The 268,967-nt window shown below is 36.2% G+C and overlaps 28 protein-coding genes, 2 long non-coding RNA genes and 11 pseudogenes across 53 annotated transcripts; 20 read left to right on the top strand and 21 right to left on the bottom strand.

Moving 5' to 3' along the window:
- Positions 1-23,790: 23,790 nt before the first annotated feature.
- Positions 23,791-25,247, top strand: LOC147947719 (putative F-box/FBD/LRR-repeat protein At3g49480; annotated as a pseudogene).
- A 2,017-nt stretch (positions 25,248-27,264) lies between these two features.
- On the top strand, positions 27,265-31,113 carry LOC104777799 (AMSH-like ubiquitin thioesterase 1). Of its 2 annotated transcripts, none has more exons than XM_010502118.3 (14): positions 27,265-27,685; positions 27,918-27,982; positions 28,096-28,171; positions 28,254-28,430; positions 28,621-28,715; positions 28,839-28,941; positions 29,022-29,068; positions 29,188-29,515; positions 29,867-29,956; positions 30,049-30,111; positions 30,192-30,266; positions 30,411-30,473; positions 30,594-30,646; positions 30,733-31,113. In XM_010502118.3, exons 1-14 carry the CDS (start codon positions 27,569-27,571, stop codon positions 30,905-30,907), a joined length of 1,527 nt encoding a protein of 508 aa, XP_010500420.2. In that variant the 5' UTR covers positions 27,265-27,568; the 3' UTR covers positions 30,908-31,113. The 2 variants fall into 2 exon arrangements, with proteins under 2 accessions (XP_010500420.2, XP_087362947.1); XM_087506821.1 differs by having other exon boundaries at positions 27,325-27,685; positions 28,844-28,941.
- Positions 31,114-32,012: 899 nt separating this feature from the next.
- LOC147947718 (uncharacterized) lies at positions 32,013-33,006 on the bottom strand. The gene has a single exon (XM_087506822.1). It carries the CDS (start codon positions 32,899-32,901, stop codon positions 32,152-32,154), a length of 750 nt encoding a protein of 249 aa, XP_087362948.1. The 5' UTR covers positions 32,902-33,006; the 3' UTR covers positions 32,013-32,151.
- Positions 33,007-34,082: 1,076 nt separating this feature from the next.
- LOC104777796 (uncharacterized) lies at positions 34,083-35,134 on the bottom strand. The gene is made up of 2 exons (XM_010502116.3): positions 34,516-35,134; positions 34,083-34,413 (listed from the first exon to the last, which is right to left on the bottom strand). Exons 1-2 carry the CDS (start codon positions 34,981-34,983, stop codon positions 34,333-34,335), a joined length of 549 nt encoding a protein of 182 aa, XP_010500418.1. The 5' UTR covers positions 34,984-35,134; the 3' UTR covers positions 34,083-34,332.
- A 754-nt stretch (positions 35,135-35,888) lies between these two features.
- Positions 35,889-38,970, top strand: LOC104777795 (AP-3 complex subunit delta pseudogene; annotated as a pseudogene). Its single transcript, XR_015594460.1, has one exon. The product of XR_015594460.1 is annotated as an AP-3 complex subunit delta pseudogene (transcript).
- A 167-nt stretch (positions 38,971-39,137) lies between these two features.
- On the bottom strand, positions 39,138-39,724 carry LOC104777794 (non-specific lipid-transfer protein 2 pseudogene; annotated as a pseudogene).
- A 9,390-nt stretch (positions 39,725-49,114) lies between these two features.
- LOC104777793 (uncharacterized) lies at positions 49,115-49,826 on the bottom strand. The gene has a single exon (XM_010502113.3). The coding sequence runs from the start codon at positions 49,756-49,758 to the stop codon at positions 49,402-49,404; it is 357 nt and encodes a 118-aa protein (XP_010500415.3). The 5' UTR covers positions 49,759-49,826; the 3' UTR covers positions 49,115-49,401.
- Positions 49,827-56,939: 7,113 nt separating this feature from the next.
- Positions 56,940-59,788, top strand: LOC104777792 (2-oxoglutarate and iron-dependent oxygenase domain-containing protein CP2-like). 2 transcript variants are annotated; one of them, XM_010502111.3, is made up of 10 exons: positions 56,940-57,071; positions 57,176-57,476; positions 57,686-57,733; positions 57,820-57,996; positions 58,092-58,242; positions 58,344-58,433; positions 58,641-58,765; positions 58,875-58,993; positions 59,076-59,187; positions 59,271-59,788. In XM_010502111.3, the coding sequence occupies exons 2-10, from the start codon at positions 57,189-57,191 to the stop codon at positions 59,349-59,351; spliced, it is 1,191 nt and encodes a 396-aa protein (XP_010500413.1). In that variant the 5' UTR covers positions 56,940-57,071; positions 57,176-57,188; the 3' UTR covers positions 59,352-59,788. The 2 variants fall into 2 exon arrangements, with proteins under 2 accessions (XP_010500413.1, XP_010500414.1); XM_010502112.3 differs by lacking the exon at positions 57,686-57,733 and having other exon boundaries at positions 57,038-57,476.
- A 2,399-nt stretch (positions 59,789-62,187) lies between these two features.
- Positions 62,188-63,521, bottom strand: LOC104779226 (la-related protein 1C pseudogene; annotated as a pseudogene).
- A 2,493-nt stretch (positions 63,522-66,014) lies between these two features.
- LOC104777791 (2-oxoglutarate and iron-dependent oxygenase domain-containing protein CP2-like) lies at positions 66,015-68,655 on the top strand (annotated as a pseudogene). Its single transcript, XR_015594455.1, has 8 exons — positions 66,015-66,375; positions 66,688-66,735; positions 66,817-66,993; positions 67,072-67,222; positions 67,327-67,413; positions 67,899-68,023; positions 68,143-68,264; positions 68,343-68,655. The product of XR_015594455.1 is annotated as a 2-oxoglutarate and iron-dependent oxygenase domain-containing protein CP2-like (transcript).
- Positions 68,656-69,552: 897 nt separating this feature from the next.
- Positions 69,553-69,822, top strand: LOC147947717 (uncharacterized). Its single transcript, XR_015594459.1, has 2 exons — positions 69,553-69,622; positions 69,732-69,822. It is a non-coding gene; the product is annotated as an uncharacterized LOC147947717 (long non-coding RNA).
- A 286-nt stretch (positions 69,823-70,108) lies between these two features.
- Positions 70,109-71,990, top strand: LOC147947716 (2-oxoglutarate and iron-dependent oxygenase domain-containing protein CP2-like; annotated as a pseudogene). The gene is made up of 6 exons (XR_015594458.1): positions 70,109-70,300; positions 70,377-70,557; positions 70,639-70,789; positions 70,875-70,962; positions 71,483-71,607; positions 71,724-71,990. The product of XR_015594458.1 is annotated as a 2-oxoglutarate and iron-dependent oxygenase domain-containing protein CP2-like (transcript).
- A 1,731-nt stretch (positions 71,991-73,721) lies between these two features.
- Positions 73,722-76,197, top strand: LOC104777790 (4-substituted benzoates-glutamate ligase GH3.12-like). 5 transcript variants are annotated; one of them, XM_087506820.1, is made up of 5 exons: positions 73,839-74,177; positions 74,327-74,428; positions 74,698-75,167; positions 75,348-75,719; positions 75,816-76,197. In XM_087506820.1, the coding sequence occupies exons 1-5, from the start codon at positions 73,909-73,911 to the stop codon at positions 76,058-76,060; spliced, it is 1,458 nt and encodes a 485-aa protein (XP_087362946.1). In that variant the 5' UTR covers positions 73,839-73,908; the 3' UTR covers positions 76,061-76,197. The 5 variants fall into 5 exon arrangements, 4 of the variants coding, with proteins under 4 accessions (XP_010500406.1, XP_087362946.1, XP_087362945.1 ...); XR_015594457.1 differs by having other exon boundaries at positions 73,840-74,177; positions 75,559-75,719; XM_087506819.1 differs by having other exon boundaries at positions 75,348-76,197.
- Positions 76,198-79,676: 3,479 nt separating this feature from the next.
- On the top strand, positions 79,677-82,252 carry LOC104779223 (4-substituted benzoates-glutamate ligase GH3.12-like). The gene is made up of 3 exons (XM_019240722.2): positions 79,677-79,995; positions 80,086-80,187; positions 80,761-82,252. The coding sequence occupies exons 1-3, from the start codon at positions 79,727-79,729 to the stop codon at positions 82,154-82,156; spliced, it is 1,767 nt and encodes a 588-aa protein (XP_019096267.1). The 5' UTR covers positions 79,677-79,726; the 3' UTR covers positions 82,157-82,252.
- Positions 82,253-83,356: 1,104 nt separating this feature from the next.
- Positions 83,357-89,600, top strand: LOC104777789 (DExH-box ATP-dependent RNA helicase DExH3). Its single transcript, XM_087506818.1, has 19 exons — positions 83,357-83,976; positions 84,084-84,238; positions 84,334-84,421; positions 84,629-84,859; positions 84,957-85,052; positions 85,139-85,327; positions 85,509-85,668; positions 85,778-85,908; positions 86,022-86,192; positions 86,283-86,555; positions 86,668-86,862; positions 86,961-87,164; positions 87,264-87,333; positions 87,418-87,566; positions 87,655-87,960; positions 88,055-88,114; positions 88,208-88,360; positions 88,454-88,564; positions 88,650-89,600. The coding sequence occupies exons 1-19, from the start codon at positions 83,599-83,601 to the stop codon at positions 89,124-89,126; spliced, it is 3,597 nt and encodes a 1,198-aa protein (XP_087362944.1). The 5' UTR covers positions 83,357-83,598; the 3' UTR covers positions 89,127-89,600.
- A 1,190-nt stretch (positions 89,601-90,790) lies between these two features.
- LOC104777788 (lysine histidine transporter-like 1) lies at positions 90,791-98,064 on the bottom strand. The gene is made up of 9 exons (XM_010502101.3): positions 97,833-98,064; positions 97,571-97,725; positions 97,127-97,310; positions 96,815-97,014; positions 96,326-96,719; positions 96,100-96,205; positions 95,893-95,984; positions 95,704-95,772; positions 90,791-91,034 (listed from the first exon to the last, which is right to left on the bottom strand). The coding sequence occupies exons 1-9, from the start codon at positions 97,893-97,895 to the stop codon at positions 90,936-90,938; spliced, it is 1,362 nt and encodes a 453-aa protein (XP_010500403.2). The 5' UTR covers positions 97,896-98,064; the 3' UTR covers positions 90,791-90,935.
- Positions 98,065-98,093: 29 nt separating this feature from the next.
- Positions 98,094-100,973, bottom strand: LOC104777786 (peroxisome biogenesis protein 3-2). Its single transcript, XM_010502100.3, has 7 exons — positions 100,339-100,973; positions 99,998-100,159; positions 99,712-99,902; positions 99,488-99,618; positions 98,916-99,043; positions 98,622-98,819; positions 98,094-98,540 (listed from the first exon to the last, which is right to left on the bottom strand). The coding sequence occupies exons 1-7, from the start codon at positions 100,350-100,352 to the stop codon at positions 98,288-98,290; spliced, it is 1,077 nt and encodes a 358-aa protein (XP_010500402.1). The 5' UTR covers positions 100,353-100,973; the 3' UTR covers positions 98,094-98,287.
- Positions 100,897-102,746, top strand: LOC104777784 (small ribosomal subunit protein RACK1y). The gene is made up of 2 exons (XM_010502099.3): positions 100,897-102,086; positions 102,494-102,746. Exons 1-2 carry the CDS (start codon positions 101,208-101,210, stop codon positions 102,593-102,595), a joined length of 981 nt encoding a protein of 326 aa, XP_010500401.1. The 5' UTR covers positions 100,897-101,207; the 3' UTR covers positions 102,596-102,746.
- Positions 102,747-104,281: 1,535 nt separating this feature from the next.
- LOC109130749 (F-box/kelch-repeat protein At1g48625 pseudogene) lies at positions 104,282-105,624 on the bottom strand (annotated as a pseudogene). Its single transcript, XR_015594456.1, has one exon. The product of XR_015594456.1 is annotated as an F-box/kelch-repeat protein At1g48625 pseudogene (transcript).
- Positions 105,625-109,369: 3,745 nt separating this feature from the next.
- LOC147947715 (F-box/kelch-repeat protein At1g48625 pseudogene) lies at positions 109,370-112,631 on the bottom strand (annotated as a pseudogene).
- Positions 112,632-120,305: 7,674 nt separating this feature from the next.
- Positions 120,306-123,147, top strand: LOC104777783 (uncharacterized). The gene is made up of 4 exons (XM_087506817.1): positions 120,306-120,778; positions 120,872-121,801; positions 122,344-122,418; positions 122,523-123,147. Exons 1-4 carry the CDS (start codon positions 120,554-120,556, stop codon positions 122,739-122,741), a joined length of 1,449 nt encoding a protein of 482 aa, XP_087362943.1. The 5' UTR covers positions 120,306-120,553; the 3' UTR covers positions 122,742-123,147.
- A 773-nt stretch (positions 123,148-123,920) lies between these two features.
- LOC104777782 (putative DNA-binding protein At1g48610) lies at positions 123,921-126,519 on the top strand. Its single transcript, XM_010502097.2, has 4 exons — positions 123,921-124,339; positions 124,754-125,247; positions 125,820-125,882; positions 126,187-126,519. Exons 2-4 carry the CDS (start codon positions 124,759-124,761, stop codon positions 126,271-126,273), a joined length of 639 nt encoding a protein of 212 aa, XP_010500399.1. The 5' UTR covers positions 123,921-124,339; positions 124,754-124,758; the 3' UTR covers positions 126,274-126,519.
- Positions 126,520-126,608: 89 nt separating this feature from the next.
- LOC104777779 (putative phosphopantothenoylcysteine decarboxylase) lies at positions 126,609-128,418 on the top strand. Of its 2 annotated transcripts, none has more exons than XM_010502094.3 (3): positions 126,609-126,844; positions 126,988-127,324; positions 127,924-128,418. In XM_010502094.3, exons 2-3 carry the CDS (start codon positions 126,998-127,000, stop codon positions 128,215-128,217), a joined length of 621 nt encoding a protein of 206 aa, XP_010500396.2. In that variant the 5' UTR covers positions 126,609-126,844; positions 126,988-126,997; the 3' UTR covers positions 128,218-128,418. The 2 variants fall into 2 exon arrangements, with proteins under 2 accessions (XP_010500396.2, XP_010500397.2); XM_010502095.3 differs by having other exon boundaries at positions 126,651-126,844; positions 126,996-127,324.
- On the bottom strand, positions 128,403-137,565 carry LOC104777780 (phosphoethanolamine N-methyltransferase 2). 4 transcript variants are annotated; one of them, XM_010502096.2, is made up of 12 exons: positions 137,375-137,539; positions 131,027-131,145; positions 130,772-130,909; positions 130,528-130,665; positions 130,303-130,446; positions 129,951-130,055; positions 129,722-129,863; positions 129,348-129,628; positions 129,086-129,247; positions 128,933-128,986; positions 128,784-128,858; positions 128,403-128,682 (listed from the first exon to the last, which is right to left on the bottom strand). In XM_010502096.2, exons 1-12 carry the CDS (start codon positions 137,391-137,393, stop codon positions 128,584-128,586), a joined length of 1,476 nt encoding a protein of 491 aa, XP_010500398.2. In that variant the 5' UTR covers positions 137,394-137,539; the 3' UTR covers positions 128,403-128,583. The 4 variants fall into 4 exon arrangements, 3 of the variants coding, with proteins under 3 accessions (XP_010500398.2, XP_087362942.1, XP_087362941.1); XR_015594453.1 differs by lacking the exons at positions 128,403-128,682; positions 128,784-128,858; positions 128,933-128,986; ... (6 more) ...; positions 130,772-130,909; positions 131,027-131,145 and adding exons at positions 134,901-134,948; positions 135,055-135,133; positions 135,229-135,509; ... (4 more) ...; positions 136,709-136,846; positions 136,948-137,063 and having other exon boundaries at positions 137,375-137,565; XM_087506816.1 differs by lacking the exons at positions 128,403-128,682; positions 128,784-128,858; positions 128,933-128,986; ... (6 more) ...; positions 130,772-130,909; positions 131,027-131,145 and adding exons at positions 134,901-134,948; positions 135,085-135,133; positions 135,229-135,509; ... (4 more) ...; positions 136,709-136,846; positions 136,948-137,063 and having other exon boundaries at positions 137,375-137,565.
- Positions 131,329-131,926, top strand: LOC109132288 (uncharacterized). Its single transcript, XR_015594454.1, has 2 exons — positions 131,329-131,463; positions 131,570-131,926. It is a non-coding gene; the product is annotated as an uncharacterized LOC109132288 (long non-coding RNA).
- LOC104777781 (uncharacterized) lies at positions 133,539-134,569 on the bottom strand. Its single transcript, XM_087496668.1, has 5 exons — positions 134,566-134,569; positions 134,202-134,488; positions 134,046-134,099; positions 133,898-133,972; positions 133,539-133,811 (listed from the first exon to the last, which is right to left on the bottom strand). The coding sequence occupies exons 1-5, from the start codon at positions 134,567-134,569 to the stop codon at positions 133,740-133,742; spliced, it is 492 nt and encodes a 163-aa protein (XP_087352794.1). The 3' UTR covers positions 133,539-133,739.
- Positions 137,566-139,351: 1,786 nt separating the features above from the next.
- Positions 139,352-140,341, top strand: LOC147947714 (uncharacterized protein At2g29880-like; annotated as a pseudogene).
- Positions 140,342-144,496: 4,155 nt separating this feature from the next.
- Positions 144,497-146,225, bottom strand: LOC104777777 (protein C2-DOMAIN ABA-RELATED 5-like). The gene is made up of 4 exons (XM_087506814.1): positions 145,999-146,225; positions 145,660-145,872; positions 145,071-145,166; positions 144,497-144,943 (listed from the first exon to the last, which is right to left on the bottom strand). The coding sequence occupies exons 2-4, from the start codon at positions 145,768-145,770 to the stop codon at positions 144,653-144,655; spliced, it is 498 nt and encodes a 165-aa protein (XP_087362940.1). The 5' UTR covers positions 145,771-145,872; positions 145,999-146,225; the 3' UTR covers positions 144,497-144,652.
- A 1,006-nt stretch (positions 146,226-147,231) lies between these two features.
- On the top strand, positions 147,232-150,194 carry LOC104779219 (uncharacterized). Its single transcript, XM_087506812.1, has 8 exons — positions 147,232-147,350; positions 147,767-148,287; positions 148,391-148,476; positions 148,845-148,907; positions 149,017-149,118; positions 149,233-149,298; positions 149,396-149,468; positions 149,547-150,194. Exons 2-8 carry the CDS (start codon positions 147,858-147,860, stop codon positions 150,023-150,025), a joined length of 1,299 nt encoding a protein of 432 aa, XP_087362938.1. The 5' UTR covers positions 147,232-147,350; positions 147,767-147,857; the 3' UTR covers positions 150,026-150,194.
- Positions 150,195-168,732: 18,538 nt separating this feature from the next.
- Positions 168,733-171,852, bottom strand: LOC147947713 (uncharacterized; annotated as a pseudogene).
- An 11,945-nt stretch (positions 171,853-183,797) lies between these two features.
- Positions 183,798-189,410, top strand: LOC104777773 (uncharacterized). Its single transcript, XM_010502088.3, has 8 exons — positions 183,798-183,929; positions 184,711-187,449; positions 187,523-187,640; positions 187,742-188,178; positions 188,411-188,521; positions 188,621-188,740; positions 188,963-189,061; positions 189,163-189,410. The coding sequence occupies exons 2-8, from the start codon at positions 187,100-187,102 to the stop codon at positions 189,278-189,280; spliced, it is 1,353 nt and encodes a 450-aa protein (XP_010500390.2). The 5' UTR covers positions 183,798-183,929; positions 184,711-187,099; the 3' UTR covers positions 189,281-189,410.
- A 2-nt stretch (positions 189,411-189,412) lies between these two features.
- Positions 189,413-192,212, bottom strand: LOC104777774 (uncharacterized). Its single transcript, XM_010502089.3, has 2 exons — positions 191,619-192,212; positions 189,413-191,326 (listed from the first exon to the last, which is right to left on the bottom strand). Exons 1-2 carry the CDS (start codon positions 192,115-192,117, stop codon positions 189,627-189,629), a joined length of 2,199 nt encoding a protein of 732 aa, XP_010500391.1. The 5' UTR covers positions 192,118-192,212; the 3' UTR covers positions 189,413-189,626.
- A 111-nt stretch (positions 192,213-192,323) lies between these two features.
- On the top strand, positions 192,324-194,476 carry LOC104777772 (uncharacterized). 5 transcript variants are annotated; one of them, XM_010502086.3, is made up of 11 exons: positions 192,324-192,472; positions 192,557-192,649; positions 192,734-192,798; positions 192,883-192,937; positions 193,018-193,101; positions 193,201-193,285; positions 193,380-193,475; positions 193,558-193,742; positions 193,822-193,910; positions 194,035-194,134; positions 194,217-194,476. In XM_010502086.3, exons 1-11 carry the CDS (start codon positions 192,410-192,412, stop codon positions 194,280-194,282), a joined length of 981 nt encoding a protein of 326 aa, XP_010500388.1. In that variant the 5' UTR covers positions 192,324-192,409; the 3' UTR covers positions 194,283-194,476. The 5 variants fall into 5 exon arrangements, 2 of the variants coding, with proteins under 2 accessions (XP_010500388.1, XP_087362937.1); XR_015594452.1 differs by having other exon boundaries at positions 192,336-192,472; positions 193,217-193,285; positions 193,829-193,910; XR_015594451.1 differs by having other exon boundaries at positions 192,336-192,472; positions 193,217-193,285.
- Positions 194,477-194,517: 41 nt separating this feature from the next.
- On the bottom strand, positions 194,518-200,081 carry LOC104777771 (uncharacterized). 4 transcript variants are annotated; one of them, XR_015594448.1, is made up of 11 exons: positions 199,306-200,023; positions 198,884-199,141; positions 198,419-198,661; positions 198,150-198,299; positions 196,504-197,879; positions 196,101-196,174; positions 195,934-196,015; positions 195,718-195,847; positions 195,532-195,638; positions 194,919-195,076; positions 194,518-194,817 (listed from the first exon to the last, which is right to left on the bottom strand). XR_015594448.1 is itself a non-coding variant. In XM_010502084.3 (11 exons), the coding sequence occupies exons 1-11, from the start codon at positions 199,744-199,746 to the stop codon at positions 194,638-194,640; spliced, it is 3,195 nt and encodes a 1,064-aa protein (XP_010500386.1). In that variant the 5' UTR covers positions 199,747-200,081; the 3' UTR covers positions 194,518-194,637. The 4 variants fall into 4 exon arrangements, 1 of the variants encoding a protein (XP_010500386.1); XR_015594449.1 differs by having other exon boundaries at positions 195,532-195,622; positions 199,306-200,009; XR_002037555.2 differs by having other exon boundaries at positions 195,532-195,622; positions 195,718-195,843; positions 199,306-200,009.
- Positions 200,082-201,541: 1,460 nt separating this feature from the next.
- Positions 201,542-202,216, bottom strand: LOC104779218 (uncharacterized; annotated as a pseudogene).
- Positions 202,217-202,717: 501 nt separating this feature from the next.
- LOC104777770 (surfeit locus protein 1-like) lies at positions 202,718-204,912 on the bottom strand. Of its 2 annotated transcripts, none has more exons than XM_010502083.3 (6): positions 204,701-204,912; positions 204,454-204,545; positions 204,140-204,369; positions 203,701-203,878; positions 203,311-203,594; positions 202,718-203,217 (listed from the first exon to the last, which is right to left on the bottom strand). In XM_010502083.3, the coding sequence occupies exons 1-6, from the start codon at positions 204,846-204,848 to the stop codon at positions 202,986-202,988; spliced, it is 1,164 nt and encodes a 387-aa protein (XP_010500385.1). In that variant the 5' UTR covers positions 204,849-204,912; the 3' UTR covers positions 202,718-202,985. The 2 variants fall into 2 exon arrangements, with proteins under 2 accessions (XP_010500385.1, XP_087352309.1); XM_087496183.1 differs by having other exon boundaries at positions 203,311-203,597; positions 204,701-204,910.
- Positions 204,913-216,789: 11,877 nt separating this feature from the next.
- Positions 216,790-227,170, bottom strand: LOC104779217 (surfeit locus protein 1-like; the record flags this gene model as incomplete). Its single annotated transcript, XM_010503591.2, has 7 exons — positions 216,790-216,970; positions 219,641-219,652; positions 221,473-221,553; positions 221,651-221,926; positions 222,035-222,241; positions 226,734-226,960; positions 227,120-227,170. Coding segments are annotated over 7 exons (1,035 nt in total), but the record flags the coding sequence as incomplete, so codon positions are not given.
- Positions 227,171-231,444: 4,274 nt separating this feature from the next.
- On the bottom strand, positions 231,445-242,620 carry LOC104777769 (protein TIFY 6A-like). The gene is made up of 7 exons (XM_087506800.1): positions 242,300-242,620; positions 232,868-233,040; positions 232,617-232,770; positions 232,454-232,527; positions 232,022-232,238; positions 231,872-231,932; positions 231,445-231,785 (listed from the first exon to the last, which is right to left on the bottom strand). The coding sequence occupies exons 1-7, from the start codon at positions 242,373-242,375 to the stop codon at positions 231,680-231,682; spliced, it is 861 nt and encodes a 286-aa protein (XP_087362926.1). The 5' UTR covers positions 242,376-242,620; the 3' UTR covers positions 231,445-231,679.
- A 1,861-nt stretch (positions 242,621-244,481) lies between these two features.
- Positions 244,482-251,543, top strand: LOC104777767 (putative serine/threonine protein kinase IRE3). 2 transcript variants are annotated; one of them, XM_087506810.1, is made up of 18 exons: positions 244,482-245,407; positions 245,490-245,554; positions 245,734-245,845; positions 245,928-247,286; positions 247,383-247,555; positions 247,772-248,015; positions 248,154-248,246; positions 248,323-248,463; positions 248,552-248,644; positions 248,863-249,049; positions 249,352-249,437; positions 249,683-249,771; positions 250,002-250,053; positions 250,139-250,195; positions 250,304-250,477; positions 250,577-250,654; positions 251,093-251,214; positions 251,304-251,543. In XM_087506810.1, exons 4-17 carry the CDS (start codon positions 246,354-246,356, stop codon positions 251,177-251,179), a joined length of 2,487 nt encoding a protein of 828 aa, XP_087362936.1. In that variant the 5' UTR covers positions 244,482-245,407; positions 245,490-245,554; positions 245,734-245,845; positions 245,928-246,353; the 3' UTR covers positions 251,180-251,214; positions 251,304-251,543. The 2 variants fall into 2 exon arrangements, with proteins under 2 accessions (XP_087362936.1, XP_010500380.2); XM_010502078.3 differs by having other exon boundaries at positions 245,663-245,845.
- A 1,126-nt stretch (positions 251,544-252,669) lies between these two features.
- LOC104777766 (putative inactive receptor kinase At1g48480) lies at positions 252,670-255,208 on the bottom strand. The gene is made up of 2 exons (XM_010502077.3): positions 253,682-255,208; positions 252,670-253,522 (listed from the first exon to the last, which is right to left on the bottom strand). The coding sequence occupies exons 1-2, from the start codon at positions 255,042-255,044 to the stop codon at positions 252,930-252,932; spliced, it is 1,956 nt and encodes a 651-aa protein (XP_010500379.1). The 5' UTR covers positions 255,045-255,208; the 3' UTR covers positions 252,670-252,929.
- Positions 255,209-262,074: 6,866 nt separating this feature from the next.
- LOC104777765 (UDP-glycosyltransferase 73C6) lies at positions 262,075-263,766 on the bottom strand. The gene has a single exon (XM_010502076.3). It carries the CDS (start codon positions 263,589-263,591, stop codon positions 262,104-262,106), a length of 1,488 nt encoding a protein of 495 aa, XP_010500378.2. The 5' UTR covers positions 263,592-263,766; the 3' UTR covers positions 262,075-262,103.
- Between the last annotated feature and the right edge of the window lie 5,201 nt (positions 263,767-268,967).

The following is a 268,967-nucleotide window of genomic DNA, read 5'->3' as shown; positions in this document are numbered from 1 at the left end:
ATCTATATGTTAATTGTTACAGTTTGTAGCTTGTGTTGTATTGTGCTTTGACTGATTTGAGTTTTCTTCGTTTGTACTCATCAAAAGTCAAAGCACAAGCATAAAGAGAGAGATAAAACAACGTTTTGGAAATAATCCTCGATCTAATGAAAGGAATTACTAGGGGTGGGCAAAAAACCGAAATCCAAAAAACTGAACCGAACCAAACTGAAATAAATGGTTTGGTTTGATTATGGTTAAATTTAAAAATCTGTTTGGTTTTCATTTAAATTAACCATTTGGTTTATGTTTGGTTTGGTTAAAAACCGTAAAACCGAATGGTTTTTTTGGTTTTTTATAAGAATTTAGGATAATTAGATACAATTACTAATTAGTTTCTCAAGCTTATAAATTTGTATTGTATAACAATATCAATAATTTATTTCTTTATTGGGCTTTAATTATTGATCTCCTATTAATCTATCGAATTACAAAACCTTAACCTAAGTGTCTATTCCCTAACCTATATATATTCATAATAATTACTTTTATGCTTATTTTTAGTTATGTATATCAACTATTTATTTTTTAAAAGCATGAAATAACCGTTAAAAACCGGAACCAAACTGAAACCGAACCAAACTGTGATACATATGGTTTTTATATGGTTTCATTTCTGATGAAGCCGAAAAAATCATAAACCGAAAAAACTGAACCGTAACCAAACCGAATTACATATGGTTTCTTTATGGTTCCATTTTTATAAAACCAAAAAAACCGTAAACCAAAAAAACTGAACCTAAACCAAACCAAAAAACCGAACGCCCACCCCTAGGAATTACCACCCTCCGCCATCGCTTCCTCTGTAACCTTCTCCTTCGTAAGTGCTTCCCCTTTGGTAACCCCTCTTCTTTCTTTTTTTTGTGTCATTTCGAAGCATCTTGTTAAGTTGCATTTTGAAAATTTATTGTTTGGTATCAGTTGAGCTTCAATTGTTTCATAGTATAAAGATTCGAGCTATCAAGTTTAATGGCTTTTTGTTTGACTATCAATTTTGATGAATTCCAGTGTTGTGTTTGTGTGAATTAAAATTTACATATATCAGTATTACTATATCAGAACTAGTGATGTTAAAATAGGACTACCCTGCCCATTTAGACCTTGTCTATTTAAACCCTGTCCATTTTTGATCCGTTTATACTCTGCCCGTTTATACCCTACCCGTTTAGACCCTGCCCATTTATTTGGCCCGTTTAGACCCGTTTATTATTACTACATAGATAAATCTATTGTATAACTTGTAAACAAACTTAACATGATAATCTCAAAATAATAAAAGTACTACTACATAGATAAATCTCCTGATCATAAGGCAACACAGAACCATAAACAACAGAAGCAACATATATTCAATACATAATAGAATCTCCTGATCTTCAACATTCTTCTCCTGAAGTACTCGCTATCTTTCTAGCATCTTCTGTTGTGCCAATGTCATTGTTGTTCTCTATGTTACCTGTTAAAGATGTGAATTAATTAAAAAAGTGACTTGTTAAGGAAAATAGTTAAGTGTTTATAGTTAAAAGTGACTTATTAAGTTAAGAGTTTAGTTACCTTCATAATCTGCAAAACCATGTAACCAATTACGGGTACAGAGCAAAGCTTGAACGTTCTTTGGAAGCAAACCGTTTCTATATCTGATTTAGAACCTGATACTGATGAGATGAATCTTAGAGTTGTTCCATGTTCGATTGTAGTTCTTATGCATAGCTTTGCCATCAAAAATCCTTAGTTGGGTATCTCTCGTTTGTACTTATCAAAGCACAAACATAACGAGAGAGAGAGATAAGAGAGCGTTTCAGAAATAATCCTCGATCTAATGAAAGGAATTATCACCCTCTATCATCGCTTCCTCTGTAACATTCTCCTTAATTCGCAAGTGCTTCCCCTTTGGTAACCCCTCTTTTTTTTTTGTCATTTCGAAGCATCTTGTTAAGTTGTTTGGATCCAATTGGCTATATATGTCAATAGAGTTGCATTTTGAAAATTTCTTGTTTGGTATCAATTGAGCTTCAACTGTTTCATAGTATGAAGATTCGAGCTATCAAGTTTAATGGCTTTTTGTTTGACTATCAACTTTGATGAATTTCAGTGTTGTGTTTGTGTGAAGTACAAATTACATATATCAGTATTACTATATCAGAACCAGAACCTGATACTGATGAGATGTTCCGTTTTCAATTGTAGTTCTTATGCGTAGCTTTGCCACCAAAAATCTTTAGTTGGATATCTTCCTATTTATGCCATGCATGTGATGATGTATTAATAAATGAAATTTTAGCAATCATAACAAACAAAAAAAACCCAGAAAGCAGAATTTTCGAAGGCATTTAGGACCGATAGAACTACTGAATTTTGTTAGCAGAATTTTGTTAGAATGACCAACTATTATTATTATTTTTTTTTGTCTATACTTGTCTTTTTTGCTCCAGAATCCAGATTGCTTTGGAATATATAATACTTGAAGAAATCGTGGATTTATGAAAACAGCCTAATCATAAGACACTGAGTGACTTGTACAGCCTTGTCCTCATTAGGGATTAGTGGGCTAGTGAAACATGGGCAGAGAAGTGATTATCTAATGGGGGCAGTACTTATACTTACAAGAAACAGAAACAAAAAAAAAAAAACATTACAAGTGAAACTATCTTAATTTATCACCTTTCGGAGGGGGCTATATTTTGATCTCTTTCTCCTCCTGTGAACCCATCGATGTCCCAACCGCCAAACTAACAATGGCATGCCTAGTTACCAAGTCAACTTACCAATATCTTATAAATCTCTGTTGCTCTCATCTTCACATTCATTCGTTTTTATATACCTTCTCTCTTTCATTTTCATATAACTTCGTTTCTCTTTCTTTTTCTCCATCTTGTTCAGCTCAAAGTTTTCGATTTTATTCCTACAAGAAGATAGGTTATAGTTAAAATCACACTTTCCTCAGGATCTTTAATTATCTTGGTAATTTTCACGAAATCAATTAATTAAAATTATTTTTTTTACAAAAAAAGAAGCCAATTAATTAAAATGAAATATCTAACATCCTAAAACCTCTCGTTAAATATTTCAATATCTCAAAATTTTCTAAATCTCATAAAATCCTACCAAATCACGGTTTCAAAACACCCCCTCTAGGTTTATTATCCGTCGCTGCCAAACCAACCCGAAAAGAAACCCCTAATTTTCTCTGAAATCATGAGCGACGAAGACGAACTACATATTACTTTCTTTGATTTCAAAGTAGATGGTTTTGGAATTACGCGGTTGCATGTGAACAACGTTACCCCTGGGAAGCTGTTGTCTGTTAATAGTTTGTGGAGTCTGCTTCGTCCTATCAAAAACGATCAATCGCCGGTAAAAGAAAATTCCAGATGTGGTCAATACCTTCCCAGAATTTGCTACAGTCTCCGATTGTGTGTATCACCTGCTCGACGGACAAATTTGGATTGGCCATGACATAATCCGATCCGACTATCCAAGATTGAAGAAAGCTTTTGCAGAAATCGATAAAGACCCTCCTGTGCCGAAAGATATAATTGATATACGTCACTTCTTGATGTCCGGGACGAAGGTATCTTCTTCTCCTTTTGTTGTTAACTTGTTGATTTTTTTGTAACATCTAACAAGTTACTTTTTAACCCTAATGCATGCACGCAGCTTGCCAGACTTGCGGAAATCTTTGGGTTAGGTAATCCAGAACAGGAGAAAGATCCTTGCCTCGTGAATATTAGGGCTATCAAGCTCTGTTTAAAGGTCACGTCAATATATGTAAGTTCTTATCTAAGCACATTACTTGTATATAACTTCTTCTATATATAAGCGTATAGCAAGGAAAGAGTTCCAAAAATCTCTGTTTGTTTGCAGGAGGATGATGAGTTGAATAACTATAAGAATGGTCACTTCCATCCCGTTGTTTCTCTTTTGAGAGAATTTACTAATCGGTAAGAAACTCTTAGTTTATATTCTCGGTTTGAAGCAATTCGCTAGAACAAATCAGAATTTTACCAGGCTTTTTTTTTTTTTTTAGCTAATGTCACGTTTGTATTACCATGTGATTTCGGTATTTGATGAAGATTAGAAGATAGGATTTTACTTCTCGCTTATCTTTTTTGTGATGAATTACAAGTTCCTTCATGCAGGGAGAAAAACAGGCAGGAAAAAGTGGCGGCTTCAAATGCTGCAGATTGAGGTTAGCTTCGTTTTTGTCTGTTTGTTTCCATTACAAGCTTTCATGCCATTGTGCAACAAGTTCTGAAGCTGGAATGCGGTTGCTGCAACTAGGGAGTTACTACTTTCCCCGTATCCTCCTCTATGATGAAACCAGTACTAGCTAGTTGTCTCCAAATACTTAACTGAGTCAGTTCATCTGAGTATCTAAAGATCTTCTTTCCTCCTTTTGGGATTTATATTACTGTTTCAATCTTTTTATCATCATGGTATTCAATGTTGTTTCTTGTTTGTGTTTGATCATTGAACATTTTTGATTTTTACGGCAAAAACTAAACAAAACGATAACAATAAGTAAATCGCTAAAAGAAGATTAAGACTTTATCTGCTTAAAGAGGAAGATTCTTATATAACTTAAGCAACCGTGTTGAATTTGAATATGGCAGATATATCAAACTCCAAATCTTGGTGCACAGACAAAGCCATAGAACAACATACAGATGCTCTATGTTGTACTTCGTTTCTCTTTCTTTTTCTCCATCTTGTTCAGCTCAAAGTTTTAGATTTTATTTCTACAAGAAGATAGGTTAGTTAAAGTCACACTTTCCTCAGGATCTTTGTGTTGAGAATTGATTTCTTGATTAAATCTGCAACAAAGAGAAAGAAGAAATCAGTGAGTCGAAGAACAAAGAAAAAGAAGCAAAGCTCCGTGAAGAAGAAGAAGAAGCAGAGTCAACGACAAGAAAAGGTCAACAAGCATGTGTGTTTTGCCATCAGCCACTAACTTGATTTAGGCCCAAAGAGAAAGATGTTTTGGTGGTCCATGTGGAAGATGATGAACTCGACAAGAAGAAGCAAGAGACTAAGGACTAGACAACCCTTGAGTAAATATAAACAGAGGTTCGTAAATATAAAAAGAGAACCCTTGAGTAAATATAAACAGAGGTTCAAGACTCAGCCATAGGGTAAGCAAGTAAAGCCAAGGATCAAGACATCAAAATTTTTGGGGCATACTTTAGGGCCATATGTTTTTTTCTCTTTTATGTAGAAAAAAATAAAAATTATATGTTCAATTGTTATTGTATTTTTTTTATAAGTTAAAAGAAATTTATAAGTTCAACTTTTATATAAGAAAATAGTATATTATTCATGTAGATATATCCAATTTACGGATGAAGTTCTATTAAGTTCATGTAAAAAACTATCTCATCTTTTAAAATTTTGGTGAAGGAGCATTAGGGTAATGTTAATTAAACTTGTTGTTAATGAGTTTCAAAAGAAAATATAATTTAGAAAAAGAAATTTAAAACTCTAATAAAAAGTTTCCTATTTGAAGAGTTTTAAAACAATAATGAGTGATTAGGCAATATAATATATATTTTCGTATAAATATTTAAATGAACATGAAAATATTGAAAATACAAATAATAATGTGAGCAAGCAAAAGGAACATATTCGGTTTATGGACTTAAAAACTATCTTCTGAAAATTATTTTTTATATTCCTATTCTTATAATTTTATTTAGGATAATAAAAATGGTTTTCTAAAACCAAATTGACATATGGCATCCAAAACTGCGGGACCAGCCCATGGAGATTAGGAAAGACGAGTAAATAAATTTGTCAAACATTCTCACATATTTTTTTTCTATGTGCATTAATGCGAACAACAAACATGATAACCTACAAAAAAAACATTTAAAATTATTCAAGAATACCTATTAAAATTTGGAAAGATATATAAAAATAATATAATTATTGATAGGAACCTAATGACTGAAATTAAATAATAATGACTGAAAAATTCTTTTAAAAGAAGAGTAATTAGTTTTACCAAAAGGCATGGCATTTTTTTTTTGACAATAAGGCATGGCATATTATTAAGGAGGATCTTGTATATTTTGTTAATCTTTTCCTTCAAAATAGGAATTTTGATGAACGTTTAAATGATACTACTATCTGTCTTATCCCGAAAACGGAAAGACCGACACGGATGATGGAGATGCAACTGATTAGTCTGTGTAATGTGGGGTATAAAATCATTTCTAAGGTTCATTGCCAGAGGTTGAAAATGGTGTTGCCACATATTATTTCGGAAATTCAATCGGCTTTTGTGACAGGTCGTTTGATTTCTGATAACATTCTTATTGCCAGAGAAAGGTTTCACGGATATGAGTAAAGCTTATGGAAATCAAGACGGATATGAGTAAAGCTTATGGCAGGGTTGAGTGGCCCTTCATTGCGCATTTACTTCGGAAAATGGGTTTCTGAGAAAAATGGATTGTTTGGATCATGTGGTGTATACAATCAGTGCGGTATAGGGTTCTTATAAATGGTCAGCCCCAAGGGTTGATTATCCCTAATCGGGGCCTGCACCATGATGACTTTTTGTCTCCTTATTTGTTTATTTTGTGCACGGAAGTTTTGGTGGCCAATATTCGCAAGGGGGAATGTGAAAAATTGATTACTGGGATAAAGGTGGCAAGACCCTCCCCTTCTATTTCCCATCTCTTATTTACGAATGATAGTTTGTTTTTTTTTTGTCAAGTTAAGAAGGAGCAATATGAGGTCATTTTATGGATTTTAAAAGAATATGAAGGGGTTTCGGGACAACAAATTTTACAAAATCTTCTTTACAATTTGGGCATCGGGTTCATGACGAAACCAAAGATGAGTTGAAAACGGTATTAGGGATTTCCACCTTAGGCGGAATGGGTACTTACTTAGGAATACTGGAGAGCATGGGCGGGTCCAAAACAAAAAAAATTCTTTTGTTAGAGAACGGCTTATACCAAGGTTAATGTGTGGTCTTCAAAACTGTTATCTAAAGGGGGTAAAGAGGTGATCATAAAGTATGTTGCCACCGCTTTACCAACTCATGTGATGTCTTGTTTTCGTCTCTCGAAATAAGTAATGGGGAAATTAACGAGTGCAGTTGTAAACTTTTGGTGGAGTAACAATGGACAATCAGGAGGAATGCATTGGATGGCCTGGAATAAACTTTGTTCTGGTAAAGCAAATGGTGGTTTGGGTTCAGAGTGTGGATGATTTCAATATTACACTCCTGGCTAAACAATTATGGCGACTGATAATGTAGTGACCCGTATCAAGGGATGTGGACCCGAAGAAATTTTTTGCTAAAAAGAACCGGAAAGAACGTGGCAAGAAGGAGAAGGAAAAATAAAGGAGAACCACCAAGAAAGTTATGAAAAAACAATCTCTAAGTCGGGAAATGGCCAATGGCCAAGGATCAGAGGTGTACTACCGAGCCAATGAAGAGGATGACCGATGGTCTAAGGGGGAACTTAAACGAGAAGTTGTAGGAACCATTAAAAGGAGGAACCACCACGACAAAAGCAAGAAAGGACGAAAAATGGATGGAGAATTTAACATGGTTGTGTACCGATGAACCGACCAATGTACGAAGGGACTGTCGCGTGTAATTCATGGTACGTAAAAGTACGTAAGGACACGAGGAAGAGTCGAGTAAATGAGACAAGTCCGATTAGAAAACCGAACTGTGGAGTTATTGTCGAGAAAAATTGTCCAAGGAACGTACCAAGGTCGGACATCGAGTACCATACAAACATGAGAGGGACCAAACAGACAGTAGCCGAGCCATGCAAACCGTGGGTACCATGCGTACAAGATAGGGGGATACGTTCTGCGTTGCCACATGTTATAATTTGATTGGCCAAAGAAAATAAAATATGGGAGAAATGCCAAGAGTCTTGGGCGAGTGAGTGTTGTGCACTCGCGAGAGTAGGAGTCACGTGCGCGTGATTGACTACACAGCCAACACGTGGCGACACATGCTCCAATATCCTTGCCAAGTGTTGCTTCTCTTCTCCCATGTGTCGCATGCAATGGAGGAAGAAGTTGCCTATAAATACTTTTCCTTTGCCTCATTTGCGACTTAACACCTAAAACCCACTCCTAAACTCTTGAAATTTTTTGAGCGATCTTGGAGAGAGAGTTGAGAGCTTTTCCGATCAAAAGGAGGAAGAGAGGGAGGAGCTTGTTGGAGCTAGAGGCGGAGGAAGAGAGCTTTTCCGATCTGCGTTGCCACATGTTATAATTTGATTGGCCAAAGCAAATAAAATAAGGGAGAAATTCCAAGAGTCTTGGGCGAGTGAGTGTTGTGCACTCGCGAGAGTAGGAGTCACGTGCGCGTGATTGACTACACAGCCAACACGTGGCGACACATGCTCCAATATCCTTGCCACGTGTTGCTTCTCTTCTCCCATGTGTCGCATGCAATGGAGGAAGAAATTGCCTATAAATAGTTTTCCTTTGCCTCATTTGCGACTTAACACCTAAAACCCACTCCTAAACGCTGGAAAATTTTCGAGCGATCTTGGAGAGAGAGTTGAAAGCTTTTCCGATCAAAAGGAGGAAGAGAGGGAGGAGCTTGTTCGAGCTAGAGGCGGAGGAAGAGCTCATCGGAGCTAAGAAGCGGAAGAAGAGGCAAAGTGCTGTCGGATTTGCGGCGTGGTGGAGCTTGACTCAATCGGATCTCTACCTAAATCACTGTGAGTTGCGGTTTTGAGTGTAGGAGTATGCATGAGCTAGGGAGCTCATGTATCTCTCTTTGTTTGTTTTTTTGTTGCAGTATCATCTTATTATATTGCATGTCAACTAAGCTTAAGATCTAAGAGTAGACTATCATGCATTCATTCAAGTGCATGTGGTCTTGAGGTAGATTAAAATGAACATGCAAGTTTAAAAAATATGACAGTTAAGTCAGATTTAGATGAGATCTTGAGTTGGAAATTATTATATGCATTAAAATGATGGTGGAGGTTGCATGCATGATCAGATCCGAATAGATGAATATGCATGCATAATTTCAAGAAATTAAACAGATAAAAAGAGTAAAAAAGAGATGATTTGATGAGTTAAAAATGCAATAATTTTCTTGCATATTTTTGGGTTAAAATAGGTCGCATGTTAAAAAGGGATGAAAAAATTGTGAGTAACCCATGCATGTTAAAGAAAATTATATTTAAGAATTTATGCACAATATTTTCTTGTGTGTATAATGGATTGCAAGCATGTAGGGTTGTCTTAAGTTGCTTGAATATTTATTTCCTGTTTCTTAAGAATTTTTTGGTGAATTTTTTGCTTGATTTTCTTGCATGCATAGCTTGATTCTTGCTTGAAATATTTTTTGTAGAGTTAAGTACTTAATTCTTTGTGTCGGTAAACTTAGAATTAGTACTTGTCTAGCTAGTTCGCATCAGTCATGTTAGACTAGTAAATGATTTATGTCCCCAAAGAGAATGAGATGGTCTGGCGAGTGAACCTTCGCGGTCTCGTGGCAAGGACATTCGGTGTCTAGCTAGCTACTAGCCCGATCTATTGCATAACGATGCATTTATGTGATGAACTGGTTGGTAACCTTTGTGGTTTCAACGCGGAGTGGGTATGAGGGGATGGGACAGAATATCACCGGGCCCTAGGTTGTGAATGTGTGGAAAAGTCTAGTGTGTACAAGTTGTCTTGTTACATCACTAGTACTCTTACCCATTGAGATTCGGGTGTTTTGTTGAGATTGCCTAAGGTGGCTAAGTGTCTAGAAGTGTCAAGAGTCTTGGTCATTTCTAGTCTTGTTTGCATGATTGTTTGCCTGCTTGTTAACGCTTCCGCATTGCGTGTTTGTTGTTTGTTGTTTGGGGGTAGTTGGGTGGGGAAAAAAACATGTTAGAGGGTTACCCAACGATTACTCATTCCTTTCCAACAATGTTTTTGTCTTGCAGGAAAGACTAAGTGGGGCAGCTAGAAAACCGGATAGGATGTTTTATGCTGTGTTTTTTCTAAAGAAAATCCTATGTTTCCTTTGACATGTTTTATTCGAAATGGATCCAACTATTTTACTTGAGTATTTTTGTTTTGAATTGTAAACATTATACTTAAGTAATAAATCAAGATATTTTCATATATATGCGGACAAGTGGAAATGTACATGGCCTAGTCAGGGTCAGCACAACATCGTGTGCATCCCAAGCATTGTAAATCCTAAGGAACGTACGTAGCGGGTAGGCGACTGCCAGTGAACAGGCTGAGGAACCTAATTCGTTGGTGGAACCTCGGCCGGATCGCTGGCAGTTGTCCTCTAGTGACGACTGATAACTCTCTAATTTAAATGTTTTTAGCATCCTTTTAGGCCATTTAGGGTGTTGCATTTTTGCATTTGCATATTTTGGATGAAAACATTTGCTTAAGAACCTCAAATGGGAAAAACAAGGACAAACCCGAGCATGTGCCCGAAAGAGCCATCGAGCTGGAAGAAAAAGTCCAAACCCCAACACGATCGAGGAGGATCCAAGAGCATGAAGAACAACCAGAGGATCTACCCGAGGACGAACTCGACCACATCCTCGTGTACCACATCGTGTAGACCCTCGGGCAGGACTGGGAAACTAGAGTTAATGGGTTTCCATATATAAACCCCCCTCTTCTTCCACTCGCACTAGCACGCCGCAGACCCTCAAAACAGAGAGCGAGAGCTTTTGGGAGAGATCGAGAGCGACTCAAAACTCTTTTCACTTTTGTTAGGATTTATTTTATTTCTTTTGGCATTTTTCTCTTAGATTTCTACTCTATACTCTTCTACTCTACTTCTACTTTTAATGTAATGCAATTTTCGTTTATCTATGCTTTTATGTTTTCTGCAATGAGATCTGAGTAGTGTAGTAAAGTTTCTAGGGATGGGATAGACAATTTTGTGTTCTTGATCGGTTAGGATGTCTTAGCTTTTATATTTATGTTTTATAAATTCCCTTCTAGATTGGTGTTCTTAATGTTATCAACAGACCGAGAGGTTGAGATTAGATCTAAGGTGTTTTACTATCAAGAGGTGTAGATGAAATGCTTGAATCAATCAATACTAGAGATTTACTCACTTAGCCTAAGAGATTAGGTGAGTAAGGGGTTTATTGACAATAATGGATTGGTCTGTATTGCCTGCTTAGTCATGTTTCTTCAGCGAGAGTTGGGTAGGGAAGTGATTAAGGTTGATTGTTTCTATCACGAGAGTGTTTTAACAAGACTTTAGAGATTCATTGTCTAGGGAATATCTGCTTGAGGCATGTAGGACATCTGTACTGGTTAGGAACACTTAGGAGTCGAGTACCCTATCCTTAGGAGCTTTCATATTTAGATTGTTTGCATTTTTATTCATTACTCGATCACTTACCCGAACAGGTACACGATCACCTGGTTCGAGTAGTCCTTCCGGCTGTTCTTGTTTTCTTTCTTTACACGATCACTCCACCCGATCTTGTACTCGAATGCTTGCATCGAGTGCTTAGGTCGTGTGGCTCTTGTTCATTTGGTTTCCTTAGTTTATTTTAGGATTGTTAGATCAAACCCAACTATTGCTTGGCTTGACTTGCATAGTTCTGATTGCATCCTTCCTGCTAGCATAAATAACCATTTGGATTGATAACCCTTTGTACTACAACTGCATAGGGAATTGATACCCTGGGTGAAAATCCTACTATCAACGACCTCCGCTTCGGGCCGTAGGGACGGTTCGAGGGTGTTACATATAATGGTGTCAGACTCGCTTTTTGCGAGGGTTTTTAAAGGCCGGTATTTCCAAAAATCAGGTTCTCCGGATCCTATCAGGTCATACTCTCCATCTTATAGATGGAGGAGTATTATCTCTGCTCAAACTTTGGTAAATAAAGGGCTTATTAAAAGGGTTGGGTCTAAGGCTTCTTTTTCTGTATGGACAGATCCCTGGATACCAGTTCAATTCCCGAGGCCAGCTTTACATCAAGAATCAAATGTTGACATGTCACTCAGAGTTGACCACTTTATTGACACAGGGAAAAAATCGTGGAAGATTGATTTGCTTAATTCTACATTTGTCTCGGCAGATGTCTCTTTGATATGTGCCATGCCATTGAGGACCCCTCATTCTCTTGGTTGGATTCTCTAGATTTTGTGGATTTTCTCAACTATAGGTTGAATAAAAGCAAAATCAGATCCTTTGGATCCTATCAAGTCATACTCTCCAAAACTGGCAAATCCACGGTTATAAGGATATGGCGAGGGTTTGTAGTCTGGATATTCGCCCTCTACAAGCTAATGTCTGGCAAACCAAGTGTCCCTCTAAAATAAAACATTTTATGTGGCAAGTTTTTTCTTGTTGCGTGGCTGTCACGAGTAATTTACATAATAGAGGTATAAGGTGTGATCATGGGTGTTTTAGGTGTGGCAATCATCAGGAAACTATAAATCATGCTATTTTTCTATGCCCGACCGCTCTTCAAACATGGGCGCTATCCCAGGGTCTAACGACTCCGAGAGTTTTCCCTTCAGAATCACTTTATGAAAATATGGACTATTTTTTCTGGCGAACGCCAAAGGATGTCAATATTGCAATGTTTCCTTGGTTGATATGGTATATATGGAAGGCTTGGAATGACAAGGTTTTTTAGGCCCTGGATAAAGATCCAAGAGATATTATACAACTTGCGGAGAATGAGGAAAAGGCTTGGACTACAGCCCAGTTAGCACTCCTACGTGAGTCTCAGCAACCCCATGTTGGACCCGACCATTCCACGACTTTTTCGGGATACAAGTTTTTCATTGACGGCTCTTGAATGGAAACTGATACTTTTACAGGTATAGAGTGGTACTGTTCCCATTGTGAAGACCCCTCACCAACCATGGGGCTGCAAATCTCCGTCGTAGTTTATCGGCTTTACACACTGAGGTGGAAGCACTAGTGTGGGAGATGAAGTGTATGATGGAAGCAAACAAGAGAGATGTGATGTTCGTAACTGACTGCTCAGTTTAGTGAAGATGGTGTCTTTTCCAGCCGAGTGGCCCGCCTTTTCAACATACCTAAAAGAGATTCAGAACGACAAGAGGAGCTTCCTTGATTTTTCTTTAATTTTACTTTCTCGTCAGGCTAATACTAAAGCGGATAATTAGGCAAGTAAAGTACGGACCAGACAACATTTGAGTTCATTTGTAAGTGTTGTACCTTCAAATTGGCTATTTTAAACTAATCAGTTATAGCTGTTACCAAAACAAAAAAGGAGAGTAATTAGGGATTAAATTTTCAATTTATGGAAAACGGATTAAATTCTTATATTATGGAAACCGTATTAGTAAGATCTAATGGGGGATAAATGAGTAAGAAAATATCATTAACATCCCACCCTAACATTATATAAGATTAAAGGCCAGAAACTAAACCCATAGAAACCCATATATTAAAAATTACGTCAAATATATATGAATTTATAGGAGAATTTTGAGAACACATAAACATCCCACAATCTAACAGAATTTAGATTCCTTTCTTGGCCATGAATCATTTATAAGACTGAAATCCATAAATAAATTTTATACATAATTTAGATCGTTCTTGCACATGAATCATGCATTAGATTTGATATGATCATGAGACCATCCAAGAAGATCTTTGAGTCTTGTTCAACACGAATAAAGTCAAAGATCAATTCTTCCAGCCAAATGACTATTTAGGATACATTCTTACCTCATTTAGAGCATATCTCGAAGTGGAATCAGTCCAATCAGAGTTCAGATGAAGGAGTTATTCATTTTACAAATCTGGTGAACTCATGGCTACACAGTATGGACCTATGAGCATTCAACGGAGGATTCCGACCAATTCAGAAGGATTCAAGCTATGAACATAACGTTATTCTGGTATCTTGATCCATTACAGAACCACGGAGAATTAGAATCACATTAATATCAGTTCATATGTGAAAAATATGGATATTTCAAGTCAATGGATCTATCCTAGTCTCAGTTTCGCGTCTGAGCCAAAGATCATGTTACACAAACCAACTCAGCAACAATTTCAACAAGAAACTACTTGGAGGATGTTAATGGATCTCTTATGTTTCAAACAAGTCAAATAACACAAGATTTGGCCAACAAACCACAAGGTTACGCTTCATTTTCCAAAGGAGGTCAATCTAGTTCTTCACGAGAAGAGTGTTAGGTCCAATTGGTTTAGGTGCTTCCAGAATTATGTATGGCAACCAGGAGTTGTTTCTACTAAGCACAAGGTGAATAAATCATACAACCCATGTTGTTTCTCATCAGCAAGTTGGATCAAAAAGTCAAAGTCAAAGAAGATCAAGGAAACAATTAATGGGTTAATTGAAGAGCTAATAGCCAAAGGGAGCATGAGAAATTCTATTAGGGATGTTGTCTATCAAGTCTAGTCCACTTTGAGCCTAATACAAGTCCAAGAAAGCCCACAAAAGTCCATTTTATTTGTGGTCAAAGAGGAGTGACGAAAGTAGAGTTCAACTCACCTTGGGAATGACACATTGGGAAGGAAACATGCACTTAGAGTTGGATCTTCATTCAACTTACTATCTTTATTGTCTTTTTTGTTCCAAGAAATACTTGTCTTTGTTACCAAGTTTCTTATCCCTATATAAACACATGTAATCTCATTTGAGAATAATCAATCAATTTTCCTTTTCATTTTATGAGTCTATCTCTTTGTTCTTTGTCTAGAACAATTTCTTGTCTCTTGGTGTGTAATATCTAAGCAACAACCTCCTCTTGTTGGACTAGTGTGTCATATCTGAATTGGGAATATCAGCAGCCTTCTACAACTGCTGTGCGACCCCTCAATCCATCAGATCTCCCTTGTTGCATCTTGCACCTTGGCGAGTTTCTTTCCTTTCTAATCCGGCTGAATGATCCTCGAATTCGGACGAATCAAGATTGAAATCTATATTTATAATTTTGAAATAAACTATAATCAGTTTTTTCCTAGAATGAAACCAAAAACTGATAAATGGTGGGTTTAGATTGGAAATGGCCTAGTTGAAGAAGGGAAGAAGAAAATGTTGAGAGTTTATTTTTTGTAGTTAATTAGGTCCAAAGGACAAATAAATTTAGTTAATTAGGCCCAAACAACAAAAATGTACAGGTGTCAGATATATAATACGCCAAATGTCATCTACTTAGCAAGAGTTGAGAAAAATATTCTCATATTATATAAGACTAGATAGTTACCCGTGCTGCACAGCAAGTGGAAATATTTTACAGCAATGAATTTATCAGCAAGGGAAAAATATTTACCTAAATTTTTATTTGTTAGAACAAAATAATAACTGAATTTTTATTTGATTTATTCTGTACATTTTATAATCTTATATATTTCATTTATATAATTTCATACTCGACCTATAATAGGTACCATTATTTTAGTTTCAGTACAATATCAGAATTCGTTAATTATAAATACGGTAAAGTCCCAAAATAAACCCCAACAAAACTTATATTGACCCATGATTCGGTATGACGAATTGGAGCAATCATGATTTAACTTTATGATTTAGTTGTATATACTATATTGAATATAATATGATATTTTACATAGTTGTGCATTTATGCAATTAAATATCTTAACATAATATTGAATATATTAAGAACAAAATAATACATGATGTCTACAAAAAAATATTAGCATATCTAGAAACAAATATGTGTAAATGATATCAGATTTCTAGTTATTTTTCAAATACCATATGTTATAACTTATTGTGAGCATTTTTTTAATGCTATTATAGAAAATGTTTTTTTAAAAAAATTTCTAACAGATTAAAATATACCTAAATGTATTTTCAAGTTTTGAAGACAAATTTTTTTTTTTTTTTTTTATTGAAGTTTCAAGTGTGAGTAAATGTATTATAAACTCCATATTGAAGTTTCATTAAAAATTATAATTTTTTTTTATCCAAACCCAAAGCTCTAATATTTTCTAAACTATTTTATAAACTCCATATCTATTCCAGTTATTTCAGAGGTATCCATCAAGGCGATCCATTGTCCCCATACCTCTTCATTTTAGGCGCTGATATTCTGAGTCACTTAATATGTTCTAAAGCTACTTCAGGTGATATATGGGGTGTTCGTATCGGGAACGTGGTTCAAGCTATAAGACATCTCCAATTTGCAGATGACTCATTAACTTTTGTCAAGCAAACAAGAGGAACTGTATAAGCTTTTGAGGTCTACGAATATTACTCAGGTCAGAAAATAAATACTTCAAAATCAATGATTACATTTGGCTCGAGGGTTTATGGTCACAAACAAGATGATTTAAAACTTATTCTTGCTATCCCAAATCATGGCGGTGGCGGCAAATATTTGGGGCTGTTAGAACAGTTTGATCGCAAGAAAAAAGAGATGTTTGACAATATCTTTACTAGGGTCAAAAACCGAACTTCAAGCTGGAGTGCAAGCCACTTTTCACCAGCTGGGAAGGAAATAACGATAAAATCGGTAGCTATGGCAATGCCTGTTTATTCGTTATATTGTTTTAAACTACCACAAGGAGTTACGTCTGAAATAGAATCTCTGTTAATGATATTTTGGTGGGAAAAAAGTGAGCAACAAAAAGGTATACCATGGGTTACTTGGGAGAAGTTTCAATATTCTAAGACAGAAGGTTGTTTAGGATTCCGTAATTTAAAATGTATGATGCTCTTTTGGCAAAACAAGCTTGGCGTCTCCTCCGACACCCTGACCCACTCTTTGCTCGTTTAATGAAAGCTCGGTATTATCCTGATGATTCAATGATGGATGCAAAACCAAGAAGATATCAATCTTATGGCTGGTCCTCAATCTTAAAAGGTCTAGATATTATTAAAAAAGGTAGACGTAATCAGTTCGGCAATGGGGAATCGATAAATATTTTGAAAGATAATGTTGTGCCTAGTCATCCACCACGCCCTTTGAATATGGTGTCTCCAGATCCAGACATATATCTAAGTGATCTAATCTCTATAGTCGGTTCTTACCATCTTATGCTTGCTATCATCGCTCTGGAATACAACAATGTACTACAACAAATCCATATACCAAGACAGGTCCTCAATGACAAGCTTATTTGGCATTACCATAAGTCGGGAGAATATTCTGTTCGTTCGGGATATTGGTTTTCCATGCATAACCCGACTCAATTAGCACCTAATCCACTTCCTCCACATGGTTTTTTGGCTATGAAAACCACAATTTGGAAATTACCTCTGCTCCCAAAAATAAAACATTTCTTATGGCGAGTTCGCTCACTTGCTTTGGCCACTTTGACTCTAGAGGCATGAATTTGGACCCTCTTTGCCTACATTATGGTACATCGGAAGAAACAATCAATCACTGTCTTTTTACTTTTCCTAATTCGATTTTGGCATCAAGACTTTTGACAATACCTTTAACAGTTTCTCAACTCTCTTTTGATAATGTTGAAACTAACCTGTCCAGCATTTTAGACCTGCAACATACTACAGGGGTCTTGGCTGAAGAAAAACTACTACCTTTTTGGCTACTGTGGGAAATTTGGCTTTCACGGAATAACTTGGTTTTCAACAATTACAGGAACAGTCCTTCAATGGTTATACAATAAGCTACGACAGGTGTTAAGGAATGGCTAACAATGACCAATAATCAAATGTCCGGTTCAAGCAGAGATGAGATATGAGACACTATGATCCCGCCCTGGACACGACCAATATTTCCTTTTTCTTAAAAATGTAACTACGATGCAAAGTTTGATACTCATTCCCATCAAACAAATGGAGGATGGATTATTAGAGACCATGAGGGAAATACAAAAGTTTGGGGTTCGTCTCGTTTACATGACACATGATCACCTTTGGAAGCTGAAGGCTTAGCTTTACTTTCATCAATGCAACAAGCATTGATTCAAGGATACACCAAAATAAATAGAGTTCGAAGGAGACTGTCTAACAAAATCAACAAAGGCGCTTCATATGTGAATATTACAGGAATCGTCCAAGATATTCAATTCTGGTCATCAAAATTTACAGAAGTTATCTTTAGTTACACAAATGACGCAACAATCAGGCAGCTCATAACCTTACATACTTTGAAAGCATTAACTGTATTTTGTTATTCTGATTCTTCAAAGCCACCTATCTGGCTACATAACTCTATGTATTAAACTATTTTGCATTAATAAAAGTTATTTTGACAAAAAAAAAAAAAAAAAAAACTCCATATCTATAATTTTAATACAAAATCGAAATTTATAAAATATATCTATTATGAATTGTTAACAACTTGTATATAGGGAGTAATACTGGTTTGAGATGATTAGGTCTAACCACAGTACCATACTATGATTTTAGAGAAAATAAAAGTAGATTTGAACATAATCCATTGTTTTAAACAATCGTGAATTCTAACACCTATGAAAGAAAGTTCAGCAAAAATATTATTAAATTGTTGCTGAATGAAAAAGATAACAATCAATAGTATATCAATTAGATGAACATCATTTCTGCACGATGAAGAAGGGTATGCTTTAGAAAAATATAAAAGATGGTAAATTAACATTAGAAAATTTGGAAACTGTAGCTTAGAAGTTTGTCAATGAATGAAAACCGAGAACCTTGACAGTTCTTATATAGGGATTAGATTTCTTAGGGCTTCCTTAAGATTTATGTGATTTTTCAAAAAAATACTTCTTTGATTCGTAAATTTATTTTTATGAAAACAATATGAAATTCTGTTTGTTTTACAGGAATAGTCCATAAATAAAAGATTTGTTCAGATTGCAATCTCCAACTAACTTGTCTACGAAAATTGCTCCCAACTAGATTTTAACCAGCGGTGTACCGCAGGATCAGTTTTTATAATCAAAAATTTTAAAGTTACATTTGTTTTTTTTGTAGAGTTATATTTGATTTTTGGTTAATATTGTTTGTTTTATTTAGTGTTTAAGATTGTAAAAATTTATTTTGATTATTAATTCTACAATTTCACCCATGATACAATTTGTTTTGACATAATTGTAATAAATAAACTTAATTAGATATGTCTAATATTCTAAAATTGATGGTGTTAACAAAAAAATAAGATGAAGATTTAACCCGTTTTCAAGCTTGGGACTAATAACCTTATAATTAGTTTTGCAATATAACCCCATTTTATGACATCTTTAACATTTATAAGTTTACATATACATAATATTTTAACTATTTATTAATTTTAATTATATCAATAATCATACTTTGGAATTATTGTAATGGTCTTAAAATATATTAAAAATAATAAACCAAGTAAAATATAGAAAATAAAACTTATGCAAAGTTCAGAGAGATAGAGATGGAGGGAGTTATTAACAAACAGTATTTGGAAAAACGAATATATCAATGAAACAATTAGCATATAATGCATATTAGTTAACGAAAAATATATACATGAGGATACCAACTGTGGTTAGTCATAAGTAGAAACTGAAAACTTAATTTTATTGATATGATAAACAAAAAAATATACAACAGGATGAAAACATACAGATTGAATACAAATCAATGATTAGTGATGAAAAGGACTCATATCTTAAAGGAGAGTGACTAACTTGCAATAAAAATAAACATCAAAAAGGAAGAGAAGAAATAAAGAAAACTAGATATTCACCCGCGGTACACCGCGGAACTATATTTATTAAATAAAAATATATAAAAATTAAGTTGTGTTCATTTGTTTTAATATATATTCAGTTTTATCATTGGTTATAACCCAAATCATATGCACCTCTATTATTGTTATTAGTTAAAATAAAATGAGATAATTTTATCAAAATTTGATTAGAAAGATTTGTTAAAAAAAATTTGAACTTACACTCTTTGAATAAAAAAAATTATTAAAAATAGTCGATTTTATCTTATGTTTTCAGTAAGTTGTGGGTGTTATGTATTTAGTGATGATAATTCTCCTTTCGGTGTAAGATATATTTATAGGGTGTTTTCTTCTCCAAGGCAATAATATTCCAGTTAGCAACTAATTAGGGTGAAAAATTTATGTAATTAGTTTTATTAAGGAATATGCTAGTAATTACACATTATTACTTTGATTAGGGAGATTTTTTTTAAGTTTAGGGAATATTATATTTATTTGATTATCAAATTAGTATTTAATGTAAATAATAGTAGTTCCGATTTTTTGGAAAGTTGCAATTATGGGAGAATAATTGTTTACAAAAATGGGAATCCTTATCATAATTTAATAAATAGTAAATTATAAATTAAAAAAAAATAATGTCAATGACATGATTGTAAATAAGTTTCAATCCTAGGATTTATTTGCTAAATGTCTCCAAAAATGTATATATATAGATATAAAGCAGTTTCCATCGATTTCAATGAAGTTTCTTTGTTGGTAGTAACTATTTTTGTTGCACTCATTTAGCTAATGAGGGGTTATTTATAGTGCTTTGAAGTTGATATAACTAGGTGTGATATGGAATTGAGAATAATCTGGTGCAGAAGGAAAAAAAATCTCTTAAAATATGATTTAGGTAAAGAATATTCCAATAATCTTGTATGTTGATTTCATGTATATTAATTAGTAGAGCTTAGTAGAGATATTTGAGGAATCTAAATAATTTTATGATTTTAATATATTATTAAAGTAATCGATTATGTTTTGCAGAAAATTAGGTTCAGAGGTGGAGATAATTTCAGAACATTATACCAAAGTCAAGATTTCTGGATGGTTAAAAGGATATTTACCCGATTCACATACGTTTTTTTTGCTAATTTCGATTTTATCTTTCATTTAAAAAAGTATTTTAATGATAATGACATTGGTTGTAAATACATTGAAACTTTAAGACTTCTTTGATAAAACTTCTGTAAAAATGTTAGTATAGATAAATTTTTATAGAGAAAATAAAAGTAGATATATTATTTTTAATATGATTTTATTTTATTTTTTAATATTATTTCTCTAATGATATTTTCTGTAATATACCATGACAGTTATTTTACTAACAACATTGCTTATACAGGGATTGTCTCAGTAGAGTATTTTGTGCTGTTTTATCGATAAAAGAAAAAAAAAAGTAATATTTTTTTTTTTAAAAACAGCAGCTTGCATTGATTAGATGATAGTGTAATCCTCGATCATGGAGGAGTATGTTTACAAAAAAAAAAAGTAAGTTAATAAATTTTCGTAGAAAGGGGGCTTTTCAGCTATTGATTCCCTCCGCTTCCAAACCAACCCGAAAAGAAACCCCTAATTTTCTCTGAGAGATCTAAAATCATGAGCGACAAAGACGAAAAACCAAAACCAATGATTTTCTTTGATTTCAAAATAGATCCTTATGGTGATACGCGGTTGGAAGTTAAAATGGTTTGCGCTCTGACGCTGGAGTCTGTTTCCCTTTCGAGTATTGTGCTTTTTGCTAACGATTCATCGAGTGAAAAAGCAAAAAAAAATTGCTTTAGATTCCACTGTTTTCTATTCCTTGATCAACGGATATATTTGGATTGGCCATGACATAATCCGATCCGACTATCCAAGATTGAAGAAAGCTTTTGCAGAAATCAATGAAGTCCCTCCTAAGCCGGAAGAGATAATTGATATAAGTCACTTTTTGATGTCCAAGACGAAGGTATCTTCTTCTCCTTGTGTTAACTTGTTGATTTTGTGATCTCTTAATTTTGTAACATCTAACAAGGTTCTTTCATGCATGCAGCTTGCCGGACTTGCGAAAATGATTGGATTAGGTAATCCAAGTCGGGAGTTGCGCGCTTGCGACGTGAATATTAGTGCTATCAAGCGCCTTGAACGCGTCATGTCAATATATGTAAGTGAAGTTCTTATTATATAAGCGCATAATTCTTATATAATAAAGCGTGTAGAAGGAGATCCAAATATCTCTGTTTGTTTGCAGGAGCCGGATGAGTTGAATAGCTGTGTGAATGGTCAATTCCATCCCGTTGTTTATTTTTTGAAAAATGTACCACGTGTTGCGGAAGTAGACATTGCTGATGCTGATGTGTAAGAAATTCTTAGTTTATATTCTCTTTTTTCTCCTGTCTTCACTTTGACTTAATATAAAATACTACACATCAATACAGAACATAAACGAAGTCTCTATTTTTTTTTTAGAATTCGCCCTTTTGTCTACTGTAATGTACCACGTGTTGCGGAAGTAGACATTGCTGATGCTGATGTGTAAGAAATTCTTAGTTTATATTCTCTTTTTTCTCCTGTCTTCACTTTGACTCAATATAAAATACTACACATCAATACAGAACATAAACGATGGATTTTGCAATGAAGTCTCTATTTTTTTTTTTTTAGCTTCCGTGATTTTGTCTACTGTAATGCTACTGTTTCTCAGCGCTCTGATTAATGTGTTTTGTGAGGTTACAGTTTTTCGGCTCAGCATAAGATTCACAAGGAAAAGGGTGTGGAGCTTTCTGAATTGGATGAGCAAGTTGCTCAGGTTTTTGATCTTTATCCTTCGTATATTGGATTTAGGTTGCACTTAGAGAATTGGTGAAAGTTGTAGAGTTTCTAAATATCTCTGTTTATTTTCTTAGGCTTTCTTTGATTTGGAGAATACCAACCAAGAACTGAAAAGTGAGTTGAAGGATTTGTACGTCAACTCGGCAGTGTGAGTGAATTAGTTTGTTTGTTTATGATTGGATTGTTTTTGTCTACATTGTCTTGTTACCCTAGTAATAAGAAAACAACTCAAAGTTCAGTCTCTTTTTTTTTTTTTTATGTAGTCAAGTTGATATTTCCGGAGGACGCAAGGCAATTGTTATCAATGTTCCTTACAGATTGAGAAAAGCTTACAGGAAAATCCATGTTAGGCTTGTTCGTGAACTTGAGAAGAAGTTCAGTGGAAAGGTTATTTTTCTTACTTGTTCTTGCTCCTCGATTTGCATTTGTTTGATTATTAAATGTTTGGGGCAACTTGAGTTGTCTTAAGTATGGACTATTGGTCTCTTTGGGTTATGTACTTGAGAAAATAAGCTTTTCTATGTTTCAATTACCGGTTTTAGAGTTATTGCACAACTGGTTAGCTTTTTGATGATATCTTTGTCTCTCTTCCATATGCTTAGGATGTGATCCTCATTGCTGCAAGGAGGATTGTGAGGCCACCTAAGAAGGGCTCAGCTGCAAAGAGACCACGCAACCGTACTCTGACCTCAGTCCATGATGCCATTCTTGATGATATTGTCTTACCTGCTGAGATTGTTGGGAAACGTACTAAGTACAGACTCGACGGTACCAAAATCATGAAGGTGAGTAGAATCCAAAGGTCAATATTATCCAAGCTGGATGCTGCTGACGTTCTGTTAATTTAATATACGGAATTTGTGTGTGTTTAAAAAGGTATTCTTGGAGCCAAAGGAAAGAAACAACACAGAGTACAAGCTTGAGGCTTTCTCTGCGGTTTACAAGAAACTCACTGGTAAAGATGTCGTTTTCGAGTTTCCCATCACTGAGGCCTAAAGAGATGAAATCAAAACTTAGAGAAAAGAATCTGTTGTGGTCCTCTTTTTGGTCTACTTTCAGACACTGGTTTTTTATTCTGAAAATGTGTACACTCTTCGGATTAATGTTGAGTTTGATGGGAACGTGAAAATTATAGCTATCCTTGTTGGTGTTTCTATGTTTATAACAGAGTTGTCTTCTTGGTGGGTTGAAACTGTAGAGCATCTATCTGCGTAGTGCTTTTGCACTCTAGCATCTTCGTGTAGACCTTTTATTAGTAGAATACACAATACAGTAGACTAGTAGATGGAGTTTGTAGACCATCAATCCTTTGCACTAGCTCTTTTTGCCAGCGGTGATATCGATGTAGATGTGTTCTTCAGCGAATGCGTTATTGTCAAAGAATATATTGTCCTATATATTAATGCTGATGTGAGAAAGTGGTTAGCGTATGCGGTTGATCGCAGGGTTCGTGAACTATGGTTTCAGCTCATGTGGTCCGCAGAGCCAATTAGCTTGCCCAAATGCGTTTACACATGTGATACGCACGCTTGTGTCTCTCGGTCTTTTTGACAAGGTTTTTGTAGATGTTTCTTCTCCGGTATGCCTCCCATCCCTCAAACATCTTGAGCTTCTCTCTGTGGTATATAGAGATGAAGATTCTGCTGTTTGGCTCTTATTTAGTTGCCCTATTGTCGAATATATATATATGTGTTGCGACATCGCCAAGACAACGTGACAAAGTTTAGTGTAAAAGTGCCATCTTTAGTGACCTTAAAGTACTCTAATGTGGAACCAAAATTAGAGGATATTGAAGGATCTTTGGTCGTAGATTCAGCAAATTTAAAGGAACTCACCATCATAGATATTCCAACAAAGTCATGCTCGATTGAGAACAAACCTCGCCTTGATGAAAAATTTATGAATTCTCTTTCCTGGGTCAGATATCTCGAGATATTTCTAGACCTTGCAACGGTACTATATGCCTCACTTTTTTGTTTTTTTTTGTTTTTGTAAATTTGATAAAATTTATTGTTATAATCACATTTCCGGCAGTTTACTTATGTGTTGTTGTTGTGTTAATTCATTGCAGGTTCCGAGTTGTCACGACATTAACTTCTCACAGCTTATAGAGTGTAGGATACGTCCTTGTAATTTAGACTGGTTTGAGCCATTAGTGTCTTTCCTTCACAATTCTCCTCAACCGAAAGTTCATCTCATCGACCAGGTCAGTGTCTGCGCGCGCATGCATTTACTAAAAAGGTAAAAAAACTTCCAAAATTAGCAAACATGCATGTTAGTTACATTCCTTGATGTTAATTGTTGCTTCACTCACAGGTATGTTGTATGAGTGAACAATTCCCACTTTCCTTCAAGCAACTAGATGATGTACCTCTATGCTTGTCAACGAAACTCGAGATCTTTGAGTGGAAAGTGTATAGAGGAACAAGCGAGGAGAAACAAGTATTAAGATACATTCTTGCCAACTCCAAGTGTTTAAAGAGACTTGGAATCTCATTGGAATCAACCCGGGAATGGAATAAAGATAAAATTATAAAGGAGTTAAAATCCATGTCTAGGATTTCAACATCATCTCAGCTTCGCTTCTCAACTCAATTGAAGTTTGAGACCAACGTTGACAAGAGAACGTTTGAAGATCATATTTTGTCTATTGAAGATCATATTTTGTCATTATTAGTCAAGCTATATTGTTTTTATAACGTTTTTCTAATTAGTCAATTTATCTGAACACTAATAGATAATCAAATTCATGGTTTCCTATCTATATCTATATATACATTTTTGAAGTACATTTTGTATTCCATCAATATCTATAGATATTGCATAATTAATCCTTTGACAATTTGAATAAAGAAGAAAACATTTGAGGTAAGTTTTATAAATAAATAATTCCATAATCGGAAATAATATACGTTTTCCTAAAATATCATAACAAAATCAATTTCTGTTTTCCTTTTCAATAAAAATTTTAAATGTTTTAGTGAAAAAATATTACTATATTCCTTCTGTTGTTAAAAGATTTTAATGTTCTAGCAAAGATAAACAAATAATATTACACTCTGCAAACAACCCAAAACTGACTAGACCGAATTTATCTTTTATAGAAACAATAATATTATGTTGAGATTGCACTTCATTTTAAACTTGGAAAACATTAAATCGATGATAACTATGCATATCTAATATAAATCGATTCTTACCTAACCCCAAAAATACTAATCAAAATTTCCGACAGTTGTGAAATCTTTGGTGATTAATTCTCCTACTTGCTCACCAAGCATATCTATTAGCATTGATCATCTATAAATACAGCCTAAAACACATCTCATGGCATGTGATGACTTACTCCTCCGCTCATGGCACTAATACGCAATCAATCATCTAGGCTCTTGAATTGGTATTGACAACAGTTTTTTTGTTTGTTTTTTTTTTTTGTTTTTATGACACCATATCCAGTTTTTGTTTTAGTTTGGTTTATTTTGTCATGAACATGCTAATTAACGGGTTTTCTAATGTCTGTTCTTATTAGCGTTTTTTATATAGTTTTCAAAATTTCTATTTTAATTATATGGAAGCCAAATAACTTCTTAAAATACTTTTAATTTTTGATGTACAGTATCATCATTTCCAAAAGCAAGTTAAAATTAGTTGGTGGCAAACTAAAAGAAAAAGAACATGTTTCATTCGTTGTAATTTTTTGACGTAGTAGTTATTTTTATTAGTTTATTTGTTATTTTCTATATAATCTTTAATTTAATATGTTATTTGTATGTACATGTTTTTTGGTTTTCGGCTTTGGTCTAATAAATTGTTAATTATCATATAAAAACAAACTAAACAAATTTTAGCGGGTTTCTCTCTTTTTTTTTGGATGAATTCCAGAATTTAATACCAAGATCTTAAAAGTATATTAATTAGTAATTAAATATTTTACTTCAAATAGGATATGGATTTTAAGAAATTATATTTTACCTCAACGTCAAATTATATTTTTCAAGATTTCTAGAATTAAAAGAAAACAAAGATAAACTCTACATGAAAAACAAATTAGTAGCAAAATTGTTTAAAAACGGTAAGCCATAATCCTGCGCATAGCGCGGATACTCATCTAGTGTTTTTAAAACTCAAAAAGAATTTGTTATCTGGAAATCAAGTTTCCACCAAAATTGAAAGGCATAACCAAAATTAGACATCAGCCACCTTAATTATAATTTATTTGATGATATTTTATAAAATAATATTTTATTTTGAAATCCTAATAAATTAATAAATCATACTGAAAATCTTCCGGGTGACTGGGTCAACCGGTCGGAGCGGTTGAACCATAGGTCAATTAGTTTATTGGTTTATTTACATTTTATGAATATAACATCTACTTTTCTATAACTATATGAACAAAACATATATAATTAAGTACTAAACAACGTTTTTTATTTTTTTATGATTAGATAAAATAACTAAGTGATTTTTTTTATAAATAACAATATTTATTTGTAATATAATCTTAGTTTGAATTGTGATAAAAATAAAATATTTTAATTTGATATTGACCTGTTGGTCCGTCTGCTGGTTCAACCATCGATTCACGGGTTTTTAACGGGTTTTTCCGGTTTTTTGCGGATTTTTATTTGTCCCACTTTCTAGAGATATCTTAGACCAGAATATCTACCGGATGGCGGTTGGACCAGTCCGGTCCGGGTTTCAAAAGTGAATCAAAAAAATCTCAACCCACCCACCCAATAATAATTAATGAAAATTACAAATTTACCCTCAAAGGAAAGTCAAATTACACAAGAGCGTCGTTTCTTTTCTTTCTCTGTACCTCGCCATTAATCGCCATTAATCGCGGTGCCTCTCTTCTCACCTCTCGCCGTCTATTTGGACCGGAGGGTTTGCTTCCACCCCTGTGATAATTCTGTATCCGATTGACGCAGAGCTCCGAGATCTCTGCTCTTCAACTCGATGCTCTTCCATTAGTCGCAAAGCGTATAGGAAGATTGCTTTTTTTTTTTTTTTTTTTTTTTTTTAATTTAATTTGTTTCTCTCTGGTTCGAAGCAAACTATGGGGTCGTCGTCTTCTGAGGCCATCGATATATCTACTAGTGCTCGGAGAATAGGCGTAGATAATCGTATCTCTCTCCGATTTTACTTCAGGATCGCAGATAATATCCTCAAACAGGTCTCTCTCGTCTTCTCCTACTCAGACTTTTTCATTTTGTCTCTGTCTTTTGTTTTTTTTTTGGGGTTTTCTTTACTCAGACCTGATTCAATGATTCAATGCTCAGTGTAGTTGAATTTCCAATTTTAGTTTGGCTGTCTTTACCTTAAAATATAGTTGTTGGCTTGTTGTTTCTCTGAAGGTCATTGTTTTAAGCTCCCTTTCCTAATTTATCTGCATAAATGTTTTGTAGGCCAATATATTTCGGGCAGAGAAGAATGTTATTGATTTATATGTCATGCTTCTGCGGTTTTCGAGGTGAGTATTATATACATCTGAATGAAAAGCAGCTGAAACTTTATACTCTTTGTAGTGAGAATTTAGATCATAATACTTTTTCTGAGATCATCTTTGTTTTTGGTTTTCTCTAGCTTGGCTCTCGAGACTATACCGTCCCATCGAGATTACAGATCATCTCTAAAAAGCAACAAAGAGTATTTAAGAATGGTAATATGGCAATGGATATATCTCGTTATGATCGTTTGGTTTTTCAGTCAGTAGTTTGATGTGAGTTTTGAATCTTGTGTAGAGACTACTGGATGTCTTGACGGAGCTGGAGAAGTTGAAACCAGTTGTACAGCAAAGGATCGATGAACTGAATCCCAAGCTCATGCCTCGATATAGTGTGCAAGCTCATCCAGCAAATGGTTCCTTAGGCTGGTCTTCGGCCGTAAAACCATCCTTAAATAGCTATGATCATACAAAGGTGTGCCTAATGCTTTACTCTTTTTTGTCATGCATACATATATCAATAAGCTTGCATTGCTCTCTGCTCTTAATTCATTCTGGAACTTTTGGTTATAGTTAGTATAAGAACGTTCTGAGATTAAGTTTTAAGCTGCAGTAGATGAATAAATGTTCCCAGCTCCTTTCTGTGTTTCTCTTGTTTGGCATAGGTAAGAAATCCTCCTGGACATAATTTTGGCTACATGGGTTCCAGGGGTCAACAATTCTTGAACGCTGCACCACTCGATGAGCGTTTCCGAAAGATGTACGTCTTCAGTTTTGTTTCTCAGAAACTTTTCTCAATGAAAGATCTTCGTTCTATTTCTCACTGTTTTTCTGGTCTCGTGGTTCTGTCTTATAGATTTTATTAACTTTACGATTCATCTAGGTCAGTGAACTTCCGACCAAATGAAGAAACCCTTTCCAAGCATTCTATCTTGGGTCCAGGTGGACTTGGTGGACAGTGGCAGCCACCAATTAATGTTACAAAGGTATCACAGGATGCTTGGTTATTTTCTTTATAATCCACTTCTTCACACTAAGCTGATGTTCTTTGCGTTATATGATCCAGGTTCAATATCCAAGCAATATAGATTTTTCGCCAGTTGAAATCCCAAGGTTAGATCGACTAGCTTGTTTGTTTATTTCTTCATATTCCACTCTCCCCCTCCGACTTATTTTGCTTGATTATCTCATGCCTATGTGTTCACCTTCCCCACTCTCTCTGTGGGAAACAGCTTCCAACAATTTGTAGATAGCAAACCAATGATAAGGAATGACAGTAATGATGAACCTGAAAGACCAATCGTGGAATCAAGTGCTACATCTAGTGAAAATATCCAGAAAAATTACACTGAAGAGCTTTCTTCCATGATTTCTTTTGAAGAACCAGAAAGTGTAAATGATAACAATCTCATTAGGCAACCTTCACCACCTCCAGTGCTTGCAGAAGTTCAAGACTTGGTTCCTGCTTTATGTCCTGAAGTTAGAGAACCCGAATGCAAGATAGAAAACTCTCTGCCAGATGAGTCTCTACGGTCGGAGTCTCCTCTTGAACTACATATTGTAAGTTTGCTATATTTCTCCTATCTTTGTTATTATTCTGATGTCAAAGTTCATACAAAATTACAAATATACTCAGGGCTGCATCGATTGCTTAGTTTATTGTGTACTGTAGCTTATTCTATGTAAACACTAGACTCATTTTGATGGGTCCAGTTCCAAACACATATCATATATTGTTTATCTAACCTTGGGATTTCAACACATAATATAGAACTAGTGGCTAATTCTATTGCTACATTGTCCGAGACTCTGCAAATATAAGATAGAGTGAGAATAAGTTTGTAGACAACCACTGGCTCTATGTTCTACTATCCTATTGTCTTCATGTTTGATAATTATCTATATTTGCAGGCAACAACAATGATGGATACCTTCATGAGGCTTGCCAAGTCAAACACTAAAAAGAATTTAGAGACGTGTGGTATTCTTGCTGGCTCACTGGTAAGTCGTATTTAAATTTAAAAATGCGATATTGACATTAAGCTCATGAAGATGAATCAGCAATAATGATCTGTGATCTCACTTGTTTGCAGAAAAACAGAAAATTTTACATTACAGCTCTCATCATACCAAAGCAGGAATCAACATCTGACTCGGTAAGCACAGAGTCTTGTTTTTGTATTTCAACTTAATTTCTTCATATGCACATTCTCACTTATTTCTCGGTCTTTCTCAGTGTCAAGCCACAAACGAAGAGGAGATATTTGAAGTACAGGACAAGCAATCCCTTTTCCCACTTGGATGGATTCATGTGAGTAAATATGAATTTAGCTCTAACTGCTGTCTTCTTGAAGATCAGTCTTTGTTATCTGTTAATATCATTTTTCTCGTTAACTGGTCTCATGATATAATTTTTTCTTTACTAACTTGCTAATCACTATCTCCATTTCCTCAGACGCATCCGACACAGTCTTGTTTCATGTCATCCATTGATGTTCACACACACTATTCCTACCAGGTACGGACGAAACCTTTTTAAAGAATTTGAAAAAGACTTTTACATATATCAACAATGGGTTTACACTCCTTCCTCATAAAGAAGTCATAAACCCTAAACCTTCAATTACAATGTTTTCAGATTATGTTGCCGGAAGCTGTGGCAATTGTTATGGCGCCACAAGACTCTTCAAGGTATAGTAGACAGACAAAAGACCAAAAATTCATATCAGTTAATAAATTGATTCGAGAAACCCTAAAAGGATTATGTTTTTTTACAGGAATCACGGAATATTCCGGCTGACAACGCCGGGAGGAATGACGGTGATAAGAAATTGTGACCAGCGTGGGTTTCACGCGCATAGTTCACCGGCAGACGGAGGACCAATTTACAATACGTGTAAGGATGTTTACATGAACCCTAATCTCAAGTTTGATGTCATTGATCTCCGATAGCATCAGTTGTGCGTTTGAACATGAAACTATCTATGTTCTCTACGATTGTAATAATTCCGTGTATGTTTATATCCCGATTTTAAATATTATTTACGTTTGTTTTCCATGTACAATTTTTTATGTTAGCATGTGTATTCATGTAAAACTGAAAATAAACCAAGACATAATACAATTATACTGTATAATAATTTGTACCATTGTTGTCATTTTTGTCACTAATCACTGTCCAGTTCAAAGTGTATAATGCATGTTTTTAACAAAATCATTTCAACATTAATAGCAAGATAAACTGCAACATCCCTCATGGTATCCATGGAGAGCTCTCTTCCACTGGAATCAATCTTTATCACTCCCCCTTTGGTTCCGAAGACATCATGTCTCGGTAGATTTCTAAGAATCCATTCGCAGCTTACGTTTTGGGCGAATGCGATCCGAGATGCTTCCTCTGGAAAAGCTTAATATACTTGCAGATTCAAGGGGCAATGGAGGATACGCAGTAAAACAGCTACTTTTGCTTAATATACTCTTAGTTGCCTAGCGTTGAAAGTTTCATCAGGCATCTCGTTAACCAAAAACATACAGTTGAGGCAGAGGTTGGACTTGGCCTGGTTCCATTCTTTATGAATGTTGGGCTCTTACCATGCAACCAAAGGCAAAGTGCAAGAAACAGAGGACCTGAAGAAGAAGAATAGCAATAAGAAGTAAATGGGGGACATGTCATGTCAAATTTTCTAAAACCAAAGTTTTATCAAATTACTTAAATAAGAATGGTTCAAGTTAGACTTGGCTTTTCAAGTACCATTTAACAGATGTCTAATGTTGGTCATACCTTATTCCATTAATAAACTTATTTATTGTGCTTTAAGATGTTAAAATATAGATGTGCACCAATCCCTGGTGTGTATATATAGATTTCGTATGACATTGGTGTTACCCACATCTTTACTTATCTCTGACTTGAAAGTTAAAAGAGTCATTTATTTCAACAAAACTAGCTAATAGAGCATTTCGTATGTAAAGATAGGTTCTCTGAGATAGATATGAACCATTTTTAGTCTGATTGCGTCATCTCATCTGTCATTGAGATTGTGTCCAATTCGAAAAATTGAAGCAACCTAAAAAGTTTGTAGTAAGTAACACTAAAAAATGTGTACAAAGATCGAGAAAATCTCACAACAACAATTTGTAGACACAAATCAAACGAGGAAACATAATTGATGGAAACTCTGAACATCTCATATCATCTACTTCTTGTTCTTCTTCTTCTTCTTCGTCTTATCTTTCGAATGGCTTAAGATCGATCCTAAACCAAATGTTGATGGACCGTTAAGGACTGGAATAACAGAAAAGCTTCCTCCTCCTTCACCTTTCTTTCCTGCGTGCTTTTGCGGTCTGAACTGATACGCATTGCAGCAAGAGGACCGAGAAGAAGGCCTATGGTTTTTAACATCTCTCAGCATTGCTCTCTTAGAATTAGTAACCGAACCCGTAGAGTTGCTTCTAGTGAGCCGAGGAAACGAACAGATCAGACTCTTCTTTATGTCGCAGTTGAGGCTCGAGCTTCTCTTGAAACTCCAAAACGACTTTGATGACTTCTCTGCTTCTGAGTCAGAGTTTGCTCCGCTCGCTCGCCCGTTGGTTTCCTTCTCGCTGTGTTTTGTGGGTAACGGTTGTGGCAGGGGAGGGGATGGAGAAAGGGAGGAGGTAATGGGAGGGAGTTCATACTTGTAGAGACGTTTTGGTACAGTGGAAGCTGCGGTTACATGGAAAGGAAGGATCATGCCGTCTGCAAAGATCTCATCCGCTGGTGAGGAGTCTCCTGGATCAAAGTTGTTTGAGATATGGAACTCAAAGTCTGGGTTTGATGAATCTAGAAGAGTTTCGTCTCTTCTGATCAGGCCGGATGGTTCTACTACGGGTGGTGGTGCTATCTCGGATTGGCCAAGATCACTTGAGAACGAAATCCGCTGGTGACTTGAATCCGTGCAGATCATAGTGACCAAAACAAAACAAAAAAAAGTCAAAGCGAGTGAAAATGATCTCCCTCAATGTCAAAACCTTTCTTTTAGAAGTTTGAGTGAAAATGATCATAATGTTGTTAGAAGTTCTAATAAAACTCCTGAGTTGGTGGGAAGAAGTTGAAGTTTCGAATAAAATAATGGAAGTCTTAATCTATCTAAAGATTGTGGTAAGCCACTCACTTCTATAAGAAGCAATTGCTTATATATGTGCCCATTATATGTAAATGTATTTTCATAGGGTTTGAATAAGTATGTTACCGTTACTATTGAGGGATCACTGCATCAAGTTAAGCATTAACTCAAACTCAGCCAAATCTCATACTAAATTATCTAGAAAGCACTAGTAATAAGCAGTAACTTTTACCTTAAAGAGGTTAGGCTTTGTTGCTGGTGTTTGGTCAACCTGTGGTTTAAGGATATCTTACATAGATTCTTGTCCGGAAACCTGTGAACCCATCAAACAAAATATGATAGCACAAATATTATTGGTAATCAGATTTAGATATTGTTTTCAAACCTCTGGCCAAAACAACACAAACTAATGCAACAGGAAACCATAAAGACAAACACAAGTCCACGAATAAGAAGCTTCTCTAAAGATTTTTTCAGATAATTCATTATCAGTATTAACTTGTATGCTTCATCCAAAAAAAAAACAGGAACAGATAAAGTTTGCTTTTGTTCAAAAAGGCCAGGGCATAAACTTCGGTGATAAAGTAATCTGGATATCCAACAAAGAAACCAACTTAACCTCAGAGATGCGAGTAGAAGCTTGTCCAGTCCTCAACAGACATTGCCCGATCTACCCGTTGGTGAAACAAGCAGCATGTTATTCTTGACATTAAGGAACCGAGCCGTGAAACATACTCGAGAACAAGATGTTTCTTATGTAAAGAAATTTTAGCCATCAATATACCCAGCAACAATAAGAGTAGACTATATGGGACAAGATTGAAGAAACCCTTTTTAAAAAAGTGAAGCAAACTGCATCATTAAAAAAAACACAAACAGCCAGAGATTACAATTAGACTGGAGATCAATATGTTTACTAAACTAAACATTATCTGCTTGAAATTGTGTTTCTTCATGGACCGGAACATTGCTAAAACTTGAGAATGTCTCAGAGTAGAACAAAGAACAGAGAGAGAGAGAGAGACAATGAAGCAGCTACCATTACTATTAAGAAAAAAAAAACATTACAATTAGTGAATGAATGATGGGATTACAAATTTACCAGTAATCCACTTTACAACAAACAAGAAACCATAACATATCCCGGTTATCTTCACAGGACTAGAAGAAAACATAGCTAAAACTTGAGAATGTCTCAAAGCTGAAACAAGAAGAGACAATCCCAAAGTTGGGGTACATATTCTTTTGGGCTAAGAAAGTAAAGACCTTTTATCACGTATCCTGAGCTCCTCCAGTTCCATTGTATAAATCAATTGTTACTTCTTCATTCAACCACAATCCTGGAAAAATCGTCTGCCAAAAACAAAAACAACAAAAAAGATAGAGAATTAGTAAATCCAACAAAAGCATCAAACTTTGGAATTGAAAGTAACAAAAAGGAAGAAGATACTTTACATTCAATTTCTTCTGAACAAGCCTAGGTCTCTTCTTAGGTCTCCTGGAAGGTTTTTTCCCAAAGGCAATGGAGAAGTCTTGTTCAATCTCTTCTCTCGTCAAAGGAATTGAGAATTTCAATTTCTCATCATCATTCTCGGAAGAGATGGTGCTTCTCTTCACCCCAATTTCATTATTCCTACGAAGAGAAGAATCAATCGCCGGCGATTCGTCTCCTCCAGGTGGTTCACTACACGCAGCTCTCCTCGTCCTCAGATTCCACGGCCTAGCCGCCGCAACTACCTCACCGTTCTTCGCTCCGGATCTGGGTGCGTGGTCGGGAGACGAAGAAGAAGGAGATGGTTGGTGGTGTGGTGAATTTGATGATGATGGTAGATTGACGCATCTGAGGTATCTCTGTTGACCCCAACGAAGATGAGGTAAAGGGAAGTTGTGAAGACGTTTGGATCTTTCAGGAGGAGGCTCCATTGTTGTTGTTGTTGTTAGCTTTTTCTCCTTCTTCTTCTTTGTCTCGTTGGCCTTCGAGAGAGAGAGAGAGAGCAGTTCAAAGTTGTTTCGTATTTATTCTCAATGAGTTTATTTTGGTTTTTTTTTTTTTTGGTTCTAATGAGAAAGCAGTGCGAATTATTTGGTGGTAGCGTTTTATATATAGGAGGGAAGGACAAATAGACTTCTAAAGCAAAAAGGAAATAAACATCAAATAACACCTTTCAACTTGTAAAAAGGAAAACAATAAGAAACAATATGTTAACATAAAAAAAAAAAAATGGGAAGATTAAAATATGATGCATTTTTTTTTTTTCGATACATTGCAATCTTTATTTGGTTCCTCAGTTATGTTATTATGACCATAAAATACAAAAAAAAAAATTAATTGTTTTAACAATAAAAACATTTGCTATGACATGAATCATATATGTGAGACATGTTGGATTTAAGCTTAACTTTGGGATACTTGGGGTTTGAGATGTTGTTTGTATCTTTTATTTGAGTAAAATGAAAATAAAAGATAGTGTTATCAAATTATTTGTTATTTAATATATGAATATGATACAAATTGATTTTTCTATTTTTAGTAAGAGTTATTTAAATTATATGTATAGATTTGCGTGGTTTATTATAAAAATCATTTTCATGCTTTTAGGTATCCATTTCTTATTTAATGCAACGTAGATTTATTCTTTGTTTTCAAGTATCCATTTCTGATTCCATGCAACATAGATATCAAGCACAAAATTATATATCTAAAATCTTAGACGCTAATAACTATTTCAACATATGATTTAGAATGTAGTTGAATAGATTTTAGTTTTAGATGAAAGTAGCTTAGTCTTTTAATAGTTTTTGGATGTGATTGATGCATCCAATTATCCAAAACTTTAATTTCCATTTCATTACAATCTAAATTTTGGATGTCAATTCGTTTTTTCATAAAATATTTCCAAATTGTTTCATGTAACCATCAAGGCCCATTCATTTCTACTAAAGCCCATAAAAGCCTTTTTCTCCTTTCACCCCTTCACCTTCTTCCATTTCTTCGCCGAGATCGCGAGTTTCACGACGCCGATCAGCTTCAAAAACCCTCGGAATCTCATCACTGCAACCCCCCAAATTCATGTCATCTTCCAATTCCCAATCACAGCTCTAATCCCTATTCACCAACCACAGTTTCTGCAAAACCACCAGAATCGATGTCGTCGTCTTCCACTTCTATAATGGACAACTTGTTCCAACGGAGTCTCGAGGATCTGATCAAAGGCTTTCGTCTCCAGCTTCTCGGTGAATCCAATTTCATTTCCAGAGCTCTAGAAGAGATCCGCCGCGAGATCAAAGTCACAGATCTCTCAACTAAATCAACCGCTCTTCACAAGCTCTCTTACCTCGCCGCACTTCACGGCGTAGATATGTCTTGGGCGGCGTTTCACGCCGTCGAAGTTGTTTCCTCTCCACGGTTCCAACACAAGAGGATCGGTTACCAAGCAATCACTCAATCGTTCCATGAACAGACCTCGGTTCTGCTTCTGATTACTAACCAGGTTCGAAAGGATTTGAATAGTGCTAATGAATACGAAGTAAGTCTAGCTTTGGAATGTTTGTCTAGGATTGGAACTCATGACTTAGCTAGAGATTTGACTCCTGAAGTGTTTACACTCTTGGGCAGTAGTAAAGCTTTCGTTAAGAAGAAAGCAATTGGTGTGGTTTTGAGGGTGTTCGAGAAGTATCCTGATGCTGTTAAGGTATGTTTTAAGCGTCTTGTAGAGAATCTTGAAAGCTCTGATCCGCAGATTCTGTCTGCTGTTGTTGGAGTGTTCTGTGAGCTTGCCACACGAGATCCTGGATCATGTCTTCCTTTAGCTCCTGAGTTATATAAAGTATTGGTTGATTCAAGGAACAATTGGGTTCTGATTAAGGTTCTTAAGATATTTGCTAAGTTGGCCTCCATTGAGCCGAGATTGGGTAAGAAAGTGGCTGAGCCGATCTGTGAACATATGAGGAGGACTGTGGCAAAGTCTCTGGTGTTTGAGTGTATTAGAACTGTGGTGAGTAGCTTGAGTGATCACGAAGCTGCTGTGAAACTTGCGGTTGCAAAGATCCGGGAGTTTCTGGTGGAAGATGATCCGAATCTCAAGTATCTCGGTCTTAATGCCTTGTCGATTGTTGCTCCGAAGCATTTGTGGGCAGTTTTGGAGAACAAAGAAGCTGTTGTCAAGGCTCTGAGCGATGAGGATCCAAATGTGAAACTTGAGGCATTGCATCTCTTAATGTCGATGGTGAATGAAGATAATGTGTCAGAAATCTCCAGGATTCTTATGAATTATGCACTCAAATCAGACCCGTTGTTCTGCAACGAGATTATATTTTCTGTCTTATCAGCATGCTCCAGGAATGCATATGAGATCATAGTTGACTTTGATTGGTATGTGTCTCTTCTTGGTGAGATGGCTAGAATCCCACATTGTCAAAGAGGGGAAGAGATTGAGCATCAGTTGATCGATATCGGTATGAGGGTTAGAGATGCTAGACCGCAGCTGGTCCGTGTTTCTTGGGCACTTCTCATTGATCCTGCATTGCTCGGAAACTTGTTCTTGCACCCGATATTATCTGCATCTGCGTGGGTTTCAGGAGAATACGTTGAGTTCTGTAAGAATCCATATGAAACTGTGGAGGCACTTCTGCAACCACGCACTGGTCTCTTGCCCCCCTCCATAAGAGCTGTCTACATACATTCAGCTTTCAAAGTTCTTGTCTTCTGTCTCAGGTCTTACTTCTCGGCCGAGGAATCCACTTTGTCATTCTCGGCTCAGGAGTTTAGTTCTGCCTCTTCATCCATGAATGCTTTCACATATGAATCTATATTGAATCTGGTGAATGTGATTGAGCTTGGTTTGGGGCCGTTATCTGGAACCCATGATGTGGAAGTGCAGGAGAGAGCTAAGAATGTTTTAGGATACATTGGTATGATAAAGCAAGAACTAGCTGAGAAACTAAACCTTCAAGACAATGAAACAGAAGTTTTTAGAGTCACGGCATTCATGGAAGATGTGTTCTCAGAAGAGCTAGGTCCTGTTTCTGCAACTGCACAAGAAAAGGTTTGTGTACCGGGTGGGTTAGAGCTGAAAGAGAATCTCGGGGATCTAGAAGAGATCTGTGGGGAATTTCTTAAACCCGTGGAATCGGATTCGGTTTCAGACACGGACAAGATCAGCTTCTCTGTCTCCAAACTCAGAATCAGAGATCAACAGGAAGCCTCCTCATCTTCATCTCCCCCACATGAAGCTTCATCTCTGCTTGCTGAACACCGCAAACGCCATGGCATGTATTATCTTCCTTCGCAAAAGGACGATCCAGATAACAACGGCACACCGAACGATTATCCTCTGGCAAATGAATTAGCAAACGAGATATCCCCGGATCCATTTAACCCCAAGAAGAAACCGAATCAATCTAAACAGAGGCCTGTAGTAGTGAAACTAGAGGAGGGAGATGAATCAAGGAACCCTCCTCAAGCAAAATTAGATATAGAGACAGTTAATGATGATGAATATTTGTCCCGAGCAATCCAAAGCGCTCTTCTTGTAAAGAACAAGGGAAAAGAGAAAGACAAGCATGAGACAAATCTGAATTCGGGACAACATGAAAAAGATGAGAGCTCGAGAATAGAAGATCAGCAGAACTCAGAAAAGAAGAAGAAGAAGAAGAAAAAGAAGAAGAATGGGGAAAGAAGTAGTAAGCATAAATCGCGAGGGCGAAATGTAGTAGCTTCTGCTTCAGAACAAGTTATCATCCCAGATTATCTATTGTGAGTGAGTGAAATTAAAACCAGTTTGTGTTCTTTGAGAGTGTTTATGTGCATATATACACAGAAACCAAACAAAATGTGTATTGTGTAATTCTTTTTGTGTATAGCAATTTTCATGTATTGGTTTCTGTTATCTAATGAAACTTTTCTAAAAAGAACAGATTTTTTTTTCTTTTTGTCATATATATTACTCCTTCCATTTCATAATTAGAGAAGTTAATTTTATTTGGTAATATAGGATGTTTTCAACTTTCTAATAACTTTTGGGTATTTTATATTATGTAATCTTATTTATGATTGGTAGAATTTTTTAAAGTAGTTATTGTTTTAATATGTCTGCTTTTATTCAAAACATCATATATTTTGAAACCTAAGAAGTATAAGATAACATAGAAACATACATAACATTTAGGTATGATCATGATCATCATCACCTAGTATTATTATAGATAGTACTGACATACTTTAACTAGTAATTAACCACTTCATAATCAGCGAAAAGATGTCGTTAATTAATAAAACGTGATTAACAATCCTTTTTAACAGTTTGGGGTAGCAATCTGGCAACTGCTGGTGACTTTCCTTGCGTTAGGAGAGTTAATGTACTGGCGGAGGCTAGGGTTCCTCAAGTACCCGCAAAGGCATGGCTTCTGCTCTCTCAGCTTAGCGCAGCATGCTTGTGACGGTGGCGAAGATGACGTCATCGCCGCCGCACATGGAGTCAGCTCCATCGGCGAGCAAGTTACCCCTTCTGTCACCGGGATTTTGGCCACAGTCACCAGGAGAATCGCCGCTGCGAGAGCTAAAACGGAAACCGACATCACCTTCACCATTTTTCTTCTTCTTTGAATTTTCTTGATGTGTTTGTGTTAAGTGGTTGTTGTGTTTTCAGTATGTGTCTATAAGTTATCCCCTTCTATTTATAGAGAAGGAAAGTGTAATAAAGCTTTCTCATTCTATCTCTTTTGGGCCTTGTTTTTTTACTCAATTCTTTGTTACAAAATATTGGGTTTTCATGTGAATTTTGTTTGTTTGTTAAGAAAGATTGCTAGGTGGTGAGTGGGTGACACAGTGATAAGGCTATATATATCATTCATAATTGAAAAATCAACCAAAATTGTGGTGAATGTAATTGAAAGAAAAATCAATTAGCCAGCCTTTTAAACGAGATGAAAATTTTTTTTGATATTAGGTTTTGAAACCGGACTACGCGTGGGTTTATTTGATATATTTTGATAAAAATTATATATGATCGATTACAGTAATAAATATTATCTCATAAAAAAAATTATCTCATACAAAAAAAATTAAAATTAGTACTAAGGAAAAAAATTAAATTTCAGATACACAATTTTTTAAAATATAAAAATCAGTTGTGTTATAAAATCAAATCTGATTAAAAAATCATAAATTTAACTTGACGTTGAGGCGAAGCAAATCAAATTGATGCCCTCACATATCCTAAACCATTTTCTTTGACCACGAGAAAAACGAAACAATTTTATAATCATGAATTTAACTCGCTTTCATATTTAATTGATCGCTACCACCTATGTTTTCGTGTTTTTTATTCAATGTTTTCTTATTCTCCATATTCTTTCTTGTCATTTTCATTGTCAAAGTTTGTGTTAATTTTCATCGTAACTTTTCCCGTTTGGTTCTTCGTTATACTCTTTTTCTTCTTCTTCCTCGTCAACTTCTTCACATTCTTCCACTGAAAAATCTTTTTCTAGACTACCACACAACTTGATAACCTATCAAACTCCAAGAACAAAATCATTTTTTTTCTCATAAAATTTGTGAAATTCATTATTACCAGCATAGTAAACACATGCACCCAATTATTGACAATTTTATCCACATACTTATTTGGTTTTAGATCCACGCGTTTAGAAAATTCTCAAACCAAAATCCTTACTTGGTTTATAATATTTTAAAAACATAATAAAATATACTAATAACTATTTATTTAATATGAATCATATGATATATAGAAATATGAGTACACTATAAGAACATATTAATTATAAATAAATAATATCAGTTATATTATATCATCAAATAATATCAACCATATCATATTATCAAATAGCTGTAACCGTATATAACAGTAACCGCTTGACCGTAACCGTATTTAAACGTAACTGTTTAACCGTTTGTTTAACGGTTATGGTTAAGGTTAGAAAAATTTCTAACCATAACCGATGGTTAATAAACCTTAACCGTGACAACCGTAACCCTGGTCATGCCTATGTATATCTAATATAACATGTGTGTTTGTCGTCTATCTTTCTTCTTTAAACCTCAAAATTTGACTCAAACATCAAATTAAGGTTTTACAATGTCAATCCTTCTTCCTTAGACCCAAAAATAAAAAATTAACGAAAGAATATGTTTTACAGCTCATAAGAAATAAAAAACACAAATGTAGATAAATAAGATAATTTATGTTTTGCATCAATATTTATAATATTTTAAACTTTTAAATGGTTTCGAAATATAAAATTTGAAACTTTTAAATTTTTTTAATATTTATAATATTTTAAACTTTTAAAATTTAAAACTTATAATATTTAAAAACTTTTTAAAAGTTAAGAACTTTTAAAAGTTTCAATATTTATAATATTTAAACTTTTAAAAATTTTAAATATTATAATATTTTTTTGAAACTGTTTAAAGTTTTAATTTGATTAAATAAAAAACCAGATCAAATTAAATAAAACTTTTAAATTTGGACGCCTGATAAATCAAGTTTTCATGCTCATTCGTTGTTGGAAGCATATTAATCTTATTTATACTGGTTCTAAACCATTGTCTAAAAAAATTCTAGCCGATGTGGGATATTGTGCTTAGTTCTTTGATTTCCATAAATTTAATCTTTGATTTCCATAAATTTAAAATTTTTCCTTTTTCTAAAAAATTCTGTAAATTTAAAAAATGTTAATGAATGACATGTCACTGTTTAAAATAATTCTTAATATAGAAAATTCTGGAAATTGTATAAAATGTTAAATAGTGATATGTCAAATTTCTATCGGTTGTTTAAAATCCTATGTGTACGGCTTTAGGTCCTACTTTTTATTAGTATAGACTAGGTTATTAACCCGTGCTATGCGCGAGTATATTTGTATTAAGTTTTTAAAAATTGTTATAAACTTTATAATAATATAAATTGCTATACATTGATATGTAGTATGTAAAATATTATAGTTTTTTAGTTTTGTTTTTTTATAATACAAATGTTCTTTTAATCATATTTCTTTCCTATTTATACAAATTAAATTTAGAAATAGTTTTTTCTCAATTTTTTTTTTATATTTCCATATATTTTGATTGGTGAAGTCTTAAAGGTGCAAGACGGAGTTGAAGATTTTGTTTATTAATGTTCTGATCTATGCTTTTTGTTTATTTTTGCGTTTTCAAACATTTTTTAAAAAACATCTAACATTTCGTCTCTAAAAGCTTAATTCAATATGCGCATAAGCTTTCCCATTCTTTAGGAGATATGCAGCTAACTGCAAATTTGGTTGTTGTTCTGGTTGCCCCAAGCATGTGAATGTATTTCTATCACGGTGTTTTGATGTATATTATAAACTAAGAAAAACAAATTACCCAAATTGATCATCAAATAAATATATCAACTGCAACATGTAATGAGAAGACATCGCTGATCACACCAAAGATTCTCTACTTGACATGTCTTCGGAATACATAGATCGAACTCCATAAAAGACAAGTTAATGTTCATTGGATATAATGTCATATTACATGCATCATGACATAAACATTATTTGCTTGTACTATATATAAATGCCTCGAGAGTTCCCTTGATTTTTATTTTACTCTACAAAAAACTATAATCTAATAGACTAATACAAAGGTTATGTACAACCCACCTAGCATTCATTCACCCATAATCAACAAAATTAAGAAAATTAAATCAAAAAAACTACCTAAAAAAAACCTAGAAAAGTTTCATCACCATCCGAAATTTTTAGTACTAAGATTATTAGTTTGTAACTTGCTAATACTATACCTTACCACAATACCACAAGACAACACTCATGTTCTTCTTCCTTCTTCATCTTGCTCGCATAACTTAGATCTTATAACAAACCACATTAAAGTCTTCTTTATTCACCATCCTCCATTATATTGGCCAATGTCTTTAACTCATTTATTGTGGATCTAATATGCTCTTTAACCAATTCTAATCTCCTCGAATACACTCCAAAGTCCAGAATCTATTGTCTCCTCCACCGTTCGTCACCTGCTTCTTTACCTACAAAGCCTAGATTCATCAACAGCATTAGCATCAAGCTCAACACACCTAGACCAGGAGCACCACCTACAGGAAACCCACCCATTACAACCATCATCATCCTCGTTGTACCATTCATCATCTCTTTGATCATAGGCAATACACAATTGTTACCGTCTCTTCTATCAATTCATCAAGATTCCTCCCATTGCTAAAATCACCAACCCCGACCACATTCTCGTTATAATTAACAGATTGCCCCGTCGCATGGCCTCCATTTATTATTTATATAGGAAAAAGATATAGGGTTAATCGAATATTTTTATGTTAATATTCTTTTGTTGTAAAATAAGAATGTAAGTTTTATATATTCCATGTTTGAAAAAAGAAAATTTACATTTATTTTTTCTATATATATTATTTTTTCTTTTTATTAATATCTTATTATAGAAAATTAATATTTAAAATTTTAAAATGTTAATAAAGAAAAAAAATGTAAATTAGTGACATATTGAATTCCGATTGGTTGTTTAAAATCCTAGGTTTTGCGTAGCGTGGATTTGTTTGATATATTTTGTTAAAAAATATATATGATTGATGACAGTTATGAAATATTAGCTTATATAAAATTTTAAAATACAATTGATTGGTGAAAATTTTATATTTTAAAAATATAAAAGTCACTTGTGTTAAAAATTCAAATTTGATCAAAAGAATAATGAAATTAATTGGACGTCCAGGTGAGGCGGATCGAACTGGTGACCTAGAATATCCTAAACCGTTTCTTTGACCATCAGACAAACAAAACATTTTTATAATCATAATTTAATCTTGTTTTCTCATATTTAATTGACCACCATTATCTATGTCTTCGTAATTTATTTTTCACTGTTTTCTTACTCTTCATATTCTTTCTCAACATTTTCATTGTCAAATTTTCATGATAAATGTCATCGTTACTTTTACCGTCTGGTTCTTCGTTATACTCTTCTTCTTCCTCTTTCTCATCAGCTTCCTCACATTCTTCCATTGGATAATCATTTAAAATCTTTTTTAGACTACCACACAACTTGTTAACCCATCAAACTCAAATACCAAAATCATTGCCTCTTGTCTCGTAAAATTTGTGCTCATTGCCTCTTGTCTCGTAAAATTTGTGCAATTTTACATACCAGCATAGTCACTACATGCAACCAATTATTGATACTTTCACCTGTATACTTACTCGTTTTAGATCCACACATATTGAAACTTTTCAAACCAAAATCCTTAATACTACAAAATTGAAAATTACTTGTAGAGAAAGTAATATAAACACATGTATAGCTAATAAAATATTTGTGCTTGTCATCGATCCTTCTTCTTTAAACCTCAAAAATTAACTCAAACAACATCAAATCAAAATCTTGCGATGTCAGCCCTTCTTTCTTTGACCCAAAAGATAATTTTACAGAAACAATATCAAATCATCTATAATTTCATACATAAAAACATGTTTTAAATTTTTTAGAGTTAAATATTAATAATACTTAAACTTCTTATAGAGTTTAAATATTTATAATATTTTAAACTTTCTATGGAGGTATTTACAATATTTTTAAACATCCTATAAAGTTTAAATATTTCTAATATTTGAAATTTTAAAAAGTTTTAATAATTATAATATTTTAAAATTTTCAAATTTGGACACCTGATAAATTAAGCTTTCTGCTCATTCATAGTTGTAAGCATATTAGTCTTATTTATAATAGTTCTCAGCCATTGTCTAAAATTTTCTAGTTGATGTGGGATATTGTAAATACACTTATTTATAAGTATTTTTAATATAGAAATTTAACATAATTTTGAAAATGTTAAATATTGAGTTGTCTAATCTCAATTGGTCGTTTGAAATTTTAAAAATGTTAATATGACATGTCGAATCCCGATTGAATGTTTTAAATATTTATAATATTTTAAACATTCCATAAAGTTTAAATATTTATAATATTTGAACTTCTTAAAAATTTTAGAGTTAAATATTAATAATACTTAAACTTCTTATAGAGTTTAAATATTTATAATATTTTAAACTTTCTATGGAGGTATTTATAATATTTTTAAACATCCTATAAAGTTCAAATATTTGACCTTTATAAAAGTTTGAATAATTATAATATTTTAAACTTTTAAATTTTTTTAAATTTGGACGCCTGATAAATCAAGCTTCCTGCTCATTCGTAGTTGGAAGCATATTAGTCTTATTTATAATGGTTCCTAACCATTGTCTAAATCTTTCTAGCCGATGTGGGACATTGTAAATACACTTATTTATAAGTATTTTAATATAGAAATTTAACAGAATTTCCAAAATGTTAAATATTGAGTTGTCTGATCGTGATTGGTTGTTTAAAAATTTTCTTAATATAAAAAATTCTAGAGATTTAAAAATTGTTAATTAGTGACATGTCTAATCCTGATTAGTTGTTTAAAACCCTATGTGGACGGTCTTAGGAGCTTATAGCTCATACTTTTATTTAGTATAGATTTATGATATGTTCATATTATTATCGGGTTATACTACAATAGTAATTTACAAAAAGAAAACGCTGGTCAACTAGATCATTCGATAGTATTTCTTTCTTTTCACCTAAATATTATTTCAACAAATTTTACACAAAATAAATAAACGCTAAATTAGATATGTATTTTTTTTTGACGAATTCCTCAAAATATGACATTTTAAGTTTTTTTTTAAGGATGTAAATTATTTTTAAAGACAATTTTAGATTTAGGGTATATTTTTTAGGGATCATTTTTTATATTAAAACTTTAGTTCACTTTTGCTGTATTTTTGGGAAAAAAAAACTAAAAGTGGTATTTTATGAAAGAAAATCATTTATGTGGTATTTATGTGAATTATACGTTTTTGTTTACTAATTAATTAATAAGTTAAATTTGATAATAAAAATTGTTTTTGGGTTAAGAGTCTATTAAAAAAAATTAATAGAAAATACATTAAATAGAGTAAAACGACTTTTTGTAAAATGAAGATAAAGTATAGAATAATTGAAATGAAGGGAGTAAATTACTCCGAGTAATAAGTAATCTGGCAAAAAACAATTCACCACGTATAGCGATATTTGTTTTCATTCTCTAATGCGTAGAAGAAGCGTGCGCTTCAATGTTGTATGTTGTTGGTAGTTTCCTGTTAGTAATTTATGTTGTTGGTAGTTTCCGGTTGTAATTTCTACTGATATACACATATGTATGCTTCTATAATATAATCAGCATTAGCTCTTAAAAGTTAAAACCCCCACTTCTTTTATTGTAAAAAGTCAAAATACTGGTTATTGTTGTAAGTTGTACCACTACACCAACTAAAATATTCTTTAGTGCCATCTCTTCTCTCTCACACTCACTCACACAAACAAGTGAGACAACAAATAAGACATTAAAATTCGTAATTTTATACAACAAATAGGTATATGGCACTAAGATTACCCACTTTGTATTGTTTGCATGCACTTTAGACGACATATACCTACCAAAATGGGCCAAACACATTGTGATAAAATCTTGTTTAGACATCATCACGATTCACGTCTAGTGAATAGGAGTAACAAGTTATCAGTTGTAATTTATTGCTCCTTACCAAAAGAAAAAATTAGTTGTAATTTATTAATGCTTGCCATTTAATTTGTATGTACTTTTTTTAATTATTTTGTAGGTCTGTAGTGTGTCAAGTTATTAATTGGACGGAACTTGGTTTAAATCACACACTTCATGGAGTCATACATCCATTAATGATTTCTACATCTCACATGACACCTTATTTTGTTCGATTGTCTATTATAATGATTTGGAATAGTTACGAATTATATATCAGAAACCTATATATTATTTTCATATAGATCATTTGCTTGGTTTAAAAGTATGAAACGAATTTAAACAAGAAAGAAGTTATGAATAGGATTTATATAACTAATTTACGAAACGAGAATTTAAACCCTTTCCCAAATTATTCTCAGCATATATGGTGTTGTCAATATGGTGATGATGAATAGAAGAACAAAAGAGAAAACAATAATGATAATTCGATGCAATGCCATGCCACAAAAGAAAAAGAAGAAGAAGTAATATTCCAACGGAGAAAATTATTGCTATAAGTAAAATAAGGTATGAGATCTTTAGTTACGTCGGTCAAGTTCAATTACCTCAAACCTGTCATTACCGGCATTCTAAGTAACCCGAGTTATATTGCTATATGTGGAAAAGAAATCCAGATCCGCTTCACGATGTAACATGGTAAATGTTCTCGATCTCTCTTTCTTTCGAAGAGGGATGCTTCTTTGGAGCTTCGTTACTAGAAATCTTGAAATATCATTTGTGACTTCACGTTAATTTGGATGAGATGTTCCATTTGAGTGGTTAAGGCTATCCAAATATGCCTATACCAAAACAGAATTTTCAGGAAATAAATTACCAAGTAGTTTTCCTTGTTCTTTTCGTACGATTTATGATGTTCCATTAGCTCGAGACTATATCAGAACGCAAACTGGTAATAAAGCTTCAACATGGGATACTTATACACCTCATGGCCTCTAATTGCTTTCCTTGTCCCTTCTAGAATATGAGAGTTGGGACTGTCCATCAACTTACTAACTACATTGTTGTTTATAAGCTATTGTTTGAAGTTGGTGGTGCATTCCTCATCAACTTTCAGACGACCAATTATTCAATTTTATTTCTCTTTCTCAACATGACGACATGACTTCAAGATCTACTGGTTACTAGGAAAAAAACCATAACTTTCCTCCAAGCTTTACAAAATATTAATAAGTGATGTTTTATTAAGAGTGTTTTCGTTATTTTAGGTCTATACTTGTTTGTCCTATGTATACTTTTTGTAGTCGTCTCTCTTCATTTTCACAAATAGAAAGCGGTAAAACTAGAAATGGAGATAATTTATAAATTTCCGAATTTCTTTGATTTTAGTGAAATATCTAACATCTAAAAGTGAATGTATCTCCTACGTTTAGGGTGAAACACTATAAACCGTGTGCTTTTTATTTTTTATATTTCAATACTATATTTTGTTCGTGTTTTTGAGTTTCAGATTTGGGATCTTAATCTCTAACAAATAATTCTACAAAATTGTAACTCCAGTCTCTAGTTATTGTTCTCTCATTCTCAACATGTTATCCTCTTCTTCTTCTTCGGATTCATCAATTAGACGATCATTCATGACATGCCTGGCAAGCAGCAATCTTTGAGCTTTGGAAGGAGACACACCAAAGAATGCATAAGGGAATGTCTCACACTCATTCTTTAACCTTTCCAAATTGTGTGAGAAACAAGATATCTACTTTTACAAGACAAGGTTCAAAATGGGGCTCAAACATTCTCCAAACTTGGTTCCTTTCATTAGAGGCTTCTCCTTTTTCTTCTTCCTTTTCTCTCACATTTTTTACTATTTCTTCTTTGGGCCGATGCAACTTAGGTTGTAGAGGTCACCTTTTCAACAAACCAAAAAAGTTCTTTTTTTTGGTTCTATCTTATTAACAGAAAACCTTTTAATAAGCCATTTGCTAGCGCCAAGGGTTCGATCTTCTTCTCTTCTATGCTGTGTTCTTTTTTTTTACAACATTATTGTTTACATTTTACGTTTATATTATGCCAAGAAATTTAAAAACATTATCTTATAAGGTATATATATATTTTAAAAAACCTGTTGTTACAAAGAGAAGAAAATCTCATACCAAACGCAGAATATAACAAAAACACTTTAACTTCTTCTTTTTTTTTGAACAAACTAACAAAAACACTAACTAAAATACAAAAAAACAACAAAGCAAACACCACACCAGACACGCAATGTAACAATAAAATCAAATAACCTCTGGCAATTACATTTTCATGTACTATGTACTATGTAAAATATATACTTACATTTTCATGTGATTATTGTTATTTTCTTAGGCAAAGGGTAATTTCCTGGTTTTGTTTTTTTTTTTTCCTATATTTATACAAACAAACAACTGAAGAAGAAGAAAAAAAGGCACAACATCACACAACTTTATTCCTTACTGATGATGACAATAATAAATAAATAAAACTTTATTCCTCCTCACCAAGTAAAATATATACATCTTTATATAATCCATCACAGCAACATATTTAAACTCTAAATCATCGAAATAAAAGAGCTCAATCTCGAGGTTTTTTCATCAACTCAGTATTACGAAGTCAACTCCAGCGTTTAGCGTCCGCGTTTAGGACAACCAAATTAAACCGCAGATCGGAGAAAAAGGCATGTGAAAAATACAAATACAAATTTGTATAATCACCGGTTACGTTTTGAGCAATTATGATGAGCTTTGCAATTCACATCATCGGAATCAATATCCGAAAAGGACGAATAATCGGCGGCCAAAACCCTCCTGCTAAAGCTTCTACCGCAGCCGCTGCAACCGCTTAATCTGCGTTTGGCGTTTAGGATTGCTCTCCATCCAATCGTACAAGGCTGTTTGATGCAGCACCAAAGAACGCAAAGAGGACAATAAACACATAAGCAACAAACGTTAAACGCCACCTCCGACGAAGCCGTGACAGCTACGTTTGCGTTTGCCGTTTTGGATCGTTTTGAAGACAAAACAGAGATTTGTTTTCCTGCTCGGTCTTCTTCTTCTTCTGCTTCCATTCGTCTAAGGAGGAGAGATCGTGTTCTTGAAGAAAAAAAGATTAAAGATGAATGATTTTTAAAGAAGACGATTTAATAGTTTTATATTTATCTACAAATATATTATATACTTCTGTCGCTTTACAAACTATATATTATTTTGTTTTGATAAATACAAAACTATATAAAATTGTAGATGGTTTTACGTGGAAACGCTGCCGACTTAGCTGACATAAAACAAATAGGTATCTTATAAATCACCATTTAAGACCTGTCGCTATTATCCCAATATTGATATATATCTTTATGAATCTTTCAAAGCCACATGAATTTTAAAAATAATATACATAAATAAAAATTCGAATCTACAAAACCGTGGCCACAAAGAATACTTCAGTTTTTCCCACCAAAAAAAAAAAAGAATACTTCAGTTTTAAGTTTAAACAAACAAAGAAAAAACAGGAAACTTAATTAGACCACTTTTACTGATAAATCATAAAAGTGAAAAACAACTTGCACATATCTAACTTTTTCTGTAGTATTTATATATTGAGTTGGTTACTACTTACTAGAAATGAAATATATGGTTCTGCAACACCTTCTACCAGAGAAAAGAATTTTATGAAAATTTGGGTAACTCAATTGGCATGTTTAATCGATGTCAAAAAAAAAAAAAATGCAATGTTTAACACTTATACGCTACAGGTACAGAACTATTGGACACAAACTTGGACTTTTGTTGTTGTTAAAATAATAGAAGTCCAATTCGAATATATATTTTTTTTAAGCAAAAAACAATAATATTATGTGAATAATAATAAGCTAAGATATGATAACATAATTAATCCTAGTTAAACCTCTCAATAACCAAAGAGACATGTAGATTCTTATACCGAACCATTAATTGGATAGTCAGAAAGACACGCCCATTCGTGGACAGAGAAATATTGGGAGAGATAGATGGTACAAACCAAAAATAAGGTTGTAATTATAATCGTTCATGTAATCTTGGGACCTAATGAATCTTGGCATGTAGTAATCTATATGTGCATAAATTCGTAGAATCACCTTGCAATTCCTTCATTTTCCAATGGATATGTCGCCATCATGTTGTCAAACTCTAGAGAGAAAAAAATGTTGGTAATTGACTATATAAACTCAAAAAAAAAAAGGGTTGGACATAGACATGAGAAAATGATTATAAAATGTGTGGTATGCTAAACATCAAAAGAGCAATAAATCATAAGTAATTATTTAGGCGTATTAGCGCGTTATGAGTAGAATTATTTTGTATAATCGTTAATGTTTTCGATGTGATTGGAACTTGATATTGCATGAGTTGAAATTTGTTAGCTCGTTAGCTAGTCTTATTTGAGTCTTTTTGCATGTGTTGGTTACAGAGGATGGATTGTGAATGGTTGACGCATGCCTCATAGGGACAAAAACTTGTCAGATACTATATGATCAAGGTGTGTTACCAATCAAATTTTATTGAAAATTGTAGTCAAGGTACTGGCATCACAATCGTGACAAACATGACAACTACAGACTAAGTCCGGAAGATCAAGTTTTGTAGAATACAAACTCCTCAACTAGTCCAAGCAATGTCCGAATAAAAAGCCCAAGGGTATGGACTTGACTACAATTTTGTTTCTATAAGTATGGAGTATGGACTTTTGTTTCTTTTTGAGAATTGATTAGACAAATATATTAATAGGTTCATTAACTGAACTATAGATTAGTTACAAATTCTTATATAACTAAGGAGAACAAAAAGTTTCCTAACATAAATTAAGAGCTAGAACAATATATAAAATATAGAATAACTCATATTCACGTAATTTATGTTAGAAATTTAGTCTTAGATCGTTCTTTTTTGGCCGAAGAAATATAATCTTAGATAGGGCCATAGGGGGATAGTCAACAAACAAATATACATGTCATCTTAGATAAAAGGGAAAGTTTTACTGCAAACTTAAAGACGACGTCCATATCAACTTCAAACGCTTATGGAAAGTTTTACCAGATATATCAACTTTACAACTTAGTATCCTATAGCAACACAATTATTTTCTCAAATTTGTAAGTTACGTTGTAACAATTTTTTGTATTAAAAAAATCCGTCATCTCATGCAATCACTCTAAATTTATTATAGGAAGTAATGATTTTTAGCATAAAATGTATATGAAATTAATCAAAAAGAATATAGTGAAATGCAAAGAGTGTTGACAAAAAAAAAATGCCAAGAGTGGTGGGACATGTTTGTAGTGCATCCTTTTCAAATGATTAAATGAATAGAGAGACAATACCTTTGAATGATTCAAAGCCTACCACACATTTGTACAACCACATTTTTCCACACATTTCAATCATTTATTCAATACATACTCGAAACGTGTCACAAGGACAAATATAAATAGTATATATCATGAAAATGGTAAAGTTCTCTCTCTTTTTGTCCTTTTTTTCCGTGTGCATGTGCAGCAAATTGTGCGTTGTTGTAATATCATTTGAAAAATCAGTTACGATGATACGCTCACACACTCCTATTTCACAGGATAATTGAGCCATGATATTAAAATCCCAAAATCGAGCTGTTATGATACTTGACAGAAGATAAAGAAGAGGCTGTTATGATTCATTTTGACTTATTAAGCTATGGTATCGCTTTCCCTTGTAATAATATGACATATATCGTTTAAACACGTACTAATCAATCACGTGTTCGGGTTTCGTTTAAGATTCATATTCATTTCAACTTTTTTCTCTTCCAATCAAAGTCTAGATGTACGAAAAGCTGCTTGTTAATATGCAAGTCCATTATTTTCATGGTAGGAAGCCACTACTTAAATCTTGTCTTCATGCTCAGTTAACAACTAGTCCTACACTATTTTTATGTAGCCGCGAACAATGTATTTGTCCAACGATTCAGAGAGCCATATATACAATTAACTCTATGTATGTGTTAGTTTTGTGGTATATATTCTTAACCGGGGTTAGATATCAATTATTGTTATGTGCGTATACATTTAACAAATATACTCTTTGGATTAATCAATATGATATATATGGACTAGTATAGGTTTTGGTATGAGATATCCATATTTAAGTTTTCTTAAAAAGTGACTAGTATAGGTTTTGGTATGAGATATCCATATTTAAGTTTTCTTAAAAAGTGACTAGTTTAGGTTTTGGTACGATTATGTTAACTGATGTACCGAAAACTTCGTAATGACTCAATGTGATTAGAAAGCTTGAACAAGAATTTAAATTCATCATTAAAACTTTTTAATATTATATATATGGTTCATATTTCTTAAGGTTTGTTGGTTAAGTAACATTATTAATATGGTACCTACGCATCCAAAAAATAATAATATGGTACATATACATTGGTACCTCTCGATGTGTGTTTGAGTGAAGGACGGTACTTAAAAGAAATAGTCAATGACTTGGTATGTCGTTCCTTTATTGGTATCTATTTCATTCCTTTTAAGAAGAAACATGGTCTCAATTTTTTTCCTATATATACACACCATCCTCTATTACACCTTTTAGTTTTTACTCTACACACCAGCCTATACACTCTCATTCCACACACACATATATAATGGTCTCCCATCATATCTATAGTCTATAGATACTTATATATGCCTAGTCCATGTTTGTTGTTTATTAAGTATATATAGTGGATGGTATAAAAAAAAAAAAAACAAGAATGTATGTGTAGTGGAGGGTGATAGTGTGGTTATTGACAGAAGATAGAGAGCACTGAGGATGCTATGCAAACACCCGTCAATGTTGATGGTGAGTCACAATAAAAAGAGAGAAGATCTAGACCATCTGCATCTCCACTCCTATGTGCTCTCTATGCTTCTGTCATCACCTTGGTTTATTACTCTCTCCACTATCTGTATCTATATACATTACATATATGTGATTATGCATCTTAATTACCTATACACGCTGATGTCTATGTGGTTATATTGCATTCTCATCTTTGTACACGCTTAGGCTAATTAACTAAATTCTAAATCTTTGAAATATCTCTTCTTTCTCTTGTCGGAGAAAAGTGTTTTCTTTCTTTTTGATGTGTCTGATATCTTTCATCCAAGAATCAAGTTTCTGATCTGTTTGTTGGGGGTTGCATAGGTTCACTCACAATTATATCTTCATTATTCATGTTAAATGTGCATGGATACCAGCATGCATATGACTTATATAGCACAGTTATATCCATCCATAGACATTTGAAGTACTCTTTAAGACACGTATGTAATGGGGGAAGTACCTTATGAAGAAATGCTTTAGGCGCCCTTTTTTTGGGGGTCAAACGGCCCCCTTAATATTATAATTAATCAAGTTTGTGGCACCAAAATTTTTATTTATATTGTTGGTAAATGTTTTGGGTTTTAGTGTTATTTTTCTTGAGTTAATTATATTAAATACAATAGTAATAATTATGGATAATTAGATGAGGACCCGCCTGGTGTACGGGTTTAAAGTTTTATAAATTAAATTAAATTTATTAAAATTTGTTGTATGTTATATATAAATTTTATTTTAGTTATAATACACTGATTTATATATATTTACAAATCTTTTATGTATGTTACTCTTAAAAGTATATTTTTTATACTTAAATGTACTCTTGTATATTACAAAAATATTCTTTATCATCATCTAGAAACTGTTTATATAAACACATTAAGTCAAGTATATTACTTTCATTGCATAGTTTTTTAATTACTAAAATTGTTGGCTCAAAAAATATTTTGAATAAAAAATATATTACATAATATACTAATCAATGATGTATCATCACAATAATGTATGACCACCATTGAGAAAACATCGGCTCCGCCTTCATCCCTTATGGAGAGAACCTTACGTCCAACCTCCTCCACCATGGAGAGCTCCACCTTTCTCCCTTGGAGAGATAACCTTGCGTCCAATATCCTTCACCTTCCTCCCTTGCGGAGATAACTTTGTGTCCAACCTTCTCTACCATAGGGAGAACCTCGGCTCTGCCCTCCTCCTATGTGGAGAAAATATGTTCACGTCTTTTTACTATCTCAAAATGGCTTGTTCCGACAACCAATGAAAGTAAAAACAATTTTCTAACTTCAGAAAAAAATATTTTGATAGTAACTAATGTTAAATTCCCGATGTATTCGTGATAGTAACTATGCCAAAGTGAAAATAAAATAGTTAGCTTAATGTGTTTATAGATAACATAATATACTAATCAATGATGTATCATCACAATAATGTATGACCGCCATGGAAAAAACCTTGGTTTCGCCCTCATCCCTTATGGAGAGAACCTTGCGTCCAACTTCCTCCATCATGGAGAGAACCTTGGCTCCGTCTTCCTTCCTTGGACAGATAACCTTGTGTCCAACCTCCTCCACCTTCTTTTGTTGGGTAGATAACCTTGTGTCCAACCTTCTCCACCATAGAGAGAACCTCGGCTCTGCCCTAATCATGTGTGAAGAGAAAATGTTCACGTCTTTTTGCTATCTCAAAATAGCTTGCTCCGACGACCAATAAACGTCAAAACCTTTTTCAATCGTCACAAAATCTTTTGATAGTAACTAATGCTAAATTTCTCAATGTATTCGTGGAAGTGTCTTTGACACACCATGATGTAGCCTCTGTCGCTGTAACGCTTCAACCGCCACATTGTTTAGTGAGCACATGTCTACTCTCAGTCCATGGGCCCACCTTCCCAAGTGGGCCCTATCTATTTTCGGCTTGTCGACCAATCCATATTCGATGGCCGGTTTGTTACGTCTGGAAGTCTTTAAAAACTTGATTACCGACCTTACAAATCAACAAATGATATTTTCTTGTGTTTTGTCCTCACTCGCACAATTTCGACAATTACTTCCAGAAAGGTCACCCATCATAAAGTTCTCTCAAGACCCTTAACTGAAAAAATAAGTGCATTTTGGTAAAGTATGTGGCTAAATCAATTCTTTAAAACATTTCCGCAAACCAGGGTGTTAGAGTCTTTGAGCTCCTATAGATCTATCAACAACAATTTATTTTTTTCCAATCTATCTATCTATGTTTGTTGTACGCTTGTGTTTGATTAGCCTATTTTATCAATATATTAGGTTGATGAGCTTCTATTTGTTATCTCCTTTAGGGATTGAATGGATAATGGTAACAATTATGTTTGAAAAAAAAAAGGGTTTATGACCAACCAATCAAGGTTGAAAAATTGAAAGAAAATTAATTTGACATAATTAAAGAAACAATAAAAAATTATAAGCATGTTAATATATGAATCCCAAATCATTCAAAAATTAAAATATAAATTAAAACAATCTAAAAATACTACAATAAATTTTAAAATATAGTATTAGAAAAAGAAGACTCATATATTAATCTTTTTTTTTTAAAGAAGACTCATATATTAATCTTTTTTTTTTGTCAACATATTAATCTTACCTATTCCCAACTGAAAAAAGGAGAAAGTAGTAGAAAATTGTGGCTTAAGAAAATAAGAAAAATTTACCTTTCCATTAAAATATATTCTCAATTAAACAAAGTTGAAAGCAATGTTTTTGAATAAATTATTTAAATATGAGGCAATCTTTGATTATATAGAAGTGAATACAAAATGTAGAATTAATAATTAAAATTATATTTTACTTAATCCTTTTTCTATTTTTTGTTAATAATTAATCACTTAAAATTAAAAATAAGTAAATAATATTATAATTTCGAATTTTATGAAATATATATATATATATATATATATATATAATCTCTTTATAATTATTATGTCAAAATATTGTTAATGACTAACTTTCAAAACTCAATTTTATATAATAAGATATTTTATGTAACAATATTTTAAAATATAGTATTTTCATAGCTTCAATTATTTTGTAAAATGAAGAACTCGCACACACACACTGACACAAATTTGACGAATATTTAAATTAATTCAATTTTGTTGCTTTTCTCAGAAAAAGATTCCACAACATTTGTAGCACAATCAGCCACAGGAAAAAAAATTGGAAATGTAAAATAAAATATATTCATCGTGTAGCTCGTTTGTTTCATGATCTTTTGAATTCTTGATCCTTGATGGCTCTACTAACCGGGAAATATCTCAACCGGAAAATACCGATAATTTCAATTATCCGGTTCGAAACAATTTGGGCCGTTAATAATGGGCCACGAATTCACAGCACCAATCGCGTGTTCGGAACGTGCCAACAATAACACACGCGCCAGTGGCAGTTTTGTATTTTCCTCAGTTCACTCACTTCAACGGAAACCCAAAATCAGAAATCCCCAAATCGGAGAGAAGAAGGTAACAACACTTTGATCGTATGGCGGATAGATTCTTCGTTTGTATATTTCGTAATGCGATGTGCGAAGACCTTGATTCTCACTCCAATTTCTCGTTTCTTGAAGCGATCGGCGAGTGATGGCGGTGGACGGTGACGGAACTGGTGGAGATGGAGATACTCAACCACCGGTGAAGTTTTCGGCGGAGGAGGAGACGGAGATGCCTAGGATGTGGCTGAGTCAGTTTCCTAACAGCGAGCACGTTTCTGATAACTACGAAGATCTGGATTTGGAATATAGCTCAATCGTATTAAGATCGTTAGAGAAGTACTTGCCGATGGAAATGCTCAAGGCGGAGAGAATACTGAAATACTTTTTCATGTCAGATATTTTGGAGAAGTACATTACCTACGGAGATCTTACTATGGTAATGGCTCCTTTTTCAACTTCTGATTTCTTTCTTCGCCTATCTGTGAAATTGAGATTGCTTCTGAAGTTCTTAAGATGGTGATTCTTGTTAGGTTCTTGAAATTACCAAGTTCTTGTATGAGAGAACGCTCTTTAGATTTTGGTTAGGTGATTGATGAAAGCACGTTAGTGTTAACCCTATAGTTTCATGTCTATCTAATGCTACAGGCTAAAAATCGCAAGGAATATAGGCAGAACATAAAATCCAATTATCATGTGAGAGAAGTCTTTTGCTCTTTTTTTTATTTACATTTTGTTTTCTTCTTCATGCCAAAGTTTAAAAATGTTTCCTTTTTCTGCAGCCACGTTTCAGGGAGTTGTATGATTTTGATCCCAAGATGTATTTGCTTTACTCTTTCCGGAATGCGATCAGTGAAAACACAGAGGAAAGCTTCAGACGCATCATATCTGAACCGTTTCCAGGTGTTTTCGTCTTTCAAATGTTTCAGCCTGACTTCATTCAGAGATTGCTAAAAGAGGTCATAACCCCTCATCTTGCCACTTATTCTCTGCTGTGCTCTTACCTTTTTTTTTGTTTGTTTGTTTGTTCATTTGCTGCTTTTTGATTAATCAGGTAGATAATTTCAGAATATGGGCATTTATGAAAAATTTAAAGATTAGGAAACCAACCTACAAGACTATACACGGTGTTGTGCTTGACGACTTTGGCCTGAGTATCATGCTTAACAAACTCATGCAGGATTTTATCTTTCCTCTTTGCAAAGGCAAGTCTGTATTTGACTTAAAATGCATTCAAACGACTACTATTGGTTAAGCAGATCTAATAAAATACAGTAACACTAAACTTCACTCTGCTGTTCTGCAGTATTCTTCCCTGACGTGTGTGGAGAAATGTTTGACTCTCACCACGGATTTGTTGTTGAATATGGTGAAAATAGGAATGTTGCTGAGTTAGGTGAGTGCCCTTGATTTTCTGCTATTACTTGTCAACAATGATTCTTAAAAACTTCTCACAGGACCGTACCATATTTCCTGAAATATAAACATATCCTGTGATTCTTAAGCTGCTTTGAGAAAACCAGAGTGAATTCCTTAATAGCATATAGCAAACAGAAATTTGGTTTGCTATTAAATTTTAGGTAATGATCTACTAAATCTGCAGGCTATCAGATAGATGATTCAGAGATAACATTGAATGTTTGTTTGGGTAAACAATTTGAGGGAGGGGAATTATGTTTCAGAGGCACACGATGCAAGAAACATGCGAGAGAAGATGCACATCCAGAGGTATTTGAGTCCTTTTGAGGACCTTTTTCTATGTCCTATTACATTCCAATATTCTGTAATTGGCAAATCGATGAGTGTTAAAGTAAACAACTGTTTCTCACTGAAACAGGAAATCTTTGATTACCGTCAAATACCTGGTCAAGCTATACTTTACCGTGGCTGCCACCGCAATGGTGCCAGAGCCACAACATCTGGTTCTCGGGTCAATATGTTTCTTTGGTGCAAAAGGTAAGCAATATTGAAGCTTGTCTCAGGACTTCATATCACAATTGAATTACATATTCTTCTGTTTTTTTTTTTACCTTTGCAGCTCATTTTTTGGAGAGATGGAAACGTATCAGAAGGACTTCTCAGATATGTGCGGTCAATGTGCCCATGAAACAAAAGAAAAGGAAAGCCGGATTCTTGCTTCCAAAACAAAGGTTAAAACAAAAAGACATGATTGTGCAAAAGTATATAAGATGTTTTTGATCTGTGCGTTATGAACATATGGTCCTTACTGCAGGAGATGATTAGAATAGAGAGTGGGGCCAAAAGATCGACTGATAAGCCGTGGCGTGTCTACGTTAGGCGTTCAAAGAAATGAAGTAGCAGAGTGTGAAGATAAAAGAAGTGAAGCTAGATAAAGAAGAGTGGAAGGTGCGTAAAAGAGTAGAACAGAGAAAGCTGAGTTGGCGATACTGTATAGAGTTGAGTCGAGTCAGTTAGAGAACTCACAGAGTCACAGGTAGATAAGTGTAAATAGTCTGTCTCTCGTCAAACCAGTGCAGTTTTGGACGGAAAAGCATACAATTGGTAATTGGTATCGAGTTGAGTATAGAACTCAGGCTACACAGCGTCCATACAATTGGTAATCAATCTGTTAAGCCATGAAGTGTATTTGGTTTGCCGTTTGACTCCTTACTTAGAAAACTGAGTATATGTAGATTCATTTAGAGGTAAAATAGGTTTTTGTATCTTGAATCTTCTTGACTTTGAGAATACTATGTACATGTAATATAGATCCGATTACTTTTTTCTTTCTTTCTGCGTGTGCGTTGTTGTTGTGTTGCTCTATGATAGAATATAGAATATAGGGATATTCTGTTGTTTATATTGTTAATATTGTTTCATGTATCCCAAGTATATAGGACATCGTTGTAACCTCTATGGCTATTTAAAGCCTGTGAATACAATCATTCTCCTCAAGGGGATTTCACAATCTTTCATGGTATCAGAACCTGTTTGCTCTTGATATCCTTTTTGCTTTCGTTTCTCTTCTCTTTCCATCTCTCTCGTTCTCGTTTTTTCTTTCATTTTTTTCTTCTTCTTATCAACTATGGCTGCTCCTCAAAGTCCCTATGAGCGTGCCTTTGGTGTTACAAACATCAAGTCTCACATCCCGCTCATACTAGACCTCGACGACCACAACTACGACGCCTGGAGAGAGCTTTTCCTCACTCATTGCCTAACGTTTGATGTCCTTGGGCACATCGACGGGACCCTACGTCCAACTAATGCAAACGATGCTGCTTGGTACAAGCGTGATGGCTTGGTCAAACTCTGGATCTACGGTACTCTAGCACCAGATTTATTTCGTTCTTCTTTCAAAACTGGTGGGACATCTCGTGATGTTTGGATACGTGTTGAAAATCAATTTCGCAACAACAAGGAGGCCAGGGCAATTCAGCTGGACAACGAGCTTCGCACCATGGTCATTGGCGATCGTTCAATTCAGGAGTATTGTCAGAAAATCAAATCACTTAGACGATCTACTCACCAATGTCGAGGCTCCGGTCAATGAACGTCACTTGGTCATGTACATGCTGAATGGTCTCAATGAAAAGTTTGATTACATAATCAATGTAATCAAACACAAGGACCCGTTCCCTACCTTTGAAATAGCGAAATCGATGCTGGAACTTGAGGAATCACGTCTAAAAAAAAGCCAACGTCTCGTCTCCACGCATACTGATCATTCGTCCTCAACAACGGCTCTCACCATCACAGCCCCACCTTCGGAACCTCGTCCTTCATCTCCAGCAAATCCACGACAGCACTTTGGCAACAACAGAGGTAATCGCCGGAATAATCGAACAAGAGGAGGCGGTCGACACAACAATCAGTCAAGACCTAATTTTTCTAATTCGGCCACACCACCATTTTGGCAAGGCCCATTCCCGTCTTGGCCCAACTACTATGGGCAATGGCCACAACAACAATACACACCATCGTTCCCATCCTCTTCGGCTCAGTCGTACCAGCAAGCTCACCTTACTGAACTCCCACCAGCGAATCCGATGACGGCGAGCATCTCGGACCCGAATGCTTATCCCTGGATCATGGATACAGGTGTGACTGCTCATCTCTCCTCCACACCAGGTAACCTCCATTCTAGCATTAGTCATAACATCACTCAATCAGTCATAGTAGGCAATGGTTCCATCAAAAGCCTTTCCCGTCCTCTAAACCTCAAAAATGTGCTAGTTACACCTCAAATTGTCAAAAACCTAATTTCTGTTCGAAAATTTACCACTGATAATTGGTGTACGGTTGAATTTGATCCTTTTGGATTTTCTGTGAAGGACCTTCCAACACAGAGGATTCTGCTCCGCTGTGATAGCCAAGGTGACCTATACCCCCTTCCAGCATCCCTCAATAAAACAGTGCCCAACTCAACAGCTCTCCTTGCTTCAACTCCATCTCTTTGGCATAAACGTCTAGCTCATACTCAATCGGCTTCTCTTGATTCTTTTCTTTCAAAGTCTTTCGGTTTTTGTAATAAAACAAAGTTGTCTCACTCTTGTGAACCTTGTCATTTGGGAAAACAAATAAAATTGCCTTTTGCTAAATCTGTTTCCACAGTTTCTAGACCGTTTGAGATCATTCACTCCGACATCTGGACCTCCCCTGTTTCTAGCATAAGTGGGATCAAATACTATGTTTTATTTCTAGATGCTTTCACTCATCACCTTTGGGTGTATCCACTTCGCAGAAAAAGTGATGTCTTCACAAAATTCAAACACTTTTCAAATATGCTCAAAACACAATTTGATGCTTTCATTCAAAGTTTACAATGTGACAATGGTGGTGAGTACAATAACAATCAATTCCAAGAATTTTTTGAGAAAAATGGCATTAAAGTTCGGTTCTCTTGTCCTCATACCTCTCAACAAAACGGTAAATCTGAGAGAATGATCAGAACAATAAATAATGTTATTCGAGCACTCCTCTTTCAGGCTCGCTTACCACCATGTTATTGGGTAGAAGCTTTGAATGTCACTGTTCATGTGTTAAACATTCTCCCCTCTTCGGCAATTTAGAACAAAATTCCTTTTACTTTGCTGTACAACAAACCTCCCACATATGACCATCTTAGAGTTTTTGGGTGTCTTTGCTTCCCTTCCTTAAACCATAACAATCTCTCTAAGCTCTCACCAAGATCAACCTCGTGTCTTTTCCTTGGCTACCCTACCCAACACAAGGGATATCGCTGTCTGGATTTGAAAACAAAGAGAATCATTATCTCGCGACATGTCCTTTTTGTCGAGGATACATTTCCAGCAACAGAAACCGCGAAGGTATAAGTCAGTAACCAAATTCTCTTCACTAAAATAATATTGTATTTGGTTCTGTAGTTTTATGTGTAATGGAGGATCTTGAACATGGTAGAAGACCGGACCAGGTGCAAGAGGTGTCATAAAAGGCATACGGGGATAATACAACGATGCCATTTCAGGAGAGAAGGGCACAGGGCTGGCAAAAGGCTGAATAGGCTGAGCTGCCATAAAGTGAGGAGTAATTGGCTGAACAAGTGGTGGTGTATGTCTTACAAATGCTGGCTTTTGTGATTGTGCATTTCCTTCTCTCCCATTAAAGGTTTTGTGATAAGCCCAATTCTGATTCCAATGCTCCTGATTACGCCTGCCACCATGACTTTGGTGATGATTACCATTTTGGTTCCTGAAGGAGTCTCGTTGTGGTAGGTTGTCAGCACTACCATGGGTTTGTGATGCGAAGCCATTTCTTTGTTTTGGCCTCTAGGAGAAGGGTTGTGCGAAGGCAATTCGGCAAATGAACCATGTGCTGATGGTTGGGAAACAATATCATTAGCGGAACCAGAAGCGCCATTCCGTTTAAATGATCTCTGGTGCGAATGATTTGGAGTTGGACTAGGGTTTGCACGGGCAGCTTGCTTTGGTGCAACAGGAACAGAAGCATTTGCAATTCTCTGAGAAACGGGGACAGATGATGATGACGGTGAAGAAGATGGAACATCGCCGAGACTTTTTAATGAATCAGAAGAAGACTTGTTGGAAGGAGCTTTGGTAGTAGCCTCAGAAAGAGCACGCCACGAAGAAGCTCCCATGACAGGTCCGACCTCAGAAGAAGACCCATTAGACGGCCTTTTCCAAACTGGCTTCTTTCCTGCATTACCCTGCCCAACAACAGCAGATTCCTCCGATTTATCATCGACCGTCAAAACAGAATCAGGTGGAGCAGAAACGGAAACGGAAGCAACCGGCTCGATTGAAGCCTTGGATTGATGAGAGGAAGGAGCAGCTACGACGGCGGCGGCGGTAGCGATCGGGTCTGATTTGCCACGGACGACATGACTCCACAAAGAAGAAACTTGCCGAGAAGGACAACGAGGCGATTGTGAAACAGCAGCAGCGTTAGGGATGCCGTGATTCTCGGTCATACGACGAGGAGACATAGAAGAAGAGGAAGCAGAGTTATTGGAAGTGGCGGAAGTCATGAGAAGAGAGGAGGACAAAAATTATTATTAGGGTTTGTTAGAGAGAGTCGATTAGCTTCTTTTCTGATCGACAGTATCTTGTAAATTAAACGATTAATTCCCAAAAATTAAAATTAAAAGTTAGAGAGTTGGGAAAAATTCTGAAGAAACCTCTCTGCGATTTGAGAAAAAAACTAGGGTTAGGGTTTGAGTAAATGCAAAGAACAAAAAGATATCATTCTGATTTTTTTCCAAAAAAATAAAAATTCCCCCAGAAGGAGAAGACGATGGAGCAGTGTGTTTTTTCTCTTAACGTTACAACCAAATCACCACTTCCAAAAGGTCACAACCATGCCCTTCAAGACCCTAATTGGAATCTTGCTATGACTGATGAATATGGTGCCATGATTAAAATTAGAAGTTGGAACTTGGTTGAAAGGCCCAAAAAGATCAATATCGTTCGCTCAATGTGGATTTTTAAACACAAATATGATGCCATTGGAGCTCTAACTCGCCAAAAGGCAAGACTTGTCGCGAATGGGAAATCACAGGAACATGGGGTTGATTATGACGAGACTTTCAGTCCGGTTGTCAAACCTGCAACAATACGAGCCGTGTTGGATGTTGGTGTTGCTTTGAACTGGCCTATGCATCAGCTGGATGTAAAGAATGCATTCCTTCAGGGGGACTTGAATGAGACAGTCTACATGCACCAACCGCCAGGGTTTGTGAGCAAAGAATTTCCAAATCTTGTTTGCAAGCTCAATAAGGCCATTTATGGGTTAAAGCAAGCTCCAAGGGCATGGAACTCGCGGTTTACAATGTATCTAACCAAGATAGGATTTGTCATGAGCAAGGCGGACAACTTTTTGTTTGTCTACAAAAATGGTTCAAACCTTGCCTATCTCCTGCTTTACGTCGACGATATCATGCTAACTGCTTCTTCTGAAGCACTCCTCAAGCGAATCATAAACAGGCTAAAAGATGAATTCCCAATGTCTGATGAGGGAAAGCTACGACATTTTCTGGGCATCAAGGTTGACTACAACAAACAAGGTGTGTTTTTAAGTCAACCAAGCTATGCTCAAGACATTATCAATCGTGCAGGAATGACTGAGTGTAAACCATGCGCAACTCTAGTGGATCTTCAGTCCAAACTCTCTGCTGCTGATGGGGAACCAATACCAGATCCGACGACTTACAGAAGCTTGGCTGGTGCTCTCCAGTACCTCACATTCACACGCCCAGACATAGCTTATGCAGTCCACCAAATATGCCTCTACATGCATGATCCACGCATCCCACATATGAATGTTCTGAAGCGTATAATCCGCTACTTGCAGGGGACAGTGAAACATGGTTTGCAGCTTGTAAGAGGTGACATTACAACTCTCACAGATTATACAGATGCAGACTGGGCCGGCTGTCCCGATACAAGACGCTCCACATCCGGTTACTGCGTTTTTCTTGGTTCGAACATTGTCTCATGGTCAGCCAAAAGGCAACAAACAGTTTCACGGTCTAGCTCAGAAGCAGAATACAAAGGAGTAGCAAATGTTGTTGCCGAACTCACATGGCTGTGCAATCTACTACGGGAACTACATTTACCACTGAGAAAAGCTTCCCTAGTGTACTGCGACAACATAGGCTATGTCTACTTAGCCAACAATCCGGTTCAACATCAAAGGACGAAGCATATAGAGCTCAATATCCACTTTGTCCGTGAGAAGATAGCCACTTGCGAGGTTAAAGTTATACATGTACCATGCTCTCTTCAATATGCAGACATTTTCACAAAAGGATTACCAACCTGCCTTTTCAATGAGTTTACAACCAGTTTAACCATCCGGAATCCGGCAGCTTCAACTGAGGGAGGATGATAGAATATAGGGATATTCTGTTGTTTATATTGTTAATATTGTTTCATGTATCCCAAGTATATAGGACATCGTTGTAACCTCTATAACTATTTAAAGCCCGTGAATACAATCATCCTCCTCAAGCGGATTTCACAATCTTTCACTCTACAAAAGTCTTCATAACATTTGAACATGTTACTAACAGGAGATATTTTTATGTTATATTATATGTAAAGATAGTTGGATACTATCTCTAGGCATTGAATGGGGTTCGTTGTAATTTTATTTATTCATAAATACAGAGAAAACTTATGACATCGGTGGATGTTTTTGAGTAGTTATCGATAACTTGTTCTGATGGCCATAGACTCACACTTAACGCCAACACAGAGTATCTCCAAAACGCTTTTTCCATGGAAGCTCAGCTCTCACTCATTAAGAGTTGTTCAAGAAGAACGTACCAGTGAGCGCCTACGATGATGTTAATTAGGCCTCGAGTATTTTTTCTTTGAAATTTACGCTATTTTTATATTCGGTTCGAAACATTTGTTGGGCCGAGAATTGGGCCTAGAATTGACACTTTTTTTTGGTTTGCCAGCGCCTAGAATTTACACTAATAGAACGCCGCGCGTGCGTGTGGGACAGTTTTTAATTATAAAAAGAAATAATTGGGGGAAAAAGAAAACACGAAAACTGCAACGGAAACTCAAAATCAGAATCCCCAAATTAAAGAGGAAGCTTCGATTCGAGATTCGTAAGCGAAAGCGACGATGGTGGACGGTGGTGCTGAACCATCGGTGAACCAATCGGCGGCGACGGAAGAGATGCCTATCCCGAGGCTGAGCCTTGTTCCTAACAACGAGGACGTTTCTTCTGATAGCTACGACGATCCGAAACTGGTATATAGCTCAGTCGTACTAAGATCGCTAGAGAAGTACTTGCCGCCGGAGATACTCGAGATGAACAGAAAGGAGAAGGTCAAATACATGTCAGACATTTTGCGCAAGTACATTTCACCCGAAGATTGTAACAAAGTAACTAATGCATCTCTCTTTCAACTTCTGATTTCTTTCTTTTTTCTTAGATCCCAATCTTTGTAATCGGATTCGGAATTGATTCTTGATTTGATCTTTAGATTTGTCTTTAGAATCTGGTTAGTGATGGTGATGAAGAAGCACGTTTCGATTATGAACAAATCATATCTGTGAAAATTGGAATTTGCTTCTTAAAGTTCGCGATTAGGTTCTTGTAATTAAGAAGTTCACCAAACTGATAGGAATCAGAGAATGATCTTTAGCTTGTTTCTTTCATGCTAATTCTGGTTACATGAATGTATAATGTCCCAGGCTGAAATGCGCAAGAACTATATGGAGAATATAATATCCAGTTATGAGGTAATGATAAGAAGCCTTTGCTCGTCTTTTGTTTTTGGTTTTCTTGAATTTCTCTTGATGCAAATGTTTCCTTTTCTGCAGCCACGTTACAGGGGGTGGTATAATTTTGATCCCAAATTGTTTTTGCTTCCCTCTTTCCTTGAGGCGATCAGCGTTAACACAGAGGCTAGCTTCGGACGCATCATTTCTCAACCGTATCCCAGTGTTTTTGTCTTTCAAATGTTTCAGCCTGACTTCTTTGAGAAATTGATCGTTGAGGTAATAATAACCCCATCTTCTTGCCTGCCACTTTATCCTCTTTTGTATTATTTATTTGCTACTTTTTTTATTTATCAGGCAGAAACTTTCAGAAACTGGGCTCAAGAGAAAAATTACCGGATCAGGAGACCCAACAACACGAGTAATTACGGTGTTGTGCTTGACGACTTTGGCCTGAGTATCATGCTTAACAAACTCATGCAGGATTTTATCTTTCCTCTTTGCAAAGGCAAGTCAATATTTTACTTATTTGCATTCAAACGTGACTTTTATTGGTTAAGAAAATCTAATAAAAACCACAGTAACGCTGAACTTCACTCTATTGTTTTGCAGTATTCTTCCATGAATTGCGTGGAACAATGTTTGACTCTCACTATGGCTTTTTTGATGAATATGGTGATGGGAGGGATGCTGAATTGGGTGAGTCTCTTTGATTTTCTGCAATTACTTTGCAACAATGATTCTGCAATGTACGATCTTTCCTGAAGTGCAAACAAACTCTTAGAGAAAACCAGAGTGAATTCTTTAATACCAAACATGAATCTGGTTTAGTATAAGGATTTTCTCTATAAACCTTTATATCAATGTTCTCTTTTGAAGTGTGTCTATGTTTGTTCAATTGATTATCTGAGGTACATTTGCAGTGTGTCTGTGTCACTCTAGTTGGAAAAATATGAATGTGTACCATTTTTAGGAAGAGAGGAAACAGAATAACATGGAAAAGTCAGCTATTGGGGTTGTTACATGATGGATTAAAGTGCTTATATATATGACTAATCTCTGGGAAAATCGTCTGGGACAGAATACTAGTGACTATTTATTTGGGCAATGTATTCTTCCTTTTTTTATTCTGTGTTCAACTGATCAGTAACTAGTGCACTGATTTTCTTTTATAAAATATGCAGGCTCACATATTGATGATTCAGAAATTACATTGAATGTTTGCTTGAAGAAACAACTTGTGGGAGGGGAAATAGTCTTCGGAGGCACACGATGCATAAAACATCTGCGGACAAAGTATAAGGCAGAGGTATGTGTCCTTTTGATGAGGAGCCTTTTTTTTTATTGTTGTCCTATTACATTCCAGTATTTCGTAAATGGCAAAATGTTTTGAGTAATACAGGAAACAACTATTTCTCACTGAAACAGGAATTGTTTCATTACACTCACATACCGGGTCAAGCTATACTTCACCGTGGCCGCCACCGCCATAGTGCTGAAGCCACAACAGCACCTCGTTACCGGGCCAATATGATTCTTTACTGCAGAAGGTAAGTTGCAATCTTGAAGCTTGCGTCAGGTTTTTCAGATCACAACTGAATCACAATTTCTTCTGCTTTCCATTGCAGCTCTTTGTTTAGAGAGATGGAAACTTATCAGAAGGACTTCTTCTCAGACGTGTGCGGTCAATGTGTCCAAGAAACAAGATTTAAGGAAAGCCAGTTTCTTGATGCCAGAAGAGAGGTTAAAACAAAAAGACGATGATTTTGCTCAAGCTTATTATAAGATGTTTGGTTTGAACATGGTTATGAACTGAACCGATGGGCGTCCGTATTGCAGGAGATGATCAGAATAGAGGATGGAGCCAATACTCGCTGAAACATAATAATACAGCTTACAGTTGGCCAAGCCCTGAGGTAATATATGCTTGGGCGTATGACTCTATACTTTGAGAAACTGAATATATGTAGAATCATTTGAGGTAAATAGCTCTGTATATCTTGAATCTTCTCGACTCTCACATTACTTAGGTACATGTATTTTTACCTGTACAATGAATAGAACCATAAAGTATAGAGATCTGATTGCTTTTTTTTTTTCCTTTGTGTTCTGCTGCTCTATGAAAGTTTAGCTAAATTTCTAAACTGGTCAAGGATTTCATATTTAAGATTTCGTTTTGTTAAGGTGTTATATAATAAATCAGATATCCACATAAAAAAATTGGTGTTTCAAAATAAAATAAATTGTCATTAAAAAATTACACTTCACTTTATAAATAAAATAAAAAATAAAAAAAAAAAATTTTGACACAATTTAAAAACAATTGGTCACATAATATTCGTTTATCTAATGTGTCTTATTTTTTTTTTGTTAAAGCTAATTTGTCTTATTGCCATTTAAATTATTCACTTGTCAAAGAAAGACAAACAAGTTTTACTTCACAAGAGGTCTGTAAGATTATAGGTATCTTTCTAAAAAAATTTCTTGACAAAATGATTTACAACGGAAAATTGACAATTTGATATGCCACTCCATCCCTAGAAATTTGAAATATCTACCAATTTTAATGGTTTGATATGAAACCAATAAGTTGGTGTTACTCTTATAAAGTCATTATATATTCTTAAAAGATAAAAAAAAAACTGAGTTTTATAATCAGCCACAAAATATTCAAAAATGTATCATTTTTTTTTAGTTTCTATGTTGCTGATCTCTCTACTAACCGGGAAATATCCTCCTACGAGGTTCGAAACAAATTTGGGCCGTATTAATGGGCCGCGAATTCATATTGCATGTTCGAAATGCGCCGGATAAAACACGTGCGAGTGGCAGTTTTGTGTTTGCTCAGTCGAGCTTCTACCTTCTCAACGGAAACCCAAAAATCAGAAATCCCCAAATCGAAGAAGAAGTTGGTAACACTTTGATCTTCAAGAAGAAGATAGATTCGTCGTTTTGTATCTTTCGTAATGCGATGGGCGATGACCTTGATTCTCACTTCAATTTCTCGTTTCTTGAAGCGATCGGAGAGTGATGGCGGTGGACGGTGACGGAACTGATGGAGGTAGAGATTCTCAACCATCGGTGAACACTACGGCGGGGAAATAGAAAGAGACGCCTATCCTGAGGCTGAGTCTGGTTCCTAATAACGAGTACGTTTCTGATAGCTACGACGATCCGAATCTGGTGTATAGTTCTTGCGTATTAAGATCGCTAGAGAAGTACTTGCCGCCGGATATGTTCACGGCGAACAGAAACGAGAAGGCCAAATTCATGTCAGACCTTTTGCGCAAATACTTTTCCAAAGAAATGGCTCTTTTCTTTTTTAATCCCAATCTTTGAAATCGGAATCGGATTTGATTCTTAATACGAATCAGAGAATGATCTTAAGCTTTTTACTATGAACGAACATATAGAATCTGGTTTTATGGTGATGAAGCACGTTTAGATTGATTATAAACAACTCATATCTGTGAAATTGAGATTGCTTCTGAAGTTAGAGTGTGATTCTTGATAGTTTCATGTCTATATAATGTTCCAGGCTAAACGGCACAAGAACCGTAGGCAGGAGTTTATATCCAAGTATCAGGTCAGGAGAGAAGGCTTTTTATTTTGTTTTCTTAGACTTCTTTATGCCAAAGTTTGAAATGTTTCCTTTTCTGCAGCCATCTTTCAGGGGGTGGTATGATATTGATCCCAAATTGTTTTTACTTCCCTCTTTCCTGGAGGCGATCAGCGATAACACAGTCAGAGGCAAGCTTCAGACGCATCATTTCTGAAACGCACCCCAGTGTTTTTGTCTTTCAAATGTTTCAGCCTGTCTTCTATGAGAAAGTGATAGTAGAGGTAATAACATAACCCATCATTGAACCACTTATCCTCTTTACCTCTTTGTATTATTCATTTGTTGCTGTTTGATTTTATCAGGTGGAAAATATCAGAAAGTGGGCTCAGGAGACAAATTTCCCGATCAGGAGACCCAACAACATGAGTAAACACGGTGTTGTTTTTGACCACTTTGGCCTGGATATCTTCCTTAAAAAACTCATGCAGGACTTTATCTTTCCTCTTTGCAAAGGCAAGTCAATATTTGACTAAAATGCATCCAAACGACTTTTATTGGTTTAGCAGAAACACTAAACTTCACTCTGTTGTTTTGGCAGTATTCTTCCCTGAAGTATGTGGAGTAATGTTTTGACTCTCACGATGGATTTTTTATTGAACCTGGCGAAGACAGGGATCCTGCAATAGGTGAGTCCCCTTGATTTTCTCTAATAACTTTGCAACAACGATTCTGCAAATATTCTCACAAGACCGTACGATCTTTCTTGAACTGCAAAAATATCCTGTGATACCTAACCTGCTTAGAGAAAACCGGAGTGAATTCTTTGATAGAAAACGTAAATCTGGTTTAGTATAAGGAATTAAGAATATTCTCTATAAACCATAGTAGGGTCTCTTTTGTAGTGTGTCGATATTTGTTGAATTGATTATGTGAGGTACATTTGCAGTGTGTCTATGTTACTCTTCTTTGGAAAAAATATCAATGTGTCCATTTTTAGGAAGAGATGAAATAGAATAGCACGGAAAAGGCATCTATTGGATCTGTTTCATGATGGATTAAAGTGCTTATATATATGAATAATCTCTGGGAAAATCGCCGGGAACAGAATACTAGTGACTATTTCTTTGGGCAATGGATGCTTCTTTTTGTTATTCTGTGTTTCAACTCAGTAACTAGTTCACTGATTTTATTTTATAAAATATGCAGGCTTACATATGGATGTTTCAGAAATTACATTGAATGTTTGCTTGAAAAAACAATTTGAGGGAGGGGAAATAATCTTCGGAGGCACACGATGCAAAAAACATAAGAAGACAAAGTTCAAGGATGAGGTATGTGTCCTTTTGAGGACCTTTTTTATTTGTTGTCCTAAATAATACATTCCAGTTTTTCGTAAATGGCAAAATGTTTAAGTAATAAAGGAAACAACTATTTCTCACTGAAGCAGGAAATTTTTCGTTACTCTCATATACCGGGTCAAGCTATTATTCTTCACCGTGGCCGCCACTGCCATGGTGCCAATACCACAAGAACATCTTGTTATCGGGCCAATATGATTCTTTGTTGCAATAGGTAAGCAATCTTGAAGCTTTGCTCAGGATTTCAGATCAGAATTTCTTCTGCTTTTCCCATTGCAGCTCTTTGTTTAGAGAGATGGAAACTTATGAGAAGGACTCCTCAGACTGGTGCCGTCAATGTGCCCATGAAACGAAAGTAAAGGAAAGCCAGATTCTTGCTGCCAGAAGAGAGGTCAAAACAAAAAGACGATGATTTTGCTCAAGCTCATTATAAGATGTTTGGTTTGAGCATGGTTATGAACTGAACCGATGGGCGTCCTTATTGCAGGAGATGATTAGAATAGAGGATGGAGCCAAAAGATCGACTGATAAGCCGTGGCGTGTTTATTTTAGGCGTTCAAAGAAATGAAGTAGCACTGTAGCAGAGTGTGAAGATAAAAGCAGTGAAGGTGCATAAAGAAGAGTGGAATGGTGAGTAAAAGAGAAGAACAGAGAAGCTGAGTTGGCAAACAGAGTAGATACATAGATACAGTACAAGTGAATGCATAGATGATTGTTGGTGATATAAGGATTCTGTACAGAGTTGAGTCGATTGCGTTAGAGAACTCACAGGTAGGAAGTTGTATTCTTTGGTCTAGAGGTCTCCTGCTCAGACCTTAAACCCGTATTGGCAGATCTGTCTCTGTACTTGACAAACTGAATATATATGTAGAATCATTTGAGGTAAATAGCTCTTTGTATCTTGTCTCCCACAATACTTATGTACAGTGAACCATTTAATATACCACTGATTGCTTGTTTAAGCCTTGTATTTTTGGTTTCTGTTGCGACAATGTTTAAAAGCTATTGGGCATTAAACGATAAAAGACGGAGCAGCATGATTGGCATAGAAACGTCCCATATGATGATGACCAGTGACCCACTCATATAATTTTGCAGTAAATGAACAAGTTTGATGTACAAGTTTTAGCAAAAGTATGCCAAACTTTTTTCACAATCGTCACCTTCTTCGAGATTATACAACCCCAACGGACAGCACCACGCTAACCAGTAACCACACTAGTAGATAGTGATGTATCCAATTTTTGTTTATTTGGAATTAATCATATCGGAGTGAATTCATCAAAACGGCCATTTTAAACTACAGTACTGGTTTCAAATAATAGATCACAGACCTAATCCAACTATTCAAACAATTTTATCAAAAAAACAAATTTGTTAAAGCAAATTACTTAAACAAATTGTCTTTAAGAACGGGATGAAGTTGTACCATACATAGTGCACACAAAACAATCTAGTTGAGCTATTTTCTACCGTTGTTTTTTAGATACAAATATATTCATATTTCATATTTCCCAGTTGAGCTATTTTCCTTGTATTGCTCTCTACATATAGAAACTCTTCACTTGAGGTGAATCAAGAGATCAAAACCAAATATGATAAAAACAAGAGATTCTTTTGGGATCTGAATAAGTGATCTATGACTAGGAGCCTAGAAATACTTATTAATCACATATCAGCTAAGAAAGTTTCTTTCTTCCCTTCCACATTAAGTTTATATGCTTCTTCTTCCCTACCTCGATTGGTTGAAACTATCACTATCCTTTACCCGGCCATCAGGTTCAAACATTTGACCTTTAATTGATTGAGGAGTTGTTCCCGTAGATGCAGCTCAGCAGCTGTTAGTTAGAGTTTGTATAATTTGTGGTGATTATGATTCTGTAGTCTTTGAAATTACATGTCATGTTGTCTTGGTTCAAGAAAACGACATTTGTAGAATTCAATTTATATTTTTCTTTGGCTGCTTGAGGCCCACGGAAAAAATGTTATAGACATGACAAGTGATAACTGATAAGATCGAGAAGCTAATATACTCCATAGAAGATATTTTATTATACTTGACTGCTTAGCTGGTTTCCGAATTGAATGACACGAGTATCTAAGTCTTGACTTGTGTAATTCATGCATACAAATCAAACAAAACAGTTTTGTCCGGTTGAGATTGTCTACACAATCTTTTTTTCTTATTAGTGCTATATAGCTAGTAACCCCCCTTACTAGAGATCAAGAACAAATACACTAAACTGATCAAACTAGAGATCAAAACAAAATAGTATGAGTTTAAGCCTTGATCTCAAGGATCTGGATGTGTTAACATCGAACGCAAAGCAAATACAAGATGATGTGTTGAAGGAGATACTAACACTTAACGCCAACACAGAGTATCTCCAACGCTTCCTACATGGAAGCTCTGATAAAGATTTGTTCAAGAAGAACGTACCGGTGGTGAGCTACGATGATGTCAGGCCTTATATCGAACGTGTTGCGAACGGAGAGCGCTCGGATGTGATCTCGGGCGGACCCATAACTAGATTCGTCCGAAGGTACATAAATTTTTATCATCATAATTGTTAATCAATGGATCGGCTAGTTCTCAACTCATGACTATAATGGATGTTTGGTATGATGATGATCTAGCTAATATTTATATGGTCTCCAAAATGATAATTATGAACTCGTCGTGCATGTGTAGCTCTGGAACTACAGGAGGGAAACAAAAGATATTTCCAATGAACGATAAGTACATTGAAATGATGGGATACCTTATGGCTCTATCTTCTCTCGTTACTTCCAAGTAATTCCTTCTCTATTTAATAATGCTACACAAATTATAAATTTATAAGTTATAACTATTGGTTCATATATAGTTTTCAATTGATTTAGATATCTAACGCAAAATCAAGTTATTGGATTCTATATTTTAAATTTCCTATTATTCATTCATTGATTTATAAATTTTATTTTCATTTTTGATAAAGTTTCAACCAAACCATAAAAAAAAAATGTAGTAGATTTCTTTTTCTTAGTTTCCATCATTAAAATTGGTCTCGTTCTACTTTATAGGCATTTCAGTGACAACGTTGCTGAGAAAGGAAAGAAAATGGGGTTACATTACATTAGAACAGAATCCACAACTCCCTCCGGATTACGAGTTTGTACAGCACTTGCAAGCTTTTTCATGAGCGATTACTTCAAAAACCGGCCATCAAAATGTAATTCAGAGTACACAAGCCCCGACCAAGTCATATTGTGCCCCGACATCAACCAAAGTGTGTATTGTCATCTTCTATGCGGGCTTTCCCAGAGAGACAAGGTTGTGGTTGTTAACGCTACGTTTGCTTATGTCGTGGTCCAAGCGATTAATGCTCTACAAATCTACTGGAAAGAATTGTGTAGCAACATCCGATCAGGCCATGTTAGCGAGTGGATCACTGACTTGGAGTGCAGAAACTCAGTCTCGTCCATTCTTAGGGGACCTAATCCTGAATTGGCTGATGTTATTGAACAAGAATGCAGCCACACGTCATGGGAAGGTATCATTACACGACTTTGGCCTAGAGCAAAATATATTCAATGCGCCATTACAGGCCAAATGACTCAATACATTCCAACATTAGAGTTTTATTCCAACAAACTTCCTATAGTATCCTCGACTTATGGGTCTTCTGAATGTTTATTTGGGATAAATATGGATCCTTTATCCAAACCACAAGACGTATCCTACACATTTTTGCCGAACATCTCCTACGTGGAGTTTCTACCTGTTGATCATGAGGGAGATATGAACAGCATTGTTGATCTTGTGGACGTCAAGTTAGGGTGCTACTATGAACCCGTGATCACTAATTATTTTGGTCTACACAGATGTCTTATTGGAGATATTCTACAGGTGACTGGATTTTACAATGACACACCTCAGTTTAGATTTGTACGCAGGAAAAATATGGTTTTAAGCGTCAATGTTGAAACAACAACGGAAGAGGACATTTTAAAGGCGATGGCTCGTGCGACCCTTGTTCTTGATCAGTCCACAAATTTAATGTTGACGGGCTTCACATGCTATGCTGACATCTCCACTTTTCCAGGTCACTACGTTTTTTATTGGGAACTCAAACCTAAAGATGTTAACTATGTTTTTGAGCTTGACGAAAATGTATTGGCGGAATGTTGCTATGCGTTAGAGGAATCATTTGATGCTCCTTATAAACTTGGAAGTAAAGATGGATTAATTGGAGCTCTTGAGATACGAGTGGTGCAACAGGGAACATTCGATTCTCTCATGGAATATTTCATCTCCCAAGGTGGTTCAATTACCCAATACAAGACACCTCTGTGTATCAAATCTTCTGAAGCCTTGGCAGTTCTTGAAAATAAGGTTCTTGCTCAATTCTACAGCAAAAAAAAGCCCTGCTCTTGTGACTTGTAGCTAGCTCTTTAATTTGTGTTTTAATTGTTTTTAGTAAAGAATAAAAAAATCGTGGAAAATAAGTAAGTGATTTACCTTCGTGCAAAATAAATGACGTTTGGTAGTAAAATTAATAAACTCTCTATAAATTAACAAAATTATTATTTTCGACATTATTATTTTTATAAAAGTTTTGGTACATTTTTTTTTTGTTATGCATGCCATACCCATAATAATTTATGATGGCCCCAAACTAAAATTAAAGAATCACTAATAATATTGAATGTTCATGAACAAGAAAGCTGTTTCTTTAGATACGCCAAAAATTTGTTCCTAGTTGTTTAGATATCTCTTATAAAGTATTTTGAGGTTTGGTACGGTGTCATCAAGTTTTGTGAAAATCTGTGTCTGATATCTATAATTTATACACTTCTCACCAAAAAAAAAAAAAAAAAATCTATAATGTCTATACATGGTTTTTCAATCAAGATTAGCGCTGAGATTTATGAAACCATAAGTAGTTTGAGGCTCTTATACCGGGTTAGGAACTTTGTAAGTTTTCGGTTTACAATCCAAATTAGTAATCTCCAACTATCAAATTATAAATTTAACTGATAGCTAAAATGATGTGTTCATACGTTCTGCATTTAGTTACGTATGTAAAAAATGTTATTTTGTATTGGCTTGTTCTTGTTACTCTGTTGTAAAAAAAAAAAAAATGTGCACAGTCACTCGGAGATAAACTAATATATTTGACACCTTGATTGGTTTTAGAATCGATTCGCACGACTTTTATGTTCTGATCACTTGCGTATTTTTAATAGTTCTATGTTGTTGATATTATGGGTCTCAACGGTAACAACATATTTAGTTGTATGGGAAAAATGGTTTTATTGTGCAGTACGGTTCAACTGCGGTACGTGCGGGAGAAAAATATTTACTGGATAAGTGCGGTTTAGGACAAATAAGTGATACAAAATAATGTTTGATTGGTGAAAATACTACTTATAAGAAAATGTTTTGGTTTTATATGTTTTTTTTTAAAAACATGTTATTTTACTTTTAACAATATCCCTATTATTATTTGTAAAGTCGTTTAACTAATAAACCTTTGTTTTGTAAAAAATTATAAGAATATGCCATTGGAGTTATGACCAAATAATAGATTCTCATTAAGGATAAAAACATCAATTATCTATATTTTAGTCGGATAAACGCGCGGGTTACTGGGTCATATCTTATTTTTAATTTTTTTCCCAGTTTTACGGTACCAATGAAAAGAATTCCTTCCGCCTCACTCTCAGAAACAAGTCGTGGTCAAGTGGTTGAAAGGAAGGGATTTATGCCGGGGGTCTCAAGTTCGATACACCTACATGCATCTTCACATATATTTATTTTATAAACATTTCTAAGTTAATTTTTATTTTATTCTATTTAATAAAAAATGAAATCCCTACTATTAAAAGAAAATAATTCCCAAAACATTCTCATCTTCCTCCTATAATTCAGGCATTTATTACCTAATATTATTATCGATATCTTTTAGGATATTGTATAAAATATAATTACACTATTATAGGTGTTTGTTTTTGATGGATACGGGATGAAACGGGATGGGTTAGGATGTGAGGGGATGGGACATGACTGCACGTGTTTCCTTTTCCGAATTAAATACGTCTAGGTTTAATTTTTAAAAAAATTTACATGAAAATAACGCATTTGTGTTATAGCACCCAGGTTAATATAATTCTTAGTCATTTTAATAATTTAAAATTTGTATGAAATATTTTGTTCCGTGCTGTAGCATGGGTTACTACCTTGAGACGGTTATTTTGAGAATTTTGGATATTTTTGAAAATATTTTGAGAGTTCTTGAGAATTATAATTTCTACTAACGATATAAATTAAACATACAAATGGAGAATACATGTATTTCATCTAAATTTCTTAGCCAAAATTTATTAATAGCATTATTATATTGATAATTATTTAAAATAAAATGGTTATGGGACATAAAATTTCTAATGGAATGGATCGGGACGGGATGGAATGGGACTGGACGAGATTTAACACCCCATAACAAAATTACTTTAATATTTTCAACAAACACGGGCTGTCTTTGATTATTATGAATGGATTGCAAAAAATAGTATATTTTCCAGCTGATGAAGATGATGATCATGTTTATTTTTGGTACGGGTTGCGGTATTTTACATTTACACCACAATATTCACAAAACACCATAAAAGACTTGCCAATTAATTTTTATGGAAAAATACTACTATTATACAATTAAAATTTTCCAACCGAAAAGGGTTTATTATTTGACTAAATATATGTTTTACGAGTGTTTTTTTGAAGTAATTTAATTTACTAATTAAGAACATATACTTTAAAGATAATAATTAAATTTTGAGAAAATTCCAGTATATGTAAACTGAAACGGGTAAATTCGAATAATGAAAAACAATATATTGAATACTTTTTTAAAAAAAGGGAACATAATTTTTAGATTAAAGTACACAATCAATAGGTAGATAAAATCAAGTATCAAGCTTTCACTAATTTGGATAAAGATTGACTATACGACACTTTGAATATTTTGGTATTTTTGAAAAATTATATAGTTTTTAAAAATTATATTTTTTGATAATCTCAACTAACTAAATAAAAGAAATCAACGGAGCACTCTGGTATCCCGTCTAAATTTCTTACCCAGTCTCTTTTAATAAATATAGTCTAACGAGTAATTATTTAAAAGAGAACGAACATAAGACAAAAAATTCTAATGGATACGGGACGAGACGGAAAGAGACTGGATGAGACAAGACGAGATTAGATAGGATGAGACGGGACAAGAGGGGATGAGTTAGCAAAAGAGAGGATGGGACGAGACTGGGAAATGAAAGGATGAGACGAAACGTTAAATGAGAGGATGAGACGGGAATTTGTTTTTAATTTAAATGAAAATTAACGCAAATGTGCTATAACACCTGTGTTAATATAATTTTAATCATTTTATGAATTCAAAATTTATATGAAAATATTTTGTCCCGTGCTGTAGCACGGGTTACTACCTAGTATTTGGTTATACACATATATTTGTTTAGATAGTATTTAGGAAAAAGTGATAAAGATGTGGAACAATAAAATTATACAATTGAAGTATAATTCAAGGAATATGTATAATTTTTAAAAGTAAAGTAAATTGGATATCAAATTTTACAAAATAATCTTTTATTATTGTAAATACAATTTTAATATAATTGATTTTATAAAAAAGTGAGAGAAACACATTTCTGATATTAAAAAAATATTAGCATACTATACATATCTATGTTTACAAAATCGCATAAAAAAATCAAAAACACATGAATTATGAGTGTTATTACTGCTGCACGCATTTTTCAGTTTCTTTTTGAAAAATTGAACTGCACATTGAACCATTACTTTTTTATTAGCAAAAAGCTAGAAGAAAAAACGCACTTCATCTTTCAAAAGTTATATTGATGGGATCCATAAGAAACAATCCCGTCTTTTACAGTTACGCCACTCCCATTCACTCCCATTTACAGTTACATATCAATAAATTAATTTACTAGTGCTACATAAAGAGCCCCCGGCCCTTACCAGAGATATCAATAAAAATATTTAGTCAAACTGAACTAGAGATCAAAACCAAATAGTATGAGTTTAAGCGTTAATATCAAGGATCTGGACGTGTTAACATCGAACGCAAAGCAAATACAAGATGATGTATTGAAGGAGATACTCACACTTAACGCCAACACAGAGTATCTCCAACGCTTCCTACATGGAAGCTCTGATAAAGATTTGTTCAAGAAGAACGTACCGGTGGTGAGCTACGATGATGTCAAGCCTTATATCGAACGTGTTGCAAACGGAGAGCCCTCTGATGTGATCTCGGGCGGACCCATAACTAGATTCCTCCGAAGGTACATAACTTATTTATCATCATGATTGTTAATTAATGGATCAGCTAGTTATCAACTGAAGAGTATGACTAAGAACTCGTTGTGTTGTAGCTCTGGAACTACAGGAGGGAAAGAAAAAATATTTCCAATCAACGATAAGTACATTGAAACGCTGCGATACCTTGTGGCTCTATTTTCTCTCCTTACTTCCAAGTAATTTCCTTCGCTATCTGTTTTTTTTTTTTTTTTCCTAGAATGAATTCTAACTAATTTGATTTAGTAAATTGGATTGGTAATGAAATGATTTCGATCTCAACAATTTTTTTTTTGGGTCAAACCGGCAAAGTATCCTCAAATTTTAACTTGTTATTACTTACATTGTTAGTGGTTATAAATTTTGAGAGTAGATTTTGGTTTCTCCTCTCGAGGGTTTAGATTTTGTGGATTAGATTATACAAAAAACAAAAAAACACAATCTAATCCACAAAATCTAAAAACAAAACAAAAAACCCTCGAGAGGAGAAACCAAAATCTACTCTCAGAATTTATAACCACTAACAATGTGATGGTACTATCTATTCGAAGCTATACATAAAGATTATATTCAGAAGGTGTCAAAAAAATCTTCAAATAAAATATGGATAAACTTTGACCAAAAAAAAAAATATGGATAAACTTTACTACATCGTACATTTTTTATAACATACATATATATATATATAGATACAATGAAATAATAAACCTTGTACAGGATGTATATTGAATTTATAATGGTCTGGTGTATAGGCATTTCAATGACAACGATGCCAAGAAAGGAAAGAAAATGTTGTTTCTTTATAATAGATCGGAATCCACAACACCCTCCGGATTAATGGTTGCTCTGGCGTCTACAAGCTTTGTAATGAGCCCTTATTTTACTAACCCGCCATCAAAAAGTAATTCTTATTACACAAGTCCGGACCAAGTCATATTGTGCCCCGACAACAACCAAAGTGTGTATTGTCATCTTCTTTGTGGGCTTTCCCGAAGAGATGAGGTTGTGGGAGTTGGTTCTTCCTTTGCTTATGCTTTGGTCCAAGCAATCAATGTTCTTCAAATTTACTGGAAAGAATTGTCTAGTAATATCAGATCAGGTCATGTTAGCAAGTGGATCACTGACCTTAATTGCAGAAACTCAGTCTCAGCCATTCTTGGAGGACCTAATCCTGAACTGGCTGATATGATTGAAAAAGAATGCAGCAACAAGTCTTGGGAAGGTATCATCACACGACTCTGGCCCAAAGCCAAATATTTTGAATGCATTATTACCGGACAAATGGCCCAATACATTCCAACATTGGAGTTTTATTCCAACAAACTTCCTATAGTTTCCACGATATATGGGTCTTCTGAAAGTTTATTTGGGATAAATATGGATCCTTTATCCAAACCACAAGACGTATCCTATACATTTTTGCCGAACATCTCCTACTTTGAGTTTCTACCTGTTGATCATGAGGGAGATATGGCCAGCATTGTTGATCTTGTGGATGTCAAGTTAGGGTGCTACTATGAACCTGTGATCACTAATTACTTTGGTCTACACAGATATCTTATTGGAGATATTCTAGAGGTGACTGGATTTTACAATAGCACACCTCAGTTCAGATTTGTACGCAGAAAGAATATGGTTTTAAGCGTCGAGATTGAAGAAACAACTGAAGAGGATATTTTAAAGGCGTCCGCTCGTGCCACCCTTGTTCTTGATCAGTCTACAAATTTAATGTTGACGGGATTCACATGCCATGCTGATATATCCACTTTTCCAGGTCATTACGTTTTTTACTGGGAACTCAAAGCTAAAGATGTTAACTATGTTTTTCAGCTTGACGAAAATGTATTGGCGGAATGTTGCTATGCGTTAGAGGAATCATTTGACGTTTTTTATAGAAAACTTAGAAGTAAAGATGGATTAATTGGAGCTCTCGAGATAAGAGTGGTGCAACAGGGAACATTTGACTCTCTCATGGAGTATTTCATCTCCCAAGGTGGTTCGATTGGTCAATACAAGACACCTATGTGTATCAAATCTTCCGAAGCTTTGGCTGTTCTTGAAAATAAGGTTCTTGCTCGATTCTACAGCAAAAAAATATCCTCCTCTGGACTTATAGTTTATTTTTGTGTGTTGAAATGCTTTGAATAAGGGTACTCAAGTTGTTTGTGCGCCTATTGGTAATGTTTGCAATTTATAATAACGGAAATGTGTGACAAGCAATATAATTTAGAAACTTTGGAGAAATCTTGCAATCTTTGTACTTGATGATCAATATGATTTAATCTCTTATCTTTTACGATATATATATATATATATATATATATATATATATATATATATATATATCATCTTAAAGCCACGGCCAACAATTACAGACCGGATGACAGAGCTTTTTGTTTTCATAAAGCCATAAAGGTGTTATGACTTTCATAAAGGAATATTGTATTAAACCTAAGGAACAAGGCTGACCCATGGCAGATGACAGTGTTAACACCTTAGGTCATCCTTAAGAGGAACAAGGCTGTGAGCATACCGCCATGGCTCCAATTAAGGTAGCCTACCCATTTAGCATCACTTTGCATTTCTGAAAGTGTAGGTACGGCTGTAACCTTCTGAGAGTGTGCTCCGGTCACCGGCATTCAAAAAGTGAAGTAGGAGACGAGAGAGGGGGATTGGAATCATTGGAAGAGCTCTTCACTGTCCTATACGTGGAAGTGTTCATAATGCTGGGATTATACTTAGTTCTTTGGGGGTAAAACTGAGGAGAGAAGACATGTGAACGAAGAGTAGGGTCAAGAAGAAGATCATCATGAGTCACTGACCAGACAGCTTCTTGGGAATGAAACTAAAGTAGTTCAACACAAGTACACAACAAGGTTTCTGAATCTCTAGTGTCAAACAACATATACAACAGAAAACAATCTTCTCTGTACATAGGCCCATGATAATGGATATCATATAAGAACTTGGCAAAACCACAGGCTCCACAGGTCATGCAAAGGATCTTTTTAATTTTGTTTTAGTTCCCTGAGATAGTTGCTAAGCACAACGATGAACGACCTTTAAATCTATCAGTCTTATTACTTTTTTACAAATGATTAACTTTACGTTTGGAATATTTTCACTACATATATATATATTCTCATATATCCGATTATACTGATGTGGATTGAATCTATAAATAGACTAGTAGACATGAAAAGGAAATTGTGTACTAAACCAAATTGTGAGGTTGTTCTCCAAAAATTTGCAAGCATATGGTGAAAGCAAGAGATTCCAACCAACCATCACATAAACACTTAAAGAATAAAGGACTAGTCTTGGTGTAATCGGATTGGCCCAAATACTACTTCGGGCCCAAACAAAAAGCCCAATAAAGAAATCTCAGCGTCGTCTTCTTCTCCGTCGTGGCCGTCATTTGAAAGGGTTGTGGCACCTACGCAGCCTCACAAAAACCTCACCTTTTCATCAAAAACTCAAACACCATAGTCTCTGTTTTAAACTTCACCCAAGAACAGAGACGGGTGTTGTATGGTCGTGAAAAGACAACTCTTTTTAGCATTTTTCAGATGTTCTGATATCGGAAAAAAATGCCTTATTACTCTGCAATTTTCCGAGGACATATCAGACCTAACGCCGTCGTCGGTGCTGCCTCCATGTTTATTCAACATAACTCCGTCCAGCTTCACCGGACCCCTAAATTGTTGTTAAGACCTTCATCTGTGGTTAGGTCTCTTCACTGCCGGAGGTCAGGTGGATTGGTTACGCATTCTCCGAGGTCGAGGGTCTTGTCTGTGAAAGCAGGTCGTGGTGATGCTTCTTCTTCGACTCTTGGTGTAGAGTGGAGAGCAGCTAATTTACCGTACTTTCAGAGGCAAAGCTCTAGCTATGGACGTATTGCTTACAATGACTATGAATCAAGCGATGAGTCGGACAGAGATGTTGGGTCTTCTCAGTCTCAGCAAATGGTAAGTTGGATAGAATCTGTTAGAGGGTGTTTTGGTGGTATCTTCAACACTTGTCCAGTTTGGTAAATTTGAAGGCTTTGTTTTGTTTTCCTGTGTTGTTGTTATAGGCGGGTTCGACTCTTGATAACATTGACCAATGGAGATTTAAACTAACTATGCTTCTCCGGAACAAAGAAGACCAAGAAGTTGTGTCAAGGGAGAGAAAAGATCGGCGCGATTTTGACCATATCTCAGCTATGGCTACCAGAATGGGATTACACAGGTAGAGTTTCGTTATGTTACCAAATATGTCCTTGAGGTTGAGGTTTAAGTTTTACTCTTTGCAAGTTTATAGAGATATGTTCTGTTTTTTTGCAGCCGTCAGTATTCGAAGATTGTTGTCATTAGCAAATCTCCTTTGCCAAATTATAGACCTGACCTTGATGATAAACGTCCACAAAGAGAGGTATGTTAAGTGATTCTTAAAACTTGTTGTCGTTCTTTATATGCTTCTGTGTCTACCTTTTGTTTACCGGGATAGGGAGCTTGCTTATTAGAGATATGCAAAGCCGGCTGATTTCTGTTACGATATTTGTATTGGAGTTTCTTAAATAGTTAAGTTTCTTAGATGTTTTATGCTGTCTTCATTTACATGGCGTCTTGGATATAAAAGGTGGTCTTGCCTTTTGGTCTACAAAGCGAAGTAGATGCCCATCTGCATGCTTTCCTCGATCAGAAAAAAACATTGATTCCAGAGATGCCTAGGCCAAATAGTAATGATAGTTTGTCATCCGATTATGGAAAATATGAGAACCCAGAGACAGTGATGCAAAATAGTCTTGCAAGGGAAAGAATACTCCGTCCAAGAAGCTTACAACTGAGGAGCAAGCAACAGCAATGGGTGGTTGGTTTCTCAGAAGCTGTAGCCTTTTTTTCATATATGCTGTGAATCAGATGCCTTTTTCATATCTTGTTTAATGTATCTCTGTGTCTTTTGACAGGATTCTCCAGAAGGCCAGAAAATGGTAGAGTTTCGCAAAACCCTCCCTGCTTACAAAGAGAAAGATGCACTACTGAAAGCCATTGCAGCAAACCAGGTGAACTGCAAAGCTTTCATTTATTCCATGTAAATATATCAACTAATCTCTCTAACTGTATCCTGCGTATCATGTGCATCTTGCAGGTCGTAGTGGTTTCTGGAGAAACTGGATGTGGTAAAACAACTCAACTTCCCCAGTACATATTAGAATCTGAGATCGAGGCTGCCCGTGGAGCTTCATGCAGCATCATATGTACCCAGCCTAGAAGAATATCTGCTATCTCTGTTTCTGAACGAGTTGCTGCAGAACGTGGAGAACAAATAGGAGAATCTGTAAGTTATACACTCTTTTCTTGTGCGGTTTTTGTGAGTTATTTTGACACTGTGGAATATTTAATATACTTATATAGGATTTGTTGGAATGAACAAATCTGATTTCACACTATAACCTAAGATGAAATATATTGTGATAATACTTTTTTTGAGGTTGATTTGTACTCTATCGTCTTGGAAGGTTGGCTACAAAGTGCGGCTTGAAGGAATGAGAGGGAGAGATACACGTCTTCTTTTTTGTACAACTGGTGTTTTACTTAGAAGGTTACTTGTGGATCGTAGTCTGAAGGGTGTGACTCATGTTGTAGTTGATGAGATTCATGAACGTGGGATGAATGAAGGTAAAATTTGGTATTATTCTAATATGTTATTTTACCAAAGGCGATCCGTCTGTATACTGCCAGTACCATATTAACTCCACTCTTTCTCACTTTTTTTTTTTTTTGTCAGATTTTCTGCTTATCGTCCTGAAAGATCTCTTACCTCGTCGACCTGACCTAAAGCTAATCTTGATGAGTGCTACTTTGAACGCCGAGCTCTTTTCTTCTTATTTTGGTGGTGCACCAGCCATGCATATCCCAGTAAGTTTATGCACTTGTTTCTTTTGGTAAACATTATTCTTTTATCCATACCTGGTGAAATGTATCTTATGTTATAGAATAGTATTTGAACTAAAGTGAAAATTTCCATACAGGGTTTTACATACCCTGTCCGAGCCCATTTCTTGGAGGATTTCCTTGAGAAGACTGGGTACAGGCTGACAGCATATAATCAAATTGACGATTATGGTGAGGAAAAGACATGGAAGATGCAGAAACAAGCTCAATTCAAAAAAAGAAAATCCCCGATATCTTCTGCTGTTGAGGTACGAATTTTTTTCTTAAATTACACCACAGAGTTTGTAATTTCTCAGGTTATTTGCTGAAAAGTATGATTCTTCCAAATTTGTGAGCAGGATGCTCTTGAAGCTGCAGACTTCAAAGGATACAACTTTCGTACTAGAGATTCTTTGTCATGCTGGAGTCCTGATTCAATAGGCTTTAACCTCATTGAGAATGTGCTTTGTCACATCGTTAAAGGAGAGAGACCTGGTGCTGTTTTGGTATTCATGACCGGTTGGGATGATATAAACTCCTTAAAGAATCAGCTCGAAGCTCATTCTCTTCTAGGAGATACGAACAAAGTTTTGTTGCTTGCCTGTCATGGATCCATGGCCAGCTCTGAGCAGGTAATTCTTGTATCCATTGTTTCCTATCGATGCACACAAGTACAACATGTGATAATTTTATTCTGCTCTTGCTATCATTTCTTTGATGATGTTTTCCTTTTCTTTCCTGCAGAGGCTGATTTTTGATAGACCTCCAGATGGAATTAGGAAAATAGTGCTGGCCACCAATATGGCTGAGACAAGTATCACCATCAATGATGTCGTATATGTCATTGATTGTGGTAAAGCAAAAGAGACGTCTTATGATGCCCTTAACAATACCCCTTGTCTGCTTCCGTCTTGGATTTCGAAGGCAGCTGCTCGCCAAGTAAGAGACAGAAGTTGATGATTGTTGCTGCTTAAATGTTTTTGTGATTCACTTTCACATGTAGCGGTAAATAACTGTGACATTTCGTGTCCTTACAGAGAAGAGGAAGAGCTGGTCGTGTTATGCCTGGAGAATGTTATCACCTCTATCCTAGATGTGTCTATGATGCTTTTGCTGACTACCAGCAGCCGGAACTCCTTAGGACACCTTTGCAGTCTTTATGTCTACAAATTAAAAGCTTAAGACTTGGAAGCATTTCAGAGTTCCTGTCCAGGGCGTTGCAACCTCCTGAAGCATTATCGGTATTTTTCTAGTTTCTACAACAGTTTTATTTGTTCTCTCCTCGTTGGGTTTTCCTTTGGGGTTTAACATCTATTGTTGATCGTTATGTTGATTTTCAGGTCCAAAATGCTGTTGAGTATCTAAAGATCATTGGGGCTCTTGATGACGATGAAAATTTAACAGCTTTAGGTGTGTTTCTACGGGACTTTTTTCTGTTACTTACATATCTGGTTTCTCAAATTCTGGCAGGAACTCATTATATTCTCTATGCAGGGAAAAATCTGTCTGTGCTTCCGGTGGAGCCTAAACTCGGAAAAATGCTTATTTTAGGGGCTATCTTCAACTGTCTAGATCCAGTAATGACCGTTGTCGCTGGTCTAAGTGTCAGAGACCCATTCCTTATGCCATTTGACAAAAAAGATGTAAGTTTATATTTAATATTCATGTGATTGGAGGCCAGCAGAAACCAAGAAGTGCCTCTAATTATTGACCTGTTTTCTTTTATCGCAGCTGGCAGAAACAGCAAGGTCCAAGTTCTCTGGTCGTGATTTTAGTGATCATTTGACACTAGTTCGAGCATACAATGGTTGGAAAGCTGCTGAAAGAACACAGTCTGGTTACGAGTACTGCTGGAAGAACTTTCTCTCTTCTCAAACTCTTAAGGCCATGGACTCTATGCGGAAACAATTTTTCAATCTCCTCAAGGAGGCTTCTCTGATTGATAACATAGAAGGTTGCAGTAAGCTGAGTCATGATGATCATCTTGTCCGCTCAATCATTTGTGCTGGCCTGTTCCCTGGAATTTGTTCTGTTGTTGTGAGTCATCGTCGCCTTTGCATTTAGTTTTCACCTCTTTCTCTTTCCTAAATTTTGTAATTTTACCCTACAATATAACTATTCTCCTCCACAGAATAAGGAAAAGTCAATCACGCTCAAGACAATGGAAGATGGACAAGTGCTTCTATACTCAGTGAGTCCATGTTTTTAGCTTACCAGTCTTCAAATTCCCCTCAGAATCGAGATCTTTAGCTTCTTACCAACATCTCCTTTTTATATTTTTCAGAGTTCTGTGAATGGCAATGTACCAATGATTCCCTTCCCTTGGCTAGTCTTCAACGAAAAAGTGAAAGTCAATTCTGTGTTCCTGCGAGACTCTACTGCTGTATCTGACTCTGTGCTTCTTTTGTTTGGAGATAAAATATCTTCCGGTGGATTTGTAAGCTGTAATCCTATCCTATCTTGTCAAATTCCTTGTTGTTCTTATTTTCACATCTGATTTACATCATCTCATCTCTGTGTTCCCCAAAAGGATGGCCATCTCAAAATGCTTGGAGGATATCTAGAGTTTTTCATGAAACCTACTTTAGCATATACATACCTATCGTTAAAAAGAGAGCTCGACGAACTTATTCAGAATAAGGTAAAGTTCCAACCCTAGTCTTGAGGATACATCTGTTGTTGTCTTTACCCTCGTTGACAAAGTTTTGTTTCACGTCTTTCTACAGCTTGTGAATCCAAAACTTGATATTCAACCATACGACAAACTTATGACTGCCATTAGATTACTTGTGTCGGAGGACCAATGTGAGGGAAGATTCGTCTATGGCCGGAAAGCTCTAAGCCCTACACCGACAAAGAAGTTAAAAGAAGTAGGGACTCAGCTGCAGAACAGCGGTGGTGAAAACAACAAGAACCAACTTCAGACATTGCTTGCCCGAGCAGGACACGGAACACCTGTGTACAAGACAAGACAGCTTAAGAACAACCAGTTCCGGGCTATGGTTACCTTCAACGGATTGGATTTCATGGGAAAGCCGTGTGGTAGTAAGAAAAATGCGGAGAAGGATGCAGCTCATGAGGCTTTGTTGTGGTTACAAGGCGAGTCCAAGTCGAGTCTGAATGATCTTAACCACATGTCAATGCTGTTAAAGAAGAACAAAAGTAAAAAACCCGCAAGGGCATCATCAGCTAAATGGGGTTAAGGGTTCATAGGAGAGAACCAAAGAGAAAATAATTGAACCTGCGATGGTATGGATTCTTACCAACCTCATGATCTCTCAGGTTTAAATGACAGAAAGGGTCGTGACTAGGAGATTCTTGTAGACAAAATACTGAGTTGAGAGGGCTTGGTGGATTTTGGTTGAAGTTTTCAGATATGCAGATGATTTTATTCTGAGGTCTTGGTTTGATTGGAAAATCAAGAACCCAACCAGGAAGTAACTTCACTGCTCTCTAAAAATAGCTCTGTAGGTTCTTGCTGAGTACTGAGTAGTAAGAGCCAAATAAGAGTGGCTCGTGGAACTAGTCTTGTTATGTCTCTCTGTTCTTGTCTAAGTTTAAGTAGGTTATGATTCTTCTTCTTTATCATTGTATACGCATATATACATACATATAATCTTAAAAGTATGTAAGATACTTAACCAGATATTTCAATATTTGAATGTGTAGCTTCTAAATTGTCTAATTTATTCATCGTGTGTATTCATCACTGGATGGATTAATGTGAGTTAGAGAAAGATTATACACTAATTATGTTTTACTGACCTCACTTGAATTTTGTTCTTTTAAGAAAAAAGTACATCAACCGAGCAATCAAGCTCTAGGTCTTTCGGATGCAAAGGAGGTTTGATTTTTCTTGTTTTTGTAGAATGAAACACCATATACGTCGGCAAGTAGATTTGAAGATTTGAACTTATCACCTGAATTGATGAAAGGCTTGCACTTTGTGATGAAATTCGAAAAGCCGAGCAAGATCAATGCAATGAGTTTTCCCATGATAATGACGCCGCCTTACATGCTCAAGCGTATAACGGGTCAGGCAAGACGCGCGACATGTTTAGTTTAGCTCTTAGTTAGTATTTGACTGTTGACTTGAGAAAACATGTTAAGAGCTTCTTACTCATCTATGGCAGAATATGGAAGTCCTTCAGAAGATGGGGAAGTTCACTGCGGTCACTGCTGAAGTAAACTTTGTTGACGTATTTGGGGTTTTCTTGCAATTTTTATTAGACTACAGAACAGAGATTTTCAGACTTGTGTAGTTTTTTGTTCAGGAAAGCCACATAATTTTGATGTCACTGTAAATCACTTGAGTATGATCCTAACCAACAAAACATTTCTTTACAACATTGGAGTCATAAGACACAAAACAAGACTTGGTTTTGTTCACTTTCAGTATGATTCCAAGTCCTAACCAACAAAGCATTTCTTTGCATTTCTTTGCAAATCTTTCTATTTTAAAATGATTGAGGTTTTAGCAACAAGATAAATCATTGCTCGTTGGTTATATCTATTACGCATCTTCCTGTATTTTAATGTGTAAAACAAAACCGCAGTCTTATATACTAGAGATAAAATCAGATATGCATACACACCTTTATTCTTGTAAGTTAATATTGTCATCAACTCTCCATAAAGTGATAAAACGTAAAATGGTTATATTATTTGTATTTTCTTGTACTGAGTCTTGTTTTCTTGTGCATAAAGAGATACTATATAGTTTAGAAGAAGAAGAAGAAGAAGAAGAAGAAGAAGAAGAAGAAGAAGAAGAAGAAGAAGAAGAAGAAAAGGTCTAGTGATCTGATATTTTTCCTGGCATAAATACCTCAATAACATTTTTACTCATTATCTTTATGATAAGAAAAAATGATAAAATTTATGTATTTGATCAAGGAAAAGTATCTTTCAATCGACATACGAAACATGAATGGAAAATTTGATAAATCTATGTATTTGCTAAAGAAAAACCATTTTTTTTGTATTGTAGATTGTGTTATTATGGGAAAAATTAATCAAGAGAAGAAAGTGTAATCTTTGGATTGAATAATGATTTGCCTTAATCCCCCTATCGATGATAAGATCATCAGAATAACTCCAAGCACTATACATACCTGTTACATACATAACCAAATCTCAATGTTAGAATTTTTGTTAATTTAGAGCAACTTTAAGAATTTATCTTGTTTACGCTAATTAAAAGTATAAGGTCAGTTTTGAAAGTTAAGCACTAATTTGAAGTAATTTGTTTCTAAAATATTAAAGAATTTTGACAACAGCATACATTTGATTTTATGCTCCTTGTATGCTGTTGTCAAAATTTTTTTTTTTTGACTTTTCTCTTTCTCCTTCCTCCACCTCATCACTTTTTAGTTTCAATTTTAACAAATTAATCCACATAATCAAAGGAGCATAAAATTAAAGAGTTAATGCATCAATTAATTCACTCATTTGGGTAATATTTTATTATTATTAAAAACAATAATTTATAATAATTTAAACTAAATTATAAACCAAAAACAAAATGAAAAAAAAATACAACCAAAGAATGATATCAAATTAAAATATAATTATAAAATTAGATATTTCTATCATGTTATCGATTAAAAGTTGGTATATACTATATTTTCAATTATAATTTAATACAAATAATATATATATATATATGTAATAAAAACAATTATAATAGTAGTGGTAGTAGAATTTTAATTAAAATTAGTGGTAGTAGAATTTTAATTAAAATTGAAAAAGAATTATATTTTTGGATAAATACACATATTTAAAAGTTAGAGTAATCTTATGAGTTTTTGGATTTAGGAGAATTGAAATAAAAGAAACTATATAGAAACATAGTAGACTGAACATCTTTAAAAGTAAAAAAAATCTCCCAAAAAAATATATATGTGAACATAATTTTATTTTGTCAAACAGGTAAGATAAAACGTAATATTTGATGTTATACTATGATGTTTATGGATAGAAATAAGTCCAATTATGAGATTCATTACTAGAAGCAAAATTTACGTGTAGTATAACACTTCAATTAAACTTCGCGATAAAAGGTGGGTATATTCTCTAAAATTGTTTTACGTCTACATTAGTAAGTAATAATCACTCAACCAATAATACAAAAGAGTATTAGAAGATGATAAAATATGAAAAATAGTTATGATATGTGTTTATAATCAATATATTATAATTGAGATAATCAAATGTGAAAAGAGAGTAGATGCAAGAGATGCTTGGTGTATACCAGAAAATAAAGAAAATATTAGTTGTGAAAAATGTTAAAAATAAATAGATAAGTTATGTATCGCTTAATAAAAGAAATTTGAAATCTATATAGATTTGTCTTTTTAATATTGAATCATGATAATTATATTCAACTGTTAGTATATAGTCCCGCGCAACACGCCGGTTAAAATCTAGTGTACACATAAAAGTTAGATTAAATTGTTTACTTTAAATATATTACTTTGACCACAAAATATAAATATATTACTTAACATGTAAATGCAATATCAAAGTGAAACATAATAAATAATGAGCCTCATTGACCAAAATTGTTGACCAGAATTACATGTTAATTAATATAATATGGAATGCGGTCAAAAAAAAAAATATGGAAGGTTTATTATATGTGTGTTTATATATATATATATATATATATATATATAAACAACACACACAAAACCAACACAATCAGTTCTCAAACTTGTTTTACTCAAATATCAACAAAAAAAAGAAGAGGTAAATGAGTTATATAATACCCAATTCCCTTATTTTAACTACATATTTCCTATACATGAACTTCTTTATATTATGAACCTTATTTTCTATAGGTTCTATTTGCTTTGCAGGATATATTCATATATACACAGAGTTGTTTCATCCTCGAGAAAAATAACTAATGGCAACAAATAAGTTTTCATCTGTTTTATTACCTTCGTTGTTAATTTTTTCTCTCATCCTTTTGCCTATGATTTCAGGTAACTCATTTATTTGACAAAGGATATAAATTTTTTTTTAATTACCTAAAATTTTGTAAAATATGATTTGATTTTTCATTTGAAAACAATGGTTTGAATCATAGACGTGTTAAAATATTAAATTGATTATTTTGTAATCAAATTATTAATGTGTTTAAGATGAACCACATAGGGCAATATTACCAATGCATTGGCGTATGTACACTCACACCGGAATGCTATAGAAGATGCATGTCTATGGGATACCCAAGAGGAGGGGGGTGTCGAGTATATAGTTTTGGCCGTATTTGTTGTTGTGAACTCAGTGCTAAACCTCCTTACTAATTCATTCTTAATGCATTATCTATATCTGTACTTACGGTCTCAATTATATATGAATAAAAATATCTTTTTAAGTATGGTTCTTGGTATGCAATCTACATTGAATCATACTGTCATACAGACACTGATAGCAACATAAAAAATTTACTTCTTTTCCTATACATCATATAATTTCTTTAGTTATTTTAGGTTATAATTCCTTTAGTTATTCATACATCAGAATTCAGACGAGTATGAATTTTCTCGAAATTCTCACTCAATAAAAAAAGAAAGCAACTAGCAGTGTATACATTATACACATAATAAATTTGTGTTTGTTTCAGTAAATTTATGTAAAAGATTAAATTGGTTATTTTTTTACATAAATTTTTGCTAATGTTTTTATTTATGACAAAAGTAGAAACAAGTCACAAACCGGTTTATAACGTAAAGATATTAACACGTGTAGTGACTAATTATAATTGGCAAGAAAAAAATTGAGATTTTGAGGAATAATATTATTCCCCAGGTTAGGTATTATCATAATATTTTATCTTAGTGATTTGATCAAAAGTATCTGTAGTTTTGAAAGATGAAAAAGTATCTAATTAACATTATGAAAATTTTATCCAACTATATTAATTGAGAAGTACAAATATGAAGATAATCTTATAAAGTGTAAAATATTACATTTTTATGCCATTGGTATCAAGGCAAATGCTTAATTTTTAAATAAGAATAAAAATCTAATTTTAATATTTGACTAATAAAATCTTTTAAATAATTATTAATTTTTTTAAAAATATATTTTCTCTCTAATTAATTCTGGAAAAAAATTACTAATTAATTTTAAATAACTGTAAACCAGTAAAAATTTTAATAAGTAAGATTTTGTATCTAAGTATCCAAAATATTATTTTAATAATTATATTTGGAAAATTTTGTTAAGATTTTAAATTATGATTTTCCTATCATCTTTCTTTTATTTCATTTACAAATTGCTTTGAATTATCATATAATACATATGATAAATATATATGTAGATTTTTTCTGCATATGTTGTGATTTGAATTTTTAAAAAATGTAGATATATTACTCAATCTATGAAGAAAAAAATGTTTGTTTTAATGTTCCACATGGGCGGGTTGGTAAAACTAAATTTACGTGGTTGATAAATTAATAAATTTTATTTTCTCACAATTAGAATATAATAATTAATACTTAAATATTAAATACAACACACAATATAAAATAGTAATATACATTAAACAAATTAAAATATTAAAATATTTTAAAATAATTAGTATTAAAAAATATATGTAGATTTATCAAACAATTGCAATATTATAAGTAAATACTGTCTCAAACAAAATAACTTTTAAAAAAACTATATATTATCTTATTATATAAAGCTTGGTTCTCAAAGTTAGTAACTCACTAGATCGTGACACGCATTAGTTTTAACGATAAAAGATCAAAGTTAAAAACTCATCAGATTGTGATATATGTCAGTTTTACAATTAAATATCTAAGTTAGTAACTCATCAGATCGTGACACATGTCAATTTTAACGATCAGAAATCACATATCAAACTTAATAACTCATCATATTGTGACAACTGTCAATTTTAACGATCATAAATCACAGTTTTCAAGCTTGGTAAAACGATGCATAAGATAATTGTAATTTTATTATATTAAAAAAAAACTTTGTTAATCCTAAAAGGAAAGAGATGATGAAATATTTTTCACCAAAAAAAATAATTTCGACTATCTTTGTTTTTTTTGATAAATTTTTCTTCTTTGTTTTTATTAACCTTTTGTTTGACACATCATTGTTCTTGAACAACTCTTGAAGGCAATGTATTTGTTGTCTAATATAATAATAATATAGTTCTCCTAAGCTCATATTTATAAAACAATTGTTATGTTATATTTTCAAACTATAATGATAGAAAATATTTTGTAACACGTTATAAAAATAGCCAAAAAAAATTAAGTTTTTAATTTCTAGATATCCATCATTTACATTTTGATAGTTTAATTGACTATTAAAATACAACAATTGATATTATTATTCATAATTTTTAATTTATGTATGTTATATGTGTAAGTGAATTTGTCTATTGTATTTGTAATTTATTGTTAACAGTGTTCTCTATATATTACAAATTCAATTCTAATACCATTAATTTTACAAAATTCGAAAGTCTAATATTATTTTGCTAAAATTGTCTCAATTCATAATTTTTTTTAACTATTTAAAAAATATATATAAATTAATAATTATTAATTTACACTATAAAATAAGAATAATTAATTTATAGATAAATTAATATCACTATAAATTAATAAAATGTCTTGGTCAACAACATTATTAATTTATAGAGTTTTTTGTATATTATATTTTTGAATAAAATGTTGATCCATGCTTTATAGCACGGGATATACCCTAGTTAGAAAAAAAAACAAATAAAGAAAAGGGACACATTACCCAATTTGTCCACCAAGACAGGCTAAACCTCTTTGGTTTATAGATTATCAGCCACATTATGCAAGGAAGCTGCAAAACAAAATTGTAAAGCGTACAATATTGATTACATATTAATTTACTTTTACAAAATAAAGATCTAATCTGCATAAAGTTCAAAATTTAATAAGTAATACATATATACACACTTACGAAATACGTTGTCGGAGCAAACGCGAATCCTCCAAAGAAAGCGAGAAGGCCACCAAAGAACGGTATCATTATCGCAATGAGCATCGTTAAAGCTGTCCTCACATAGTAGAGAATGTTGTTTAGATTCATATAAGTTGTATCTAATCATCTATTAGGTAAAATATTAAGAGATGCGTACTATAGAGTAAATTAGACCAAAGTACTTACCAACATAAACATTTCGTACAATGAAACGAAGAATTGTAGATGGTTTGAAATTCAGTTTCTTAACCAGAAATGTCTCCACCATGTCGAAAACCGGCATTGCGAATATCTGCCAGTCAAAATTTCTAATTAAAATATCAAATTTTCGCAATGTGTCTCATGTAAGATGTTCACCAAGACCTAGAGAGAGGCTAGAAACTAGACTAACATTTAAAGTTATTGGACTGACCTGGTAACTACCAATGACATGCATGACGACGAACAAGTTAGCGGCTGCGATGGCCCAAACGGGCGTTTCAAGCGACATCAAAACGTTATCCAAAACAGCGTTTCCAAAAACGCCGTATCCAACCAAAGCAACCGGGAAATAACACAAGGCCACGACCACGTAAGCCACCACGACCCCTCTCCACATAGGACCTTTCGAAGGTTTATTTGGAGTAGAAGGTATCGTTGCTTGGATCTCAAGGACCACATTGTGACCTGCATAAGCAAACGCAATGCCCCCAAGCCCCGTAAAGAAACTTAAGACTGTTGATGCGGGCGTGCCTGATTTGTAACCATATTGAACATCTTCTTGAACGCCCTTGGCGGCTGTTGCTGTCCAAGCAATTGTCGAATAACTAAAAAAAGACGTAAATGATGATTGTCGATTGACGATATACCACTTTTTCAGAAACATGTTTCATGATTTTTTCTAGTAAGATGTTTAGTATACCTAAGAGACATGATGGCGGCGACAAGAGAGATACCCGAGATGGAATTGAAGTTTGGAAGATGAGATAAAACGAAATGAGAAGAAGCAAATATCATCACGAAGAAAGAAAGTCTGATTGGTGAGCAATCTTGACAGACGAGTTCATGAAACTTCTTCAATGATTGTCCTCCGGTTACCATATAAACTATGCACACTCCAACCTTAATTTGTTCAAGTAACCAAAATCAAGATTTACATAGTTTAAAACATTAAATGATAAGTATTTGAAATCAATCATTTTTGTAGACAATTGAATTTCGAATCAACGCTTACTTCGACAACGATTTGCTGAGGAACAATGATATAAAGGCCAAGACGTTCGCCGAACGCAAACTGGCCAAGTTCGTGGTAACGGTCAAAGCGCTTTCCAGGAACCATCTCGTGCATCTCCACCATTTGCCATAATGTGTAGAGTGTTATTACCCATGATAGTATCAACACTGTTATGCCTGGTCCCCTAACATATACAACAAGATCATGTAAAATCTTTGAATATACAATTTGATCATATATATCATGAAATACATATACGTTCAGTGGGAAAAATAAGTAAACTGATTGTTGTAACTTGTAAGGAAAAATAGATACATATATTCAAAAATACATATTTTGTTATAGTATAAAACTTTGCAAAGGTTTGATGAAACATTAAAATATTTAATTGCTTCTAAAAATGTGGATAACAAGAGATGCAAATGCAAATGCGACATTGCGTACCATCCGAGCTGGGCCATGGAGTAAGGGAGACCAAGGACGCCGGCTCCAACCATGGCAGTCACATTGTGAAACGTGGAGTACCACCATTTCGCGTTTCTGGATGAAGTTATCGGAAGCCAATCGTCGATCTCTTTCTGTCTATCAAGGTCGTCGATCTAGTTATAATCAAGAACGATCAAGATTAACCTTCATAACTAAAGCAAATTAGTATATAAACAAAATTAAAAAGAAGGATTGAGAATGAAAGGGTGATCTGACCGACCCGGTGGTCTAACGAACTTTGCTCCGGTGGAGGAGGAACTCCTTCAGTCATCTGAATATACATTTTTCCGGACAATTGTAATAACTCTACCACTTTGGTTCTCTAGTAATCTCATAAATGACGGATATATTTATGTATAAACCTTTGTACTTGTAGATGTACATTAGAAAAATCAACCTTAGTTCCGTTGACTTGTGTGCAAGTCCCGGCCGCAATGGAGGGATCGTGGGACACTTTAAATGTTACATATTAAAGTTGAAATGTGCAACTTCCTTTACTTATTTTATAATCAAAGTTTCCAAGTGTCCAGTTAAAAATATGTTTTCTTTCTAATCAAAACAAAGCAATGAAGTCAACTTTGATTCTACAAACTCAACAAACACACAAAAATTCCTGCATTTCTTTTCAAGCTAATAAGACCCTTTGGGGAATGCTAAGAGAACAAACAAAAGTTGCTATTGCGGCATATTAGCGTATAAAAGAGTAAAAAAGAGTTTAACTTCAGGCAGATCTTTGATGAGGTGTAAGAACCGGTTCTTGCTTGGTTCAGCTGTAATCACATGCATTGTCTTCTCAATCTGTGGTAAGACCTTTGCCAATGGTTTCCCTGTAACCAAACCGCCTGCTATAGTCTGCGTTTCCATTTCCTCTACCAACGCGTCTGTAAAACACTTGAGCGAAATTTCCACTATATCTGTGAATTCAGTGCTGCAACAAGAAAGACACCAAGAGATAAGTTTATTCCGCAACCATCCACAAGAGAAATGAAATATTGTGTGTTTATCTTACCTGATGAGTACTTCTCGGGTCTCAACCATGAGTTGTTGAAACTTGGACATAGCTTCATCCGAAGAGCCACTTGTGTCTTGAGGCATCATTAAATAATCAACCCAGTGATGTGGACTTCCAGTGCTCATAAACACATCCATAACCCGCATCACAGTTTCTTGAAGAACTCTTGTGGTAATTACATCTTTTAACTGCTTTCTGTTATTAAAAGCACACACACAAAAACATTATATATTAAGTTCTTTCAATTATAGTTAACTTATGAACCATCTACAAAAGCATTTTGGAACGTACCCTTTAAGAACTTCCCTGACTGCATCCTGCATATCTGAAATCAAACCTGGCATTGCATTGGTGACAAGAAAATCAGCACTTGACAAATACTTCTGTTCATCATTTCTATCAATGAGATCTAAATCTTCCTGCAAAAAACAAAGAGGAATAGGAAAAAAAGGTTAAAAGCTCACACGGCAAACAGATCACAGGACAAGCGGAAGCTGCTTTATAAGGTAACCAGAACTATGTCAAAGACTAAACAGAGTATAACACTTCAGTTCTTCAGAAGGGAAACAAAGATAGACAGAGCTACTAGAGACGTGATTATACAAGTTGTCAAAAAATGAACCAATGTGTTTTCCCTAGAAATAGCTTGTTGGTGATGAGATAAGTAACATGTCATACTATAATCACATAAAAGATGACAAAATACTTGTTCTCCCAAAGGAAATCTAAGGTAAGGGCCTCAACACTATGATCATATAAAGAGATGTTATGAGAGCCAAGCACACTGACTCATGGGAGCAGGAATATCGATTAATAAACAGTAATTTCCTCAATCCAGAGAAGAGGAAAGGATATTAACTTACAAGTAAACGAGAGCTGCCAAGAGCTCGTGCGGTGTCAACATACAAATGTCTGCCTAAAATGTTGACTTGAACCCTAATGTATAAGCTAAGCAATGTCACAGACCACAGAGACAAAACCATCCTCGTGAAACCTGGCAAAATAGCAAACACATAACATTTAATAAAGGTAAGAAACAGAAATTTTTTTGATAAGAGCAAGTATAGTAGGTGAGTGCAGTGCATACTCAAAATCTTGAGCTCGTCCCAGAACTGAAGCTTCTCGGAAGAACTCAACATTCCTTTCCCTTTGTCCAGTCTCTCCATAACATCAGAGACATCAATCTCCTCGCTTATACGAATACTCAAATACTGCATTGCGTGAGGCAGTGTGGTCGAATCCACAATCAACTGAATATTCTCGAAATGTGCCTTCATTCTAAATGAAAAAGCATAGAAAGATCAGTAAGAGAATCCATAAGAACAGAATTTGAAAGGCTGAGTTTTTGTATAAGGTCAAAGACAAGGCTTAACTGGTTTTTAATGAATTCGTCATTTTCACGCTGGTGAGCGAGTTCTCTTTCCAAATCAGCAAGCTTACGAGTATGGGAATTGTATAGTTTGTAGAGCAAATAACCACTTCCTAAACAACCAGCCGTCACCAAAACCTTCCTTCTATGCTTCCTCCAAAAACCCCTATTTTTTTTATTTTTTTTTATCACAAGGTATCGAATCAATTACAAAAGCCCTAACTTTATTCACCAAAAACCCTTTCCTAAGGAATTGAAATTAGTGGGATAGAGAGTGAACGCAAGTAACTAAATTTCGAATTTTCACGAAAACAGTTTATAAAGAAAGATGATGAGATCAAGAACCTGACGAAATCCATGGCTGATGGTGAAGCTTAGTGAAGTCAATCCGAGAGATACATAGCTGAGAAAACAAGCAGAAAGATGAATTTGGGTCTTTCGCTCGGCTTGAAAAGAAGAAAACTTTGCAGGCGAGAGATATGGGATTTTAAGTCAAGAGAGCTGATTGATTCAATGGATAAAACATGACAAAAAAAAAAAAAAAAAAAAAATCAAAAAAAAGGGTTTCAATCTAGTCAATCACTTCATCTTATTTCCCAAACGAGATTCTTCTTCTTCGAAACTCGAACATGTAAAAAAAGTTTGTATTGGACAGTCGAAGTTGTGTTCTTTTACTACAACCAGCTTGAGATAGCCCAAACTCGGTTTGTTTACTTTAATTGTACCGACCGACTTTGATTCTATTTCATCAGAAGCTTGTCGGTCGACTTCTCATGTGGGTTTTTAAAACGACTTGTAAGCCATTAGCCAATTACCGTAGAATTATGTATCAAGATTGGGCCATTCACAGACAAAACAAAACACACATCAGATTATAAAGAATGACAAATCTAAATATGTTGTGTCTAAAAAAGAGTAAAAGACCATCATCAATTCATCATCATCATCATCATACATTCAGACTGAGAAGAAGAAGAAGAAGAAAAAAAAAAACCTACAGTACATTTATTTTATAGCCCGTTTACACTAATTGGGCCTTAAAGGTTGGCCCAAGTAAGAAGACTCAGAAAAATCCGATCAGAAACCCTAATTTTACTTTTTTGTGCAGAGGTATAAAAAGATCTCGTTTCTTGTTACCTCCATTTTGCTGTCGCCTCTCTCTCTCGGAAGAAGAATCAAAGAACCCTAAATTTCACCTTTTCAAACCCTAAACCATGGCTGAAGGACTCGTGTTGAAAGGCACAATGTGTGCCCACACCGATATGGTCACGGCCATCGCCACGCCGATCGACAACTCCGACGTTATCGTCACTTCGTCTCGTGACAAATCAATCATCCTCTGGAAACTCACAAAGGAAGACAAGTCTTACGGTGTTGCTCAGCGTAGGATGACTGGTCACTCTCACTTCGTTCAAGACGTTGTTCTCTCCTCCGATGGACAATTCGCTCTCTCCGGAAGCTGGGACGGTGAGCTTCGTCTCTGGGATCTCGCAACCGGTGAGTCAACTCGTCGTTTCGTTGGTCACACGAAAGATGTTCTCTCTGTAGCTTTCTCTACTGATAACCGTCAGATCGTGTCTGCTTCTCGTGATCGTACGATTAAGCTTTGGAACACACTTGGTGAGTGCAAGTATACCATCACTGAAGGTGATGGTCACAGTGATTGGGTTAGCTGTGTGAGGTTTAGTCCTAACACGCTTGTGCCAACCATTGTATCTGCTTCTTGGGATAAGACTGTGAAGGTGTGGAATCTTCAGAATTGTAAGCTTAGGAACACTCTTGCTGGTCACTCTGGTTACCTTAACACCGTGGCTGTGTCACCTGATGGTTCTCTATGTGCCAGTGGTGGGAAAGATGGTGTGATCTTGCTTTGGGATTTGGCTGAAGGGAAGAAGTTGTATTCTCTTGAGGCTGGCTCTGTTATTCATTCTCTTTGCTTCAGTCCCAATAGGTACTGGTTGTGTGCAGCAACAGAGAATAGCATTAGGATTTGGGATCTTGAGAGCAAGACTGTTGTTGAGGATCTCAAGGTTGATCTCAAGGTTGAGGCTGAGAAGTCTGATGGTGCTGTTGGTATCGGAAACAAGACTAAGGTATAAATATCTCTTCTGTTTTTTTTGTAACGGTGATTATCTTATTGTGAATTATCTAGCACTAAGTTTTGTTGTTGCTGAGCTTTTGTCAATTAGTTTCCACAGAGTTAGCCATTGCTCTAAAAGATGAGATCTTTTTCTTAATTTTCTCATGTGTAGTTTAGTGTTTTAAGAATGCATTTCTGATTTGATTGATGAACTGTCATCCTAGTGGGTAAGAGAGTATAGTTTACTCTAGATTAAGAAACATGGTTTAGATTAGTTCTGCTCACTGATTCTTTTAGATTGTGATTACTGAAGTGATTCCATATGGGTTGAAGTAACTGTTTCAGTCTAGGTTCAACTTGTTGGTTTCTCTCTGTTCTGAGATAGATTGTGTATGTTCTAATGTGGAATGCAAAATGCAGGTGATCTACTGCACGAGCTTGAACTGGAGTGCAGATGGAAACACTTTGTTCAGTGGCTACACTGATGGGATTATCAGGGTTTGGGGTATTGGTCGTTATTAGAGAGATAAGAAGGTTCTTCTTTAATCTCTTCAATTTTTCCATCTGACTCTAAAGTCTTCTCTTCTGGATTAGTGTTTTGAGGATTTATTTTTTGTTCTTTCTATTTTCGGAATTCACAAACGTGATATTTGATCCAAGGTTCTGTTTCATATTTGTTTTTTTTTTACCCACTTACGCGTACACAGCATAGTATCTGATTTGAAGTAGGTTACTCTCTGAAGCTGAGTTTAGTTTGATGAAGAACAACTGTAAAACGAGTGTTTCTTAAGAATCTAAAAACAGCAAGGAGTTTCTTACAAGTAGCTACATCTCAATTACAAGTTACAACACAAACTCTCAGATTCCAAAAACTCTTAATACCATTGCACCAGCCGTTTTATCTAATTTACTTCCTGTGTTTACTAAAATTACAGATGATATTTGGTTTTCCATCTCTTACTCGAACAAAAGTCTTGAGAGAAAGCGATGCTTCAAACTCTCTGTTTAAGATCAAATGCTACCGAGACTAAAGATGGGTCAGAGTAGGCGACACAGCCATAAGTAATTCTCAGTTAAGGTGACTCCGAGTCTAGTCAAGTTTGGTGTCAGACTTCAGGTTGATGCCCATTCAGAATAGTTCTTTACCAGAAGTTTACCTCCATACGGCACAGAGACCCAAACCATATCATATCTGTTGATCTTTTTACCGTTGCTGTCCCTGTTCTCTATCACATTACCTACAGTCAAGAATCACATCACTGAGAGTGAAGAGTCGCTCATGCAAGTTAGCTTAAGCACCATGTGATATAAGGAAATCACGGTCCATCTCTCGAAATTTTATTTCGCCAAAACCGTTTTCTGTCCACGACTGGTTGGGTTGTTTGGTGAACGGATAGTCTGGTCCCAGTATTCCTAAACTTGTCTTTGTCCTCTGCCAGGTGAAAACGTTGCTGGTAAAATGTGCTCCCATTATGGCATTATCATAGAACGCATCATCTCGCCTGTTTTACCGTTGTACACCTTCTGTCCCTCTCATTTCCCCATCTTGAAAACCCATCCCTACCACAAACATTTACAAATTCAACAACTAAACTGGAGAGGCGAGAACCAAATGATGGATGCCAAGTTTGCTTTTAAGTTAAAAAAGAGAGAAAAATAATAATGTTAAGTTACAAGGCAATTGACTCATGCATGGTGTAGTCTAATTAATGGGTTTTAGCATTAATTTTATGTGTATCCACAGTTTGAAACTTGAGAAGTTCTTCATGCTCAGAAACACCAAAGCCCTACCACAGTTTTACTGATTTTCAGAAGAAACCAAGACCCATGTGGCCTATCCTACGACATGCTTCACAAGAACTATTCATTGTGCTGTGAAAGGAAATGTTTATCTTGTGCCTCTAGGTAGCCTTACAATGCCATTCTGGGCCATGCATACTAGAGAGTTTGTCTCCAAGACATGGAGAACATATAATGGAAACATCAGATTTACTCAAACAAAAGTCTCGAAGGAAAACGACTCCGGGAGAGGAGAGGACTTTTTGATATCAAAACTAAAGATGATAAAAGAGTAGGCGACATGTACAGCCCTAAGTTGTATATTACGAATTCTCAGTTACGTGACAGCGAAGTTAGCAGAACTTGGTGTCAAACTTGAGGTTGATGGCCATACAGAATAGTTCGTTTAGAGAGAAAAAAATAACAAAAGCGCAGCAAAATTATATCTTTAGTCATTAGATGATAAGACAACCTTTTTTAGGCTTTGTAAACTAAGAAAAAAAAATAGACTTCTTTGTTATTCTGTTTAGTAAGTTGTAACATAACAAATCAGGCTGATATCTACCTCCTTTTGGAATATACTGGGCTTCTCAAATGCGACAAGTCTCGACATGTTTTGCTTAAATCGACGATTTTCTAGATTACTTTGACGTTTTTTGCTGTTACCTTGGGCAAGTTCCTTGATTTGGACCGAACATGGAACATAAGAGCACACATGTGTCAAACAGTTATTTTCAACATGTTCTCCAAGATCCAATTCTCTAAAGTATCCAGCCTCTCCGATGATGTTAATTGTTCTAAGACTTTTATTAAATCCCATGGTGATTTTCTTCTCCTCGTCAATAACGAAACTCTCGTGTATTGCCCATGCGTTTATTCTCAAAAACATGCTCCACGACGCCATTTCGTCTTCAAGCTTAGTTGTAATCCATATCTCAAATTCATATACATGTGTCTCGTGGCGGTGAATTAAAGCTGCAAGCTTCTCTTCTTTAACACAAGATAAGATCATATATGCATGATCTCTAACGCTAAACGGCAAAGGCAGAAGCGGTCCAAATCTCTCTCTTGTAAAATCAAAACAGATCAAGTACTTGCTGTAATCGTTTTTCCTTTTCTCAGCAGCCCAGTATGTGTTTCCCTTGAGGGAAATGCCACTATTCGTGTAAGGTATAAACCAGTGTGGAGTGACGTCAAGAGTTGTCCATAAATCAGCGTCAAAATCGTAGATTTCATACCAAAAAAATTGGTGTACGTATTGATACCTATGATAATCTATAAATCTCAAGAATTTGTGGCTGCGACATGATTTCTTACTCACGTATCCGAGAGAGTAATTAAACCTATCCTTACCATACTTGTCCTTTCGATGAGAATATCGGGGTTTGATCCACCTTGTTTGCCCCCATATACGGATTCCAAACCACAAACCTAGTAACTGTAGTTTCGTTCAAGATGCACAACAATAAACCCTCACAGTAAAAGACTTGAGATATCTTGACTTGACGCTCAGACATAAGTTTACCTCTAAGCTCTGTATATGGGTCAACGTCGTTTCTGACCACGACGCTCCTTAAATAAAGTTGGTTATTAATCAACGTGATCATTGTAGACTCCCCTTCTCTTGTTGTTGCTAGCAATTTCGCAAAGCTCTCACTTCTTAAAATAGTTCCCCACTTTTTCCAAGTTAATCGCAGTGTTCTCATAGATTTCAAGGGAACCCTAGACAGAATCTCTTCTATCAAATCCCTTGGAAGATTAGAGATCATCGTCGTCACTGTTTCAAAATGTCACTAGGTTTTTTTTTGTTGTAATTTAAGGGATAGATAGAAGTAATATATCGAAGACACAAACCACTTAACAAAGGTAGGCCAATGGTGGGCTTGAGCTGAATTTCTCGTGGATACAAGTGTCAACCGCCGACAAAAAAGTCTTCAATTAAAATTTATCAATATTTTTAGATTTTTTTGTGATGTAACACCATCATCAATATACTTATAAACATTATTTTCTATAGATATTTATCAAGAAATTTGGAAGGAATTATTTATTTCTCAGATTCTTTTATATAATATTTAAATTTAAAAATATATGTTCATGTTTGATCCTTTTTTTTCTTTCTGTACATGTTAATTTTTCATTTTTTTTTAGATTTAGATTTGATATTATTTAATAAGGTTAAAATTTTAATCTTAGCATGTAATAAAAAAAAAAGTGAATCCCATCTAATTTTGAATAACAAATTCCTTATTTTTCTGATTTATTATCTTCAATTCTATATTAATATTCTTGAAGTACATTTGACAATCTAACCTTTTTAGTTATATTTAATTATATGATAAGTTTTTGGAAAAAAAAGTTTTCAAATTTTATCTAATTTCTAGAAATCTTTGTACCTAATTCAAAAATAATATATGATTCTCCTTACACTTTTATTTTGTCTTATATTTATTATTTTAAATTATTATATAATATATTGACTTAATAAATTTTGTAATTTTTTCCGTATAAGATATAATATACTTGTTTTAAACGGACATATATTACTCAGTCGATGAATAAAGAAAATATTTACTCAATGTCCCACATCGCATGAAAAATAGAATAATGGTTACACAAATGATTCCAAAATCGAATGAGCAAGGAGCTTAATTTATCAAATTGTACGTTTACCCTCAAACCCTCTCTCCTCCGTTGAAAAGCTTTATTGTTAGATCCCCTCCGGAGACAGACGGCAAGGAAGCTCTCTGTCGACCCTCAACCCGACCCATACCCTCTCCCCAGACCCTCTAATGAAGCTAGTAAACCTGACGCCTCTTCAAAGGCACAGATCTGAGCAAATCCTCCGCTTGCATGATTCTCTTTGTTTGGTGAGTAAGACGACGATGCACGATGGTGCCGTTCTCAGTTCCGCGAGCAATCGAGATGGTGAGGTTACTTCGACTCCTCTTTGAACACTCCTCCTCCACCGTAAAGGCTTGGTACTACCGACCTTCGCCGACCCTATCTCCACCGATGTCTAGTGGCTCCAGTCGGAACGCCTTCTCGATAGTACACCGCCACCCCATCCTCACCTCCTGCTCAGCTGGTGAGACTCTAGGGTTCCCGCTAATGGACCTGCATCCTTTGTCAGGCCCAGTAACCACCCTTTGTCCCACTACAAAGAAAAATGATCCACGTTCTCATCACTTAAGGCTCAGGTTTGTGTACTCAATTTTCTTACGAATGGTACCTCTTTGGAATCATCCGTTTCTTTACCTTGAATTCCTGCTGCCAAAACCTGATTGGTCATTGGTGTATGAGCGTGTGAACTTGCTGACCCACCTTCAACAATGTATGACTAGTGTTAGAATTTCTCCCTAGATCTGTTAGTGAGAGCTTTAAGTCAAGTTCAACTTCTTTAGTACCGTTTATTTCTGCTTGGTCAAGACGAGATTACCTCGGTAGCAGAACATTGGTGTCTTCAAATTTGCTTGATAGTTTTGTTTGTCGAGGTCAGTTTAATAACTTTGTCTGGATGCTTGCTTTGTATAACCTTAATTATGAACCTGATCCGACAGCTTGTTTGAACCCTATCCCTATACCCTTTGATCCTCTGTACCATCTACCGCCATTAGATCGAATGCTTGGGTCAGGTTACATTTTCCAGGACCAAACCGATTACAAGCTTTGTGTGGAATTCATTTACCTCCATTTCCATGAGAGGGATGACCCACCTGCTTTGTTACGGTTTGACTCCTATTCTCTGCGACTCCCGGTTACAGCTTCATCTAGAATCCTAAGGTTTGTTCCTCAAGGCTTACATGACTTTGATCCCCTGTACCACCTTCTGCCATTAGATCGAATGCTTGGGTCAGCTGTCATTTTCCAGGACCAAGCTGATTACAAGCTTTGTGTGGAATTCATTTACCTCCATTTCCATGTGAGGGATGACCCACCTGCTTTGTTACGGCTTGACTCCCACTCTCTACGACTCCCAGTTATAGCTTCATCTAGAAATCTGAGGGTTGTTCCTCAAGGCTTAAAGGACTTTGATCCCATGCTCTTGAACCCTCTCATGTTGGCGACAAACCCCATTAGCGTTGCCCCGTGGAACAATCTTTTAATAGCTCAAACGCGTTATCCGCTAGAGCCACTTTTGATCACCCGCTGGTCGAGGATTTCGTGAAGTTTGACTTCGAATAAAAATCGACTTTGGATCCAATAGACTGCTTTGTTACGACTTGAAACTGAAAAATAAGATGGGTTTTTTTATCAATAATTTTAGAAGCACTATGGCTTGATTCATAAGCTCATAAGAAGCTTAAATGAGAAAATATATATATATTTTTAAGGATAAAAAGATGAAACACTTGGGCTTAGAGTCACAGATCTATCATAGATCTGAACAAAGAGAAGCTTGATAGTTTAGATTCAGAGGTTCATGTTGAACTTGAATGTGGAAGCACTTGGCCTAACAAAACAAAAAGAAATAAAACGAGTTTAGAGAGTCGGGAGCAAACCTACTCTGATACCATGTTAGAGATTGATGAGAGTTTAGGAATGGAAGAATTGTATATTGACTCTCATGAGAATGAATGTAAATATAGATACACATTTATTTAGGGGATGAATTAACATAATTATCTAACTATAAAATCATATAAGATATACACAAATCTCTGTCATATATTTATAATATCTTCTTTGATCATAAGGATCTTCTAGATCCTTCTATAGTAACTGTTTCAGTCTAGACTCTACTTGTTGGCTACAATATGTTCTGAGATAGATTGTGTATGTAAGTATGTTCTAATGTGGAATGCAAAATGCAGGTGATCTACTGCACGAGCTTGAACTGGAGTGCGGATGGAAACACTTAATTTGTTCAGTGGCTACACTGATGGAATTATCAGGGTTTGGGGTATTGGTCGTTATTAGAGAGATTAGAAGTTTCTTCTTTAATCTCTCCAATTTTTCCATCTGAGTATAAAGTCTTCTCTTCTGGATTAGTGTTTTGAGGATTTATTTTTTGCTCTTTCTATTTTCGGAATTCACAAACCTGATATTTGATCTAAGGTTCTGTTTCATATTTGTTATTTTTAAAAAATATTTGCTTACGGGTACACCGCATAGATTTGATTTGAAGTTGTTACTCTCTCGAGCTGACTTAGTTTGATGAAGAACAACTGTAAAACAACGAGTATTTCGTCTTATGAATCTAAAACAACAAGGAGTTTTTTTACAAGTGACTACATCTCAATAACAATGCCATTATTGGTCATGCATATTAGAGAGTTTGTCTCCAAGACATGGAGAAGGAGAACATATAATGGAAACATCAGATTACTGAAAATATTGGGTCGTTTAGCTTTGCGTGATTTACAACTTACCTGTCTCAGAGAAAGCGCAGCAAAAAATTAGATAAGACAAACTTATATTACACTAAATTAGGCTTTCTAAATTGAGAAATAAATATATAGACTCTTTTGTTATTCTGTCTTGTAACATAATAAATTAGGACATCTATCTCCTCTCTTAGATATCTAGTACTTCCTTCTCAAAAGTGGCAAGTCTCAACATGTTTTGATCAAATCGACGTGTTTCTAATTCGTTTTGACGTCTTTTGCTGTTGCCTTGTGCAGGTTCCTTGATTTGGACCCAACTTGGAACATAAGAGCACACATATGGCCAACAGTTAGGTTCAGCATGTTCTCCAAGATCAAATACTCTGAAGTATCCTGCCTCTTCAATGATGTTAAATGTTTTGGGGTTGTGCTTAAACCCCATGGCGACTTTCTTCTCCTCGTCAATGACGAAACTATCCTATATAATTGGTGCCGTATTTATTCTCAATAACTTGCTCCACGACACCATTTCGACGTCAAGCTTAGCTGTAATCCATATCTCAAGTTCATATCCACATGTCTCGTAGCGCTGAAATAAAGCCGCAAGCTTCTCTTCTCTAACACAAGATATTTTCATATATACATGATCCCTAATGATACGCCCAAATTCGAGGATCACTCAGCCGTATTAGAAATCATAGAAACTCGCCAATGTGCAAAGTGCAACGAGGGGATTTAATGGATTGAGGGGTCGCACAACAGTTGCGGAAGGCTGCTGATATTTCCAACTCCAATCGCTGCTAGATATGACACACTAGTCCAGCAAGAGGAGGCTGTTGCTTGGATATTACACACCAAGAAACAAGAAAGTGTTCTAGACAAAGAACAAAGAGATAGACTCATAAAATGAAAAGGAAATTGATTGATTTCTTGATAACTCTCTAATTTACATGTTTTAGACACCCTTTTTAGTCCATATTTTGCATACATATACCCTAACCTTAGCATTTAGGCCATTTAGGGAGCTGTATTGTTGCATTTGTGCATTTTGGATGAAAACAGGTACTTTAGAGCCTAAAATGGGAGAAAACGAGGTCAAACTCGAGCATGTACCGGAATGAGCAATTGTGCAAGAAGAACAGTCTGAACCTCAACCCGATCAAAGGAGATCTAAGAGCAGGAAGAACAACCCAAAGACCTACCCGAGGAACTACCCGACTAGATCCTTGTGCACCACCTCGAGCAGACCCTCGGGCAGGACTGAGCAGCTAGGTTAAAAGGGTTTCCATATATAACCCCCCTCTTTTTCCTCTCGCCCTAGCACGCCGCAGAGACTCAGAACAGAGAGCGAGAGCTTCTGAGAGAGAGACTGAGCGATTCAAACACTTTTTCCACTTTGTTAGGATTCGTTTTTGTTTCTTTTGCTTTTCTTTTGAGATTTCAATTCTATACTCTACTACTCTTATCCTATTTTTAATATAATATAATTTTCATTCATTTGTGTTTTTGTGCTTTCTACTACGAGATATGAGTAGTGAAATAAAGTTTCTAGGGATAGGATAGTCAAGTATGAGTTCTTGATCGGTAATGATGTATCAGCTTGATTGTTTATTTAATAAAAATTCATTTCTAGATTGATGTTCATAATGCTATTTTCAGACCGAGAGGTTGAGACTAGATCTAGGATGTTGTTGAAATGCTTGAATCAATCAATGCTAGATATTTACTCACTTAGCCTAAGAGATTAGATGTGTAAGAAGTTTATTGACAATAATGAATCGGTTTGTAATGTCTGCTTGGTCATGTTTCTCCAACGAGAGTTGGGGGGGGGGGGAGTGACCAAGGTTGATTGTTTCTATCACGAGAGTGTTTTAGCAAGTTTTTAGAGATTCAATGTCTAGGAAATATTTGCTTGAGGCATGTAGGACATCCTAAATTGGCCACGAACGCTTATGAGTCAATTACCCCATCCTTAGGAGCTTTCTTATCTCGATTGTTTAGTTTTATTTTATAACTCGACCCCTTGCCCGAACTGATTCTCGATCACCATCTTCGTGCATACCCTCGAGCTGTTCATCCTTGTGTTCTTGATTATTTTTGTCACCCGATCATCCACTCGATCCGGTACTCGGATGCTTGCATCGAGTGCTTAGGTCGTGTGGTTCTTGCCTTTTTATTTTCCTTTGTTTATTTTAGGATTGTTAGATAAAACTCCAAGTATTGCTTGATTTGACTTGCTTGTTTCTGATCACATCTTATCTGCTAGCATAACAACATTTGGATTGATAACTCTTTGTACTACAACTGCATAGTGAATTGATACACTGGGAGAAAATCCTGTTATCATTTCTCAAATGAGATTACATGTGTTTATAAAGAGATAAAAAAACTTGGTCACAAAGCCAAGTATTGATTATTTTTGAAACTAAAAAAAAACAATAAAGATATTAAGTTGAATGAAGACTCAACTGTTGGTGCATGTTTCCCTACCCAAGGTGTCATTCCCAAGGTGACTTAAACTTAATTTTTGTCACTCTTCTTTGACCACAAAATAAAGTGATTATTTTGGGCTTCTTGGGCTTGTATTAGCCTCAAAATGGACTGGATTTGATACATATCATCCCCAATAGAATTTCCTATATTGGCCATAAGCTCTTGAATTGACCCATTAAGTGCTTCCATGAACTTCTTTCCCTTTGACTCTTTGGTCTATATTGCTAATGAGAAACAACATGGACTGTATCATTTCTTCACTTTGGGCTTAGTAGAAATAACTCAAGGTTGCCAAACATATTTCTGGAAGCACATAAACCGATTGGACCTAAACCTCTTCATGTGAAGAACTAGATTGACCTCATTTGGAAAATGAAGCGTAACTTTGTCGTTTGTTGGCCAAATCTTTTGTTCTTGGGCTTGTTGGAAACATAAGAGATCCACTGACATCCTCCAACTGAATTAGTGTCGAAATTGTTTATGAGCTGGTCTGTGTAATACGATCTTTGGTTCAGACGTGAGACTGGAACTATGACAGATCTACTGACTTGAAATATCCATATCTTTCACATATGAAGAGTTGTCTTGGATGGTTTCATGATCATATCACCTAAAATAATCCCTGACACTAATCAGCGGAGACAGAAGCGGTCCAAATCTCTCTTTTGTAAAATCAAAACAGATCAAGTGATTGTCGTAACCGTCTTTCCTTTTCACAGCAACCCAGTATGTGTTTCCCTTAAGGCAAACACCATCACTATTATTAGGTATAAACCACCCTCACAGTGAAAGACTTGAGATAGCTGGACTTGACCCTCACACGTAAGTTTACCTTTAGGCTGTATATATGAGTCAACGTCTTTGTCAACATTAACAACGACACTCGTTAAATAAAGTTTGTAATCAATCAACGTAATTATCGTAGACTCCCCTTCTCTTCTTGCCTTACCAATGTGCATCTTCGTAAAGCTCTCACTCCTCAGAAGGCACCTACCAACAAAATGAATGATTTGCTTAATATATTTCATAAAATATTCACGTACATCTAAATATATATTTATAACGTTAGGACCAACACCTTTTTCAGCAATCCCACTTTTATTCTTAGCATGTGGGATCACCCTATCTAATAACCAGTTTGTTATGTCGGAGAAGTTTTAAAAGCTTATTTACCAACTCTACAAATCTCCACATAGTAGAAATTCACTTTTAAGACATAGGTGATCAAATCAAAAATATAAGTTCACTTTTAAGACATAGATAATCTAATCAATTCTTTTAAACTTCTGGTGCATACACCATCATAATTTGTGAAACCAAATTGTTACAATATTTATGAATTAATATGATTACAAAGGATATGTTGTGACACAATTGGTTCTAATCAAATTATATGGTTTAAAAATATGGTTTTCAAATGTGGGATAAAAGCCTCGTAGCGGGACAACATAATGTATAATGTATAATGTATAATGGATAATGTATAATGTATACTGGTTTAGAAAGGGTATTATGTATAATGTTGTCTCACCTTCCGATTCTAAAAAAACGCCTACCAACAAATTGAATGCTTGGCTAATATTCCTTAAAATATTCAACACTATAACATAGTGTTTTGTCTGGTGTCTTCCGTTTTATAAGACACTTAACAACAAAGTAATTGGGTAGCTAATATAACCACAAAATATTTACATACATATACTTTATAAAATCATATAGTAGCGAAAGAACTCATGTAGTACATTTTTTTTGTCAACAAAATAATATCTCAAATGAGCCAATTAGGTTGTAAATTTTACATACAAAACATTGTTTTGATGAGGAAAAGTATTCGATTGACGCGCCAAAAAACCGCCATTACATTTGCATTTCTAGATATAAATGTAAAAGAAAAAGATGTAAATTATCTTATAGCACATTTTTTAAAATCAAAACCTATGCTTAATAAATATAGTTTTGCTTTCCGTGTTCAACGGTCAGAAGCAGGAAAAAAAATTGGAGTATTTTTGTTAATATAAATATACGTTTTATAAATATACCTTTGCTTTTCTTCTCATGTCTTCGGATCTTACTAAGGCGGCTATCAAAAAAAAAGAATTTTTAGCTAATATATTCCTTTAAATATTAACTCTTATCTAAACATATATATTTATGAATACATACAATAACAAAAAATCCGCTGTAGCACATTGGCTTTAATCTTTATCTATGTTTCATTTACATAGCTTTGAATTCCGGGTTCAAAGCCCAGCAGCAGAAATTCTTTTTAATTTTTTAACTTTAATTTAGCATGTCTCTTTATAATTCTAAGAATGCATTTACAATAAAATGAATGATTTGCTTAATATATCTATTAAAATATTCAAATATCTCTAAATATATAATTGTAACGCTACGAGTGCCACCTTTCTTTGTGACCACACTTCTATTCTCAGCCTTTGGGGTCACTCTATCCGATGCCCAATTTGCTACGTCGGAGAGACTTTAAACACTTGTGTACCGACCCTACAAATCTCCATGTGATATTTCCCCATGTTTTGTCTTCACCTTAGTCATACGGTTTCGACAATCACTTCTCGAAAGGTCACCATCTTAAATTTTTCACAGCTCTAGCACGCTTAACTGTGGAGTTCTCTCGAGATGGTTGACCAAAAATATAGGGTCACTTTAGTGACATAGGTGACCAAATCAATTCTTTTAAACATCTATGCATACACCACCATATTTCGTGAAACTAAGTTGTTACAATATTTATGATTTAGTATGATTAGAAAGGATATGTTGTAACACATTGGTTCTATTCAAATTCTATGGTTTAAAGATGTGGTTTTCAAATCTAAGTTCAAAGCCCGGTAGGAAAAAAAAATATTTTAATTTTTTCTTAATTAAAACTCTATAATGTATCATGTTGTGTTTTGCCTTCTGGTTCTAAAATAAGACCTAGCAACATATTGAATGCTTTGCTAATATATTCCCTAAAATATTCAACAGTATAACATATATAGTGTTTTGTCTCATGTCTTCCGTTTTAAATAAGACACATAAGAACAAAGTAATTGCGTAGCTAATATATCCACAAAAATATTTACATATATCTATATATAAACTTTATAAAATCATATAGTAATAATGAAAGATCTCCCGCAGTACATTTTTTGTCAACAAAAAAATATCTCAAACGAGCCAATTGGATTGTAATTTGTTTACATACAAAACATGATGCGGAAAAGTACGCGCTTGACTCGCCAAAAAATACGTCCTTACATTTGCTTTTCTAAAGATAAATGATAAAGAAAAATATGAAAATTCCTCTTGTAGTACATTTGTTAAAATCAAACCTATGTTTAATAAATATAGCTTTGCATTCCGTGTTCAACGGTTGGAAGAAGAAAACAATTTTGGAATATTTTTGTTAATTTAAAATATATGTTTTACAAATATACTTTTGCTTTAATTTCTTCTCATGTCTTTGGGTCTTAATAAGGCGGCTAGCAACAAAGTGAATGTTTTGCTTAACTCTTATCTAAACATATATTTTATGAATTCGTATTATAATAAAAAATCAGTTGTAGATTATTGGTTATAATCCTTATTTATGTTTCATTTACATGGCTTTGAATTCCGGATTCAAAACCTAGCAGTGGTAATTTTTTTTATTTTTTATTTTACTTAAATAAGCATGTCTCTTTATAATTCTAAGAATGCATCTACAATAGAGTGAATGATTTTCTTAATATATCTCTTAAAATATTAAAATATATCAAAATATATAATTGTAACGCTACGACTGCCACATTTCTTAGTGACCGCACTTCTATTCTCAGCCTGTGGGGTCACTCTATCGGATACCTAGTTTGTTATTTCATAGAGGCTTTAAAGACTTGTTTACCGACCTTACAAATATCCACGTGATATTTCCCCGTGTTTTGTCTTCACCTCACTCATACGGTTTTGACAATCACTTCTCAAAAGGTCACCCATCTTAAAATTTTCACAGCTCTAGCACGTTTAACTGTGAAGTTCTCTCGAGATGGTTGACCAAAAATATAGGTTCACTTTAGTGACATAGGTGACCAAATCAATTCTTTTAAACATCTCCGCTTGCACCACCATATTTCGTGAAACTAAGCTGTTACAATATTTATGAAGTAGTATGATTAGAAAGGATATGTTGTACACATTGGTTCTAATAAAAAACTATGGTTTAGAAATATGGTTTTCAAATCTGGGTTCAAAGCCCGGTAGGAAAAAAAAATTGTTTTTATTTTTTATTAATTTAAACGCTATCATGTATCATGTTGTCTTCTGCGTTCTGGTTCTAAAAAAATACCTCGCAACAAATCGAATGCTTTGCTAATATATTTCAAAAAATATTCAATGGTATATCATTAATAGTGTTTTGTCTCATGTCTTTCATTTTAAATAAGACACTTAACAACAAAGTAATTGCGTAGCTAAAATAATTATTTACTTATATCTATATATATACTTTATAAAATCATATAGTAATAACGAAAGATCTCCTGCAGTACATTTTTTTTGTCAAGAAAAGAATATCTCAGACGAGCCAATAGGATTGTCAATTGTTTACATACAAAACATGATGCGGAAAAGTACGCGCTTGAAGCGCCAAAAAATTTGTCTTTAAATTTGTCTTTAGAAATATGGTTTTCAAATCTGGGTTCAAAGCCCGATAGGAAAAAAAAATTGTTTTTATTTTTTATTAATTTAAACGCTATCTTGTATCATGTTGTCTTATGCGTTCTGGTTCTAAAAAAACACCTCGCAACAAATCGAATGCTTTGCTAATATATTCCCTAAAATATTCAATGGTATATCATTAATAGTGTTTTGTCTCATGTCTTTCGTTTTGAATAAGACACTTAACAACAAAGTAATTGCGTAGCTAAAATAATTACTTACTTATATCTCTATATATACTTTATAAAATCATATAGTAATAACGAAAGATCTCCTGCAGTACATTATTTTTGTCAAGAAAAGAATATCTCAAACGAGCCAATAGGATTGTCAATTGTTTACATACAAAACATGATGCGGAAAAGTACGCGCTTGACGCGCCAAAAATTTTGCCTTTACATTTTCATTCCTAGAGATAAATGATAAAGAAAAAGATGAAAATTCCTCTTGTAGCACAATTATTAAAATAAAACCTATTTTTAATAAATATAGTTTTGCTTTCAGTGTTCAACGGTGGGAAGCAGGAAAAACATTTTGGAGTATTTTTGTTAATTTAAAATATTTGTTTTATAAATATACCTTTGCTTTTCTTCTCATGTCTTTGGGTCTTAATAAGACGACTAGCAACAATGTGAATGTTTTGCTAATATATTCCTTTAAATATTAACTCTTATCTAAACATATATTTTATGAATTCGTATTATAATAAAAAAATCAGTTGTAGATTATTGGTTATAATCCTTATTTATGTTTCATTTACATGGCTTTGAATTCCGGATTCAAAACCTAGCAGTGGTAATTTTTTTTATTTTTTATTTTACTTAATTAAGCATGTCTCTTTATAATTCTAAGAATGCATAAACAATAGAGTGAATGATTTTCTTAATATATCTCTTAAAATATTAAAATATATCAAAATATATAATTGTAACGCTACGACTGCCACATTTGTTAGTGACCGCACTTCTATTCTCAGCCTGTGGGGTCACTCTATTGGATACCTAGTTTGTTATTTCGAAGAGGCTTTAAAGACTTGTTTACCGACCTTACAAATCTCCACGTGATATTTCCCCGTGTTTTGTCTTCACCTCACTCATACGGTTTTGACAATCACTTCTCGAAAGGTCACCCATCTTAAAATTTTCACAGCTTTAGCACGTTTAACTGTGAAGTTCTCTCGAGATGGTTGACCAAAAATATAGGTTCACTTTAGTGACATAGGTGACCAAATCAATTCTTTTAAACATCTCCGCTTTTACCACCATATTTCGTGAAACTAAGCTGTTACAATATTTATGAAGTAGTATGATTAGAAAGGATATGTTGTACACATTGGTTCTAATAAAAATCTATGGTTTAGAAATATGGTTTTCAAATCTGGGCTCAAAGCCCGGTAGGAAAAAAAATTGTTTTTATATTTTATTAATTTAAACGCTATTATGTATCATGTTGTCTTCTGCGTTCTGGTTCTAAAAAAACACCTCGCAACAAATTGAATGCTTTGCTAATATATTCCCTAAAATATTCAATGGTATATCATTAATAGTGTTTTGTCTCATGTCTTTCGTTTTAAATAAGACACTTAACAACAAAGTAATTGCGTAGCTAAAATAATTATTTACTTATATCTATATATATACTTTATAAAATCATATAGTAATAACGAAAGATCTCCTACAGTACATTTTTTTTGTCAAGAAAAGAATATCTCAAATGAGCCAATAGGATTGTCAATTGTTTACATACAAAACATGATGCGGATAAGTACGCGCTTGACGCGCCAAAAAATTTGTCTTTACATTTTCATTTCTAGAGATAAATGATAAAGAAAAAGATGAAAATTCCTCTTGTAGCACAATTATTAAAATAAAACCTATTTTTAATAAATATAGTTTTGCTTTCAGTGTTCAACGGTGGGAAGCAGGAAAAACATTTTGGAGTATTTTTGTTAATTTAAAATATTTGTTTTATAAATATACCTTTGCTTTTCTTCTCATGTCTTTGGGTCTTAATAAGACGGCTAGCAACAATGTGAATGTTTTGCTAATATATTCCTTTAAATATTAACTCTTATCTAAACATATATTTTATGAATTCGTATTATAATAAAAAATCAGTTGTAGATTATTGGTTATAATCCTTATTTATGTTTCATTTACATGGCTTTGAATTCCGGGTTCAAAACCTAGCAGTGGTAATTTTTTTTATTTTTTATTTTACTTAATTAAGCATGTCTCTTTATAATTCTAAGAATGCATATACAATAGAGTGAATGATTTGCTTAATATATCTCTTTAAATATTCAAATATATCTAAATATATAATTGTAACGCTACGACTGCCATATTTCTTAGTGACCACACTTCTATTCTCAGCCTATGGGGTCACTCTATCTGATACCCAGTTTGCTACGTCGAAGAGGTTTTAAACACTTGTTTACCGATCCTACAAATCTCCACGTGATATTTCCCCGTTTTTTGTCTTCACCTCATTCATACAGTTTCGACAATCACTTCTCGAAATGTTACCTATCTTAAAATTTTCACAGCTCTGGCACGTTTAAATGTGGAGTTCTCTAGAGATGGTTGTCCAAAAATATAGGTTCACTTTAGTGACATAGATGACCAAATCAATTTTTTAAAACATATCCGCATGCACCACCATATTTCGTGAAACTAAACTGTTACAATATTTATGAAGTAGTATGATTAGAAAGGATCAGAAAGTGAATGTTTTGCTAATATATTCCTTTAAATATTAACTCTTATCTAAATATATATTTTATGAATTCATATCATAATAAAAAATCTGTTGTAGCACATTAATTGGTTATAAGGAGACCACACTTCTATTATATGGAATGGGAACTAAAGACACTAGAAATACAAAGAAAATATTGTTAAACCGGGATCAAAGGGGGACACAGATCTTTAAACTAATTTTTTTTTGGCTTCACATTCGAATTGTCACCACTGCTTCCATGGCTACTGCTAATGGTACTCTTGTCAGTGCCGGTGAATAAATAACAACCATCAAACGCTTTTCAATATCAACACTCTAATGTCGCCAAACTTTACAAACTACTTGACGTGGAGTCTTTAGATCAACGCTTTGTTCGATAACTATGAATGTGCAAGCTATCTTGATGACTCCACCACTGCGCCACCAGTAGCAAAAACAACCAAAACCAACGAGACGATCATTGTCAATCCAAAGATTCCAAACTATATTTTCTAAAAAGACAAGATAAACTTGTGTACAATGCCTTGCTTGGTTTTATCACCTCTATGATCCAACCATATTACTTGGCGCCACCAACTCCTCCGAGATCTTGGACATTCTTGTCTCGACGTTTGCCAAACCGAGTCATGGCCATACATATATGATAGTTGAGGATTTAGCTCAAACAATTTAGAAAGGAGAAATTTCAAAGTTTTTCGTGACCAATCCAAAAATAATATCTACCAACATTTATCAGGTGCTAATTCACATCATAATTTATCTTTAGAAATCAAAATTATAAATCGTTTAAACTAAAAAAAATAATTATAAATCTTATTTTAAAAGAAAGTTAAAACATAAGAACATGAAAAAAATTGACGTGTTAGAAAATCAATTAAATAAAATTATTAATCTTCCCAACAATTGTATTTGGATTATGAGAATAAAATTATTTAATTATTCGATGAAATAAAATTATTAATCTTATTCTAGAAAATTTATAAATGTATTGGTGTGAAATATTTTTTTTCAAAACTAAAAAAATTGTTAATATATTAATTTAATATGGTTAAAGAGAATTATAGAAGCATAAAAAAAACTGCAAAGAAACACAAAACTCAATTTTTATACCCAAAAAAACAAAACGCCACGTCATCGATCCGTGTCGTAAATCATCATCAAAATACACTTTCAACGGTCAGATTTTAACTACTCTAACTCTTCGCAACCTTTCGTCATTCTCACATCTCTCTTACACTCACACACCACTCTCTCTCCTCCAACCTAACTTTTTTTTTTTTTTTTTAATCTTCTCCTTCCACAAAACTATTTTTTAAAAATAAATTTTATCTGAAATTAAAAAAGCAAAAAAAAAAAAAATTCCTAAAAATAAAAAATCTCATCACCTTCTCTCCTCCTTGCTCTGTATTTTTTTTTGGGTTTTTCTCTCTCTAAATCCATGGATCCTTCTCTCTCTGTAACCAATGATCCTCATCACCCTCCTCCGTTCGCTACATCTTTCCCTCCTTTCACCAACTCCAACCCTTACGCCACTCCAAACAACCCCTTCTTCGCCGTCGCACCGCCAAACAACAACCATCTGTTCCAAGCTCCGCCGCCGCAGCAGCAGCTAACTTCTCCGGTTCCTACTCACCCATCCTTAAGCCATCCTCCTTACTCCGACGTAAAAGCTCATCTGACTTCACTCTTACATTTTGACTTCAAAAAGTTAGGGTTTTTTAAAAAAAAAAATTTAATTTTTCATGTTCTTTTGTAGATGATATGTACGGCGATTTCAGCGTTGAACGAACCAGATGGGTCAAGCAAGCAAGCGATTGCGAGGTACATAGAGAGGATTTACACTGGGATACCTACAACTCATGGTGCTTTGTTGACACACCATCTCAAGACTTTGAAGAACAGTGGGATTCTTATGATGGTTAAGAAGTCTTACAAGTTAGCAGCTACTGGTCCTCCTACTAGTTTAGCTGTTGCTGCTGCAGCTGCAGCTGCAGCTACTGGTCTTGAACCTCCCAGATCTGATTTCTTAGTCAACGAGAACCAACCTTTACCTCATCCGGTCATAGCTTCTTCTACTCTTCCGACTCAGAAGCGTGGTCGTGGTCGACCTCCAAAACCAAAACCCGATGTTCAAGCTCAACCTCAGACTAACGGGAAACCCACCTGGGAACAACAAACTGAATTACCTGTTTCTCGACCGGAGGAGGTACAGACACAGCCTCCGCCTCCGCCTCAGGTACAGGTACAGATACAGCCACAGCCGCCGGTTAAGAGACCACCGGGTCGTCCTAGAAAAGATGGAACTCCCCCGACGGTGAAGCCTGCTGCTACGGTTTCCGGCGGTGTGGAGACTGTGAAACGAAGAGGTAGGCCTCCGAGTGGAAGAGCTGCAGGGAGGGAGAGGAAGCCTGCAGTAGTCTCAGCTCCAGCTTCGGTGTTCCCTTACGTTGCTAATGGTGGCGTTAGACGTCGAGGGAGACCAAAGAGAGTTGATGCTGGTGCTTCTTCCTCCGTTGCACCACCGCCACCACCACCACCAGTTAGCGCGGGGAGTGGAGGAGAGGAGGTTGCAGTCAAGAAAAGAGGACGAGGACGGCCTCCTAAGATCGGAGGTGTTATCAGAAAGCCTATGAAGCCGTTGAGACGTTTTCCTCGTTCTGGTAGACCCGTGGGACGACCCAAAAAGGTACAATTTTTCTCTGTTTTTGTTTTCAGTGTCTCTGCCATCTCTATTGTAACAACTTGATTTTTTTCAAATAATCTAAGAGTCAATATAGATAAGAGGAAAAGTTGGAACTTTTGTCTTGTGAATAAATGTCACTTTCTTTCCATTCTGAACATTGTCTCTTTCGAGCGTGTGAGTAGAGAGAGTATCTAAATTAGTTTCACAGTGTTTTAATTATATTCATATCTCTGCTTTTGGCCTATAATTTTATCTGATTTTTGGTGTACTATTAATTTAAGACTTCTCCTTGTTTGGTAATCAAGAGCAAGTGGTTGGTAGCTCGCTTTATTGTTTCAGTTGATGTGAGGGGGGAATTACATAGGAACTACCTTCTGAGACTGAGACACACGTCCAGCAACTTTTTTTTTTCTTTAAATTTGGTTAATCAATCGAAGTTAAAGAATTTGTGTGTGTTCCAAGTCTTCCGATTACTGTTTGCTTAAACTATTATTATTGATGAGTTATCTGATTAAATCTAATATTGTTGCGTTTTATAAACGTAGATTGTGGTGTCAATGGGAGTTTCTGGACGGCAAGATGGTGACTATGGAGAACTTAAGAAGAAGTTTGAGTTGTTTGTAAGTTACTATCATCTAATGAACAGAAACACAATATTATTGGTCACGTCTTGGTTTCTATGTTTAATTGCTTATGGCTTGGTTTTGATGTCTCATTTATGCAGCAAGCGAGAGCTAAGGATATTGTTACTGTGTTGAAATCTGAGATGGGAGGAAGTGAGAATCGAGCGGTGATTCAAGCTATACAGGACCTGGAAGGGTTAACGGAAACAGAGACAACAAATGAGCCACAGCACATGGTGCAACTGCCAGACGAGGGACATGTGCAAGGACAAGGGCAAGCACAAACAGAAGCAGAGGCAATGCAAGAAGCGCTGTTCTAAAGAGAACCTTGACGCGCTGTTCTAAAGAGAACCTTGACACAAAAAAGCTAGTGGTGATGATGGTCGTGTTGTGTGTTCCATGGAATATTTAATCTTATAAGGAGTGTTTGCAGGAGAGATTACAAAAAGAACAATGGAATGATGATTGTGTCTTTAACCAAACAACAAGGAGAGGTAGGGTAACGTCTGTAAAGTGAAGTAGGATGTTACCATTGTTTATGCTCCCCCATCTCTCTCCGTCGTCCATATCTGTGTAGGATAGTGCTCTTTGTTTCCTCGTGTTTTTTAGACTCACTCTTGCTCTTGTTCTATTTTGTCTCTTTTAGGCTTTTTAGATGTTTGTTGTTGATGTTTATCAAACCGCTTATGTAATTTTTAATTTTTATGACCACGTCCACTTTTATGATGCGTTCTTCCTTTTTCTTAAACCCATTGAATTATATGTTGCTTTATTTGAACTTCGAAATCCGGTTTATGTAATTACTGCAAATATTAGGTAGCAGGTACAACTGTTTTCACCTTCTTCTTTTTTACTCGAAGCACACCATTTAATAAAATGATCCATCATCATTTACTCGGTTTTGACTTAGGTTTTAGTGAAACTTTTGAAAGATCAATCTGGTGGATTCTGTTGATATTCAAAGTTTGTGGGAGTAGAAGTGGTTTCAAGATCATTGCAGCATATATGTTTTGTAGATCTTGGAATTTATCACCTTGTAGCAAGCAAGTTGGGCATAGATGAAGAGGATGACGTTTTGGTTTATGACTCTTTTACAACACAGACAATGGGCTTCACTTGAGCTTATATGACTAAAAACTTTACATGTCTTTTGTGTGTTAGTTGTTTAAATTGTACCCTTTTTTCTATGTAACAGTTAATGACACTCTATAATGGTGTCTCTATTGTTAAATAAGTTGTAATTTGAAAGCAATAATAATATGAAATACCACTTAAGGAAAAGAAAAAAAAGGAGAAAAGAAAACCATTTTTTCAATACTTTTTGTCTCCAAAAAAATTTGAATTTGAAAAAAAAGCAGGGTGCATTTCAACTTTGGTTTTTTTATCAACTTTTTTAGAAAAAAAAAAAAAAAAAAAAATCACCACCAAATTTGCATATGTACAGTTGTATAATTTGCATTTGTACAGTTGTATACAACAAGGTTTCTTCATTTTCACCTAAACATTAAAAAAGGATTTTAAAATATTATACAACCAAAATTTTTAAATTAAAATCCTGAAGCTCCTAAATATGAAGTGATTTATTTTATTTTAAATATAAAAAAATTAATTCCGATAAAACAAAAATTATCGATAATATAAAAAAGAGAAAGGACTAAAGGCGTGGACCCATATCGGTTGACGCAACGGATTCTGAACCTCTCGGCTCGTTTGTGTGTGTTTTTTGCTGCTCTCCTCCTCCGAGCTCCAGCCATGGTCACCTTCTTCTTCTAACCGCGAAAACCCTTATCTCTCTCTCTCTTTCATCTTTCTTCTCCGTCAAGTTTCTCGTCCCAAGTTTCTTTCTTCTTCCAGATTTTCTCAAGCTTTCTTTAGCATTTCTCATTCGCGAATCCTTCTCTCCCTGAGCTGAAACAAGGTACGTACATTTGCGAAAACCCTAGCTTTTCTCAAAAGAATTAAAAAAAAAAAACGAAATCTTGCCCTTGTTGCTACACGAGAGACTCTGAATCTGTACTTTTTACTATCTTCGATTCTAGATTTTGGCTTTTGGCGATGAAATCGAGCTAATATAGTCTTTCAAATCTTCCATTGAAGTCTGTTTTCTAGGGTTCCGGTTCCGATTAATTCTTCTCTGAGCTTGAAATCAGCATTTTACTAGCTTCATCTCTAGATTCGTGGTTTGTGATATCGAAATTTACCGGAAATTGAGTTTTTTTTTTTTGGTTGTCTAGTCTTTAAGTTTAGTCTCCGTTGAAGTTCGTTTTCTAAATTTTAGATTCCGATTTAACCGCCGTGTTTTCACATTCTTTTGTCTGATTCGGATCTACAGATCTCATGGCGAGAACAGCTTCTTCTCCTCCCAGGCAAACAGTTTCCGAACCTCCAAGATCCGATACACCCGGAGATCCGTCTGGTGACAAACCTCAACCTGATGTCTCCGGCGTCCCAGCCACTGATGTTACTGCTTCTTCTTCTCAGAAACGCGGCCGTGGTCGACCTCCGAAAGCTAAATCTGACTCCGGTGCCATTTCTGCTGAGCCGGGTAAAAAACCAGTTGGTCGTCCGAAGAGAAACGCAGCTCCAGCTGTTCCCACTGCGTCTGTAGCTGCGGCTGTGAAGAAGAGGCCTGGTAGGCCAAAGAGGTCTGTAACGGCGTCTGTGGTTACTGCTGCTGCTACTGGAGAGGGTTCAAGAAAACGAGGGAGGCCAAAGAGAGATGACGTGGCGACTGCAACTGGTCCAGTGGCTCCGGCTAAGAAACGTGGACGGAAACCTAATGTTGAAGTAGCTGCTGCTGCAAAGCCTGTGCGCAGGACTAGGAAGGTATATATCTCTTTCAACTTCATTATCTTTTTTATTCACAAAATGTCAAAAAGTAATTTAGAAAAACGTCTTATACCAATTATATCATTGTTCTTAACTGTTTGTTCTGCATAGATATTATAGAGTAGAGTGGACAAGTTTCAGTTAAACTTGTCATCTGATTCTCGTCTTTAATTGTGGTCAATTTAGAAAATTGTGTATCTTATCTGGATTTTCTTAATCTTGATTGTATGATTTTGTAAAACGGTCTTATATATTATATTGTTCTTCTTAACTGTTTCTTATGCATAGAGTGGAAAAAAGTAATGTGTTTTTTTTTGTCTCTGGTCTCAAATGTGGTCTGTATTGAGTGTGCAGTATCTGAAATTATTTGTATTTTTTTGAAAAAACTTTTCTTGATTTGGTGTATATCATAATCTTATTTTTTTTGTATAATGTGGAAATGAAAGTGATTGGTCTATTTGGTAAGTCGTTATCATTTTTATTTGAGTCAATATTTACAAGTGTTTTAGTTCATGTGTATACATATACTTATGTCAAAATCGGGTTTTTTTTTTATGCATGAACAAAAGAGCACCGCAGTGGCATCGGTAGCTGCAGGCCCAGGAGAGGTCAAGAAAAGAACCGCACTCTTAGTAAGTCAACTATACCCAACTAGCTTCTTGGTCAACATTACTGTATTCCTGGTTACACTATCCTTTGCATCAATTTGGTTTAGACATTATGTATGTATGTATGTTGTGTAGATCACAAAAGATAGTATAGCATTAATATTCGACAGAATTGTACATTATCTATGAAGTATCCCTTAGGAGATGGAATTGAATGGTCATTTGGTTGGTTTTTAAGATGGGGTTGGGTTTTCTATTGTCTATATAGTTTTCAGCTAAAAAGAAAAGAATCTGATAATAAAGTTGTTGAAATTGAAAATTGTTGCAGCAAAAGAAAGTGAAGGAAGCTGCAGCCAAGTTGAAAACAGCAGTTACAGCAATTGACGAAATCCAAGCGTTAGTGGCTGGGATGTAAAAGGCTATCATTTGACTCATCTACTACATTCGTTGGGAGAAAGACTGATTGGTTGATGTTTGATATTTCACATTAGGATTGTTTAGCTCTGAGATGTATGGAAAATCAGTAGAGTGTTACTTAATGGTCCTTGTGTAGCTCTGAGATGTATGGAAAATTTCCGAAAAGATTTGCTACGTCTTTGTCGTCAACATTTTTAACAATTCATTTTCTTTTGAGGTTTATCAATTTGTTTGGAGATTTAAAGGAAAGCTTTAACATTTGACAAAAATCCCATTCTGAAAGTCACAAAATTTAATTTACATTCAAATTTTCAACTAATTAACCGACCAATCACACATTAAATCTGTAGATAAAGGATCGTATCGAAATCTTCTTGTTCCTAGTAAGGCCCATTTCTGCCGACTCAGTCAGTCAACGACTAGATTGACCACTGGACCAGTGATAATAACTTCTCTGTCTCTCCCGTCTTTGTTTGAAAACTCAGAACAAAACCCTCGCGGCATTTGATTTCGATTTCTCTCCTTCAATTAGGGTTTCTCGCAGATTCCTCCTTCCTCGGCTTTACAAGGTAACGTCTGTAACAACAATCCATTGATTGATCCTCTCGTTTCGCTGCCGATTTCACAAACTATGATCGTTTTGATCGATTTCATGTAAAATCCATGTTCGAATTCTCTGGTTATAATAGATTTGATCATTTTTCTTGTGGAGATTGTTAGAGATGGAGGCGGAGATAAACATGCAAGTGGATGATGCTGTAACAAGGAAGCCTCGTATCTTACTTGCGGCAAGTGGAAGTGTGGCTGCGATTAAGTTCAGCAATCTATGCTATTGTTTCTCGGAATGGGCTGATGTCAAAGCCGTCGCTTTTAAATCATCTCTCAATTTCGTGGATAAACCTTCGCTTCCTCAGAACGTGACTCTCTATACTGATGAAGATGAATGGTCTAGCTGGAACAAGATTGGCGATCCTGTGCTTCACATCGACCTTAGACGCTGGGCTGATGTTATGATCATTGCTCCTTTGTCTGCTAACACTTTAGGCAAGGTAAAAAAAAAAATACTATTCTCATTAAGATGGATCTTCCCTGTTTAGTATTGGATAGTAGTCTGGACTCTAGAGTAGCTGCAGAATCATAGGCAACTTAGCTGAAGATCTAGAGTTGACATTTACATACTTCTATCTTGATCATGGAAGTATCGCCATTAGCAGATACATCCTTGTTACAAGGTTGTTTGATAATGCCAGCTATAGTCTAGAGTAAGTCTCTGGGTCATATTATTGTCATCAAGCAACAGAACCATATGCAAATGCAAAGTAGTGTATATCTGAATAAGTTCTTCGGCTCCATATTCTTTGTTTTCTTCAAGATCCTAACTAGCGCTATAGCTGAAGATATAGCTTTTACAAATTCTGGAGATTCTTTGCTTCTAATGATCTATAACATACTTCTCTTTTGATCATTTAAATGTCACCTCTGTTCTGAAATTGTTGATCTTTGGCTGTTGTTCATGTCATCAAGAAACAGAATCATAGGAACTGTAGCGTGCATAGCTGAAGAAGAAGATCTAGAGTTCAGCTTTTTGGCTCCATATTTTTCTGTTTCTTCATGATCTAAAAACCTCTTGTTCTTTCTCTTTCTACAGATTGCTGGTGGGTTATGTGATAATCTGTTGACATGCATAGTAAGGGCGTGGGATTATAGCAAACCGTTGTTTGTTGCACCTGCGATGAACACTTTGATGTGGAACAATCCCTTCACAGAACGGCACCTTGTGTTGCTTGATGAACTTGGAATTACTCTCATTCCCCCCATCAAGAAGAAACTTGCCTGTGGAGATTACGGCAATGGCGCCATGGCCGAGCCTTCTCTGATCTATTCCACCGTTAGACTGTTCTGGGAGTCCCAGGCTCATAAACAAAGTGATGCAACGAGTTGACTCTTACCTGGACATTAATTCCTCTCTTTTCTCTAGAGTCATATATTAGCAGTCATCCCATATCTTTTTTTTTTGTTTCTTGATTATACTAAGAACAAGCTTAGCTTGATGAATTCTTTGTAGAAATCGATTACCCTTATATCTCTCATGCAGATATTTTAAAATATCTAATCAAAGCAATGCAGTTTTGTCTGGCACAAAGACTGGAGTAGAAATCGAACAACACATGAGTTTTTGTTTCAATTTGCAGTTCCAGGATAGCAAAATAAGCAAATATTGTCCTCCAAGGAGCAACTTTTTATTGAAGGGAAGAAAATCATCAGAGGATATAGGTTATATAGAGTTTTGGGGGTAAAAACATGGATTTTACTTCTTGTTGGCTGTGAATAATCCCCATTTTAGTTCATTAGATGCAGCCTTTCGAAGCTTTGCTGTCCATACTCTTACAATGTCATTGTAATCCCCCTGTAATAAGATTATTTGATTGATATGAGAAACGCAACACAAAGGTGTTCTAGGCAATGAATTTAGTTGTGAGAAATGGTTTTTTTTTTTTTTTTTTTTACTTCTGAGAAGTCGCTGATGTATTCTTCCTTTTCTTTCTTCACTTTTTCTAATTCACGGCTAAGGACTTGTATAAACTGCAATAAATGGTCTATGTTAGAATCAGCATTTTAAAGAAATGTATATACTGTAAAATGTACGTGGGAGTCACCTGATCAGTACGGTCTTCAGCAATCACATCCTCAAAGCCTGCTTCTTTCAGCATCTACAGAAGAAAAAAAAAATCCATGAATCTATAAAAATATGAAATGTCCCTCTATTAAGAAAATGATGAAAGGTTTTGATGATGAAAAGAAAAACAAACGTTTCCGTAAGCTTGAACACCATGGAGATCATATCGTCTTCGTTCCATGTACTCTACGACTTCAAGAGACGGAGTTCCAGCACTTCTGCAAAAGTCGGTGATGAGAATTTTACCGCCTGGTTTAAGCCACTTGAAGAATGTCCTGAATAGGGGTGGCTTGTCCTGAACACATGTACAAATGATACAGCGGGTGAGTAATCCAAAAACGCATCATCAAGAGTGAAAAAAGAGGAATTATATTGTGTGTAGTTTTGCTTTATACATGGACGTGCAGAAAAGTGTCACGGCTGTAAATAACATCGAAAGAATTGTCCGGATATGTTTTTGTAGTGCAGTCCGCGACATCGAACTCGACTGAGCATTTGAGTCCAATGGCACGCTCCAGTGCGAAAGAGATCATGTTGACCGATAGATCGATTCCAACAACATGAACATCAAAATTCTCAGCCATGTAGAAGTCACCTCCACCAATACCACAACCAACATCTAGAACTTTCTGTCCAGGTTTAAGGTCCATCTTTGCCACAAATTCTTTAGTTGTCTCTGTTAGGGGAAACCAAGAACTTAGAGACAAGATGCGGGCACATTTACAAACGCATGTCCTTTTATGAAGATAGAGTTAAAAGATGGAATTACCAAATCCACCAGTGCTATTATATCCGTCCCCAAAGACACGCTCATAGAGCAAGATCCCACTAGACTTGTACTGAACATTGTCCAAGAAACGCTGGACGTCCTTGTCATTCTCCAAGCTAACTTTTTGCCATATCCAGTAAATCTGCCAGCACATAGAAGATCTCTTGTAACTCTATGGGATCAAATGATAAGTAGAAACTAAACTCTCTGATAAGGGAAACTTTGTTACCTGATTCTTCTTGTTCTTCACATAAGCCCCAATGCTTTTGCAGCCAACCAGAGAGAGCTCAAATAATTTTCCAGAAGCATCACGTGTCTGACATTCTTTGAAAACCTGCATTACATTGTCACGTATACAGTTTAATATGTTTAGGAGATTTTTAATTTGAGAATCAAATCGACTCATCCCAACACATTAGCTCAGAAAGAGTGGAACCAAGGGACGGCAAATAAATAAAGTCAAACACATGATATATAGCATCTAGAAGAACACTACTACATGTGTTACTAGTCTCACAATCGTGTACAATATAAAAATTTAGATCTCAGTAACATAAACAGTGATATGTAAAAAATTGAACCTTATTATAGAATCTTGGTTCACGGTTGTGGGTGGGGTTTGATTCACGCTTGCTGTACCTAGATTGATGGAAGCAAGACTCTCTGAAGAAAATGTATCCCCCTGGCTTTACCCATTTAAGCATTCTCTCTGCCATTAGCTCCACCTGCAATAACCATCATCATCCAAAATGTTAGTCTTTCTTATCTAGAAAGTCAAAAAGAGTAAAAGAAGAATCAGATTTCACCTCTTTATCAGAGAGATACATGAGCAACCAATTTGAGAAAATCAAGTCAATAGATCCATCTGCGATTTTCAAGTCTGGAGATGTTACATCAGCACATATAAACTTGACGTTCTTGTACTGCCCATTAACACTTTCATTCTGCAAAAAACAAAACATTACCAAATAAATAAACATGGCCAGCCATAGTAACAGAAACTTTTTTTCTTTTTAACATAACAACAGCTAGCAAAGTAGTAAAAAAAACCTTCTGAATGGCGCTTTCTATGAAGTCAAGGGCTATAACTTCACCAGCCTTCTGAGCCAATTCACCAGTGAAACGACCAATACCAGCTCCAAGTTCCAGCACAGACTTGCCTTCATATGGTGGGATTAAAGAGAGTACCTAAACCAAATAAACACATTAGTCAAGTTCATTTTATCACCATTTTTTGAAAGGTGAGTATGTCAGACGTTCCTAGATTTGATTAGAAATATGAAAGAAACTATAGATAAGATTAACCTCCTCAGGACGCTCTTCTTTGTCGAGATCAGAAGCTTTAGAGTCAAGCATCATAGCTTCAACAGTCAAATCACTTGAATGCTCCATCCAGTAGCTTTTTTGGATATGTCTCTCTTCCTCTGTTCCAATTTTTTATATATAAACAAAAGTGAGACACTTTAATCAGTGAAGAAGCACCTACTACTTTGGAATTCACAAAACGTTATTTTATCGTAAAAAACAGTAATTCGCAGAAGAGGGACCAACAATAATTGAATTCACAAAACGTTATCTTATTGTAAAAATCAATATTTTTCTTATTTAAATTAAGATGGAGATCTGAATGGTCTATCTGGAACAAGATTGGTGATCCCGTGCTTCACATCCAGCTTATGATCATTGCTCCTTTGTCTAATGTTATGATCATTGCTCCTTTGTCTGCTAACACTTTAGGCAAGGTAAGAATTGTATTACTTTAGGCAAGGTAAGAATTGTCCAAATCAATATGTTAGCTATTGTTTAGTATCTCTAGAGTTGAGCTCTTTGCCTCCTTTCTCTTTACAGATATTTCTGGTGGGTTATGTGATTACCTATTGAAATGTATATAATAAGAGCGTGGGACTATATATAGCAAACGGTTGTTTGTTGCACTGGCGATGAACACCTTAGATGTGGAACAGTTGCTTGATGAACTTGGAATCAGTCATCAAGAAGAAACTGGCCTGTGGAGAGTAGTAAGACTGTTCTGGGAGCCGCAGGCTCATTAAACAATGTGATGGAACGAGTTGAGTTTTACTTAGCTACTGATTGCTCTGTTTTTTTCTAGTCATAGGTCAATCATCCCATATGATAGATGTATCTTTTTCTTGAATACACTAAGAACATGCAGATATTTTAATGGGAAAAATGTCATTTAAATCACCAACTTTCAAATTGTGGTTATTTTAATCATGAACTTTTTAGGTGGCCATTTTAATCATGAACTTATTGTTGACTTATATTTTAAACATCATCTTTTGTTGACCGAGTCAAAATTATCACGACGTTAAATTGTTTAACAGAGCTAATAACAGACGTTTATGTGTCGTTAACCATCCTCTGTTAGTGAGAAACGACATCGTTTGGCAAAAACTAAAACCCCCAAATCCATTAAATCGAAATCCCTAATTTCTGAAAACCAAATCCCTAATTTCAAATCATCATCTTCTCCAAATGTCGAATGTAAGAAAGAGTAGCTATATTGAGATGTTGATAGAAACAAGTCGACGAGGATCGCAGAGTGTTGAATGTGTTGTCGGAGACGGACCTGAAGCTCCACCACGAGGTGAATCACAGAGTGTTGTCAGAGATAGAGTTCATGCTGAACTGCAAGTCGCTTCGGAATCTGGGGGCAGAGACGGAGATCGAGCTCAGACTGAAGACATATTGAATTCTGGTGGCGAAGATAGAGCAAGACATGGATTTGGCTCTTGTTGTTTTGAAGATGATTGTAGGGTGTATGGTGATGAAGATTGTGATATTGTTGATGATGCAATAGGTTGTGAAGATAACAATGATGAGGAAGTGGACAATGGTTTAGCTATTGAGGAAGATGCTAACATAAACATTGAAGAAGACTTTCCAGAGGCTGCTAGACTTGAAGATGTTGGTTCCGATAATGACAGTGGTGACGATATCTAGGACGAAGACAAAATTCCAGATCCTTTGTCATCTGACGACGAGGATGAGTTGGAAGACATAGACAAGGACGATGCAACTCATACAAACAAAGCCAGCGAAGATCCAGAGGGTTTGTTAGCATTGGAGAAAACTTACAACTCTCCTGATGATTTCAAGCTCTCCGTTTTGAAGTACTCCTTAAAGACACGGTATGACATCAAAATTTATAGATCTCAAGCTCTGTTGGTTGGTGCAAAATGCTGTTATGTTGATGAAGATGGTAATAAATGTCCATAGAGAGTATATTGTTCATATAAGAGGAGGAAGCATAAGATGCAAATAAAGATTTATATCAATGAGCATATATGTGTGAGGTCAGGGTATTCAAAGATGTTGAAGCGGTCTGCTATTGCCTTTTTGTTTGAAGAAAGGTTGAGACTCAATCCGAAGCATACAAGACATGAGATGGTTGTTGAGATTAAAAGAGAATACAAGTTGGAGGTTAGTACAGATCAGTGTGCTAAGGCGAATACCAAAGTTTTGCGTACAAGAAAGGCTAGCCATGAGTCCCAATTTGCACGAATCTGGGATTACCAAGCAGAGGTGTTAAACCAAAACAAAGGCTCCGAGTTTGAGATCGAGACAGTACCAGGGCCAGTCACTGGAAGCAAACAGAGGTTTTTTCGTTTATATATATGTTTTAAATCATAAAAAGATTCTTGGAAGGAAACCTAAAATGGCCACCTAAGAACTTCATGATTAAAATGGCCACCTAAGAAGTTCATGATTAAAATGGCCACAATTTGAAAGTTGGTGATTTAAATGATATTTTTCCCATATTTTAATATATCTCTGAAAATCAGAGAAATGCAAGTTTTATGTGGCACAAAGACTGGAGTAAGAAATCGAAACACATGAGTTTTTCATTTGATTTGCAGTTGGAGGATAGTAAAACAAGCATATACATGAGTCCCCCAAAGGAACTGTTTTATTGAAGGGAACTGAATCACCACCAGAGGATAAGTTATAGAATTTTGGGGGCTGGATTTTACTTCTTGTTGGCTATGAATAATCCTCATTTTTGTTCACCAGGTGCAGTCCTCTCAAGCTTAGCTGTCCATCCTCCAACAATGTCATTGTAATCCTCCTGTAATAAGATTTTGTGATCAAGATATTAGAACGCAACAAACATGTGTTTTTCTCAGTGGAGTGGTTGTGAGAAATGTTTTTTACTTGTGAGAAGTCGCTGATGAATTCGTCCTTTTCTTTCTCCACTTTTTCTAATTCACGCCTGAGGACTTGTACAAACTGCCAAAAATAGTTATGTTTAGAATCAGCATTTTGAGAAATGTATATACTGTGAAAGATATGTGGGAGTCACCTGATCAGTACGGTCCTCAGCAATCACATCCTCAAAGCATGCTTCTTTCAGCATCTACAAGAAGAAAGGTTTCATGAATTATGATAAATGTGAAATGTCCCTTAATTCTTTAAATGATTAAAGGTTTTGTGAGAAAACATAAAAAAAGACACAAACCTTTCCATAAGCTTCGGAATCCGTTTTCACAAACATGGATTTCTTTTTTTGGCGGTTTAAAAATGTACCAAAAGAGGATTTATACCCCTGGATTTTGTGGTATATTTGGAAAGCGCGCAATGACAAACTGTTCGGTAATCTAGATTCAAACCCTCTAGCAATTTTGCGGCTAGCAGAGGATGAGACGAAAGCATGGACTTTAGCCCAGGCACAGGATATGGTGTTACCTTCGGATACTACCACTGCGGCTGCTCTCTGTGGTAGTGATAGAGTAGGGGTTCCTCGGTCTTTGACGAGTTATATGTGTTTTGTGGATGGTTCTTGGAAAGCTACAGATCGTTATGCGGGTCGAGGATGGTTTTGCACATCTCCCTGAGGTGAGGGTCCCACTATGGGGGCTGTCAACCTCTACCGTAGTCTATCCCCTCTTCATGCTGAGATTGAAGCCCTTGTTTGGGCTATGCGCTGTATGATTGGAGCGGATAACCAATTTGTTGTCTTTCTCACCGACTGCTCCAACTTAGTGAAGATGGTGTCTTCGCCTTCCGAGTGGCCAGCATTTACGCCTTATTTGGAGGACATTCAGGCTGATAAAGAGGAGTTCGCGTCTTTCTCCTTAGTCTACGTCCCTCGTTCACAGAATGGTAGAGCGGATAATCTTGCACGGCGTGTTCGCACAGTTCCGCACTTCGTTACCTATGTTAACAATGTCCCTTCGTATTGACTCGTTTGAACTAATCTTATTCTCTGTTGTCAAAAAAAAAAAGAAAAAAAAAAAAGCTTGAACATCATGGAGATCATATCCTCTTTGTTTTATGTACTCATGCGAATTCAGGAGACGGAGTTTCAGCACTTCTGCAATAGTCCGTGATGAGAACTTTACCGCCTGGTTTAAGCCACTTGAAGAATGTCCTGAATAGAGCTGGCTTGTCCTGAACACAGATACAAATGATGCAAAGGGTGATTAAACAAGAAAAACATTTTCAAGTGTGGAGAAAAAGATGTTTTTGAATAGCTTTGCTAATACTTAGATGTGGAGAATAGTGTCACGGCTGTAAATGACATCGAAAGAATTATCAGGATATGTTTTTGTGGTGCAGTCCGCAGCTTCAAACTCGACTGAGCATTTGAGTCCAATGGCACGCTCTAGCGCGAAAGAGATCATGTTGACCGATAGATCGATTCCAACGACATGAACATCAAAATTCTCAGCCATGTAGAAGTCACCTCCACCAATACCACAACCAACATCTAGAACTTTCTGTCCAGGTTTAAGGTCCATCTTCGCCACAAATTCTTTAGTTGTTTCTGTTAGGGAAACCAAGAACTTAGAGACAAGAGACGGGCAAACATTTACAACCGCATGTCCGTATGAACATAAGGGTTAAAGATGGATATACCAGCTCCACCAGTGCTCACATATCCTTCCCCAAAGACACGCTCATAGCGCAAGATCCCACTAGACTTGTATTGAACATTATCCAAGAAACGTTGGAAGTCCTTGTCATTCTCCAAGCTAACGTTTTGCCATGTCCAGCAAATCTGCCATTACAGGGATTTTAAAGTTTAACCTCTTGTAGATCAGTGGGATCAAATGATAAGGAGAAACTAAACTATCTGATAAAGAAAACTTTGTTTACCTGATTCTGATTCTTCTTGTTCTTCACATAAGCCCCAATACATTTGCAGCCAACCATGGAGAGCTCATATGATTTGCCAGAAGCATCCCGTGTCTGACATTCTTTGAAAACCTGCATTACATTTTCACGTACGCAGTTTAATATATTTGCGAGATTTTGAATTTGACCAACAGATATCGAAGAGAATCAACTCGAGTCATCCCAACACATTATTAGCTTAGAGAGAGTGGAGCCAAGCGCCTGCAAATATATGAACTAATGATATACACACTTTTAAAGCCTTATCAAACTTATATATAGCATCTAGAAGAACACTACTCCATGTACCTAGTCTCACACTCGTGTATACATGATAAACATTTAGATCTCAGTCACATAAAAAGTGATCTATAAAGACTGTAACCTTAGTATAGAATCTCGGTTCACGGTAGTGGGTGGGGTTTGATTTACGCTTGCTGTCCCCAGACTGATGGAAGCAAGATTCTCTGAAGAAAATGTAGCCCCCTGGCTTTACCCATCCAAGCATTCTCTCTGCCATCAGTTCCACCTGCAATCACCGTCACCAATTCATCCAAAAGATTAGTCTTTAGAAAGTCAAAAAGAGTAAAAGAATCAGACTTCACCTCTTTATCAGAGAGATACATGAGCAACCAGTTTGAGAAAATCAAGTCGATAGATCCATCTGCGATTTTCAAGTCTGGAGATGTTACATCAGCACACATAAACTTAACGTTCTTCTGATGCCCATTAACACTTTCATTCTGCCAAAGAACAAAACATCACCAAATACACATACATGAGAAGAAGCCATTGGTAAAAACAGTACCTTTTCAACATAACAACAGCTAGCAAAGTAGTAAAGAAAACCTTCTGAATGGCGCTTTCGATGAAGTCAAGAGCTATAACTTCACCAGCCTTCTGAGCCAGTTCACCAGTGAAACGACCAATACCAGCTCCAAGTTCCAGGACAGATTTGCCTTCATATGGTGGGATTAAAGAGAGTACCTATAGCAAAGAAACACATCAGCCAAGTTCACTTTATCACCATTTTTTGAAAGGTGAGTATATCACACGTTCATAAACCCGATTCATAGATAAGAGTAAACCTCAGGACGCTCTTCTTTGTCGAGATCAGAAGCTTTAGAGTCAAGCATCATAGCTTCAATAGTCAAATCACTTGAATGCTCCATCCAGTAGCGTTTTTGGATATGTCTCTCTTCCTCTGTTCCAATTTTTTATTATATAACCAAAACAAAAAAAAGTGAGACACCACTCTCCAACTTCGAAACCATGAAGAGACACCTACTTATAAAAATATTCGATTTTTTTTTTTAAACAATGAATTCACAAAACGTGATTTTATTTTTAAGAAATCACTAAAATAATTTGATGAAGGAGGGGCCAATAATGATGATGATGATCCGATTTTATTAAGACATGAGAAAGAAAAAGACAAAACAAGAAAAAGCAAAAAAAAAAAAAGATTCTATTCTTGTGAGATTCAGACAAAACAAGGAAGGAATAGAGCATTACTGTGAGGTGTTGTCGCCATTATTACTTAAGGAAGGAAGGAAGACGATATAGAGGATTAGAGAAATGTGATGGTTTTCAATGGCCTTCAACGGCGAGTCTGGATCTAGAGAAGCTTCTCGAGTCGAGATCATTTGAACTCCTCAGACTCAAATTCCCTCAGATTTCTCCGCGAAGCTTTTGTTTTGTGGCTCACCGCAGACCGTTGAGCGCTTTTAGAGAATGTGTGAGAGAGAGAGATGGTGGGCTTGGACCTTAAGGTATTGGGCCTTTAGGCCTTGTTATGTTAACATTGATGTAAATTTTGCAGTTATCCTATAAATTACAATGCACCTAATGTATCAATCATATTGACAACTTTTTATTATTTATTTTTGGACAACAGCACCTAATAATTTTGAAAGTTATCATTTATCAACTTATCATGCAAAACAAAAAAAAAAAAAAAAATAAGAAATTTGAAATTAACTTCTTAAATTTTTTATTTTGTATTAGTGCTAAGTTACTAAGGGGTTGGTATTGGACGAGAGAATGTGAAAGAATTTATTAGACATTTGAATTCCAGTGTTATTGGACTAAACATTTTATCAAGTCTTTTAAATTCATCTGTTATTGGATTAAGTACTTTTAAGTAGTCTTTTAAATTACTTTAGAATCTAGTGTTATTCAAGTCGTTAACTTTTCATTGCTATTAAATTCTGGTGTTATTGGATGTTATGTATTTTATAATAGCAACTTGATTTAACTAGAATGTTAAAGAATTGTTAGTGCAAATTATGAAGAAAAAAATCTGACCTTTTAACGTAGGATTTGGATAATACTTTACACGTAAAATAAAAAATGGCCAGAAAATAGACTTCTTCAAGAGTAAAGAGAGAAGCGTAGACTTCCTTGGTAGCATTAACCGGCCGCTTTGAATTTCTTCACAGTAATACCATTATTGCCATTGACATTCCCATCACCCATCTGTCTCTTTGCAACCTTTGCTCTCCTGTATCAACCATCTTTGCGACCTTTGCTCCTGTATCAGCCACCACAGCAGTGCCGTTCTCGCTCTTATTTGAGACACCTTTCATCTCTCTCAGCTTTGCTTTCTCCTCTCTCAGCTTTGCTTTCTTCTCTCTCAGCTTTGCTTTCTCCTTCTCCATCTTCTCCCTCAACGAGCTCACTTCCTCTTTTGTACCATTGTGTACAGAGCATACTATTGGACCATGTTAGAAGACCTTTCCTTTATCGCTTAGAGTTACCATTGTATAGCACGTATGTAATATTCTCGTAGGGCAACATATCCCTCTATGTATATATATCGTTTGGTGATGAATGAGGAAGATATACAATTCTCTGCAGAACCTTTGACATAGTATCAGAGCAGAAACATTAAAAAAAAAAACAGAGGAAGAACGAAAAGAAGAAGAAAGACGAAGACAATTGAGAGATGATGACGACAACACCAAGTGCTCGTACGACGGAAGAAGCATCTCTCTCACCACTTTACCTTCATCCTTCGGATGGTCCTGGAAACTTCACCGTCCAACTTACCACTTTACCTCAATCCTCCATCCTCCATCCTTTGACACATACGTCTTTTAAACATCGAGATATTGAAAATGAGACTATTATTGTTAAATGAGAGACGTTATTAGTGTTTGTTTTAATTCAGATTGTGATTTGGTAAAAGTGTTATTGACTAAATATTCTTTATGGATATTCTACATTTTCAAATTTTAAATTAACATACACTCTTATCAATCATATATCATAAAATTCCTAAAAAGTAGTATTTGTTACACTTACTTCTCCTATATAATATTGGAGATCCTTTCACTTCTCAAAAGCAAAACAAACCATCTCACGAAAACAATTTGAAGTCATTCTTCGTAAGTTCTCTGTTTTAATTTTATATAGTTACTTACACTCCCATGTTTATTCATTTCTTTATGTTTTTTTTTGTTTTTGTTTTTTTGTTTTTTTCTCTTTAGAATGGATACCGGAGAAGGGTCGCACACAAAAACAAAAACCAAGAAAAATTCATATAATTCTTGGACATATGAAGAGTGTCAAGAGTTGCAGGCTACATTAGTTGAAGCTATCAAACGGGGGTGGCGTGACAAAACGGTTCGATAAGTAAAGCTACGGTAGAGAAAAAGATACTACCAATGCTAAATAAAAAGCTTAAATGCAATAAGACTTACACAAATTACTTAAGTCGAATGAAAACTGAAGGGAATATAATGTGTATTCTGAACTCTTACGCTTTAGCTCTGGTTTTGGATGGATCCCATCAGAAAACAATTTACAGCTCCAGATGATGTGTGGGCAGCCTACTTGTTGGTAACTCTAACTTTCCCAAATTTAAATATATTTTAATCACGATTGATAAATAATAATTAATGTATGATGTTTTTTCAGGGGCATCCAAGGCATGAAAACCTGAGGACCAGCACTTTTGAAGATTTTGAGGATTTACAATTGATTTTTGAAACTGTTATAGCAAAGGGAATCAACACGTTTGGACTTGGTAGTGATTCAAATGCTGAAACTTTTGAAGACGAAGATGATGATCTTCAAGCAAGAGATGATTTGGGGGATGACGATGAGGTGGATGAAGTCTCTGTTAAACCAAAGTTACCTACTAGGAAAAGAGCTAAAACCAGTCGTAATGGAGATCCATCAGATTCAACTAATAATCATGGTGAGTCTTCAGAGAAGGTATTAACTGAAATGGTTGGAGTTAGCACTCAGATCATAAGTCTGATTCAACAAAGAGAAGAAAGACAACAAAGAGAAGTTGAGCTTAGAGAAATTCAGAAAAAAAAGAATAATGTTTGGGATGCTGTCAAAGAGATCCCTGATTTGGAAGATCATGTCCGCTATGATGCAGTAACCAAAATCCATACGTTGAAAATGAAAGACGTATTTGTAAGCATGTCTGTCGAAGACCGCTTGGGCTGAATTCTCCGTAACACTTAGCGTATTATTTTCTTATTATCTGTTGAATCGAATAAAACAATAGCTAAGTTTAGAATAATTATTTTAGTAGTAGTTTTCTTATATTTTAAATTCTCACTTTTCAATGTTGCTTTTTTCCTTAAAAATCAGAATAATAAGTGCTTAGTTTTGAAGTTTAAATAATCATAATAATAATAATAACATGTGTTTTTGTTCACCTCTGGATCACGTACGCTTTACACGAGCTAAACAATTCGTGCATCAAAAGAAAAATTCGTTGACAACTGTTATTATTTACAAGCTTACACGAATCAAATAATGCAAATATCTATACATGGTCGAATGTGTGATTCCTTTAAAGCATATATATATGTGAAAGAGAACACGTAAATGAATCCTTGCTAAGTCAATGATACCAAAAGAAAAGTCCCCAAAATTAGGGAAACAATACACATGTATTAAGATTTAAACAAACTTTCAAATTCAAAATATATAACATATGATTTTTTCCTACTATATCTCATAAGAATCCCTACATATTAGTCTTATTAAGATTTAAAATTTCAGCACTTATATATATAACTTTTCTTTTCTGTTTCTAGATCAGTCGACTAACATTTATATTTTCAAAACAAATAGAAGAGAAGAAGCCCACATCAACCAAAAGCTGTTCGTAAGCTGTTTCAAGAGGTATATTATTGTTCTTCTGAATCGTTACTAGTTCTTGTTGTTATTGTCACTGCACCCAGTTGTGCTGAAGATATATTTGTATTATATGGGAGACATGGTCATAATTACTAATTTGTTTTAATAGGTTACTTTTTTAGATGGATCGAAATGACCATGAAGAGGAAGAGGACACAAGAGTGCATGAAGACGATGATTTTGATGTGGACGTATCTAAAATGGTGGTAATGATGACGGTAGGAGCTCAGATTCATAACACACGACAGCAACTCACGGGTGGTGATTATATAGAACGTCCCATTCGTCGACCAGTCACACAGCTCAGAGAAGAATATATACAAAAGATATTAAAAGATGATCCCGAAGATTTTCGAGTGCTGTATCGTATGATTCCAGATATGTTTTTGAAGCTGTCTAGGATCATCAGAGATAAAACTGGTTTACAAAACACACAAAAATATCTGTCGAAGAGATGCTTGCTGTCTTCATGCTCACAGTTGGACAAAATGCAAGATATGGCTACGTGAAAAACACATTTCAAAGGTCCAAGTTTGCAGTGAGCACAAGCTTTAATAAAATTTTAAAAGCTCTGCTTATTATAGCTCCAAGTCAGATGGTGAAACCAGATGGTTTAGTGCCACTGAAGATCAGAGAATATACACGATTTTATCCATATTTTAAGGTGCATTATTTCATCTTTTGTTTAAATTGATTCTTTTAGTTTTTTCTTCATAGAATTTGACTCTTTTTTTTTGCATGTATTATAGAATTGCGTTGGAGCGATAGATGGTACACATATACCAGCAACAGTAGTTGGGCGTGAGGTGGCAAACTATCGCAATCGAAAAGGAACAATATCTCAGAACGTTTTGGCTGTATGTAACTTTGATCTGGAGTTTATTTACATTCTGAGTGGATGGGAGGGTTCGGCCCATGATTCAAGAGTGTTAAGTGATGCGTTAACTAGAGGAACTAACAAGTTCCAAGTGCCCAATGGTAAAACATTTATAAATTTTCTATAGATCATATGTCTTATATATAGTAACATATATCATCCAAATTTCAGGAAAATTTTATCTAGTTGATTGTGGATTTGCGAATCGTCTCAGCTTTTTAGCTCCATTCCGGGGTGTTAAGTATCATCTACAGGAATTTGCTGGTCAAGGTCGTGATCCTGAAACTCCATATGAGTTATTTAATCTTCGCCATGCTTCTCTGAGAAACGTGATCGAAAGGGTATTTGGAATCTTTAAATCTCGTTTTGCTATTTTTAAATCAGCATCTCCTTTTTCTTACAAGAAACAAGCTGGATTAGTCTTAGCATGTGCAGGGCTGCATAACTTTCTTCGTAGAGAATGTCGATCGGACGAAGGTGTGTTCCCTAATGAAAATAATGCAGTTAACAATGGAAATAATTCTGTCAATATAGATGAAAGTGATAGAGAAGAACCTCTCGAGACGCAAGAGCAAGACAGAGAAAATGCAAATAATTGGAGACAATCTATGGCCGAAGACATGTGGAAAGATGCTACGATTTAAAAGTTCATTGATAGATAGATTTTAGTTTTCAAGTTTTGCATTTAATAAAATTGTTACATCTAATAAACTATTGTAGTGTTTGTTTCTGTTGAATTTTAAACTCCTAGCCTTTGTGGATAGAGGATGAAGGAGCGAACTTATCCATTTCAATTTGTTTCTGTTGTTTTGAATTCAGTTCTTTGTTTTGTTTCCTGCAGTTTTTGATTAAGGTGATATTGGTTGTGTCATGTCATGGTGTTAGCACCTATCTTCTTCTCGCCTCCGTTGCTTGGCTCTATCTTGTCTTTTCTTTGCTTACAACTCTTTAACGATTGGGAATACAACCATCAGCGATTGGTGTTTTCCTCACGTCGTCCCTTCCAGCTTTTCTTTTATTCATGAGTTTTCTACAACCATGACATGCTTGATCAGAGACCCGTTTGTGATTTCCACCACTCCGCGACGTCTCTTTTTCTCTTCAACTAAAACGACGACAAACGGCAACAAAATAACTTCGGCTCGATCTCTTTACTCTCATGAACGAAAGATGACAATGTGTTTGCTTTTTTGGTGCCTGCAATTTCTGCTAAGGTTGTTGTGTGCTCGTGATGTTCAGTTTTCTTTTTTTTTTGTTAACGTGGTGAAAAAAGAAACAGAGAAATTAGTGGAATTGATATCTTTTCAATTCTGTTAAAAACTCTCTTTTATTCTATTAAAGTGTTGCAAAATATAATTGATAGAATTAACGAGAAAGATTTGAAAGCTTTTAGAATACTTAAAAATCTATTGTTTATGTCTTCAAATCTATTCAATCAAATTCTATTAAATTCTTTCATCCAATACCCCCCTAAGAGCATCTACACTGGCAGTTGCTCACAAGATACTAATATATTAAAAAATTAAAAAGTAATAAAAAAGCTGGAAAGAGAGTAAAAATTGATTTTGGTTTGAGGTGTGAGAACCTAGCTTAGCAATTTGAGAACCTAGCTGAGTAACTCACATGACACTTGACTTTAAATTATTGGTCAAATTCTTATTTTATAATTTATTTATTTGTTCAATAAATCTTTTTTTATAAAAACATTAAAATAATATCTATGAAGTACTCATATATGAGCACTCACCAGTAATGATAGTGTAAGGAACACAAGCCAACCAATCAATAAAGAAACACAAAATAAAAAAATAAAAAAACTTAACAGCAGAATCTGGAAAAAAACACCGATTTCGAACTGCCTGAGAAATTTGCGAGGTTTCCTCAGGTCCAAAGACTTGGAAGTTAATTTGTGGGTGTGAATTGTGAGTATACCTTATATATTCTCTTCTTTTTCTCTAGTTGATTACGGTGAAAGAATGGTTATGGTAAGTTAAAGATCTATTGTTGTTCTCTTTAGATTTGATGCCGGCATGGTCTCTCTATATATCCTCTCTTTTGTGGTTGTTAATGGTGTTCTTAGTCTCATGTACGTAATTCTTTTGTACTTTCTACTACATTAAATCAAGAAAATATTTTAACGAAAATCAAAAGAGAATACCTAATTGATAACTTTAAGGTCCCGGATACGTATAGAAGTTAAAAGGAAAATATAATAAGGTTTGTGTGATGGTCCTGCATGTACTCGTAGCTGTGTCATACTCATACATTCACGTGCCTCCACGGCTCGACCTAATACTCCTTGGACATTTGAGTTTACCCGTAACTTCTTTCCCCAAAAACTAACTAAAAATTTGACGTATACATACACTAGTATTAGATGAAATTTGTGGCAGCCACTAATAAGGGATTGAAGTCGCTAATACTACATACTTGCGTTCCACGGTTAGAAAATAACACTTCATGGTTGAAATGTGTAGTTTTAATTCAAACGAATTAAAGTAATGGGACTAAAACACCAATATGTTTTGACCTCCACAAATTGAAAAAAAACTCTAATAACATCACAACATTCTTCAATTTTATGCTTACCGCAATGATTTTTGAAAATATATATTTACTAACCAAATAATAAGATATACAAAGGCAACTCCTATATACTATCACATTTTTTTATGTTTTTTTGTTTTCTACTTCTTTAGTTAATTTACATTAAGTTGGGGTTTTCAAATTCAGGTTTAAAGTCCCATAAATCATAGACCCTTAGAGCCAGGAAGATCAATCCATTGAAGCTGAGCCTCAATCTCACCGCACTCGACATGTCTTAGTCGAAGGACCAAATCTTGAATGAGCTTACCGTCAGACCATATAACCCGAGACTCCTCGGCAAGGCAATTGTCTCGGCTCGGCTGGACCGTGGTCACAATGGTCCCAGATGGGAGATCATGTAATTGCATCTTCACTGCATTAACGAACGGCTTAATAATAAATTCTGCATCTCCCATCTTGTCGTCTTTGGTGAACGTGTCGTGATCATACACCGTCTAGAGAAAGTAAAAACAAATACGTGACGACGGTGATGCTTGTGTATACGAACACTTTATAACATTATGGAAATTATAAACAAAATGAAATGTAAATATGATCGTAGCTGGTACTTAAAGTACTTACCAAAAGGACAGTAAGATTGGGGTCGGTAACTGAGAGAGTCAAATCTTCATTCCACTCAGGATTTACATTATGGTAAATAACTCGAGTCTTCAATTTCTGCTCATTCAAATATTTCTCAATCGTTTCAATATTGATTCTTGAATCATAAAATGAGAATTTGTAATTGTGTATATTGACTAATTTGTAATCATAAAATATCAATCGAGTAATACTAAAAGAGTAAAAGGATAATACTAGTCTAGATTCGAAAGTCTTAAAACACTCGATAACAACCAAAATAAATAGGAGCCCAAATTCTTAACTACTAAAACTACTATTTCATTTCCCTAAAATATTATAATTACCCTAAATTATCTAAAGTGCAAATTGTAACTAAACCAAACAAATTCTTTTGGAAAACTGACCGAATCAACCTAGGCACCTAGCTATATGTATCTAACGTCAAAAAAGTCTCTTTGATATTGAGAAGATTAAAACATTGAGTCAGGTTTCCAAACTTTGGTTTATTTGTCTGATTTTTGGATACCGGACAGATGCCAACTCAGAGTCCTACGGGCATATAGTATGGTTAAGATTCAAGAATGGTTACCTGTTTTCCCATTTTGACAACGACGTAAGGATCACTACTGTGGAGATCACGGACTGCGAGGTTGACACCGCGTTTGATGCGAATACGGAGGAGACCTAGTAGATTATTCATTAGAGAAGGTTTAATCCTCAAATCTTTATGCTTCTCCCCTGATTCAAGATTGATTAATGTTCTCTATATATCTTACGATTTTCTCGAGAAAATCTAACACGTCTAGCAGAACAAAAAAAAGAAAAGAAAAAAAAAAGAATAAGAGAGAATGAAATGTACTATATGCAAATAAAGGAAAAACTCAAAACAAAAAGTATAACTATATAATTCATCGTAGATCAAACTTACCATAGCAATTGTGTAGTCTATCATCTTACGTTTTATTTTGTCTTCGTCAATTTTTTTTTTGTTTGTTTGTTTGTTTCTTTACACTTCAATTCAAAAAAGAAAGAACTGATCTTATTTTTGTTTTACCGGAAAGCGAGGTGATAATTTCTTAGGAGAAGGAAACAAACATTGTTTGAGGGTTTGGTGGGAGATGGCCGGATATTCCGGTATCTAAAGTGTTTTAGGATGAAAATTTAGTTTTAAATTTCGGTATATAAAGTCTATTTTAGTGATTTATATGAAAAGCTAATTTTGTTCTGATTATTTTTCACCTTCAAAATTTTATTCCTTTTTAATTACTTACAAAATGTTTTCACTTAATTCACTACTTTGTATATATTAAGCAAATTTGTTTTGAGAAAAATACGAATAAAGTATAGATAGATTAACACTTTTGAGAACTCTAATATTTGCGAAACTTACCATAGCTAGCATATATTCCTGACTTCCTGTTCTTCATCAACCTTTTACGTTTTAATTTGTCTTCGTCAATTTTTTGTTTTTGGTTTGTTTACATTTTCATTTCAAAATGAAGCAAACAGATCTTATTTTTTGTTTTACGTACCGAAAGAGAGGTGAGAGTGTGTTAGGTTAGGAGAGACGAAATCAAATAAGCCATGCAGGGAAGGAAACAATATAATTACATATTTACATTGTTTGAGGTTTTGGTGGGAGATACAATTTATTTGAGGTGTGTAAATTAAATCACGTAATGCATTAGCATGACTACAACATCTAAAATGGTTTTGGACCTTTTTGGTCACTATAGCAACATTTGGTATTGATCCAGGTAGTAATCAATCATTCCTTTTGATCATAAGTAGAGAACCAATCCAAAAATATCTTAGTTAATAATGCAATCCATAAATTAAATGTTTTTAGATAACTGATCAGTTTAACTTAAATATATACAAACATATTATACTTTTTTTTTTTTAATAGGAATGTTCAAATCTTTAATCCTAATGATCTTTTAAACGGATGACCTAGTTGTAAACTCAATAAAGATCATACAAAATTTTCGAAAATTGTTTAGCTCTCTTCTACTTTTAAATCTTTTATGAGTTTACTACTAAAAGAGTATAAAATAAGGTGTGAGTAGCAAAGAGAAGTAAATTAGTGACTAGTAAAAGTATAAGAAAGAGAGCCGGCCCATTTATTAGCATAAAGGGCCCAATAACTAATGACACAAATACCCTTCCGACTACACACCAAGAATCATCAAACCGTTTTCACGTACTTGTCACAGAGGCCCCTCTCTCTCATCGTCCTCGCTTTGCCGCCGTCGTCGTCCCTATTTGCCTTAACCGCCGGTGAGTTCGCAATCTTGATAATTTCGTGCCTTCATGGAGAAGGCATTCTATGGTCTATCGTTAATTGAATTTGAATTTCAGTCTCGAAATTGAATTTCACTTATTAGTCTATGGTCTATCGTTAATGCAATTGCTATCGTAATCTGGGTTAGTTTCTTGTTATGTTCGATCAGCTCATAAGATTCAATCGAAGATGTAGAAACGTTAGTTTTGTCGAGTGAGTCCTAGGCCTCTTTAAGTGTTCTGTCAACTCTTTTTGTAGAGCGATTGATCTAAAGCATCTATAGAGAAATGAGTGATTTATGATATGATGCTTTTCACTAAAACTGCAGTTGATTATGCATTTTTGGGTATACAAAGAACAACGAGATCTTGTTTTGCTCTCTCTCATGATTCTATTACTGATAAAATCACAGGAAAATTTGTTGGAGTTTTTGGTGTAAATTTGGTTGAAAAGAGGGTATGTGCGGATGAATCTTCTTTCTACATATTCGTGTGAGGATAGATATGAATTCCCAAGCAGAAGAAGTAGAGCAATGGCAAGCTCTTGACCTTGGTGATTCTGAGCTCCCTTCTTTCCTCCGCCCTTGCAAACGCAAATCTCCATCTAGGTCTCTGCCACCGCCTGCGCAGCAGCAGAATCCAAAGCCCGGTTTTAATAGTAACACAAATCATCATCAGACTCTTCGACGCTGCTCCTCGTCAGATCACTTTCTTGAGGACAGTTATTCCCGCCCCTTAATTCCAGGACCTGCCGGAGTTGTTCAAGTTGCAATCCGCAGAAAGATGAATAAGGATCCAAAATCGTTCAATGAGCATGGAGAACCAATTCCAACTCAAGAGTTCCTACGTAAGGCTGCAGAAGAGCCTGATTGGGAAGACAAGGATTTCTCTGAGGACCCGTGGGTCTCTGCTGTTGATTACATCATAAGTGAAGGTATAGAGGCTTTCTCTATAATATGACACTTTTAGCTTTTGATGCAAACATTGTTAATTCCCTAGGGACTCTTAAGTTACCATTTTCAAAAAAAATTTGACAGGTTTGTTGACCAATGGTGGAAATGCTATAGGGGCACCAGTAAGCGAGATTAAGAGCAGATGTGACAGTTGGGGTAAAGTTGATCAGGTATGAACAATCTACTCAATTTAGCCTGTACCCTATAGTCCATTCCCATTATATCCAGAGATCTTGTGATCATCCAGTTAAGAGTATACAGGAAACCTGCATTCTAAATTAGTTTGCTGGTATGTGTTGGCTTTTGCTCTGTGTTGTGGAGAGATTCTGAAAAATATGTCTTCACCTGAAATTTTACTATTTGGCCAGAAGTTATCTGCATAGCTTGTATATTAATTGAGGTAGTAGAAAGCCAAATGCTGATTTTTTGGGTGAAGCCACGTGCTGATGCTATCTTCATAATGCTCAACATCTTGTCTTTGCAACTAATAAAGTGAAAAGTGTAGTGATACATTTGAATTGTGGTTGGTCATTTGTAGGTTGTGGCGATTGTCAAAACGTGCACTCCAAATGGTCTAGGTGATGTCATGGTGACTCTTAAGGTAAAAAAAAACATACCAGAAGCTCTTAACAATGTGAATGGTTTCCACCTTTTGGTTTTTTTCAAGCACCATAAAAGATGTGTTTGAAATCAATGTGTATTTCTGGTAGGATCCCACTGGAACAGTTGATGCCAGTGTGCACAGAAAAGTTATCTCCGAGAGTGAGTTTGGAAGAGATATACGAGTTGGTGCAGTGGTGATACTTAAGCAGGTTTGTTGTTTTTATTAAGGAGATAAAACAAGTCTCATGGTTTTGATATTACTACTTTGTTCTCAGTCGCTTTTGGTAATTCTGAGATGAAATAATATAGATAGTGTTTTTCAGGTTGCAGTCTGCGCACCTTCACGGTCATCAACCTATCTTAACATAACACTGAAGAACATCGCCAAGGTAGTATTTCTCTGCTTTATATGGATATCAAGCTTCACCTTCTTGTATTCATTGTGATATATGAAGTTTCTGAAGGCTGTGGAGTTTCCATTCACAGGTTATCACAAAGGATACTTTATCGAAGCAGAATGATTCTGAAATGGGTGCCAAAAATCCTGTTCCTGTGGATGGTAAGTGATTAAAATTTCTTTCGAGTTTCTTTCACAGGTTTTGATCAAGAAACTCAGACCTTTGACTTGGTCTAACAGAAAACGAGGAAGATTTGCGACGGCCTAAACCCAAAGTGTTTAGCGTGGAGCAAGGAACTACCCAAGGGATCATGAACAATCTTAGACAAAATGCTAAAAGAAGTAGTGAAGCACTCAATGATGTAGAAATGGTAGAAATTAATCCAGCAGAGAGAAGCAACTTCTGTCCAAGAACGGGTGTGACCAAGAATCATTGTGAAGGTAGAATGGAGCAGAAGACCCAGTTGGCAAAACATGATTCAATCAGCCAAACAGAGCAGCAACTGTATGAAGATGTAGCTACTGATACTGATACAGCTGACGGCATCAGGCCCGCAAAACAGATCAGAAGAAGCCCTGATGAGCAAGAGAGTGTAATGGGGAACTCTGATGAAGTTACAACTCAAACTATGGTCCACAAAACTCAACCGATGGCATCAACAAGCTCGCTGCCACAGTGGACGGACGAACAACTTGAAGAACTCTTTGCTTTTGACTAAAATTGACAGTTTGGATTTCATTTGACGTAGGAACAAGTCCACTTTTTCAGATAGAGAGCAGGGAAATAGAATGTAAAGCAGTTACCGAACTTTTACAAAGCCTTAGTGTAAACTTTTACTTTTGGACTTACCAAATTCATAGCATAGCATCCATGGTACTTCTATTCAACTTGTTCTTTCTTTGTCTTCATTGAGTTCCCAAACAAAAAGAAAAAGTGGAAACCAAGTCTATAGACACAATCTTCGTCAAAACCATTTTCTATATTCATGTCCAAAACTATGTCATCTCTGACACGAAACAATCCATGATTATACAAATCTTGACTTGAGGGGAAAATAAAAACACAAGTTTCTTTGTTAGGTAGACGACCTTAGCTGCTTTACAAGGGGAGAGTAATAGAGAACTTTTTTCTCCTTTAAACCCACACACACACACTCCGATTCACAAGCAAAGTTAAATACCAGCCTTTGATTTTCTTTGACAAAATTTGTGTGCAATCACGATTATGAAATTATTTGACAACTTAAATTTTGAGAGACGAATGTATCAATTAATGTGTGTATTTCACGCAATAGATGCTGAAATCAGTGTTAAGATTGTTGAATGGTACGGTGAGTAATTTAAATTACAATTAAATACCAAAACAGAATTACTTAACACAAAAAAAGAATAACTTATTGTAATGCTAGTAGCACAGTACACTTCACAAAAAAACACCATAAACTAAACTTTCAAATTTTGTTTTTGTCAAATAAAAAACAAAATTCTGTTTTTATGGTGTACTTGTCTCCCAGTCCATGGGAGCTGAATGAAATTCATTATCTTCACGTCTCTTAGTAGGGATCAAATCTTCTTCTCTCTTCAACAACTCACCCTTGAGAGACAAGTATCCTGTAAGCTCATCGATGACTCTTCTAACTATGACCTTGCGTTCAACATGCTCACCAGTCCCACGAATGGCCAAGCCCTTAAAAACTTATGTACACAATTGCATTTTTGGCGTTGAGTCTCTCATTCGGCGGCTCCACATCTTCCTTGGTTTGTATCGCCACTTTCACAATCTCCAACTTGGACAAATCGCTCTGCAGCAACAACATTTAAGATTTTTTGTACTCCCACTTACTCATAGCATTGTCACTGATATGCCAAAAGAAAAATGAAAAATAAAATAAACCACTTTACAGGTGTAAGTCACATATCGACTGCATCAACGGCAAGATCCAGGTACATACGAATCCAATAAGTGTTTTGCAACTCTGATCCCTCCACCTGCATGAATAAAAACATATCAAACTTGTTAAATAATAATGAGAAAAACAAAACTGATGCATGCATGCAGTGTGGGAACCATTCTTACCACGTAAAATAGATTTCTATCATTGAGAGCATCATCTGAGGGCCAAACGGGCAAATCTTCCCCTGCTCCGCAGGGCAGCAGACACTTTCGAGGTTTGCGGGGAGTAGCTCCTATGCAACAATATTAATCAGCAAGACAGCAAGTGAGAAATCAATACCCATCTTGACTTATATTACAAAAAAAAAAAAAAAACTGAACCTGAAACCTTTACCTATAGGTCTAGCAATAGAGCATGTCAAATTCAATCCACTGTAGTAAAAGCGGTGTAACTCTCTATCGTAACGTACGGTAAACTTGGATAATGACTGAATCGTGCACAAGAGCACTTTTCTTAAAGAGTATTTTGACCCTTATCAAAAGCCTTGGGTTACACAAAATCTCTCGCAGGATACGACAATCAAAGTTTCTCTCTTGTTCTAGGCTAAGATACAAGAGAAACAAATAGAATTTTTTCTTGTGTTTGTTTTGTGTTATCACAAGAGATTCACTCGACCTCTCTCTCTTCTCGTGATCTCTCCTCTGTTTTTATGCAACAAAACAGAGTGTATTTATATATATGTCCGACGGTTGTTTACGAATGTTTGCAACCATTCGTTTAATAACCACAAACCAAAAGTCACAATGGTTTATTAATATAACCGTTGATACACTTAAATTACCAACATTCCTCCCCCATTTAAGTGTAAAATTTGATTCACGACATTAGTAACACATAAACCAAACTCATGCATCAATATAAATATCGTAACGATTGAATTTATATCTTAGTGACATTACACATTTCAAATGCCCGAGAATTAGGATGTCCTATGGATTGAATCCTTTCAACTCATTTTGGACACTTGAAGATAATATACACATGAATTTTCACACTATTCTAAGTGTTTATACTTGACACTATTATAAGCCATGTGTCCCTATCCATTCATGAGCATATAGGAAGCTAAGTCCAAGCTTCTTGATGCGGCTCCACTTCATACTCATATAGGTAGATCTTTTAATCTTGCACCTGCAAATGCAATTTTTCAAAAGATCTATTAAGAAGAGAACTTCAACCTAATCCTTTCTTGCATGTTCAAGCACTTACTTTGGGATGATACAACAAGTGCTTCAATCTTTAACTGTAAGTTTTCCACATTGAATTCAGCCTCTAACGTTGTATTAGAAGGGAATTGGGTATCCCACAATTAAAAATTTCAAATGGACTTTAAACCCATCCCTCTAGCCGACTTGATCACCAAGTCTCTAGCTAACCCTTTAGTCAAGTGATCCGCTAGATTTTGTTCAGACCGAACAAACTGTATGGTAATAGCTCCATGAGTGATCAGCTCACGTATCATGCTATGTCTAACACCCAGGTGTCGTGACTTAACAATATACACTTGACTATAAGTTCTAGCCAAAGTGGCATTACTATCACAATGTATACAAATTGGTGATACCGGTCTCGGCCACAATGGAATCTCATAGACTAAATTTCTTAGCCATTCCGCCTCTTTGCTAGCAGCCGCTAATGCTATGAACTCCGATTCCATAGTCGAACTTGTAATACAAGTTTGTTTTCTAGAAGCCAAAGAAATGGCACCTCCTCCAAGCAAGAACACCCAACCACTTGTAGAAGAGTTACTTTCTACATTGGAGTTCCAACTTGCATCGGAATATCCTTCTAAAACCGAAGGAAATCCGACATAAGACAAACCATAATTTATGGTTCCTTTCAAGTACTTAAGCACCCGTTTAATAGCTTGCCAATGGTGAGTACTAGGGTTACTAGTATATCTACTCAACTTTCCTACCGCATAAGCTATATCCGGTCTAGTACTTGTCATGGCATACATTAAACAGCCAATAAGTTGTGAGTACTCGAGTTGTGAAATTGCTTTTCCCGTATTAGGCATAAGCTTCACACTCGCATCCATGGGAGTGCTCACAGGAGAACATTTCTCATAATTGAACCTTTTTAGAACCTTTTCAATGTAATGAGATTGAGATAAACATAGGCCTTTGTTTTCACGCTTGATTCGAATTCCAAGAATCACATCTGCCTCCCCCATGTCTTTCATGGCAAAATTTGATGACAAGAACTCTTTTGCAAGTTCTACTTGTCTTAAGTCAGTACCAAAGATCAACATGTCATCAACATATAAGCAAATGATTACTCCATTACCGGAATCATCAAATTTGCTATATAAGCACTTGTCTGCTTGATTCAACTTGAATCCATTTGATAAGATAGCCTCATCAAATCTTTGATGCCACTGTTTAGGTGCTTGCTTCAGCCCATACAATGACTTTATTAATTTACACACCTTTTGCTCATTCCCGGGCATAACAAACCCTTCAGGTTGCTTCATATAGACTTCTTCTTCCAAAACACCGCTCAAGAATGCTGTTTTAACATCCATTTGGTGGATCACAAGATCATTAATAGCAGCCAAAGCAATTAATAATCTTATAGAAGATATTCTAGCAACAGGAGCATAGGTATCAAAGTAATCGATACCTTCCTTTTGTCTAAAGCCTTGGATAACCAATCTAGCTTTAAACTTGTCAATTGTTCCATCAACTTTCATCTTCCTTTTGAAGATCCACTTGCAGCCTAACGGCTTGCAACCAGGTGGGAGATCAGTTAGGATCCATGTATTATTCTCTACGATGGAGTTTATCTCATCGTTTACCGCTTCTTTCCAAAACGCAACGTCTATAGACTGCATAGCCTCATCAAACGTTCTAGGGTCCTCATCAACATGATAACAATATAAATATTGATATTCAACCTCATCTTTTGATCCCTCAACTAAATAAAGCTGAAAATCAGGACCGAAAGATTTTTCAATTCTTCCTCGCTTGCTCTTGCAGAGCATAGGTGACGCATTAGAAGGAATGAGTGTGTCATCTCCTTCGTTTGTTCTACTTGAACTAGGAACCAAGTCCTTTGGTCTAGGTATTGATGAGAAACGTGTCTCATCAAATATTGCATCTCTTGACTCAATCACGGTGTTAACCGATATAGAATCATTAGGTTCTATGACATAGAACCTATAAGCCTTGGAATGCTCAGCATATCCAATGAAGATGCAATCAATACCTCTTTCTCCCAAAGTTTTAATCTTTGGTTGGGGTAGTCTAACAACTGCCCTACAGCCCCAAACTCGAAGGTAATTCAAGTTTGGTTTCTTTTTGTACCAAAGCTCATATGGGGTAATCTTGTTCCTTTTGTTAGGAACCCTATTTAATAAATAGCAAGCCGTTAACATGGCTTCACCCCAAAATCCGTCACTTAACCCTGAGTAAGATAGCATGGAATTAACCATTTCTTTTAGGACTCTATTTTTCCTCTCAGATACACCATTTTGTTGTGGTGTATATGGAGCTGTAGTCTCATATATAATTCCCACAGACTGAAAATAAACAGGATCATAATACTCTCCACCTCTATCGGTGCGTAACTTCTTAATCAAGTCACTATGTTGTATTTCAACCTCAGTTTTATAAACCTTGAATTTATCTAGGGCTTCATCTTTAGCATGTAATAAATAAACATAACAGAACCGAGTACGATCATCTATGAACGTGATGAAATACTTTTTGTTCCCTAAAGATGGTGTAGCATGCAAATCACATAGATCACTATGTACAAGTTCTAGCACCTTAGAATTCCTTTCAATACTCTTAAAAGGTTTTCTAACTATCTTAGTCAACATACAAGTACTACACTTCTCTAAATTTATGTCAAAATTAGGAATCAATCCTTCTTTAGACATATCAATCATTCTTTTATAGTGCACATGACCTAATCTTAAATGCCATAAAGAAGAATCATTTTTGCTAGAACATGCCATGTAAATAGAACTCACAAATTTATTAATATTAAGCATAAACATGCCATTACAAAAATATCCAAATCCAACAAAGACTCCAGCTTTAGATAAAACATACTTATCCGACTCATACACTTGTTTATAACCACACTTATTTAAAACACTACCAGAGACTAAGTTCTTCCTAATTCCAAGTACATGAAGTACATTATTGAGATCAATAGATTTCCCGGAACTAAACTCCAACACCACTTTTCCACGGCCTAGGATAGGAGCGGTTGACTCGTTGCCCATATGAAGTACGGATCCATCTTGAACTAGTTCATATGTCTTGAACCAGCCACGATCATTGCAAACATGTGTAGTTGCACCCGAGTCAATCCACCACGTCACTCCATCATCCTGCATATAAAATGCCTCAGAAATGTTTGATACATAATACACATGTGAATGTGAATCATTTACAAGATTCTGACCTTGATGAGTGATTTGGCCTTGGTCCTTAGACCCTTGCCCTGAACGGTTTTGTCCCATTCTGTTCTTATCCTTTGCAGCTCGACAATCACGTCTAAAGTGACCCGGCTTGTTACAGAACCAACAAACGCTCTTAAGCTTTTTGTTAGGTCCACCGTAAGTGTTGTCATTAAAGGGACGTTTCTTCCCCTTATTCTTCATCTTAGAACTCCCACCTTCCTCCATCATATTGATTGAAGAAGGTTCAGCCTCTTTGGGTTTTCCACCCTCTTGCACCCTTAGAGATTCCTCTATGCGCAAATGGCTACCAAGTTGTACCAGAGACAACTCTTCCTTTTTGTGTTTTAACATGCGCCTAAAATCCTTCCATGAAGGCGGAAACTTGTCGATGATACTCGACACCGAGATGGATTCATCCATCTTCATGTCGTGTTGAGCGAATTGCCCTAGGATGAGAAGCAATTCATTGTATTGCTCCATAACAGGCCTTGAATCAGACATCTTGTAATTATTAAAATTACTAACAAGGAACTTCTTACTAGAAGCATCCTCAGCCATGTACTTTGATTCCAACGCATCCCACAGTTCTTTTGCGGATTCGACATTTTGATAGACATCAAAGAGAGGATCAGACATACCGTTAAGAATGTGGCCACGACATATGTAATCATCGTTCTCCCACTTAAGTTGTTTCCTTGTCTCCTCCACAGAATCCTTCTCCGCATCCTCCGTCACGATAGGCATTGGCATGCTTAGAACATACACCACATTGAGTGTGGTGAGAAGGAAATGCATCTTCTTCTGCCATCTTCGAAAGTCTACTCCTTCAAACTTGTCCAACTTCCCAAACTTTGAAGTCATCTCACGCACCGATGCACTCGTCATGTTCACCAGAAAATACTCTTTAAGAATGTAGTAAAAGCGGTGTAACTCTCGATCGTAACGTACGGTAAACTTGGATAATGACTGAATCGCGCACAAGAGCACTTTCCTTAAAGAGTATTTTGACCCTTATCAAAAGCCTTGGGTTACACAAAATCTCTCGCAGGATACGACAATCAAAGTTTCTCTCTTGTTCTAGGCTAAGATACAAGAGAAACAAATAGAATTTTTTCTTGTGTTTGTTTTGTGTTATCACAAGAGATTCACTCGAACTCTCTCTCTTCTCGTGATCTCTCCTCTGTTTTTATGAAACAAAACAGAGTGTATTTATATATATGTCCGACGGTTGTTTACGAATGTTTGCAACCATTTGTTTAATAACCACAAACCAAAAGTCACAATGGTTTATTAATATAACCGTTGATACACTTAAATTACCAACATCCACCACGACGGGTTTCAACAACTTGAACCTGAAAGGTTCGCTCTGTACCGCTATGTAGATCACATGAAACCAGAGTAAGGTAGTATGACGACAAACAATGCATGGTCATGTTGTATTTGATCAAGGCAGAGAGCTCAAAGTTTGTCCCCTAAACAAGAAAGAAAAAAAGAATGAGGGAGGTATAACAGATGTTGATAAATCAACAAGATATGATATGTGGATGGATCCAAGAGACTAGTTTTTACCTCGAGAATATTGTATCGATGAAGCCCCAATCTAGCATAATTTGAGACCCTGGGACTAGTATAATCCCCATACGAGGGATGACGACAGTCAAAGGGAAATAGTAGTCCAGACGAGATTCCAAGTGGTGGTACGACACCCTCGATATCGAAACCCTATCCATCTAGATGAAAGAGTTACATACCTCAGATTCATCCACTTGAGAACAGTACTCACGCAGCTGACGGCCCATAGAATGCTAATTAAGGGAAAATAATCAGTTAGTGAATAAAAACCCCAGAAGCAAAAACCAAAAAGTATGTTCTGGGCTAGTATATATAGATTGAGAATCATAGAACACATCCTGATCGGCCTCTAAACAACAAATTACAATAAAGAAGATGAAAGAATTACATACCTCGGATTCCGCTTCTTTTGCGTGGAACTCCTTCAGCCTACTTGTAAAGATAGGAATAGAACGGCTCCAGTCTATTAAGATGTGTTACATAGAGTATATATACAAGCATGAGAACCCTACGGTATTAGACAAATAACGAAACCTAAATACAATGTAATATTTACACACCGACCCCATAATACTCCCCCCTCAAGTTGGCGCATGTAAGTCACAAATGCCCAACTTGCGACATAGATAGTCGAACGCTGGTGTACCGAGGGTTTTAGTAAATATATCCGCAAGTTGTTGAGTAGTGTGGACATACTCCGTCGCTATCAAACCCTTCTGAATCTCGTCCCGGACGTAATGACAATCTCGCTCTATATGTTTGGTGCGCTCGTGAAAGACGGGATTAGCCGCAATATGAAGAGCAGCTTTGTTATCTTTTTTTTTTTGAAAATAATGTTAAATTAATTTCAAAGAAAATAACTTTTGTACATTAGATGCAACATTTTTTTAGACTAAATTGAAAGGAACTTAGCCAGTAGGCTTAAAACTTAGGCTTAAACTGTAAACGGTAACAATTTAGTGCAGAGAGCGAGAAGCAAGCCAGAGAAGAAGCCCATCTTGATATCTACGATCCCCTGCTAGCTGAATGGCCAAAAGTTGGTTCCGAATCTGCCGATCAACCCAAGCGATGATTTGAGTTGGAGACTTTGGGAGTGTGCCATGACGACGATCATTCCTCTCCCTCCAAATTGTGTGTACAAGAATCTGCAAAATATACCGAGCTAGAAACACTTCCACTCGTGTACAACTAGGAGCAGAAACATAGGCAATAATGGTTGTCCAGTCGGTAGAGTACCGAGACTTATAGAGAGGAGCAGCCAGATCTTTCCAAACCTCAGCAGAGAAAACACAAGAGAAGAAAAGGTGGTCTCGTTTTTCAACCGTGGAATTACAGAGCAGATTTGTTATCACAGTAGAGACTAAAAGGTTCTGGCGACGAGACACCGAAATCAGAGAGGAGACCACGAAGCCATGTGAGCTCGGAGGCCATGAAAGACATGGCTCTGTACTCAGCCTCCGCAGATGATTGAGACACCACACTCTGTTTCTTGGTCTTCCAAGCAATGGGAGACCCACCCAGTAGGATAGTAAAACCCGTGAGAGAATGACGAGACATAGGACATGTAAAGAAATCTGAATCACAATACCCTGAGACATGCAAGTCGCCATTCGCAGTATATAAAACCCCTTGACCAGGGTTGTTCTTGAGATAACGAACAACACGCAACGCGGCCCACCAATGTTTCAATCGAGGTTTGTGCAAGAACTGGAATAGCACATGGACCGTATACATGAGTTCTGGCCGAGTGATCGTTAGATACACCAACCGACCAACCAAACGTCAGTATCGTTCCGGAGTGTCAAAGTACTGTCATGTATCTTCTTCCAATTTGTGATTTTGAAGGATAGGCGTACAAACAGGTCGCCCACCTAACAAACCACACTCATTTATGATATCCAATGCGTATTTCTGTTGAGACAAGTAAATGCCCGTAGATGATCTAGCCACTACAATGCCCAAAAAATACTTAAGTGAACCCAAATCTTTCATGTGAAAACATTGATTCAACATATACGATCACGTAGAGACACATCTTCCCGCGAGTTAAAGCGAACAATGAGTAATCCGCATAGGATTGGGAAAATCCATAGGCAAGCAGCGCATTTGTAAGCTTAGAGAACCAGCACCTAGGTGCTTGCTTCAAGCCATAGAGCGACTTCCAGAGCTTACAAACTTGGTTCGGACCCGATGCTTTGAAACCTCATGGAAGTTTCATGTAAACTTCTTTTTCTAAATCCCCATGGAGGAAGGCATTATGAACATGCATCTGATGCACTATCCAGTTCTTAATGGCAGCCACTTTGAGAAACATGCGTACCGTGGTTAACTTGACAACGGGTGTAAAAGTCTCCTTGTAATCCTTTCCTTCTTTTTGTCTATTTCCCATGACCACCAGCCTCGCCTTATGGCGCTCAATCTTACCATCCTAATGATACTTAATTTTAAACACAAATTTGCAACCAATGGCTGTTTTGCCCGGCGGCAAGTCACCGACATTGTAATGACCCTCACCAAGAAGTAAATTTCAAAATAAAAGTCCCTGGCCAAAGGATTAAAAAGGGCGTAAAAGGAAGGCAAGGAGGGAAGGTAGAAAAAGTACAGAAGGAATGTCCGAGAAATTCTGGACAGATCGAAAAATGGCCGATGGTACCATGTACCATGTACCATGTACTGTACCACGTACGTGTATCAGACGTATCAGACGAACGCCGAAGGGAATTTGAGAAGGAAAGGACGGACCAAGTGATGGCCGAGCACTGGACGTACTGGCCATGTTGACATGGACGTACGGGCCGTGTTGTCCGAGATGTACTGCTCGAGTCAAACGAGACGTACCAAGCGATAGTACCCGAGGAGTCAAGAGAACTGTCCGAATAGTGCCATAAGGGGAGCGTCCGGGCAAGACAAGAAAAGTCGAGAACGGACGAGGACGCTGGACGAAGGGACGCATTTTGTCGAAAACTGACCAATCGCGTTGCATGCATTCATGCAGAGATAATTTTGGTGTTTTACATGGAGTGTCGCAAGCTAATTGGGCGGTGAGTTACACGCGCCACATGCAGCCAAGAGAAAAGCCACTTGTCGAATCGCACTAAAGAGGAAGGAAGAAGAATCGCGCCTATAAATAAGTGACTCGCGACTTCATTTGATCATTTTCTTCCTTTTGCTCTCAAATTTCTCACACATCCAAAGTCTTGTTTCTCTAAAAATCGAGAGAGAGACCGTGAGTAACTGTTAAGAGAAGACCGAGGGAGTGATCGAGAAAGAGATCATAAACTTTCGCCGAGAGAAGACCGAGAAGAGAAGGAGTTGTGTCGAAAATGAGACGTCAAAGAGGAGGAGTCTTGTCGAAAGAAATCGAGAGAAGAAGAAGGAGATCCTGTCGAGAAACCCATTGTTAAAGGACGAAGTTTGGTCGAAGAGATCGTCAAAAAGAACCGGAGTTAGTGACAAGAAAGAAAGACCAAGAGCGAGACGTATCTTGTGATCGAAGAAGGCCGCGGACGAGTTGGCGGTTCCGGACCACGAAGCGAGACGCGGTACGGTTGAGTAAGGACGAGAGCGAGAAGCGGTTGTCGCGAAAGTTGTCTGATTGAGTGGTGCGGTGAAGTCCGGCAAGCATCAACGCGTGAAAAGGTGAGTGCTGCGGTAATGCATGCATGTAAAATTAGTTTAATTTTGTTGCATGCGATTCATGGTAGGCTTTATGAGAAGATAACCATGTGTAGGTGAGTTCTGCGGTAGTGCATGTAGGTGAGTTCTGCGGTGATGCATGTAGGTTAGATGCATGAAGAACTGGTTTTAAAATGATGCATGCATATTATGGTAGGAATCATGTTAGTGAAATGTTTAAAGGCACATCTTGCATGAATCACCATGCGAATGAATTTGGATACATTTTAAGTAAGATGGACACTTAAAATTTGGTTAAGAAAACTGCATGCATGATTGAAATTGGCGAAGTTCATTTGTTTTATGATTGCGTAAATTCGCGGGAGGTTAGCTTAAAGGCTTAGCGAATTATGAAGGATTTAATTGGTTAAACCGAAATGAACTTGCATGCTAAATCGGACAAGAAGATTCATGAGTTTAAATCGAAATGGCCATGCACACTTAATCGGACTAAGTGGATTCATTAGGTTAAATCAAAATGGCCTTGCATGCGTAGTTTTGGACTTAAGGATTTAAAATGGTTAAATCAAATGGTTGCATGCGTTTTAGGACTTGCATGCATGTAGAATAATCTTAAGTTGCTTGATTGTGTTCTTGCTCCTTGTTGATTATTGTATGTTGTGATTCTTGCTTGAGTTCAGGATTGTTTGCTTGACCTAGCATTGCTTGAATTGTTGTGTGTTTTATTTTAGCTTAGTCTCTTGAATCGGTTTCTCGAGTCTTAGCTAGAATAGAAGTCGATATCTGTTTCCAAATGCGGTTGTCACGCGTGAGTTCCCGACGACCACTCACGCGGGGACACTGTCACGGCTAGCTAGCTACTAGCGTGACTGCTACATGATGATGTAGCATAATTGCGGGCTCATTGCTGGTGACCTTTGTGGTCTCGGCATGGGGGATGGTATGGAACCGGAACAGATTATCGAGGGCCCTTAGGTGAAAAGAGTCTAGGGTATTCCAAGAAATCCTTGTAGTATTCTAGATGTCTTTGTGTGGTGGTAAGGTTAAGGATTCTAGCGTATTGCAAGTGTTTTGTTGTTCATACTAGTCGTCCTTGCGAGTCGTGTAAGAGTTAAGAGTCTATTGTGTCCAAGTGAGCATGCTTACGAGCAGTCCTTGCACCTTTAGTCATCTTTCTCTGTGAGTAGCGAGTCTAGATCGTTCGAGTCGAGTCGTAGTGATCTAATCTCTCTCACTTGTGTATGGTTTATTTTGCTTCCGCTATTGTTTCTGTTGCGTTGCTTTGATTATTGGCTGTGTTTATTTGCTAGTTGGTTTAGCTGGTTTGATAGCTTGCTTGCTTGTTTATTACCTTGTTGGGGTAGTCGGGTTGGGAAGTAGAATCCTGTTTAGGATAAAGGGGTACCCAGGCTCACTGAGTAATCTTAGATTACTCATGATAATATTGCTGTTTTGCAGGAAGCCTAAGTAAGTCTAGAGCTGGAGCAAACATTAGGGTACCGGATGGGGTTTTCTTGTGTTCTTTGTAAAAACCCTATATTTTCATAAGTGATTTATGATAAATTTTCCGACTATCTCTATGTATTGCTTTAATGATTTATTTTAAATGTAATAAACTATTGAAGTAATATATTCGGTTTTCGGAAAAGCATGGCAAGTTTGCAAATGGTACTCGGCCTTGTCCGGGTCAACACAACACACCAGGTCACGAGGGTTGCAAAGCCTAAGTAGTCTCGGTTGTGGGTGGAATTGTGCCAAGGAGAACCGGTCGGGAAGTCTAGCTTCCGTCCCTCGACTGGATCACCTCGGTACAGTTCCCATCGTAGCGTTCCATGGCTGTCCGATGACCTGCGTGGTTATAGAACGGTTCGGGGGCGTTACAACGGTGGTATCAGAGTGGTGTTTACGAACCCGCGAGCACTTGTGCATTTCAAAGGTTTATCGAGTAAATGTGTCGCAAAAACACAAAACTTGTATCCGGTCGTTCGCTTGTCTAGTTTTAAGTTGAACCTTAGAATGGACTAAGCATCTTACCTTGTTTCTTGTGGGTTTTAGATGTCTTCAGGTGAATCAGGTTGCGGGGATGGTTCAGGAGATGAGGGGCCGAGACATGAAGATTGTGGGCATCACAATGGGTTTTTGTCGACGGAGTCAGAGAGTAGTCAGGAACCATTAGATCCGAACACATGGAGTGTGGATCGGCGATTGATCGGAGAAGGGGACAGTATGTCTATCGAGACTGATCCGTCCGAGTGTCCCGATGAAACGGACGAAGAAGGGGATCAAGATGACCAGACGGTTGTGTTCGAGATTGGTGAATCAAGTCGTCTTCAAGTGCGAATAGATGCGCAAGGAAAGTTTGAAACTGTTCCGATCGGAGATCATGGAGAGGCAGAGGTGAAACTCGCCGACAAGCTACAGAAATTATTGTTGAATCTTGTGGAAGATCAGGGCGACGATATCAATTCTGAGAACTACATGAGGGAGTACCCGGAGGCGATTGATAAGATTTTGGACTTCTTGACGGACGTGTATGTGCCGGAACAAGAAGGAGCTGCGAGTGGTGCAAGAGTTGTACCCAAGACCAGAGGCACTAGCGGAGAGCAACCTGCAGAGGAGAGGCCAGAGACGGTTGCAAGGATCCTTCTCATGTTGGACGAGATGCGTTCACCGGAGAAAGCGGACGAAGGCGATGGAGAAGTTTTTGTGCCGGAAACCAAGGAAGAAGAGAATCCAACCAAAGGAGATTCTAGAACTGTTGAATCAGCGACCCGAGAAGTGGAAGTGATCGATATTCTATCGAGTAATGATGAGGGGATTCTAACATTTGTAGTGGAACCAAGGGTTGATCATGATCCAATGCCAAGGGATCGAGATCAAGAAAATGATGCGAGAACGGAGCGTGAAGAGGACGCGAGATTGAGGACTAGTACAAGTTGAGTTGCGAGAGACCAAAGAGAACCAAGTCGTGTGGTAAGAGAACAAGGAGAATCTAGTGATGCTGTAAGAGAACGAGGAGAACCAAGTCAAGTCGTGAGAGATCAAGATGATCGAGACCAAGTTATACCGGACCAAGCGGAGCCAAATCAGATTGTGCTGAGGCGTAACAGTCCCATCCGAGCTGTACCATTACGGATGGTATTACCGGGAGAAGAAGAGGAACCAATGGACCGAGATTTGCAGAGGATGGCTAGAACGTATGAGTTAAGAAGATTAAACCGAAGCCACGTAAGGTTTGAGGAAGGAGAGAGTAGCTCGAGTTCGAAGAGGCCGAGGATGTCATACCAAGAGTTCCAGGCAAGGGAGCAGCCAGAGACATGGCCAGTGACCTATCAACCGAGAGGAAGGCTGAGGGTGAGGGCCACTACCCGTAAGAGAGTGGTCTATCCGAATCAAGTTCATATGCGGAACACGCCTTACTGCGAGCTGTGCGAGAGAGTCGGACATTGGACGAGGCATTGTTGGAGAACGGAGCTGAGGCGCATGTGTGACCCGACGAATGAGGAATGTGAGTGGTGCGGGATGCGAGGGCACTTTGCCTACCGCTGCCCAAACCCAGATCTTATGAGATACACGAGGCCGTGTGATACGTGTGGGATGCCGGGGCATCTAAACAACCACTGTTGGAGGACGAAACCACAACACTTGCCAATCCCAGAACAAATTGTATGTGCGCAGTGTGGAAGCGCGGAGCATTACACTTTCAACTGCCCGTATCGAGCTGTGCGAGAGACGATGACCTTACCTAGTCGACATGTGGACACAGGAGAGAACCCGATAGGACGAATCGAACGAGTAGAAGAGAACCCGACAAACCAAGCTGGAACCTCGATGTCTGCTACCTCTACCTCAATCGAGTCTCCCACTGAACCGCCACCTGATGAGCCAGCTAGAGAGTGTGTGTGCACTTGCGAAGCGTGTACTAGGCTCAAGAACCAGTAGAACTTTGGGGAGTAAGGGAAGTTTCTTTTGGGATTTTTGTGTAAGGGTTGGATAGTTTTCTTACGCTTCTAGACCTAACCTGTGTTGTGTTTATCTAGGATCCGAACCCTTTAAATTTATTGGCTAAGTGGTGTAGAACCTTCGTATCTTTTGTTAAGTACTTTGTGTTCTTTAGCCGTGTTTGTTTGCTATTTAACTGCTTGCTAATCTTTGCTTGTTTGAATTACTTGCTTTGATTGTTGCTTGAGTTTTATAGGTTGCACAGTTAATTATTTGCATAATTAGCTTGCATTGCTTCAGTACGGTTGATGAGGATTCACGTAAGTCACCACAAAGCGCGATCAGACAAAAGAGAAGAAGCTCAAGAAAGTTCAAGAGAGTTCAACCAAGGCAGGGCAGCCAGTTTTGGTTAAGAATCGAAAGAAGAAGAACAATGTTGGAGGAGGATAAGGCGAATCACAAGAAATTAAAAGAGAGAAAGAGCGGCATAAATCAATCGAAAGTTGCGAAACAAAATGAGAAAGTTAGATCAAATATGACCAAGAAGGTGCGAGGAGTAATGTGTGATCCCAGAGTTAAGTGGGAAGGAAGACGCAAAAAGAAACCAGAAAGGATCTTTCAAATCAATCCTGGTGGATGAGCAGAGAAAGCGTTGAAGTGTGGAAGATATGATGACGAAGAATATAAAGCATTATGGTGTTAAGTGGCGAGATAAGTGAGGTCATCCAATCAAATCTTCATGAGCAAAAGAGTTAGATGAAGTGTGGGAGACGACCAAAGAAGTTTGGAGATGGAGACAAACATTGAAGTTAAAGAAGTTGATTTAGTAGGAACCAAGACTGCGTGATCAAGACCAATGATCAAAATAAATCAAGTATGTGGAAGTTCCGTTATATGGAGATGAGACCAAGTAGGTCGGAGAAGGTATTATATCGGACCAAGGTATGAAGAACAAGAGAACCAAAGGAGGAACTATGTGGAACGTGAAACTAAGGAAGTTGAAGGAGTTGAAAACCTAAGGAACGCGAAGCTAAAGCAATTAGAGAAGTGAAAATGAGTATAAGGGTAAAGGAGCCGGAGGAGCCAGAGGAGCAAAGATGTGTGATCAACAAAGGAGAGAATACGAAGTCGTAGGAGGAGCATATCAAGATGGTGGAGTGAACCAAGTTATAATACGGAGAAAAGAGAAGAGTCGAGAAAAGCTGAAGAAAGAGAAGTAAAGAATATAAAGGTGGTATAAGTATGAAGTGAGCAAACGGTGGTATAAGTATGAAGTGAGACTACGAAGATGAATTATCGAAGGGAAGGAGGATCTCAATAAAGCTGTCAATGTGATGATAACCACAAAACGGAGACGTAAATGTCATGAAGTATCGACGTCACAAGAAAACACGGAGAAGGTTTGAGAATTCGGGGACGAATTCTTATAAGGGGGGGAGAATGTAATGACCCTCACCAAGAAGTAAATTTCAAAATAAAAGTCCCTGGCCAAAGGATTAAAAAGGGCGTAAAAGGAAGGCAAGGAGGGAAGGTAGAAAAAGTACAGAAGGAATGTCCGAGAAATTCTGGACAGATCAAAAAATGGCCGATGGTACCATGTACCATGTACTGTACCACGTACGTGTACCGGACGTATCAGACGAACGCCGAAGGGAATTTGAGAAGGAAAAGACGGACCAAGTGATGGCCAAGCACTGGACGTACTGGCCATGTTGACCGGGACGTACGGGCCGTGTTGTCCGAGATGTACTGCTCGAGTCAAACGAGACGTACCAAGCGATAGTACCCGAGGAGTCAAGAGAACTGTCCGAATAGTGCCGTAAGGGGAGCGTCCGGGCAAGACAAGAAAAGTCGAGAACGGACGAGGACGTTGGACGAAGGGACGCATTTTGTCGGAAAAAGGAGGAGACGTACGCTTTGCGAAAACTGACCAATCGCGTTGCATGCATTCATGCAGAGATAATTTTGGTGTTTTACATGGAGTGTCGCAAGCTAATTGGGCGGTGAGTTACACGCGCCACATGCAGCCAAGAGAAAAGCCACTTGTCGAATCGCACTAAAGAGGAAGGAAGAAGAATCGCGCCTATAAATAAGTGACTCGCGACTTCATTTGATCATTTTCTTCCTTTTGCTCTCAAATTTCTCACACATCCAAAGTCTTGTTTCTCTAAAAATCGAGAGAGAGACCGTGAGTAACTGTCAAGAGAAGACCGAGGGAGTGATCGAGAAAGAGATCATAAACTTTCGCCGAGAGAAGACCGAGAAGAGAAGGAGTTGTGTCGAAAATGAGACGTCAAAGAGGAGGAGTCTTGTCGAAAGAAATCGAGAGAAGAAGAAGGAGATCCTGTCGAGAAACCCATTGTTAAAGGACGAAGTTTGGTCGAAGAGATCGTCGAAAAGAACCGGAGTTAGTGACAAGAAAGAAAGACCAAGAGCGAGACGTATCTTGTGATCGAAGAAGGCCGCGGACGAGTTGGCGGTTCCGGACCACGAAGCGAGACGCGGTACGGTTGAGTAAGGACGAGAGCGAGAAGCGGTTGTCGTGAAGGTTGTCTGATTGAGTGGTGCGGTGAAGTCCGGCAAGCATCAACGCGTGAAAAGGTGAGTGCTGCGGTAATGCATGCATGTAAAATTAGTTTAATTTTGTTGCATGCGATTCATGGTAGGCTTTATGAGAAGATAACCATGTGTAGGTGAGTTCTGCGGTAGTGCATGTAGGTGAGTTCTGCGGTGATGCATGTAGGTTAGATGCATGAAGAACTGGTTTTAAAATGATGCATGCATATTATGGTAGCGAATTATGAAGGATTTAATTGGTTAAACCGAAATGAACTTGCATGCTAAATCGGACAAGAAGATTCATGAGTTTAAATCGAAATGGCCATGCACACTTAATCGGACTAAGAGGATTCATTAGGTTAAATCAAAATGGCCTTGCATGCGTAGTTTTGGACTTAAGGATTTAAAATGGTTAAATCAAATGGTTGCATGCGTTTTAGGACTTGCATGCATGTAGAATAATCTTAAGTTGCTTGATTGTGTTCTTGCTCCTTGTTGATTATTGTATGTTGTGATTCTTGCTTGAGTTCAGGATTGTTTGCTTGACCTAGCATTGCTTGAATTGTTGTGTGTTTTATTTTAGCTTAGTCTCTTGAATCGGTTTCTCGAGTTTTAGCTAGAATAGAAGTCGATATCTGTTTCTAAATGCGGTTGTCACGCGTGAGTTCCCGATGACCACTCACGCGGGGACACTGTCACGGCTAGCTAGCTACTAGCGTGACCGCTACATGACGATGTAGCATAATTGCGGGCTCATTGCTGGTGACCTTTGTGGTCTCGGCATGGGGGATGGTATGGAACCGGAACAGATTATCGAGGGCCCTTAGGTGAAAAGAGTCTAGGGTATTCAAAGCGATCCTTGTAGTATTCTAGATGTCTTTGTGTGGTGGTAAGGTTAAGGAGTCTAACGTATTGCAAGTGTTTCTTGTTCATACTAGTCGTCCTTGCGAGTCGTGTAAGAGTTAAGAGTCTATTGTGATAATATTGTTGTTTTGCTGGAAGCCTAAGTAAGTCTAGAGCTGGAGCAAACATTAGGGTACCGGATAGGGTTTTCTTGTGTTCTTTGTAAAAACCCTATATTTTCATAAGTAATTTATGATAAATTTTCCGACTATCTCTATGTATTGCTTTAATGATTTATTTTAAATGTAATAAACTATTGAAGTAATATATCCAGTTTTCGGAAAAGCATGGCAATTTTGCAAATGGTACTCGGCCTTGTCCGGGTCAACACAACGCACCAGGTCACGAGGGTTGCAAAGCCTAAGTAGTCTCGGTTGCGGGTGGAATTGTGCCAAGGAGGACCGGTCAGGAAGTCTGCAGCTTCCGTCCCTCGACTGGATCACCTCGGTACAGTTCCCATCGTAGCGTTCCGTGGCTGTCCGATGACCTGCGTGGTTATAGAACGGTTCGGGGGCGTTACAGACATCCCATGTATGTTGTGCCTCCAAAGCATCAACCTCAAACGTAGCAGCATCTCGCCACACTTGGAGTTGCATTGCCTCATCATATCATATGTATTAGGTTCAATTTCAGCCAAGATAGCGGCAAGAAAGACTGCATGATTGGCAGAGAAACGATCATAGGTGACATAATTTGCTATAGGTAAGTGACCGTACCTGTAGGAGAAGATGAGGCGGAGATAGAAGAGGGTGATGGGGGGAGATCGTTTGTGAGTAAATGATACGAAACCTCATATCCCTGCAGTCGCTTAGATTGAACTTTATGGCGATGTCCTCTGCCAAGCTGTTCTGTCGACTGTTCAACAACATGTACTTGTGGCAAACCCGGAGTCGCAACATCAGCGCTCCCCCTGTCATCAACCGTCGGACTAGGAGAACCATTGCCATTATCAAGGGAAGGCAATATACCCACAGCATTATCCAAAACACATTCCTCTATTTCAACTCGCACCTGCGATGTTGGCCCGAAATCATCATCATCAGAAAACAACTGCAGAAGTGGATAAGGACTAATAGTGTCACGCTCTGCAGTAGCCGTCGTGGATAGTGGAAACACTGTCTCATGAAATTGAACATCACGAGAGACAAAAAAACTCATTTGTCTCTAAATCGTACAGGGTCCATCCTTTCTTGTCGTACGGGTAACCTAAGAAAACACATTTGCGACTCCTTTCCCCAAATTTATCCTTATCCCATGAGATCTTATGTGCATAAGCCAAACATCCAAACACTTTCAAACTGTCAAATGAAGGTGGCTTGCCATATAACATTTCATAAGGAGTTTTACCTTGCAATAACGGCGTGGGAGTTCTATTGATAAGATAACTTGAAGCAATAACACATTCTCCCCAAAACTTCACCGGTAAAGAAGCTTGAAACATCAAAGAACGTGCAACATTAAGGATATGTCGATGTTTCCATTCGACGCGTCCATTTTGTTGCGGTGTATATACGCAAGACGTTTGATGCAGGATCCCCTCCTTATCAAAATATCGTTTTAAGCAGGTGAACTCAGTGCCGTTGTCAGAACGAACTGCCCGCACTTTCTTGTCAAACTGACGAGTGACCATGGCACAAAATTTCTGCAAACATTCAGAAACTTCTTGTTTTTCAAGTAACAGATAAATTCAGACGGCACGGGAATAGTCATCCACAATAGTTAGAAAATAAACAGCTCCTGACATAGACGGAGTGCGATAAGCTCCCCAAATATCGCAATGGATTAAATCAAAAATTGCATTTTCTTTATTATGACTTTCAGAAAATGAATCCCGAGTTTGTTTAGCTCGATAACAAATATCACAACCCTCGTCTGTTTAAACAGTTTTCCCAACACCAAAAATACTAGATAAATAAGATAGCACACGATCAGATGGATGCCCAAGACGTCGATGCCACAGCTCACGTTGATCACTGCTCGTTGTTTTGTTTGCTTGACCGCCAAAGACTTCTCTGAACTTGTAAACCCCATCACACTCTTCACCCGCACCAATCATCTTCAAAGTACGGTCCTGCAAAACACACACGTCCTCAGTAAACGTAGCAAACCCTTTAGTTGTTTTAAGTAGTTTAGCAACAGAGATAAGAGAACACGTCAAATCTGGAGAGTACAACACTCCATTTAACCATACATCGCCACCTAAACATATCCGTCCTTTTTTTTCAGCCATAGCCCGATCTCCATCAGGAAGTCGTATAGCACAAGGCAATATCGATTGTATATCACTCAAAAGATCGATATTTGAAGTCATATGGTGTGACGCACCAGAGTCTATGATCATATCTGTCTTACTAGAAAGTTTTGATGTCGTGGGTGCTGTCTTATGTTGATTGAGAAGGCTGATCAAGGATGTTAGCTGCTCGTCGGTAAATTATGGTAGAGAGGCCCGATCTAACTCCTTGCGTGTGGTTGCCGCCGAGTTTGCGATGGGTTGAGCGAGTGCTGAATTCGCAGTTCCAACCTCAGGATGAGTCTCAGCCACATTCGCACGAGCCAGATGAGAACTTCTTCCCCGACCAAAACTTCCAACCATTCCTCCCCCTCTCTCAAAACGTCCTCGACCTCCTCTGTTTCCAGCCCCTCTTCCTTCACCATAATTTCTACCACGTTCATCCCACCAATCTGGATACCCTTTGATCTTGAAACAGTCAGAGAGAGCATGACCATATTTACCGCAATGCGTACATGTAACATCCTTTTCGCGATATTGAAACTCCCATGTTTTCCCTTTGCTCCCAGCTTGAATCGCAAAGCCCACCGCATCAACACGTTCTTCCGTGCTTCGAGTGATACCTTGCTGTCTTTCATCTCTCACCACTCGCTGATAAACTTGAGACAGTTTTAACATCGGTTCCATGTTTGTTAAAGTAGATCGTATTCCACCAAAACGAACATCATCTAACCCCATTAAAAACTGATTTGTACGTTCTTCATCTCTATCTTGTTCAAGGTGTGCTGCCAATTCACCGCATGAACACAACTTCAAAGGCTTGTACACCGCCAGCTCATCCCACATCTTCTTAAGTCTTCCAAAATAAATCATCACACTATCTCCTTTCTGTTTGCAGTTCGCTAATTCTGATTTCAGTTCATGTACTCTTGGTCCATTCGCAACCGAGAACTGTAACCTCAAATCTTCCCACAACGTGTGTGCATCATCCACCATTGAAATCGTTGTTTTCAACGTCGGCTTGACTGTATTCATCAGCCATGCCACAATCATTGAATTAAGAACCTCCCACTGCTCAATTTCTTCCGCCACAACTGGTTTCTCCAAAGTCCCATCAATAAAACCCAACTTTTGTTTAGTACGCAAGGCATTCCGCACATGCTTAGACCAATCTTCATAGTTGTCCCCTTTCAATTGCACCGTGGTGATCAAGCTTCCCGGTCCTTCGGACGGATGCAAGTAAAGAGGCGAGGATGTGGCCATTTCGGACACCCTCACAATCTCTTTACCTTTCCCTTCAGTAGTCGTAGGCTTCTCTGTGTCTGTCATGATTGAAACCGTTCACAAGAATTTTGGATCTAGGTTAGGCTCTGATACCATGTAAAGTTAGGAATAAAACGGCTCCAGTCTATTAAGATGTGTTACATAGCGTATATATACAAGCATGAGAACCCTAAGGTATTAGACTAAGGAAACATAAATACAATGTATATTTACACACCGACCCCATAATACTACTTTCTAATTCCTATAAAAATCCATCCATCAGGGAAAATCATCGGTTAGCAAAATAATAACTTTAGAAGCAAAAAAGCATTAATTAATATCTAAGGATTATGGATGTTATTAGGGTGTGACAAATCAGATAAAGTATATATCGTCATCGATCGATCTCCACCATATCCACAATCATCGATCAACCTCTAAACAATGACTATAATTAAGAAGAAGATGAAAGAATTACATACTACCTCGGGACCAATTTGGCGTAACTTCGAGGCAAACCTTGGTTTCATTTTTTTTTTTCTATTTTTGTTGCTTTGGTTTCTTTATGATTTAAGTTTACCCACGCCTCTATATCCACCCGACTGATTCATTTATGGGCCTCCTCAACCCAAATCTATATCAATTTTTGAAACGAAACTCATACATTAATGAAATCTACTTAAACGCTTTCTTATTTTTCTGGCAAAAAAAAAAAAAATGTAACTTTTTATATATTTTTATTTTCTTTTGTCGATAATTTCAAAATTTAATTAAATTTCTTATAGTAATTTTTAATTTTCTGCTATTTAAAAAAAATCTTAACAATCCGATTAACCCAAAAGATTTTAACCAAAGTCATCTCCATGCCTATCACTCCTATTAATTAAAAAGATTTTTAACAAACTAACATTAATTTTGTAGAAAATTGCTTAAAAAGATTTTTAACAAACTAACATTAATTTTGTAGAAAATTGCATACACGTAATATTGGAAACAAGACAAATTAATTCAAAACTTTATTGTGATTCAGCATTCATTCACATAATTTTTTTTCCACAAAATATCTACTTTATTCCATTTAAGGATTGTCAATACATACGCAAATGGTTGCAAGGTTGAAGAGATTGAACCGGTTGAAAAAAATTATTCAACCAATTTTCACTATTTGCATTAAAAAGGTTGAAGAAGTTGGAAAAAATTATTCATCCCGTTCAACTTAAAAAGTTGAAAAAACTATACTTCTACAGCAAAAATCTTCAACTTGTTCAACCACTATTTTAGAGATGAATGCGTTGAATATTATTAAACCCAATTTTGTTTAAACTTTTTTAAAAATTTTATGCAACCATTTGCAGCCATAGAGTCTCGTAGCCACAATGGCTGAGTTATAGAATCAGAGTAAAAAATGATTTCAAGACAACCAAATTTTGCCAAGTTATAGGCAGAAAACTATTACATTCTCTCTTTGTAAAGAGAAAGTTAGCTGAAGTAAATTTTCAAGTCCAGTAATGAACATCTTGAATCAGGTTTGTCAGAGCTTTATTACTCAAAACACCATTGACCACGGATCCATGTTTGTTGTAAACCAACTAGCAATGCTTTCGTTTCTGCTTTGAGTGGTATCCCAACATGACCTAAATTCGTTGAACCCCAAACAAGGAGCGTGCCGCTGTGAATTCGAATTACCCAACCCTTCTGTTGCCTGGGAATTATTTAATATCAAAAGCTGCATTAAAGGTTCATTTCACTGAAGGGTGGTGTGGAGCTGTCCACTACTGTGTTCGGTGATCAGAATTTATTATAGGAGTCATCTTAGTGAACACAATGTTAATCCAATCTTGTGTTGAGCTTGTAAAACAGTTTTAGTAGCACTTTCACACTTTCTTTGTAATTGTTGAAAACATAATCGTTACACCAAAGAAGCCAAAAAGGTTGTAAAGCATCATAAATAGAGATGTCTTGATGAGATGAATAAGTTATGAAATTGGAGATGTTTTCCTCAGGATCTTCCAATAATGCAGAGTTGGATAGGCGCCAGACCAAAGTAGCAAAGGGACAGGTAAAAAGAGCATGGTTTATGGTCTCATACTCCTGACGACATTGGGAACATGTCGATTCAATGTTCATGCCTCTGGTTCGAAGTCTGGTGGTAGTAGGCAGGACTAGAGAGATAGTACGCCAGAGAAAATGTTTTATTTTCGACATTACGCATAGCTTCCATATTTTATACTTTAGTTCCACTAAACCATGAGGGATGTTCGGGTGAACATTGTCCTCTAGAGGATCATGAGTTAGGAGCCAATATCATGATCTGACTGTGTAATCGCCCCAGAAGGTATAATTCCATATTAATTGATATGGTTTTTCTTCTTGTAGAGAGAATTGTTTTTTATGATCTCCTGGTCTCCATGGGCTACTAAAGAAGATAATTTAGCTATGTCCCAAGACCATTAATTATGTATCATGTTTGACAATCAAATCTTGTAAAGGAAAAGAATCTTGTAGAAATTTTGTAGAGATTGGGCGTGGTGGATGAACGTTAACCATGTTGTCTATGCCCACACGAATAGTTTTGCCCATTTCCCACAATGAAACTTGATCCTTTTTTCAAAAGAGCTATTCCAGTTTATAGAGATGACCAACCATAAGATTGGTTTCTCCGAGCCTTTGCATCATGTACTGAATCATCTTGCTTTTTTTTTTGTTAAAGGATTTTCTTGAATTATAAATCGTTTACAAAGGAGCCTGCATAACCATTCTACTAGTACGACGATACAGAAATAGAGGGGGAAAGAAGTAGAGAAAAGATGCCAATTTCCTAGGTGGTGAGTCGCACTAGTGCCTAACCCAACATTGGAGAAGTGAAATACGGTCTGGGTTGTAGAGAACCAGGCTATGAGCTCTGCTCTGAATCATCTTGCTAGTATCTAGCTTTAATAACATTGGCAAATAGAGAATTTGGATATTGTTCATATTAGTCGTCATGGCCAGCCATAAGATTGGTTTTTTTTTTTCTGAGCTTTTGCATCAAGTATTGAATCATCTTGATATTGATAATATCTAGCTTTCATAACACTAGCAAATAGAGAATCTGGATATAGTATTAGTGGCCATGCTTTTTTTTGCAAGTAAATCATCATTGAATTTTTCTAAATCTTGAAAGCCTAAACCCCATCATTTATTTGATCATTTATCTCCAATAACTATCCTTTAAATTCATCACGTAAATGTTTTACAGAAAATAAGTCAGATTAATAATATCATTTTAAATATTTTAAGGACTTTATTTTAAAATTTTGTCTAATACCCTTAGAGTTTGTTTACAATAGCTTGTGAAATTCATGTGTACACTGGTAAAAAAGATTGAGTTTGTATAAAATACGTTCTCAAATTATAAGCAAAATGTAAGTAAAACATAAGCAACATATTAGAAAAAAGATACTAAAATAATGAGATTTTTTTTTTTTTTTTTTTTGATAGAAAGTAACCGGTCTCTGATTTGGAGGTCAAGTCTTCGGGCAAGTTGAGCAGAAGGAATGGCGGGTGTCCCATTTTGTCGATTGTTGCGTTCTATCCACACTGAGTGGGCTGTAAGCTGAAAGCTGTATCGAAGTAGAAAAAGTTTGTCCTGACCCAGTGATGTATCTGTGAGCAGCGGGATGAGATGAGTCCAGGAGTTTGTGTAGCGCGTGAGAAGCAACTTTGAGCTGAGACCCGACCAGACCTCCCTCGAGTAATGACAGGTAAAGAACAAGTGGTCCCTAGTTTCCATGGCGCGATTGCAGAAGATGCACTGTGTTTGAGCTCCCACATTCCATTTCTGCATTCGGTCACCTGTTGAAAGGCGATTCTTAAGAGCAAGCCAAACCAGGAATGAGTATTTAGGTGTAGCATGCTTAAACCAAACTCCTCTATTCCAAGTGTTCTTCGTTTTTTGTTGTCTAATGGCCTCCCAAGTATCCTTTGTGCTAAAACTGGTCTGATAGCAGTCTCCCTTACCCTTCCAGAGCACAATGTCATCCCCTGTCCCTAGTTCTTGTGTACGCAACCGATCGATAATCTGCTCTACCTGGTTGAACCACGCATTGCGATGGTGTCGTCGACGGTGAGTCGTGACAACCTCCGCAACGGTTGCGTAGAGACCGATACCCATGTCAATACAGCCTCGCTGTCCTGCAGTAACTATTAGGCAGCCGAGAGAGGACCAGTTATCATGCCAAAATGAAACCTGCGAACCCCCATGCACCTCGTAGGAAACAAAATCATAAGCAAGTTGACGATATTTCAGGATCTTCTTCCACATCCAAGACCCTAAAGTAGTAGTCTCCTTGATCGACCAAAATGATCCTTTATTAATCAAGTAGATTCGCAACCATTGAGCCCAGAGGGACTTTGTCGAGAGCAGTCTCCAAATAAGCTTTAGACAGCTTACTTTGTTGGCTTCCTTCAATGATTGCAAACCTAAACCCCCTTCTTCCTTTGGAGTACATACCTCACACCATGCCGCTTTGGCCTTTTTTGGGTTCAAACTGGGTCCTGACCACAAAAATGCAGAACAGAGACTATCAATTTCATGAATGCAGGAACTGGGTAGCCTGAAAGCAGACATCCAAAAATTAGTCAAGCTATGAATAACAGAAGCGATAAGTTGTAGTCGTCCCGCAAACGAGAGGTGTCGTGTTGTCCAACTGCGTATGCGATCCTTAACACGCTCTATGAGAGGCTTGTAATCAGAGGTTGTCATCCGCTTGGTGAGAAGAGGCAGACCAAGGTATCGAACAGGTAGATTGCCTGAAGCAAAGGGGAAAGAAAGAAGGATATCCTCTCTGACCGTGTCACTAACACCTGCCATATACAGAGTCGATTTCTCCAAACTAATCTGAAGCCCAGAAACCGCTTCAAAGTGCTCAAAAATCTGCAAAGTACCCTCAATTGAACTTTTAGTGCCATTTGTAAAAACCAACAAGTCATCAGCAAAACACAAGTGTGTTAGCAGCAGCTTTTGACAGCGGGGGTGATAGCCTATGCGTTGCTCCAGAGCCGCCTTATCCAACAAATGGGACAGAACATGCATACAAATAACGAACAGATAGGGAGATAGAGGACAGCCTTGCCTCAGTCCTCTCGCACTACGGAATAGAACGGCCAGTTCACCATTGACCTGCACTGAGAAAGAGGCTGTGGTGACACAGAGTTCAATCCATTTGATAAACTGCGGAGGAAATCCTAACGCAGAAAGCATGGAAAGCAAGAAAGGCCATTGAACTGAATCAAATGCCTTTGATATGTCGATCTTTAAAGCACATCTGGGAGTAATAGTGTCTTTGTGATAATCTTTGACCACTTCCGAAGCAAGCAGGACATTTTCCATCAACAGTCTGCCTCTGACAAAAGCGGATTGATTAGGAGCAATGAAGTTTGGGAGTAAGAGCTTCAGCCTATTAGCAATTATTTTCGAGATTACTTTATAAATCACATTGCAGCAAGATATAGGTCGATAATCTTTCATTTCCTTAGCCTCTGTCTTCTTAGGAATGAGAGCAAGGATTGTTGTATTGACTCCTTTAGGTATGAAACCATACACGAAGAAAGACTGAACTACGACAATAAAATCTTCCTTGATAATACACCATGTCTCCCTTAGGAACACCTCAGTAAACCCGTCAGGTCCCGGGCTTTTATCTCGCGGCATAGCAAACAACACATTCTTAATCTCTTCTGCAGAAACCTCTCGAACAAGTTGAGACTTGTCAGCCTCCGAACAGCGATAAGGTAGCAGTTCTTTCAATTCCTCCTCAGACATACCTGTGTACTGGGACGGCTTATGAGTAAGGAACTCACGGAAAAACCTCTCTGCTTTGACCTTCAGCCCCTCTTGGGAGTCAATTATCGTACCGTCTGGACTTTGTATCTCCTTAATTGCATTACGCATTTGACGAAGTTTTGCAGCTCTATGGAAAATCTTATTATTGCCATCACCAACCTTTAACCAATGTAACTTTGACCGCTGTTTTAAAAAATGCTCTTCCAATCCCGATAAGTGCATCCATTTGTGGTAAGCAGCTGATTCGTTTCTCATAGCCAACCCAATGGGGTTCAAGTGTACAGCAAGTTGCAACTTACAGAGCTTTTCAAATGCCTCTCTGGTTTTTTTAGTCAGGTCCCCAAAACGGTTTCTGCTTAACCTTTTAATCTCCGGCTTGAGAGACTTAAGCTTTTTGGAAAATCGAAACGTAGCGGAGGTTGAGTGATATAGTGCTGCAGTGGTATCCCAATGAGCCTGAACCATGGGAATAAAACTCTTGTCTGAAGCCATAGCATTAGTGAACTTAAAAGGCTTTCGCGGTTTAAGTTGTTCTGCCCAATTTGGATTCTACACCTGAGATGATCTGAACATCCTCCTGCCTCAAAAACACCATAAACCTGCGGGAACTCAGTGAGCCATGTATCATTTACCAAGACACGGTCGAGTTTTTTGCATATAAGCTCTGATTCGTCCCTTTTGTTACACCAAGTATACAAAGGCCCATGTGATTGAATATCACTAAGAGAGCAATAGGAGACAACCTCCTGAAAATCCTTCATCCCCACTAGAATAGAAGGATCCGTATCATAGCAAGAATGCTCCTCTGCCTTGAGAATTTCATTAAAGTCACCAAATACCATCCAAGCTTTATTAGAGAAAAGAGGTTAGTCGTGATGATGTCTCAAGTCCTCCCACAAAGGCTTTCGATCCGCTGCAAGGTTAAAACCATACACAAAAGAAACAAAGAATTCCTCATCCTGACCGTCCATCAAAACGGAGCAAGTAATCATCTGGGGGCTAGTGAAAGATGGTGTCAACCGAACCCGTGGACTCCAAACAACCCAAATCCGACCCAAACGGTGATAATCATAATTCGAAATAAAAGACCACCCTGGAAAAACTTTCTCCACAATCCTCTCAGCCTTTCTCTCTGTAACTCTCGTCTCAATGATACAACCAAACTGAAAGTTAGACTGCATCATCCAATCCTTCACTACAGAATGTTTTGAATCTTTATTAAAACCACGCACATTCCATAGGAAGCTCGACATTGAAAAATTAACGAAGTGGTCGACTACTCGGCTCCCGAGGAAGCTGAGTAGCTGGAGTGAACTTAGGCTTTGGCATGGCTGTTGAACCACGAGTCTGATAATGACGTTGTTGAACCGTGACCTTAGCAGGACCTTTCCCCAACTCACCATTTATGTCAGTGGTTACGCCTTCGACCACTACTTCAGTGACAACCTTTTCAGCAGTAGCAGTCTCTATTCCATCGGGAGCATTGCTTTCCTTGTCCCCCACGAACTCTGTGACATTTTCATCCCCCATTTCAGATAGAGCAGAGTAGGAATTAGAAAGCATCGAAGCTCGTCCTAACATCTGACCTTCTGCTTTTTACTCAGACTACGACTTGGCTTAGTCGGAGTAATCCATTTATCTTCCTCAATAGGTGATGTTGTTTGCGCAGCAGAGTTTGTGATTCCAGCCGGAGATTTTGCTACCACTACCACCGCTGGTTCTCCACCACGAGAAGTGGTATCCAAAGACAAATCTCGCGTATCTGCAGCAGAAGTACCCTGAGGATCTTGTACCACATTAGCACTACGACAAACTTCCCTCATATGACCCCATTTATTACAAGTGTTACACCTCCGGCAATTTTTTCGTCAAATCCGCCTCTACCATGATTTGTGCCTCATCAAAACTGACACAGTTTTCTGTTTTAGGATGAAGCTGTATCGGCTTACCCACCGCACTAGCTAAAAACTCCAGTCCCTTATCCGTGAACATTGTCGGGGGAACCTGTGTCAAAACCACCCACAACCGGACAGATTTCATCTCAGGTTGAGCCTCCTCTGCAAAAGGCGACCACTTAGTTAGTAACATGGGCGTACCGACAATATTCCACAACCCTCTGTTTAAGACCCGACGTCTTATCGATTCATTTCGAATCCTAAACTTGACAGTTGTGTCATTTACAACAAGAACATCAATGAGCGAGGATAGATCTCCTAGTCTCCAAATCTTATTAACGATCATGTGTATTTTCCCCACATGCGGTGCTTTACCAATGAGAAATTTCCCGACAAGGAAATCCTTCCACAGCGGCTTTGCACCCTCAAAAACTCCTTTTGGGACCACCACTCGTTGTTTACCATCAACCTCCGAAACTACGAACTCCTGCTGAGTGAACATATGTTGTTTGGCAACTCCGACCCAAGACTTTTGCCTTAAGGAGCCAGATGCCTCTGGTTGAGCGACTGAAACTGCAGGAAAAGCCTTGCTCGAACCCTCACATACCTCTTTACTTGCCTTTGCGGCATGCCCTAGCTTCAAAGAGGCAGAGTCTGCCACCTCTTCCGTCTGCAAATCTACTAACGTTTCTGTCAGAACATCCTCCACCACCGGAATAAGGTTTAACCAAACCCCTTTCCGGCAAACCCGCATCGTCCCCCTTAGGCGGAGACGCCGCCGGCAACATCTAACGTGACCTAGAAGCAAAACCCTAATTGCTCTTTTAATCGCTCTTTTAATCGCTCCAATAATGTGATATTTAATTAGAACTAGTTGTTTAAAATCATATGTGTGGATAAATAAACTTGAATAAACTTATAAAATTGAATATTTACAAATTTATTGAGACAAGTATTATATAGTGTGACAAGTATCATTAGTAATCTCTATAGTCATTAGTAAGTTAGTTACTGACTGGTTGCTCCCGAATTGTAGTTAGCGATAACGCATGACTACTTACCTTAATTTGTTTCATTAGTAGGTGTAGGTACGAGACAAGTCCAATTAAAATTATAGTATTCTTCTTTCCATGTAAACAAAAAAAAAAAAAAAAAAAGACCTACTTTCACGAATTAAGGAAACGAAATCCATGAAAATAGGTTTAATTAATAATCAGTAAATATGAGCTGAGAATAGAATCAGATATAAATGTATAATGGATTTCGTTTGCTTGTAAAAATAGGTTTAATCAATTGTATAGATTTAATAATCAGTAAATTCTTTATGTTTTTAACCTATTTTCATCAGTAAATATGAGCTATATAATTTGTTAGTTTGTCATAGGCCTGAGCAAAATATCCGAATCCGAAAATCCGACCCAAACCCGATCCAAAAAATTCGACCCGAATCCGTATCCGAAATTTTAAAATATCCGAATGGATCTAGGATTTATTGAGATCAGATACTCGAACCCGATGGGGTATTATCAGATATCCGAACGGGTATCCAAATTAATCCGAACATGTAGAAATATAGTGCAAAATAGTCACTAGTGGGTGCTTCCTGACCATTTTGTCACTTTAATATCTTTGACTATTTATAAAACCTCTTGTATTTATATATTACTATGTACAATCAAAATTATTTTCATTTGGAATTTAATCAATCAAAATTAGTTGGTGTGAAAGTAAACATATGTAACTATGTATAACACGGTTCATACTTCATATAGTAAATTTAAATATGATCAACCAATTTGAAATTAGTTAGTTTTGTATATGAGTGTGATGAAACAGGTAGGTTTTATATAAGGTTAAGTCTTCAAGATATTATGTGTGTATTTAGACCAACCTGCAAAAATCTATAATTGTACTAATGTTAATGCTAGTTCCCATCAAACTTGTGATTATTAGTATGTCTTTGAATATACTGTAGTATTGTTGGTTTTTTTTAATATTGTGATATGTTAAATTGGTAAATCAGTATTTACACAGATTTAGTTTTCTTATCACAAAGTAACATTGCTGATATATATTACTCATGACTAAATTTAATTTCGTCAATATATAAATTGTGTAATTGAACATGTAAGATTTTTGGTCAAACATGTAAGATTTGTGGAGGTTAAAACATAAAAAGTAAAAACAAATATAGTATAATAAAATCATACAATGTTCTTTAGTTTAGTTTTCTGTTTTTTTCTTATTTCTATCCATTTTGACATCAATTGCTCTAATGTTTGAGAAAACTTGGAAGATGAGATCAAATCAAAGGAGGAAGACTGTACATATTTTTATTTTCCTGCAAGAAATTAAAAAAATATATATTAAAGATCTTAGATATTTGTTAAAATCAAATCAAAAAGAAAAGCACACATAGAAAACTTAAAATTAAACTTATAAAAACAAAACATATATGATGCGGATAGTAAAAAAAAAAAACAAATAGTAACCTTATGAAAATCGTAAATTAAAAAAAAATTAATAAAATTTTATTATTATACGTACCCTTCCAAAAAAAAAAAGAAAAATAATGTATATGCTACCCTATAAAAGAAAATCGTTATAGACTTAAAAATTTGGGAGAAATAACCTTTGATTTGATGAAATATAATTTTTATATTATATTAAAAAACCAAAATTATTTTTTTCTGAAATCAACTCCTTCAAACAAAAGAAAAATCTATGAAAATGGAAATGAATGAAAAAATTTGGAAAACAAAAAGATTTATGCTCCTTATCCTTAAAACAACTCATATGATGGACTAAAATATGGTTATGTATTCTATATCTCTTCTGTGTATAAAAAGTCTCCAGTGGAGCTCTCCAAAATATCTCTTGAGCATATGGTTATGGTATGGTTAAAATATCTCCAAAATACATCTTTAGCGATTGAGACTAATCTAAATTGTTATTTATTATCTCCAACACAAATTTATATTATTCTTTCTTTCAATTTATTACCATTTTATTTTCTCTCAACCAACCACTCGCTGACATCAATTTTTACTCTGTCAAAGATTTGCTATGTATCCCCCAAGACACAGTGTCGATTCTTGGGGCTTATTGGGTGTGCAAAAACACCACAAATTCTCTTTTTTTTTTAGAATTCAAATTTTAAACGTTAAATATTTAGACTGTTATTTTTTTAAAAAATTAAACATAACACATGGTTCAATATTTTGTGTAATAGGTAGAAATAAGTTTATTTTCTCATAATGGTATGTTGGTTTACCATGGAATTTGTTTCTTATTTATTTTAATTAATTCAATTACTCTTTCTTAACAAATCTATTTTCTTTACACTTAACTATATAAAAATGTTTCCAAAATTTTAGTGATTACACTCATTTAATATATGAATTCAAACCTGAACATAGAAAATTACCAATATACATTTCAAAAAAAAAACTCTTCAAGCTAATAATAATAATAATAATAATAATAATAATAATAATAATAATAATAATAATAATAATAATAATAATAATAATAATAATAATAATAATATCAATGTTATTATCATAACAATAATAATTATTATAATTATCAGTGACTTATTCAAGATTAATATGCAATATAATGTAGTACTATATTGGCTTAAGACTTGATCTTCTGTATTTAGTTGGAGTAGTTGGAAGATGCATGAAGGAGCGCATGCGTTAAATGGATTTTGAAATTAAAAGAAAAAATGTGTTATGGTGATTTTGTGATGAAAGGTTTATCTATAGAATGTTTATAAATGAATGATTTCAAAACAATTTGACAATTAGCCCTTCCATGCATTTAGATGATCGAATAAACATTGCATTTTATTTTGAATAAGAATATTATGATCGAATTAAAAGTAAAATGATTTTGTTAATACTTAAGAGTGGTAAGAGTTTATGATTGGAAAAAAACGAAAAATACAAATCTATATAAAAAAAAAAAAAAAAATCACATAATATCTACAATAGCTAGAGGTATCAAAATGGGTCAAGTTGCATGGATCAATTCAACTCAATCCAAGCCATGAACCCTAATGAGTTAACAAAATTTATCCTAATGAGTTCATGAATAAAATGGATTAATCAGTTAATTGGTTTAGTGGATCAAATGAATTGAGTTTTCATGGGTAATGGTTTAACCATTTAATCAATTAATTCCATTTTTATTGAGTCAAATGGTTAAACCGGTTAAATATAACTAAAAATCTGTAAACCAATCAAAATGTATAAACCGATTTGCTTTGATTTTTTTCCCAAAACAGCTTCTTCATGATTTGTCTTCAGTTGTAGCAAGCCACCGTCACCGTGAGGAGAAAAATAGAATTTGGATCGGATCTTCGCCGGCGTGAACCAGGCAGCTGGTTCGCTCTTCTCATCTTCGCCTGAGTTCAGGTTTGTTTCTTCTCTCGTACTCTCTCTCCCTCCCTCTCTCCGTCTGTCTTGGTGTCTTTGTCTCTCTCTCGGTCTCTCTGTCTCATGGGTTTGATTATTGATTTAGTTTCTCCTTTAGTCATTGAAATCTCGAAGTGGGTTTCAGGTGTTACGGATTGAATCGTTGCATCTATCGTGATTTTTGGGTTTTGATATCTTAGAAACAAATTGACTCTGGGTTTTGATTTTTCGGTTTTGTTTTTTCTGGGTTTTGATATCTTAGAATCATTACTCTCAGTGTTTGTGTATCTAAGTGGCTTGTTCTCTTGATTTGGATTGTTAAACAAAAGATTATAGTGACTGATTTGGGTTGTTCTACAAGTAATCTTCTGTTTTCTTTTTCATTTGTCGGTGATCATCATATTTGGTGGTGTATGTCAAGTTTTCAGCAGTTGTATAAGAAACTGGATTGCTTGTTAGTTGTTAGATTACTTGTGTTTGTTTTAATGTTCATCATGTTCTTAAGTTATGGTCTTCGTATAGACCCGACACTTGTGTGATTCCTCAAGCATCTCCTTATGCTTCTGAATTTCTTTTTCCATACCTAAAATTCTTCTCTGTGACAAAACCAAAGGACTCTATCTGCCTTGTTAAAGCCACCACTTTCTCACGTTCATATAATGGTTGGAATAGTATTTTTTGGACTCGCTAGATATAATTTATAACTATACTCGTATGTGTTGTTGTTGAGTTGTCATTTTTGATGTTCTTGCTTCTCATAAATTGTGTGTATATGATGCAGATGACAAGGACGAGACCATCTATATATAATAGCAAACTCACTTTTGGGGGTCAACTTTAATCTAACGGATGAGATTGTTTCTATTATCTCATCTAACGGTTTAAAATTATTGATGATCCTAATAGTTGCAAGTTTTTTTCCAATAATCGTGTTTATTCGTCGTATCCCCATCTTTTAAAAATTGCACATTTTAAACCATTTGTTAATGATCTCAAAAGTTGCAATGTTTCGGTCCAACAATTGTGTTTCTTCGTTGCACCCCCAACTTTCCATGTTGGCACCGTTAGTTTTCACACCCTTTTGTTTTACACTTCTTTGTTGATATAAAGTTGCAATGTTTTGATCCAACAATTGTGTTTCTTCGTTGTACCCATACCTTTCAATGGCTGCACTTGTTAGTTTTCACATTTTTTTGTTTCACACCTCTTTGTTTTCACACTTTTTTTTTTCTTTTTTTTTTATATGCAGATTTTTATGAACTTTGAAAAGCGTTTTTGTTATTTGAGTATGATTAATGATCTCACCCTTTGTTAATGATCTCAAAAGTTTCAAAGACTCGATCCAACAATTATGTTTCTTTGTCGCACCCCCAACTTTCCATGTAGGCACCCGTTAGTTTTCACACCTTTTTGTTTTACACCTCTTTGTTTATATAAAGTTGCAGTGTTTTGATCCAATAATTGTGTTTTTTCGTCGTACCCCTTGACTTCAATGTTTGTACTTGTTAGTTTTTGCATATTTTTGTTTCACACGTCTTTATTTTTATATTTTTGCATCTTTTCGTCGTACCCCCATCTTCAAAAATCGCACCTATTAGTTTTTCACATTTTTTTACCCTTCTATGTTTTACACCATTATATTTTACACCTTTTTGTTTATTATATATAAAATTTTATGGAATACAAAAACAAGTTTCGAATTTATTGTTTTCTGAGTATTTTTTATACTTACAAGTTAATAAATAAAATCATAGATTTATATGTTTATATATTATAGCAAACTCACTTTTAGGGGTCAATTTAAATATAACTGATGAGATTATTTTTATTATCTTATCTAACTGTTTAGATTTGTTAATGATCGTAAAAGTTGCAATATTTTGATCCAACAATTGTGTTTCTTCGTCGTACTCTCAGCTTTCAATGTTCACCTTTGTTATTTTTCACACATTTTTGTTTCACACCTCTTTGTTTATATATATCTATATATATTTTTTATGGACCTTGAAAAGAGTTTTTGTTATTTGACTATTGTTTAATACCTCCAAATTTGAAAATTCTGGGTATTATTTTCTTTCAATTTATTAATCAACATTAATTCACTCATCTTTGTTAAAAAAATTGGATTGTTTTAATTATTGATTCATTCATCTAACTTTTGTTTGGTGTCGTTTTTCATCTAACTGTATTGGTCATCTCTTTCAAGTATTAATTTAGGTAATTAATTGTGATTTCTAATTTTTCATAGATTTATATTTTTAGTCAATTTGGTTGGTTGCAGTTGCAGCTATGAGCTTTTTCTCCCTAATTCTCTTATTAATTTTTTATAAAGTTCGATAGAATAATTATTTAAATTTTATTCTATGTGAATATTTTTCAAAATTGATTATCTGAGTATGATTCGGTAAACCTAGATTCATATATCTTTAACATTATTCTCTTATTGTCACTGAATCGATTTTTCATTTTTATATATATAACAAATATTTTATTTAACTAATTTGGTTAATTCATCTTAGTCATTATTTATAACTTTTATATTATACAATTAAAAAATTACCAAAAATGTTTTACTCGAAATGTGAAATTAACAATGTAAATCATTTCAAGTTTTCACTTTCCTAGTTGTTATAAAAGAAAATCCAATTTCTAGTGGAATAGAACATGAATGAAGCTTTCAAAACCCAAGGTTTCTACTTTCTAAAAGCTTGACTATGTTTTACACTATTTGCATTTATCTTTATCGATTCTAGGTTGGTTTATGTCGGGATTGTGATATGTGTTTTTGAAAACTTTTTTTTTTCTTTTGTGTGTAAAACGTTATTCATAATGTAATTTGTTGAGTTAATCATTTAACCATTTAACTCATTAGATTAAATGAGTTTATAAGTTAATCCAACTCATTTAGTTTAATGAGTTGGATCAACCTATGAACTCATTTAATCTAAACTCATTACCTCTAACAATAGCGTATGAATTTGTAATTTTAAAAATAAAGGGATAAAAAGAGAGGCGAGATATAAATTAAAGGTCAAATTGCAAATAGTCAAAAAACTTGTATTGCCTTTCTCCTTTATCCACTCGTTCGCCCGGCCTACCAAAAACCTTGCTAAAACCTTCTTCACTCACAGTCTCTGCCTCTGGTGAGATCTTGCCGGAGAGATATATAAATGTCGTCTTCCAGAATATTCCTAGTCGGAAACACAATATTCCGGCCCCACAAGCCCTCGTTTCCCCTCTCTTTCAATCGCTTCCCGTCTGTTGTATCACTCCGCTACCGATGCCTCTCCAGTGACGCCGCCACCGCAGTAGCAACCACCTTGGATTCGGATTTATCGTCTCCTCCTCCTCCTCCTCCTCCTCCTCCTCATCCATGGCCAGAGTGGGTATCTTTCGTGGATCGTTTGAAGACGAAAGGATATTTCACTAAAGACACCGAAGATGATACGGTTTACCAGGAGATGAATCTAGTTAAAGATGCTTGTCTCAGCTTCGCTCGTGATCGATACGACGTTCTCAGGTATTCAATTTCTCTAATTTTTATCGATCTTCAGTGTTGAGACTGATGATGTTGTTACTCTTTCTTGATGCAGATCCTTAACATCGGGAGATGTGCAAGCTCTTGTGGAGCGTGGATGCCCTAATCTCTTCAGAAAAACTGTGAATTCATCTAAAAGGATTCGAGCTCATGTTCGATTAGACGAAGGAGATGTATGTAATGTACACATGTTCCATTTAGTGCTATGGAGTTGTTATTGAGTTAGAGAGATCTTAACCCATAAGGAAAATGTTTACTTTTTTTTTTTATTTAGGTTTGTGGTTCTTGTGACCTTCGTAGCTCGTGTGATAGAGCTTATGTGATACTTAAGGATACAGAAGCTGATGCTCGAACTGTTGATGTTATGCGTTTGTTATTGTTCAATGCGCTTGATTCGATTGTTATCTCTCGTGGTGAGATTCCACCTGGTAAAGAACTTATTCACGAGTCTACAAGAAGACTTCTTTTAGAGTTGGTTGAGTTTAGTGAGAAGCCTCTAAGTCCTGCCTTGCCAAAACCTTCTTCCAAGGAATCTTTGGCTCCAAAAGAGAGGGGTTTTAAATCGAGGAATGATGAGCCGCCTTCTCAGCGTGTGGCTTTTAAATCGAGGAGTGATGAGCCTTCTTCTCAACGTGTGGCTTTTAAATCGAGGAACGATGAGCCTTCTCAACGTGATCGACCTCATTATAGTGCAGATTGGGCTTGTCCCAAGTAAGTTATTTCTATTGAATGATTAGCTTTGTATGCCTTGTTTCTACAGAAATTGGACTGACTCTTTATACACTGTGAATCCATTTTTTAGTTTCCTGAGCTCTTGTCTTCTAGATAATATCGTATCTCAGGTTGCAATAATGTTGTCAGAACACTGGTTTGAGATATTAGTGTTTTTTTTCAGTAAATTGACTTAATTTTTGGGGGTTTCTGCTTCTTTGTTCCTCTACAGATGCGACTTTGTGAACTTTGCTAGAAATGAAAGATGCCGAGAGTGCAATGAAGTCGCTGACAGACGACCTGCTGCTGCTGTTGTCAAGGAAGGTGACTGGCTATGTCCTGAGTAAGTCTAAATCTGAAAAATTACCAGTTTCTCTCGAAATCAAAAGTGTAAGACTTTTATATCACACCCTCATTGGTTATTTCCTTGCTCACTCCACAGGTGCAGTTTCTTAAACTTCACAAGAAACCAGAGCTGTCTGAAATGCAAAGCAAAGGGACCAAAGAAAACTTCAATGGTGAATGTTGTTGAAATGAAAAAAGGAGACTGGAACTGCACTGGGTAAGTTTCCCTTACCTCTCAAAGCCTTTACAGTATCATTTTTATTTTGCTACTATGTCTTCGCGTTTGTTTAAGATCATCAGCTGTATTTGCCCCTTAGTCTTTATGTTCATTTTTTTTTCTGTCTGCTAAGGATTGAAAGTGTGTAAAGGTCAATGGTATCTTATATATTTTGCTCGATTGCTCTGTACTGATCAGACTGTTTTGTATGTATATTTTCAGGTGTGGATATATGAACTTTGCTAGCAATAAACAGTGTCGACAGTGCCGAGAACAACGTAACAAGACACTAGCAGAGCCTGGAGATTGGGAATGCCCCTCGTGCGTCTCACTTTCTGTCTCAATTTCTTATTTAGTAATTTGGTATCTTCATATCCTAAACCGAACATTCTTGTTCCCATTGGCTCATGTTAATTTTGCAGATGCGACTTCGTGAACTTTAGGAGAAACGATGCTTGCAAGAAATGCGAGTGCAAACGACCTAGCGAAGCCAATATCGATCAAGAAGACCATACATGGAAGCCACCTGCCTTGCTGTAAACTTATGCTTATGGATTTACAGCGTGCTACTTCCTTTCAACTTGTTACAATTTCTTCTTCTCTTCGTTAAGTAATTTCCAAACATAAAAACAATTTTGAAGTAGAAAAATGGAAACGTAGTTTGTAGTCACGTTTATCGTCAAAGCTATTTTATATAGTCGAGTACAAACTATGTTATCTCTAAAACAAAACAAGCCATGCTTATACTTATACATAAGCTTCAGGGCCAAAAAAAAAAGTGCTAGTTTTTCGTTAGGAGTAGACCTTAGCTACTTACAACGTGAGAGAGACATAAGGTATGCACAAAACAACTGAGATTACGATGAGATCTGATTCATCAGTTAGCCTACATTTGAAATTTCACCTTCAGATTCCTTTTTCCCTCTTCTTTATCTTCCGAACCATGTTCCTTGAGACATGATTTTGGTGATGGAACGGACTTTTGAGGCTCCTGAGACAAAGGAACTTCGTTTACTTCATTGTCTTCGTCAAAAGGGTCGAGGCGGTACGTAACTTTACACCGTCCTAGTCTAAACTTTTTGGTCCTAGCAAATTGATAAGCCGTCACTGCATCTATACTCTGCATGAATACTACTTTCGCAGAGCTTTTCTCTGGGCTTACATCAGTTCTTGAAGCATCTATTTTCCCAAACACACTGAACCTCTTCAACACTTCTGATTTGGATGGGATATCCCCATGTCTACTCAATAACTTCATTTTCAAACATTTTGGATTAGCCAGCCGCATATCTTTCATCAGGTGTAGATTCAGTGGTTTATCAGTAGAGATAGATTGTTGGGCTGCTCTCTTCTTTCTCTTGGAGTTACGTGCAGATGCTTTGTTTCGACTTGCTTTCCTTTTGACACCAATGGATCTGACATTATCAACTGATCTCATCTGGCTTTCAACAATTGTTGCAACATCCAAATCTTGTAATTGTTCTGCAGGTGCAATGCCTGCATCATCAGAACTGAATTCTTTGTTTGAAGTGCCTGAAATATGTAGCGAACTCTGTCCTACCTCTACAATATGCGATTCCAATGCATCGTCAGACCGGTTTCCATGTGTTCCATTCAAACTCTTCCTATCTAACGACTGGTCGTTCATGGACTTGGCACTGAGTATAGATCTATCAAGCTTGTCTCTTGGGTTAGCATATGTTTTTCTCATTGAACAAGCTAGAGAATGACAGGCTCCCGGAACAACAAAAGCAACAGGCTTTGCCAAATATGCCTTGTCGTTACTGGCATCAAGCAAGGGTGATGACTGTTTTGCGGATGTCCCAGTTCTATCAACCGAACCGATGATGTCGTCATGTGTTTCAATTATAACATCAGAAGGTGTTTCTGATACAGCAACTCTTGGTTGAGCAGTATTAGTGGTGTCTTCCTCTATCATATCTTCAACAGCAGGTTCTGAATTCAGTAAGCAGACACTGTGCTCAACTTGACACCCTCTACTCGTGGACTGCTGACCATCGTCTTCATGATGAACAGCTGTCCTAGTTGTTTGTTTAACCGATGTCACAGTTGTATCAACCAAACCAATGATGTCATCATGACTTTCAATCATAACATCAGAAGGTTCTTCTGATACAGCAACTCTTGATCCAAGAATGTTAGTGGTGTCTTCCTCTATCATATCTTCCACAGCAGGTTCTGAATTCAGTAAGCAGACACTGTGCTCAACTTGACATCCTCGACTCCTGGACTGGTGACCATCATCTTCATGAACAACTGTCCTAGCCATAGTTTCACAAGCTCGCATGGTACTAGAATAAGAGTTAGGGTTCCTCGTATTCCATGTGCTAGAATAAGAGCTAATTCGAGGGTTCCTCGTATTCCATGTGCTAGAATAAGAGTTATGAACAGACTGGTCAGAAGAATAACAATGGATATCCTTGGGCAATGGACTCAAATCTCTACTGCTTTCAACGTCTGCATCCAATGTCTCAGGAAACATATAATCCAGGTCCACGCAGTACATCGTGTTTGAGGGATCAAGGTACCAATCTGATTCTTCAGAGCGATCCATTAGTTTTGCACCTGTACACATATTCACAGAATCATTTAAGAATACAAATCACAGAAATATCTGCCAATCAATTATTTCATCTTGATCAGGTCTGAACAGACTACAGAGCATATAAATATAACACTCGAATCTGGCTTTTTTTAAGTTCCTCTTAAACTAACGAAACAGTATCAATAGCTCTAAAGCATATAGAGAACAACACCAAATGAGTCTTCTTTCCCAATTGAACTGAGCATAAGCATAAGTAGTAACACAAAAGAACAACAAAACCCCAAAAAACAAAACGAGAATTTTCACACTTACTTGCTTTGATTTCCTCATAGACGGATTCAGAACGCTTAAAATCAACAGCATATCGCCGAAAACTAAGGATCCGAGCGCTCGAACAATTAGTCTTAGCTAATCTCCGTAGAGGCACTTGTATCGAAACGGCCATATCTCGAACGAAACACAAAGCTGAAGAATCAGATGAGTTTGGAAACCACGGTAGAGAGTTTCCACTATCGAAGTACGGCGATTCAATAAGCGGCTGACACGGACACCATAACCCAAACGAGATATTCCAAAAGTGAGCTCGTAAAGCTCGATTCACAAACCGACGAAACCTCCATGAATCTGAAACCAGGGCTTCGAAATTACGATCGAAGCTTCGAATACATGGCTTTGGAACGTAGCGCGGCTCAATTAGGCCGAAGAAGGAGACTAGAACTCCAACCGGTACGGATGGATTAAGAATCCGACCCGGAATCCATGTATCTGAAAGGCTTAAGCTTACCCAAACTAGCTCCCCTCTGTCCCACATCTTCTTCACCGATGAAATTAGGGTTTAAAGCTTTCTCTCTCTGATACTATCACCGTGACAAGACCAGAGAGAAGAAATTGTAAAAGTTGTCCTGTAACGTCTCTTCTAAAGCTTTTTGTAATTTAATTGAATTGCACTTCATGCTGTTTCAGACTCTGAGTAACCAAACTACTCGCCGTTTAATAAACGTTATGCTGTTTTAATAGTACCAGAGAGAACTTCTCGCCGTTTTCGTTTATTCCGCCGTTGAAAACCACAAAAAGCCGCTGCTCTGCTTAGCTTCGGTGCTTCAATGGCGACGTCGACGACGGTGAATATCAAACTTTCTCGATCAAATCGTATCTATCGCTCTTCCGTATGTATCGAATCTCTTTCTTATGATCACGATATCAATGGCGATTATGAATTTGAAATCTCCGGTTTTGAATTATTGACTCAGGAACCAGTGGAAGGAAGAATTGTGATCAAATCTGCGACTTCGATTTCTCATCAAGCGATACGTTTATCCGTCAATGGATCAGTCAACTTGCAGGTTTCAGACTCTCTCTCTCTTGATTAAGCCTTTGTTCGATTTGGTTCCTTTTTAAAAATAAAATCTCTTCCTCACTCTTTACAGGTTCGTGGAGGATCAGCTGGAATTATTGAGTCTTTCTATGGAGTCATCAAACCCATTCAAATCGTGTAAGCATTTGTTTCCTCTATGGTTCTTGAATTGATTCGTTAAATTACTTGAGCTTAAGCAAATTATTCGAGTTTTGGCCACAGCAAGAAGACAATCGAAGTTGGATCCTCTGGTAAAATCGCTGCTGGAACTACAGAGGTAACAACACAGTCCCATTGAGTGAGAAAGCTAAGCTCTAGATACCAATCCTCTCTGTGTGGTTGTGTTTGTTGATGTAGATACCATTCTCTTTTAATCTGAGGGAGCCTGGGATTGTAGAAAAGTTCTATGAGACCTTTCATGGAACAAATATTAACATCCAAGTCAGTAATTTTGATCATTTTCTTTTTTTTGTAAAAAAAGATTTTAGATTTTATTTCATCTGAGAATTGGGAAAAAAATTGATGCAAAATCTGTGATAGTATTTACTAACTGTAGATATACCACGAGGATACTTGCACAAACCTTTGTCTGCAACGGTGGAGTTTATTATTGAGAGCAGTAGAGGTACCTTTGTTTTTGACTGACTTCATTGGTGTTTTCTTGGATAAACTTGAATTGTTTTGTGATGTTTTTTTTTTCCTTGGTTTTTGGTTTGAAGTTGATCTTCCCGAGCGGCCTATTCCTCCTGAATTGGTCATCTTCTACATTACTCAAGACACTCAGAGACATCCGTTGCTGCCAGAGATTAAGACAGGTTTGTTCTTCCAACATCTTCACTTCCAGTTTATAGATTTCTTGATCTGTTGATGAGAGAACTAATAGAGTGATCTCACAAGGTGGTTTCCGAGTTACTGGAAAATTAGCCACCCAATGCTCTTTGCAGGATCCACTCAGTGGCGAGTTAACAGTGGAGGCATCTTCAGTTCCTATTACTTCGATCGACATTCACTTACTCCGTGTCGAGTCGATAATTGTAGGGGAAAGGATTGTCACTGAGACCTCTTTGATTCAGTCTACACAGGTGTTAACTATGACCATTTTGGTTTGTTTATGTAACAATCGTAATATCTAAATGATTTGCTAATTGAGTACCTGTTCAGATTGCAGATGGAGATGTGTGCCGTAACATGACTTTACCCATTTACGTTGTACTTCCTCGGCTTCTGATGTGTCCTTCCGTTTTCGCAGGGTAAGTTTCTTTGCTTCATTTTCTATAAATCTATGTAGTTGATGGAAACAAATGACTCGCTAAGTAGTATATACTATATAAATTGATGATAACTATGATCCTATCCTATGTCTTTGTCGAACAGTCCTTTCTCAGTGGAATTCAAGGTCTGCCTCACCATAAGTTTCAAATCAAAGCTAGCCAAAGCACAACCGAAGTCAGATCCAACTGCTCCACGACTATGGGTGAGTAAGCAAACTTCCTTTTTTTCTTCTCTTCGCTTATGATTTGGATCATATGATAAACGATTCATGTGAGTTTTTTTAGATGGCACTGGAGAGATTACCGCTGGAACTTGTAAGGACAAAGCGAGAAGGCATGTTTCTTTGTTAGTCATACGCATACACTTGGAATTGAGTTTTATGCTTATTGGCTTGCTCTGCTTGCCAAATTTAAGTGGTTTAATCGTGTCTGCGGATTTAAAAAATCCAATTTTGTTACCATGCCCAATGTTTGTTACTCTGTAGACCAATATGTTCCTACTACAACACCAAAGGCTCCAAATTAATTCTACTATGTTTTCAAAAGGGAAAGAATGGCTCAAAACACAGAGGGGTTAAAGAGATGATTTTAACCCAAAAACAAATTGAATCAAATGAATATGAACAATGTACATGTGTGCTGTATATACATAACTAGATAACGACAGTGATCGGTAAAAGAACTAAAAAAAAGGCAAACAAAGACTTTATCTCCTGTATCTTACAGCCAACGGCCACTCTGGTGAATTCGGGTGAAGAGCTTTGAGCAAAGCCACAAACTTCAGTGCATTCTCTATGCTACACCACTTGAGCTTCCATGTAACTGAATCCACTGTTTTGGTTTCTTTGATCTTCAAAGACACAGTAGCTCCTTGCGATTCAACAATCTGAACAAAAACAAAATTCAAGTTTGGCATGGAAGTTGACATCTCATCTTGATGAAGTATGAGCTAGCAAAAGAGAAAAAAAGAATGAAGAAACTGATTACCATCTCGGATATAGCAGAAATGGAGCAGCACGAGTCAAGCAAGAAATACGGAGCAGAAGAAGAATACACCGTTCGAGAACTAAGTTCTGTGAAGTCCTCATTGCATATAAAGAGACGCCTACCAGCCACAAACAGTGACCGCCAAAGCCACGGCACTTCTGTTTAGTTTAAATTAAACAAAAATCTTAGTAGTCAATCAGTGATAGCTCCTATTTGGGGGTTTTGGACGCAGTGAACACAATAACACAGTAACTATAGCCATGAAACTGTTCTGCTTCATGATTCATTATGCAGAGTGAACTTTATCCAAAACATTTATTAAAACAGGGACCCAATACATTTTCTCTGGTAGGGTTTCCGATGTCATGTAATATAAAACAGAGAAAATAAATAAACGGGAGGGACATGGCTTATCGTGAATACGAATACTACAGTCTAGGTCGCCAATGTGAGTATGATTTGGCCTCGCCGCGGCCCGCAGGTTTGCAGAATTATCGACAAAAAATACACTTTGAGGTTTACTTTCACGTTTGGTTCCAGGGGGAAAGATGTAACTTTTCATGAACCATTTTTATCAATATAGGATATCATAGTTAGGCAAGAGAGAATATACCTCCAAGAGTGCTGCTCTGAATATGGAGAACATTGTACTGGAATATACTCAGCTTCAAACCTCCACATATTTCTTTCTCAAACAAGTCCACCTGAATATTCTCCAGACTGCCATTAATATGGAAGAAGACATTATGACAGCAAAAATTTACATAGCCGACTCTGAGTTGAAAGTTAAATAGCCAACCTTTGCAAAGAACATTTAAACTCTGCAGCATGGGAATCAGAAACTTGTATGAAATTGATTAATTCTGTTGTTTTCTCAATGCACTTCGTTACGAAAATGTATTCTGCATCCTCCCAAAAGTGTAGCCTACCTAGAAGGAAAGAGAAAGGTTCAAGGACATGGACAATGGATAACAAAACCAAATCTACAATGTCGAACCAGAAGAAAAAGACTAACATCACAAACTGAAGTCCTAGACCAACTGAAACGTCTTGCAAATCCTTGAGTTTATGGCAACACCGTACACTTAAGGTTTTTCCTGCAGTCGTCCATCGCCATTAACAACTCAGCATTAGTAAAAATTATAACGTGCTAGGCAATGAAGACAGCTGATTCTTTCTAACCTTCATAATCAGTAGCCATACCCACGAGTAGCACGTACAGCTTGTCTTGGCTACTCAGCAGCAACATTGCTTCCCTGTATTTCAGAATATTGTCAGAAGGGAAGCGAAAATATAACTCATGGTATGATGTGGTTTCTCAAACCAGCTATGAAGCAAAAGCCGAAACTCACAGACGGCTTCTCACTCATCACTCATCACTCATCTAATACTAAGACTATCGTGTAGTTCTGCAAGTAAATTGAATATTAAGAAAGCTTAGCCGTACTGAAAAGAATGACATCACTTTTTTCCTTTGGAAGTCAGGAATCAGATATGGATGCTAATGTATAAACCTATTGAAGGGGACTCGCATTATTATCCTTTACCTATAAACTACAACCATGCAAATGGAACAATAACTCACCGTTGCTTGTATGTAGAACCTTCCTTTAGTATAAGATCACAACTCATGTACATCCTACAAGTTTCTTGAGAACTGGAATCTGACAGATTAGCTGCAAAATATTCCTCTACTAAATCGCTTTTTCCTTCAAGTGTTCTTTCAGTCCCCAAAAATCTAATATTGCTATTACTAGTACTACAAACTGCTGACAAACTTCCCCGCAAATGATCAGAAATAAACTCATCTTCACCGGAATCACTGATTTCTACATCACTCCTGAGAGATGTCTCTCCACTAAGAATGCAACTTTCCTCTTTCTGCAGAGAAACGAATCTTTTTATAGGTTTCCTTTTCCTTTTCTCAACCAAATGGTAAATCTGATTAGCACCAGAATCAAGGTCACCATGCAATCCAGAAACGTTAGTAGTATTCTCCTTCCACGAGTCATCTGTCCTCAAACTTTTACTTATGCTACCATTCTTCAGTTGAGAATCAAAAGAGCTTGTTCCGTTTGTTTCAGATCCAGGAATCTGCTCCCTGAGTCTATTCACATTAAAAATATCTGTAAACCTCCCCTCTTCATGATTTGAATACTCAGACTCAGAGTCATAGTTACCATCTTCACTGCAGCTGCTTGTTGTATCAGATGATGCCACTGAAAAAGAATCTGCAGACAACTGCAAGATTTCTTCCACCAAGTTATGACGTCGATATAAGACATCTTTCTGATAATGAGGGGGTGACCTAGGATATGTAGATCCCGTCATATCCTGGGTTATAATAACCAATGTTGACATGTTTCCATTTTCAGCTAGTTTCTCGCTAACAAGTATTGTAGGAAATAGGTTGTTTGGTTCAACTGACAAAGTTTCCATCTCGTCGTGTAAATATTCCTGATGCTTCTGATTTAGATCTGCACTTTGAAGGCTTAATGAAGAGATGATCTTTTGTGTCTCATTACCTTCAACGTATTTCATATCATCCATACCAGTATTATCCACACATGAACCATTGCCTTCTAAACGTTTCCTATAGCTCTTAGCTCTTGGAGCATGTAAAGACCCAGGTGCATATCTCGGTGTTCCACCACGATGCCTCGAGGTTTCTTTAATCTTTGTAGAGTACTTCTTTTCCAAATTGATACCCGGACTGTCTTTGCTGACATCCGCAAAATCCTCTAGCGAATGATCCATCCACTCCTTGAACTCTCGCAACCACAGAACATTACGTTCTTTCTTCAGGTTTTCAACTTTACTGATAAGACCAAATATTTCGGCTTCTTGATCAGACTTCACATTCTCTTTGTTCTCGTGATCACATGAAGCTGACTCTTGGTCAGAATTCACATAGGTGCTCTTTTCCTCACTATCAATAGAAGCGAGACGGCAGATCTTTTTCTGTTAAAAGGTTAAAACAGAAACAGAAAAATCAAACAAAACAAACCAAAACAATGAAAATCACAAATAAGAAGTGAAATGAGATATGTCCTGTGGCTCACAAATTTCTACAGAAAGCCATATTACAATGCCCAATTTCTTAGCTTGAAAATCCAGTTTTTTTTCATTTTTCTGAATTCACTATCAAGCAGGGAAAAGGGGTCGCTTCAAGCAAAGGAAAATAATCTATGTGTGTCAAAAGTATTTATAAATGGACTTGCGGCTGCTTACCTTTATTCTATTACAACTTCCTTCTTCATTTGCTTCCTCTCTAGCGGGAGAATAGAACCCGTGGCTGGCAGGCTCACTCTGCCTATGGGCTACAATGATGTGCCTCTTCCAAAATTCTCTAGTTCCTATATGTGTACCATCTAGCTTCAGCTGAAAATCCGTACAACACAAGAAGCGATAAAATCAAGCACAACCCCACATGATGCAATTTTTGTCTTCTCAACAAGATCTCAGGGTCTCTAAAACAAGAATATTAAAACTAAGCTTACATTATCTGGAAGAGCAATGTAGCTGAAGACATGTACCCTGTACCATCGAGCACAACACACTGGATTTCCTTCTAACCACAATTCTTTAAGTGCTGAAAGACTCCAGAGGAACTCCAATTCTGAAAAATTGGAGATAATATTGTAGGAAACATCAAGGCCTGCAAGTGACTTCAAGTTCTCAATCCCACGCAACGTAGTTAGAGCATTGTTCCTCAAAACAAGTTTTACAAGATGACATGATACCTGCATCGTGCAAAAACCAGAGTAAACGTTTCAGCTCCGATACATGATTTCAGAATTACACCATCATACTCCCCCACTATGGAGACAAGCTAGGCAGTTCAAATAAGGAAATATAAGTATACAAACTTCAAGGGAAATGTACTATAACATTAGTAACATTGCATCAGAAAAAAAGAAAAAACACCAATGCAAGGATATGCTGAAGATTGAAGTTTCTCCCACCTGACTCAAATGAGAGACTGTTCTAAGATGATTGAAGCCTAGATCAAGGTGCTTCAATTTGGTGCATCTCCGAAGATTATCCACTTTTGCAAACTTGTTTCGACTCAAATCAAGGGACTCAGCAGCTGGCAGAAGCTGCAAGGACTCATCCATAAGCACAAGACGGTTACAAGCACAAGAAATGACCGCCAACTTATTCCACTCTGGCGAATTCGTTATCTCTGCAATTCTACTGGCAAACACATGCCTTAAAGCATCCTATATCAAATGAGAACACAATAATCAACCTTCTTAGAAGAAACGACATGCAAAAACTTCAATCACTCATTGTCCATTCCAGATAATATACTATACTAGTGTTCAATTTCTCTATACAACATAAAGCAGCACAAAGGAAGTAAGAAGTAAGAAGCAAAACTGACAGTGGAATTATGGCAAATGATTTTTTCCAAAGTGTGGCGGAGCTCAAGAAGGCCTTTGGCCGGAGAAGTAGACAAATCACAGCTACGAAGTTCCAAAACCTTAAGCCTACCAAAGGGAATAAGAGAGAGAGGAGTGGGATCACGAGCAGGAGAAGGAAGCGTGGAAACGACCTTAACTGAAGTGAGGATACGGAGCATACGACGGAGCTGCTCGAGAGCGCGGTAATCTCCGAGATCGGAAACGTAAGCGCGAAGGTAATCAACAGGAGCGCCAGAGAGCATGCGCTCGAGCTCACGGAGAGACTCGAGACGGAGATGGAGATAGTGAAGACCAGCGGGATTAAGCTTGAGAATCGTGGTTTCTTCGAGAAGAGACTCGGCTTCTTGTTCTAGAAACTTCTGTAGCTTCTCAATATAGCGATCTCCCGTCACAATTGCCATTGAAATCGAGGGAAATCGAATTGAAGCTTCTCGGGGAACGGAATAAAGAAACGTTGAGGTGATGAGGAGACGGAATCGAGAGAGAGAGAGGAAGGTCTAGAGAGGGTAGAAGAAAGGAGGTTTTGGAGGGATAATGATAGAAACCGCCATGGCTGATGCAGAGAGAGAGACAGAGTGAGAGAGAGGAACAAAGGAGGAAAATGGAATACGAATGATTGGAGAAACAAAAAAAGAAAAAAAAGAGGATAGTTTAAAGTCCAATTGACAAAAATAACACACATTTAAGTTTTTGTTCCAAAACTAGTACACTTTCTCGAATGTTCCAAAACTAACACAAATTTATATATTATTAATTTTTAGAAAAATCTAAATTATTTATAAAACTAAAGGTTATGTCGTTTCTTCTCTGCTTCCACCGACACGATTCATCTTCTCAACCCAAACAAGCTCCGCCAACGATTCCCATCACCGGAGAGAAAGAGCGACACAAAGGCTACAAAATCTTCGAGTTCTTCTCCAGCAGTATCGGATCGAAACGGCTCGTCGTATCCTCTCTTCGTTGATTCGATCAGATATATACTGAAAGAGCTTTTCTCCTTCTTCTGGTTATTGTATCCGTCGTTGAAACACGATTTCTCCTATTACTAACATAATCGAAGATTGTTTTTGAAGCTGCGGAAGTGTTCTTCGCCACGAGGAATTTTGGGGTTACTCAAACTAGTACTAACAAATCCATACATATTTTAAAATTTGACTCTTGTAATGCATTGAAGTGATTATTAAGTCGTTAGAAGGATTCAACATATATAGCTCATGATTTTGTTTCTCTTAGAATTTTAGAAGCAGATTGAATGAGGTCGATGTTGATATCAGCAGAAGAGAGGTTCTTGAGATTAGCCATAAACCTCTTAAAGAAGGGTTTGTTGATGATGTTTAATTTTAGCTTTGCATTCATCATATTTGCTAGTCTTTGTTGGGTATCTAAATTGTTCTAAATAGAATTTGGAATCTGGAGAGAATAAAAGGCTGAAGATGCTTTGTATTGAATCGCTTAACAATTTTGTTGATCAGGTTGTTTTATTTTGGCTTAGATCCGTACTTTTGAAGTGTTTCTTTTGTGAGTTAAACAAAAACATCTTATATGTTTCTATGGTTGGAGATATATACAGCTTGAGCATCGTACTAAGTGCCAAAGCTTGAAAGAACTGAAGAGGGTGATTGGCTTAATTAATAATTTCTTATTAAGAGAGTGATTGATAAGTACTCAGTTGTCTTATTACTTATATTCTTATACCATGTTTTCATCTTTTATTGCTTGTGTGTTGTTTATTGTTGCTTCTTGTATATTGATGTTTTTCTTAGTCACATTTAAAAATTCAGGAAGCACTATTGAGAATTCAAGAAGACTTTCCTGAAACATATTCTCATAAAATTCAACTTTTATCGCAGGAAACAGAGCTTGGAGATTTTTTCAAGCTATGTGATCCAATATGGAACTTGCGAAACTTTTATAGATTGTTTTGGTACTTGTATGCATCATAATAAATTCACATGTTTCTGTTAGCACTTTGCTTTACTTGTGATTGAACTTTAGGAAACATTATTTGAAATTAAGGAAGGATTGTATGAAATTCAGGAAGGATTGTATGAAATTCGAGAAGGAATGTATGAAATTCGGAAAAGATTGTATGAAATTCGGGAATGACTGTATGAAATTCGGGAAGACCTTCATAAAACATTAGAATTAATAATTTATTGGCTTAATTAATAATTTCTTCTCTTTAGAAAGAGAAAACTAAAGAAGTTGAGCTTTAAAAGTCTTAATCAAATCAATCATTCTAATCTCCATCTCCTTATGAAGCCCCATTGTCTCCTTCGCAAACTCCACCTTCTTCTTCTCCATTACCATAACTTTCTTATCAACACTCTAATATTTGCTACCATGGCTCTTGCTCCTTTCCTCTGCCTCTAACCACCATCTCCATAGTTGTTCCTTTTCCTCTTCAAGATCTCTCTCTTTGTCTTCATGACAAGAGTCATTGATCCACCAACTCCAGCAAATCTATATAAATTGTACCAGATCTTGTCATTATGTAGTTAATATTCCTCAATTTGTTATGTCTCTCTTCATCTTCTTCTTCATAATCTTCATCTTCGTCCTCTTGATAGTGATTATTCGAATTTGGAGGCAGTCATGTGAGAGAACAGCCTGAGATAACCGCAAGGTTCTAATCCAACTCTTCCATTTGATTATATAAAGGCCAAATCGAGATAGATGACCAGTCAACATCAGAACAAGCTGAGACGACGACGACGATCTCTTCTCCGTGAGTTAATTCGATTTAAGAGGACCACAGTCACGGAGAGTCTCGTCGTGAGTCCAGAGTAAGGTTGGGTTGGGTTTTCTTGCTACGACGGAGTTTGTAGCGGCTAAAGCGGTGGAGTACGGTGAATCGAATAACCAAATCATCTTGGCATTTCTCACAAAAATTGATGAGAATGAACTAATAATGAAAATCTGAGATGAAAGGATTGAACAAAGGTTTTGCCGGAGAAATCTCAAATCGTGAATTTGATTTTACCACCACTGTCTGTAACATAGCGGCGGAGACTACGGCCAAACCATCGGAGCAGCATAATTGAGTTGAGACGTAAGAAAGAAGCACAATCACTCCATTTCCAAATTTTAATTTTCAATTAGTAGTTTTATATTAATAATGCTACATTTGGAAAAGTTGAATATGAATGCTAACTTTGGAATAAAAACTTAAAGGTATTTCTCTAATTTAAAGGGTAATTTTGCCTTTTTGTCACATGCATCAGATTTCAATAAACCACCTGGCTGACATGCCCTTTCAAGAATCAAGCAAACCTAATGATATGTCGTAAAACTACTTTTTATATATATTTCCTTTGTTAAGTCCTCTTTTGTATTCATCTACCACATTGTTCAAACAAAAAAAAAAAACTGTTGCTTAACAGATGTGATAGTCTTTTTGATTGATTTCTTCCGTTGGCCGTAGACCATATACGATCATAAACTTTTCAAAATATATATAATTCGACACTAAACCAGGAGGAAATGCTAGTAAACCGAATTGCATAGAAAATGAGAGAATTAAGGGTAATGACTCTGTCACATCGGTCGGTCAATATGAACGGCATCTCCAAAGACTCCAACTGATTGCTCCTTCATTTATGGGTTGTCCTTTGACTTTGGTATTTTTTTTTTCTCTGGCTTAGACTTGGTTATGGCAGATGTGTTCGTTGGCTTTTCCTGAGTCGAGTTTAGTGACACACCCAACACCAACTGTGTCTATTTTACTGAATAAGCTACGTAGACTGTATATTTTGGTACATATATAGAGGAGAAAAAGAACTGGAATCAGTTTTGGGTCAAGACTATATTTTGTATATTTTTCCACCAATATCGATTTGGCCTTGCCAAAGCAAAACATGGAGCTCCAAAAACTGCACATAGAAACAATCAATCGCACCATCATAATAAACAAACAAATAAACTTATAATGAGTGAAATAAAGTTGAAGTTGTGTTGTTAATTACCATAACACTGTGTGGTAGTAATAGCCCAGTGGTATATCTTTACTAAGAATCAAGTTCTCAACGTCTCTCGAAGCTGGATAAGGTTTACTTTCATCCATGACTTTGTATGTATTCTCGACATACATGGTGTTCTCACCAAATCCCATGGCTTGAGCCAGCTTAGGAACGTCTAGGTAGAACCACGCAAGCGACCTTGGATAATTTACTAGAGTATATACGCTTGGAGTTTCGTTTTTCCTAATCACACCAACCACTTCCACATGCATAGCCCTAGAGACATGGCCCTGCTAAAAAGAAAAAGGAAAAAAATCCCATAACTAATCTGTATATGATATCAAAATATACAATGAAGGATTGAGTACTTTTTAAGTTTATGAAATGAAGACCAACCTCAGCAACCATTGGGTTGTTAAACTTATACCAGAAGTTCGACAAGAGGCTTTGTTTATTAGATTTTCTAGACTCATTTACAGCAGAAACAACTATGGTAGTACCTAGAGTTTCTAGAGAATTTTCTTTCCAGTCCGAAGGAACCCATCCGCGATTTACTAGAACAGGGGACTTCACACTAGTTACAAAAGTAAGAAGAAAAAATTTGTTAGAGCATGTTAGTCTTGTATAATCGCATTTGAATGCAATCTTATTATAAGAACATCTAGATGCACTTAGTATCAAAATCCAAGTAAAGAAACGTGCAAAATCTGCATCTACTCTAGATGTTGCATCCAAACACATACACAATCAACATCTTAATACATAAGCAACAAGATATTTGAATCTAGTTGATATATATATATATAGAGAGAGAGAGAGATCACAAAGTCCTCACCTATTTGGTTCATTTGGGATTGGCAAAAGAGGTGTAATAACATAGAAACCATTTTCGGAATCTTTAGACTTGGATCTAGGCTTTGGACCAACATAGATCGATCTTTGCACATCGAAAACGCCTTTGCATACGACCCGTTGAAAGCCTAGCTCATCCACATTCGTCATTGTATTTAGCTTCCTTGGTTTCTTTTCCAAGCATTTTAGTCTGACATCGACAAGTTTCTTGGCCTTGAAACAAAAGAGTGTGAACAAGTTTCTTTAGCAGAACAACACATGTATCGGATAGGTTAATATATAATCACAATCACAGACCACTTCTGTTTGTTGGGACTTATACGCCTCCCCGATACCGTAGGTAATGGATGCAGCCAAGTACCATAACCACACTGACCCTACTCTCCTCTCTGCAAACATGTTGAAAATATAACTCCATCTTCAGTCTTGAGAATATATATATATATATATATATATATATATATATATATATATATAAATTAATATCACCAAGATTGAGAGCTTAATCACAAATTGGCTTAGAGAGACCACACGAGATACTTACTTGCAGGTGGTTTAACCGAAACAATCCATTTGCTATCAAGGTTGGGAGTTTGTGGAGCAGCAGAGAGATTGCTAGTCGTAGAAAATGAAGAAGACCTGTGACTGTGAGAGATCAACCTCGTTAAAGTCTTAGAGAAGAGTTTTGCCATTTTTGTCTCCTTCAAGATTCTTCTTCGCCTCCAAGTCCAAGATTCTAAATCTTATAATGACGACAACGACTCGACGAGTTTTGACCAAGTATTTATCTAATGTTTTATTTTCTGATTTATAAGCACATGGCACCAACTTATAAAATTAATATCATCTGTGTTGCCGTGTTGGTGGAAATACTTTATAACAACTATCGAAAGAAAAATTATAAACATTCAAACAAAATCTAAAAGAGCAAGTACATATAGTCTTATTTTATTATTTTTTATACACATATAGAAGAGTAAAGACAAAAACAGACAGTTTCCAAAATCAAACTTATAACTTGCTTTTACAAACCCATTCTACCAATATCTGAAGAAACAAAAGCTATAACTATACTACTATATATAGTATATAGGATACATACACTTAAAACAAACTAGACTTTCAACAAAATCTAAAAGAGCAAGTATAGTCTTATTTTATTGTTTTTTATACACATATAGAGGAGTAAAGACAAAAACAGAGTTTCCAAAATCAAACTTATAACTTCCTTTTACAAAGCCATTCTACCAATATCTGAAGAAACAAAAGCTATAACTATACTACTATATATATAGTCTATAGGATACATACACTTAAATTGGCCAGAGAAAAAAAAAAAAAACCCCTTTAGAACCATGAGGTGTCTAAATTGGTCTTAGTGCAGATGATTTAGCTGAAGGGAGCTTAGGTCATCTCCAATGGTAGAGACACTTAATTGTCTCTTACCATTATTGTTAGTATAAATTTTGAAAAAAAGTAAAAGTTAAGAGACACTTGAGTGTTTTTTAATTTGTCCTCCTCCAATGGTAAAGGGTTTCTTGAAAATTCAAATTTGTTTAACTTGTAATCCAAGTTCTGAACCAAAGATTCAATGAGGGTTCAACACAAAGTAAGTATATAAGATTGATAAACCAATTACATAAGTCTGAATCATGATCTTTGTGGTTGTACTATTGTTGTAGCCAGTATTTGTGAGTGACAACGTCGAGCCCTTGCTCCTCTCTCAGGTATGCTGCATTCTGAGGGACACAAAAGCATAGTGGCGTGATCAATGACCATCATAATGTCACAGTCTGATTGATAAAATCGTAAGACTGAATTTTTTTCATGTATTACCGTCGTCCATTACGACTCAATCTCAAACTGGTTTACATGACTTGATATATCATGGTTTTTACGGTTTTTAACCATGATATAAGAAGTCTTTTAGAGTCTTTTGATTTGTTTTCTATAATGTTTTTGAATCTTTACAGGTTTTCTAAGATTTTAGCATGGATGGAGCAAAGTGGAGCAATTTGGATCATTTTGGAGCATTAATCCCGAAGAAACGAACTTGGAGTCAGAACAGAGAGGGAGTGTCGATCGACACTGCTTCAGCATCGGTCGACACCGTGTTTTGTCTACGAGAGAAGCCAAGTTTTGGAAGTTTTACAATTTTACCCGAAGTTTTTCATATTTGCAATACAAGTCTTTGACATGTTTTAGGACATATAAATAGCATTTTTAGGTTTTACAAACCCTTAAGTTTTATTCTAGCAAGTTTTATTTCTCTGCAACCCTGTGAGATTTTGAGAGCTTTTGGGAGAGAGATCTGAACTACAGTAAAACCTCTATAAATTAATACTCTATCAATTAATAAACACTATAAATTAATAATTTTGCTAGTCCCAAGTCGGGACAGTGTAAAAAATAACAAATTTTGATAAGATAATAAGATAATAATTATTTTGAAATCCCCATGTAAAATATGATCCCAATAATATCATAAATTAATAATCATGTAAATTTACATATATATATATATATATGTTGATATAGTAAAGTATGTTTCTCTTAAACCTCATATCTATAAAAACAATTGTTATGTTGTATCTTAAAATTATAATGATATAGAATATTTTATAACATTTCATAAAACAGCTAAATTTTTTTTACAGGTTTCAATTTCTAAATATGCATCATTTACATTTTGATAGTTTGATGGACTATTAAAATACGATAATTGATATTCTTATTCATAAATTTGAATATTTATGTCATTTGTATAAGTGAATTTGTCTATAATATTTGTAATTCATTGTCAATAATATTTTTTAATTATTTCAAATTCAATTCCAATACTATAAAATTTACAACATCCAAAATTCTAATTATATTTGCAAAAATTGTCTCAATTCATAATTTTTTAAAAAATAAACAGTTAAAAATATACCTATAAATTAATAATTATTAATTTACACTATAAAATAATAATTATTAATTTATAGATAAATTAATATCACTATAAATTAATAAAATGTCTTGGTCCCAATATTATTAATTTATAGAGGTTTTACTGTACTTTGAGAGAAGAATTCTTGAACTCCCTCCTTACTCTTTTAATTTCAATTGCTTATTATTCAGAATTATGTTTTGTTCTTCATTGAATATGTCTGAGTAGTTTGCTTGTTAGGTTCAGGGTTTTTCACATAGATTTTTTGATTTATTAGATCTATTTATTTATGATTCATTATCTTTCTAGATCTTCATCATAGGTTGTTCTTAATGCTAGATCTTTGATTAGCCATCTGGATTTAGATCTTAGGATTATTGATTGATATGAGAATATAATTGATTTTCTTGATAAAACCTTTTGATGAGCAAAACTACTTCTTGCAAAGAGATTTGATTTAGTAATTTTGTGAACAATCTGAACTTGTTTTTAAAGCTGATTTTTAACCTAGAATTTTACAAAGAGATTTGGATTTTCTAGTTTTAAATTTAGATAATATTCGCAGTGAGAACTGTTTTATTTTACAGAAGAGTTTAGAGTTCTAGATATGATTTTAATTGCTTGAATCATAATTTAATTATTGATTTAATATTTTGTAATTTCCTGAGAAATCCCCTGGACCTAGCTTTTTGATCATCTGAATTTACACAGCTTTTATTTAATATTTTGCATTGTTTATTTTAATTCAAATTATTCTGTTTATCGTAATCATAAAACTCTATAATTTATTGTATAGACTTGAGTCCTTGTGGAATTCGACCCCTAAGTATTACAGTGACCTCTTAATTTGAGAGAGTAGCTCTAGGGTTTAATTTGAGCATATCAAATTTTGGCGCCCTTGTCGGGGACTCTTTGATCTACCATTAGATTTGAGTTTTTGATTTTGTCTAAATTTTTCTTTTTATTTTCAACTAACACGTTTTTGTTTTTCTTCTCTTTGGTGTTTCAGGTGCATGCCTCCTAGACCTCACACAAAGAGCAACAAGAATGATCCTACTGTGAATCTTTCAAACCAAGAGTTGGGAAAACTTGAGCGTGAGAACAGAAAAGCAGCCAAATCCTTGAAGATGGTTAACACAATCATTCTGGTTCGTGATGAGGATGGTGCTTTGAGAGATCAAGAGGGCCACTTGCGCAATGAGCAGGGTCAAAAGCTTGATGCAGAGGGTAATGTGATTGCTGAAGCAGTTGTCAACCAGCAAGCTGTTGCCGATGAGGAGGTTAACCTTGGTATCGATCGACGCCAACCAGAGGGCATCGATCGACACCCACCTCCAGCAGACGGACGTGGAGCTGCCAACCACGTTCATAACCCGGTTCGAAGACAGGAGAACAACCGGGATCTGATCAGGACTATTGCATACTTCAACAGAGCTGACTTAATGTATGAAAACCGCTTTGCAATTGTTCCACCCCCATTCCCCAGGAATGATTTTGAGCTAAAGCCTGCATACTTCCAGCTGGTTGGACAAAGACCTTTCTCTAACCTGCCAAATAAGAAGGCTTTGGACTATATTGAGCATTTTGAAGACTTGGTGACTAGTATCAAGGCCAATGGTGTGACTGAAGACTACATCTTCTGCAAGCTCTTCCCTTACTCACTTGCAGGAGAATCATCTCAATGGCTGAAACAGTTGCCAGCCCGTTCTTTGACCTCTTGGCAACAAGTGAAGGTGGCTTTTCTCAAATACTTTTATGATGATGCCATGTCAGATGAGCTAAGAGTCAAGCTGTCGTCCTATAAGAAAAAACCAGATGAAGCTTTCAAGGCAGCTTGGGTAAGATTCAAGGCATATCAAAGGGACTGTCCACACCATGGCTTCTCAAGAGTGCAGCTGTTAAGCATCTTTTTCCGAGGGATTGACTGGGAATATCAGCTAGCTTTGGATGCTTCAAGACAAGATTTCCAGAAGATGCTGAAGCTTTGATTGAGAATTTGGCTTCCAGCAATAACACTAAGAGAGCAGCTACTGAAAGGAAGAGATTGCATGGAGGATTTGATTCAAACCAGCTAGCTTCTGTTAATGCTAAGCTTGATTCACTTCATAATCTCCTGGTTGGTAAGAAATCAGTTCACTTTGCTGCTGAAGTTGAATCATTTGAGCCACAACCTGAGTCTAGGAATGAAGAAGCAGATGTCAACTTTGTATATGGGAATCAGGGTCAGAGATTCGGTAATCAGCAAAGCAACAAGCCTTATAGTGGGAACTTTTCAGGGTACACTCCTAACCCAGATTACCAAAAGCAGCAACAGAACAATGGCTATACAAGAACCTATGGGAACTCATCTTATCAGTCTCCTCCTCCTAAGCCTTCTTCTGAGAGTAGAATAGAGGCCATGCTTGATCAGCTTCTTCAGGGACAAGAAAATATGACAGTGACATTCAATGGAAAAATCGTCAATGTCTACACTGAGCTGAATGGGATGATAGATGCTTTAAACAATCATGTCAAGAAGCTAGAGAATCAAGTTATTCAAACAGCTGGATCCGTCAAGAGGCAAGAGGGATTTATCCCTGGAGAACTGAGTCAAATCCTAAACACTCTTGTAATGCCATATCAGTGAGAGGTGAAGATGATGGTGAAACTGTTTCTGCAGAAAAGGGAGAGAAATCGCAAAATCTGTCGGCTTCAGATGGTGGTGTCGATCGACACCACTTGGGTGTCGGTCGACACCCCTCTCAGACAGAAACCGAAGTTGCAAAATCTCCGGTTCCAGCAACTGTTGAGAGGGTATACAAGCCTAAGATTCCTTTTCCTAAGCCAAAAAAGTCGAAGCAGGAGATGGAGGAAGCTAGATGCAAAGCGATGATGGACAAGGTGATGATTAAGATGCCTTTGGTTGATTCAGTAAAGCTTTCACCACCACTTAAGCGCTATGTAAAGAGAATGGTATCAAATGGTTTGAGCCCTGAGGAAGGAGCACTACTGACCAAAGATGTCAGTGCAATTCTTTTGAACCAGCCCTCACAGAAGAAGAAAGAGAAGAAGCAAGAGGTGGTTGTCTCTAAGGAAGTGAGTGCAATAATTCAGTGTAGGACTGCAGAGAAGTTACCAGACCCTGAAAGCTTTGTACTTGATTGCTTTATCTATGCAGAACGGTTTGCTCACTCACTCTGTGATCTAGGCTCTAGTATTAACTTGATGCCACATTCTGTTGATATGAAGCTTGGGATGACGGAATTCAAGCCAACTAGATTATCTCTTATCTTAGCTGATAGATCTCAGAGAATTCCTGAAGGTGTTTTAGAGGATATTCCAATTAAGGTTGGAAACTTCATGATTCCCACTGACTTTGTGGTGCTGAAGTATGATAAAGAGCCTAAAGATCCTCTCATCTTGGGAAGATCTTTCTTGGCTACAGTTGGTGCCATCATAGATGTGCAGAAGGGTCACATAACACTGAATGTGAAAGGTTTAAGTATGAACTTTGATATGCATAAGCTGAGGAGAGCTCCTACTATTGATGGACAGACTTTTTCTGTTGAAAAAGTTTCTGCTACACGAGCAACAGGCTCAGTGTCGATCGATGCACCATCAACATCGGTCGACACCCCTCCACAGTCGAGCCTGCACTTGTCCACAACTGATGCTCCAAGTAAGAAAGATGTTCCTAAACAGAACCCTCCCCATTCCACACTCCATAGTCCTCAGGTAAGGTCAAGGTTTGTATCTTCTTTACCCAAACCTCCTCTTTTCATCAATAAGACCTTCAAAGATAGAAAAACTGTTTTGCAGTTAACCAAGCCACGAGAGTATCGTAGAGCGCTTGTTTCTTCTGTTGATGATTTTGCAGGAAATAAAAGAAGCAAACCGATTCCAAAGTCTCGCCCTGGTCCTGCTCCTCATGTACTTGGTAGACCTCACTCTTCTACTGCTTATACACCACCTTGGATGAAGAGGTCATGCTATGGGAGGCATTCATTGCCACGTTCTGATCCACCCGATGTCTGAGCTTCAACACAGTCAAGCTAATGACTGAAAACAAGCGCTTAGTGGGAGGCAACCCACTTCTAGGTTTTTCTTTTCCTTTTGAGTCATTTTCTTTTTGCATTGAGTCAGTTTTTGTTTGAAATTTGTTTGAAATTATGAATTGTCTATCTTTCATGTTGCTTTTAACTTGTGTTTGAGTGCTTCTTAACAGAATAATCGTCCAAGGATTGATCCATCAACACAACTAACTGCAACTAACAAGGAGTTACGGCCAAAACACCATTCGTGATGAGTGTCGATCGACACTAAAATGGTGTCGGTCGACACCCCAAGGTAACCCGAGAACAGTTCATCTTTTCAGTACAATTTCCAATATGTTTTTCTTCTTTTTAGCTTTCCTCTTACTTGAAAACACTGGGTACCGTGTTGTTTAAGTTTGGGGGAGGTTAGTACTAACTACTAACAGAGTTTTTGTTTTTAGTATGTCAAAACCGATTTTTGTTTTTTTATTGAGTCAAATTTTTGTTGGGAACTATGATTTTTCTCTTTAGTGTATTGCCTTGGTTGATTGATGCTGCAGATTGAATCCAATAATCCGACTAATGAAAAATCCAATGGCTAACCAGTAAACCAGAGACATCCAAATTTTCAACTGAATCCATAAAAGCATGAGGTAATTTCTCTACTTTTCTTTTTAACTCGTCAAGGAGATTGATGTTCATAGAGCTTGGCTCCTTGTTCATACCTGACAAGTAAGATTTTCAAAAGAAAATAGTACTCCTCTCCCTTATTTAAGTTGAAAATATTATTCCTAAGACCTTTGTTTTTTAAAAAAAAAAAAGAGAATAAAAGATGAGATGATTTTGATCAGTTTAGAGAGGGAGGTAAATTACCAGTGACCTCATTATTCTACTCTTGAGTCAAATGATCACACAAAGCTTGGAAGCGAGGGGTAGGTAAATTACCAATGACCCCATTATTCGCCTACACCTTTGATTACTAAAAAAAACAGCAAAGCAAAGCTCAAAAGAGGATAAGAATAGAATAAGTCTGGGGGAGAGGAAGACTACCACATGTTGTAAAAAGATATATCTTGCTTGCTATGGTATAATACGGGAATGAGTCTAGAAGGTTCTTGACATTGATCAAATTGATGAGGCCCACTGATGAGGGCTTAATGGAGGAAGTAGTGGAATTTGGTTTGAATTTGGGATGCTACGAATGTCAACGGAGAAGTACATGGTGGTTCGATTTGGATTAATTTGCTAAGCATATAGATTGTGGTTTGAATGATCATGGCATTACCTTAGAGAGGAAAGGAGTTTCTGTGTTTTCAAACCTCTTTCACAGGTCTAAGTTTCTGTTTTGCTTGAGGGCAAGCAAAGGCTAAGTCTGGGGGAGTTGATATATCATGGTTTTTACGGTTTTTAACCATGATATAAGGAGTCTTTTAGAGTCTTTTGATTTGTTTTCTAGAATGTTTTTGAGTCTGTACAAGTTTTCTAGGATTTTAGCATGGATGGAGCAAAGTGGAGCAATTTCGATCAATTTGGAGCATTAATTCCGAAGAAACGAACTTGGAGTCAGAACAGAGAGGGAGTGTCGATCGACACTGCTTCAGCATCGGTCGACACCATGTTTTCTCTACGAGAGAAACCAAGTTTTGGAAGTTTTACAATTTTACCCAAAGTTTTTCATATTTGCAACACAAGTCCCTGACGTGTTTTAGGACATATAAATAGTATTTTTAGGTTTTACAAACCCTTAAGTTTTATTCTAGCAAGTTTTATTTCTCTGCAACTCTGTGAGATTTAGAGAGCTTTTGGGAGAGAGATCTGAACTACTTTGAGAGAAGAATTATTGAACTCCTTCCTTACTCTTTTAATTGCAATTGCTTATTATTCAGAATTATGTTTTGTTCTTCATAGAATATGTCTGAGTAGTTTGCTTGTTAAGTTCAAGGTTTTTCATAGGGATTTTATGATTTATTAGATCTGTTTATTTAGGATTTATTATCTTTCTAGATCTTCATCATAGGTTGTTCTTAATGCTAGATCTTTGATTAGCCATCTAAATTTAGATCTTAGGATTATTGATTGATATGAGAATATAATTGATTTTCCTGATAAAACATTTTAATGAGCAAAACTACTTCTTGCAAAGAGATTTGATTTAGTAATTTTGTGAACAATCTAAACTTGTTTTTAAAGCTGATTTTTAACCTAGAATTTTACAAGGAGATTTTGATTTTCTAGTTTTAAATTTAGATAATATTCGCAGTGAGAACTGTTTTATTTTACAGAAGAGTTTAGAGTCCTAGGTATGATTTTAATTGCTTGAATTCTAATTTAATTATTGATTTAATATTTTGTAATTTCCTGAAAGATTTTCTGGACCTAGCTTTTTGATTATCTGAATTTACACAGCTTTTATTTAATATTTTGCATTGTTTATTTTAATTCAAATTATTCTGTTTAGCGTAATTATAAGTCTCTATAATTTATTGTGTAGACTTAATTCCTTGTGGAATTCGACCCCTAAGTATTACAGTGACATCTTAATTTGAGAGAGTAGCTCTAAGGTTTAATTTGAGTACCCAAACACATGAATTCGAGTCTCTGTACTTCCGCCGTTGATCACGTAGCTATAACAAAGCAATCTTCTCAGATTTCCACCGGATAACAAAATTAAATATCAAGAAAGAGAAACCTCAACACTATAGTTATCAAAGTAATCCTCTCATATTACCGCCAGAGAATAAATTGAATAGCAAGCAAAGAGAAACCAAACAGTATAATAGATATCAAAGCAACCGTGAGAGACAGACGGCCGAGAAAAAACGATGCTCGATGAAGAAGCACTGAAATATTATTTTTTTGTCAAAAATATATAGCCAACCATAAAATGACACGTAAGCGTCTTTTATCAACTCTAAAAACCCTCTGCCGAGAAACGTCTCTTGCGATTTTATTTATTTTTCATTTTTTTTCTCTTTTTTGCTAAGAGATCTACCTTGAGAGACAGCGTTGGAGATATCTTTAGGTTATCCCCAATAACGGGTTTTAAGAGAGGTTTTAGTGGAAGAGTAGAAAAAAATAAATCAGAAAGGAAAAAGAAGAATAAGAGCTCCTCTTATTTAGTATACTCAATTTGAGATAAGAAGTTATGACGTGTCAGTGCAATTTTTTTGGTCGGATTGTGTTCTTTCCTTTCCTCTCTCTCTCGCTCTTTGTGGTGAATCTCTTAATCGGAGAAGATTGAATTGGTTGGAATCGTTGGAGATGGAATCGAAGAAGATTGGAATCGAAAGCTACGAGATGAGCATAGAGGACAACACTATAAAAAGCAGGCTTTGATCTCACTACCTCCACCGTCGAAACCTGATCCCTCCACTGCTGCTCTTGCTCAAGCTTACGCTCCCGGTCAGGTACCATCCACGAGACTCTCGCTTTTAGTTCTCCCTCCTATTATATATGCAAATCTCCGTTGAAAGTAGTAGTATTCGATGATAATGTTTTTTTGTGTGTTGTTGGATCGTTTCTGTAAATTATGCATCTTTTTAGTCAATAAACTAGATAATTGTATGTTATATATAAACGGCCTTATTGGTGTTTATATAGGATGCATCATGGAAGAGTATCAACATGCCTTCCATGATCAAATTGGTGTTGTTTGTGTTGTTGGTTCTTTCTTTTCACTCTCAATCTTTGTCAAAGCAACATCCTACTATTGAGAGTCTGCTTTACCGTTTAGATTATCTATGACCAATTTGGTCTGTACAAGAATCAGCAGCTAAGGGTCTATTGCAAAGACTGCTTCCCGCACATTTTTGTAGCTTTGATTTCAGAATTATCTCAAAGGTTCTTCCTTTAACCCTGTTGTGTTAGAGTTAGATTTTACAGTAGTGATTGTTTTTTTTTCAATAGGATGTTTGTGGTGGGAGTAGCTACCAGAGATTATTCTTTTCCAAGATTTTACAGTAGTAATTGTCTTTTTTAACTGCAGAACGTTGCGGATCAGAGATCTTACAGTGGCGTGATGGATGATTCTTTTGGCAAACCTGGGAGAGTTATGTTGCAAGTTGCAATTCTTGTTAGCAACATTGGTGTTTTGATCGTCTATATGATCATCATTGGTACTTTTACTTTGAATCTTTGGTTTTTTAGATATTAGGGATTGGATTTAGTTTTTATAACTCTGGTTTATGCTTTGGATGTGGTGAAGGTGATGTTTTGGCTGGGAAAGAAGAATATGGAATCCACCATGCTGGTATGCTTGAAGGATGGTTTGGTATCAGTTGGTGGAACAGGAGAACTTTTGTTCTTCTCATTACTACTCTCACTGTGTTTGCTCCCTTGACTTGCTTCAAGCGTATTCGAAAGTTTTTTCTGTTACAGAGAATTTGTTGTATCTGTGGTAAAGGTATGAGTCTAATGGCTTGTGCTTTCTTGCATATTCTTTGAGAATCACATCTGCTATATCAGTTGCTCTAGCTGTTGTCTTTCTTCTCATCACTGCGGGGATTCCTATCATAAAGCTGTTTACCTATGGTTTGATGATGCCAAGACTTCTGCCTAATCTCACTGACTTGTCTTCGTTCTGGAGACTCTTCACGGTAGGCTATGGGTTCACTTTGGAGCTATATACCTTCTGACTGCATTTGTGTGCTGTCTTCTTTACTTTGTAAGCTGCTGTCTTGAACAAAGCTGGGCAAGTTGATACACAACAAGTAATATTTTCATTTTATCCCCCATTCATAAGCTTCATTTTTCTTGATTTTTTAGCTGATCTACTAAATCCCTGTTTCTTAGCTAATAGGACATGAACTGTGATTTTGATTTCATGAGTTGTTAAAACAAATTTAAGCCATTAGTTTCATTTGGTAACATAATAGAATGTAATCCTTTTCCATTTTTATAAAATCTTAAATGTTTAAACATTTATACTACTTCTATTCTATTTACAAAATTTTAATTTCAAAAAACTATATTTAAAAAACAAGAGACTCAAAATTATATCCTACCATTGGAGAGGATAATTTTAATTAAGAGTTTAAGGATTCTTATTTTATAAACAGTACATAATATATTTATTAAAAATTAAAACCCGTTGAGGTTGCCCTCAGGCCTTCAGACATTGTTCTACAATCTATTGTTGACTTGTTGTCTACGTAATAAGGTGATACGTTAATGACCCTGCAAGAAAATAAAAGCAAAACAGAGTACATATGTTGATTACTTGATTACACTTGATACTACAATTGTAAGATGGACTTTGAGCAATAATTCAGAGAGCATGTAGCCAAATTGAACTTAATACTTGCTTTTACAAGCCCAATTTTACCAAAATCTGAGAAACAAAAACTATGCACTAAACTGGGTCTCTAGAAGATACAGATACTGGCCAGAGAAAGACAAAACTTTTAGAACCATGAGGGGTCTAAACTGGGTCTTAGTGCAGATGATGAGCCGGAGGAGAGCTTAAGCATTCAGATATCCATGTGTACAGTCTATTAATGACTTATTGTCTAGGTAATACGGTGATACGTTAAGATGACCCCGCAAGAAAACAAACGCAAAACAGAATACATATGTTTGAATAATAGATAGTTGATTGATTTCTTCCTTTGGCCGTAGAACTTACATATCTGGATCATTAAAACAGGACTGCAAGTAAACCAAATTGCATAAAAGATTGGAGAAGAATGACTAAGGACTGAGAAGATTCACATCTTTCGAACTGATTCCTCCGCAGATGTGTTCGTTGGAGTCGAGTTTAGTGACACACCCAACACCAATTGTGTCTATTTGACTAAATAGGATACGAAGACTGTATATTTTGGTAAGTATATAAAAGAAAAAAATTACTGTGAAGATAGGAATAGAACGGCTCACACTTATTATTAGGATGATACAAAGTATATATACACAAGCGTGAGAACCCTAGGGTATTAGACAAATAAGCAAACCTAGATACAATATAATATTTACAAATCAACCCCGTAATACTCCCCCTAAAGTTGGCGCATGTAAATCACAAATGCCCAATTTGCGACGCAGATAATCGAACGCTGGTGTACCAAGAGCTTTAGTAAAGATATCTGCAAGCTGTTGAGTAGTATGAACATATTCCGTGGCAATCAAACCCTTTTGAATCTCGTCACGTACATAATGACAGTCACATTCAATGTGTTTTGTTCGCTCATGGAAGACAGGATTAGCCGCAATATGCAGAGCTGTTTTTTTGTCGCAATAGAGGCTAAAAGGCTCTGTCGAAGATACACCGAAATCAGCAAGTAGACCACGTATCCAGGTGAGCTCAGAAGCCGTGAAAGCCATAGCCCTGTACTCTGCTTCTGCAAAAGACTGAGACACAACACTATGTTTCTTAGTCTTCCAAGCAATAGGAGACCCACCCAACAAGATAGCAAAACCCGTGAGAGAGCGACGAGATATCGGACATGTGGAAAAATCCGAATCACAAAAACCCGAGACGTGTAAGTCACCATCCGCAGTGTATAAAATTCCTTTACCAGGATTGTTCTTGAGATAACGAACAACGCGCAGCGCAGCCCACCAATGTTTCAACCAAGGTTGGTGCAAGAACTGAGCCAGTACATGAACCGTGTACATGAGCTCTGGCCGAGTAATCGTCAGATACACCAACCGTCCAACCAAACGACGATATCGCTCCGGAGTGTCAAAATACTGACCCGTATCTTCTTCCAACTTATGATTTTCAAGAATAGGCGTACACACAGGTCTCCCACCTAACAAACCACATTCATTGATAATTTCCAATGCATATTTCCGCTGAGACAAGTAAATGCCCTTAGATGACCGAGCCACTTAAATCCCCAAAAAATACTTAAGAGTACCCAAATCTTTCATATGAAAGCATTGACTAAGATACCCCTTAAAACTGCAAATAGCGTCTGCGTCATTGCCACCGATAAGAAGATCATCTACATATACAATCACATAAAGACACATCTTCCCGCGCTTTAAAGCAAACAATGAGTAATCCGCATAAGACTGTGAAAAACCATATGCGAGAGAGCATTTGTAAGCTTGGAGAACCAACACTGAGGTGCCTGCTTCAAGCCGTATAGCGACTTGCAGAGCTTACAAACTTGATTTGGACCTGAGGCTTTGAAACCTGGTGGAAGTTTCATGTAAACTTCTTCTTCTAAATCCCCATGTAGAAACGCATTATGAACATCCATCTGGTGTACAATCCAGTTCTTAACAGCAGCTACTTTGAGAAACATTCTTACCGTGGTTAACTTGACAACCGGTGCAAAAGTCTCTTTATAATCCTTCCCTTCTTTTTGTCGATTTCCCATAACCACCAACCAAGCTTTATGACGCTCAATTGTACCATCCGAATTATATTTAATTTTAAATACAAAATGGCAACCAATAACTGTTTTTCCCGGTGGTAAGTCTCCGACATCCCATGTATGTTGGTCCTCTAAAGCATCCACCTCAAACTTAACAGCATCTCGCCACACTTGGAGTTGAATTGTCTCATCATATGTATCATGTTCAATTTCAGCCGAGATAACAGCTAGGAAAACCGCATGAGCTGCAGAAAAATGCTCATTGGTGACATAATTAGCAATAGGATAAGTGACCGTACCTGAGTTAGAAGATCTGGCAGGGGCAGAAGAGGGTGATGGGGCAAGGTCGTTTGTCAGTGAGTGATATGAAACCTCATAACCCTGCAATCGCTTGCATGGTATTTTCTGTCTATGACCCCGTCCAAGTTGTTCAGTCTGTGGTTCAGCAACCTGTTCCTGTGTCAAAACCGGAGTCGCAGCATCAACGCTCCCCCTGTCGTCAGCCACCGTATGGGGAGACTCGCCGCGATGTTCAACGGAGGGCAACGTAGGCGACACTTGTTCCCCTACTTCCACTAACACCTGTGGTGTTGGTCGGAAATCATCATCAGAAAACAACAGCGGAGCTGAAAGAGATGGTACAATGTCACTCGCAGTAGGAGACATTGTGGCAAAAGGAAACACCATCTCTTCAAATTGCACATCGCGAGAAACAAAGAAATCATTCGTCTCTAAGTCGTACATAGTCCAACCTTTTTTCCCATACGGATAGCCTAAGAAGACACATTTGCGACTCCTTTCCCCAAATTTATCCTTATCCCAATAAAGCTTGTGTGCAAAGGCCAAACATCCAAACACCTTCAAACCATCAAATGAGGGTGGCTTGCCATATAACATCTCGTAAGGAGTTTTCCCTTGCAATAACGGTGTGGGAGTTCTGTTGATAAGATGACTTGCAGCAAGAACACATTCTCCCCAAAATTTTACCGGTAAGGAAGCCTAAAACATCAAGGAACGTGCGATGTTAAGAATATGCCTATGTTTCCGTTCCACACGGCCGTTCTGCTGCGGTGTATACACGCAGGACGTCTGATGCAATATCCCTTCCTGATCAAAATAACGTTTTAAACATGTGAACTCGGTACCGTTGTCAGAACGTACTGCACCCACCTTTTTATCAAACTGACGAGTGACCATAGCACAAAAATTCTGCAAACACACGGACACCTCTCGTTTTTCAAGCAACAAATAAATCCAAACAGCACGTGAATAGTCATCCACAATGGTTAGAAAATAAACAGCTCCTGACATAGACGGAGTACGGTAAGGTCCCCAAATATCGCAATGGATTAAATCAAAAATAGCACTAGCTTTATTATTGCTTTCAGAAAAAGAATCCCGAGTCTGTTTAGCTCGATAACAAATATCACAACCCCCATCGGTGTCAACAGTTTTTCCAACCCCACAAATACTAGATAAATAAGACAAAACATGATCAGAAGGATGCCCAATACGTCTATGCCACAACTCACGTTGATCACTGCCTGTTGTTTTGTTTGCTTGTCCGCCAAGAATCCCTCGGAATTTGTAGACCCCATCACACTTTTCACCCGCACCAATCATCTTCAAAGTACGGTCATATGGTGCGACGCACCAGAATCTATGATCATATCCGTCTTAACAGAAAGTTTGGATGCAGAAGGTGCTGTTTTCTGTTGATTAAGAAAACTGATCAAAGATGTAATCTGCTCGTCATGAAGTTGCAGGAGAGAAGCTCGATCGAACTCTTTACGAGTAGTTGCTGCTGAGTTCGCAACGGGCTGAGCAAGTGCTGAATTCGCAGTCCCAACCTCCGCAGGATGAGTCTGAGCCACGTTTGCACGAGCCAGATGCGAACCTCTCCCTCGACCGAAGCTTCCAAACATTCCTCCCCCTCGCCCAAAACGTCCTCGACCTCCTCTGTTTCCGGCTCCTCTTCCTTCTCCATAGTTTCTACCATGTTCATCCCACCAGTCTGGATATCCTTTGATCTGAAACCAGTCGGAGATAGCATGACCGTATTTGCCGCAGTGTGTATATGTGACGTCCTTTTCATGGTATTGAAACTCTCCTGTTTTGCCTTTGTTCCCACTTTGAACAGCGAAGCCAACTGCATCTACATGTTCTTCCTTGTTGCGAGTGATACCTTGTTGTCTTTCATCTCGCACCACACGCTGATAAACTTGAGACAATTTCAACAGTGGCTCCATGTTTGTTAGTGTGGAGCGTATCCCACCAACACGAACATCATCTAAACCCATCAAAAATTGATGTGTTCTTTCTTCATCTCTTTCTTGTTCAAGTTGTGCAGCAAGCTCACCACACGAACACGACTTCAAAGGCCTGTAAACCGCCAGCTCATCCCACATCTTCTTAAGTCTCCCAAAATAAATCATCACACTATCTCCTTGCTGTTTGCAATTAGCCAACTCTGTTTTAAACTCATGCACTCTCAGTCCATTCCCAACCGAGAACTGCAACCTCAAGTCTTCCCATAATGTGTGTGCATCATCCACCATCGAAATCATCGTTCTCAACGTCGGCTCGACCATATTTATCAGCCATGCCACTATCATTGAATTAACAACCTCCCACTGCTCAATTTCTTCAGCCACAACCGGTTTCTCTGCACATGCTTAGACCAATCTTCATAATTATCCCCTTTCAATTGCACCGTGGTAATCAAGCTACCAGGTCCTTCAGACGGATGCAAGTAAAGAGGCGAAAATGTTGAGATTTCAGACACCCTCACAATCTCTTTACCTTTCCCTTCACTAGTCGTAATCTTCTTTGTCATGATCGAAACCGTTCTCAAAAACTATCAGAGGTTTGGATCTAGGATGGCTCTGATACCATGTAAAGATAGGAATAGAATGGCTCACTTTTATTATTAGGATGATACAAAGTATATATACACAAGCGTGAGAACCCTAGGGTATTAGACAAATAAGGAAACCTAGATACAATGTAATATTTACAAATCAACCCCGTAATAATTACTAGAATCAACATTGGCTTACTACTATAAATTGTATATTTTTCCAAAAGAATCAGTTTGGCCTTGCCAAAGCAAAACAGGGAGCTCCAAAAACTGCACATATAAACAATCACGTGCACCACCATTAAACAAACTAAAAGACATGAACCAGTAACGAGTGAAACAAAGTTGAAGTTATGTTGTTAATTACCATAACAACGTGTGGTAGTAATAGCCCAGTGGTAACTCTTTACTAAGGATCAAGTTCACAGCGTCTCTTGGAACTGGATAAGGTTTGCTTTCATCCATATCTATGTGGTTACTCTCTATATACATTGTGTCGTCACCAAATCCCATGGCTTGACCCAGTTTAGGAACATCAAGGTAGAACCCCCCAAGCGACCTTGGATAATATACTATGGTATATATTCTCGGAGTTTCAGTTTTCCTAATCACACCAACAACTTCCACATGCATAGCCCTAGAGGCATGGACCATGGTCCTGCTAAAAAACCCCCCACAAAACTTTTCTATATGATATCAAAATTTACAATTAACGAGAGATTAGGTACTATTTTTTGAGTTTATGAAGTAAATACTAACCTCAGAAATCATTGGGTTGTTAAACTTATACCAGAACTTCGGTAAGGGATTTTGTAGAGAGGATATTAGTTTATTATTAGCTTTCCGTGACTCATCCTCCGCAGCAGCAACAACAACACCAGGATCTAGAGATTCTAAAGACGTCTCTTTCCAATCGGAAGGAACCCATCCGCGATTTACTAGAACAGGGGACTTCACACTAGTTACAAAAGGAAGAGGCAAACATTATTAAAGCATGTTAGTCTTGTTTTTTTTTTTTAATTGCATTTGAGTGCAATCTTATTAGTATCAAAATCCAAATAAAGAAACGTACAAAATCTGCATCTAGTGTAGATGTTGCATCCAAAGTCCAAACACATACACAATCAACACCTTAATACACAAGCAACAAGATATATCTGAATCAAGATGATATTGACACTACAAGAAAACATGCGTTTTGCGATGGACAAATATGTCGCGAATCCCTCGCAAATCGACAAAAGCGAGAGATTTGCGAGGAATGTTCGTTCCTCGCAACTCGCTTCTTCCAAATTGGTAAGCGTCGCAAATCCCTCGCAACTTTTGCGAGGGAAAATATTCCCTCGCAAACTAATCGCCAATTGTGAGAACATATTTAAAAAGCAATTTTCTCGCAAATGTAGTATCTAGTAAATCCCTCGCAAATTTGTGATGCTTTTGCAATTATTTTTCCGTCGCAAATAATAATAATGGTATAAAAAAATTAAAATTTAAATTGCTGGTTAGCTTAATTAGGATTTAACCGACAATTAGAATTAAACATGTAATTAAGATTAAACCTGCAATTAGAATTAAACCTGTAATTAAGATTAAACCTGCAATTAGAATTAAAATTTATAAGTTATGCAAATTAAACATTACACATTACAATAGAGATCAAGTTCAATACAAATTAAACATTAAACATTAGAAGGGAGATCAAGTGTTCTAAGCTAAACAGTACACATTACACATTAAGAGAAAGAGAGGGAGTCAGGTTGCTTGGCCGCCGGTAGCTTCTCCGCCGGTTGCTTCTTCGGTGGTTGTGTCTCCGGTAGGTGGATCCTCTCGGCAAAACCTTGCAGCAAACTCTGGATCTTTCTCTGCAAGATAATCAAAGTAAGCATCATAACTATGCATCTTCTCCAACTGAGTCGCCTTACTTGCGAGGGTAGCTTCGGCAGCAGCAAGCTTTGCAGCTAGATCATTTATATCTTCAGTAGGAGGAGGCGGTTGTCCAATGTGAGCTGATGATGCTTCTGCTTGCAAGTTCCCAACCCCATATATCCGGTTCTTTTTCTTCGGAGCAACCTGCCAACATAAGAGAGACACACCAACATAAACAACCGTTAGACATTTAGACAATGAACTTGCAAAAAGTAAGCAACATAAACACACCAACAGTTACCTCAGCATATATTTGGTTCTTTGCTGAAAGAGATAACCCGCCGGAAGCACTGCTCTCCACATTATCCCCAGAGAGTAGCAAAGATTTAGCTTCAGCTATCCTCGATGACACTTGATGGTAGATTTTCTCAGACATTCCATCAACAAAAGACCCATCAGGTTTCCTATGAGTCTCTTCTAGGACAAGCAGGAAATCAGGTAGTGGATCACCAGTCTTCTCAGACTAACACAAGAGTTAGACAATGATCAATGCTCATAAACAGTGAATAAACAAGTCTTAACTAAAAAAATTTAAAAGGTATACTTACATGCTTTCGTGCTCGGGCTTTAAAAGATGTCTGACCAGATCGGTGTTTGTGTATTCTGGTGCCATCAGGATCACAGTAACGAGCATTACGGCTGTTGATACTCTTTGCTTCTGACTTTGGTTCAAGCCAAAACTTGACCAAGCCATCCCATATTGTGGGATCAATCCACCGCGGCATTGCTTCATCACCTTTTCGCTTCCACTTACCCTTCCACCGAGACACTTGATCACTCATCCGAGTCTTCAACTTGGTTTCAAACTCACTTCTGACTCTTCCGTTAATGGACGGTCCCAGTTATATGTTTGCTTCAACAAACATCACATGCATTAGTAATTAAAACACAAAATCTATATTTAAAACACATCAAACACAAAGTAAACTTACCACAAAAGTTTCAAACCACCGATTTACAACCAAACCTTGTGTTTGGGTCCAATTGGCATGAGCATGTTTGAAATCTCTTTCAAAAATGACCCGGACAGTAGCAGCCACTGAAGGGTCCTGATCAAACCTACAAAGCAAAGGATAAATCGAATGAGGTACTATGAAACTACAAAAAAAAAATTAGACAGGAGAAGATACTTACCAGAGGGTACCCGGAGGACGCTTAGGATCTAGTTTCGGTAAGGAAGCACGACCGGGACTTGCAAGTAACTCTTCCAAAGTAAAAAATGATTGTTGTGGAGACATACGAGAAGTTGATTGCTGAGGAGGATCATTAGGCATCGCCGGAGAGCTTCCATGTAGATTATCTTGCATCGCCCATGATGTACCTTAAGAAGAAGCGGGAGAAGTTAACCTTTGGGGATGAGCAGAAGCAGAAGTTGTCCTTCGAATAGAGACTGGAGGAGTTAAACCTTGAGAAGAGATGAATCTTCTATAAACGTTTTGGTTTACAGAACCGTGTTGCTCATTAGTCGACATCTGAAAGCAGAACAAAAATCTGATTAGAATTAACCCTAAACCCCCAAATCAAATTCAATCAAAACCCCTCAAAATCATTAGAACCCTAAATTTGAAACCCTAAATTGAATCCCTAAACCCCCAATTGAATCCCCAAATTCAAAACCCTAAAATCGAATTAAAACCCTAGATTTGAAACCCTAAATTGAATCCCTAAACCCCAAATTCAAAACCCTAAAATCGAATTAAAACCCTAAATCGAATCGAAACCCTAAACCCCAAATCAAACCCTAAATTAAAACCCCAAATCAAAACCCTAAATCAAATCGAAACAAAGAGATAGAATAGGAGAGGAGGAGACTTACCGGACCTTGATTAACCGGACGTTGGAGAAGAGGAGGAGAAGGGTTCGAGAAGGAGATAGAAGAGGAGAGGAGGAGAGGAGGAGAAGGGTTCGAGAAGGGTTAACAGGACCTTGGAGAAGAGGCGGAGACTCACCGGAAAAGACAGAAGAGATCGGATAAGAAATAAGAAATCGGAGAAGTCGAGAAGGATTAGGGAACTAGGGTTTTTTTGGCTGCGGATTAGTCGAGGTTTGAGCTTTGCTCAAACTAGGTTTTCTACTTATATAGAAAAACACTGCATCACAAATCCCACACAAATATTGCTAGGGATTAGCTATGGTCTCTCGCAAATCCCTAGCAACAATATTAAAATATGTAATTAATATTTCCAGACTTTGCGAGAGAATTATGAGAGATCGTAGCAAATCCCTCGCAAAGTCTTTTGGGTTTAGGTTTTGAAGTGGCATTTGCGAGGGAATTGCTATGATCTGAGCAATTTGCGATGGATTTGCGACTAATTTAGGGTTTAGGTTTTGAAAATGGCATTTGTGACCTATCTTTGATTATAAATCTTGGATTCACCTTTTTAATCATTAAAAGTATTGTAATTAGTCATAAAGGGTTTAGGATCAAGGGTTTCATGTTGTTATTTGCGAGGGAATTGCTATGGTTTAAGCTTTTTGCAATGGATTTGCGACGCGTTTGCTATGCATCTAGCGAATTACTCGCAAATTTGTTGCAATCCTTGAATATCTAATTTACAAAAACCATCAAAATAATTGTAAAAAATTAGTCAAATGAACTTGCAAGTATATTATAAGGTCATATAAGCTCATCATACTTTCTCTATCATCAAACTTTCCAAAATTGTCCAATTTTGCATCTTCCTCCAATCATAAACTATATTTTGCACTATATCATATTCCATAATTATATAATTCTCCAACAATTTTGTGTTGTACTGCCCTATCTATGATTATAAGTCTTGGATTCATCTTTTTAATAATTAATAGTATTGTTATTAGTCTTTAGGGTTTAGGGTTTAGGGGTTAGGGTTTGAAGTTTTCATTTGCGAGGGAATAGCTACGATTAGTGTTTTGCGATGGATTTGCGATGCATTTGCTATATATCTAGCAAATCTGTTGCAAATATGTCGTAAAACTATCTTTTTAAGTTATAAAAACTATCAAAATAATTTTAAAAGTTAGTAAAATGAACTTTCAAGTATGTTATAAGGTCCAATGTCTCATCATACTCTTTCCAATCATCTTTTAAATCATTAATATTAATGTATTAGTAATGAATTTCAGAATAATTCACCTTATGAACAGATTGAAATATATTTCAGAATAATTATATTAAGTTTTGTAATATTTATAGAAAAATAAATTCCTAATTTTGCAATGGATTTGCTATGGCTATCGCAATTCACTCGCACGTCCATAGCAACATTGCTATGGATACAGTTTTCGCAAATGTGTCGCAATATTACGATTGATTTGCGAGAAAGGTGACCTTCCCTGCGAATTTGTCGTAAATGCCTCGCAAATGAGCAGCGGATTTGTGACGACTGGCTTCCTCGCAATTTTGCGAGGGATTTGCTATGGAGTTTTCTTTTCTCGTAATGTCCTCGCAAATCCACCGCAAATTTGCGAGAGCTGTATTCCATCGCAAGTCGTCCTCGCAAAACGTGTGTTTTCTTGTAGTGTGAGATCACAAAAGCCCTCACCTATTTGGTTCATTTGGGATTGGCAAAAGAGGTGTAATAACATAGAAGCCATTTTTGGAATCTTTGGACTTGGATCTAGGCTTTGGACCAACATAGATCGATCTTTTCACATCGAAAACGCCTTTGCATACGACCCGCTGAAATCCTAACTCATCCACTTTCGTCATTGTACTCAGCTTCCTTGGTTTCGTTTCGCCTTTGCATTGTCGTCTGAAGTCCACATGTTTCTGAAGTCCACATGTTTCTTGGCCTTGAAACAAGAGATCGGGTGTGAACAAGTTCTTTAGCTGATCAAAAGATTCAACTCAATATATATTTATACAGACAAATGAAAAGAGAACAACATATATATCGAATAGGTTAATATATAAATGAAAATCACAGACCACTTCTTCTTGGTGGGACTTATACACCTCCCCGATACCGTAGGTAATAGATCAACTGATTAAGTCTTTATCTAATGTTTTGTTGCACATGGCCTCAGCTCATTATTTATACTATTAAACGAGAAGCACACTTATAGATTAAACAAAAAAGAACATAACATATATCCATGTTGCCAAACAGACACACTTGCCAAAAAAAAAAAAAAAGTTGAACTTCTCTAAAACAATGGTAACAACTATTAAAGAAATAAATGATTAACTTTTTTATACTTGGTTATAGATTTCGTATATATATTTTGATATAAATCATAAATAATTAATTTTGAATATATTAAGTTTTCCAAATATTTTTCTAAATTATATATTAAATGATTTTCTCCTTAAATTTAATTAGAACATACCGTCACTATAAAAAAATTAAAGCCAACAAGGTTACAAAATGAAATTTAAAATATTATAATAAAAACGAAATTATTTCTATTAATAATTCCTTGAATTTATAGAGTTATTAAAATTTTATAAAATAATAAGAGATTTCCGCAATTAATAACATACCAAAAATGTAACTTATTATTTAACAAGATATGCATAACAAATGAATCTAATTAATTTCGAATAGTATTTTTGAAAATAACTTAACTTAAATTTAAATAGATGATTTATTTTAAGAAATCTTGAAATAAAATCAGTAATTATTTACCAAATTTCTAAAATTTAGGGATTATTTCTAAAACTAACCTTATATATTTACTCTCATTGGTTTAATAGGAAAATCTAGACAATTAATTCAAAATCCAAATCTAATTATCCATATAGATTCAAATGTTGTATATGCATTAACTGAAAAAAGAAGTTTTTAAAAGATTTTATATAGATTTTTTTACTTTTAAACGTAAAGGTAAAAATGTTTACTCTTTCGAGCTTATAAATAGAGTAATCGACCTAACATTCACATATCATATACACCATTCTAGCACTATTTTTGTTTGTATCTCTTTGTTTCCGCAAAAAAAAAAAAAAGTGTCTCTGTATTAAGTTTATGATTTATGATTCTATGTCCAATTTATGATTTATGATTCTTATGATTTGTTAAATTTATAATTTTCTGTTGTGTGTATAAGCATATACAAATCAAGATTTTTTTCGACAGCATACATTTTTCTACTCAGAGATAATCAATTGACATAGCATCTGCAAGACAAGAAAATTACATTTGATTGCTTAACAAAAGTCCACATTTTTAATATGAACCCGGTAAGTCACAAAATACTATATTAGTGTTTGTTTTCTTCAGTTTTTCTATAGATTTTTCTAAGAAACCTCTGTAGTAAATTCTTATTAGAGTATGTAGTTGAGCTTTGCATTAACATTTGTTAATTTTTGAAACCAGCAAGGGGTACGTATACATAAACTATATAAGTACAATTAATCTTCCATGACTATATTGTAATCAGTTGTATGTATTAAATTATATTATTTTCTTATTTTTCCAAATATATGATGTTAACAGTCTTTATTAAAATGGCACTATAACTTGGGATGTGTATGGAAAAGAAAACAAAAAACACACATGGCAGTAAAATTTTATAACATGAGAACCTTGAAATTTTTTTATAGTCTTTTAAGTCATGGTATAAAAAATTCTAATCCAAATCTTAAAGTACTGATTAACACTCAAACACCCAAATATTCATAAATCAAAATGACAAAATTTTGTGTTAATGACGTTATACTATATAAATATGTTTATACATACTTAATAAATAATTCTTACTATTTTCAACTGAACTGCATAAGTTCAAAATAAAATAAAATAAAAATACATAAAATATGTTCTATAAAATATTAAAAAAACATAATCTTATATAGGTGAAACATATATAAAATAGTAAGAATAAAGAAGTCAATTAATTTTGTAATATTTTTATTAAAATATATGATATATAGTTCGAGAAATTATGTATTCGTCCGGTCCCCTCCCGTTTTCAATCAGAAATTTGTCTCATATCCGAAATGTTCCATATTGGGAATGCTTTCTGTTATGCAAAATAAATTTGAGAACGGGTGTAGGATATAATGGAACATGACAAAACGAAAAGAGAGTTACGGCCATCCATAAATATTTGTATATTTTTCAAACGGGTTTTCATCGCTGTTAGCGGTTATATATCCAATTTGATAGTTTACAAATTTAATAGAATCTAACCAATCATTTATTTGATTTAGCTTCTTACCAGTCCAACTGTTACGTTGTTCTAAGATACTGGTGAAATCATTATTATTTTAAATTTTCAAACATTAATAAACCGAACCAAATATCAAACTAAAATCTCAACTAATATAAATTTGATTATATATAAAAAATTAATTTTGTATATAAACATTAACCCCGCACGTACGTGCGGGTCCAAACCTAGTATTATATTATTATCACCCGCTGAATCGCTGATATATGGAAATACTAGAAGTAGATTTGCGCGATGGGCAAAATAACTTTATAATAATTTTAACATATTTTAGATTTATTAAAACATTTAAAATTTTATATTTTCTGTTTTTATGAATTATTTTATGTTTGTTATTTGTTTTGTTTTTAAATAAGTATTCCCACTCACTTAAAATGAATGACTATTAATTAGTTAAGCATTAAACTGGAAAATATGTTAAAATGAAAGGTTACTTTCTAATATGTAGTCTGTATCCCATAATATATAGAGCTTTTCATGTTTTGATGCACAATCAGCACGTGAAAATATTTTTTTACGTTGGGAAAAGAACATTGATTACGTATAAAATAAAATACGGCTGAGCATGGACATGATGTGTTAGTTTGTCCGCTTTTAACATAATCTTGAAAACATCAATATTTTCTAAAACCAGACACCTCCAAGAAGGCGAGACAATAGCTTGAATTTTTGAATAACCTCTTCTTGAGCCGAAACTCATGTTCTTCTTTCATTCTCTGTGTACATTAATTAGATAACTAAAGGTAGCATAAATAATTTTGATATTCATATATTACCAGCATGGTTCACACATGCTTAAAAGTTTTATTATTATAATTTGAATGTTTTAGAAATAAAATATTTTAGTCTTAAAGAATTATACAAATGACTTCAAATGCATTTGTGTTCTAGAGTATAATTTTTTCTACTTCTTGATTAATTGCATTTGGAAAAGAAAGTTCTTTGTTAGATATTTCTATTTTTTTATTACGTACTTTATATCTATTGAACATCATTTTAATTGCTTGAAATTAGTAAAGAATTTAATAACCATCACATTATATTTTCCAAAATTATGCTATTAATATTTACTATTTAATAATCAGAAATATTAATATTAAATTCTTACTAATTTGCAAAATTATAATGTTATGGTAATTATTTAAAATATTGATAAATGATGTCTGGGCATTCGGTTAACCATTCGTTTTTTTCTCGGTTGTATTCGGTTTTGGTTATTTTGGATATAGTAATATAGTAACCATTTGGATATTTTAGAAATTTTGGTTCGGTTTCGGTTCGGTTAGTTAAATAGGTAACCATAACTAACATAAATTATATTAAAATTAACCAAATAAACCTAATATAACCAAAACCAACCGAATATAACCAAAACTAACAAAATATACAATAACAAAAATACAAAAAAGGGAAAATTATTTATTCAGTTTTACAAAATAGTATTTAACTTTGTAAATTCAAAATAATAACATTTAAATATATTGATTATTTAAAATATTTAATTGTTTTGAATCTAGAAATAATTTATATTTTAAGTTTATTTTATAGTTTTTCATAATATTAAATATATAATATTTGGTATCTTCTAGGTTTTCGGATATTTTGGTTAACCATTTAATTATCGGTTTGGTTTCGGTTAGTTTGGATATAGACTTTTACTAACCATTCGGGTATTTGAAGAATTTTGGTTCGGTTCGGTTTGGTTTGGTTTTTTCGATTTGGTTTCGGTCGGTTATTTGGTTATCAGTTATTTTGCCCAGCCCTATGCGAGATTAAAATGTTATGGTAATTATATAAAATATTGATAAATGATATCTATATATAATTACTAAAAGGACATTGCATAAATGTCAATTATATTTTTTTAGTATAGAAATATCATTTAAATTTAGTGAATATAAAAAATAATGTATGTACTTTTGAGAAAAATGAATTAAAAAAATTTAATAATTGAAAAGTGATGACAGATGTCATAAATATATGCTGCCAAATGTCGTCGTGTTATGAAAAATTAGGAGAAAATCTTTTCGTATTTATATAATAACTATTATTGGAATAAGAATTATAAACAAAGTAGACTTCACCAAAATCTTGAAGAGTCTTCTTATCTTAATGTTTTTGTGCGCATATACAAGAACAAAAGTAAAGACAAAACCAGACAGTTTCCGAAATTTAACTTATAAATTGCTTACAAAGCACATTCTACCAAATCTGAAGAAACAAAAGCTATAACTTAGTCTACAAGATACAGATACTTAAAATAGCAAGAGGAAAAAAAGAAAAAGCCTTTTAGAACCATGACGGGATATTGGTCTTAGCGCTGATGATGAGCTGAAGGAGAGCTTAAGAATTCAGACATTAGTGTTCTACAGTCTATTGTTGACTTGTTGTCTACGTAATAAGGCGATACGTTAATGACCCTGCAAGAAAACAAAAGCAAAACAGAATACATGTGTTGATCACACTTGATCACTGTGAAGTAGTGAATGATCTTGTAGCTTACTACTTTTCTTTGCGTTTCTCTAAGAACCGAGCCAAAGATGCTTTGCGCGTTTGCGGTAAACCCACTGTATTCGATCATACATAGCAATATCAAGCTGACATAAAAATTTGACGACAAAATATTATTAGGTTATCTTAAGACTTCATTGTCAACCTGGTGGAGCCATATTGGAGGCATCGGTTTGGTTGTTGCACGTGGATACTAAGCTCGCCATTTTTTGTCTTGGTACAAGTCCAGTGATTCCGTTGGAAGGAAATAAAGTTGGAGAGTAAGTGGTCGCAGGAGAGTGATGAACCGGGTTTTGAGGTTTAGGCATTGAAATCGGTTTAGCCTGAGGTCCATTTCTGGCTAGCAACATGATAGCTTGGGCCTATGAGGGACAAATGAAGAATTAAGAAGACTATTTTATCAGATAAATGAATCATTCACCTTCTAACTGGAACCAGATAAGAGGTTTTTCTGACTTGAGCCTATAATTAATGTTAACAACACACCCACTAACCCTAACTTGTTTCATTGACAGCTTAGCTTCCAACGTTGAAAGTGGTCGAGAAAGTAATGTATATTGACATGGGGGAAAATTACCTTTTCAGGAGATATGTCTTGGTAAACAGATACTGAACCGGCATAAAAGATTGTTAACTGATCAGGTGGTGACCCTGTAGGATTTAATGAACATCTGGAACAAACAAAAAAAAGAGTGGAGCTCGAGTCAACTACGGGACAACTAAAGAAGTTGTGTCTCTACGTAAAGAAGAGGAAGATAAAAGCATTGCGTTCCTAATATTGGTTGGAGCAGGAAAGACTGAAACTGGAGGTGCTATGGTAGGAGATCCTCCCAAAGTTTGGTCGTTCAAGAAACCGTTGATGAAGCTTTTGCCTCCCAAGAAAGTTTTCTTATTCTAGATACCAAACCAATTGCCAAGTTTTTTTTTTACAATTAAGGTCAATAAATCACACTTAATAAATACAGTTTGTTTTTCCAAGAATTAGCCTAACCTGAACTGAGCTGTAGTAAGTTCTCCGGTTTACATCAGTTTCACCACAAGGACGCAAATGGTCACTGACTGAAGTTCTACACCTGTCTTGATGGAATGTCCCAAAAGAAAGAATCCGAGGAGCAGAACTGCTTTTGCTTGAGAATGACCACTCCATCATACCTCTACTTGGGGCTGAAACATGAGCAATATGTCTCAAGAACACTCAAGATCAATGCTAAAGTGGACAACTCTTATCTAAGTTTGAAACGTCGCAGATGAAGGGAAAGATTCACCAACAATGAAACAAATCTGAATAAGCTAACACCTTGGGGAATATAAGGATCATACAAATACTTCACAAACACAATATATTTTTTTTTTTAAATACTTAAAGTTGAGATTCATATTAAAGTCCAAACACACATGACAATCCCAACTACCTCCAAGAAATTGCACGTTTCAGAATATAAAACAAGACAAGATGAAACGATCTGACACCAAGTGGTGTCGATCTACACTCCACCTGCAACTGCGATCCGCACGAAGCCGAGAGTTGAATCTCGCTTCCCAATCTCTTCCAAATCGTCCAATACTCAAAACAACACAAAACAACAACAAACAGGCAAGAACAAGGAAATCAAGGGCTTAGATTAGCCATGGTCATGCACTCACCTCTTTGCAGGAAGATTCTGAACCACAGCAACAAATCCCACCCTCCTAACAAGCCTCTACCTCCTTCCTAGCCTTGGATCTCTCAAGAAACATCAAGGAATCTCACCAATCTCTCTCAAAAGCTCAAGAACTCGCTTTTCTCCATTTTCTCTCAAAAACCACAAAGCGGCAGACAAAAATAATTCCCCAAAACCCTTCTGGTCGACAATTCCCTTATATATCTCGGTCCAATGGTTTTTTCTAAACCAAACTAGTCCAAATCAATAATTAAATCAATCTGGTCGAACCAGAAATAAGTAGTGTCGACCGACACCCACCCCCAAAACGTAGAGTTTTGGTTCGCGGGCGTTAAAATTCTCCCCCACCAAAATAGATTCGTCTTCGAATCTCGAACAACACTCAGCCAAGGACTCATGTGCTACCGACTCCACGGCCCGCACTCCTCTGAACGATATACGAAAGGTCACCTCTAGGTGATAGACTCACGCTCTAGGCGTTATTTGCTCTCGACTTTTGGACTTTCCTTGTCTGATAGGCCTAAACCTTGAGTTTTTATTCGCTCTTCATCAGACCTAAGTCTGCATGCCATAATGTTAGCTCCTCATCGAGCCTAAACCTGCATGCCATAATGTATAAGGAGAAATCCAATATTCGTCTCTCGGATCGTCACCCTACAGCGCGCCTTCGGATCGGCATCCGAAGTCAATATACCAACCACACTCCCAAGCCACAAAGTATTAGAATATGGCGGTACTAGGAGAACCGAAGTCCCCCAAGAGTCGCGAGCAAACAATTCTGAACACGTCTGAGTCCTATCCCTATCCAGGTTTCCTTCACGTGGCTCGCGTAAGCCAACACAATGTCTTACCAACCACATATCCCCTCACTGGAATACCTCATGACCACACAAGGATCATCACACTGCCCCTCGGGCCACCACGAAGGCCAAACAAATGTCCTAAACATGACCGCTACAAAGGCCAAACAAATGTCCTAAACAGGACCGCCACCAAGGCCAAACAAATGTTCTAAACAGGACCGCCAACAAGGCCAAACAAATGTCCTAAACAAGACCGCCACAAAGGCCAAACAAATGTCCCAAACAGGACCGCCACCAAGGCCACTCATCCCGAAGGACCGTCACGAAGACCATCTGTCCCGAAGGACCGCCTCAATAGGCACCCTGGCTAAACAGCCCGCCACGAAGGCCACACAATTGGCTAAACAGCCCACCACGAAGGCCACACAATTGGCTAAACAGCCCGTCACGATGGCCACACAATGGCTAAAAAGCCCGCCACAAAGGCCACACAATGGCTAAACAGCCCACCACGAAGGTCACACAAGCCCCTCCAAGGCTTTCCACCGCTAAAAAAAAGGATAAATTCTAAATCACATAAAACCTTTCATTTTTAGACTTTCCACTTCCGGAACTTTCCAATTAAAGAAACTTCTAATTCAGGAAACTTTCCTCCAAAACACTCCCTTGCGGAAATTTTGTACCCCAAACACCACCTCATCTTGTTACTGAGTCGCACAACCAACCACCCCAAGCGACCGAGTAACAACAGAGATGAGCTTGAATACTCCATTCCCGCTCCAGCCACGGACTACGACTAGGACCAGGCTAGACAAGTTCAAGTCGCGACTTGCTTCTCGAACCACTTCTTGAACCTTGCCTTCATCCTCGCCTCTGGCTCCCAAGTCTGCTCCTCAACACCATCACAGTCCCACAGGACTCTTATCAAAGGAATCTTCTTCTTCCGAAGTTCCTTGATCCTCCTCTCGAGAACCCTCACAGGTCTCGCCTCCAAAGTCATGTTGGGCTAAAGATCCTCAGGGATCTTAGCCAACAACTGGTCATCCTCACAGAGACACTTCCGCAACATACACACATGGAAAACCTTATGGAATGGACGCATAATCTCAGGTAACTCCAGTCTATATGCCACTGGTCCAACTCGCTCAATCACTCTGAACGGACCCATATACCTCGGACTCAACTTAGTCTCAGTCAATGACCTGTTTGGACCCCGCAACATGGCCATCTTGAGGTACACCCTATCACCAACCTGAAACTGAAGATCTCTCCTCCTCCTATCGACATAACTCCTCTGCCGATCCTGAGCTTCCTTCATGTTCATCTTGAGAACCCGAATCTTCTCTAAGGTCTCCTGAACATAATCTGCCCCGTACATGCTCCTCTCCCCCACCTGAGTCCAGCATAACGGTGTACGACACGACCTCCCATAAAAAGCCTCATAAGGAGTCATGCCAATACTCGCCTGGTAACTGTTGTTATAAGCAAACTCTACCAAGCTCAAGTGATCTGCCCAATGGCCACCCCAATCCAACACACACATCCTCAGCAAATCCTCCAACGTCTGGCTCTTCCTCTCTAACTGTCCATCTGTCTGGGGATGATAAGCTCTACTCATACGCACCTTAGTGCCCATCTCTGCCTGAAATGCCCTCAAGAACACCGAAGTGAACTTGGAATCCCTATCAGACATAATACTCGCTGGCACTCCATGCAACCTGACTATCTCCTTCACATACTTCTTAACGAAGACTACTGCTCCATCAGTCTTCTTAATGGCCAGAAAATGTGCCGACTTAGTCAACTGGTCCACAATGACCTAGATAGCATCAAACGTTCTGGACACTGGCAAACCAACCACGAAGTCCATAGTAATCATATCCCACTTCCACTCTGGAATTGGAAGACTCTTCAGCAAACCACCGGGTACCTGATGCTCAGCCTTCACTAGCTGGCACACATCGCACCTCGCAACCCAACTAGCCACATCCTTCATCCCGACCCAGTGATAGTACCTCTTGAGGTCACGGTACATCTTAGTCGCTCCTGAATGAATAGAGAACATGCTCGCATGAGCCTCTCTCAGGATCTCCTGCCTCAACTCCTCATCCTTAGGCACACAAATCTGCCCATGCACCATAATAGTACCATTGGCCGAAACCTGATACTCGGAATCAACATCTTTTGAGGCATTCAACAGCCCCAAATCCTTCTCCTGAGCCAACCGCACTCTGCTCAGCAGATCTGCCCTATCAGCTGTAATCAAACCCAACGGTTCCTGAGAAACCGCACACAAACTCAATGCACTGATCACTCCTACCAGAGACTCCATCTCCTGCTCCTGAGCCGAAGCCGCCCGCTTCCGACTCAAAGCATCTGCAACCAAGTTAGCCTTACCAAGGTGGTAGGCTATCTCCAAATCATAATCCGCCACGAGCTCCATCCACCGCCTCTGCCTCAAATTCAGCTTGGGCTGAGTGAATATATACTTTAGGCTCTTATGATCTGTAAAGACTTGTACCTTTGCACCATAAAGATAAGATCTCCAAATCTGCAGGGCAAAGACTACAGCTCCCATCTCCAAATCATGGGTAGGATAGTTGTCCTCATGCTTCCGCAACTGCCACGAAGCATAGGCAATCACCTTCCCATGTTGCATCAACACACAACCCAAACCAACTCTGGATGCATCTGTATACACCATATAGGGTTCCCCCTGCTCAGGCAAAGCCAACACCGGAGCAGTAGTCAACATATCTTTCAGGCTTGCAAAGCCCTCCTCACACTCCTGTGACCAAACAAAAGGAACATCATTCCCTGTCAACTTAGTCATAGGTCGTGTTCTGCTCACAAACCCGTGCACAAACCTCCTTTAGTATCCTGCCAACCCAAGAAAATTCCTTATCTCTGTGGCATTTTGCGGTCTAGGCCAATCCCTGATAGCCAAAATCTTCTCCGGATCTACAGAAACTTCATCTGCAGACACAATGTGACCTAGAAAACCCATCTCACGCTGCCAGAAAGTACACTTGCTCAACTTAGCAAACAACTTCTGCTCACGCAGCTTCTCCAGAACTGCTCTCAAATGCACTACATGCTCTTCAGGACTCTTAGAATAGACCAGGATGTCGTCTATGAAAATGATGACAGACACGTCCAGAAACTCCTGAAACACGCTGTTCATCAATCTCATCAACGCTGTTGGCGTGTTAGTCAACCCAAACGGCATCACCACAAACTCATAATGTCCATACCTCGTCCTGAAAGCAGTCTTCCTCACATCTGCCTCATCTATCGGGATCTGATGATAACCCGACGCCAGATCTATCTTGGAGAACCAAGTAGCACCTCTCAACTGATCCAACAACTCATCGATCCTCGGAAGAGGGTACTTGTTCTTCACAGTGACCCGGTTGAGACCTCTGTAATCAATACACAAGCGGAAACTCCCATCCTTCTTCTTAACGAATAACACCGGCGCTCCCCACGGTGATACACTAGGACGGATGAATCCCTTACTCAACAGATCCTCAAGCTCCTTCTTCAGCTCTGCCATCTCTGTTGGAGCCATCCTGTAAGGAGCCTTGGATAACAATGTCGTCCCTGGTTCCAGTTCAATCGTAAAAGGATCTGACCGGGAAGGTGGTAATCCCTGCAATGACTGGAACACATCCTCAAACTCCTCCACAACCTGAATACTGCTAACCGTAGACTTCCCCACAGACTTTGGCATCGATATAGTAACCAAATAAGCCTCACGGCCCTTCTCGATCATCTTCCCAGCCTGAATGGCCGAGATCACGAGACTCCCCGAAGTCGGTCTAATCCCCTGAAAAACCAACTTCCCTCATGAGCGCTCAAACTCCACTCTATCCCGATGACAATCCAGATGAACCATATGCTGATGCAACCAGTCCATCCCCAAGATAACGTCATACAACTACACTGGGCTGATAAGCAAATCCGCAGGCCAAGACTCTCCCGCGATCTGAATATCGATACCTCTCGCTCGACCAATAAGCCTCAGGAACTTGCCTCCAGCAACTCTGACAACTCTTGCATGCTCTCCGGGATCTCCCATGATAACCGCACTGTCTGCACACTCCGGGATAATGAAGCTATGAGTAGCTCCAGAATCAAACATAATGTGGGACTTAAACCCGCCTACCAACAAGGTCCCTACACAAACCTCATGTGTTGGGAACCTAACACTTTATCACAGGACAACATAAAATCTGAAATTACTAAGAATTCACAAAGATACAGTAACAGAAATTATACTTGTGATCGCCCCAGCACTGGTTCCACCAATCTCTGCAGTCGTGTAAACCCGTGGCGCCTGCTCAATCCGTGCCACCTGCTGCCCTCCCAGCTGCACCTGCTGCAATGCTGCCACTACTACCGGCTGCAACTTGGGACAATAGGGCTTGATGTGCCCTGGCTCCCTGCAATAGTAGCATACACGATATGCTGTCGACGTGACACTCCTCTTGGGACAGCTAGCAATCTTGTGATCCTTGCTCTCACACCTGAAGCAACTCGCACCACTCGACGTCTGCCTAGCCTCCCACCTCCTCTTGGTTCCCTGCGCAGGCTTGCCGCCCTTGCTAGAACCTCCCTGATGTTGAGCCTTACTAAGCTGAACTACTGGGCTAGCCGCCACTGACTGAGCCCGGATATCCTCCTCAATCCTTGATGTAGTCTCAACCAGCTCTGCACGCGAAGCATAACTCCGCCCCCTACAGTGAAACCTCAAGTCATCATGTAGGCCCTTAAAAATCTCCTGATTTGAGCCTCCTCAGACTCCATATCCCGACCCCTGTACTTCTGAAGTCGACTAAACTCCAAGTCAAGCTTCCGCACTGACCGAGTCCCCTGAGCTAGCTGAAGGAACTGCACCTCCAACCTATCCAGTGCCTCCCTAGGGAAATAATTGCGGTTGAACTCCAAGACGAAGTCAGCCCAAGACATCTCCCTCTGCACTCTCCTGGCTGCCACAAAACTCCATCACAACTGAGCATCACCAGTCAAATAGTGGACCTTAATGTCCACCCAAAAGTCCTTAGGACATCTCAGAGTATGGAAGTTACGTTCCACACTCATCCTCCACGCATCGGTAGGATTTGTACCTCCCGAAAACCGCTCGGTACCAATACGGCCCATCTCAGTCAGCATGCTGATATAACAAGAATGGACCCCCACATCTACAGCCACTGGCTGCCGCTCCTCCGCCACCACTGGTGGCACTACCTGAGCCTGAGCCGGTGCCACAGGTGGCAACCGCTCTAACAACTGTGCCAGCAAACCCGCAAGGTCAATACCCGGGACTCCACCCACTGGGACACTGCACCTGGGGCCCTAACATCACCGGCTACTGGAGCATCAACACCGCCCCCTCCGGGCACACTCATGGAATCCCCCTGGACACCCTGCGACTCGCCAACACCCTCTGCTATCACACTCTGGTCCACAGTCTCACTAACCACTAAGACTCTGCCCCTACCACGACCACGTCCGCATCCATGACCACGTCCGCGTCCACGACCACAACCAGCAACAGCATCCTCTCTAACCATCTGCACTACCCTGAGCAAAAGGCTAAGCACACAATAAACATAACACATAACAAAACTCATCGTGGAATCACACTGTAGGCTCGAAGAAGATGTTCTAGGACTCCATGCCACACACAATTGACTAACTCACATAATCAATCAAGACATGCAACACAACAGAAACCTAGTGAACCCAAACCTAGAACCGTAAGGGCTCTGATTCCAAACTGAAACGACCTGACCCTTTTTTTTTAATAATAAATAATAATAATAATAAACTACGACTAGTGGTCTCATACCCACTAGTCACCTAACCACAATCACAAACAACCGCGGAATAACAAATACCAATTAAATAACCAACAAACCAATATCCAATAATAATCCATAATAGAATAACCAGTAACCAAACCTAACCATTCCAATATCAAACAACAGGAAACAAGAAACCGGCAACCTAACAAGTTCTAAAGACCCAACTCTAGCAACCTAGCAACGCCAGACAACAATCAATCGAGTCCCTAGAACATCTCCCTCTCCATTGCCTTGATTCCACGATCACACTTTGCCTTTACCTGCACCACAAACACAAATTGAGATGCATGAGTATTTGATAAATACTCAGTGAGGCAATCCTCTCATCTACTAGGCTATACACACAATCAACAATGATCCAATGTTCCAAACAACCAACAAACAAAACACACAAACCAGAAAAACGAACATCGTCTCGCTGGAAGGGAGGTGTCGACCGACACCAGCCTAGTGTCGACCGACACTGGCATTGGTGTCGACCGACACTACCCCACAGTGTCGATCGATGTCATCTTGCTGGTGTCGACCGACACCAACTGGTGTCGATCGACACTCCACCTGCAACTGCGATACGCACAAAGCCGAGAGTCGAATCTCGCTTCTCAATCTCTTCCAAATCGTCCAATACTCAAAACCCATGCCGGAAACTTCATTAGGAACCTGTATCAACCAATCCCCATCAAGAAAACACACAAAACAACAACAAACAGGCAAGAACAAGGAAATCAAGGGCTTAGATTAGCCATGGTCATGCACTCACCTCCTAACAGCAACGAATCCCACCCTCCTAACAAGCCTCTAGCTCCTTCCTAGCCTTGGATCTCTCAAGAAACAGCAAGGAATCTCACCAATCTCTCTCAAAAGCTAAAGAACTCGCTTTTCTCCCTTTTCTCTCAAAAACCACAAAGCGACAGACAAAACTAATTCCCCAAAACCCTTCTGGTCGACAATTCCCTTATATATCTCGGTCCAATGGTTTTTCCTAAACCAAACCAGTTCAAATCGATAATTAAATCAATCTGGTCGAACCAGAAATAAGTGGTGTCGACCGATACCACCATGGGTGTCGATCGATACCCACCCCAAGACGCAGAGTTTTGGTTCACGGGCGTTACACAAGAACTATTGAATTCTCCGTAGTTAGGTATATCATTCATCCAAATTTGTAATTTGAGCTAAAATTTACACCCAACATGGTTCTAAGTTAATCGATCAATTAGTCTACAATTGGAAAGAAAAATAATAATATTAATCAAGTCACAAACTCACAATCAATCTTGGCTTATATTTAAATCATGTATGGATGATGGATCGCATATATTTTGGTTAAACAATTCAACTTGCATTTGTTGTTAAATCCTCAATCGTCAGCCGGTCGCTATTTTAATCCGTTCTTTTCCCAACATTTCACGTCTTCGTTTTTTAAATATATATAGAATTTAAGTCGCTTAAATTAATAAAACAATGGCATAAACTTTTCAAAAAGAACAACGAGGTAGTGTTTAATTTCATTCTCAATCTCATCCGGCTAACTATAGAAAAAAGATAGAAAAAAAAATGAAGAAAACTCATAGCTATTGATCAGTTTTGGTAAGAAACAAAATACAGCATCATCTATACTGCCGGCTGTTAGAAAATGGAAAAAAAAAAAAAAGGAGTTGGAGAACACTGATCAACATCAACAACAGCTATAGAAACTGAAGCTTGTATAGTTGTATTTGTACTCTGCAAAAAGTAATTATCAATAACTTAAAAAAAACTAATGAAAACAAATTCACGAGTAGCTAGAGTAAACTGTAAACGTATATATGAATTTTCAAACAAATGATGACCAAAAACATGCTTTCATCGACTATATACGTAAAACAAATTATAAGTTCTGGCTAACCTAATATATGTTTCTTTTCATTCGTTTGCCGAGAGACAACATGACAATAGAAGTCCCAAGCAAGGATGTAAAAATTCAAACTTCAACAAGACAACCCCCAAAAAAAAACCTAATCGAGTACGTCTTTAACGATAAAGTGTTCCATAATCAAAGCTATGATTTATAAGTAGTCATAGTGAGAGGGTTTGGAAGAGGAATTACCTAAATCTTGGTTAGTTTCCTCTTTCACAGTTTTCGGATATAGATTTGATCCAACCCCGAGAAAATCTCTCTCCATCACGCAGCTCGTTGAGAAAACCAAGAAACGATTAATAAGCTTTCACAGGAGAGAAGAGTCGCCGGATCAGAGAAGAGATCAAGAAATGATATAAACGACTAAAAGAGACTTTGGAGAAAAAAAATGAAAAACGTGAGTTGAAGTAACACACACCGCCGATTATATAATTTAATTTTCTCCTAATAATATACAAATCATCCCATGCGATATATCTAAGCTCTGCTTTCCTGTTCCGGAATAAAGACTTCCAGTATTAGAAATTTAATCATTGGACGTAGAAATCATATTTTAATTTATTTATATTTCAAGTATACTAAAGCTTAAAGCTGCTGATAAATCAATTATTAATATGAAACGTTCTTCTTAAATTCAAAGAGGGCAAACACGAAGTGCATTGACTCATTCCCTACTACACAACATGGTAGTAAATTAATTATGTAGTATAATACTATAAATAATATGTTTAGACAACTGTTAAAATATTAATCTTTTTTTGTCGAGAGTTCAAGTTTCAACTATACCTCTTTTCAATTCTGTAATTTGTTTAATGTGGTTGCCAATTAACCATTTGAGCCACATATACTTGTAAAAGAACGACCATGAACAAATCTACTATCAAAATTACACTTAAGCCAAAAAAAACCCATCTCATGTCAAAAAAAAATCCATTGATTGCCTTTTGTCTCTTTTGCCATTTCTGTCTACACATTTCTAAATAACTTGAGCGAAGGTATACGAGTAAACAATATATGGTTTATTGTTTCCTTCTTTTGAGTTTTGACAACATTTCATGTCAAAGACAAGAAAAACCCATAAACGAGTTACAATACATATATGGTTTATCCAACCAAAAATGTTCTTGTTATAAGTTGAGTTAAGACCACCCGATAAGCATAGCCATAGGAAATGTCTAATCTCTTGAGCACTTTGCAGTCTTCAAGAAATTAGAGATATTTTTTTTTTAATTTAATGTTAAATTATATTCAAAAGAAAAATATGTTGTTATAATTAACCACACTTGGAAAGCCTCATCATAACCAATACCAATAGCTAAGAGCTAATCTAGAATTTGATTATCTTTTTATCTGCATTATTTTAAAATGGAATGTTGTACATTATTTATAAAGCTATAGAAAATATTTCAAATCTCAACGGTAATCATAGTTTGAACTTTAGTAATTACTCAAGTATATATACAAAACAAGACATGCTTATCATTCAAGGAAATTATTTTAATATCAATCATTAATTATAATTTTTACTTTATCAACTCAAATATTAAAATAAAGGCGCGAAATCTCCTCGAATTAATTAAAACTATAACTTTTTAAAATTTGTATCTAGCCACTATTAAATATATCAAGTATCAACAATAAAAGAGTTCTAAAATTAGTTAGATTTATTCATTCAAATATAGAAAAAAATACTGGAGAAATTATCTTATGATAATAAAAAACTATAGCTTTAAAAAAATTATCTAACAAAATATTACTTGTTCATGTGATTATATCAAATCTCAATGGTACTCAAAAGTTTTAAATTTGTATCTAGCCACTATTAAATATTTCAAGTATCAACAATAAAATAGTTCTAAAATTAGTTAGATTTTTTCATTCAAATCTAGAAAAAAAATACTGGAGAAATTATCTTATGATAATCAAAAACTATAGCTTTAAATTTTTAATCTAATAAAATATTACTTGTTCATGTGATTAAATCAAATCTCAATAGTTTTGAAAAGTTTTAAATTAGTTGGATTTATACATTCAAACATAGAAAAAACGCGGGAAGTCTCTTCTTATATCAATCGAAACTATAATTTTATAAAAAGAATTTTAGTGATGTACCAATTGTAATTCGAGTCGAGTTGAATATATCAAATGTCAACAGTAACCAGAAATCTAAAATTAGTTAGATTTGTTAGTTCAAAAATACAAAATTACCGGCGAAATCTCGTAATAGAAAGAAAATTTTAAAATTTTTTTGTATTTTTTTCTCAACAAATTAAAACTTTACAAGTCACACAATAAATTCATTTATGACAAAATCCTCAAGAAAAAAAAAAAAAAAAAAAAAAGAGTGTTCAATGTTCATCATAGTCTTATCAACCCTACTCATATAAATAAGAAACTGCAATCCCCTCTACTCTCATATATAAATGTTTTAATCTTTAGTTGAAAGAGTCATTAAACGTTTAATCATTATATAGTCAAAGCTGCGTCTTTAACAGGTTTGACTAGTTTATCCCTAATCTCTCTTCGTTTTTAATTAAGCTTATTAAACAAAAAAGATTAGCTTCGCACTTAACAACAGTTACGTCCATCGTCTTCTTCGTCGGGTTCATCGAAAAGCTTCGTTTTGAAAATTTCTCAAGGTTTTCTCGAAACGGAGATTGAAGATATTAAGAGAATTTGTTCTTTCGAATTGGAGATGGTGTTTGGAGTTTTGCCGTAGCTTGTTGTGTTGTAAGGATTAGGTTTTTTGAAATCTCTCCGCTTGGGAGAAGAAATTTTTAAAAATGGTGTTCAAGAGTAAACTCCTCTTCTCCTCGAAGAAATCGGGATCTTCTAGTCCCAATAACGCAAACAGTCCTCGATCCTCCGTTGGCTCTAATTCTCCGGTTGGAGGATCCGATAAGAAGAAACCGAAATCGAATTCCAAAGACGAGACCTGGAGCCCTTATCCGAAGAAGGATGGCTCATCAAAGGGTAAAGAAGTTAACTCTTCTAGTCCTGGAAAATCGAAACTGTCATCTTCAGGTTCTGAGGCGAAGAAGAAGCCACTTGCTGAAACGCCTATCATGGCTTCGTCTCTTGGTTTGAATCGAATCAAGACGAGGTCTGGCCCGCTGCCGCAAGAAAATTTCTTCAGTTTTGGGAATGATGATGAACTTCCGGTCTTACCGTGTTACAAGTTGTCCAAGTTTGATACTAGTTCGGGTAGTGGCAAGAAGGAAGCTGGGAGTAGCAAAGCTGATCACAAATCTCTTGATATTGGAACGCTAAGAAGCAGCAGCCCCGCTTCGGGAAATGGTATGGCTAATACTTCTTGCATTTTATCGTGGCACCGGTTGATGTTTCAGTTCTCAAGTTTGTTTTTGATGTTACTAAGCAGGTCAATTGAAGGTATTACCTAGCATATCTAGCCCTGAAGGAAGCTCAGGAGTTTGCACCCCAGAGGTATTCCTTTCTCTTTTACCCGTTAACGAAAAAAGTATGTGTTATGTATATATATATAAATAGACAGTTCTAAGTGACCTTGGTGACTTTGATGTCTATCTTTTCTAGAATTCATATGAATTGGAAAAAAAAAGTGTGTCAGAGTCTCCTCATTATCAAGCCTTACTTCGTATGACCAGTGCTCCAAGAAAGAGGCTTCCTGGTGACATCAAGAGCTTTTCTCATGAGCTGAACTCTAAAGGTGTACGGCCTTTTCCATTTTGGAAGCCTCGATGGTCAAATAACGTGGAGGTAGTCTTGACGCTCCTGTTTTTTTGTATTAATTTCATTTAAAATCTGTGCAGTGCTTTCTCTAATGATTTGTCTTATGCAGGAAATCTTGAATCTAATTCGAACAAAATTTGATAAAGCAAAGGAAGAAGTAAATTCGGACCTTTTTGCATTTGGTGGGGATCTGTTGGATATTTATGATAAAAACAAAGAAAGTCATCCTGAGTTGCTAGTAACAATTGAAGACTTGTTGGTTTTGGCAAAGGTTTGTGCTAAGACTACTTCGGGAGAGTTCTGGCTTCAGTGTGAGGGCATAGTACAAGACTTAGATGATAAACGTCAAGAGCTTCCCCCGGGCGTGCTCAAGCAACTTCACACTCGGATACTTTTTATCCTTACCAGATGTACCAGATTACTTCAGTTTCATAAGGAAAGTTGGGGGCAGGAGGAAGATACCGTACAACTATGTCAGTCTAGAGTCTTGCATCCTGTTGATAAAAGAGTCCCCACTGAAGAAGTTAGGGACGGGATGGGTTCAAGCACTGCCAATAACTTAAAGGTACCATCCACCCAGAAAGCTTATAGTCAGGAGCAGCGTGGTTTGAATTGGAACGAGGGCTTTGTTGTTAGTCCAGCTCCTCTCTCCTCTCCATACAATGAAATGTCAAAGGATTCTGAATCGCCTGCAAACATCGATAAAATGTCATCTTGGAAAAGACTTCCATCTCCAGCATCGAAGGGTGTAAAAGAAGCTGCAGTATCTAAAAAGCAGAATGATAGCAAATCTGAACCTCCACAGGTCGTTAAAAACCGAGTAGCTATGAGTGATGATATGGCTGTTTTTAAGTTTCCAGAAAATCTTCAAGAACATATGTCCAAGCATCCGCACAATATTTGTTGGGGTTATTGGGGAGATCAGTCATGTATTTCTGAGGAAAACTCAATTATTTGCCGTATATGCGAGGAGGAAGTTCCCACCACCCATGTGGAAGATCACTCTAGAATCTGTGCATTGGCTGATGTATCTGACCAAAAGGGTGCGAGTGTTGATGAGCGGCTGGCGGCAGTTGCTGTAACCCTTGAAAAGATAACCGAGAACTTAACACAAAAGGATAGCCTAGCAGTAGTAGAAAGCCCAGATGGTATGAAAATATCTAACGCAAGCTTTAGCGAAGAATTTGATGTTCTCTCCCCAAAGCTAAGTGATTGGTCGCGAAGAGGGTCGGAGGAGATGCTTGACTGTCTTCCAGACGCTAATAATTTAGTTTCCATGGATGATATGAGATGTTTACCTTCAATGTCATGCAGAACTCGTTTTGGTCCCAAGTCTGATCAAGGCATGACTACTTCATCTGCCGGTAGCATGACTCCTAAATCCCCTATTCCAACCCCTAGACGCGATCCAATTGAATTGATATTAGGAGGCAAGGGTATATTACATGACCAGGATGATATTTTACAGGTTTGTGATGGTTCTGCTCTATCTTCATATCTTCCTAGTCTTTTGTTATTGAATATGCGCACTGACGAATAAAGCCCTGGATAACTGATGATGCAGATGAGTGAACTTGCTGATATTGCAAGATGTGCATCAAATGCTATTCCAGTTGATGATCAATCTATTCAACTCTTACTTTCTTGTCTTGAAGACTTGAGGGTTGTCATTGAGCACAGAAAGTTTGATGCACTTATAATAGAAACTTTTGGTACACGCATAGAAAAGTTGATACGGTGAGTTCCTCCTAGTACCACTTTTGTCTTGAATATATATTTTTTGGTTCTCACCCAGTGCTGTCTTTGCTTGAAAATTGAAATGCAAGTGTTCTGGTCTCCAGAACTATTCTTTTGTCAGTTGAGGCAAGAATAGCTCAGGCTATGAATCTATTGAATGAATACTTTTTCTTTGCTTTGTTCAAAAAAAAAAAGTACTTTTTCTTTATTGTTTAGGGAAAAGTATCTTCAGCTGTGCGAGCTTCTGGGTGATGAAAATTTTGATCTATCAAGCACCATAATTGATGAAGATGCTCCTTTGGAAGATGATGTTGTTCGCAGCTTGAGGACCAGCCCAGTACATCCGCGGGACCGCATAACCGTAGATGATTTTGATTTTGTAAAAGAAATTAGTAGGGGAGCTTTTGGGCATGTTATCTTGGCTCGTAAGAAAACTACAGGAGACCTATTTGCGATTAAGGTGTTCCAAAATTTCAGTTCGTTTTGCTTCTATTACTTTTATGAAAGATTTTGTCTGTGCAGTAACCCTGACTTGGTTACCAAAATCAGTCAAACTGTTTTTCTATATAATGTTTTTTGGGGCTGCCATACTCCGTAGGTTCTAAGGAAGGCAGATATGATCCGCAAGAATGCTGTAGAAAGTATACATGCTGAACGAGATATTTTGATCAATGCCCGCAATCCTTTTGTGGTAAGCTGTTCTAGCTTTAAGCATATTTTGTCCTCTGCTGAGATTTCTCATGCTAACGTAACCTTCTTTTTACCAGGTTCGATTTTTCTATTCTTTTACTTGTAGCGAAAACCTGTATCTTGTGATGGAATATCTTAATGGAGGGGATTTTTATTCAATGTTGAGAAAATTTGGTTGCTTGGATGAAACTAATGCCCGTGTATACATTGCCGAAGTTGTAAGTGTTGAAGGCTCTCACAGATCATGCCGTAATAACAAGTAATTTATCTAGATGTTGTGATTTAGTGTTCGATTATTCGTGTCAGGTCCTTGCTTTGGAATATTTACACTCCGAGGGTGTTGTGCATCGTGATTTGAAGCCTGACAATTTGTTGATTGCCCATGATGGTCATGTTAAGGTAATACAATAACCATTTGGGAACTTGTATTGAATATATCAGGCCTTCAGAATGTTTTGTTGATTTCATGAAATGTGATGATCTGGCGATTATATAGTCCTATCTGAATCTCGTAAAACCCACACGGATAATTGGCCTCTGCATTTATAATCTGTATATATTATCAGAACCATGCTTCCCTGTAGACCTTATGGCACCGTTTTGTTTCGTCTGAGCAGTTGACAGATTTTGGGCTTTCTAAAGTTGGCCTCATCAACAGCACAGATGATCTTTCTGGTCCACTTTCCAGTGCAACGTCGCTGCTTGTGGAGCAGAAACCAAAATGGCCAACGTTGGAGCATAAGCGGTCTGCTGTGGGCACTCCTGATTACTTAGCGCCAGAAATTCTTTTGGGGACAGGACATGGTGCATACACATTTCTTTCTCATCTTGTTGTTTGCTACTCTCTATCATTCCAACTTTTGAGTAGAAATTGGTGCTTGGTTGAGATTGTTTATCTAAATAACAATGTGTGATATATCAAGTTGATTTCAGTTCTACTTATCTGGTGGTGGTTTAAGTAGAAAGCTCGAATACGTAGCTTATTCCCAACTTTGGGTTCATACTAAATTATGTTCTGCTACCTGTCTGACTATAGTTTCAGATATATAATTTTTGTTATGACATACCAAAATTGTAAAGACTGATATATTTCCATAAATGTTCAGGTGCAACCGCAGATTGGTGGTCTGTTGGTATCATTTTGTATGAATTCATTGTGGGGATTCCACCCTTCAATGCTGACTATCCTCAGGTCAGTGACTAGATATTGCATCGTTCTTGTAAGTATTTTGTTAGAGGAAATAGAGGTTTCTCAAGGTTCTAGAAACTGTTGTTATAATTTTGGCTGGTCATCAAATGTCATGTGTTTGGTATTGGCCTCTTAACTATCAAACATTTCCAGTTAGCATCATTATATGTTGCTAGCTCATATTTAATATCTACTCTCACTTTCCAACTCCCTCATATTTGATCTGCATCTTCTTTGGTGGGTTTTAGCAAATATTTGACAATATTCTCAACCGTAATATACAATGGCCTCCTATTCCTGAAGATATGAGCCATGAAGCCCGTGATTTGATAGATCGGTATGTGAATCTCCTCTGTTCAGATATATGCGTAGTGAGAATAGTCTTTACTAAATTTATCAGCAGCTCCGTTGTAAACATTAAGAAGTAACCCTTTACTTCTCATGTTTTGTTCGAGTTATGATTGAGTAAATGCCCATTTTAGTGTTTGGTTCAAGATCAGCTTATAACCCAATCGAGAAGAAGACAAGTATAATTTTCTGTAACACCGTGTCATGTGCTTTATCTAGGTTATTAACGGAAGATCCTCACCAGAGACTTGGAGCTAGAGGGGCAGCTGAGGTGACATTTATGTCTTTTTTCTTGGATGCCTGGTTCTAGTTTATTGTAAATTGTGTGTAGTGATGAAACAAATATCATGACCCAGGTCAAGCAGCACATCTTCTTTAAAGACATAAACTGGCATACTCTAGCACAGCAGAAGGTGAATTCATTTATCTTTTGCTGTTAAATTCGTAAGATTTGCAAAGCTCATACTCATGTTTTTATTCCTTTTCTTTATTTTAGACATCTTAATGCTTGTTTTTTCTAGGCTGCATTTGTGCCGGATTCAGAAAATGCTTTTGACACAAGTTACTTCCATAGTCGCTACTCGGAGAAATATCCGGATGAAGAATGTTTATCAACCAATGAGAATGAAGATTCTAGTGATGGTGACAGTTTGAGTGGCAGCAGTGGTCGGTTGAACAATCATCACGACGAGGGGGTAATATCTGCTGATCCACTCTCTTTCCCCCCTCAGAAGTATTAACGTTAAATTTTTAGATGTATAAAGTCCCTGAATTGGATCAATGATGGTATGCAGGTTGATATACCCCGCGGACCTGCGGAGTCTGAAACTGGTGTCTCTGAAAATTACCCATTCAATAATTTCTCGTTCAAGGTATTGTCTCATGACTTTCTTCCTAAGATACCTTGTTACCCAATTGTACGATTGATCATAGTTTTATACAGTTGTAGAAAAGTCCCTAGCAACTTTCATTTTAGAATTGAGATCTTGCTGCAAACTTTATTAGTTATAAGTTGGGTCCTGATAAAAGTTGCAAAGATGGCTTTGTATGAGTATCACCTCAAGTAAAACATAGGCTGTTAGCTTTATAACAGACTTGCAGAATCCTTCGGCTATAGATCCGAGTTTGGGTTGAGGCTATAGACTGCTAGGTCATGAACGTGTGGGCTGTGCTTCTACCTAATTCAAGTCAATAACTGGCTTGTAGTTTGTACCATTATGGCAAGTGATTCGAGTAGCATTTGAAACTGGTGTTCTCAAGAGAGAAGAACCAGTTTTAGTATTCTGACTCGCTCTTTTTATGGTATGAAGAACCTCTCGCAGCTGGCATATATCAACTATGATCTGATGTCCAAAGGTCACAAAGATGAAACCCAACCAAGTTCGCATCGAAGATAGCAAACAAAATGAACATAACTTATTATTCTGTACATGTAAGTCAGTCTTCATTGATTTCTAGATTTGTGGTATCCATAACAATCTGATTTTTGTTTTGAGTTAACTCTTTCTCTTTCTGATGCAGAGACAGGAAGAAATACAGAAGCAAAAGGGAAAACATTATTTGGTCGCATAACGCAGCCGCATATGTGGTTATTGGTGTTTTGCGGTTTGATATTCGTTTGGATTTGTGGTTTTAACATATTTATGTACATGGCTGAGGCTATTGCGTTCCACCTTCACAGAAGGTTGTGAAATGTTGTCTTAAGTAAACCAAGTGAAAAGGGATGTCAATGTTCATTATTAAATATTCTCAATTTGTCTCTTTTAGCATATTTTCATTAGATTCTGAACAAGAGACACCATTTCCAAATCAAAGTTTAAAAACCTATCATAATTAATGGACACAGTCTAAACTTCTTAAACCCATACACAGTTAGCCATTGCGTTTGCGGTTTTCTAAAAGTGTAGGCAATTAGCAGCCGCATTAACCGCAAATGCATGCATAAGAGACCACGTCTATAAAAAAGATCCTTTCATAAACCCTATTTTCGGGTAGCACAATAAATTAGAATCATCTCTGTCTCTCAAATCTCAATGTCCTCTTATCTCTCTCTCTCTCTTTATGGTCCCTCTCCTCTAATATCATGTGTGTACCATTGGGACCTCTGTAAAAAGAGTCATACAATTATAGCAGCCTTAGTACTGTTACAGTTGCACCCATTCCTACCTATTTAAACCTTTTGCATTAAATGCTTTACTATAAAGCAGCCAATGTTTGCTAGCCAACCATTCTTCACTCATAGTAGTGGTGTTGTGAAAGAGAAAAAAAAATATATATATTCCAAAATTCGGTATACTTAATTGAAGAGTTGTCCACATTTCAGTAATAGCAAATTTGGCATTGATTCATTCATTCTATAGATCATGTGTTAAGTGTTTATTTTTGGGTATAATTAGCTGTCTCTCCATCGGAACTAAAAATTGGATGTGGGTCTCTGTGACAGCAAAAGATAATTTATATAGCATGTTCTTTATATATAACATGTTGACGAAACTATTAGTATCAATAAAATTACACATAACTTCCACCACACCACACCGTAATAAGCTGAACAAGTGCTAAACAGGCGAAACCTAAACAACTAGTTTTTAACTAATTTTTCATTTCGAATGATCTAATTTTGTTTTCGGATATAACACTATTCTCTGGTGGATAAAGCTAAAGTGTACAACAAACCTATCAAACGCATCAAATCTGCCGGAAAAGGGCGATCCACAAGTGGCCAACCAAATATATATTTTAAATCCAAACAGTTTTGTATTTTTGTTCGACAAACTGAATACAACATTTTCACAAAACACTGACCAACTGCGTTTGCCACTATATACACAACTTTACATTACGATGTGAAGTCACGAATATGATTATAGCATAAGAGACAAAATGATTAGCAACAATTTAGAAAAGTAGATTTAAGAAAAGAGAAGCAACAACAATAATTACAAAAATCACCACCAAATCCCTCACGCCCAAACACAACACAACTTCAATTGCCAGCAGAGTTAACCACTAAAAACCCTTCTCCCTTTTTGAAAAGTAGGGTCAAAATTTTTAAATTAAATTAAAAACCCTTCATTTCTGATTTTTCCCCCAACCATTTCATTAAAATTAAATAATTTAAATTTTCAACAATTAAACATTTTTGACTTAATCAGCTTCGTCCACTTGGTCTGAATAAGGTCGCAAATTCTCCATCTTCCTAACAACTTCCGACATCTCCGGCCTCTGGTCCGGATGCTGTGACGTACAATCAAGCCCTAGCTGCACCATCTCCGCCATCATCTCTTCTTCCTTCGTCGCCAAGCTAAGCAACTCCGAGTCGAAAACCTCTCTTCTCCACTCATCTCTCGCCACTGATTTGACCCATCTCGGCAAATCAACTCCTTCCTCGTTCATCACCGAGTTTGAAGGAGCTTTACCAGTGATCAGCTCAAGCAACACAACTCCGAAGCTGTACACGTCACCCTTCTGCGACACGCGTTTTGGATCTGTTACTTCTGGCGCACGGTAACCCGTAGCACGATTCGGATTTGTTGATGATGATCCAACGAGCTGGGCTAAGTCAAAGTCAGAGATTTTAGCATGGTGGGATTTTGTTAAGAGGATGTTTGAGGATTTGACGTTGCCGTGAGAGGTCGTGGTGCCTTGTGAGTGAAGGTAGTCTAAGCCACGAGCTGCACCAATAGCAATTCGTGATCGAACGTCCCAGTTTAGTGGACTCCTTCCCGCTCCTCTGTTTCCTGTAAACAGACCAAAGACATTTATAGAAACCAAAGTAAACAGAGCAAAGCATCCAATGCTAATTCAATTGAGACTAAGCAGTAAAGCTATTGTAAATGCAAACTAAATCTTCAAGAACCCTAGATGAAGCCTATTAAATGGTTTCGATGTAAACTCACCATGTAAGAGAGCTGATAAGCTTCCCATAGGCATGTAGTCATAGACAAGAAGCTTCTCATCTCTGCTGAAATAGTAAGCTCTCAATGGCACCAAGTTCTCATGATCCATGGCACCAACCAATTCAATCTTCTCCCTAAACTCTTTATCAGCCATCATCACATCCTTCAGCCTTTTAACCGCAACAACCGTCACCGCGTCAAGCACCGCCTTATACGCCGTCCCAAACGTTCCTTTCCCCAAAACCTCCGCTGAAGCTCTCAGCAGGTCTTCAAGATCGAAAACTTTAGTCGCATTACCAAAGAACACAAGCTTCTTCGTAGCTGGACCGTTAACTTCTCCAGCTTTTGAGTTTCCTGTCATCGCCGCCGCTGCAGCAGCCGACACCGAGTAGACGTTTCCGTTATCCGCCGCTTCTTTATCGCCGGGAACCTCAGTTTCTTGCTGTTTAATAGTTGAAATGTCAACAGCTCTTGATCTCTCATTACCCTTTTTCCGGCAAAGCGCCATTAGTATCAAAACAATCAAAGCGAAACCAACTACACATCCGATCACAATTCCGGCAATAGCTCCACCGGAAAGGTTGCTCTTTTTCTTCTTCTCCATACTTCCTTCAACACTTGGAGGTGTTCTGTTTCCACCAGAAGAAGGTTGGCTCGGTACAGTTTCTTCATCAGGGCAAAGTTTAAGAGGTTTGCCACAAAGCGAAGTCTGTAGAAACGAATCAGACTCAAACCTCTGGAGATTCTTAGGTATAGATCCGTTCAACGAGTTATTAGAGACGTTGAACTGAACCAACGGTAAATCTAAGTCAGGGATTGAGCCAGAGAGTTGGTTGTTCTCTAAAAACAGAGTCTTGAGCCTCGTGAGGTTCGTGAAACCAGAGGAGATCTCTCCGGTGAAGCTGTTGGAAGCGAGATTAAGCCTCACGAGGTTTGTAAGACTGAACAAAACTTGAGGTATCTCGCCGGAGAATCTGTTTCCTTGTAAGTAAAGGTGTCGGAGATTTGTTGAAGTACTGAGATCGTTAGGGAGTGAGCCAGAGAGAGCATTGAGACGAAGGCTGAGTGTACGGAGCTGAGTTAAGTTACCGAAAACACCTTCCGGGATGTTTCCGGAGAGAGCAACGCCGGGGAGATGGAGGGCAGTGACTCTGTTACTCTCGCATTTGACGCCGGCCCAGTTGCAAGGTGAGGTCTGTTTGATGTTCCAGCGATAAGTACGGCCTCCGACGGCGGAACGGAGAGAAAGAAGAGCTGTTCTGTCGGCGCTGAGATCTTGTGTTGATGGAAGAGGGAAAGAGAGGAGAAGGGTTAAGAGAAAAACAGAGAGAATCGCCATGGACGAGTTGGGAAAGACTCGCATTGTGTTGTTGTGACGAAGATTCACAAGAAGAAGAAGAGAGAGAAAGCTTAAAAATGAAAACTTTATTATGAAGAACAGAGAGAGAGAGAGAGAGAGAGAGAGAGCTGTAAAAAGGAGTGAAAGCAGTCAACAGCCTAATCCTCTTTTCCCATGTTTGTTTTCTTGAATTTCCTCTTTTAATAGTATCATTATGTTTAATAAAATTGGTCAAAATTCTCTAATTAGCATTCGTCGAAATATTCTTTGATGATTTAGCAACCTACCTACTCGTTTAATTGAACATTTCACAGAGTTAATAATAGTACTAAACTATGGAGTATACGATTGGAGTTAGTTATAATTATTAGTATATACAGTATATAATTTTGAAAAGGGTTTTTCGGGGTTTTAGTACGTTTATACAAGTTAATTAGTATTTTGATACAATTACTATTTACAAAAGAAAAAAGATGGTGGTGTGAGATAGAGAAAAGTAGAGATAGAAATAATGGTAGGATATTACAGAATAACCCTTGGATTTGAAGGAAGTTAGAGGAGAGATGGTGGAAGCGGAGGAGAAGGAGAGAGAAACATTTCTATTTCTATATATATATTATTTTTTATTTTTTTTCTTTTTTATCGTATTACTTTTTTCCTAATTATTCTAATATTTATTAATATATTTTTTAATTCTATTCTTTTTTCATATACAAAAAATCTTTGTTTTTTTCTTTATAATTTGATATGTATTTTGTTTCAATGATGTCAAATATGTATTTCATATATATTTTTTATTAACTATTTTTCAATTAACTATTTTATCTTCTGTACATTAATATTTGTGTACGGTTTAATAATTCATCATGTTAGATAGATTCAAACCGTACTCAAATATTGCTAGATGGTGTGAATCTATCCAGCATGTTGGATAGATGCAAACCGTCCAGCAAATATTTGTGTACGGTTTAAGTCATCAAACATATTGGATAGATTCACATAGTCCATAAATATTTGAGTATGGTTTAAACTATCCAATATATTAGATAGATTTACGCTGTCCAACAATATTTGAGTACGGTTTAAACCAACTAGCATGTTGGATAGATTTACACTGTCCAGCAATATTTGAGTACGGTTAAAACCATCCAACAATATTTGAGTACGGTTTAAACCATCCAGCAATATTTGATTACGGTTTAAACAATCCAGCAATATTTGAATACGGTTTAAACCATCCAGCTTAATAAGGTTTACGGATACAAAAGAGGTATATAATATATTTAAAAAATATTAAACAAAATTCATATCAAATTGTAAAGAAAAAACTATAGATTTTTTTTGTATCTAAGAAGTTTTCTAAAAAAAATTATATTAATTTGAAAAATCAAAAAATAAAAAGAAAATGAGAATAATTGTACAATAACATGAAATGTAATTAGTAAGATTGTTGAATGGCAAAAAAGTCTGAGAAAATAGTCAAACAGTGTTAAATGTGGATTTTTCTAATTGTAAATAGTGAATTTATCTTCTTCCTAATTATCCTTGAAAAATGTATCATTTCCAAATATCTCTTTTGAAAATGGGTGGGTAGAGAGAGTTGGTAGGACCGTAACATGTTAGAAGATGATCACATTCACAACCATATTTGCCTACATTAAAGTTTTTTTTTGAAATTAAACTCTTCGTTGTGTGTCTGTCTCTGCCACTCTGTATTTTACAGGTAAAAAAAAACGTCTTTAGTTTTGTTTTGTGTCTAAGAAAATTCTCGACATTGGTCTACTGTCCGGGACCATTATGTTTAGATGATAGCATAATTAAGTTTCGCATGCGCATATGTTATCATATATTTGATCTCAAACGTAGAAACTATAAACCAAAATATTTAGTTTAGGGAAACTTATACTATCATCTAGTATTTGGTAATTAACTGAATATGTTGTGTCATAGGGAAAGAACTATCACTTTTTCAAGTGCATGTAATGCTAATGCATGCTTTGTCGATGATGACTCATGACTATCATGCATGATCAATAATTAGTTTATGTATAAGATCCAAAAATCATTTGTAACGTTATATTATTATGTTTATTAAGCTTTTTGCATGATATCTGCTAGTTTTATATACTACATCGTTTTGTGGTAAGAAAAAAAAGAAGAACACATTCTTATTTAATTTTTTTTCTTTTGTTTGGTGTAAATGTAAGCAAATTCTTTTTTAAAAAGTATATGGTTATGTGTCAGATTTTGCTGGAATTTAGTATTTTGACAAAGGAATATATAGTTTTGTTTCTCTGTAATAGTAGTGTTAGGTTAGATCATTTACACACATCAACAAAAAAAGGGAGGTAGTCGTAACGTGCTGCGGATATATACATGGTTGGGCGTTACACGAAAGGAAACGACAACTACCAATTAATACTAGCATTTTATTTTCATGTGCTTTTTGGCTCCTTTTCTTCTCACCAAAAATCCAAAATCCATTAATAATAACTTTCATTTACTCGTGAAAGATCAAAGCCACAAAAATAAATTCAAAAACTGATTATTTTTTCTTCATTGGTCGTCGGAGAATTTTTGTTAGATAGTTTCGAGAAATTATAATTCTATTATTTTCTCGTAAAAGATCATATGTAAACTGATTAAATGACTTTTTCTAGAAACCCTTTAAGAAAAGATGACTTTTTCTATAATTGATTTTGATTTCTTCGCGTTTATATTTCTTTCTGTGTTGAAGAAGATACCGGATACAATAACTTGCATAAACGTCACGCTCATGCATGGACGTACATATATTATATATTAATTATAGTACTATAGTGTATGTTTAATAAAGTATACGTGCATGTGGACCAATCAAGAAGTTTTTTTTTTTAGTTATATTGTACATGAATTTCGTGAACGTATCTATTGACTTTACCTGCCCACAACAAGATACGTCCATTTCTTGTAATTAGATCGCTGATAAGCCAATGCGAACCAAAGTATTAGAGATGTTAATATGGGAATGCGCATATTATTCTGTTATTGGGAGAGAGTTTTTAGATGGCTGTAATGTTCATGAGTTCAAGAAGATGACATATGTCCTCTTCTAATGGTTTTGTTTTTGTATTGATCACGATTATGAATTGATGATTTTTACCATCTATCAAGGAAAAGAACCTTTCAAAGATATGATAAAAATTCTGCAGTTGGTTTCACAAAAAGAGAATTAGGTAAAAGTGTTCTTAAATGAAATAAAAGTTAAAGAGATGAGAAATTTGTAAGTACGTAATTACTTAAACCCTACAACTCATTTTCAGATTCCTCTTCGTACACCAATGAGCTAAACCTGTCCGGAGCGTGTAGGCTATAAGCACCACCCACTCCGCTTTTTTCTTTTCTAAACGCCGCAACAAAAAGCAAACAAACCAAAAATCAAGAATTAAGAAAGGCAATATATAATCTACTATCAGTCCAAAAAAGGAAACATAATTGAAAAAATTATGTTCCAATTGATTGTTTGTTTGAAAGTCAATTTTTTGGTTTTTTTTGTTCTTGCAATACTTATAAAGTTTTAATTATGTTTTTTCGCAAATAATGATATTATTTTTCTATTAACAACCAAAAATTCAAAATTCTAATGACCTTAAATCGAGTCGAACCAAACTGATATAAATATGAATTTAGTTTGGTAGATAAATTAATTTCTTTGTTACATATAACCGGAAATCTGAAGAATCTGAAATCAATCATATCCAAAATTTAGAATAAAACACCCTTATCTATTAGTATCATGTATAGTATTAAAATAGTAAAAAGTGCATCTTTATCAAATGTAACAATCTTTCCCGGCCCCACGCATGGGTTTCTATCTAGTCTCGGTGTAATTGTTCAAATGTTGCCGTTTGATTATTCATGTTAAATAATAGTATGATATAATCTATATATATATATATATATTCTTCGGATAAAAATTTAATATTTATTATTAGTTTTTTAACCAAAATATTTTTTCATCTCCAAAAAAAATAAAATAATAAGTGAGGTTTATGCCAAAATCCTCTGAGGCCGATCATTGTGACGAAGAAATGAATGAGAGAAAGCAAAGAAGAAATTAAATGATGATAGATTTTAAGGTTTTTAAAGTTCTGGTCCGAGTATTTTAATCTCATAAGAGGGTTTCAAATTCAATGACAACAATTAAAATGAAAAGGTCCAAAAAAAAAGCCCACTCAAAAGAGAAAAAAGAATAACAGTCCAAAGATATTTAAAATATATAACATAATAAGAATTGAAAATGGCCAATATGCCCAAAACTAACATAATCAGAAGAAAAAAAGAAAAGTACATTAAGCAAAAATAAAATATAAGCGAACAGACAAAAGAAAATAAAAAAACGTAAATGGATCCAAATAAATTTTGAAATTTTCAATTTTTGATACTAAATAGATGGAATGAAAAAAAAAAGAATAACACAAAAGTGCTTACAAATACATTCTCTCTATTTTTCTAATTTAAATTTACTATATTTATCTTTAACCTCTACTATTTTGAAACGGTGGAGCCGGCGTAGGTCTCAAATCACATTCTGCAATATCAAATTACCGGAAATCCAAGTAACTATCTAAAACTCTATCAATTTGTTACTTTTAATGTTAGAAAAAATGAATTTTTAATTCAACTTAAATTAATTGCATAGTTGATTATGTGCATATACTGTTCAAGTTAATGTTTTAGCAATTGTTTAGAGATTGTGTATACTTAAGTTAATATGATTATGTATATGGTTTAAGGTTTATTTTTTCAAGGGCTGTGTATATTTAAGTAATCTATACTAGTATTTTTGCAGCAACTTTTGCTCAAAAATACATTTTGGAAAGTTGTTACATTTAATGCAATTTAATGCTTATATTCATATCCAAACAAGTATAGTTAATTTTTTCTACTATCCTTATAACCAAACAGAATTCAAATATTTTAAATATCCATATATATAATATCCTATAATTAATATAGATATTTAGAAGATTTATTCCATATTAAAAAAAATTATTCTCCTATCATCTTTATTGATTTTAAAATTTAAATGTAGTGAATCATCATATAATACATAAAGTTAATAAAAATGTAAATTTTTCCTGCATATATTGTGATTTGATTTTTTTTAAACAAACATATATTACTCAATTAATATAAAAAGTGTGTGTTCAACATACATATATAGTAATTTATAGAATTTTAAGAAGTTTATAATTTATAACTGATATATCTAAACTTAATAAAAAGTTTAAAATTATGAATATTTAAACATTAAATTTTCAAAATAATACAAACGAGTTATAATAAATAACGGGTTATATGACATTACATGATTGAATTGATAATACTAAAAAAATAAAATATCATTAATATGATACTTCAATACGGGTCAAATCTTTATTTTACTATTTTAATAATACAAATATAAAATATGTCGAATTAAACTGATTTAGTTAATATTGTATTAAACAAAAAGTGTTGTTGTGGTATACCACTAAAATTAATAAAAGATTACATTAACAAAATTAGTATTAAAATAGTATATTAACAAAAAAAAATAAAAATAAAAACTTGTCCCGCAGTACACCGCGGGTCACAATCTAGTTATGATTGTGTAAATTTACAACTTTTTATTTGGGTTTTTAGGCGTTGTGTATGTTAAGACCAATATTTTTTTTTAAGTACTTGATAGATGAAAATAATATGTTTTCCAAAAAAAATAATAATTAATTAACCATATATCACTCTAATTATAATTCACATGCATGCATTCCTCTGATCAACAAAAAAAAATTATAATTATTATTTTTTTCTACTAACATGTTTAATGTGGTCACCAAAACAAGAAAAATACATAACATAACTGCAAATAGATAAAATCATAACAAAGTTATATCTCTGATAAACAAAGTTAAATACATATAATATGGGATTTCTCTCCTAATGGTCATTGGAGCTATTTGCAAATTTAGATTTCAGCGAAACTTATTTACTTTATAATATGAATCTTATTCTTTATATCTGCTAGTTTGTTAATTAATCTTTTCAAACATATGACATCCTCACTTTCCTAGTTAAGTAAAGTATTAAAAATTACATTTGTTGCTCTCTCCTAATTAATTATGTAGATACTAGATTAAAACATGTGTACAATACGACTTAATATTTTTTAATATCCAAAATAATAGTTTGATATTTAAAAGTAAGTGATGTTATTATAGTGAAAAATTCATTTATATCGTATTCTTATTATATCTTATTTTAGTTAGATTATTTTTTGTTGTATAGTTTTCGATTTGATTAAATATTTCATAATAAAAGCCCATATTAGTTGTGTTTTCTATTCAAGTTTGTTTAAGTTTTATTTAAAAAGTAATTATAATCATTCGTAGTATGGTATTGTTATTAAAATTTTAATATAGATACAATAATTATGCAATATGTTTTCTGGACAAAAGTTTTTTACACTACATTATTTTGGATTAAGTTGTTTACACAATTAAATTTATGCAATTGTAAATATGTAGACAAATAATAAAATTTTATAATCCAATTTGCAAACATTTAGAAGTGTCAAAATAGTAGATAAACAAATTTCAACGTCTATTAAGGAGATGATCCTACTCTTCAAATTTTTTCTTTTTATCTTTTATTTGCTAAGTTTAATTTTTAGTAATATATTTGTAGTTGTAGACTACCACTATTGTTCATATTCAATGTGAAATTTTGGACTCGTTACTATTCTTTGTTCATAGATTGAATATTTTAAAATTTTAAATTATGATATATACGGGAAATAATCTACCTATCTATTATTTCATTATGTGATTATTATTTGTTTCAAAAAATTTGCAGAGATTAGTATTTCATATTTTTCTCTTTAATGAATATTCTTAATTTAGTTTTTGAAAATTTGTTTGTAATGAAAAACTAATACTAGTATAATTTTGGATAAGGAATAAGGTTAATTTTGTAATGCATTAGATAGGAAATTTTCAGAAAATTTTAAAAATTATGTTATGTTTAATTTCAATTTCCTTAAAAAGATGACGTATTATATAATCAATTATTGGATTGTGCTAGTTGCATTATGTCTTGTAGTAAGAACGTGATATTAGAGTGAGAAGAACCTCCTTCCTCCACAGCCTTGTGAGCTAATTCTCCAAGCTCTTTCGCTCTTCTTCTTCTATCTTTCGCATCATCACTTTCACCCATTAACTCTTCCACTGCCTTCTTCACTCCTTCTTTATCCACCAACACTCCTATCTTTTCCTCTTCTCCCCATTTCATAGGCTTCTCAACCCCGGCTCTTACACCGGCTTTTAGTACTTGTACGATCAGTTTCTCGTTGCAGAACTGGTCTGCGAACAGCGGCCATGTAAGCAGCGGTAGACCAGCGGTTATCCCCTCAAGAGTTGAGTTCCATCCGCAGTGTGTTAAGAACCCTCCAACGGAAGGATGTGAAAGGATAAGCATTTGAGGAGACCATCCTTTGATGAGAAGTCCTCTGTCATTGATTCTTTCTTCAAATCCACTTTCCGAGAACCACTCAACTAACTCTTTGTACTTCTCCCAACCTCTTATGACCCAAATGAAAGGTCTTTGGGATTCCTCAAGGCCTAGCCCGATCTCCTTGAGCTGAGACAGAGGAAGATTGCAGACACTCCCAAGGCAAACATAGAGCACAGAGCCCAGTTCCTTAGAATCAAGCCATTTAATGCACTCATCTTGATCAATGTCTGATTTGTTTCCCCTCTCAGCTTTGTCTGCTCCCGCCTTGTTGCACAAGGAAACGGGTCCAATGGTCCATGCTTTACCAGACCTTGCCTCCTTGAAGTCTTTGGCATAATCAGGCTCGAGCTCTTGAAATGTGTTGACTATCACACCATAAGATGTCTTATCCGCTTCTACCATATCATCTATGAACTCCTTCCAGTCTCCGGGTAGATATGTTTCCAGGGGAACTTGAGTTCTTGTGAACTCGATTCTATCAGGAAAATAAGGAACAGTGAAATACTCCTCATCAGACTTTAAATTTTCCAAGATCTCACGGTTCTTGCGTACAACGTGCATACACAGAAGATAAAAACAGCCCATACCATGGAAGAGAACTTTTGGTATATTGAACTTCTTGGCTATTTTGCTTGTATAAGGCAAACACATATCGGAGATTAGACAGCTTGGTCGAGGGCTCATCTCTTCAATCAGTTTCTGGACTGGTTCTTCGAGCAAGTAAGCCGCTTTAAAAAACGTTATCATCCGCTCCATCGTGTCAAAAAAATCGATATTCTCTTGTCCTTGTTCCAAACCAGCTTCTTGATATGGAAACTTGACTTGCACCAGGTTGATGGGCAAGCCAGACTCAATGGCACGGTTTAGGACATTCTTGAACCTCCCTGCATTGAGAGGCGTCGTGAAAATTGTTATGATCACACCCCGCTGAGCCAAGAGCCTTGCAATATCAACCATTGGAATCATGTGGCCTTGAGCCATGAAAGGGAAGAGAACAAAGTGAAGAGGATAAGGTTCATTGGTTGTTTCAGAAGCCATTTCAATTCAACCTTAACAAGAAACTCCTCAAATTTTGGTTTGGTTTTGGTTTATATTTTTGGAGCTTATATAGAATAAGATGCGTGGAAAGCAAAAAAGTAAAGTAAACAGAAGACGTAAAATGATTTTCACTTGCCAAACACCTCTTATATTAAGTCCACAGATTGTGGTGCATACTTACTACAGGACATTCTTGGCCAATCAATACGTAGTTTGTCCGTTTGTGACCATCCTACATCTTCTATTGGCCTTTCTTCGCAGGAAAAGTTTTTAGACATATCTCAGTCATAAAGAAAAAAGAAAGATAATTCACACACTGAAACAACTACTTGGAGCCTCCCGCTACAACAAGTCTCAAGAATAAAAATCCACACCCACTTTCTCCCACTTTAATCACTTATACACCTACTTTGTGGTACTGGTGTATTTTCATAGTGTTGAGTGACCAATTAACCCCTTAACTAGATACAAACTTTGATTCATTTTTTTTTCAATTTCTCACCAAATTCAAAAAATATTTCAAGGAGAAAAAAAAAAAAAACGTTCCAATTACACAAAAACCTCGAGCAGAGAAAGCAAAAAACTGATCATGTGTATTAGGCTTGTTAGTTGTTACAGTTATGGATGCAAAAAAGTGATCGTCTTCATGTTATTAAACCAGTTAGCTTGTGATCGTGTTGGTGTGTTTGTGTTGTTAAAAAAGAAGAGCGATCGTGTTCGTTTTCTTCTTCAACTTCTTCTCACATAGAACATTCTTCAGCCTCTACTCACAGTTTAATGGATAGCGCTTTGTGGACACATTGACTTGTGTTTGTGTTCTTGTGTTCGTGTTGTTTATTTATCTACTTTTTCTTGTGATTTACTATATTTTTGCAGTTCTAGTGATAAAATTACAGAGAATGAATAAAATATTATGGTATGTCATGGATTGTAGCATGAAAACGTACATAACACACACAACTAGCCAATAAATACTATTTGCTAAAAGGACCTTTTCCTTCTTCAAACCAAGTTCAAAGTAAGATTTGCGGATTATTTATCTCTCTCTCTCTCCATGTCGTTCTCACTAACTATGTCTTTCTCTTGTAACTTTACGTTTGCTTTATTTAGGATTGCAGATAATTCCTCTAAGTAGACTTAGTTTTGTATATGTCAAGTTTTAGTGGGTTTTTGGCTTATGTATATTGGTATCCACAGAAAAATATCTGCCATGATCGTATCCACAATCACTGTGTTCAGCCTTTGTTCTTCAACTTCGATATATAATCCATAATACATTAATACCCAATCCATGATAAGCCATCCATAATGTTTTAATGAACACTAGAATAGTTTTTGTGTTTTTTTTTTTTTTTTTTTCCGATTTCATAATATAATATATGTTGTTAGAAATCAAATTTCATAAGTTCTTGATAATTTTAATAGTAATCTTGTTATTTTTTTGTTATTATAATTTATATCATCTTAGGATACTTGAGTTTTTGATTTCATAAATTTAATTTTTGAATATATTTATAATTTTATTACCTTAAGATATAAGTTTAGGGATTTCAAACCCTTAGTTCTTGATTTGTTTCTCATTTACAAACCCTCTTGAACAAATAGAATTCATGATGCTTTGGTACATAATTTTAGGCTATTTTTTGCTTTAAAACTAATGTGATTCTATCATACAAAACATTTGTAAAATATGATATTAATGACGATGGAAATATAAAAGAGATTATAATGATGGAGATCATTTCTTTTTTACATTCTAACACAATGTTTTGTATTTATTTTAGATAATTTTAGTATACTTCAATATTGATGTGCAACCCAATTAATATTACTTTTGATATCAATGGTCTTCAGTCACACTTAATCAGATAAATCAAATTGAATAAATCCCTAACTCCACCAAATCCCGAATAAGATAATATAAACGACAACGAAGAAGAAGAAATTGAGCGTCGTTTCTCTCTTTAGTTTTGTCCACGTAAGAGTAAAAAAAACTGATGTGTATTCATTATTTTAATTTAATTGGGTATTCATTTTAATTGATGTGTTAGTGTCTGCTTCAATACAAAAGCTGAGGTGTCATACTCTGGTGAAAAACATATAACTTTTATTGTATTGATTGATTAAAGCAATAATTTCATCAGTATCCTCATCCATTGTTAAAACTTAAAAACATAGACTTTTCTATAATAGGTGTTGTTCAGTATTGTGGTCCAATACTGTGATATGGAAATTGTGTTTCTTTTAGGTTTTGTGAACGTAAGATGATAATTATAGAACTGTGATTCTAACGTCTAAAAGAAATTATGGTCTGTCTAATTAACTAACTAATGGTGCTGGTTAGTGGTTTAAAAGTTCACCTCATAAGTTGAAAAGATCGAAGTTTACATCTTTTTATTTTTTTACGTAACTATTCACATATTCCAACTATATATATATTTTATTTTTTAAATGAAAAATTTGAGAAAAATTTAGAACATAATATAAAACATTTGTTTTTGAACTTCAAAAGTTTACATATGATTTGGAAGCATATATATGACTATTTTATAACAAAACATCACACACCTCTCTCTAACTCAGTTTGATTCCCTATTATAAAAATGTTATCAAATTACTACTAATAATTTACTATTATGTAAAATACTAATAATTAGTGTAAAAAGGTGTATTTATGTGTGCTTAAGCATCACGTTGGGTCCAAAAAACTACTGAAAAAATAATTTTATTTACTGAGATTGGTTATTGTTTTAATTAGAAAAGCTGAGGTGTTAAAAATATAGCATAAAGTGTATTAATAAAATATTTTAATTGGAAGGAAAAGAAATTGATGTGTCAACTCTAAAATTCACTAAAATATTGATGTGTCATGATTTGGTGAAAAACCTTCAAATTTTATTGTATCGATATGGACTTGATATTTTGGATATAGAGAATGAGATTCTGAATCTAATAATCAAATTAAGGGCTATCCACAAACGCTTTTGAAGGATAGCCAACTCTCGAACCGATAAAGATGATGACGACCTTCTTAGGATGAAATCGTTAAACTCTCGAACCACACCACCAACAATATCCTTGTTCTTTTTGATTTCTCCATATCAAATATTTTTGATTCTCAGTTCAACTCCGACGAGAACCAGAGCGGAGGAGGTTGCCGGAGTCAAAGTGGAGTAGGTTACTGGAACTGGAGCGCAGGTGATTCGTTTTTGGTTCTCCATGGATACGAGAGTCAGCTTAAGGTTTTCGAGAAAAACACACTGATTTCGCCTGAGAGAGAGAGAAAAACTCAAGGGGGTGAGAGAAGCGGGGGAGGCGGGATCATAAGTGGTTGCCAGGAAGTTAGCAGAGAGAGAAGAAACCTTCGAGAGTAAAATTTGCTTCAGAGTAGATAAGTATATGCAAAAATTAAGGAGGGTCTAAAAAAATTACTATACTATTATTTACCAAAGTCTCTAGTTTGTATTTGAATACAAAAATAAGTTATCTCTAAAGTTAAAAAAAAATAATACAAACTGATATTTTGCCTGCTGTGTACCACATGATAACATTTTTAGTAGATAACAACCGGATTATATGATTAGCTAGAAAATGCAATCATTGCATATGACAAAGAAATGAAAGTGCAAGCAAGTCTTACAAAGTTTTAAGTCACGAGTAAGAAAAAGAGTCTTAGTGTTGTATCATTTAATGATATGATTGAATTGCTGAATTTAACTAAATTTTAAATAACTTTTGGTTAATATAGCTGAATTTTTATATTTTCAAATGATAACTATGAATTTTTTAGTTGATTTTTTTTGGTGTGATTTTTAACAAAAATTAACATAATCAATAATTTTGACAGAAAATATCGTCAAATAATTATGAACGCCTCAAGCAAACGCTTCTTATTTAATCTTATATAAAACTTTCATTTTTTACAAGACTTGAATCAAAGCTCTCTTTTCTATCTATCTAACACAACACCCTGTGTAGATTTAAAAGAGACAAAAACAACACTCACCTTCTAAGTTTTGTGTGATTGCTTAAAGGTTACAAAACTCACAACTTTATGCCCACGAGTGCTAGCTCTTTTTGTGGCTAGCTCTCATCTATTTATACTAGCATCAAAGATCTCTAACCAAATCTTTGTGCATCCTAACAAAAAAGAAATATTCTTGATCCCCAAGAATATTACTTCCTTATCCCCTTTATAAAAACATTCTCTCAATCTTCTAAGTATCTTCGAGTCTGCCTAGCTCGCTCGTCTTTGACATGTCACCATGTCCAATGCACAACCACCACATCAGCATCTCACGTAACGTCAGCAAATCAGACCTTTGATACTTTTCACAGCGTCATGCATTATCCAGAGCTCTCATGCACTTTCAATCTCCACCTTTTTGACTGAACTTGACAAACAAGCATCCCTTGCACCAATCCTGAAAATAACAAACAACAACCGCCAAAACACACAACCGTACCAACATAATATTGTGTCTCACATAATAAGCAGGGAATTAGTCGATCAAGAGGCAGGTATTAAAGCAAATTAAATCATCCTACAAATCCAAATCAGAACCAAGGTACTCAAAAAAAAAACACACACACACACATCTGAAAATCCAGAAACAAGTCTGATAAATCCAACGGCCAACAAAACAAAAAGAATACAATAGAGAGCACACAACAGCTCCCCCACAACTCAAACTCCCCCTCAAGCATCAGAATCCGACTCATCCCCCCTGCTTGTTTGGCACAAATTAGTCAAAAATATCAATAGGATTAGTACAAGAATGATAATAGAAAATCGAACTACTTACCAGCCTCCAAGGCTCGTTCCAGGATCTTGATGGCCAACCGGATAGCTTTGAGCTCTTTAGACGATCCGCTCTTAAGTACAGGCTCTGCAGGTTGTGAAGCACTCTTCTTCCCCTTGGAATTCTTAGCGTCATGTGACCGGATACTCGGAACAGGGCGGTGAGCTTCCAACAGCTGGTAGATGAGGCTTGGGATTGAGCTTGCAACCCCAACTGAATGATATGATCGTAGACCATTCTCCCAAAATCAAACAGGATGTGATGCATGATCATGTAGATCACCATTGCTCTGTTCGTCAAGATATAGCCCTTGTTCACAGTTGGAGACCAGTTGTTGCAGCAAATCTTATGCAGATCCTTAATTACGAGATTCTTGATTGCTGTTGACACCAACTGCTTGCAGGATTTAACCTTGCCATCTGACAAGAAAAGAGCCAGATCCTCCTTCAAAATTGCAACTGTCTGCAACCGTTGCTCACGAATATCAACGGATTGTAGACCGAACAAGGCATTAATCTGTCATGAAGAAAACTCATACACCCAATCTCTATCAAGGACATCAACAAACTCCCCC

This window comes from Camelina sativa, chromosome 3, assembly GCF_030686135.1.
Source record: "Camelina sativa cultivar CO46 ecotype springtype chromosome 3, ASM3068613v1".
NCBI classification, from domain to species: Eukaryota; Viridiplantae; Streptophyta; class Magnoliopsida; order Brassicales; family Brassicaceae; genus Camelina; species Camelina sativa.
This window is presented reverse-complemented; position numbering and strand designations above follow the sequence as displayed.

Coding starts and splice junctions, on each gene's coding strand:
- LOC104777788 (XM_010502101.3), bottom strand. CDS start 97,895: ATGTATATTCAGATGACTGAAGGAGTTCCTCCTCCACCGGAGCAAAGT. Junction 97,726..97,832: donor AAAGTTCGTTAGACCACCGG/GTCGGTCAGATC, acceptor GATTATAACTAG/ATCGACGACCTTGATAGACA. Junction 95,773..95,892: donor TTGCTCCGACAACGTATTTC/GTAAGTGTGTAT, acceptor TTTGTTTTGCAG/CTTCCTTGCATAATGTGGCT.
- LOC104777767 (XM_010502078.3), top strand. CDS start 244,894: ATGGTGTTCAAGAGTAAACTCCTCTTCTCCTCGAAGAAATCGGGATCT. Junction 248,464..248,551: donor GTGTATACATTGCCGAAGTT/GTAAGTGTTGAA, acceptor TATTCGTGTCAG/GTCCTTGCTTTGGAATATTT. Junction 248,645..248,862: donor CCCATGATGGTCATGTTAAG/GTAATACAATAA, acceptor TCGTCTGAGCAG/TTGACAGATTTTGGGCTTTC.
- LOC104777789 (XM_087506818.1), top strand. CDS start 83,599: ATGCCTTATTACTCTGCAATTTTCCGAGGACATATCAGACCTAACGCC. Junction 85,053..85,138: donor AAGCCATTGCAGCAAACCAG/GTGAACTGCAAA, acceptor TGCATCTTGCAG/GTCGTAGTGGTTTCTGGAGA. Junction 87,165..87,263: donor AACCTCCTGAAGCATTATCG/GTATTTTTCTAG, acceptor GTTGATTTTCAG/GTCCAAAATGCTGTTGAGTA.
- LOC104777783 (XM_087506817.1), top strand. CDS start 120,554: ATGGATCCTTCTCTCTCTGTAACCAATGATCCTCATCACCCTCCTCCG. Junction 120,779..120,871: donor GCCATCCTCCTTACTCCGAC/GTAAAAGCTCAT, acceptor GTTCTTTTGTAG/ATGATATGTACGGCGATTTC. Junction 121,802..122,343: donor CCGTGGGACGACCCAAAAAG/GTACAATTTTTC, acceptor TTATAAACGTAG/ATTGTGGTGTCAATGGGAGT.
- LOC104777771 (XM_010502084.3), bottom strand. CDS start 199,746: ATGGCAATTGTGACGGGAGATCGCTATATTGAGAAGCTACAGAAGTTT. Junction 197,880..198,149: donor GAAGTTGTAATAGAATAAAG/GTAAGCAGCCGC, acceptor ACCTTTTAACAG/AAAAAGATCTGCCGTCTCGC. Junction 196,016..196,100: donor TATGGCTACTGATTATGAAG/GTTAGAAAGAAT, acceptor GGACGACTGCAG/GAAAAACCTTAAGTGTACGG.
- LOC104777779 (XM_010502094.3), top strand. CDS start 126,998: ATGGAGGCGGAGATAAACATGCAAGTGGATGATGCTGTAACAAGGAAG. Junction 127,325..127,923: donor CTGCTAACACTTTAGGCAAG/GTAAAAAAAAAA, acceptor CTCTTTCTACAG/ATTGCTGGTGGGTTATGTGA.
- LOC104777781 (XM_087496668.1), bottom strand. Junction 134,100..134,201: donor ATTCCGAAGCTTATGGAAAG/GTTTGTGTCTTT, acceptor TTCTTCTTGTAG/ATGCTGAAAGAAGCATGCTT. Junction 133,812..133,897: donor TCATCAGCGACTTCTCACAA/GTAAAAAACATT, acceptor ATCTTATTACAG/GAGGATTACAATGACATTGT.
- LOC104777796 (XM_010502116.3), bottom strand. CDS start 34,983: ATGGAGCCTCCTCCTGAAAGATCCAAACGTCTTCACAACTTCCCTTTA. Junction 34,414..34,515: donor TTGTTCAGAAGAAATTGAAT/GTAAAGTATCTT, acceptor TGTTTTTGGCAG/ACGATTTTTCCAGGATTGTG.
- LOC104777777 (XM_087506814.1), bottom strand. CDS start 145,770: ATGAATAATCTACTAGGTCTCCTCCGTATTCGCATCAAACGCGGTGTC. Junction 145,167..145,659: donor TTGTCAAAATGGGAAAACAG/GTAACCATTCTT, acceptor TTGAATGAGCAG/AAATTGAAGACTCGAGTTAT. Junction 144,944..145,070: donor CCAATCTTACTGTCCTTTTG/GTAAGTACTTTA, acceptor TACTTTCTCTAG/ACGGTGTATGATCACGACAC.
- LOC104777772 (XM_087506811.1), top strand. CDS start 192,410: ATGGCGACGTCGACGACGGTGAATATCAAACTTTCTCGATCAAATCGT. Junction 193,286..193,379: donor TATTATTGAGAGCAGTAGAG/GTACCTTTGTTT, acceptor TTTGGTTTGAAG/TTGATCTTCCCGAGCGGCCT. Junction 193,476..193,557: donor GCTGCCAGAGATTAAGACAG/GTTTGTTCTTCC, acceptor TGATCTCACAAG/GTGGTTTCCGAGTTACTGGA.
- LOC104777799 (XM_010502118.3), top strand. CDS start 27,569: ATGGGGTCGTCGTCTTCTGAGGCCATCGATATATCTACTAGTGCTCGG. Junction 28,431..28,620: donor ATAGCTATGATCATACAAAG/GTGTGCCTAATG, acceptor TGTTTGGCATAG/GTAAGAAATCCTCCTGGACA. Junction 29,957..30,048: donor GTATTCTTGCTGGCTCACTG/GTAAGTCGTATT, acceptor ACTTGTTTGCAG/AAAAACAGAAAATTTTACAT.
- LOC104777766 (XM_010502077.3), bottom strand. CDS start 255,044: ATGCGAGTCTTTCCCAACTCGTCCATGGCGATTCTCTCTGTTTTTCTC. Junction 253,523..253,681: donor CTTATCAGCTCTCTTACATG/GTGAGTTTACAT, acceptor GTCTGTTTACAG/GAAACAGAGGAGCGGGAAGG.
- LOC104777770 (XM_087496183.1), bottom strand. CDS start 204,848: ATGGCAAAACTCTTCTCTAAGACTTTAACGAGGTTGATCTCTCACAGT. Junction 203,879..204,139: donor ATCCCAAATGAACCAAATAG/GTGAGGACTTTG, acceptor TTTTGTAACTAG/TGTGAAGTCCCCTGTTCTAG. Junction 203,598..203,700: donor ACAACCCAATGGTTGCTGAG/GTTGGTCTTCAT, acceptor TTTTCTTTTTAG/CAGGGCCATGTCTCTAGGGC.
- LOC104777786 (XM_010502100.3), bottom strand. Junction 99,903..99,997: donor GACGAATTCATTAAAAACCA/GTTAAGCCTTGT, acceptor TTTTTCATTTAG/AATGAAGGCACATTTCGAGA. Junction 99,044..99,487: donor TTGGCAGCTCTCGTTTACTT/GTAAGTTAATAT, acceptor TGTTTTTTGCAG/GAAGATTTAGATCTCATTGA.
- LOC104777793 (XM_010502113.3), bottom strand. CDS start 49,758: ATGGAAGCAGAAGAAGAAGAAGACCGAGCAGGAAAACAAATCTCTGTT.
- LOC104777774 (XM_010502089.3), bottom strand. CDS start 192,117: ATGTGGGACAGAGGGGAGCTAGTTTGGGTAAGCTTAAGCCTTTCAGAT. Junction 191,327..191,618: donor CTATGAGGAAATCAAAGCAA/GTAAGTGTGAAA, acceptor ATATGTGTACAG/GTGCAAAACTAATGGATCGC.
- LOC104777769 (XM_087506800.1), bottom strand. CDS start 242,375: ATGGAGAGAGATTTTCTCGGGGTTGGATCAAATCTATATCCGAAAACT. Junction 232,528..232,616: donor TTTATCTTCCTCTTCTTTAC/GTAGAGACACAA, acceptor TAAATCCTACAG/GGTCACCACCTGATCAGTTA. Junction 231,933..232,021: donor CTCCAATATGGCTCCACCAG/GTTGACAATGAA, acceptor GATCGAATACAG/TGGGTTTACCGCAAACGCGC.
- LOC104779219 (XM_087506812.1), top strand. CDS start 147,858: ATGAATTCCCAAGCAGAAGAAGTAGAGCAATGGCAAGCTCTTGACCTT. Junction 148,288..148,390: donor TGATTACATCATAAGTGAAG/GTATAGAGGCTT, acceptor AAAATTTGACAG/GTTTGTTGACCAATGGTGGA. Junction 149,299..149,395: donor CACTGAAGAACATCGCCAAG/GTAGTATTTCTC, acceptor TTCCATTCACAG/GTTATCACAAAGGATACTTT.
- LOC104777790 (XM_010502104.3), top strand. CDS start 73,909: ATGAGTTTAAGCCTTGATCTCAAGGATCTGGATGTGTTAACATCGAAC. Junction 74,178..74,326: donor ATAACTAGATTCGTCCGAAG/GTACATAAATTT, acceptor GTGCATGTGTAG/CTCTGGAACTACAGGAGGGA. Junction 74,429..74,697: donor TCTTCTCTCGTTACTTCCAA/GTAATTCCTTCT, acceptor TCTACTTTATAG/GCATTTCAGTGACAACGTTG.
- LOC104777765 (XM_010502076.3), bottom strand. CDS start 263,591: ATGGCTTCTGAAACAACCAATGAACCTTATCCTCTTCACTTTGTTCTC.
- LOC147947718 (XM_087506822.1), bottom strand. CDS start 32,901: ATGATCTGCACGGATTCAAGTCACCAGCGGATTTCGTTCTCAAGTGAT.
- LOC104777780 (XM_010502096.2), bottom strand. Junction 130,447..130,527: donor TGTATCTCTCTGATAAAGAG/GTGAAATCTGAT, acceptor TGGTTATTGCAG/GTGGAGCTAATGGCAGAGAG. Junction 129,248..129,347: donor ACACTTTTCTGCACGTCCAT/GTATAAAGCAAA, acceptor ACATGTGTTCAG/GACAAGCCACCCCTATTCAG.
- LOC104777782 (XM_010502097.2), top strand. CDS start 124,759: ATGGCGAGAACAGCTTCTTCTCCTCCCAGGCAAACAGTTTCCGAACCT. Junction 125,248..125,819: donor CTGTGCGCAGGACTAGGAAG/GTATATATCTCT, acceptor CATGAACAAAAG/AGCACCGCAGTGGCATCGGT. Junction 125,883..126,186: donor AGAAAAGAACCGCACTCTTA/GTAAGTCAACTA, acceptor AAATTGTTGCAG/CAAAAGAAAGTGAAGGAAGC.
- LOC104777773 (XM_010502088.3), top strand. CDS start 187,100: ATGTCGTCTTCCAGAATATTCCTAGTCGGAAACACAATATTCCGGCCC. Junction 187,450..187,522: donor GATCGATACGACGTTCTCAG/GTATTCAATTTC, acceptor TTCTTGATGCAG/ATCCTTAACATCGGGAGATG. Junction 189,062..189,162: donor GGAGATTGGGAATGCCCCTC/GTGCGTCTCACT, acceptor TTAATTTTGCAG/ATGCGACTTCGTGAACTTTA.
- LOC104777784 (XM_010502099.3), top strand. CDS start 101,208: ATGGCTGAAGGACTCGTGTTGAAAGGCACAATGTGTGCCCACACCGAT. Junction 102,087..102,493: donor GTATCGGAAACAAGACTAAG/GTATAAATATCT, acceptor TGCAAAATGCAG/GTGATCTACTGCACGAGCTT.
- LOC104777792 (XM_010502111.3), top strand. CDS start 57,189: ATGGCGGTGGACGGTGACGGAACTGGTGGAGATGGAGATACTCAACCA. Junction 58,994..59,075: donor ATGTTTCTTTGGTGCAAAAG/GTAAGCAATATT, acceptor TTACCTTTGCAG/CTCATTTTTTGGAGAGATGG. Junction 59,188..59,270: donor TTCTTGCTTCCAAAACAAAG/GTTAAAACAAAA, acceptor TCCTTACTGCAG/GAGATGATTAGAATAGAGAG.
- LOC104779223 (XM_019240722.2), top strand. CDS start 79,727: ATGAGTTTAAGCGTTAATATCAAGGATCTGGACGTGTTAACATCGAAC. Junction 79,996..80,085: donor ATAACTAGATTCCTCCGAAG/GTACATAACTTA, acceptor GTTGTGTTGTAG/CTCTGGAACTACAGGAGGGA. Junction 80,188..80,760: donor TTTTCTCTCCTTACTTCCAA/GTAATTTCCTTC, acceptor TCTGGTGTATAG/GCATTTCAATGACAACGATG.